Below are 211,355 nucleotides of genomic sequence, written 5' to 3' on the forward strand. Positions count from 1 at the left end.
GTTATAGTCTATAAAGCTATGTAAATATTAAATTTGTTCCTTCTCGTTTGCTCCATTATAACGGGGTCGATGATCTCCACAACCAAAAGAACATTGAAAGGAATCACACTTAGTTTAGGTTCTTCAGATTCTAAAATGAATTACATATAATTTTGATTTTCAAGTCACAGTGTTTATTAAACCGTAGTATGTAGGTAAGTATATTTTTAACAATTATTTCATTTCATTTGTTTCCCAGTAAATATACATAGGTAAATAAAAATAAGTTGCAATACATGTAATAAAACATAAAGGGTGTTTTTTTTTTAATTTGGGGGCGATTGAGAACGCACCACTCGTGTAAAAACGTAAGATTTAAATCCGTGATCCGTAATCCCTACAGTGCATTCACAATCGACTCTTCAACGCCAACTTCGACGCCAAATTTTAAAAAACACCCGTTATACACATTAAAGCAATAACAAAAATAAAGTATAAAATATTATTAAGTCATTAATACAGGGTCATTATAAATGATTGTCCCATCGCAGTTGGCGTTGAAAACCCACACAAATTTTGGATGTGCCGCACCCTCGCAACGTTAGCCAAACTAGTAAACTTGATTTCCATTACCGCCAGGAGCGCCGCCTATCGACGATACTAGTCTCACTTATTTTATAAGGCTTGCGGCACATTAAACCCTGTCACCAACGCCAACTGCGATGGGACAATCATTCATAATGACCCTGTATAAGTAGCAGATTTATTAACAAACATAATTTTGTCGCGTTTTCGTTAGAAACCTTTGGCCCATGGAGCCCAGATGCTACAGAGCTATTTAAAGATATAAGCAAGTTGCTGCTTGAAAAATCTGGTGTTTCCAAGTCCCCTAGCTATTTCCATCAAAGAATAAGTATTGCTATCCAAAGAGGAAATGCTGCTAGTGTTTTGGGAACTGTGGCCAAAAGCTCAGGACTTGAAGAAGTTTTTTATTTGTTTAAAATTTAGTTTACATATCATATAAATATTATACATTATTATTATTAATAAACAATCATAACTAAATTGTAATAATGGTTGTAAATCAACAAAGCTCATAAATCTACAACTACTTCTCACAACACAAATTAAATATATTCTGCAAATTTATAATCTGACGTCGTTTTCAACGCCCATGCAAACTTTTCTCTTCTCCCTTTGCTGTACACAACTTTTATGGGCACATTAAACCTCTTGCACCAAGCCACAGTGATACGAGGATCTAAATAATAATCTTTGGCAGTGTCCAAATTGTCTACAGTCTCCTCTCTCTTCCCCCTTTTTTTTTCATCAATCTGGCTACATCACGAAGCGCAAGCTTATATTGCTCTTTTTTATCTCCGTCTTGCCCACTATATTCCTTCAATTTTTTCTCAAATTCTACACACGCTCTGTAAGTACGAACTATTTTGCTTGACACGTCATCAGTACCTGCTGCTTTTTTTAAATATGTGTTAAGGGTGTTATGGTTTATTTTGTCGAATATTTCTTTTGTAGGTGATTTCCCCTCTATGAACTGTTGCAAATTTTTGAACACCTCTTTAGGTACCGATATTGTGTTCTCGTAGTGCACTGAACATTTTCCCGGAAAATCCAAAGATATCTCGCTGTCTGCGGAAGATAGGTTTACATGACTTACACGTAAAGAACAACATCCAAACGTGTCAACATCCTTAGAACCACCTGGTCTAATTGCAAGAGTGTCGATTAAGTACAAAGCTACCGAATGTTGTTTTGTTTTTTCGTCTGCCGCTGTCCAGTCCTTTCGATATTTTGCTCTTATTTTGTCAATTATCTTGTGCAATCCCTTTGCCTTATTGAACTTTTCTTCATTACGTTTAGCTTCCATCTCCTTCAATTCAGAGTTGTCAGCTAAAAATGTTTTTTTCATTGTCATCATATTTGTTCTTATTTTCATTTTGACAACGTAATTTTTTTTATTTTACTTTTTTCTAAACTAAGCCAAATGTAACCAATATTTTATTATTAATAAATTTATTTTTGAAGCTGACACCTACCTATGGATTTTTTTTGTTTGCTCATCGTCTTTCTAATCAATTTCCGCTTCTTTTCTTCTGATTCGATGCGACCACAAAATAGTTACACCTTCACATGTATGTATGTATGTCAATCAATTGCAACAAGGAAAATTTGTGTTAAAAAATAAATGATATTGATAGATAAGATATACCTATCTACATTTGAAAATTTGTCACAAATTTTTATCATATAAGAGTACCTACTAAGTTAATGCCTTTTGTTTTAAAAACCTACTGGATATTTATAATTTATATACTTGTTGATAACAAAAAAAAAGGATAATAATCACAATTTAGAAATACACAGAAATATTTTTTAATGGAGCAGAGACCACCTAATAGTATTTTATTTCTTGCTGTTTGACGTCATTGCTGTTTTCCTAGAAGTACAAACTTATTGTAATAAGATAATGGATCTAAGTAAAGATACGTGACATGATAAGAGAAAATAGAAAACAAAAACTATTGTGGAATATCTTAATGATAAAATGAATATTTTATTTATCATGACAGAACTTGCAATGTTGATGCGGTTGAAATATTTTGCACCTGTGAAATAATGAAGTTTGTGAATCTGAGTTTTTGAAGCTCTAAACTTATAAAAAGATGTGAATTTTGAAACTCTAAGGGAATGGAAGCTTTATATACATGAAGCTTTGAAGTGAAGTTTCTAATCTATGGCATCGTAAAGATCTAAAGCTGTAACTGTGACTATATCAAATTTTGAGACTAAAAAGACCGTAAAGCTCTAAACCGTTGAAGCTTTCAAGTTATGAAATAATTAAAGTTTAAAGTAAAATAAAGTTATATACAGGGTGATTCTGAAATAAGTCTGGAAAAAAAAAACCGGTATTAATTGGTGATTATAAAAGTTTTTTCGTTTTCGAGATACAAATGATTGAAAATTTGCTCAACATTACAAGTACGCTGCTGAGTTAAAGGTGATTACCTGATTATCTTGGTAGTTTAGCAACAATAATAATCAAAGGTGACCATCAGTCACAAACGTAACCTTACTCCTCTCGATCATTTCCACAGAAACATTTAAAGCAGTGTGCTTACACCTACGACTTTATTGTGGAGTTGATGTAACAATGGTTGCTAATGAAGTGAACAAATTCGGACAAATTTTCCCTATTCATAGGCGTTGGAAATACAAGGATATAAGGTCATTTCCATCCTTTTGATTTCACCTCCAAAAGTCATTTACGCAGAATTATTTTGTGTCAAGGATACTCCACATTTTTTTTTCAAACTTATTTCAGAATCACCTTGTATGTCTATACCTATCTGTGAAACTTTAAAGTTACAAAACTGTAAAGAATTTGCAAAATTCTTAAATTCTAAAGCTCCCAGGCTGGAAAGTTGTGAAGAAGATACGAAGTTTTAAAATGTTGTCTAATCTATACTGGGTGCCCCAAAATTCGCGGAACAACGTAGTAGTACGTTGTTAAGTAGTCATTAAGAGATCAGGTAAAAATGTTTAAAAAAATCAATCTTCATTTTTGTAGAAGATATGGACCTATTCGTTACACTAAATGTGGCAGCATTTAAATACATTCCATGCATCCCAATAGTCTGCAAATATTTCATTTTTGTTGTATCCTTGGAAATGAGAGGGAACAATCAAAGCCGTGTTGCCGTACGCTATTTGAGATAAAACGAACATAAAATTACTACTTGGAAATGCTGGAAATAATGGAGAAAATAATTGTAAACCTGATCACAATCGTTCAAAATTATTAGGCGACTGGGTAGTAAAAGACAAATAGTCAAAATCTTTTTTATTATTTAAAATAAATTAGATCAAAGCTGCACCTTTTGCGCCGCCATATCTTCAAATCTAAGAGGTATAGAATTTTTTATTATTTTTCTCGTTATTTTCTAACATGAATTGACATTACCTCATTGAGTTGTTCCGCGAATTTTGGGGCACCCAGTATATTAATACATGAAGGAAAACATTTGTACCCCTTTTTAAGCAAATTGCGCGCACGGAGGAGTGTGAGATTAGGCATAGTTAAAGTTTATGTGGAGAAGGACTGCAGAAAGATAAAATTTATGTATAATATACAGGGCGTCCCCAAAAAAAACAGACAAATCCATAGCTCCCTTATTTATGGGAGGATTTTAATTATCTATACACCAAATTAAATGGTTGTGAATAAGTTTCAAAATGGCTTACTAAATTCACGTAAAACCCAAAGTGCTTCAAGGTTAAACTGTCAAAATATTTTTTTTCAAATATGGACACATACTTTTTTTTAGTAATTCTGATAGAGATTTTTATTCTGAAAACAACAATGTATGACATGTGTAACCTCATATAAGAAAAAAATATTTTGACAGTTTAGCCCTGAAGCCCTTGGACCTATATGTGAATTTATTAGGGCTTTTTGTAGCCTATTTATTCTTTTTCGGGGACACCTGTGTGTTACAAATATCAAAACATTCATTGTTTACGTTCATACACTGTAAAAAATTATCGGAGTAAATGCGGAGTGAATTTGGAGCGAATGCGGAGTGGATGATTTGTAATTGATTTAATCCCCCCCCCCCCCCGCGGTGAAATCCACTTATTAATTAAAAAAAAAAAATCTTCGGAGTGAAATACAAAATTCTTTGACTATTAGTTTGCTACCACATAAGTTAGTATTGAAAGTTAATTGGACGTTTTACTGATCAGAAACTTAAATACAAAGGAAGCATTAGTCGGTGGAACAAGAATAGGCATCAAGTTTATGCATCGCAATGCTATTGATTGCGAAGTTTTAACTGGAACCGAACGCAATAAGAGAATTTTGATTCCACGTATAAATTTAACATATTCAGGTACTATTTTACTATTTAATTTTCAAAAAAGTCAATTTCCAATTATAGCTGCATTTGCGATGACAATAAATATAAGACTCAAAAACAAACATTCGAAAAAAATTGCAATTTTATTGAGGCAGCCAGTTTTCAGTTGTACGTCGCAGCAAGTAGAGTTCGATCATTCAATGGTTTGAGATTTTATATTTCCGAATATAACGGCCAAGGGTATTTAGCAAACGATGAAATTTTATTTTAAGTTCAATGGACAACATTTTATTTTTTAACCGCCAGGTTTTTTTGTTTCAATAAAAAATATAGGGATAAAAAATACGTAACACGTGTTCCTTATTTTATTTTTCATTTTTTGTATTAATTTTTTATTTCAATTTTATATAATTTGAAAAAGATAGGCAAATTAACTGTGTAGCCTTGGCGAAACCTGGCCAGTATAGCAATAAAAAACCTAAGGAAATGTCACAAAACGCATTATTGTTTTTTAAATATGGCATACCCAAACTATACCTCATTTTTCCTATTGTTCGTATTTTGCTAATAACTCAAAAATTAGAGCATAATGACGTATTTTTAAACGCTCGCAGCTGACGTAATGGAACAAAATTCAAAAAAATTATATGCGATAATTATAGAGGTACCTACATATACTCTTTGATAAAAAAAAACCTCAGTAACGTTGAAACTTAAAAATTTAAAGAAAGCGGTCGAATTTCGACCGCTGGGCGACCTCTAGGTCTATTTAATGTAACAAATGTTCAAAATGGGCACCGTTTCTTTCTTGGCAAATTGCAAATCGATAGTAACATTTACCCCTTACGTTTTGTAACATTTCCGGTGAGATTTGCTTAATTTCGTGCCTACTACGTTGCTTAGGATTTTCAATACTGTTCGGTTTTAGGCATGAAATTAGGCAAATTCCATCGGAAATGTTACAAAACCTAAGGAATGCATGTTACTATCGATTTGCAATTTGCCAAGAAAGAAACGTTGTCCATTTTGAACATTTGTTGCATTAAATAATCTCCAAATTATAAAATTGGTTTTTATTTTTTAGCACGTAAGCTTTGAAAATATTAAGGAAACAAATAGTGCATTGTATTCCTTGATAAGTAGCCTTTCAAACGAGGTGTCACTTGGCATACCCTTCCATTTGAAAAAAAAAAGTTAGGGGTGTTCGAACTTCCGGGAGCAGATATGCAAAAACCATTTACGCCAAAATGTGGGCAAGGAAAAACAAAAATCGACCTGTTTCGGGATTTTTTACAAAAATTACCTATGTCCAAGTTATGAATTTTATTCCACTTAAAGTTTCCACACTGTATTTGAAAGTACATACTTATTGTGAATGTATTTTTGACGGCATGTTGAATGAGCATAAACAAATTCTGAAGAATTTGAAAATTCTAATAACCCATCCTCTCTTTCTGCAGGAGCATTTCTTAGAGTAGGTAATCCCCTCATAACTTTTATTATTTCTCCCACGTCTGAACTCGATTCGGAGCTTGATCCAATTTTTTGACATACGAAACAGACATTTTCTTGCTGATTATCGTTATCGTTCGATACATCCATTTTCAAAGAAAAGCTGCAATTGAAAATACATCTAACGCAATAAATAAAACAATAGGTGCAAGAAAATCTACATTACTGTATGATCGCCAAGAAAATCAAATACCTTATTGACACTATTTGCAGAAAATTGTACCTATATGGATGTAGGTAACACTAAATAACTATGTAACACAAAAAAATGTTTGGAATCACGAAACTGTAATATTTTGCAGATCCGACAGCACCAAATTAACAGCTCAATTATTATGGTTAATTGTCACTGAAAAGATTCTGCTCACCCCTTCACTACCTTCTTTTTGTACCTGTCAGCTCTTTTTTGCACCTGAGACCTCAAATATGCTTTGCATAAAAAAAATCACTCTAGGATTTGAAACCTTAACTTTACAGGTAAAAAACACATATGTATTAAAAATTTTAAAACAATTTAAAAAAAAATAAAAAATAAAAAGCGAGAAAAAACAAAAGGTAAACATTTTAGTATGCAATGTCGAAAACACATTTCAAAAGATAAAATGTTAATTTGATCACTGGCGACTTCGTTCGGGGTATAAATCTAACGACTCTCCACTAAGGGGCGAAACTATAAAACACAGGAACGAGTGCGGAGAGAGGTCTTTGGGCTTAGGTCTTGCGTCTTGGTTGGTGGTCACATCGGTGCCGGACTGTGAAGGGGGCGGAAAGGGCAAGTCGTTGAGCGGCGAGGAAAGGGTGTGAAGACGTCGAGGGTCCCAAGAGGGTGAGGCTGGAAGCAGAGTCCAGGAAGTCCAAATCCAAACGCCGAGGAGCGAATTTACGGATCCCCGACGGAAGGTTCGCGGAGAACCAAAGGCCGGAGTGCGGAGTCAGATTCCACGCCCGGATATCGTCGTCCTCCGTGGGCCCGAGGAACGTCCGGATCTCCAAAGACGTTGACCGTCCCGTGACGACCAAGGCCAGAGTGATAGAGTAAATTTTTAGTTTTCGGGAAGCGAGCGCGTCGTTTCAGGCAGAACTTTTTTTTTTTGGTTCGAGTTTGGGTTATCGGTCTGCCGGTGACCTCGCCTGCAAACGGCCGGTCACACCGATAACAGTTTTTTTAATCGTTCTTTTAGTATTATTTATCTTTTGTGTCTTCGTCCGCCGCGCGACTTCTTTTTCTATTCGAATTTTTCTTTTTTGGCGAAACGAGGTGAGGCCCTAGGGGACGGTCCCGCCGATTGTGGGCGGCGTAAAAGATTAGCGTCGTGGACGATATCGGATTTCGCTTTCGGTTCCCCCTTTTTTTGATTGTTTTCGAATTCAATCTCCTTTCAAGGGTTTTTTCTTTTTTTATCGCGGCGAGGGCACAACCCATCAACTTGTACATAAAAATTTAGAGTGAGAGACTTTTTTGTTGAAAGTTATCAGATTTGTATACGTACATTATGTGCAGGACTGAGTAAAATATATTTATTTCTGTTAAACCACTCGGAGTTTTCCTTTCTCCCGGTTATCATCACCCACCCAGATTTTTGGTTGTACTCTCGAGCAGACTTCAGTAGATCTCGACCCGAAGTCTGTTAAATCGTTATTTTGTGAAAATTTCACCAAAAAAGAGAATAAATAGCGTAATAATAATAGGGTGATTCTGAAATAAGTTTGAAAAAAAAAAGTGGAGTATCCTTGACACAAAATAATTCTGCGCAAATGACTTTTGGGGGTGAATTCAAAAGGATGGAAATTACCCCCATATCCTTGCATTTTCGACGCCTATAAATAGGGAAAATTTGTCTGAATTTGTTCACTTCTTAGCAACCATTGCTACATCAACGCCACAATAAAGTCGTAGGTGCAAGCACACTGCTTTGTAAATGTTTCTATGGAAATGATCGAAAGAAATAATGTCACCTTTGTGACTGACGGACACCTTTTACCTTTGATTATTATTGTTGCTAAACTACCAGGATAATCGATTAATCACCTTTAACTCAGCAGCGTACTAGCAATTTTGACCAAATTTTCAAACATTTGTATCTCTAAAACGAAAAAACTTTTATAAGAATTTTTTGTAGTCTATGACTTTTTCTCATCATCATCAATTACCGGGTTTTTTTCCAAACTTATTTCAGAATCACCCTGTATGTTTCAAATTAGGCAACCGGTTTCGTAAATTGGACCGGGGGGTTCCTAATTTGAACGTGTCTCTAATATTATCCACACTGTTTGCAACATGCTGAACCCTCCCCTTATTTAGGACTCAAGTAGGTGGTTGAGCTCATGTTAAATTTTTCATATCGACCTTATTAGCCGATATATCGTTCCCATCTGCAGCAGGTCAGCTCCTTTTTTGCTAGCAAGTATTTGTAAGAACAAACAGATAAGAAACAGAACATTAAAACTTCTCACGACACAACACGTCGTTTTAATTCACGGCCCTTTGGCAAACGTTTATACCTGAAACAAAAAACAACGGTCCTTCGAGAACTTCAATATCGACATCATACGTAACAGTAGGTACCTCGACAGCATAAACATTCTGCATCCTCTTCACTCTCTATTTCCGAGCTTTCAGATTCTATGGGTTCAACAGCTTTTCGAGGCTTCTTTGGTCCGGAAAAATTCACAACTATTTTATTTTTTGAAGATTCTTTTGCTGTTGTTTTTTTCCGAGAAGATCTTTTAACAGCTGATTCTTTATCTTTTCTTTGCTTTTTTTCTGTTCGTTTCTTCCATTCTTCAAGTTCTGCTTTGTACGGACTACTTGTTAATTTTACTGCTGACTGTACCTACTGCTCTCTTTTTTTCTTTTTCCAGTTTTGATGCGATGAGTTTCTGACGAGGAGAAAGTTTTACTCAAACTTTTTCAATTAAACTCTTGCTTCTTGAAGTAGAGGGAGTGGCAGGCGTTAGTTTAATATACAGTGAGTGGCAAAAGCATGGAATAAATTAATTAAAAATCAAACAAAATTTTTTCCAAAAAAAATCTTTGGACGGATCAATTTTAGTTTATAAAAATACATGTTTTAGTATCAAATAAAATTCCAAGCAGTCATTTGTTATCGAGTGATGACGTCATCGATATTTTTTTTAATGGAAACCCCCTACTTTTTTTCTTGATTCTGATACCCCTGTTAATTGTCTAAACGACAGTATAAAAATTTTGTTATCTTACATAAGGAAATTCTTGAGAAAAAAAAATAAATTTGGAAAAAATTAATTTTATAACTAACAAAAACAAGTCAAAAACTATTACTAAGTATGTATGTACTTAAAATTGTGGAATTAAATGTTCGAATTGCCATCCCCCAGCTTGTTGACAATAAGCAAGTTTATGAAGAAATTTCTCCTGTTAGTTTTATCTAGTTTTATCCCCGCACCCAATCAAAATTAAAATTTCTATACGTTGTGTTTCTGTTAAATGAGTCATTTTCGAAAACGTTTTGTAAAATAAATAACACATACGAATGAAATTGTCAGTACCGTTTGAAAAGGGTCACACTCAGTTTAGATGCTTCAGTTGCTAAATTCACAATGCTTATTTAAACCGTACTACGTAGGTGTATTTTAAACATTTATTTTATTCCATTTGTTTTCCAATAAACATACATAAATAAAAAATAAGTTATAATATATCACATGAAATAAAATAGATACGTATTAAAGCAAGAACAAAAATTAAATTCATAAAGTATACAGGGTGAAATTGAAATGCATAACAATTGCATCACTAAACCATACCTAGTATAAGCGAAAATGTGGTTAAAAATTTTGAATTCATAAATCCAATTTAACTTAATTCTATCCTGAACGAGACGCTTCTGAAAGCTTTAATAAATCGAAACATGAATAGCCGCAAAATGTTTTAAAAACAGAGACTGACAAAACCTTACTATGAATGAAATAGCCGAAAACACTTTAAATACACAGCCGCAAAAACGTGTAAGAAAACTAAGACTGAAAATCAAGTGAAAAGAAGAGTCAAAGCAAAAACCATAACTAACTCCTAGGGTTTTTATATTGTGATGTATTTCGATTTCACCCTGTATATAAACTTAATTAAATGCAAGTCAACAAAGGTTATAAATCTACAACTTTTCACAACACAAATTAAATATATTCTGCAAATTTATAATCTGACGTCGTTTTCATCGCCCATGCAAACTTCATTATTCTCCCTTTGCTGTACACAACATTTATGGGCACATTAAACCTCTTGCACCAAGCTACAGTGATACGAGGATCTAAAAAATGATCTTGGGCAGAGTCTAAATTGTCTTTTTTGTAGTTTAACAATGCAGTTACATCACGAAGCGCATTCTTATATTGCTCTTTTTTATCGCCATCTTGCTTACTATATTCCTCCAATTTTTTCTCAAATTCTACACACGCTTTGTAAGTACGAATTATTTTGCTTGACACGTACACGTCCTTGCCAGCGATTTTTCTTAAATATTGGTTGAGGGTGCTACAGTTTATTTTGTCAAATATTTTATCTCCTTCTGATTTATCCTGTGTGAACTGTTGCAAATTTGTGAACACCTCATCTGGTACCGATTTTGTGTTCTTGTAAGGTACTGAACGTTTTCCCGGAAAATTCAAAGATACCTCTGTGTTTGCGGGAGTTAGAGTTACATGTTTCAGCTGTAATGAACAACATCCGAACGTTTTAACATCTCTTCGACCACCTGCTTTAATTGTAAAAGTGTCAATTAAGTACAAAGCTACTGAATGTTGCTTTGTTCTGTCATCTACATCTTTCCAATCGCTTTCGTATTTTCTTCTTATCTTTTCAATATCATTGTGCAATGCCTTTACCGTATTGTAGTGATCTTCATCAGATTTCCTCACCTTCTTCGATTGAGACTTGTCAACTAAAAAAAATTTTTTTTCGTGTTCGTTTCCTGGAATATACAGGGTCTATCAGAACTGGCGGACCAAAATAATACGGTGAAATAATCATCTTCTGGGAATAATAGGAAAAATATTTTTTTAAAATCCATCCTCATTGGATTTTAAAATAAGAACGTTGTTAATTGATCAATCGCGTGTAGATATAAAATTACCTTAAAAAATTATATTAGTAACTATCGAAACAAATTTGATTGTTGCAAAGACATAATAATTGAATATTATGTCATAATAAATTATTTCTGACAATTACAAAAGTCATAAAAAACGCTTAATGTTTACTTCTTCAGAATATTTTGATATGCCTGTCTTATATGGACAATCTGATGAGAGTGCCACAGTTGCTGTTCAGGAGTACACAGTTCGTTTTCCCAATAGGGAACATCCTAGCAGAAAAACTATAACGTGAAAAATACTATAACCTAAAAACGTCCGTCATTGCACAAACAATGCGGATACCCAACAATGCATATGCATCATTTGAAATGCATCCATAGTTACAAATAAAGCAGGAAAACTAATTTATAGGTAACTTAACATCAACAACAGGATTGGTCAGTTTAAATTGCTTCTTTCCTAATCACTATTTAAGATAGATTTTTTTGAACATTTTTCCTATTATTCCCAGAAGATGATGAATTCACCCTATTATTTTGGTCCGCCAGTTTTGATAGACCCTGTATAAGCGGGAAAGTGGTATATAACTAAATATATAAACCTTCCCGGTTATATACTTAACTTGACATCTCCCAAAGATAACTTTAAAATTTACAATAAATTAATGTTTTTTAAGACTTTGCCCAAACGAACACCAAAATTTTATTCAATATTTGCGCGCTGTCAGTTTTCATGTATTCGGTCTGTTTTGCAGCACTTGGCTGACGCCTCGTGCTTCAAATTTCGGCCTCATACCTGAAAAGTGATCTGACAGCGCTACTCCTATGAAAATAACTATTTCATATCTGTTCTTATTTTAATTTTCGACACCCCTCTCTTTTTGACGACAACGTAATTTTTTACTTTTCCCATTTCTATACTAAGCCAAACATCTTCAATATTTTATTATTAACGAATTTATTTTTGAAGCTGACACCTACCTGTGAATTTTTTAATTTCATTTTGATTCGACGCCATCACAAAATAGTTACACCTTCACATACGATGTATCTTTATGATGTCAATCAATGACAACAAAGAAAATTTGTATTAAAAAATAAATGACGTTGGTAGATAATATAGGGACATATATACATTTGAAAATTTGTCAAAAAAATTTATCATATAAAAGTACCAAGTCAAAGTACAACTATGGATAATATAATATAATTTATATATTTGTTGATAACATAGAAAAGATTACAATCCCAATTTTGATCCACAATATTTTTTTAATGGAGCAGAGACGGGTCTATGCTTACGTTTCCCCACAGCCGTTTCGCCCCAGCCATTTCGCAAAATTTTTAAAATTTTGTCGCTACTTGACAATTAAAAAAAAAGTCAAGTTGTTTGAATGTTGTTACACAGTCTATAGGACTGGTTTACAAATCTATGAGGGGCATGATGACCAACTCAATAGACCGGGACCAATGGCTTAACGTGACTTATACATCCTAGTGCATTGATACCATGCCAATTAGAGCATTAAATAATCTTTCCCAATCCTCATCGATATCTGCACGACACACCAGGGGTTTTTCCCGGGTACTTGCACCCGGTTTATAAAAACTTTTTGGACATGGCTAATAGAGACCAATGCCGCAGGAAGCAGACCAATAAATGTGAGAAAAATATGGTGTTCAACCTCACATTATACATAACAAATTTTAAATCGTAATGTCGTTTCCAAAGAATCAACATAATGAGAGTCATTGATAATCTATTTTTAATACCCCTGTAGTGACCCAGTTTAAAATTTAAAAATTTTAATTCCCGGTACCGCCACGAGAGCGCGCCAAATGGGAAGGTACTAGCGGCTAGACTAGGAACTAAGGGATGGGGTTGGTAATCCTGGCGAGTTGGCAAGGCGAAAAGCGGAAACATAGCGGGGGGAAAGCGGTCTCTCGCGCGGGTAGTTGAAGGGGGGTAGGTCACTTTTGTTTGGTTTTTCGAAACGAACACACCTTGCGAAGAGCGATCCAGTTTCTCAAATTTGTAAGTTAAATCTGAATCAATTTCACTACCGTCCCGAGTAGATTATTTGTGTCCCCGTGAGGAATTCGACGTTTTTCATTCACCTGGGTAATTTATTCCACATTCGTTGGCTTTTTGATTTTGTTTTTGGGACCAGGACCACGTGGTAAGGGTATGTTGTAGATTTCATTTTTTTGCATGCTGTTTCTTTAAGAAGCGCCCATTTGTTAATTTTAAACGTTATCCCTAAGTTTCTCCCGGGAGGTTCATTTTTGGCAATCTGTTAATTTCGAAAATTAGTAGCCGTCGTCCGGACCGCGTGCGTCCATTTTGTTTTTCTTTCACTAGCATTTTCTAACGGCACTCGACCCGCCATATCTTTGTTTAGTATTGCCAGCGAGTATTGTATTGTATTGTATTCCTTTTTTAAAGCGTTTTATTTTATCGTTATCTAACTTCGCGTTTTGTTCTCTTTTATTTCCTCATTGTTTAATGTTGCGTTTTGTTTTGCTTATGTTATCCTTGTTTAATGTTGCGTTTTGTTTTGCTTATTTTATCATTGTTTGATGTTGCGCTTTGTTTTGCTGGATTTTCTCATCGTTTAATGTTACGCTTTGTTCGATAGAATTAAACTCGTTTTTTTTCCTTCGTGTTGTTGCTAGATTTCGGAAAAGTTAAAGTAAAATGTTGTAAGTGCGCCCCTGTGGGAGCTAGGTGACAATCAGGAAGTCGTGGGGTTGTTTAGTAAATTTCTGTGGAAGCTACGGTTATTTAGAGCCGTTAGCGGGGGCGGACCTTAGTCTTTGCGGGAGCGGCGTCGGGATGTTTTCGTGAAGCTTCCGTCGACGGTTATAGAGACTTCGGGGTTTTGTCCGGAAACGGTTGGTTGGGGACGGCGGACCTAGGTCTTTGCGGATGCGGTCTAGGAATGCTACTCGTACGACCCCAAAACGCTCTGTCACTCTTGCTTGGTCGGTGATATAGTCTGACGTTCATTAATACCCCGAATATCTATAAACGTCGCTTGATTTCAAGATGATTCAGATTATTCTTCTGAGTCCCCTCGCGGCCGAAAGTTTGTTACCTCCAGCTCTAAGCTTCCGTTGGCGTACCTTGACCGCGTAGCTCCAAATTAAACATTGTTTTTGCCATTAATCGAATTGTAAAATATGAGTAATACCTGGGATACGGTTTTTGGAGAGGGTTTTTCATCCGTCCCTGTCTGTAATAACTGCATCATAATTTGTTTACTTGTTTTGCAAGCTTTAACCTGTCATTTTGTCTGCTATGTACCCGTTTTCTGTTATTTTAAATATTGTTTCATTCATCTTGTCGTTTATCTTCGTGATGTACTCAACTAGTTAATTTCTTGTACTTCGTTAAACTTAGTTTCTGTCTTTTTGGATTCGTTTCATTTTTTGTTTTTTTCATCAAAGTTATTACAGGCATTTTTAATAAAAGGTATTTTGCGTCCTTCACATGTGTGTTTTATTTGCGGCACTCTTCCAACTGGAACCCTCACCGTTTGCATTCCGAACCTTTTTCCGCCAAAAGAAAATCACAACGTAGGGCTCCTCCGATTCGATGACAATCACGACCACATTTGTTACCGTTTTGCGCAGGTTCAAATATTTGGCGGAAAAAGTAATGTATTCAAATCATTACACCCCCCTTCGTTAAAATTCCATTTAAAAAAATCTTAAGGGCGAGGTTACCTGTAGGATTTGGTCAAGACAAAATTGGATAAGGATTAAATTGATTATTTTACTATAGGTAGGTACATACTATTACGATTTAAATCTCGCGGTAAATCATAAATGCGAGAGAGTTCTAGAACGTTCCAGAACGGGCTCTCGGACCCCGACTTCCGGTACCGGCCGCGTCAATTCGACGAGAGGAGGGGAAAATATATAAAGGTGGAACAGACGCCATGTTGGGGGTTCCCGACTAGTTCTGGTCAGAGGTTACGACCGATCCGGGTGTGAGTGTTGTGTTCAAAGGGGGAGATTAGGGGGTGTTTTCAGTGTGCAACAGGTGCTGGCGAACCCGTGGAGGAGGACCGAAGCGGCTGGGAAACCGTCCAAGAGGAATTCCAACCGTACGTCGCGGCGGATAAAGACTTCCTTCACGAGGGTCATCGACCCTACGCGTCAGCGGATCATTTTCGCCACCCTGTTGGGCCGGCGTCACCCCCAAGGATCCCACCAGAAAACAGGACCTCACACCGGACTGTCCCTGGCCGAGGAACCCGAGTCCAGGAGCAACTCTTATCTGGCAAGGTCCTTCAGCGTCTTTCTTTTTGCAGTCCGCCATCTTGGCTCTTTTCTTTTGCGTAGTTTCACGTTATCAGACCTGAACTGACCTCGCCACAAACGACGCGCTCGCTGGCTCTCGGAAGTTTTTTTTTATATTTATCACTTTTCATTATCATTTTTTTTACACCGGGGCTAACTCTGACTAATTTACGCCTATTCCTAGTAAGTCGAGGGAAGGAAGAACCCCGAGGACTTTCCGAGGATACGGACGGCGTGATAGACCAGCGGCGGAAGAAGGACTCGGAGGACCTTCCTCCAGCTCACTCTTCCCGGGACTCTCTTTGGATTTCAAGCCCCAGGCCCGGTGTAAGGGAAGTTTTCATTTAGTTTCATTGAATTGTCAAGTTGAGATATAGCCTGGTAGTACCGGCACTGTTTGTAAATTTTTCTAGTATTTAAGCGCCTTCAGCGTATCATTTTGGGAACGTTTCAGTTCACTTCTAACCTCACCTTTTGTATGGTTAACCTTGGTTAGTTTTATTTTGTCATAAAGGTCAATATTTTAACTTGTTTTTCGGAATAACATTTGAGTATATCCTAGTATCTCTTTACATAGACGACAGTGTTTCGCCCGCAGCGGCATCTAAGTTGGATTTAATTATTTACTTTGTCAAACTGTAAAGCTAGGAAACGAAGATTAAACACCATTATTAATACATCTGTGTTTCTGTCCAACACCTGGTATAACACCGTGTTTGTGAAGCATCATTTCTACCTTCGACAGTCTTGCTCTCGAGACGTGAGTGTGTTTATGTGCCGGACCTGGAAACAATCAGTCTCGAAAATCGTTATTTAAATTTCCCCTAGTGAAGTTGGGAGATTTAAGTTTTCTCTTGTTGTTGTGGTGGTACGGGAAAACAATAACGTAACAATTTTTAAATTCCATTTAAAAAAATCTTAAGGGCGAGGTTACCTGTAGGATTTGGTAAAGACAAAATTGGATAAGGATTAAATTGATTATTTTACTATATATAGGTACATACCTAATAACAAATTTTCAGAATATAAAAATATAACGGGTCATATGCATAAACCATTAGAAAATGCTTTTACTTGTGTTAGGGAGAAATAGAAATACATGGACTCTATTAGATAGAAAAAGACAAATATACAGTGCATTTTTTTTAACTGTTGCCATAGGGAATTGCATGGTAAAACTTATACCCCCTGTTAACTTTTGTTCTGATGAAAATATTCAAACCATTTTTGGAACAAAGTTGGAAGATTTTTTGAACTATCGGATAGATTACAATTCAATATCCTCAACTGTCGAAAAAGTTGTGAAAAAAATATTTGTACCACGCCGGAATAATAGTACTTCGAGCGGCCGCCAGAATAGCGTCCTTGTCGGCTCAACCAGCAACTGCCTATCCCCACTTTTGATTTTTGTCAGTTTCATTTAAAAAATAAATAACGAGATTTTCTGGTGGCTATGATTAAATTTCTTTATAAAAAAAAAACAAAACGTAAAAACGTTAACGCACAAATAATTCAACAAATTAACAGAAATTATCAAAGGAATTGTTCGAAATGTTTTTCTGCGACTATTTTGTAAATGTCGCACTGGAATGGAATTTGGTCAGGTTGAGCCGACAGGAACGCTATTCTGGCGGCCGCTCGACGTACTATTATTCCGGCGCGCTTTAAAATATTTTTTCATAACTTTTTCGACAGTTTAGGATATTGAATTGTAAACTATCCGGTGGTTTAAAAAATCTTCCAACTTTGTTCCAAAAATGGTTTGAATATTTTCATCAGAACAAAAGTTAACAGGGGGTATAAGTTTTACCATGCAATTCCCTATGGCAACAGTTAAAAAAAATGCACTGTATAGTATAAGCAAATGCTTATTCTTATGCATACTACCCATTGTTAACGTTCAGGTATTAGAGAACCTACTGGGCCGTTGCGACGCAATTAATCCATTAATAAATAAATGACACTGACAAGAAACGCCAAAAATCCTCCTTTTAGTAAGGTTTATAGAAAAATAACTATAACAGGTGGCTATAAAAAGATTAGCAGCGGAACAGCCGCGGCGAACTGGCCTAGCGGCGAAACGGCGGCGGCGAATCGGCCGCGGCGAAACGTCATAGACCCCACTACATGGCACTTGCCATCTTGTCCTGGATGTAGTTCCGTGATTCGCCCAAGGGGCCAATGAAGCGGAGGAGTGTTGTCTTCCTTGACAATGACCAATGCTCCAACTGTTGGTCCGTCATCGGTGGTCGATCTCCATTTCGTCCGTTGCTGCAAGGTATGCAAATAATCTTGCCACCAACGACGCCAGAAGTGCTGTCGCATTTGAGTGATCAATTGATAGCGAGTCAATTGGTTCGTGGGCACTTCTGTTATGTTGTCTTCGGCGGGTGCCGTTAGTGGGGTGCCAATCAGGAAATGTTCGAGAGTCAGGGAAGTTAAATCATGGGCGTCATTTGATAGAGGTGTGATAGGACGTGAATTGAAACAGGCCTCTATCATTGCTAGAAGCGTGTACATTTCCTCAAAATTCAACATTCGGTCACACCCATATGTGGAGATCGTGGGGGAATAAGGTGCCAACTGATGCAGTCGTTGGCAAGTGCATTTATGACTGAATTTGAAAATGTTTTTGATTTCAGCAATGAGGACAATTCTTTTAGTTTTTTGTTAGCACCTACAAAGTTCTTCCCATTATCAGAATAAATAGATCTCGGTTTGCCGCGTCTTGCTATAAATCACCTTAATGCATTCAAGTATACTATTATAGATTAGAAATAGAGGATCTAAAGTTGTTTCCTGGGGCACACCGAGAATTTTTCTCCTTTTAAACGCACCAAATTTGTTTAATGTACTAAACACACTAACCAGCTTCCAAAAATACTCTCTGTGCGGTGAATAGTCAAAACCTTCTAGCGAAAGAAAAATTTCAGAAGTCACAAAGTTTTGGTAAATTTGGATCATCTTGTTTGTAGAAATTGTCGTTTTTTGACACAGAAAGTTACGAACAGCTTAAACAACTAGTCTTGCCGAAGATAACCGCTCAACATTCTTTAAAGATTGAAATTTATTTTTAGCTCCCGAGACAAGAATTCGATTAATTGCACTAATGTTGCAACTTCTCCACTTGCATTTCCCATTCAATTTTTTCTTATCTTGTAGAGTGCTCTCAAACATTTATTAATCAACGTCAAGTCTGAAAATGACATTTTATTGTTTACTGTGAGCATGGAAACGTGATTCTCAAATTTTACTTCTATGATGATTTGTATAAAATAATTGATAATAGCTATGAAAGAGAAACCGAAATCCTCTTGACGTTGGAAAATATAATATGTAATACACGTGAAGAAAGGCATATTGCAAAATTCGAATGAACTATCATTCTCGTTTAGTAATGCATGCTTTTCCTCACTTATTTAACAATACCTATAGTATTATTTTATCACAATAATAATTCAAACAACTTGACTTTTTTTTATTGTCAAGTAACTATTTTGACGTAACGTTGATTACCTGATTAGTGATTATGAAACATTCACGATTGTTTGAGATTCGGACTATCTATCTATCTCTAAATAAATCATTCTACATCTACATTGAATCTTAATCTAGAAAGCGAATCAACAGACAATTCTTTGACAAATGACTATGCGTACCAATTATCCGGGAGTGCCAACCCACTAAATTTGTGTCAATAATTAAAAGTTATCCGGTACTATGCACTGCTTACAATTGCATTATATCGGGTGTTCATTTAAATTTCCGGTCAACACACCGGCCAACTTCCAAAAATACTAAGTGTGCAGTCAATAGTCAAAAGCTTCTAACGAAAGTAAAATTGCAAAGGTCACAAAGTTTTGGTAAAAATGGATCATCCTGTTCGTAGAAATTGTCATTTTTTGACACAAAAAGTTACGAACAGCTTAAACAACTAGTTTTGCCGAAAATAACTTTCACATTCTTTTTTACAAAAAATCTCAATTAGATGATCAAGTACTTCAAAGCTCTCAATCAATCAGCTTTCTTTAAAGATTGTAATTCGATTAATTGCACTGATGTGGCAACTTGTCTACTTGCATTTCCCAAACAAATTGTTCTTATCTTGTAGAATCCTCTCAAGCATTTATTAATCAATTGTCGAATTGTTCTTATTCATATTTTATTTTATCAATTGAACACAATCATAACCACTTCAAGGTTGTCACCAGTTTATGACCTCTCAAGTTTTATCACTATTTTAAGTTTTATGATTACCTACATTGGTACCTGTAAGTTGGTTAACTGGTGAAGAGTTAATTTTTTTTTATTATACCTGAATTATAATCCCTGTTTTTGACACTAAAATGCGTGCGAAAAAGGGCCCTTAAAACACTAAAGCTTTAAGGTCGCTTAGATAACAACAAATTCACCTATATTTTGAACAATGGTAAATAGACATTTATACACAATTTATAATAGCAGCGAAACAACAACAATTGACCATTTCTATATCAACGATTAATGACACAGATTACTTCGGAAAAGGTATAGTTTTTTTATGACATTACAATCAGAAAAAAAAACAGAATCAATAAAAAAAATATATAGGTTACCATTTGAAAAATAAAAGTTGCCCATTGCCCATAAATGGGTAGATGGTATAAAAATTATATGCACACTCAGGTTTGTAGTGTTTTTAGAGCCATTTCGTTTCCTGTATATTTTTTTTCATTTGGGTCATCAATAGCTAAGTTATAGCGTGGGCCGTTATTCGTAAAACAGCCTGTATAATGCTATTATACCAAGTAAATTTAACATAATTTAAATATTAACATTTTAAACATCTAGCACACGAATGACAGATATTATTGAATTTGTTTCATGGCTACTAGATTATTTTCAAATTTAAATAGAAATCGTCAATGTCTGTTATCAATCCACGCAAAAGTCCCTAGTCTATTATAAAAACTTGAGCAGCCGAAATTTCAAGAATTAGTAAAGCGAAGTAGATAAAATAGTATATTACACTAATTTAATAAGACGTATTATCCTACTCGTTCCATTAAAGGATTAAAGCATTCGTGTGATAACTGATAATACACTGTTTTTCTTTTGGTTTTCCTCTTTTGTCAATTGTATTTCACTTTCACTATTTCTCCAAACAATTTCCTATCTCTATTAAATATCAAAGTGACGTAAATATGAAATAGTGAAATACAATTGACAAAAGAGGAAAACCAAAAGAAAAACACTGTAAAGCATCTTATTAAACTCGTACAATAATATATCGCGCGTTCAAATGAAATCCTGGGCTGAGTAGGTGTTGGAAAAAGTAAACCGTTTAGAACAGTGTAAAGTTTGAATTTCCCGCCGTTTATACGAATGAATTTTTTATGTTTAATCGGGACATAATTGAACATGTTTGTTTTCAGCAAAGGGTGGCCTTAGATATTTGCATCAAGAGTAGGAATAAATTTTAGGTTAGCTGTCAAAATGCTTCAATTAATCTACGCTTTAAAAAAGCACAACAATTGACGGTTTCCACCGCCTTCTCAGCCCAGAATTTCATTGGAACGCGCGATACTATAGTGCAATTCAATTATAACCTAAAATCTAAAATAGATTTACTATGATAAATCACAATACTGCCGACTAAAATGAAACACTCGTGAACGCTTTATAATCAGTAATCACTAATCAAGTAATCAAAATTACGTCAAAATAGCTACTTGACAATAAAAAAAAAGTCAAGTTGTTTGAATTATTATTGTGATAAAATAATAGCATATTGTTATATAAGTGAGGAAATGCATGTATTGCGAAACGAGAACAATAGTTGGATCACGAACGATAGCGAGTGATCTAATCATTCGAATTTTGCAATGGGCCTTTCCTCACGTATATTAGAGGATTTTGGTTTCTCGTTCATTGATATTATCAATTATTTTATACAAATTATCATAGAAGTAAAATTTGAGAATCACGTTTCCATGCTCACAGTAAACAATAAAATGTCATTTTCAGACTTGACGTTGGAAAATAGTAGATTGTATTACAAGTACTTAAAGAAAAGTAACGGTTTATTAGCGAGTGAAAAACATGGGATTACATTTTCACGAACTAGGAAACTTAGTTTTCTTACCAATTGGACATGCTATTTTTTTGTATACTCAATGGAAAAGTTTGAATGAAATAATAGATTGTGATATTAGGATTAAAAGTGATACTTTTTTGACGAACAATTTGTCCACGGGCATGGCTTTGCGAGGTAACAGCTTCCCCGCAAATTTCGCCCTCAGAACCAGTCACACCCTCTAGACTGCTGACGACCGATGATGCAGCCCTTTCCATGGATCTCGTGTAACGTTGCATCGAATTCAGTACTTCTTCCAAAGCTCCCGATGGAGTCGAAGAATCTGGAGGCGGGAGTCTCCGGCGTCGCGATATATTTTTCTTCATCACAACCACAAAGTTTTTCGCATGACCCTTGAACAATCCCACTTCTGATATGGGGAAGCTTTTTCCTTTTTTTTTTTTCACTGACGAATTAAAACACTTTACGTTGTCAACCAACTCTTTATTCTTCGGCTGTGTGTTACAGTGTGTCCGGAAATTCCATACCCAGAGAAAAACAATTAAACCCGTTGAAATAATAAAAGTCTAAGAATGAACTAATGCCACTAAAATATTGTCGATAAATTATACAAAATCTAATCTTTGAAGATCAAAAGTCTTCTAAATCAACTATTGTCATAAATCCACACACATAAATTAAATTTATAATCTCGCGCCGTTGACATCGCCCACTTAAACTTCCTTATTCTTTTTTTGCTGAAGACATCTTCTATGGGGACACGAAACCTTTTGCACCAAGCAACAGTGATACGAGGATCCACATAATAATCTTCGGTGCAGTCCAAATTGAGTTCAGTCCCCATTCTTCGTTTGTGGTTTAACAATTTAGCTGTGTCGCGAAGTGCACGATAATATTTCATTTTTCCGGATATGCGTAACTTACTATATTCCTCCAATTTTTCCTCAAATTCTACACACCCTCTGTAAGTACGAATTATCTTGCTTGACACATCATCAGTACCTGCACTTTCTCTTAAATATTTGTTAAGAGTGGTAGCGTTTATTTTGTCGAATATTTCTTTTGTAGGTGATTTCCCCTCTTTCAACTGTTGCAAATTTGTGAACACCGCTGTTGGTACCGATATTGTTTTTTTGTAGGATACTGAACAGTTTCCCGGAAAACTCAAAGTTACCTTTTTGTTTCTGGGAGCTAGAGTTATATGCTTTACAAGTAGTGTACAACATCCGAACGTGTTAACATTTCTTCGACTACCTGGTCTAATTGCAAGAGTGTTGATCAAGTACGAAGCTACTGAAAGTTGTTTTGTTTTCTCGTCTGGCTTTCTCCAGTCCTTTTGATATTTTTTTCTTATCCTTTCATCATAATTCTGCAATCCCTTTGCCTTGTTGAATTTTTCTTCATCACGTTCCATCTTCGCCAATTCAGAATTGTCAACTAAAAAAAAAATTTTCCTTGTCGTATCTGTTCTTATTTTCATTTTCGACACCCCTCTCTTTTTGATACCCAAATTTTTTACTTTTCCCTTTTCTATACTAAGGCAAACGTCTCCAATATTTTATTATTAATGAATTTAATTTTTAAGCTGACACCTACCTGTGGATTTTTTTCGTTTACTCATCGTCTTTCTAATCACTTTCTGGTTCTTTTCTTCTGATTCGACGCCACCACAAAATGATTACACCTTCACATACGATGTACCTTTATGATGTCAATCCATTGCAACAATGAATATATATCATGTATCTAAATTTGAAAAATTTTCAAACATTTTTACATAATATAAGAGTACCAAGTTCAAGTACCCACTAGGTACTATTGGATTTTCATAATGTATGTAGATATTTGGTGATAACATACAAAAGATAACAAACGCATTTTTGAAATGCACGGAAATAGTTTTTTAATGTAGTAGACAGTAGAGAATATGTAATATCGTATTTCATGTTACAAGTTCTGGAAATGGAATCTTACGGTCGAGTAAGATGTTACTGTATTAGTATTTTACAGTAGAAGTCCGTTAGGATAGCCTTTACGGCTGAGCCAGAGATTTTGTGAGACGAGCTCGCAGAGCGAGTCGAATAATACTGGCGAAGCAGTAAAGGCCCTAAAGGACGTGTATTGTACAATAGTTTTTGTAATATCTCTACGATTCGTTCACAATTATCTTTTCGAAATACATTTTTTTCAACGCCATTGAAAAAACCGAATGATTAATAAGTGTGCGGAGGACGTCGTCATGTCAACCGTTGCTTGTGAAAAAAAATTGTCTCAATGTTGTTTCTCAGATTTGTTCAACGCTTAACTTTCCCTTGAAAATAAATGAATGAAATCAATAAAAAATCGCAATCAAGATATTCCCGATGTCCGGAAGTGAGGGCATCGTTATTCCCTGCAAAATCGCGCTTATGTTGGTGTTAAAATTGTGAAGCATCATCTTCGATCTCGTCTACATCTGCTAGTGGCATACGGATTTCGATTAATTCAAGGTGTGTCCCATAACATTAAACATTAATTGTTGTACCAATTGTAAAAAAGTTGAAAAATAAAGTTTACATCTACGTTGCTATAGTTATTTAGTCAATCATAACAGCCGCTCCCGCTCATAACGGACACCCTTAACGGACTCCGACCGTTATGAGGTTGTTTACATGGTGACAAACAGTCCAGAAAGCCACCTTTAACAACTAGATATTACAAAAATAAATAATAACGATAATTATAAAGCATGATGTTTCAAAAGTAAGAAGCTTCAAAACCATGTGATTATAACATTGTCAGTTAAAAAAGCTGAACTGTGGCAGCTTTACTTTTGTGACAATGTGAAGATGAAAAGTTACGAACTCGTTTCGAAGATACGGAGTTTTGAAGGTGTTTTCTACTTAGTCCTACTTATTTACCGGGTGAAAAATTAAAATACCTAAATACATTTTATACATGAATGGTTGGTAAAAAAGAAAACAACAATTAAAAGAACTATTTGTTTATAAAAACATTTAGAAACAAGTTGTTATACATATTATGTGTTTAGATGAAATTCAATTTTCTTAAAATGTTGAAAGTAAGCTAAACGCAGTTTTTCATCATCTAATTAAAGAATGAATGGTTCCAAAAACTGTTCTCTATATCCTTCACCTGTTAAAGAATCTTGGAAAAATACAGGTGAGTAGATTCTTCTTCGAGAAACTGCCAACCACACTGCAATTTTCGGAGGATGCAGCGGCGTACGAAACCAAGCTTCATCAGTGAAAATTTTTAAATTTACTCAGCTTTGCAAGCATACATTTTACAAAGGGTGCGTTTTATTGGCACCATTCTGATTCCGGAATCATCATTCTATGCGTTTTATTGTGAAATCCTGCACCAGTCACTCCAGATTTCCACTCCTTCCTAAATGGTGGAGTAAAAAAATATTTGGTTGGGTTCATGCACTCATGCAAAATTTAAATTTCAGAGCCAAATTGTCTTGTCATATCCACTCTCATCCACAAAACGTTTTATTGGTTAAACTGTTCTAGATCGAATAGGACATTTGCAATAAAACACACCCAAAGTATGAATTGCGTTTTGGTATTTAAAAATTAAATCAGGAATCCAAGTAGGTTTTCTATTAGTTTGAAAGGTATATCTGTCATTACATTTATCGCTCATATTTAGTATTTCAAAATGATCATACTTACTCATTGCTTTTGTGATTTTAATCGCTTATTATTGTTATTAAATCATACTTGTTGAGAGAGGAATTTTTGTGTCAATTGACATTCATTAAGCTGACGAAAGCTATTAATGTTTTATGTGCATTATGATAATGTAATATAGGGATCGAGATAACTTTATGAATTGTAAGTGACGTTTCTCAAAATGTCACTCAAACATTATCCATATTAATTTCTCTCGCAATCACTTTTATACTCACACCGTCCCTCAGTCTAACAAATTTTTGCAAATCAGATAATTGCGGCATTTCAAAAGTTACGCTGCATTCTGACCTAATATGTCAAAAACTGACACTGATTTTAAAATCCTTGATGAAAATCCTGTATATGCTAATCAAATTTCGGAATTTATACAGAGTGTTTAAATCTTTCCTGTCTGAGATTTCAACCTCAATCAAAATTATTACAAAATAAAATAAATTCTCCTAGTCCCGTAAGTAATCTCCTGCTCACGTAAGTATTGTACTTACGCAGTTAGCAACCACACACAAGATAGGTTTCACTTTCGTTTACAAAGGACAGTACATGAAACTTTCTAATTAGATACGTAGTAGGAAAAAAACATTTTTTGTTCGACACTGTCAGAATTTGAAAATTTTCTCCTGTGTGAGCGGATTGTGATAAATGTCACAACTTGTCAAAACGAAACGTCAAGCTAATAAAGATTTTAAGCGATTTGGAGCCTTTAAGTGGCTCTTCAAACAAACAAAAAGTTGTATTCAACTCGCTCGTGTGTAAATTGAGCTTTTTTTAGCATGAGTGGGAAACGAGCGTTTTAAACTGGCCCACTCATGCCAAGAAACCCAATTTATACACGAACTCGTTAAATAAACTACTATTTATTTATCTCAAGGCATGACTTGGCACTCTTATGTTACAAGTTTTTGAAAAATTTTCAAATATGGATATCTTATCTATCAGTATAGGATTATTCACGTAAGATGACGAGCCTGACTAGGTAAAAATGCAACCCAAGCCAAAAGTTTGGCGTTTGAGTTTTCAACGGCCGCGACTGTCCCCAAATCATCAAATCGAAAACAGCAACACATTTTATAATAGGTAGTTCATTAGTCAAATAGAAAACATTATAATACAACAAAGGAAAATCAATCTACTTATAATCTGTTTCAAAATCAAAAATCCACCAACACTGCATTCTACCTCGAAAATACAACCGACAACATCGCCAACTTTTGTTTTTAGTGTGCCTGCAAGTGTCAGAAAAAAATGGGGTTATGAAAGAAAATTGTTGACAAGTTGTTTCGGGCGTAGTTCATAGGGTTTTTTAATTCTTAATTTATTATTTCACTCAAAAGGTACTATGGCGGACAATAAATTTAGGCCGGCAAATTTCTGACATTTCAAAAAAGTCAATGCAAGCGACCATTTATTGTCATTATGACTGATGTGTCAGTTTGTCAAACTGAAGGTTTTCAAGCTGTTTGGCGTTTCCTTCACCTTTTTCGTAACTTACAGATCATTACGAACTAGCATAACTGATTTGTAGTAGCACTTCTCTCTGGTGCACGCTTCTTTTCCCAATTTTAATTTTGATTATCGCTGTCACGATGACAAATTTGGGATGTGCCGCTAGCTTCGCAACGTTAGACAAACTAGTAGACAAATTTACACTAAAGTATGTCTAAACATAAGTGAATTTTATGGTTTTAACATCTAAAGTACTTTATGAGGGATTTTAGGGTTGTTCACGACAAATCCATCACAACAGAATATTTAGCTACCCTGTCGTAAATTTTGCAACGCGTGCCTGTCTTTGTTAAACGAAAAGCTGCAGATTTGGTTATTGCCACTTTTACAACATCCCTCATAAAGTACTTTAGTTGTTAAAACCGTAAAATTCACTTATGTTTAGACAAACTTTACCGCCAGCAGCGCTACCTATCGGCGATGCTAGTCTCACTCATGTTATAAAGTTTGCGGCACATTCAACTACGTTACCAAGGCCTACTGCGATGAGACAATCATTTATAATGACCTCGTATCTAGGGTTAGGCCACAGAATAGAGAACAATTGATAGTCGATTGTTCTCTATTCTGTGGTTAGGCGGAAAATAGTTGGCGCTCCCCACCAATCCGCTCCAGCGCCGTACCGCTATCTTTTTCGCTGCGAGCGAAGCTGTTACTGTGGTTGTTGCTTCCAAAATCCAAAGCACGCTCGTGACACAGCACGGGTTTTAGCTATTCTTTTAATATTATAAAATGTTGGTGCTTCGTAGTAGGAAAAATTTAAAACAATACACGATGCGTAAGTTTCTTTTTTAGCCTCGGAGGTTTGACGGACCTCGGCTTCCGCCTCGGCCCTTGAACTAACTCCTCGCCAAAAAAAATTCACTTAAGTACGTGGAAAGTTATAAAGAAGATAAGAAACTTTAAAAAGCTGTCTAATAAATAATAATAATAAAGTATAATGTTTCAAAAGTGAAAACCTTCAAAATCATGTGATTATAAAATTCGCAGTCAAAAAACTGAATTGTCGATAGCTCGATAACTCAAACCTCTATAAGTCATATTTTCGATAACTCGAATTTTTTGATATGTTGAAGCATTGTGCATTATTTCCCACAACCGTGTTTTACGATATTTTATCAGATGATGAAAACCTTTTGTTTAAGAAATATAATACCTACATATCATCGACAATTCACGTGAAACTGTAGCTGAAAAAAAATCTTTACTTTAGATGGTTAACTTGCCACCAACTACCCTGCTCATAATAATAAAAAACCAAAATTTAATAAAAAGTGCTTTGTTAAACGACTGCAACAGATTAAGAAAAAAGAATAAAGCGGTTACAGTCGAACCTCGATAAATCGAAGTCAAGGAGAAAGCCAAAACTATCGCTGGTGCAGGAGGAGCACATATGGACAATGCCTCCCAAAACAAATTGTAAAATAAGGATAACAACAAATGAAAGCATCATTATACGGACTGATTCACATAACTTTCCGACCCTGACGAAGTTTAAATGCAGCCAGTAATACATACATACAGTAAGTTTTTTATTTTACACAATGTAAAATGGTTATGTTCAGTTCTAAAGTGGACAAGTCAATTCATTTGAGATAGGCAACCAAACTTACAGATGCATTATTTAAATTTGGCTGTGTTGTAAATGCTGTGCAAGGTTTTCATCATCGTTTCGAACGCGAAGGTGGTCATTTTGAACATTGTAATTTTTTTAATAAACGTTTCTGTACTTTTTATTTATTATTAGAATCTGTCGATTTGTCGAATTACAGGTTCATTGAAATTTTATAGGGCTAATTATCATACGGTTGGCTTCAAAAAAAACGAGAACTGTCAGAAAAAGTTCTGTCAAATTTTATTAAATTTTTATAGTTTGAAACAGCCTTTTAGAATTTAGGTTAAAAAACTGCACTTATGTGTCAGAAATACTACTGTCAAACAGACACAAATTGACATAAATTGACAAATTAAATTTCCAATTCACATTAGGTCAAATTTCATTTCCCGTTTTTTTTTGAAGCCAACTGTACTGCCTCAATAACAGTAACAGGTTACAGTAAAATTAACAGTAACATCACAGAGTAACATCCAACAAGCTGAGTACAAGAATTGACAAAACACCAAAATGGATAAAATACAGGGTGAGCAACAATAACTGTTTCAGTTGGCAATAAAAAAATTTACATGAAATTTTCAAGACTGTGAATTGTACCTATTTCGGTTTGTTTTATTGACACTATTGACAGCTGGTATACATTTCATATTTAAACGTCTTGGTTTTTGTATTCTTTTATTAATAAAATGGTTTTCTCGTTGGAACATGACATAAAAGTCACCAAAAGTCACCAGAATTTATTGCCAACTCAATCAGTAATTGTTGTTCACACGGTACTTGAATTATTTTTTTCGCTAAGTGTAAGTTTGGTTGCCTATATCGTATGCATTGACTTGTCCATTTCAGAACTGAACATTAGCGTATGTTCAGTAAAATAAAAAACTCACTGTATGTGTATTATAGCCAACTTAGTCAAGTTATATCAAACTAATAAAATAGATCGTATCAATTTTGTTACAGTGATGTCTTTTAAATTTAGTAAAATAATAGTTATTTGTATCACAAGGCCAGAAACTGCACTTTTGCGAGTACGAGTAAGGTTTGGGGGCAGAGGCCGTAGGCCGAGGCCCTCAATTACGAGTACTCGCAAAACAGTTTTTGGACGTGTGATACACAAGATTTTTTGTGCCGACAATTAATACATTTGTTTGAAAATGTGTTTAATTTTTCATTGTAGGAACTTTTTTTGGTTCCCTTTTTATGTTGGCAAGGTTACTAGTACTAAATATTTTATTTTATATAATTCTTTTACAATTTGCGCGTGGTAATATAGCCCCATTAAAGAAAATGGATACCCCAGCACGTATTAAGGAAGCTGCGGAAATGGCAATTAATAATTCATTGCTCCAAAAATCCATGAAGAGGTATTGACAAGAACATGATATATTTATGAAATGGGCCGAAGACAATGATGTCACCATCTACAATGAGTATGTTTTACTTGCATATTTTCAAGCCAAGTCTCAAAATTTAAAATCATCCACACTGTGGTCGATTTATTCAATGTTGAAGTCAACTCTTAATATTAAACAGAACATCAATATTAAAAACTACTCAAAACTCATTGCTTTTTTAAAACGAACGAAAGACGGATATGTGGCAAAAAAATCCAGAATATTAGAAATCGAAAAGTTTATAAATGAGGCACCAGATGAGACTTACCTTCTGATGAAAGTTAGTGTTTTGATGTTAGTATTTTTTCCAAATTTTGAAGTCTTTTTTTAGGTGGCTTTAATAATAGGCATGTGCGCGGCATGTCGTAGACATGAACTTGCAAGTTTAAAAGTTGACGAAGTGAAGGTTCGTGATGATGTCATCGTCATATCCATCCTAGAAACAAAACAAAAAGACCAAGAACAAACTGCATCACCGAACCATTGTGGATCGGATTAATCAAGAAATATATCTCTTTAAGGCCACCAAATCTAGAACTTCGACGCTTTTTTCTATATTATGCAAATAATAAGTGTACAAGGCAGCCTGTGGGTATTCATTCTTTCGGGAAAATGCCATCCAAGACTGCCGCACTGGAAAAGCACTGCAGTCGCCGAAGGGTACATTGAGGATTCACTTAAGGCCAAAATAGCCCTAGCCAACCAGTTAGTTGGACGAAATACTTCTTCATTTCCAGCAGCTGTGGCATCTACATCCAGTTCAAGTTTTCAAAATATTGTAAACGAGCATCAAGAGAACACACAAGCTGTGATTTCAGAAGGTTTAACAACAAATCGTTCCGTGGTGCATACAAGATTTTATTTTTTACTATACGTGTTCTTTAAAAAAAAAATTGGCATCTTTGCAATTATGAATTGATGAGGGCGTTATGAATTCATTACGCCCGCTTATTCTTATTACGCCCTGTTATTATTTTCCGGTTGTTATGGACATGTTTACGTATTTCGTGTCCTAGGAGTTATCATGCAATTATACTAAAGTGAAAAATAACAGCTATTTATGCACCAAGGGCGTTACAACGATGATTACGCCCGGAGAACGATGAATCCAGCTCGAGGGCTTTAGCCCGAGAGATGGATATCGTTCGATGGGCGTAATCATTCGGTGACGCCGTGGTGCATACAAGATTTTATTTTTCACTATACGTGTTCTTAAAAAAAAAAAAAATTGGCATCTTTGCAATTATGAATTGATGAGGGCGTTATGAATTCATTACGCCCGCTTATTCTTATTACGCCCGCTTATTCCTATTACGCCCTGTTTTATTCCCCGGTTGTTATGGACATGTTTACGTATTTCGTATCCCAGGAGTTATCATGCAATTATACTAAAGTGAAAAATAAACGTATTTATGTTATCTCTTTACTTGATATGTTGGACTTTAGTAAATAGTAACCAGTTAAAATAAAGTACAAAGTGATCAAAAAGAATCCAAATCAGAGCAAGCGTTGCAAATTATCGGTCATATCGTAGCAAAATCATATGCAAATAAGCGGTAAAAACATGGGCGTAGACAATTTATGGTCTCAAACGCTACTTAATAAAAAATGATACCTTATGATTATGAATTTTAGACGTTGGAATTATAATTGTGCATTTCGTCGTCTACACTAGCAAAGCATGTAACTCCAAAATGCAAAATTTTACAGGAGCAACAATAAACTGTAGGTAGGTACCAGAAACAAAATTGCATTCTGCTAACCGGCGAGTTCACCTGGATACAAGAAACTGAATGAGGTTTCTTGTATCCAGGAGAACTCGCCGGTTAGCAGAATGCAATTTTGTTTCTGGTACCTACCTACAGTTTATTGTTGCTCCTGTAAAATTTTGCATTTTGATAAATTATCAAGGAACATCCCTCAACTTCCATAAGGTGTTTAAGACAGCAAGTTAAATTGTGTTATGGCACTTATCAGAAAATTTTTAAAAAGGATATTAATGTGTTTCCCTTTGTGTGTTGCAAGAAATAAAACCCACACATTATCCTAAACAAATTGACAGCTTCATAAGGGTTTTTGAAATTATGAGAGGTGAGTTTGATTCTGTCTGGACCACTATGGAGAACATTTTGAGCAGTTTTTTTGAAAAGTTTTTTTTTTGACCTTGGAGTAATTTAAATGTTTTAAACACTGCTAGAAAAGATAGAAGTAAGTTCTCAATTACCCAAAAATTAGAGAATAATAATTTTGCACTTTTCTTACAGAAAACAACAAAACAAAGAATTGTGAAAAATAATTATTTTTAAAATTTTGTAACTAAAGATTATGTGCCTTATGAAGGAATTTTGTGTAACTGTGTGTTTTTTCCTTAATCAATAATAAATGATAATTAATTATAACTTTCTTTTAAACCTATTATTCATGAGTTACAAAAAATGTATAGACATTTAATAATTGATTTTTGAGAGGTGGGCAACCAACAAAACGAGTGTGCACAGCAAGTAAATAAAAGCGTCTGATTCATGTTGAAATCCGTTTCGATAAAACAAAAGCACTCTTGATTTGGTTTCTTGTTGATCATTCTGTACGTAGAAACGTTACACTATAACATTTTTGAAAAGTTGACATAACTACGACGTTTTGCTGTCCTACATAGTTTTCAATGAATTCGATAGTACCTACTATGTCGGCCAAAAAATTTTGGGCGTCACTTTCTTGACATTCAAATAAAGTGTAAATAAACCTTTAGGAATCGTAACTCCACTTTCGATTCTTGTCATTTTGACAATCAATTTAAACTGTTTGAAGCTCAGATATTCGAAAAATCCGACATGAATGAACAAAATTAGAGCAATCGTACATAGATAACCTGAGGTAAACGTTCTGTGTAGTAACGTTCATAGTCAAGACGGTAATCATGATGACAATAAAGTACGGATTACAATTTTTTTTTTTTGAATTGACACAATGACGGCCAAAATTTTTTGGTCGGCATAGTACAGTCGCGAGCAATAAATTATGGTCGTCAAGGTCATTCTTTAACGCAATCAAAAATGCTCCATTGTAGTTTTACAATGTTTAGTTTAGACTGTTTAGTCGTAAATATCATAACCTATCATCATGTTGTGTGACATTGTCATTTTTTTCTGAATTTTTTGACACTTTGTTGACGTGGGGAAAATTTATTGCTCGCGACAGTACATACGATGTATTATTACCAGTCTAGACTGTGAAACAAATTTTGAAATAATAAGTTTAAGAGATGTTATATTAATTTCAAATATGAAGTAATAATAAATAATTAATTCAAATTTTTGCTAAAATTGAATTTTATTTAGAGGTAAGTATCTACAAAATTATAGTGAAACAATATACATAACTAATATCAATAATACTGCATTTTTGCATCCTTTACTTGCACTATTGTGTAGCATCCTGCACAGTATTCTTCCAAAATCTTTTAATTTTCGTTCCATCACTGAGTTTATAAAACCTAATGAAAAGTCTATCTCTTTATCTTGGATGATTTCTCTTAAAAATGCAAACTATAAAACCACCTCTACAACTAAATTAACTACATATTATATAGTCTGTACGTTTATAGATTGCACGTTTTTAAATTCTAGTTCCAAAACATAACGCAGTGAAAAATACTAAATTATCCATCTCAATTGTTTCACGTTACATAGAAAACAGTTGTAACCTGGCAGATTAATTCCCGCCACACTTGTCTCTGTGCCTGTCTTCTGTCAAAAAACCTGCAATCTATCAGCGTACAGAGTTTACCACCACCTACAGAAGCATCCACAATTATCCCAAAAAACAAGTTATATTAGTTAATTAAATAAATTATTAACAATAATTGATGCAGATTGAATTAACAGCAACAAATTATTATTTCAAATGTTTCACTAATTAAAGCTTATTAATCTTATTATCCTGAACCTAACTACGAATTCCTTTATACTAGAAAGCATTATTTTTCCCAACCAGTTTCCATTCTTTAACTTGCATTGCAATAGCAATCATTTCATCAAGGTCTTTCCATTTTCAATGTTGATTTTTTTCTTGAAGTAACTTGAGTAAATTTAGTGTTTCCAATTTATTAATTGTACTCCTCCCAGCGTCCGTTAAAATTCTGTTCTTCAATATACCGGACTAGTTTTTCCACAATTTCTTATTGCTTAAACATTCAGTTCTTAATTCCCTATCATGTTCAGCATAAGTTTCCACAAAATCTCCATATACTTTCCCTAAAATAAAGTAATAATGAAAATATAATCAAAAATAAATCAATCAAATCGTACCTTCAGAAAAATTCGCAATTAATCTTAATCGAACAAACTCCATTCATTTTTATGCTGCCATCTGAATTCCATACATTTTTAGTCCACTTACTCTTGAATCCTAGACATTTAGTACATACTTAAGCAAAATTATTATATTTTACAGAAACCAGCTGAATCACTTCTATTGCAATAATACTTGTTGCAAATATTCTTATACTCTGAAATTTTTTACAATACATATTTGGTGTCTAATCTTTCCAATGCAATCCAATTCTCAAAATCTTCTATTGTAGGAGAGGAGATTTTATTGATTTTTCTTCCTTCACTTTAATGTTATGCTGACCTACAATGTCTATTGTTAAAAAAGCATACGATGCAAAACTTACCTTTTCTTCTTTATGGTAAAGTGAACAGAAGATATGAGTACGAGAATTTGACCATTTTGACTGTTCCTTTTGTTGTTGTTCTTGAATCCTTTTCAGATGCCAATTTCTTGTGGAATTATCTACCTACAATCGGCAACAAATAAGCTACTATGCCAAAATTTGCAACTTCAAATAACAAAAATAATTAAGATTGCTATTTTGCTGCAAAGCGATTGAAAATCAATCGGTTTGAATATTTCCAATATCTCGATTTGAGGTTAGAAAGCATCAGTATCAGTGCATGTATTTATTTTATTCTATGGTGCAAGGTGCAACTGACGGTGACGGATGACGATGACAGTGACTGATGCTGATGACCTGTGCTGATGACACAACTGGCAATTGGCTACACTTGCAGAGTTATTGCGGATGCGCTAGAGACATTTTGAAATTTTTGATTAGTTATGGCCGTTTGGCCATGTCAGAAATCTGGCCGCACTGTGTACTCTTTTTTTCTACCCGCCTTTTTTACTTGCGAGGTTAGAATGAGTTGAAGTTACAATTTCTCTATGTTCTTCGCATGATACGTACGTACTTACGTGTTTTTAAAACAGTTTTAATGTGCTAAGTGTTGATTTAGAATAATAAGCGTATAATAGATATCTACAATAAGTTTATAGTGCAATGGCCAGTTTAGATACCCACAATAAAGTGAAACCCGCTCCAACAAAATTAAAACGGTTTACGTGTGATCAGTGTGAATACAAATCCGGAGAAAAGCGAAATTTACAACAACATAAACTTTTACGTCACACGCCCGTCGATGAAATAGAATGGTTTAAGTGTGATGAATGTGATTGTGAATATAAAACTAAACTAGCGGGAAATTTAAAAAACCATAAACTTTACCGACACACGTCCGTCAGTGAAATAGAATGGTTTAAGTGTGATGAATGTGATTACAAAACTAACCAAAAGAGACATTTAAAAAGACATAAACGTTTACAACACACGCCTGTCGATGAAATAAAATGGTTTAAGTGCGGTGACTGTGAATTTAAAACTAAAAACAAACTAAATTTAAAAAATCATGTTTTACGACACAAGTCCGTCGATGAAATAGAATGGTTTAAGTGTGATAAATGTGAATATAAAGCTAAATACAAGAGTTATTTAACAAAACATAAACTTTCACGACACACGTCCGCCGATGAAATAGAATGGTTTAAGTGTGATTACAGTGAGTGTGAATATAAAACTAAACAAGCGGGAGATTTAAAAAGACATAAACTCTTACGACACACGCCCGTCGATGAAGTAGAATTGTTTAAGTGTGGTGAATGTAAATTTGAAACTAAACACAAGCCACAATTAAAAAAACATAAACTCCGACACACGCCCGTCGATCAAATAAAATGGTTTAAGTGTGGTGAATGTAAATATAAAACTAAAGAAGCCGGATATTTAAAAAAACATAAACTCTTCCGACACACGCCCATCGATGAAGTACAATGGTTTGAGTGCTATAAATGTGGATATAAGTCTAAACAAAAAACGGTTTTAAAAACACACATATTGACGAAACACATGTCTGCTAGTGAAAAAGAGTGGTTTGAGTGTCACTTTTGTGAATATAAAACTAAACAACTGAGGATTTTAAGAACGCATGAATTTGTAAAGCATACATCTGGCAAAAATGTAAAATTGTTTAAATGTGATCAATGTGAATATATAACTAAACACAGGAGTAATTTAACAAGACATAAACTTATACGACACACGCATGTCGATGAAATAGAATGGTTTAAGTGTGATGAATGTGAATTCAAAACTAAATTCAAAGGAAGTTTAAAAATACATAAACTTGTACGACACACGCCCGTCGACAAAATAGAATGGTTTCAATGTGATGAATGTGAATATAAAACTAAACAAGCGGGAGATTTAAAAAAACATAAACTTTTACGACATAGGCCCGTCGGTGAAACAGAATGGTTTAAGTGTAATGAATGTGAATATAAAGCTAAATACAAGAGTTATTTAACAAAACATAAACTTGCACAACACACGCCCCTCGATGGAGCACTATGGTTCAAGTGTAGTCGATGTGAATACAAAACTAAACAAACAGGAACTTTAAAAACTCACATATTTACAAAACATCCACCTTCCAAAAAAATACGATTGTTTAAATGTGATAAATGTGATTATAAATCTGAACAAATAGAAAGTGTAAAAGCTCACATGTTAACAACACACGTGTTCTAGTAAAATGAAATGTAGACGAAACAAAGAAAAACATTTAAAGTGCACCTACTTCAAAATTCTCTTGTCAAGTAGGGTGGTTTAAATGTAGCTTCAGATAAAGCAGTAAGAAAACGTTGTAATTAGGGTTAGGTTAGGGTTATGTAAGATTAGCTTAAGAATGTTTAGATAGATAGATATATTTTTCGAAAATTAAACGTAAAATGAAAGAATCCTTATATGTACACTTCTATTAAAAAAAAAGCGTACACGTATTAAGGGCTAGTGTAGTAAAATAAATTTAATCGTTTGTGAAAATTGCTTTTATAAACTCTATAAATCTTTAAATTGTAGTTGTTAAATTGCTGAGAGTTGCCTTTTCTATAAATTTATGTATAAAAGTTTGAGTTGTGTTTGTAGTATGTATTTGGTAATGCTTGTTTAATAAATAAGGCAAAAAAATTACACACTTTAAAATCTCTGAAAAATACATCGATAAAATCCAGCTATGCTATCAGCAGATGTTTAGTTTCAGGTTTCTAAGTAACAACAATTAAATTAAATTAAAAGATAGGTTTACAATATTACAATTTAGCCAAAATTGGGCTCACTACTTGTACGCTTTTTTTCTGAACAGAACTGTACTTACTGAAAGTTGTTTTCGGTATATTTAACTTATGTATTAATATTCGATTCTTTGCCGTGTGCATAGTACTATTGCGATCATTAAATTTAAACCATTTTGTTTTGTGGGTGGTAAGTAATCAGGCCACCCCTGGTCTTATTGCCTCATTATTTGACTCTTAAAAACATTTAAAAAATATAATCTGTAATATTCAATAAGACAACACTAAACTGTGTTATAATAATCTTATATTATTTTCTAGGTTGTTTTTTTTTTACCTTTTCTTTTCACTTTTATCGTTATTTATGTATATGCCTGAATATTATATTTCTATACATTACTTATTATTTGTTACCCTTTGTGGACTGTTTTGTTCTTGGGTTAATAAAAGCTTTATTAAAAAAAAAAAAAAAATTTGTTACACAGTCTAGGACTGGTTTAAAAATCTATGAGGGGCATGGTGACCAACTCAATAGACCGGGACCAATGGCTTAACGTGACTTCCGAATCACGAGACAGAATATAGCCTTTTTTTTTAATTATTTTAAATTTCGCCCTGGGTCGGAATCGAACCCGCGACCCTCATTGCAATATTTTTATTTAAGTTATTTTTATACTTACTTTTATTTGCATCTAAAATTAGATCAAAACTTACGCTTTGGCTTTTTATTTTATAAAACACCAACTGATGTTACCACAACGACCATTCTTGCTATACAACTTATTCTTCCTTCTAGAAGATGGTAGCACCCTATTTTGAAGGAGATAAGAACGCAGTTTTTAAAATATAGGGGTGGCCTTGTTACCCCGGGTGGCCCCATTGCCCGGTTTCCCTACTGTCGCGAGCGTAGAGGAAGTCACGAGCAAAAAAAAAACTGGTCGTCAAAATCATGATTTGACGCAATGGAAAATACTCCATTGTAAAACGGACGTAAATATCATAATTCATAATCATAACCTATCATCTTGTTGTATGACATTTACGTGGAGGGAGAAAAGACTGGAGATGGCATTTCCTATGCTTCCTATGTTAAAAATCCGAACCCTCTAAAAGCACGTGCAACAACCTTTTATGACCCAGTCCACAATGCGCTAGATAAAGAAGCACAATGCGCCTGGAAGGAAGGCGAAGGAAGCGATTGGCCTAGCGTCTATATTCAGATTTTATGACTCTGTAGTTTTCGCGGGCCGGTACACTTATTTGAATTAGTGCCATCTCCAGTCTTTTCTCCCTCCACGGACATTTAGGTATTAATATTATTAATTAATTAATTTTGCGTGCAACCGTATGCGAAATGAGCACTTCGCATACCGAGAACAGGCTGCGAAATTCAATTTCGCAGCCGTTGCCTTGACGACAGTCGTAAAAGTAAGCATGTGGCGTTCAATATAATCGGTGTTTATTTCTAGCAAACTAACTAATTAAATACAAGTCACAAAAAGTAAGGAGTGTATCTAGGAGAGAGGTTAGAGCAGCTGAGTCCCTCCGAAAGCAAAGTTTCTTGTAAATGCTGGCTGGGTGTTGATCTTTTGTAAGCGTCGGTTGGCGTTCTCTCGATGGTGTGGTGTCTTCGGGAACGGTTGACTAGTGGGGGCTGTGAGGGAGGACAGATGATGCAACTTATAACATAATTTAACATTTACCTTCCACAATAAATTAATTCCATTAAGTAAGCCAATACAACGTTTTCCGACACCGTTTTCACATTCTTCTTGTAACGCCAGTCTCTAAAATCGCTGTAACGATTTTTCAGGTTTCAAATGCGACACTGCACAATTTATAATATTCTTTAAATCTGGATGATTAGGTACAAGAAACTGAAACATCGTAATTTTCTTCCGACATTTCTACAATTTTTTTCAAAATGAATTGTTTTATTTATGTCGTTTCTATAGCGACGTGGCGACATGTGAGCCGACTTTATTTTTATTGACAGCGAAGGAAATTTTACTTGTTCATTTTATAATTACAAATTTTCTGTTGCACACAAAATGTTGTGTACACCATGGCTGCGAAATCCTTTGACGACCTTGAGATTGTCTTGCCTCGGCCTAAACGCCTCGGCCACAATGTTCCTCTCGGTACGTCAAAGAACGATTTCGCATCCTTGGTATACAAATAACTATTTTTGACACTGTTGACATGGGCATAATCAGGCAGGGCATTTTTTTAATTCGTGACAATCTATCAAAAAAAAAAAACGGGAACTGTCACTGCGTTCTGCAGCCAATCTACCAGTCGCAGCACATAAAACTTCATTTTTGCTCCTCATAACATAATATACCGGGCCTTCAAATAAATATACCTATATTTAGAGTAGGCGTAGGCGACATTCTAATTCTAAAGTAATTTTTGTAGGTAACCAATTATTCTCGGGAGTTACACAGGTTACATAGTAAGCTTTTTCCAAATTTCATATTGTCATATTCCGTGGAGGGGGAATAGGGAGAATGCACTACAAAAATTAAAAATATTTTCTAACCTAATTTTATTTCGTTAAAATGTCAGACGTTTCTTGTGTCATTTTCTGCGCTGGAAAAATGTTGCAAACAATTGAATTTCGATAGGTTGCTCTAAATATATATTTATAAATTTATTTGAAGGCCTGTTACTATTATTTTTTAGCAACACAATATTATTTCTTTTCGTCATAGATACACATTATGAAAAACAACTCATAACTCTCTTGTGATTTTTAAAATTTTTTCGCCCTCCACATTAAAACAAACTCATGAAGAGCAAACTATAACAACCACCTATTCACCCAATCTTCCCTGCAAAATATTTTTATCAAATTTGGTGGTAAAAGTTAACTTTTTGTATTTGATTTGTACTCGTAGTTTTATAAAGTCCAACTTTTTGTAACTAGAGCTTTTTACTTTTTGTAACTCATAGCGAATAATTTTTCTTTCGGAGAAATAAGACAAAAACAGCAAAAGAACGTTTATTTATTATAAATACACGGTGTCTCAGAACTCGCGCCCCAGAGAAAAAGGAGAAATCATCATCAAAAGATAAACAAAAATGTTTACTTTCCTCGATTTAGGGATTTTTGTGGCGGTTGGTAATGTCTTAATTTTAAAAGTGAAAATTTGATCAAGTCATCAAAGTCGCCTTTTGTTTTATCCAAATTCTGTCACAAAACACGAATATGGAAGATAATCTTTCATGTACGCCCGCTGAAATACGGAAATTGCTAAAAATACGGTCGCGAATTTGTTGCCTGATAAATAATTCTTTGCACATTTTATAATTTAAACTGACACGCATGACGGATCAAGCTTGCCAACCTAAAAATTTTCGTAAAATGTTCCGTGAAGTAATGGCTATAAGGACATCCCAGATGACGAAGTCACGTTCGTTAATACTCGTATGTCTATTAGAGAATCAAAATGGATGCAAATTACAAAAAGCACATTATAAAGTTGACTCAAGTTGCAGAAAACCACTTGTCATTTGGAACAGCATTTTTTCAATATTTTTGAACCAAATAAAGGCACGAAGGGACCAGATATTCCTAGTTTGGATCGAATATTTTCCATATAAGAACGGTTTTAAAGTAATTTCATATGACTAATGCCATAAAAATGCTGTTGCAATGCAAAGTGGTTTTTTGCAACTTGAGTCACCTTTAGATAATGGGTGTTTTTTAAAATTTGGTGTCGAAGTTGACGTTGGAGAGTCGATTAAGAACGCACCAGTCGTGTAGAAGCGTAAGAATTAAACAGCTGATCCGTGATCCGTTATCCTAAAGTCACTAAAAAAAGTTGCCTCAAGTTGCAAAAAACCACTTTGCATTTGCAATAGCACTTTTGTGATATTAATAATTTGAAATTAGTACCTACTTTTAAACTGTAGGTAGGTACTTATATGGAAAATATTCAACCCAAACTATGATTTTCTGGTCCCTTTGTGCCTTTACTTGGTTCAAAAATATGAAAAAAATTCTTCTACGCCAAATTTTAAAAAACACCTATCATTCATACTCGAAGAATCAATAAATTCAACAAAGTTTATAACAATTGAAAACACTTGCACCTACTACAGTGTGGAACAAAATGATTTTCTTCTAGTTACCTTTGCATTATCCTTATAAAAATACGAAGTGCCGCTCTACAAAAAAAAAAGACGAGAGGCTAAATGACCCAGGCAATTCCATACTTGTGCGCAAGTCCTATAATTTTGCGCGTTATTTAAATTTGACGTTCACGGACTTAGAAAATAACGCAAATTTATTGTTTAAAAATTAGAACAACACTTGCGTATCTAATAAGAAACAATACAATAAAAGACCTTTTTTATGTAGTAAACTCATTTATACAGGTGTCCCATAACTCGCGCGTCAGCTGTTAACTGTGAATTTTAATATTTAGTCCAACAAGGATTCTACAACAACAAACGTGAAAAGTAGGTATATTAGTTTTGAAATGAAAACGATTTTAAGATAACCAATCACACACGCCTTCCTGAAGGTAACTCTACTAAATGTATGCGTTTCCGAGGAAATGTTGCTGCTAAAAAAACTGTGATGAAATGTTTGGACAACGAGTTTTATAAGGGTTGATTTGGCGCACGAATCCCAGGTCTAGAAAACTACCTGTAGGCGAGTTTTTTTTGTTGTTTTTTAGATTTTTTTTTTAATTTTTAAATAAAAAAATTAAATTTTCAAATTCTAGGGAATTTTGTATTATGTAATTGGTAATTCAAGGTAACGGATGCAACTACATCTGCAACATATGTTAAAAAGTAGAGTTTGAACATTAATATTGGAAGTTTTTTGGTGTAAATGACAATAATACACTGAAATATTGATAAAAATTTTCTTAGAGATCCATTAAACTACGAGTGCTTTAATAGATAGTCATAAACGATTCCAAATTGAATACAATAATAGACCTATTAAAAGATTCTAAAAACATAGTTATATCTTTAGTTTGTGTTCTACTCATCTACTATTCTTTGCCTTACACGCAGCACGCAGTACAGCATGTAACAACAAAGCACCCAAGTTACTAACGCATGCGTATTGGTAAGGGTCGTCCTGGGTTATTTAGCCTCTCGTAAAAAAAGATGGCCTAACCTAAAAATATATATCCAAATTCCCATTTGGCCAAAAGATGGAACTATAAGCAAAAATTAAATGAAATTGCTGGCAACATTGTGTTTTTTTACGTAGCTAAATGTTGGTTGTAGCCAATGATTCTGCACTCTTAGAACTGCTGTTCTACCAGAACGACCTTCTTTAGAAGGATAACACCATTATAATGTTTATTCGTTGCTCAATATTGAAATTCATGATAGTGACATTGACAATTATTGTTTAAAAAAAGTGACAATTGCACAAAATTGTTGCCATTTATTTTTTCATGCTTAAATTTTTTCAAAGCCAGTAGATACATATAAAGTACAGCTTCGGATGACAGCACCACTAACGATTAGAATTCCGCTCGAGGCGCTACGATCGAAATTTAAAAAGTCCATTTGAAAATTATTCAGCAATAATGCCGTCTTGTTGTGCCCTTAATTGCCGAAGCTTTTCTGGAGTAAGCTTTTACCGTTTGCCTATATCGAATAAAAGCCGATATAAGGCTTGGATTCTAAATATTGGACGAAGAAAATTATCCGAAAACGTTCGTCTTTGCGAAGTTAGTATTTTCATACAAAAGCATTCATATCTTTAAATTTCGTACATACATAGTTTAATACATTTCGCCTATTTTTAGAAACATTTTACACCTGATCAGTTTGAAGGGAGATCTGACAAAAAGGTGCTGAGATGGAATGCGAGGTCTGTGAAATGAGATTCCAACATATGTATGTATTTTTTAATATGTGAATCTTTTTCAATCATGGTTCCTTTTGCAACAAAAAGACATTAAAATACTCCGTGAAAATCAAAGGCACATTTTAAAAATAGCTTAAATAGCGACATCTGTTGACGGACCCATCGCTACTGGTGCTGTCAGTGTCACTAAATGTCAGCCGTGTCGGTGAGCAATAATAACTGTTACAGTTGGCAAAAAAAAAAATTACATACAATTTTCAAGACTGTGAATTGTACCTATTTCGGTTTGTTTTATTGACAATATTGACACCTGGTATACATTTCAAATTTAAACGTCTTGGTTTTTGTAATCTTTTATTAATAAAATGGTTTTCTCGTTGGAACATGACATAAAAGTCACCAAAAATCACCAGAATTTATTACCAACTCAATCAGTACTTGTTGCTCACACGGTATTATCTACTGGCTTTGAATTTTTTGTGAAAACAGCGACATCTTTTGGCAAAATGAAGAAAAGTGACTCCAATTTTCTTCGTAGCGACTCTGCTTTACAGCATACGTGAGTGGAATGACAATTGTGGACGAAATTTTTTGTTGTACTAAAACTTCCTTCTCATCTCATTGACAGCTGTGACTCTGTAAACATCATAGGCGTACGATTACTACTGGCGGGAATTAATCTGCAAGGCTACAATGATTTCCTAAATAACAAGAAACAATTGAGCTGAAGAGTTTATTATTTTTCACTGCGTTATGTTTTGGAACTGGAAATTAAAAACGTACAATCTATCAGTGTACGGAGTTTAACAATCAAACAATATGATCCCTATGTTCACATCTGCTTGTGCAATTGAAAATTTAAACATACACAGATTACCAACGTCACTGGCGCAGTGGCGCTGCAGTAGCGTTAAATTTAAAGTCCCTAGATATTATCTCGTGACTTTAGTTAAATTTACTCTTTTACCCGCCTTTTGTACTTGCAAGGTTAGGTTAGAATGAGTTCAAGTTATAATTTCTCTATGTTCTTTGCATGATACGTACAGCTTTAATGTGTTAAGTGTCGATTTAAATAATAAGCGTACCTATAATAGGTATCTACAATAAGTTAATAGGTAGTGCAATGGCCAGTTTAGATACCCATAACAAAGTGAAACTCACTCCAACAATTTTAAAATGGCTTAGGTGTGATCAGTGTGAATATAAAACTAAACAACAGGGAAATTTAAAAAAACACAAACTTATAGGACACACGCATGACGATGAAGGTAGTGCAATGGCTAGTTTAGATACTCATAACAAAGTGAAACTCTCTCCGACAATTTTAAAGTGGTTTAGGTGTGATCAGTGTGAATACAAATCCGAAGAAAAGAGACATTTAAAAACACATAAACTTTTACGACACACGCCCGTCGATGTAATAGAATGGTTTAAGTGTGATGAATCTGATTACAGAACTAAACAACAGGGAAATTTTAAAAAACATAAAATTGTACGACATACGCATGACGATGAAGGCAGTGCAATGGCCAGTTTAGATACCCATAACAAAGTGAAACTCGCTCCAACAATTTTAAAATGGTTTAGGTGTGATCAGTGTGAATATAAAACTAAACACAAGGGAAATTTAAAAAAACATAAACTTAACCGACACACGCCCGTCGATGAAATAGAATGGTTTAAATGCGATGAATGTGAATATAAAACTAAAAAAGCGGGACATTTAAAAACACATAAACTTGTACGACATACGCCCGTCGATGAAATAGAATGGTTTAAGTGTGATGACAGTGAGTGTGAGTATAAAACTAAACACAAGGGAAATTTAAAAAAACATAAACTTAACCGACACACGCCCGTCGATGAAATAAAATGGTTTAAATGTGATGAATGTGAATATAAAACTAAAAAAGCGGGAGATTTAAAAACACATAAACTTGTACGACATACGCCCGTCGATGAAATAGAATGGTTTACGTGTGATCAATGTGAATTCAAAACTAAACACAAGGGAAATATAAAAAAACATAAACTTTTACAACATACGTCCGTCGGTGAAACAGAATGGTTTAAGTGTAATGAATGTGAATATAAAGCTAAATACAAGAGTTATTTAACAAACCATAAACTTGCACAACACACGCCCCTCGATGGACCACTATGGTTCAAGTGTAGTCGATGTGAATACAAAACTAAACAAACAGGAACTTTAAAAACTCACATATTTACAAAACATCCACCTTCCAAAAAAATACGATTGTTTAAATGTGATAAATGTGAATATAAATCTAAACAAATAGAAAGTGTAAAAGCTCACATGTTAACAAAACACGTGTTCTAGTAAAACGAAATGTAGACGAAACAAAGAAAAACATTTAAAGTGCACATACCTACTTCAAAATATTTACACTAACTTGCCAAGTAGGGTGGTTTGAATGTAACTTTATATAAAGCAATAAGAAAACGTTGTAGTTAGGGTTAGGTTAGGGTTATGTATTAATTAAATTAGCCTAAGAATGTTCAGATAGATAGATATACTCCGTACGGTGAAAGATTGTACGTTTTTAAATTCTAGTTCCAAAACATGAAGCAGTGAAAAATACTAAACTCTCCATCCTCTCGCTATGTAGAAAACCATTGTATCCCTGCAGATTAATTTCCGCCACACTATTCTCTGGGTCTGTCTTCTGTCAAAAAACGTACAATCTATCAGAGTACGGAGTACCTATACCTACATATATTATTCGAAAATTAAACGTAAAATGTGAAGAATTTTTATATGTACAGTGGCGAGCACGGAATTTCGCACACATTGGACATTTCACTGACTTAATTTTATTAAAATGAGATACTGGCGGCAGTTTCGTGACAGTTTAGGTGATACATCAGTCATGATCACATATATCATGCGTATCCCACCTCATTATTGATTATAATGACAATAAAGCTTAGACTAGATAGTTTTTTTTTAATGACGTACAAATTGGCGTGCGAAATTCCGTGCTCCCCACTGTACATACATATATCAATTATAAAAAGATATTTTTACATCAATAAACCAGTATAACAGTATAAATTGCATTTTTTTCATTTACTATTCAGTACCTATTCAGTATGTTCCTACAAACTTACACCTACGCGTCAGCTGCACTAGTGTGTATCGCGTGTAGCTTACAGTAGGTATAACTAGCTAACTAGTGTCACCAGTGTTAAAGCAGTTAACTTGGCAAATTGATGTTTGAATAGGTTATAAAACCAAACTGGCCAAAGAAATAAACTGACGAACAACAAATTAACCAAGTTAACAAATACCTTAAAATATCAGGTTTATTAACATTTTTCTTTTAAAAAATAGCAATATTTTATTTACATTCACAATGCTATCCTCCCTATTATCTAATGAATGACAGAACTTGTAGCTCATCAACTAGATATTCTATTTATTATTTATTTTAGATGCCATCTTTTGAACGCTCATTGAAAGAGCTATCCAACGGTATATCGAAATACAGGGTGTTCCGTTTAAAAAAAATTGACTAAATAAAGAGTTTGCGTTTGAAGCGCCCTCTACGTAATTAAGTAAAAATGTTAATGTTTTTCAACAAGGCAAAAATTGACGATATTTACAATTGCGGCCACGGAATTTTGGCCGTCACTTGTCATTCCATTGACATGAGATGTAAAGCGGCCCTTACGTATTCCTAACCTCACTTTCTGCTATTTCAAGACTTGTCATTTTGACGCTGACTGACTTGCATGAAAACGCGCTTCCTCATTGCCTGCAACAAGTCAGGCACACACATATTTACATGTATATGCAGGAATAAGGCAAAAAGATTCATTCCCCTCGGATTCAAGACAAGACTTTCTTGGATCTTCTTGAATCTTAGCTCTCTGTAGTCTCGGTAAGATCTGTGCACCCTAACGCAGGTGCGCATGTGCTGCATAACGCCTTTCATTAAATAAGCACAAACATGCCTTCCTGCACATAATGCGATATCTTGTAAAGCTACTTTAAGAAACGATCAAACAATGATATTTTATTAACCTAATGTTGACAAAGAGAAAGAAAGCGTAAATAGGTAGGGATGATAAATATAAAAATAAAATAAAAACATAATAAATAGGTAGGTATTAGAAACATGCAAAGAAACTAGTATTTTGTAACTGCCCGATTTGCGTCTAAAACTTTTCTTAGTCTATTGGGCATGGAAAGGCATAGATTTCTGATGTAGTCCTGAGGTAACGCGTGCCATGCATCAGTGATCGCAGTAAGGAGTTCCTGTCTATTACGATAAATTTGTCTCTGTTTTTGCAAATGCCTTACCAAAAAACCCTACATATTCTCTATCGGGTTCACATCTGGACTACGACTGGGCCAGGCGAGGACGTTTATATTTTGATCCTGGAACCATGTTGCTACCCTATGAGACGTATGCACGGAGCAGTTGTCCTGCTGAAAGATAAAGTTTTGATTGGGATAAACCCTAGTCACTGAAGGGCGCATCACATTTTCCAGGATCCTAATATAAACGACAGAGTTCAACCGCTCTTCTACATGGAGCATTACCCCAGGACTAACAGCAGAAATCCACCCCCGAATCGTTCGGTCGGTTCAACGTAGCGTTCATCATATCGGCTGTTTCGTGGTCTATACACCCTAACACGACCATTGTGCGACGACTGGAAGACCTTTTCGTCTGAGAACACAACCTAGCAGCTGCGTGGTTTCGAAGTTCAGTATTCCTCAGACGACGACGTGAGGTTTTGACGGAGCCCGGGAAATTACTAATATTCACTGCTGCAGTAGCAGTAGTAAAAGGACTGTTTCGTATCACAGTTAAAAGTTGTTCGTCTTGATTACGTATAGAAATTCGACGTCCCCCGGAACCTGGACGTCGTTCCACTGTTTGATCTTGCCTCCATTTTTTAATAATTGCACTTAGGTATCGTGCTTCTTCCTATACCCAAACGTTCCGAAATTTTAGAATGTGATAGACCATCTTGGAACAGGGATATTATTTATCTGCACTTTATTAAAATAGGGTATTGGTGCCATGTTCGCAACTATTTGAATGAAGTATGACAGTGACAAATTTTTAGATGTCAATTCCAAAAGTCAATCATAATGACAATAAAGCATGGACTACATCCATTTTTTTTGAATTGACATGAAAGTGACGGCCAAAATTCCGTGGCCGCGATAGTACAATGTTCAAATTTCAATCAAATTTACACTACCGCTAACAGCGCTACCTATCGGCGATGCTAGTCTCACTCACGTTATAAAGCTTGCGGCACATTCAACTAAGCCACCAACGCCTACTGCGATGAGACAATCATTTATAATGACCCGTATATGTATAAAGTTTTTTTTTTTTAATTTGGCGTCGAAGTTGGCGTTGGAGAGTCAATTGAGAACGCACCGCTCGTATAAAAGCGTAAGATTTAAACAGCTCATCCGTGATCCGTAACCCGTATAGTGCATTCACAATCGACTCTTCAACGCCTACTTCGACGCCAAATTTAAAAAAACACCCGTTATCTTTTCCGTAATAATCTGCCCAATCGACAGAACCCAAGCAACTGTATTTTGATCTATAAACAAGTTTGTGAAAGGAAGATCACTGAATCTTAATCTCAAAGTTTGAGATAAACAAATCCCAGGAGCAAACGTTCGTAGATTTTTAAAATGGTTTAAATTAGTTGGCAATATAACAATTAATAATTTTAATAATTCATAAATGTAGTCTTTTGCTCTTATTTTAACTATATTAAGATCCTCAGTTAGCGTTGTTTAAATTCCATAATATTCGAGTTATATTTCATCATTGTATCTAACACGTATCTAACGTATTATGAGCGCGTAACTAATGTATTATTATGACTAACTAATGTATTATATTATAAGTAACTAAGGAAGCTGAGTTATTCGAATATTATGGACTTCATAATTATCAATAAATGTGTAACATAAAGTGATCATAATCGTTAATGATACGATAAACTTTATTAACATGCTGATGCCGCGCTACTAATAATTTTATATATAGTGAAATTTTTTTAATAAACAATTGTCAATGTCAAAATTAAGTACCACCCTAGAATGTGAACATATGGACCAGCTGTATAGGTAACAATTTGACATCAAATCATAGTTAAGGTTATGTTCACTTCTCTTCCCGTACCTTTCTTCCGCGAATTCATTTTCAAAACAAGTTGAATGCAAAATTAGCAGAAATCTTTTTCGAATTTGAAATAAATTCTCGCTCGTCAGGGCGCAGGCTCAGTTACAAAAAAAAATGTTGACACTCAGTGTAACTAACCGTATTCGTATTATCATGAAAATCACTGTTTGGCTCATACCAACATGACAACGTTTTGACAATTGTTTATTAAAAAAAATCAATTATAACCTCAATTTTTATATTATAACATTTTGCACTCTAGGTCAAAAGTGTACTATGCCAGCGAATAAATTTCGGACATCAATTTCATGCCATTGTCATTAGTTGTAAAACACTCTTTACATATTAATAACCCTATTTTTCACAGTTGTCACTTTGACATTAAATGTGAGGTTAGGGTTTGTGGTTTTCTTTGCGATTGTGGGATAGAAAGATAAACGAGTTATATGAAAGTTTATACTAAATTAGTTTACAATATAACCAAAAACAAGTAAGAACGTTAAAATGACCATAAAGGTTTTTTTTATTGCCAACTTATTTTAACAGGTGCTGGTTCTATAATTTTGGCGAAGATTATACATGATAAAGTATTCGTACTTAAGAAAAAAAAAAGGTAACAAAAATTCTCTAATAATTAACATTTTAATTCTATTTAGGTACAGCTGTTGCATAGCCCAATTATTTGGAACTTCGCTGCACTTTATTTTCACTTTAGGGCTGCGTGTCGTAATATGTGTAATGAGACTAAAGGTCGTCCTTAATCTATTTATTTAAGTTAGAGGTACAACAACGTTCTTGAGTCTCTGGTGAATGAAATTTGCATGAGACTGCTCCAATCACTATCGTGGCGTCTTAAATATACCCTAAAACTCCCTGCTAAAAGGAGGGTGTTAACAGTACATTACAACACAACAGATGTTGAAAGTGCCCTCCATTTTATTGTAAACGTAATAACACTGGCCCCTTCTTATTTTCCAAAATGTTCTGCAACATAACCTCACTAATATCTTCACAACAATGTGTAATTTCATGCATTAATTCTTCTACATTTTGTAACCGCTGTTTGTAGACAATATCTTTCAACCTCTCAAATATTGAAAAACCGAAAGGAGTGAGGTCAGGGGAACGAGCAGGCCATTCTGGATTAAAATGTTGACTTTCAGATGGTCATCAGAAAATTGTTGCAAGTATGCAGTATTTGCCTTTGTGGTTTGAGCTGTAGCTCCATCATGTTGCAAATAGCCAAACTGCTGTTCCTCATCATCTAACTGGTTGATAAGAACTTCCAATATTTGTTCCCAGGACATCACCCCATTAATTGCATCTAGTGTCCGACCGACTATTCGGTTTCGGCCAGTTTCGGCTGAAAATAAAAAGTTTCGGTTTCGGCCAAAAATCAGCCGAAACTGTTTTTCGTCGCGTCTCGCTCTTTGTTAATTTGAGTATTATTAATAATACTTATAAATGTTTAATTAAAATTGACAGAAGTTATTTTTTTAGTTTGATTTATAATAAAAATCGTATAGTCCGGAAAAAATAAATGTGAATCCTGACTTTATTACCCAAGTCAAATTACTTAACATGTTCAAATAAAAATGTATAGATAAAGATTTATGATGACTGAGGAACAGATGGTTATCTTATCTATCACCAAAGTTGCAGGTAAAAGAATTTCGAAAACTCGCTGTATTTATACCTGCTCCTTTTCGAGAAGGATCTACCATAAATCTTTACTATCGTTATCATGTGGTTAAATAATTTGACTTAATAAAGTCAGAATTCACATTTATTTTGTCCGGACTATTAGCATAAAGAAACTTTGACGCCAAATAAAAAAAAAACACCTTTACAGTAAATTGAGCAAATCAAAATTTACGAGTAGATAAGTTAAGACTTGTATATTTTGCAATTATTTTGATTATGAACATGAACTTAAATTTTCAGATTATAAAATCAAAATGCAAAATTGCCGGCTACCACACGAATCACCAAGATGCGAAAGAAACGATTTGGAAAAGTACTACTGCAAGGGCTGCAATTTTGAAACCAATCTTGTGGTTATTTTAAAGCAACATGTCAGGGAATGTCACAGAAAGGACATTGATTGCATGCAAGATCAACCAAAAAATGACACTGTTGTAAAAAGCTACATTTGTCAGAAGTGCATTTTGGAAACATATTCCGTTTTATTGTGGATTAAACACTTGAATGGTTCATGCTTTAACACAAAAGAATGTGAGAACGTTAATGAAGAAGAACACCAAGCCGCAAAGCAGTCACTTCACCACTTCCAGTGGTATAGTTGTGATGACTGCGAATTTAAAACGAAATGGAACGCCTCCCTAAAACGACATAAGAAAATTCATCTCTCAGCAGATGTTGTGCAGTGGTACAGCTGTGACAAATGCAAATACAAAGCGAAATATAGGGGAGACGTTAAAAAACATCAGGCAATTAATCATTCAGCAGATGCCAGTCAGTGGTATAATTGTGATAAATGCGAATTTAAGACGAAACAAAACCGCTACCTAACGCGACATAAGAAAATTCATCTCTCAGCAGATGCCATCCAGTGGTATAATTGTGATAAATGCGAATACAAAACGAAACGTAACGAAAGCATTAAACGACATAAGCAAATTCATCTCTCAGCAGACGCGGTCCATTGGTATAGCTGTGATAAATGCAAATACAAAACGAAATATAAGTGGAACATTAAACAACATAAGGCAATTCATCTCTCAGCGGATGCTGTGCAGTGGTATAGCTGTGATAAATGCAAATACAAAACGAAATATAAGGGGAACATTAAACAACATAAGGCAATTCATCTCTCAACAGATGCCATCCAGTGGTATAATTGTGATAAATGCGAATTTGAGACGAAACGAAACAGCTGCCTAAGGCGACATAAGAAAATTCATCGCTCAGCAGATGCCATCCGGTGGTATAATTGTGATAAATGCGAATTTAAAACGAAACAATACAGTTGCCTAACGCGACATAAGAAAATTCATCTCTCAGCAGATGCGATCCAGTGGTATAATTGTGATAAATGCGAATTCAGAACGAAACAAAACAGCAACCTAAAAGTACATATGCAAATTCATCACTCAGCAGACTCGGTTCAATGGTATAGCTGTGATAAATGCAAATTCAAAACGAAATATAAGGGGAACATTAAACAACATAAGGCAATTCATCTCTCAGCAGATGCCATCCAGTGGTATAATTGTGATAAATGCGAATTTAAGACCAAACAAAACAGCTACCTAACGCGACATAAGCAAATTCATTTCTCAGCAAATGCAATCCAGTGGTATAATTGTGATAAATGCGAATACAAAACAAAATATAAGGGGAATATTAAACGACATAAGGAAAGTCATCTCTCAGCAGATGCTGCTCATTGGCTTAGCTGTGATGAGTGCGAATTTTAAACGAAACTAAACGACTACCTAAAACAACATAAGAAACGTCTGGTTTGTCTAACCAAAAGTAGGACTACCTAAAAACAACGTTGAACAAAGACTCAAATGAGAACTGTTCATAGCATACAATATAAATCGGTGTCAAGTGGTTTTAGTGTGACGAATGTAATTTTAAAACAATGTACAAAAACAATTTAAAGTCATAAGAAATGAAAGGAATGATTTTGGTATTTCAGTTGTAAAAACAATACCTACGCGTTCTATTTTATTTTTGTTAGCAGGGTTAGTGTAGAAAAATGAACTTCTGCGTTAGCAAAGGAATTGTACACCAACCCTGAAGTTTAACTAATAAATTGATTAGGTATCTTTTGTTTCTTCCTTTTTTGTTTGTATAGATAAATGCGTGTTCAATAAATTTCTGTTCTTATGATTATTATTATTTCAATATACCACGTTTATGTGACTTGTGACATCGGCACAAATACAAAAGCAAATATCATTAGAAGAGACACCCTATACCCCAAACAACATGTGTTCAAAGCAAGGAGGTTAAAGTAAGTACCCTAGATAAAGAACGGTAAGTACTTTTATTTGTTCCCTACTTGTAAACATCAGTTTATCAAGTCACTGTATTCACCTTGAAAATGTCTCTTAACTGGCTAGCATGTAAAATTATACTATAGCAAGCATGTAAAATTTTACTGGCTAGCCAGTAGAATTTTACACCCGTGCTCATATGAGTGATGTGCGTTTCCAAAGCAATACGTGTAAAGCTAATACGATTTTTTTTTCAAAATACTGGAATTTTTAATAGTTTGTATAAGTAATTACAAGTGAGGAACAAGTAAAATATTCAACAATACACGCATGGTAACGGGTTTTACTGGCTTCAGAAGGTGACTGGCTCGCCTTCGGCTCTCCAGTCATATCCTTCTGTCGCCAGTAAAAACCCTTTTACCATGCTAGTAATGTTAAATACTATAACCTCGTTGGTTCAAAGAAGATTTCCATAGCTTTGCTACCATACCATAGATAGATGCTACGTGGATTGTGCACTCGACAATCGACGTGCATTGGACGTTTGACATTGACATGGGGAAAATTAAATGTTAGCTTAGGCTTTGTGCTTTTACTGCTTTTCTTTGCGATTGTGAGGTGGGATTTGAAAGATAAACGAGTTGTATGAAAGTGTATACTAAATATACCAAATTAGGTTACAATATAAGTAAGAACGTTAAAATTACCATAAAGGTTTTTTTTATTGCCAACTTATTTTAGCAGGTGGTAGTTCTATAATTTTGGCGAAGATTATACATGATTGATAAAGTATTCGTACTTTATCATCGTACAAAGGTAACAAAAATTCACTAATAATGATCTTTTTAATTCTATTTACAGCTGTTGTATAACCCGATTCTTTGGAACTTTGCTACACTTTATTTTTTACTTTAGGGCTGCCTGTCGTAATACGTGTAATAAGACTAAAGATCGTCCTTAATCTATTTATTTAAGTTAGAGGTACAACAACGTTTTTGAGTCTCTGGTGAATGAAATGAGTATGAGACTGCTCCGACCACTATCGTGGCGTCTTAAATATACCCTAACACTACCTGCTAAAAGGAGGGTGTTTAACAGTACATTATAACACAACAGATGTTGAAGATGCCCTCCATTTTGTTGTAAACGTAATAAATTCGCCTTTTCTTATCTTCCAAAATGTTCTGCAACATAACCTCACTAATATCTTCACAACAATTGTAATTTCATGCATTAATTGTTCTACATTTTGTAACCGCTGTTTGTAGACAATATCTTTCAACCTTCCAAATATTGAAAACTTAAAGGAGTGAGGTCAGGGGAACGAGCAGGCCTCTGGATTAAAATGTTGACTTATTTGATGGATGGTTATCAGAAAATTGTTGCTAGTTTTGCCCTTGTGGTATAGGCCTCCATCATGTTGGAAATAGCCAAACTGCTGTTCCTCATCATATAACTGGTTGATAAAAACTTCCAATATTTGTTCCCTTGACCTCACACCATTAAATTGTATCTTGAAAAAGTATTGATCCAATTATTCTTCTTCATGACACAGCTAACCATCACCTACTTTCATAGAATGCAAAGGTGTTCTTCAAATTCATTTTCAGTAGACCAAATTCGGCAGTTCTGTGAATTTACATAACCTGATACCTGGAATCAAATTTTATCAGTAAAGAAAGACAAATCTAAAATTCTGTTGTCATTCGTGATACAGAAACCATTGGCAATATGCAACATGACGTGGATAATCAGCTGGTTTGAGTTGTTGCACTTTATAGGGTTTCATGTGTAATCTCTGTTTTACAATTTTCTGGCAAGTGCCCTGCAGTACACCAGACTGCAGACAATTTTGATAAACATTTAAACTTCTTAAATCTTCAACAATTTCTTCTCTAACCTGAGGTCTTACTGGTGACTTTCCCTTGGAAATGTTTCCCACGCAATTCGCGTGAACGAAAGCTTTGCCTTCCTGACAAGTCACAATTACTGTAAATAACTATTCTTGCTTTGCTTACTTTTAATGATAATGATGATTATCGGGAACATTTTCGATTGCAAAATTAACTGCTTCTACAAAATCGAATAAAGTACTCTGATCTCCATCATATACGGAAATCATATCTCTTAAATCTTTCAAAGTGAATTCGGCCATTGTATAGAAATAGAAAATAAAAGTTTCTTTCAGGAGACCTTTACAAATAGAAATAAGGATGCTCTTTGTCGCACAGTGATGTCACTGCGCAAAGGAATTCTGCGTCCTGTGAGACAACAAAGATGTTGACCATTAAGGTGCAAATCCACGATGAGATATTTTCATGCAATTTAGGTCTCATGATACAAAATTTCACGAACAACTAAATATCATTGTGGAAACACTCGTGAGAGACACGAAACACTAAAACACATAGCACAAGATATTGTCTCCTGCAAGTTGTTCGTGAAATTTTTGTATCATGAGACCAAAATTGCATGAAAATATCTCATCGTGGATTTGTACCTTTAGGATAGGTAATTTCGACGAGTTAAACCAACACAAACCAATGGAAATAAGTGTAGCGATCAACTGTTCTCTCACAATGTGCAGATTTCCTGCGCATATTTTCCATCTCTTATAAATGTAAATAAAGGTCCATTAGACGTCAAAATATGTTGCAATATAGCAAAAATAATAAACAAGTACATATAATAAATTACTCCCTAGGATTTAGGGATATTCGATACTATTGGGTGATTCAAAATGGTTGTCGATAAGTATGGCAACTATGTACGAAAATTTATGTGGCAACTGTGTGGGTAGGATAGAGTTGACATTTCTTTGACAGTTCATAGTCCCGCAATTTTGAAAATTGTCAAATCATTGTGCAATGGCATAAAAAAAATCAAACGTAGAATGCAGTGTTGGTATATACAGTGCCTTTTTTTAACGCTGACCATAGGGATTTACATGACAAAAACTTTCGATCGTGTTAACAAGCTTTATAGCAGGAATTTTTAAGTGAAATTTGGCAGAATATTAGATTAATATTTTATAAATCAATTTTAAGTTTATTTTATACTACAGAGTAAAATAATTACGGAATTATGTAATTTAAAAAAAAGTACTTTTAATTTATTACGAGTACATTATTTCTTGCCCAGAAGGTTTTATAATCGTTAGACAGTTACAAATGACGACAGTTTGAACAATTTATGAAATGAAAATTCAAAAATAATTAAAACAGTTTAATATTGTTGAGGTAGAATTTTATTTATTTTGATGTATGTAATTATGATTTCCTGTGTTTTATGTTTATGAAATAAAACTGCACATTTTTCAAAGTCTATCCCATTCAATCATTTCTTTATTTGAAAAGGTGTCCATTGAAAATTATTACTGTTTGACGTTTGTTGACTTTACACTACGTCAGCGTACTTTGGCAAGCCACGTGGTAAATTTAATAAACCTATTTTTGCTCTAATTCCGTGATTATGTTGTTTTGTACGATGGGCCGAACTGAAATTGATTTATAAAATACTAATCTAATATCCTATCAAATTTCACTTAAAAATTCTTACTAAAAAGCTCATTAACAGACCCTAAACTTTTTAGCATGTAAATCCCTATGGTCAGCGTTAAAAAAAAGGCACTGTATATCAATCAACTCTTCAACGCCAACTTTGAGGATAAATTTAAATGAACGCACGATATGATTATAACGGAGATACTGACGTGTACAAAGATTGTTAAGAAATGCCACCGTGTGGACGTTACATTGGTCTTGTACACGGTGTCTTGTATAAACCATTCACGATTATTTCAAATTCGGACTATCTATGAAAATCTGACATTTTAGTTGGCAGTATTGTGATTTGTCTTAATAAATCTATTTTAGGTTATAATTCAACCGAACACTGCTCCCAAGTTGTTACATTTTTTAAATAATTGAACGCATTAGAAACAATAATCGAAAATTTTAATTGAAATGAAACATAGGTACATATTTGTATGGCAGTTCTGGGTAAATTCTTATTAACTAAATTAATGACGGAATTGACAACAATGCGAATATTTAAAAACGAAACGTCATATGACAGGACCTGACGCCAATCTAACAAAAAAATATCGCGGCCTCCTGCGTGTTTAAAATAATCGTGAACGGCATATACATATAACAAGTGACAACAAAAGGTTAACGACTAAGTGATATCCGCAAATCTGTGGAAAAACTAATAAAATGCTATAAACAAAATATTAGACTTCCAAATAAATGGTGACAGAACTAATGATAAAGAAAATAATTAAGGGTTACAATTAAGTGAAAAACAAAGTAATAAGTCAACTTGACTTATTGGTGTCAGTTATCATGCGTCCGGGATGGTGCTCTCACACATTGGGGGTAATTAACTTATCATTGCACACAAACTACACTGGGATATAACATGTATTTCATTTGATGTCATTTATTCAAATCGCATAAAAAAATAAGAAAGATACAGCGTCAAAAGTTTTTCGTCAGTCACTCGGTACTCACGTTGAATTGAGCATTACCTATGTTGGTTCCCTGCATGTCACTATTAACACACATAGCCAAAAAATAAAATTATTTGACCTTGAAATACCCAATCCATCCTCAATTTAATACGTTAAATTCGCTTTATGTTGGTTCCCTGCATGTCACTATTTTAAGACATAATCACATAGCAAAAAAAAAATAAAATTATTTGACTTCGAAATACCTAATCCATTCTGAATTTACTTTATCAGATTGTAGCAATCTTTATTGCATAAACAAGGGCTAAAAACATGAATGAATTGTTTTTCGAAGTTTCGTGTGGTTGGCAACACATTTACGACTTTATGTTGATCCACTTGACTGTCGAATTCAAATATGACAGTTCAAAAGTCAAATTACGGTAGAAACTCGATAATTCGTCACGTGCGGGACCGGGTGGCTGACGAATTACGGAAACTGACGTATTATAGACAATTCCAGGAAAAATAACTAAAACACATGTTGAAGTTGTACATACAGGGTTATTTACCGTAGATTCCAGCGAAAATTTAATGTTATGCAACACAAAATACCAAAAGCTCAGATTAGTATACCGTGAGTTTTTTATTTTACTGAACATAGGATTCATGGATCTGTAAGTTTGGTTGCATATTTCAAATGAATTGACTTTTTAGAACTGGACATAGCCATTTTACATTGTATGTTCAGCGAAATAAAAAACGCGTGTATGTACAACGTGATCAAGAATGACTGAATCTGTTGGTAACATTGAAAATTTGAATGATTTTGGTAAACTCTGTCCACTCATAGATTGCTTGACATAAATGTTACTAAAAATGTTCACTTACGCTATAACAAATAGATCCGGCGCGAAATTTAAAAAACTGGAAAGAGTAGGTTTAAACGTAATGTTTTATTATTGTTCTGCATGTTTGTACAGTCGATGGACAAATAAAACTGGGACAAAAATGACAATCACATAAGTCAAAATTTGGAAATTTGCATCGTTTAATTACGGCTTTATCATAAATAGGTTAACTTTGGTATGACATATTATATAGACACTGACAAATATATTGACAATTCAATGGTCTGATTTACATAGATTCAATTTTAAGTGTCCCAGTTTTATTTGTCCACCGACAAAAGAAAACTTCAGTATAGTAGGAGTAATATATTAGGTTTTTTTTATTATAGGATATTTCACGAGTGATAATGTGCCCGACGGAATTAAAAATGCAACCCACAATACATTTTCGAATTTCCGAAAAAAGCTGGCTAATGAAATTAAAATATCCAGCTTTTCTCGGAAATGGCTAACACAAACAAGAGATTAATATTTAACATTTAATGCATGAACAAAAATGACCTCTATATCATTTTCGATGTAATGTGACTTAAACTGTTCATTATGCTAGATTTTTGAGGCACGCACTCACTTCACAAATTCAAAAAAATCAACAAAAAATCGCAAGGGAACAGATCAAAACAGCAACACGATCAAAATTAATAATTTTTAAAACTAGAGAAACGCAAACCAAAGCTCTAAAGGTGAAAAATCGCAAATCTAAATGCTTAAACCACTTGACAGCACTGACAGTTTCAAATTTGAAATGTCATATAATTTATTTTTCGCGTGGGATTCATAACAACCAATGAGAATCAGTGGCGCGAATGTTTCAAGATATTACCAACACAATCTATGATACTTTGTTAATATTTCAATGTTATGGTTTGGGGATTTTGTTATCTAAGGATATTTAAAAAACTGCATTTCCGGTTGTCAGCTTTGACAGAGTTGACAGGGGAATTGGACGTTTACCATCAAAGGGTCATTTTGTAGTAGCATAAAGTAGAAAAACACCAACATTTTTCAATTGTTTCATTGCCAACAGACTCATTGTTGATCACGCTGTAGAGTTGTAGAGTTGGCTTGATCCTGCTTCCTAGGGGCGTTTGTCGATTGTTAATTGGCTCCACTGTTATTGTTAAAATTGTAATTATCTGCGTTTAAATAAAATTGCTCATTAACTATTTAGATTTGTCTCCATTTACTTCACAAGTCTGTGGCAACCAGGCTGTCAATTCAAATCTAACTCTCAAAAACTCTCCTAGGAACCAGGATCGAGCCTACTTTCTCTTATATACTGCTCTGTTTTTTTAATTTGGCGTTGAAGAGTCGATTGTGAGCGCACCACCGGATAGTCGGAGAGCTGATGACGAATTTAGGGAAGGTATTTTAGGCAATCAGAAATATAAAAAAATTACTATCTGAATATTAGTGAATCTGGAATCGAGAGTCGCTAAGGGTGTTTGCGGTTATTTTACTACTGCGCAGCACATGACATTTGCAAAAAATTAATCCCAAAAAAACATACTTTAGGCAACTCGAAATTATACTAAGTTTTTAGTTTAACATTTATAGATTACAGAAATAAAAATGCCAGATTATTTGGATTATTATTACAGCTCAAAGTAATTTTTTAGTGTACGCAAAAAATATACTTTAGGCAGTCTGAAATTTTTATGGCAGATTTATTAATTGATATTAAAAATATGTACAAAAAAGCCAGACGAATACGAGGGTTTTAAATAATTCCCCGACGCGAATAAACATTTTAAGTAAGTGCGACAAAAAAGTCTGCCAGCAGCAGCTAAGGCGAAGGCCCCGGCTCGCTTTTTAAAATAGATTATTAAATAAATCTTTTCTTCAGCAATGCCTTTCCTTAATATAGAGCTTATATCTGCCTAGATATTCTATATAATTGTGTTGTCAATTATACAGGGTGTCTCAGCTAAGACTTTCGAGCATAATAACTCAGTTATTTTCCAGCGGATTTTTGTGAAATTTAAAATGCAGATATTTTAGACGGTGAAGAATAAAATCCCATTAATGCAATCACCCAAGTCTTAAAAACTTAATTTTTACATGCCTTTTTAAAATGATGAATCAATTAAGATTTACATAAAAAATTGATCGTCAATAAAAAATGCTGTAGGGAAAAACTCTTCCTTGAAATACGTCTGTTTTGCAAGAAAAAAGCAAAAAACCGTGTTAAACGTGGCTGCAAATGCAAAAACGTAGAAGCGTATGAAACAAACGCGCAATTTTGCAGAATTTTGGTCATCTCTTTTCGCAGAAGCGCAGGTGACATATTTGACGTTTATATTTCTAACCTTACAAACACTTACAAAGTTAAAGACTGCCTAGAGTATATTTTTGCGTATACAAAAAAATGACAAGATGACGATTGTATAAAGTCAAAAATTACAAAATTTGAGTCGGTTAAATTCGGTTTTTTTACAAAAACGTTATAACAATTATGACGGTGAATGACGTTTATTTATCAAAACCATCAAGTTAAAGTTCAGTTTGTTTCATATTGTTTTCCCAATTGAATAGTTGGTATTATTCACAGAAACAGTTTTTTGGTGGTCAAAACAGGTAGGTAGCAAAAAAAACATTGAATTATATTTATTATTTTTTTGTACGACACTGTCAGAATTTGAGAATTTTCTAGTGTGTGAACGGATTTTGATAAATTTGACAACTTGTCAAAACGAAACGTCAAGCCAAAAAAGCCCAAATTACACACGAACTCGTTAAATAAACTACTATTAATTTTACAAGAGAGTGATGTCAATGTGACAATAGTTAATTTGACAATTTGTGACAAAGCGAAAGTTTGATACACAACGAAAATTTTTTGGATGTACAGCTTTTAATGTCCACCGATGGTACTTTGGGGCAGTCTTTAAAACCGTCCAAATAATCTGGGATATTTATTTCTGTATAATTCAGTATAATTTCAAGTTGCCTAAAGTATGTTTTTTGGGATTAATTTTTTGCAAATGTCATATGCTGCGCAGTAGTAAAATAACCGCAAACGCCCTTAGCGACTCTCGATTCCAGATTCACTAACATTCAAATAGTACATTTCTTATATTTCTGATTGCCTAAAATACCTTCCCTAAATTCGTCATCAGCTCTCCGACTAGGATTAAAACTGTGATCATCTGTTTAAATCTAACCTCACTTTTTGCGTTGTTTGTGTTTTTAATCTGCAGTTTAAAATTCAGTGGTTTTTAAGACGAGTGGTTCATTCACAATCGACTCTTCAGCGCCAAGTTCCAACAAATAAAAAAAAAACACCTTTACAGTAAATTGAGCAAATCAAAATTTACAAGTAGATAAGTTAAAGAGTTGTATATTTTGCAATTATTTTGATTTGTTTTTTGTATTGATATGAAATTAAATTTTCAGATTATAAAATCAAAATGCAAAATTGCCGGTTGCTCCTTGAATCATCCAGATGCGGAAGAAACGATTTGGAAAACTACTACTGCAAGGGCTGCAATTTTGAAACCGATCTTGTGGTAATTTTAAAGCAACATTTCAGGGAATATCACAGAAAGGACACTGATTGCGTGCAAGATCAACCAAAAAATGACACTGATGTAAAAAGCTACATTTGTCAGAAGTGCACTTTTGAAACATATTCCGTTTTAATATGGATTAAACACTTGGATGATTCATGTTTTAACACAAAAGAAGAATGGGAGAACGTTAGTGAAGAAGAGTGGTACCGATGCGAATCTTGTTCCTTTAAGACAAAGGCAACAGTTTTGGAAAAACACCAGACCGCAAAGCAGTCACTTCACCCATTCCAATGGTACAGTTGTGATGAATGCGAATTTAAAACGAAACGGAAAGACTCCCTAAAACGACATAAGAAAATAATTCATCTCTCAGCAGATGCCCTCCAGTGGTATAATTGTGATGAATGCGAATTTAAGACGAAACTAAACAGCTACCTAAAACAACATAAGCAAATTCATCTTTCAGCAGACGCGGTCCAATGGTATAGCTGTGATAAGTGCAAATACAAAACGAAATATAAGAGGAACATTAAACAACATAAGGCAGTTCATCCCTCAGCAGACGCGGTCCAACGGTATAACTGTGATAAATGCAAATATAAAATGAAACATAAGGGGGACATTAAACGACATAACAAAATTCATCTCTCATCAAATGCCCTCCAATGGTATAATTGTGATGAATGCGAATATAAGACGAAACTAAACAGCAACCTAAAACAACATAAGCAAATTCATCTTTCAGCAGATGCGGTCCAATGGCATAGCTGTGATAAATGCAAATACAAAACGAAATATAAGGGGGACATTAAACGACATAACAAAATTCATCTCTCAGCAGATGCCCTCCAATGGTATAATTGTGATGAATGCGAATATAAAACGAAATTAAACAGCAACCTAAAACAACATAAGCAAATTCATCTTTCAGCAGATGCGGTCCAATGGTATAGCTGTGATAAGTGCAAATACAAAACGAAATATAAGGGGAACATTAAACAACATAAGGCAGTTCATCATTCAGCAGATATGGTCCAACGGTATAGCTGTGATAAATGCAAATATAAAATGAAACATAAGGGGGACATTGAACAACATAAGGCAATTCATCTCTCAGCAGTCGCGGTCCAATGGCATAGCTGTGATAAATGCAAATACAAAACGAAATATAAGGGGGACATTAACCGACATAAGGTAATTCATCTCTCAGCAGACGCGGTCCAATGGTATAGCTGTGATAAATGCAAATACAAAACCAAATATAAGGGGGATATTAAACAACATAAGGCAATTCATCACTCAGCAGACGCGGTCCAATGGTATACCTGTGATAAATGCAAATATAAAACGAAATATAACGGAAACATTAAACGACATAAGAGAATTCATCTCTCAGCAGATGCTGAAACCAAAAGTCGGTACAACCAAACACAACGTTGAAGAAGAGAACTGTTCATAGTATTTCTGAATAATATAGATCGATGTCAGGTGGTTTCAATGTGACGGATGTCATTTTAAAACAAAGTACAGAAACAATTTAAAGTCGTAAGAAATGAAAAAAAAATGATTTTGATGTTTCAGTTGTCAATATGTAAGTACGAGTAGGTAGGTATGACGAGTGTTTTTTTTTTAAACTTGGCGTTGAAGAGTCGATTGTGATTGCATTATACGGATAACAGATCACGAATCAGCTTTTACGCTTTTACACGAGTGGTGCGTTCTCAATCGACTCTCCAACGCCAACTTCGACGCCAAATTAAAAAAAACACCTTTATGAAAAGATGGTTTAGAACAATACGCGTTCTATTTAATTTTTGTTAGCAAGATTAGTGTATAAAAACGGACTTCTGCGTTGGCAAAAGAGTTGTACACCAACCCTGAAGTTTAACTAATAAATTCATTATCTTCTGTTTCTTTCTTTTTTGTATTGTACAGATTAATACGTGGTAAATAAATTTTTGTTTTTATGATTATTATTATTTCAATATACCACCTGTATACCTACCTGTGGACTGGTTTATTTGTGACAAATGTCGGTACAAATACAAAAGCAAATATAATTCGAAGAAACACCCCTAACAACATGTGTTCAAAGAAGACTTCCAAACGTTCAACTGTGATAAATGCTACTTTTTTACACAAGATTGAAACATACATCACATGAAGAGGCGTTGTGATTTGTGCGTGAATAGTGTTCTATGATTATAGCTGTAGGATGCGCCCATGTGTACTATCGCTGGCCAAAAAAAAACTCGTACACAGATGACAGAACAGATCCAAAAATTTAAAATTTGAGTTGTGTAAACATCCCTTTTTTAATTAAGGTTATGTATGCATGCATAGGTTTGATTTTTTGTTTGGGCAATAAAACGGTACTTTATTAACACCAACCTCAGCAGCAATTGCCCGTCTCTTAAACGTTGCGCTATAGTCTGTTTTTGAATTTCAGTTAAACCCATTTTTTCGCATTGACTTTGACACTGACAATAACGTTTGACGTTGTAGACTTTGATTTACAATCCTACCAAAATTTTGGCTGTACGAGTTTTTTTTTGGCCAGCGATACTACCACTCATCCGTTTGTAGAGTAAAAACACAAACAACGAAAAAAGTGAGGTTAGATTTAAACTGTTTAAACAGCTCTATGAAACAGCTGATCCGTTATCTGTAATCCGTGGTGCGTTCACAATCGACTCTTCAACGCCAACTTTGTGGATAAATTTAAATGAGGACCCTGTAGGTTTTTCAGCGCAGCGGTTTTATTGATTAATTTTTTTCAACACTGAACGCTGGTGAACGTCGTCGACGTAAAGTTTGCACTGAGGAAAATATTGAGACTGCCCAACTAAGACATTTAATTGAAACAGAATATGTATATTAAAAAAATAATAAAAGTCTTAATGCGAAATACATTATTGTTATGCTAAGAAGATGTTCAAAATGGCGGCGATGTGGGCATGTTAATAAACATATGGACAGGTCGGTGCAATGTAGACTCAGCGAGCGAACGTTGCCAATGTTAAACTTAGTGATGGATAAATGACCGGTCATTTATTTTTGGTCAAAGTTGACCGGTCCTTGATCGGTCAATTACCAGTCATTGTTGGTCAAAATGTAGGAACTAGTTAAACATCACAAAATGATTTAACTAATGTCAATGATGTCAAGGATTATTTTAATACCAAATAATGGTTCTTAATTCCATTTTTTATAAGATTTATTGATCGATAAATTATTCTTCTAAAATTGTGTAAGTGAGGTTAAGTTTGAATTGTTTGAAGTTATACTTTGTTTTTTCTTTAACATATTTGCTTGAATTTGAACTTTTTGTTAATTTAAAACGCTTTAAAACTTTCAACACAACTGTGTGTGTGTATTTTCAGTTTTTTAGTTTCTTTTAAAATACTTAAACATTCGTTTAGAATTTAAAAAAGTAGGTGAGTATTTTATGAAAATAAAAATATATTGTATGTCATGTTAAGAAGACACAAAAACGAATGAAAAACAAAAACTACTTCTTCCTAATAGATAAAAAGCTTAGTAATCGTTTTCCACAATGATCTTTATTAAAGTTTTAGATGTTTCATTGTCATAATTTACATATTTATTGTCATAATCCATTTCTTCATTGTCAGCAGCTACGTAAATGAAATCAGACAACCCAACATAACCTCATCTCATCAGTCAAACAGTCATCATATCCTATAATCTTCAACATTATAAGCGGGAAATTTAAATTTTAAAAATGACTGGTCAAATTCGTCAAGTCATTGACAATTATTGACCGGTCAAATGGGTCAATGACTAAGTCAATTACCGGACCTCACAACACTAGTTAAACTGTTTTACCACAAAGTAAAATAAAATAGTATAACAGTAAATTGAGCAAATCTAAATTTATAAGTAGAAAAGTGAAGACTTGTATATTTTGCGCTTATTTTAATTAGTTTTTTGTATTGACATGAACTTAAATTTTCAGATTATAATTTCAAAATGCAAAATTACCAGTTACCAGTCGAATCACCAAGATGCGAAAGAAACGATTTGGGAAAATACTACTGCAAGGGCTGCAATTTTGAAACCGATCTTGTGGTAATTTTAAAGCAACATGTCAGGAAATATCACAGAAAGGACACTGATTGCATGCAAAATCAACCAAAAAATGACACTGTTGTAAAAAGCTACATTTGTCAGAAGTGCACTTTTGAAACATATTCCGTTTTAATGTGGATTAAACACTTGGATCATTCATGTTTTAACACAAAAGAAGAATGTGAGAACGTTAGTGAAGAAGAGTGGTACCGACGCGAACGTTGTTCCTTTAAGACAAAGCAGGCAACAGTTTTGGAAAAACACCACTTCCAGTTGTATAGTTGTGATGACTGCGAATTTAAAACGAATTGGAACGCCTCCCTAAAACAACATAAGAAAATTCATCTCTCAGCGGATGCTGTGCAGTGGTATAGCTGTGATAAATGCAAATACAAAACGAAATATAAGGGGAACATTAAACAACATAAGGCAATTCATCTCTCAGCAGATGCCATCCAGTGGTATAAGTGTGATAAATGCAAATACAAAACGAAATATAAGAGCGACATTAAACAACATAAGGCAATTCATCACTCAGCAGACGCGGTCCAATGGTACAGCTGTGAAAAATGCATATACAAAACGAAATATAAGGGGGCCATTAAAAGACATAAAGCAATTCATCTCTCAGCAGATGCTATCCAATGGTATAATTGTGATAAATGCGAATTTAAGACGAAACAAATCTCTTACCTAATGCGACATAAGAAACGTTTGGTTTGTCTAAAACCAAAAGTACAAAGTACATACCTAAAATCAACGTTGAACAAAAACTCAAATGAGAATTGTTCATAGCATTTCCAAATAATATAGATCGGTGTTAGGTGGTACAGAAACAATTTTAAGTCATAACGAATGAAAACGATAATTTTGGTGTTTCAGTTGTCAATATGTATGAGTAGGTACTGTTACGATTTAAATCTCGCGGTAAATCGTAAATGCGAGAAAGTTCTAGAACGTTCCAGAACGGGCTCTCGGACCCCGACTTCCGGTACCGGCCGCGTCAATTCGGCGAGAGGAGGGGAAAATATATAAAGGTGGAACAGACGCCATTTTTGAGGTTCTCGACTAGTTCTGGTGAGAGGTTACGACCGATCCGGGTGTGAGTGTTGTGTTCAAAGGGGGAGATTAGGGGGTGTTTCCAGTCTGCAACAGGGGCTGGCGAACCCGTGGAGGAGGACCGAAGCGGTTGGGAAACCGTCCTAGAGGAATTCCAACCGTACGTCGCGGCGGATAAAGGCTTCCTTCACGAGGGTCATCGACCCTACGCGTCAGCGGATCATTTCGCCACCCTGTTGGGCCGGCGTCATCCCCAAGGATCCCATCAGAGAACACGACCTCACACCGGACTGTCCCTGGCCGAGGAACCCGAGTCCAGAAGCAACTCATATCTGGCAAGGTCCTTCAGCGTCTTTCTTTTTGCAGTCCGCCATCTTGGCTCTTTTCTTTTACGTAGTTTCACGTTATCAGACCTGAAGAGACCTCGCCAGAAACGACGCGCTCGCTGGCTCTCGGAAGTTTTTTTTATCTTTATCACTTTTCATTATCATTTTTTTACACCGGGGCTAACACTGGCTAATTTACGCCTATTCCTAGGAAGGGTCGAGGGGAGGAAGGACCCCGAGGACTTTCCGAGGATACGGACGGCGTGATAGACTACCGGCGGAAGAAGGACTCGGAGGACCTTCTTCCAGCTCACTCTTCCAAGGACTCTTTTTGGATTTCAAGCCACAGGCCCGGTGTAAGGGAAGTTTTCATTAGTTTTCATTGAATTGTCAAGTTGAGATATAGCCTGGTAGTACCGGCACTGTTTGTAAATTTTTTCTAGTGTTTAAGCGCCTTCAGAGTGTCATTTTGAGAACGTTTCAGTTCTCTTCTAACCTCACCTTTTGTATTGTTAACCTTGGTTAGTTTCATTTTGTCAAAAGGTCAATACTTTAACTTGTTTTTTTTTGGAATAACAATTGAGTATATCCTAGTATCTCTTTACATAGACGACAGTGTTTCGCCCGTAGCGGCATCTAAGTTGGATTTAATTAGTTACTTTGTCAAAGGTCGCGCAAGCGCCTCTAACATGACCTAACGACCACTACTAAGTAGTAGCCGGGACCGACAGCTTTACATCTCCTCCGAAAGATGGTAGTGATTTGAAAAAACCTGATGATTTAACCGGGAATCGAACCCGGGCGGTTTGGTTGATAAGCCAAATAAATTGATTACATACCTATCTTCTGTGTCTTTCTTTTTTGTTTGTATAGATTAATGCGTGTTCAAATAAATTTCTGTTTTTATGATTATGGCTATTTCAATATACCACCTCTATGTGACAAATGTCGGTACACAAATACACAAAAGCAAATATCATTCGGAGAGACACCACAAATAACATGATTGAGTTCAAAGAAGACTTCCAAAATTTCAAGTGTGATAAATGCTGCTTTTAAACAATTTATCAATTACACGAAATATGTAATAATTAAATTATTCCTATTAAAGAAAAGCCTCTAAATACTGCTGACGGAGCGCTCCAACGTTTGCCGCGCAAGACGTTAACGTTAACGCGCCCAGGCTGTTCGTGGAAAACTTAATTCGCTGGTTTGCCGGCGAAGCAAGTTGTCCACAAAGAACAAAATAACGATCTATCGAACGATAGTCAGACCGGCAATGATGTACGGCGTCGCGATCTGGGGCAACGTGGCCAACACGCAACTCCAGTCGTACAAAACAAATTCCTCCGGGCCGCCTTCAACGCGCCCTGGTTCATCAGAAAAGCTCAACTCCATTGGGAAGCAAATCTTCCAACCATCAGGAGTACCGGCAAGATGTTGCAGGGAAATTCTTTGAGAATGCGACTAATCACCCAAACCCGCTCGTGCGTGAATCCGTCAACTACAACGAAAATGTAGCATAGATACCGCCACCCACGGCCAAAATGTGTGCTCCTCCGACAGGACTGAAGTGACATTACCACTTTCTGTCTCTCGCGAAGTTTTTCCGGTGTTTTTATTACAGATCTCCGCGGACAAGCGCAGTTCTGTAACAAATAATAATCAAACATTTCCGAGTATGTTTCAGATCCCATGCCAGGGCCGACTCCAGTTCCAGAGGACCAGGTAATGCGTATTCAAACCGGGTTAATTTTTATAGTTTCTTCTATATCGATTTTCTCGAGCGTTTCCCCATTTCTTCTTCGGCTCCGACGAGGGGTTTTTCTGTGGTTTTTGACCTCGTTGTAACGCACAAGCGGGAGCATTCCGTCGACGTCTCAGCCGGCTGCGAAATCCTTTGACGACTTTGAGATGGTCTTGCCTCGACAATTTTTCTCTCGGTACGCCAAAGAACGATTTCGTATCCTTGATATACAGTTAACTATTTATTTCCACCTTCTAAGCAAATGACAGTTTACAGGCATTTGTGGTAACTAAGTAAATGAGTAGTAACAGGTAGTAATATTTTAGAGGCTTGTAGAAGATACCTCTAATATTTTACGATGCTCATCAAAAAATAATTAATCAAAACTAATTAAATAATTTTTGAAAAAGTTTATCATAAATACAAACAAATTTAACTATCAATTGTTGCAATTACATAGGTTGATAATGCATTTTGATCCGTTTTTGAAAGTCATTTTCATACCGCATCTTGGGATCGAATCAGAAGAGAACCGCACTTGCAGCGTTGGTAATTCCGTGGTTATTTTCTTGCACTTCAAGAAAATCGCCTTCAAAGTCTTCATCGGGCATTAAAGTCATTCTTTCTTTTCTTTCTTTTGGCAACAATTTTCACGAAACTTCTGACTGTATTTTTGTTGTTTATCTCAACACCATGACGACGTAGGTACAATTGTCCCACCACCTTTCATTACAAAATTTTTATAAATATAAATAACAATTAAAAAACAAAATTTAAAGGCTGAAGGTGGAAATAAAAGTTTCTATGCAACTCGCTTAGCAATTAATCTTTACTGGGCTTACTGTCTTATGGAGACTCGTTCCTTACATCACTCGTCCCACAAAAGCCAGCGCGCCCGTTAAGATTAATTTACTAATCGCGTCACATAAATAACTACGGTGCGATCAATTAAAAAATAAACCGAGTCGGCGTGTTACCTATGGCAACCCATGCTATAGCATAGGCTCCAAAGCAAACTCAATTTATTTTTTAAATGATCGCTCGGTATTTAACTTAGAAAAACATAACCTAATTTAATCGACAATTTTACTACTAAATTAAATTCAAAATTTCCTCCCATTATGTCAAAACAACATTATCTAATGGATTTAATGTTTCTCAAACCCTTGTCAAAATAAAATGTCATTTTTCGTAATTGCAGAACGGAGCGGAATATAGGGGATGCTGGGACAGGTCACGGACTTGCAAAGTGATGGAAATATTGTTAAACGTCAGCTATTGCAACACGTGCGCTGCAGACTTTTGCAATTCGCCTGAGACAAAAATCTTTCCAAATTTCGTACTAGTTGTTGCATATTTTTCAGTTTCGTTCATAGTTTTTTTTAATCCAAAGTGGTCAATATAATTGACGTGTGTCTAATTAATGCACAAAGATCTTCTTTATTGGTACTAATGATGTTTTGAGTCAAGTTGCCTAGTTAACATTGATTATTGATTTCGACCATAAATTATGTCGTATTCTGGGAAGTGTGGCAGTTATTATTCTGTTTTTATCAAGTAAACACGAAGATGGAACGCTGGGAAGGAAAGGTTGCTGTCGTGACAGGAGTCAGCTCTGGAATTGGCGCTGCAATCGCTAAAACTTTAGTGGAGAAAGGACTCAAGGTGAGTATGGAACTGGATGACAATTACAAAAATGTACTCTGATGTCTGTGTTTAAAATATAACTTTTTTGAATAAGTGTAGTTGATTTATTGTTGTTTTCTAATGTTAAAACATTTAATACAGAGTGATTCACGAATACAATCATGACCAACTTCATTAAACTATGTTATGGCCATCCCAAATGTCGAAAAAAATTAAACCAAATGACAAGTCGATGATGGACATAGACAAATGATGGACATAGACAAAATAAGAACATATAGAACGCAAACTCCCTATACATTTTTTGGGCACAAAGCGTTTACCGCCATCTCTTATCCTGGTGAGGGTGCAAAATCACAGCCTACTGGATGAGTTTACCTTTCCTTTGATTTTTTTTTATCATCGCAAATTTTCACAACAAATTAAAACGCCAGCAATACTTTCGATATTTTATTTTCAACCGTTTTTGATACAGTTCTGCTTCATTTTTATAAATATTATTCCTAAATGTTACCGTTCTCGTATCCTACCACTTAAAATTAAATTTTACCCCTTAATGTAAATGTGGTTAAATGAATTATTTTACCAATAATTTCATCTTCAATTTTATTTTTAAGTGAACGAAAAATTAACATTAGGTACTTATGTTTGAATTACCGTTAAAATTTTGCTTTTAATATTATCGGCCGAAATTATGTTACTGAATATAATTTTGAAAATATCATGAATCTTATTATCATTTTTTACAAACTCTAAAAAACTCACACTTGCCACTTTCTGCTAAATTTTAGTATACATCCAAAAATCCTTCCAATGTTTTCATTCAATTTTTTTTTATGGAAGGAAGTACTGTTTTTTTAATTCAAAAATTTTTCCAAAGTAGGTACATATTGCGTAAGTGTAGGACTGCTTCCTGCCAACATTTTGTGTGCCACGGATTTTTGTAAACTCCACAAGCAAGAGGTTTCTCGCAACGTGGGCGAAATGTCCCTCCCTCCAGATTATTATCCAAGAGTTTGTCAAAAAAGTTATTGTTTTTGCAGTTCCCAAGTCTTCAGTGTAGGGCTCTTAATTCGCCCCACGCTGAATCATAAAGATAAACCTTCACTATACAGGGTGGTCCCGATATAACCTGCCAAAAAAAATCTGGGTCATTAGAAGGATCTAACAAGTCCAAAAAACACCTTTTCATTAGGTCCAAAATAATGGGGATAAATTAACCCCTATCCACACCCTTTCGACGCTGCTGACCACAAAAATACGTACCTACTCAGGAATTAATTGTTGGTGTTTGTAAGGATGACAGTATCTAAGCAACATAGGTACCTGAATCGTTTATGACAAATTTCAAATCTGACAAACTAAATCAAATTAATGACATTTATTGAAAACGCTGTACACCGTGTGCGTTAATTCACCGGCTTATTTAGGTACAAAAGCTGATTTTGTAGACTGAGATGAATAAGTAGGTAATAAATAAAGTGATGTTCCTCAATGTGTAAATAAATGTAGAGGTAGTGTGTGTGCAAAATTGTGGAAGAACTGTGTAATAAGAGTATCGTCTTAATTGTGGTTAAATATCCAAAATAATGTATTGAATAAATTTATTTACACTTTACATATTCGTACTTTCAATTCTAACTGAGAACATCTACTAACCAATGAAAGGTAAACTAGACTAGAAAAATTATTTTATAATAAATGTTCTGTGTGCCTTCCGTTGGCATTTAAGCACATTTGAGTACGCCGGTACCAATTTTCATAATCATAATTCAGTATTTCTGGGTTTTTACCAATCTGGTTCGCGGCGTCTGTTACGCATTTCTGGAGTTGGCCTTTTGTATTTATTTCAACTTCGTATACCAAATCTTTCGTGTGGCCCCAAAAATTAAAATCCAGAGGGGTTAAATGGAGGATCGGGGACGCCATCGTATTGGAATCAGTCAGAACCAACCTCACATAAATGCTGATCTAGCTCCACAAAAGTACAACGGGACGGAAGGACTCCTTCAGGAAAATGCTCGCCGTATGGTCGCCTTGCCGGTCTTGAATTACTACGTGTTTCGCCATAGAGTAAATGCAAATCGGCGTATTCTTGTTTTGTGAATTTCATAACTTTTTGAAGGATTCGCAAATTGACAAATGTCATAGGTGTTACAGGTACCGTTGCTAAAGAAATTGCAGCCAAGTAACCAGAATTACCTTTTTAAAACTGATTAACTCATTAGCGTACAGCAAATTTTGACCAAATTTTCAATTATTTTTATCTCGAAAACGAAAAGACTTTTATTGGAAATATTTTTTATGTATGAGTTCTACTCATCGTCACCTATTACTGGATTTCTTTTGGCAGGTTATATCGGGACCACCCTGTATAGTCCAATTTCACACTTAAAATTTCTTCGTTTACTTTCCAAACCAAATCTTTTGTTATCCTATAATTTCTAATTCCTTTAATAAGATGAGGTGTATCAAATAATGGTGTAATCTCTTGGTTGAAGTATTATTTTTCTTTTAATTTGTTGATTGTTTTCTATACAAATTTTGCTTGATTCTTTCAACAACAAATTTAGCAATCTTAGCAGCGGTACTACATTATATGTGAACGTGAGACAGCCTCATTTTGAATTACAAGATAGTGACATAAAGATTGACACTGCTTTGACTGATTTTTAGATTATTGAGATTACTTTGATTTTAAAGTTTTGACTTTTTAAAACATTTGCGCCCTCTTGCGGTGTGGTGAGGGTGCGCTAAACAATTTTCCAAAAATTTATTAGGGACTTTTCATTCTATAGTATTTTATTTTCTCTATGATGATGGCATGGCCTACTAAATCTGAACTGCGCTGCGCGTATTAATAAGCGCAGCGCAGTTCAGATTTAGTAGGCCATGATGATGGAGATGAAGTGGCGATATCTAGTGAAATTTAGAATAACCACACATTTAAAAAGTTAAATATCAGGTTATGTTATATGCTATTTCATTGTCAAAAACTGTCAGTTTATACGTTTTCGTCGTAGAACTTGATAATTTCGGAGTAAAACGATGCAAGCATTACAGAATTCGAGGTTCTAAGGCGCTAACTTTCCTCTAAATGCGTTTTTACGCACGCAAGTGTGAAGGATCACAGCCATAGACTAATCACAGCAAACTAACGCCGAATCGGAATTTCGTCGTGGAACTTGAACATTCCGGAGTAAAACGATGCAAGAATTACAGAAATCGAGGTTTTAAGACGCTAAATTTCCTCTAAATAGGTTTTTACACAAGCAAGTATGAAAGATCACAGCAAAACCGCTCCGAATGGGAATTTCGTCGTGGAACTTGTACATTTCGAAGTAAAACGATGCAAGAATTACAGAATTCGAGGTTCTAAGACGCTAACTAATTTTTCATGTTCCTGCCATAGTGTCATAAAAGTATAAACTGACAGTTCTTGACAATGAAATGGCATATAACATAACCTGATATTTAACTTTTTAAATGTGTGGTTATTCTAAATTTCACTAGATATCGCCAATTCATCTCCATCACATGACCAACTTCATTAAACTATGTTAACGAATTTCTTTTCTAGTACCACAAATTTCCCGAAGAACCTCAAACGATTTAGCTCTAACTCCACTGTCGCTGGGAAATTGAAATAAAGGTTTTTCAGAATTGCCACAAATAATGCATTTAATGAGCATTTTCAGAGTTTTTTGATTGACAAAATTTCAAATTTGACGGCAATTTTACCTTAATGTCTAACAAACAGATGGCACCACTTCATCACTATCCCCATAGATAAAATAAAATACTATAGAATGAAAAGTCCCTAATAAATTTTTGGAAAATCGTTTAGCGCACCCTCACCACACCGCAAGAGGGCGCAAATGTTTTAAAAAGTCAAAACTTTAAAATCAAAGTAATCTCAATAATCTAAAAATCAGTGAAAGTATTGTCAATCTTTATGTCACTATCTTGTAATTTAAAATGAGGCTGTGTCACGTTTACAAATAATGTAGTACCGCTGCTAAGATTGCTAAATTTGTTGTTGAGAGAATCAAGCAAAATTTATATAGAAAACAATCAACAAATTGAAAGAAAAATAATACTTCAACCAAGAGATTACACCATTATTTGATACACCTCATCTTATTAAAGGAATTAGAAATTATAGGATAACAAAAGATTTGGTTTGGGAAGTAAACGAAGAAATTTTAAGTGTGAAAATGGACCATATAGTGAAGGTTTATCTTTATGATTCAGCGTGGGGCGAATTAAGAGCCCTCCACAAAATTACGGACATACAGATAAGATCCAAAAGATGTCCTATGCAACTCAAGTTTTGAATCGTCATAATCATGATTAATTCAACTATCAGGTTATTAGTTAACTGTGGTAATTTCTAATAACAATTGTTGTTAATAATCTAATATATATTTTAACTAACAGGTAGAACAAACCTAAATGATGAAGACTTGGGAACTGCAAAAACAATAACTTTTTTGACAAACTCTTTGATAATAATCTGGAGGGAGGGACATTTCGCCCACGTTGCGAGAAACCTTTTGCTTGTGGAGTTTACAAAAATCCGGGGCACACAAAATTTTGGCAGGAAGCAGTCCTACACTTACGCAATATGTACCTACTTTGGAAAAATTTTTGGATTAAAAAAACAGCACTTCCTTCCACAAAAAAAATTGAATGAAAACATTGGAAGGATTTTTGGATGTATGTATACTAAAATTTAGCAGAAAGTGGCAAGTGTGAGTTTTTTAGAGTTTGTAAAAAAGGTTAATAAGATTCATGATATTTTCAAAATTATATTCAGTCATTTCGGCCGATAATATTAAAAGCAAAATTTTAACGGTAATTCAAACATAAGTACATACCTAATTTTAATTTTTCGTTCACTTAAAAATAAAATTGAAGATGAAATTATTGGTAAAATAATTCATTTAACCACATTTACATTAAGGGGTAAAATTTAATTTTAAGTGGTAGGATACGAAAACGGTAACATTTAGGAATAATATTTATAAAAATGAAGCAGAACTGTATCAAAAACGGTTGAAAATAAAATATCGAAAGTATTGCTGGCGTTTTAATTTGTTGTGAAAATTTGCGATGATAAAAAAAATCAAAGGAAAGGTAAACTCATCCAGTAGGCTGTGATTTTGCACCCTCACCAGGATAAGAGATGGCGGTAAACGCTTTGTGCCCAAAAAATGTATAGGGAGTTTGCGTTCTATATGTTCTTATTTTGTCTATGACTATCCCATGGCCAACTTCATCTAGCTTCCGCTGCGCTCCATACGGCCGTCCCAATACGCCAATTTTCATTGTTGAAATTGATTCTACTAACCTCAAAAAATCGTTTGGTAACTAGCCCCAACTAGCGGAGAAAAATGTTAATAACAATGATTGACGTTTCCTTCAAAAGTGTCATGAAGTTTCAAAAAGATATGAAAATCAAACGAAAATATGTAATAGTAAAAACTGGAAAATATATAACTATATTTAATACATCATTTACATAAAACAATGGAAAAGGAACAAAACTCGAAAGTAACGTAATTTTAAAAAGCATAAAGGAGTGATAACTAAAGAACATACCTAAATGGGTGGATAGGTAGGTAGGTATGTAGGTACCTCTTTGGTAAATACGTAGTATTATAATTTTAAAACCTTTCCACTTTGGGTTTATTAGCAATTGATTTTCTTTTTATGGAATCAGTTTTTTGTGAACAACTATTCTTTAAAAGTGGTTTCATCAATAAATTCTATAATAACTTTACAAATTTTGTCTTTATGTGTGTTACAGATAAAGAGGGAATTACGAATTAAATGTGGAAGTAAAATTGTTACGAGTTGTTTGCAAATATTTTCTTGGGCCAAATATGACAAAATTTCTGTGGTGGCAATATCTGCCAATTCTTTAAAAAAACTTACAAACTGATAATTTGGATAAGTCAACGATTTTGAAGATTAATTGAACCTAAAAGAGGACCAGGGGTTGAAAAAGACAATATAGGAAAGAGACAACTGTCGCAGTGAAATATTTCATTTAATTTTTTTACAATATACCCTGCTATCAAAGCAACAGAAGCTACATATTTGGGGTTACTGCAATTAAAAATAATAATTGGTTTACTTAAATTTCGAATTTTCTCTAACAGTCGAAAGGGTAGTATCAAGTCCGGTTCACATTTTTCCGCCAAACTGACAAAAAAACACGGTTTCCCCATCAACCCATAAAGATTTATGTTAAAAATTTTACAACAGATGGGGCTAGTTACCAAACGATTTTTTTAGGTTAGCTGAATCAACTTTAGACCCTTATTGGGACGGCCGTATGGAGCGCAGCGGAAGCTAGATGAAGTTGGCCATGACTATCCATGACATACTTCATACGAAGCTCATTTTAATGGCCATAACATAGTTGGTCATGGTACAATGAGACAAAAATGTGTGATGCAACCAGCAATACATGTTCTCCCATTACTAGAATGATATGATATATCCAGGTTGGCGGTGAAACAAAACCCAATTTAAACTTTGACGTTTCTAACGCCATTTTGAATTTTTCACTGATCTCTTTTAAAATGTATCTACTCCAAGGTTATCGGCCTGGCCCGTCGCATCGACCGCGTCGAAGAGCTCGCGTGCTCCTTGGCAGACCAACCCGGCGAACTCTTCCCCATCTCCTGCGACGTCACCAAAGAGGACAACATCCTCGAGGCCTTCAAATGGGTGGTGGAGAACGTCGGCCCCGTCCACATCCTCATCAACAACGCCGGCCTGACCAAACTGACTAACTTGACAGGTGAGTTCCTCATCTCTAAGAGTCCCATCCAACACGTCCCTTCAAGATGGCAGCACCGAGATGTGGCGCGAAGTGTTCGACGTTAACGTCCTGGCGTTGTGCATCTGCACCAGAGAGGCCGTCAAAGTGATGAAAGAGCACGACATCGACGGACACATCGTCCACTTGAACTCGATTGCTGGCCACGTGGTGCACAACGTGCCGAGCTTCAACGTCTACCCTGCGTCCAAGTTCGCCGTCACGGCCTTGACGGAGAGTCTGAGGCTGGAGCTGGTGCAGCAGAAGAGTCGCATCAAGGTCACGGTAAGTAACAATTAATTAAAATTATTGATGACGTTGATTATTTAGAGCATCAGTCCCGGGGTGGTGCGCACCGAGTTCCTGGAAGGCATGTCCGGTGACGACAAAGACGTGATCAGACAACTGCCGTATCTCAGACCTGAAGCAGTCGCCGATGCCATCGTCTACGTTCTGTCCACGGATCCGGCAGTCCAGGTGCGGCCTTGCAGCCCCTCTTGAATCCACATTAACAAACAATCTTGCAGATTACTGAATTAACAATCCGTCCAGTGGGAGAACCGATCTAGGCCTCGCAATTATTCTGATCGCACATTATATAATAGATACCCTGTTTGTTTTTAATTAAACAATAAATAAGAAGAGGCCGTTACAAGTTGTTTTCATTCTGCTCTATAAAAGATGAGTCAATTTAAATCCCAGTCAGTTCCTGTTCACAATTCCCACGCGAGCTAACCATTTGCTTCAAGGGTAGTTGTAAAAATGGAGCGCTGGGAGGGTAAAGTGGCTATAGTTACTGGTGCTAGTGCCGGAATGGGTGCAGCTATAACAAGAGCTTTAGTGCTAAAGGGGTTGAAAGTAAGTTGCATTCTATCTAAAATTAACTGGGCGTAACTTATGAAACTAGACTATCGATCGTGATCCTGAAATAAAGTGTTTACTAAAATATTCATTTCAGCTGTTACTACCATTGTCCTTATTGTGCGGTGCATAAATGTCCTTGAACGTATTGGATTTTGTCCATGTCAAATAGTAATTATATCTTTTTGCGATGAATACAAAATGGGGTTGGAATAGATTTATTCATAAAGAGTCAAAGGTAAATTATAACGTTGCAGTTTAAAATGTAATGACACCATGACTGTGTTGTAATTATGGCACATCCTTCAGCGTATAAAATGGGTCAAAGGTTTTGCAATAAATAATTAATGATCCACAAATGAGTAAGTTATTTATCGCAGAGAGAATGTTTATTTATTTTTAACGTTTTTGTGAAATAGATTGAATAGATGTGTAGACCAAAACAATAAATTATGTACTTAGTTACAATTTCCCAAAATTAGAGGCAGAGTAAGCATATTTGCCGTTGCAAAGACTAAGAGATTTTAATTAGAAAAACCACAAATTCCACTCCAATCATGTGCGTTAAGGCGCTGAGAAAAATAGATACAATTTTTTTTGACGCGACTATTAAATACATAAAATAAATTTTATTTTTTACAAATACGTTATAGTTTTACGGACAAATTAAAAAAAAACGAATAAAAAAAATCAAAAAATGGCGGAGATATAAGTTGTCTAGCAGGATTCTCTTTTGAAAATTCTTGCCGATGGTGGAATTTTTTTCTCAGACATCGTCCGAAAAATGAAAAAAAAAATTTTTTTTTGTTGTGATGAACCAAGTGGGTAATTCAATTTTCCCACCAAGCGTCCATCTCATTTTTTTTTCTACCAACATACGCAATGAAAATAACACCCGCGAAATTCAAAAATGGCCAAGAGCGCGTGATCGTACCTCGTTAATTTCCCTACGTTGTGTTTTTTTTTTATACAAATTAAACATTACCAGATTCGTTCCAACAGGGTTTGTGAACCACACAGAAGAGTGCAAATAAAACAACACAATAATTAAAACCAGCTATTTATTCAAAGTTATGATTTTCGTTAACGCCGGGATTCATGAATAATAAAACGTCTCGGGAGAGGGCACCCAAGTCTCCTCAAATGTGAGAAGACTACTCATTTAGAACTCTAGGAAAATGGTGAGCTCTGGCCATTCTCCCAGACCCCCGAATGAGGCTCCGCTAAAAACCTCTCCTGAAAATACGAACAAGTCCGAAGTGACAACGTGGACGGGACAGTTAGTGAGAATTGAGCAAACTGATTTCATAAACAACACAATTCAAATTCAGAAAAAAACAGGAGGGTCATGTACATTAAACAAAACAGTTACTTCGGACCGTTCGAGCGAGAGCGGGCACTAGGCGAGAACTTCAGCATGTTCTGTTTTTCTTTTCCAAGTTAATTTACAAAATACGGCAGATACGCTGTAGAAGGAGTGAGTGGCTTTGGGTGGTCCGGGGGTCTGTGGTACCTATCCTTACGACTTTATCATTTCCCGCCTACCCGTGATTTAGTGCTAAGGGGAAAAATCCTAACTGCTTTACGTTAAGTCAACAAATTGAGGTACTCTAAGTTCATCGGTTGAATTGAATATGACTATTTCAGAGCAAAAACAAACGACGCTTGTCAAGTACCACAAACTTCGAGAACAGATTACCATTCCGGAAGTTCTGTGCCAAGGAACTCGGATTCAACTTACACCATGAGCGACGTTGCGGACCAGCATTCAGCAAGCCCCGCCAAGCGTTATGGTTTTCGGGTCTCTCTTGGGGCACAACATGTTAAACGAGGGGCCGCGGGGTCGTGTTCAACGATTGGATGTTAGGAGCAACTAAACCCCTCAAACAGAGAGAGACCCTCGCGATAAGGAAGAATTGACATTTACAGCAACTGGAAAATGTAAACGAAACCGCGGCAAAACTTTGTTGACGGAGTAATCTAAGAACACTTTCAGTTTGGGATGGAAAAGTGGTAACAACCAATAACACATACATAACAATAAAACAAAAAAACACAGTCCAGTCGACCCTAGCCTATTAGAGCCGGATCATCGACAAGGGGCCCCCCTTGAATAATATGGAGGGCGCCCCGGGACTAAACGATGAAAATACCTAAATGTAGAAGATCCCTGGATAAGGAAAAGCCCGCGCAGATACCTGAAATATAAACCCAATTGGTTGCTACCGGGATGGAAAGTGGAAACTTTCAAATTTTGATTAAAAATGTTAAGCAATAAATAGATACTTGTTACACCAAAAAGCGTCACTCGGAATAGTTAAAAAAAAAAAACGAGTCAAAATGAGGGAGTGCGCTTATAACAAAAAAATGAAAGCCACAGACCCATTCTAAAAACTTGGCGCCCTTTTCTTTTCTTTTTAGGAACGTTAGTGAATTGTTACACCTGATTTTACAAAAAAAACGTGATCCATACGGTTTTATAAATTTAGCAAAACTAGAACCAGGCTGCCTTACTCTCCTTCGCAAGCTTACAATTGTTAAAAAGCTTGATACATGGGGATGGTCGAGATAATGGCGGATTTTATACAATATGGTGGCCACATCAACAAACCACGTGCGAACAATTATAATAGTTAAAAATACATTCCGTGCGAAACAGACATAATTTTAGTACCGCAAACATACCTAGTTCAAACCAGAAGGACTGGACAACAACAACGTCTAATGTAATTCGGAAAACACCGAAAATCTCACAGTTAGAGCACAAAAAAAAACAGAAAATCGCACAGGGTACCTCTGCACTCATCTACAGACAAGGGAGAAGTGTCTCAAAAAAAAACATGGCCGTTCATCCCCTGTCGGCTTCCACCCACGCCCCCAGTGGTCGCTGGTGGTGCCCACTCCGGTAATTTCCTGGCTTTTGCTGGCGGTTGGTTCAAATCCCAACTCGGCTATCTCATTGTAAAGAAAGGAAATGGCTAAAGTGGCACAGAGACAAACTTTTGGTTTTTTTTTTTGTAGAAATAACAGCTGTTTGAAGAGTTTTGAAAAGTAATAACAAATGAACGCGGCATCCAATTAAAAAAATCCTGTGTTACATCCTAGATAATAGATATAAAGAATATGTGGTATAAATTTCATCAAAATCGCTTGAGTAGATCTCGAGATATTTTGTTTAAGAGTTTGAAAAAAAGTAGTTTTGAGAAAAACACAAAAGAAAAGAAAACCACTGTTGTAGTTTATTTAAATTAAAAAAAAAATATGTTTTGATTTTTCTCTATTTTTCACAATCTTCAAAGCATAGGTATAGGTCCATAAGTCAATCTCTATATAACTATAGTTGGAACGTTATAGATGTGGATTGGGAACTTGTCGTTAAGTTGGCACTACCAGGAAAAGTAACTATATACTGCATTCTACGCTGGAAATACAACCGGCAACATTGTTTGGTGAAAAATGCGTCAGGTTACAAATCAAAATTTTAGAATAAAAGAAAAGAACGAAAACCTTTTCTAAAATACAGCAAGTAAGTAGGTAGAAAATCAAATTCTAAAAGCAAAATAAACTTATGAACTAAATTTCATGTTTTCGAATCATGTTTATCAAATAATTATATTGCCAACTTTGGTTATAAGAATCCCCAATTTAGAAATATTTTTATTTTGCCAACATAAAAGGTTGTGGATATTTATAATTGAGACAAACTAACGGGTGACTATTAAAATTTTCACTTAGGGTTGGCTATGGATCATTCTTTGTTTTCCGTTGCACCTTAGACACTGACAAGTTTGACATTTCAATAAACATTTCTTCTCTTAATTTGGTTATGTTTCAATTGTACTGACTGACATTTGTCGTTCGTTCTTGCGTGTGTCTAAAGTAACAGAAAAATAAAAACTCGTTCAAAGCCAACTCCAAGTGAAAATTTTAATAGTCACCCGTTATATTTCGAATTTATGACAGATTTTTCAGTAACGTACTGTCGCGAGCAATAAATTTTGGTCGTCAATGTCATTTCAAAATTTGGTTAGATTGCCACAAATTAAAAAAATGACCCTGCCTGCTTATGCCCATGTCAACAAAGTGTCAAAAAATGAGAAAAAAATGACAATTAATGTCATACAACATGATAGGTTATGATATTTAGGACTGTTTTACAATGGAGCATTTTAGATTGCGTCAAAGAATGACCTTGACGATCAAAATTTATTGCTCGCGACTGTACAGTTCAATCATAAGTTTTAAGCGACCTTGAGTTTGCCAATCCACATCTAAAACGTTTTTACAATAGTTTCCAATAAGAACCGTTTCATTCCTTTTCTTCCTTCATTTGAACTTTTTTTCGTGTAGGTGGCAGGATTAGCCCGCCGCATCGACCGCCTCCAAGAGCTCGCCAACAGCCTCGCCGACACCCCCGGCCAGCTCTATCCCCTTCGCTGCGACATCACTAACGAGGAAGCAATCTTGAAATCCTTCAAATGGATCGGGGAGAACGTCGGGCCCGTGCACATCCTGATCAATAACGCCGGATTAACAAGACCCACGAACTTGATAGGTGAATATCGATCGCTGAAGTTTCTCAAGTTATGAAGTTATGACGTTTCTTCAGAGGGTGCCACCGACGAATGGCGCAGAGTCTTTGACGTCAACGTGATGGCGTTGTGCATCTGCACGCGGGAAGCCCTCAAGACGATGCGGGAGAACAATATTGCCGGGCACGTGATCCACATGAACTCGGTGGCGGGGCATTACGTGCCTAATATGCCAGAACCCAATTTTAATGTCTATCCGGCATCGAAGTTCGCCGTTACGGCCCTGACAGAAAGTCTAAGGCAGGAGTTGCGCTACCATAAATGTCCAGTTAAAGTTACCGTAAGTATACTCCGTACTTACACTGATAGACTGCACGTTTTTTGATAGACGCAGAGATAAGTGTCTACGCGGTAAAAAGTAGAATACCGCGCAAAAATTTGTTATATCATTCATATTCAATGGTTTATAACAATTGAAAACACTTGTACTGAATGAAGATTCAGAGTGACAGCTGTCTGTAATTCTGTAAACAACATCATAGGCGTAGGGTTACTATTGGCGGGAAGGCTACAACGGTTTCCTAACCCCCAATTTCATAATCAGTTACTTTAACATTAAAGTTTACCATTTACCATAGAAACACATTGTTGCAACAATCCCTTAAAGTTACGTTAAGATAAAGTCGACTTTAAGCTTATTATGAAACTGGCCCTAAGTAACGTGAAGGAGAGTTTAGTATTTTTCACTGCGTTATGTTTTGGAACTAGAATTTAAAAAAGTGCAATCTATCAGTGTACAGAGTATACAGCTCAACAAAAGTAGCTTGGCACGTGGCTGATGGATGCGCAGTGGATTGAAATCCCTCTCACTAGCGGTAGCTTCCTCAAGATGATATCCCAACGTGCAGATGCCTTTTCCTATCTCTAACTTGTTTGTAAAGTCACTAGATATACCAGGTCATTATAAATGATTGTACCATCGTAGGTGGCTGTGCGCTATGCTTTAGGTGCGCCGCTACGCCCACTAGTTGTTACAAATACGGAGTGATCAAGAATGACTGAGTCTGTTGGTAACAATGAAATTTGGCAAATTTAAAATTTACCAACGAAGGTTAATTTTTGTAATAGTATAAACATAACCTGCATTACCAAGAATGTTTTTAATGTCATCTCAAGTTAAAAAATCCAGTCAGTGCGTGGTCAGTGCCAATTACTAGACAAAAATCACCAGTATTTTCAATTGTTTCATTGCCAACAGACTCAGTCATTGTTGATCACGCTGTATTTATATACTCAATTTCATATAAATGTGCATCTAAGCAAGCCATGAAAATCTGATTTTCTGTTGGTAGTAAAGCTAAAGCTAGTGACTTTAACTTTCAAAGTTGCTTGCTCTGCGCGAACCCGATTTGACCAATTTTTTAGTTTTTGTCCATTTTAACATTGCTGATTTCAAAAGCAATGTTACATCTTTTTACTGATTAAATTAAAGTAATTCTTATTTGTTTTTGTCTTTGTATTTTTACCAAGTAAAGATTTATTGGATATGACCTTCATAAATGTTACTTTTGTAATGTAACTAAATTAAAGGTGCTTTTACAAATGCACAGCTCACTTGATGAACATTTATATGAAATCAATTATAATGACCCTGTATTATTTTAGTATTATCTAGTGACTTTACAGTTGGTTGCAAAAAAAAAACGGGAAACGAAAACTTTCCTAATGTAAATTTGATGTTGTGCCCTCATTTTTCAATACAGCGTTGCTTCGCACCACACAACCTAATTTTCGGCGATCTATCAAATTTACGTTAGTTCCTTCCGATTATGTGGCAAATTTAGCCAACAGGAACGCACAAAAGTCACTATAGTTTTATTGCTGACTCCATAGATAAAATAAAATACTATAGAATGCAAAGTCCATGCGACATTTTATAGCCGAGGCCATCTATCGACTTGTGGTAGGTGCAAAATTTCAGAGCCTGCTGTGATTTTTACCTCCTTCCCTAAATTCTCATTCTATTTTATTATTCGTTTTAATTACAACACAAATAAAGTACTCCCATTATTTTAGGTATTTCTTGTATTTATTTTATTTTCAACTTTTTTACACATTGCTAAAGCTTGATTATAAACTTCATTTTTATATGAAACCACCCTGCTGTCTTTATCGCTTAAAATGGTATTTATCCCTTTCGGAAACCTAAATATGGAGATATTAATTATTTTATTGATGATACCTACTTACGTGTTCGGCAATTTTTAATTCTGGACTATCCATCTTGATATCGTAACCAACGTGCAGCGTTATCGACATTTCATCAAAAATTAAAGTACACAATTTTTCCAAGTTCCTTAGTTTTGAAACAGAATTTTTTAAATTTTGATGTATACCATGAGGAATTTGTAAACTGGGTATGGCTTCCTTCGTAAACTTATTATTTGCTAAAAACTTCTTATGTACTTTTAAAGTACAAACAACAAACCGTGCGAGGGTCCAACATGAGTATTGCCCGTCTGCTTCAACATCTCATTGAAACGTTGAACGTACTTACAAGGATTTGGAAATCTATGCCGCGTTGGACCTAAACGATAACATATCTTAACACTGCAGACTCGCATCTTTATTGGTCAATTCGTCAATTCAAAACTTTTTAACATAAAATGTCAAAAGTGACACAATTGAAAACATTTGTTTTATTTAAATTCCGACTATACGCCCTCTGGTGGCTTGTGGTAGGTGCGCAAAAACATTTGCACAAAATTTGTAATGTGCTTTGCATTCTATAGTATTTTTATTTTATCTATGGCTGACTCAAACAGTAATTGTTGCATACGCGGTAATGCTTTAGGAAATTACGTTGTTTTTTGAGACATTTTTTAATTTGAAGGAAAGTAAAAATATCAATAGGGTTAGGTCCTTCAATTTTTGAAAAAAGGTTTAAGTAGTTTTTTATATCATTAAAAAAAATAAGAAAAACCAGGCAACCCATCCTGCATTTGAAACCATAAACTGGCACGATTTGGGATGACTCATTGATCTTCAATCGTCCTCATAACACCTCGTGTCAGCGAAATCTTCTCTAGACATTTTTGCTCTAATAATGCCAACTTAGAAAAATAAATACCCCATTGAATATCACTCAACTGGCCACACGAGTAAATTTCAATAGTAATATGCAACAAGTGCATAAAGCAGTACTTTTTGTCACGAATGAGTGACCGCAGCATTCCATGAGTAGGTACCTATTTCTGTATTTTGATTAAAACGTGTCATCATAATTTTAGTGACAACAATTTTTAGGTTAGTTTTTCCTTTCATGTTGTACTTACTTTTATACAGAATTGAAATTATTTTAACTGGTTGCAATTTATACTTCTTTTGGTGGCAGAGTATTAGTCCGGGATTAGTTCGTACCGAATTTCAAGATGGATTCCCAGATGATGGCACTAAAGAAGCTGTATCTCAAATGCCTGCACTGAAACCTGAAGATATTGCTGAAGCCGTTCTGTACATTTTGTCAACACCACCACATGTTCAAGTATGCCTTTCGTACATTTCCTCGATGTGATAAAAATTTTGTTATGTTTTAGGTCCACGAACTTACTATCCATCCTCTTGGAGAATTATTTTAAAAGATTTCCCAAATAAAATAAAACGATGTCTTCTTTTATCTTAATCCTGTTACCATAAACATATGAACTGAAATACAAGGTATTTCAGGAGTGATAATGACCCAGATGGAATTGAAAATGCAACCCACAATACATTTGCAAAGTTAACGTGGTTATTTTAGATTACAAATGCCCTGTGGGTTGCATTTTCAATTCCGTTGGGCTCATTATCACTCACGAAGTACCTTGTATAGTCCCGTTTTTTTTTCAGTCGTAGAAAAATCACCATTTTCCTTATGTTTCTACATATTTTTTATATAGAAAATAAAAACTACCTATCTAAAACAAGTCATTTTTTATTATTAATACCCATAACTCGTACAAACAGAAATGTTTTTCAATTAAAAGCTTAGCTTTAACTAGGTAAATGGAGCACATTTATTCAGTAAGTTTTAACAAATTACAATTAAAACATGCGTTTTACTAATGTGATATAAAATAATTCAAACGTAAAATCCCTCTGTTTTAAATCAGTTCCCCTAGGATGTATGAAAATATCATGTACCTTACACAATGTGCAATATAATAAATAATTTAAAACACCTCATCCGCTTACTTGAACACCTGGTGGAGTCGACAAAGTGTAGACAATGGATTCTGCTATATCTTCCGGAAATAGAATCGGACCACCTCTCATAGCTTCCAAGGTACCATCCTTGCAAAGAAATTGAATTGAAATTCCGAAATAACCACTCCTGGACAAATACTCTGCAAAAAAAATTCATACTCAGTCTTCTAAGAAATGCATCACATTCCTTGTTTTATTTCTCAAATTATATTCTTCATTAATAGTACTAAACTCCATTTCAATTGGCATAAGGGGTGGCTGTGGAAATTCAAATTCCTGTTGGCAGCCATGTGTAAACCCTGCTTGCAGCAAATTAATTTGTACCTAATCGAGTTATCCATGAATCCTAAATTGTATGTCGTTACTTGAACTCCACGCTCCAATAAATACAGCTTGAAACACAGGTTAGATCTCAACATATCAATCGTAAAAGACATACGGATTCAAACCCATGGATATCTCGATTACAAATTAATTTGATCGCTCGATATTTACAACGCGATCAAAAAGGACTGTTTGAGTTGGCAGTACTGATTTTTACTTTTAAATGGTATAACTGGAATAACTTCCGATTGCTGACGAATCACTTCTATCGTGTGTTCCACAAAAAACTCACTCGCAGCAAGCCATTACAAAAGTGAAGTATGTCTTAGTACCAGATGTGAAATGAACTAAAGTCCATTCACGTTGGATTTTCCTCTCAAGGTCAAATAATTAAATTTTTTGGCTCTGTAATTATGTTTTGTAAATAGTGACATGCAGGTAAACACCGTACAGGTTGGATTGAGCATTGCTAAATCGCATTATGTTGGTTAGCTGCATGTCACTATTTACAAAACATAATTACAGAGCCACAAAATTAAATTATTTGACCTTGAGAGGAAAATCCAACGTGAATGGACTTTACTAAAGTAAATTTATAGGTTATCTGTCAACTGACAATATGATGAAAATTTGTAAAGTAACAAATGAACGACTTCCAATGATCCTAAAATCGACATGACCAGTCTGTCTATCTCTATAGTCATGGCTTACTGCGAGTGAGTTTTTATTGGAACACACGATATCTATCTAACTATCTGAACATTGTTAAGCTATGGAGGCCGCGACCAAGAAATAGTGACCTCACGAAATCCGGCTGACTACTGTGTAACTTATAATACCCAATATAAGGGAAATTATATATTTCAATGAGTAAAACTGAATATTGTTTGAAGAAAAATAATTATTATGATAAAAACAATAAAGAGGCTTTTCCACATCACCTTAGAGGTACCCAATACATGCGTTGGCTTTTGTGGAGGCCTCGCCAATAGCCCTATCTCTATGTGTTTTATAAGTTTAACTATTAAATTTAAGTAATTTTCTTTTTGGTGGATCTTTATTTTGGGTGCTAATTTGGCCATTGATTCATTTTGAATAATTACGGGCCGGTTGCACCAACGCCAGTTAAAGTTAACTGTAGGTTAAAATGCTTCGTTACTTTAGTTACCTATTGTTATAACAATGTTTTCGTATATTTTAATATGTAGTTAAATTTAACTCACGTTGGTGCAACCGGCCCTAAGAGTATTAAGAAATATATTGGCAAGGATATGACTATTTCAATATCAACATCGACTTCAATGTTTTGTTACATAAAATACATTTGTCATTAATTTCTTCTACATATTTTTCCAATTTTAACATTGTCAACTCCCGTAAAATGATCCTTTGTTTACCGCTTCTTAGAAATTCAGTTTCATATTTACCGGAAATAAGCTCACTAAATATCTGATACCTATGCCTTAATAGAAGTTTCAAAGAATAATTCAGAGGGTTGTTTTTTAGAGCACCTCTTGTTAATAGTAGTTTATTTAACGAGTTTGCGTGTAAATTGGCCCTTTTTTGGCATGAGTGAAACGAGCGTTTTAAAGGCCCACGAGTGCCAAAAAGAGCCCAATTTACACACGAACGAGTTGAATACAACGTTTTTTTGTTTGACGAGCCGCTTAAAGGCTCCAAATCGCTTAAAATCTTTAAAATTAGCTTGACGTTTCGTTTTGACAAGTTGTGACGATATTGTTTCTTTTCGTCATAGATACAGATTGTGAAAAACAACTCATATAGTCCAATTTTTACCCTTCTGAGGTGAGGTCACGATTTCCTTCCTCGCTTTCTCTTTATTGAAACGACAGAAACAGAAAAAACAAAAAAAAAGGCATGTTTATTTATTGATGGTCACTTTGAGGTTATTTTATGCTCCTGTCAATTTGACAATTATTAATTTCTTTCACTTATTACACTGATTACAAACATAACCTTTCGAAGCAATTGTCAACAAATTTGACACATTTATAGTTATTTATGATCAATTCAAATTTGTTTCTGATCCTAGCTCAAACATACGTAAAGTTACTAGATAATGACGTCATCGCAAAAGGGTAAAAAATGGACTATATCTCCCTTGGGATTTGTCAAATTTTTTCGCCCTCCACATTGACAACAAACTCATGAGAACGAAACTATAGCAACCACATATTCACTCAATCTTCCCTGATAAATAATTTTAATAAAATTTTAACTTTTAAGTACAGAGACTAAAAAATAAAATATTGTATGTGGTTGAGCTCATGTTAAATTTTTCATATCGACTTTATTAGCCGGTATCGTTCCTACCTGCCAGCAGGTCAGCTCCTTTTTTGCTAGTCAGTTTTTGTAACAACAAACAGATAAGTAACAGATAACATTAAACATCTCACGAAACAACACGTCGTTTCAATTCACGGCCCTTTGGCAAACGTTTATACCTTAAACAAACTAAAACGGTCCTTCGAGAACTTCAATATCGACATCATACGTAACATTGGTCTATCTCCGAGCCGGATTACGAAAAAACCCACCCGAATCAGGATACCAAGAACCCGCAAAAACAGAAATCGAAGAAGTCATTCAATCAAAAGTGAAAAAGCAGTTCATCACCAAGACGTAGGAGACGGCACAAGGTCAGTGGTTCTTCCCCCTTCAACCCTCCAAATTATCCCCTGGATTCTTGCGTTGTACCGTATAATTTGAAGTCAATCAATCAATTAGTATTTTCTTCGTATAAAAAATTGCGACAATGCCGGACTTAGCGGAGTTAACCGTCGAGCGTGATAGAATAAAAGCCAAATTGAATCGAATGAAAGAAATAATAAACAATTTCAAGGAAGGTGATGATTTGGATCAACTAAGATTACGTAGACCCGACTTAATATCGGCGTACAAAGAGTTCGATAAAATTCAATCGGAAATCGAACCTCTCAGTACCTCTCGCGACCAAAGCAAAGCAGTTGCAACCGAATGGATCAATTTTGAAACTCTTTATTACAATTTATTAGCAAAAATAGCTAAATTTGTAGATAAACAATCCATCGCGTCGGAAAACGGATCGCAACCAGTAGTAACGCCATCAGAAGTATCGGTAAAACTACCGGATCTAAATCTACCAAGCTTTTCCGGAAACTATTCAAACTGGACTAGTTTCCACGACACGTTTCAAACTTTAATACATACGAGAACGGATTTAAATAATTGTCAAAAATTCCATTATTTGAAATCATGTTTAAAGGGAGATGCTTTCAGTATAGTAGAAGCATTATCAATTTCGTCAGGTAACTACCAAGTAGCGTGGGAGCTTCTCGAAAAACGATACAACAATCTTCGATTAATCGTTCAAGAACATGTCAATTCAATTTTATCAATTCATAAAATTTCGAAAGCCTCAAATACGGCATTGAGACAATTAATTAATGATGTCAACACTAATATAGAAGCGTTAAAAATTTTGAAACAACCAACGGACAAATGGGACGCCTTATTAGTGCCGATAATAATCGAAAAATTAGATTACGGAACAAATCGGGAATGGCAGTCCAAATTAAAAACTGAAGTTCCAGCATTAACTAGCTTAATCGAATTTTTAGAACAAAGATGTCTAACTCTAGAAGCTCTAGAAAATTTAAACAAATTCAATGTGAGTAAACAGCCCACTTCATCAAAATGCAATCCCAACGCGAGTAAAGACACCAAAGCATGCTCAGCGACTCAGATTCAGGTAGATAACAAACAGTTTTCATGTTATTACTGCAGAAATCCTACCCATACAATTTACAAATGTGCAGAATTTTTGAATCTCTCGCACCATGACAAAATTCAAAATGTTAATAACAGAAATTTGTGTAAAAATTGTTTAAGACCGAATCATTCAACAGCGGATTGTAGGTCTAAATTCAAATGCAAACATTGCCATCAAAACCATAACAGTCTTCTTCACCAACAAGACGTTGTCCTAAATTCAATTGAACAAGGAACGTGTAATTTAGCAACTCCTCGAGTGAACGAACTGAAAAAGGGTAACGGACCACATAAGGTCGTTTTGCTTTCGACGGCATTAATTTATGTCAAAAACGATAAAAACAATTTCCATAAATGTCGTGCCTTGCTGGACGTAGGTTCGCAAAGCAACATAATAACGGAATCTTTAGCGAAAAAATTAAATTTGAACTTGAGTAACAATAATATTTCCATACAAGGAATAAATCAAAAAATTATCACTTCAAAGCAATCAACTACGGTAACAATAAAATCGCGAGTAAATACGTTTTCGTCAGAAATTTCGTGTTTAGTTTTACCAAAAATCACTGGAAATATTCCTGAGTATTCTGTAAAGAATTTAAACATTAACATTCCGAAAGATATTCAGTTAGCGGACCCCAATTTCTATAAACCATTTCCAATAGACTTACTACTTGGGGCCGGACTCTTCTGGAAATTATTAGGTTCAGGAAAAATATCAGTACCGGGACAACCCCACCTGATAGAAACATCTCTCGGCTGGTTGGTTGGCGGCGAAATCTCGAAAAACTCGCTAACAAACGTCAGTAACATAACCTTGATTACGAACAACACAGTCGAAAACCAACTTCAAAAATTTTGGGAAATTGAAGAATACAAATCAAAATGTAACTGGTCACCACAAGAAGATTTGTGCGAAACACACTTCTTAAGTAACCACAAACGTGATTATCAGGGAAGGTTTATTGTCAAATTGCCGTTCGTTAAAGAAAATAACGAACGGTTACATTCCCTCGAGCACAAATTTAAAAACCAACCATTATTGAAACTCGAGTACTCCAAGTTCATAAACAAATACCTCTGGTTAAACCATATGGAATTAGTTCCAAACGATTACGCAAACAATAACTTCGGTTGCTATTTGCCACATCACGAAGTATTCAAACAATCGTCAGGTAAACTCAGAGTAGTTTTTGACGCGAGTGCAAAAACATCCAACGGCAAAAGCTTAAATAATATTCTTTGTACGGGACCCACAATCCAACAAGACTTGTTCTCAATATTAACTCGATTCCGTACATTTGAAGTAGCGTTTACCGGTGATATAGTTAAAATGTATCGACAAATTAAAGTTGATCCCGAGCACTGCGAGTATCAAAGAATTCTATGGCGAGAAAATCCGGAAGATCCTATTTTAACTTATCGCTTATTAACAGTAACGTACGGTACGACCTGTGCACCATTTTTGGCGGTACGCTGTCTGCAGCAAGCCGCGCTCGAAGAAAAGAATCATTTTCCAATGGCGAGTGAAATCATATTGCGTGACTTTTACATGGATGATTTGCTTACTGGAGCATCTTCTGTGCAAGAAGCCACCAAATTAAAACAAGAAATCAATCACATTTTAAACAAAGCTGGATTTGAAATGTCCAAATGGGCGTCAACCAGTGTAAACTTAATGTCTTCAGCACAAAACAATGAAAAACCAATTGATGTAAGTGATGACCAACAAACAAAAACTCTAGGTGTTGTTTGGGAGTACAATAAGGATTTCCTTACATATCAAGTCAATCTAAAGTACAGAAACGAAACCGCAACAAAAAGATTAATGTTATCAGCCATTGCGCAATTATGGGACCCATTGGGTTTGATTTCACCAATTATAATTGAAGCTAAACTCATATTGCAAAAAATGTGGAGTTTGAGACTTTCTTGGGATGAGAGGGTACCAGACGAGTTGCATCAAATGTGGACTCAATTTATTTCAGATTTAATGAATGTAAACAATATTAAAGTTAACAGAAAAATTTTAACCCTTTTTCCTGCAGTAAAGTTTGAAATACACGGTTTTTGCGACAGCTCACAATCAGCTTACGGAGCGACTATTTTTATAAGAAGCGTCGATTCGTATGGTAACGGTTCAACAAATCTTTTGTGCAGTAAATCAAGAGTAGCCCCATTAAAGACATTAACAATACCACGTCTAGAATTATGTGGCAGTTTACTTTTAGTACGTTTAATGCAAAAGGTTTTACCAATTTTAAATTTAAATATTGATCAACGATATTTTTGGACGGACTCTTCCATAGTTTTATCCTGGATTGCGGTACCTCCAAACACATGGAACATTTTTGTAGCTAATCGCGTAAGCGAAATACAGTCCTTGTCAGAATTAAATGAGTGGAGGCACATTAGCACAAATATATAATCCCGCAGACATTGTCTCTAGAGGTATGTCATCCAATCAATTAAAGACAAACGATCTTTGGTGGCACGGCCCCGAGTGGTTAAGGTTGCCGGAAAATAAATGGCCTAAATCCTCGGTTAATTTCGATTCGGAAAATATACCGGAAAAACGAAAATCAACAAACAAAATTTTGTTTGCAAACGTCAAAGAGGATGAATTTTTAACAAATTTTTCAAAATTTATAAAATTACAGAGAGTAGTGGCATTTATAAAAAGAGTTGCACATAACTGTCGAAACAAAAACTCTAAACTCACTGGTCCTCTAACGGCGTCGGAACTAAATGATGCTCAAATAGCAATTATCAAATTAATTCAACGTGATTCATTCAAACCAGAGTTAAAGGCTTTGAGCGAAAATAAGTACGTCAAAAGACAAAGCTGTCTATATTTGTTAAACCCGATCTTAGACGAAGACGGCCTCATTAGAGTAGGTGGACGTATCAAACATTCATCAGTCACCTATGATAAAAAATATTCTTTAATATTGCCGGCCAAACACCATGTAACAAGGTTATTAATGATTCAGGAACATGAAAGACAGCTCCACGCCGGCGCTCAAGCCACATTAACGTCCCTAAGACAAAAATTTTGGATTATTTCGGGTCGTAACATAGTTCGGAATATTTTACATAAATGTATAAAATGTTTTCGCGCTCAGCCAAAATCTTTCAACCAAACTATGGGCGATTTACCAAGACAAAGGCTCGAAGCAGCACGACCTTTTGTCAAAACCGACATCGACTACATAGGTCCTATTTTAATAAAGGAAGGAAGTGGTCGTGGAAAACTGAGAAAAACGAAAGCTTACATAGCACTGTTTATTTGCGTTGTGACCAAAGCAATTCATTTAGAATTGGTTGGAAATTTAACATCGGAATCATTTTTAGCAGCATTAAAACGCTTTATTTCGAGACGTGGTCATGTCACCGATCTCTTTTCGGATAATGCAACGAACTTTAAGGGCGCCGATAAAGAGTTATGCAACTTTTTTAAATCCGTTAACTTTCAAAATGTTACCGATGCCTTGACACCGTGCAATATTTCATGGCACTTTATTCCACCACGTTCTCCCACATTCGGTGGCTTATGGGAAGCCAACGTTAAGTCCGTCAAACGACATTTTAAACGCGCGGTAGGAGATTCGAGTCTTAATTTTGAAGAAATGTATACGGTCTTAGCAAGAATCGAGGCTTGCCTTAACTCCAGACCTTTATGTCCCGCCTCGAACGATCCTAACGACCTCCTGGTCCTAACACCTGGGCACTTTTTGGTTGGAGAACCACTGATGGCTCCAGTAGAACCGAACCTGTTATTGCTGCCAAAAAACCGTCTATCACGCTGGCAGTACATTGAACAAGTTCGTCAGCATTTTTGGACTCGTTGGCGTAAAGAATATTTGACGTCATTGCAACAACGGTCAAAATGGAATCGACCACCAGCCACAATACAGCCAGGATCAATGGTCCTCATCAATGAAGACAACCTCCCTCCTCAACAGTGGCTTCTCGGGAGGATAATCCAACTTCATCCAGGCAAAGATGGAATCACTCGAGTTGTTTCCATAAAAACAACTTCCGGCATCCTGAAACGAGCGGTGAACAGAATCTCCATCCTGCCCATGGACAACATCCACGAAGAGGCTGACGACAAAGTGCAGTGAAGTGAGAGTGGTAAATAACAAGAAAACAATGTGCAATCCATTGTGTAAAGTGCTACTGAATTTGTACCATATTGTTTATAGCTAGTAGAATTTTCTTTAATTTAAAATTGTTTACAACATGTAACAATAGAATTTCAATTTTTGTTAAACTATTCTAAATAGTTCAACGGGGGCGGCATGGTTGAGCTCATGTTAAATTTTTCATATCGACTTTATTAGCCGGTATCGTTCCTACCTGCCAGCAGGTCAGCTCCTTTTTTGCTAGTCAGTTTTTGTAAGAACAAACAGATAAGTAACAGATAACATTAAACATCTCACGAAACAACACGTCGTTTCAATTCACGGCCCTTTGGCAAACGTTTATACCTTAAACAAACTAAAACGGTCCTTCGAGAACTTCAATATCGACATCATACGTAACAGTATGCACCACGGGAGATATTAATGTTTTTCCCCTCGGTTGACTTATAATTCCTCGGGCCAAAGGCCCTCGGATTATAACCACGTCAACCTCAGGGAAAAATCATGTTCATATCTCCCTTAATGCATAAATATCTATAACGTGTTCAGGGGACCTCAAAACGTAAAGATCTGATGAAATTAGCAATTCGAAATTTTGGACCGATCACAATAACTTACCTACCTTTGGTCGGGTAAGTTAAAAATATTAAAACAATTTTTCTTTGATCAAGATTTAGTTTTTGCAAAACGGTGGGGTTATTCTTAAAAATATAAAAGAAAGTTGAATATCAGAGAAAAATCTTCAAAAAAGGCCGCGACAGCATATGTTTAAAATAAACCATAAAGCTATTAAAACCATAATAAATAAATTCATTCGTATAATAGCAGGCTATACTTGGGCCAACCAACAGATATAGTAACAAAACCGCCCCTTAGTGCCCGCGTATTTTAAATAGCAGCTTCCAATTGGCTTATTGAAAACGTGCGCAGATTTTCGAAAGCCTGATGTACATCCACAAAAATTACTTGACGGCATCCTGCATGTCATTCGTTTTAACCTCGCTTCAGGAGTTTGACCACGGGTTTGTTTGTTTGTTTTCCTTGGCATTTTTCGATTTGTATTACAAAATAGTTTTTTTTTCAAGACTTTTGGTTCTCTATTTGTTAGAAAGAACCTGCTTCATTGTGAAACAGGCTTCGGCGTATATCGTTCTACGCAGCTAGGCCACATCCTCTTTTTTTTATTACTACCGTGTGAGCAACAAGTACTGATTGAGTTGGCAATAAATTCTGGTGATTTTTGGTGACTTTTATGTCATGTTCCAACGAGAAAACCATTTTATTAATAAAAGATTACAAAAACCAAGACGTTTAAATTTGAAATGTATACCAGCTGTCAATAATGTCAATAAAATAAACCGAAATAGGTACAATTCAGTCTTGAAAATTTTATGATAAATTTTTTTATTGCCAACTGAAACAGTTATTGTTGCTCACCCTGTATATCTATTGGTTGGCCCAAGTATAACAACTTGGCTTGACTATTTTGTTTTTCCATACCTGAAAAACAACGTGTTTAAAAACAAGCCTGGCACAATTCCTGAATTAATGCAAGTAATTACTGATAGCTGCATTTTAATCATTGATGTCCCGACTTTGCGAAGGTCATTTGAAAATTGATCGTTGGATCGGCAATTCGCTTGTTTCGATTTATGTGCTCACCGTTGAATAAAGGCCCGGGAGTCTTAAATCTCATTGTTTCATTGCACTTTGCACTAGGTGAGGAAATTCTTTTACAACCGATAGGTCACACACAATTGACACCTTGCATCTGGCAAATGAAATTTTTGGTCACAGCCAACTCTAATTTTTTTTCCGATCTCACGGTATAACATGAAAAAAATGCAACTTATACTGTTATATTGGTTTAATGATGTTAAAATAGCTTTTTATAATTATTATACGAGTATGTACAGTTGGCTTAAAAAAAAACGGGAAATGAAATTTGACCTAATGTGGATTGGAAATTTATGTCAATTTGTGTCTGTTTGACAGTAGTATTTCTGACACATAAGTGCAATTTTTTAACCTAAATTCTAAAAGGCCGTTTCAAACTATAAAAATGTATTTAATAAAATCTGACAGAACTTTTTCTGACAGTTCCCGTTTTTTTTGAAGCCAACCGTACGTATGAGGATTTTTCATATTTTAAGGTTTAACTTTCGAATAATAGATCTACATATTTATCTGAACATTCTTAAGCTAATCTTAATTAATACATAACCCTAACGTAACCTTAACTACAACGTTTTCTTATTGCTTTAATATTGATTATAAAGTTACATTCAAACCACCCTACTTGGCAAGTGTATTTTTAAGTACATACCTATGTAACTTTTAAAGTTTTTCTTTGTTTCGTCTACATTATATTTTACTAGAAAACGTGTTTTGTTAACATGTGATTTTTTAAAGTTTCAATTTGTTTAGATTTATATTCACATTTTTCACATTGAAACCACAGTATTTTTTTGGAAGGTGGATGTTGTGTAAGTATGTGAGTTTTTAAAGTTCCTGTTTGTTTAGTTTTATATCCACATCGACCACACTTGAACCATAGTGCTCCATCGAGGGGCGTGTGTTGTGCAAGTTTATGTTTTGTTAAATAATTCTTGTATTTAGCTTTATATTCACATTCATTACACTTAAACCATTCTATTTCATCGACGGACGTGTGTCGGCAAAGTTTATGTTTTTTTAAGTTTCCCTTGTGTTTAGTTTTATATTTACATTCATTACACTTAAACCATTCTATTTCATCGACGGACGTGTGTCGTGAAAGTTTATGTTTTTTTAAGTTTCCCTTTATTTTAGTTTTATATTCACATTCATTACACTTAAACCATTGTATTTCATCGACGGATGTGTGTTGGTAAAGTTTATGTGTTTTTAAGTTTGCCTCTAGTTTAGTTTTATATTCACATTCATTACACTTAAACCATTCTATTTCATCGACGGACGTGTGTTGGTAAAGTTTATGTCTTTTTAAATCTCCCTGTAGTTTAGTCTTATATTCACATTCATTGCACTTAAACCATTTTATTTCATCAACGGACGTGTGTCGTGAAAGTTTATGTGATTTTAAATTTCCCTTTTGTTGAGTTTTATATTCACATTCATTACACTTAAACCATTCTATTTTATCGACGGACGTGTGTCGGTAAAGTTTATGTTTTTTTAAATCTCCCTGTAGTTTAGTCTTATATTCACATTCACCACACTTAAACCATTCTATTTTATCGACGGACGTGTGTCGGTAAAGTTTATGTTTTTTTAAGTTTCCCTCTAGTTTAGTTTTATATTCACAAATGTCACACTCATACCACTGTATTTCACTAGGAGACACGTGTTTCGTCAACATGTGAGTTCTTAAAATTGCTTTTTGTTTAGTTTTATATCCACAGTTATCGCACTCAAACCATTCGATTTCATCGATTAGCGTGTGTTGTAAAAGTTCATGTCTTTTTAAACCTCTCTTTTGTCGGGATTTGTATTTACACTGATCACACCTAAACCATTTTAATTTTGTTCGAGAGAGTTTCACTTTGTTGTTGGTATCTGAACTGGCCATTGCAGTATTAACTTATCGTAGATACCTAGGTATTATACGATTACTACTCACATTAAAACTAAGAGAAGTTTATTCTAAGTTGAACTCACAGAACACGTTGAACTCATTCTAACCTCGCAAGTAAAAAACGCGGGCACCCACCACGGCCACCTAGATATAATCATATATCATAGTCTATCCGGCCGGTGGCCGTGCTCATTCGTAGTTCAAGCCATATATACAGGGTTATTCTAAATGATTGTAGTCGAAGTAGGCGTGAAAACTGAATGTAAAATTTATTGTTGCCGCTCCACATAAAAAAACATCAAAATGATGTGAATAAGTGAGTACAAATCGTTCACGGGAGTTAAATTGGTTACAAAACAACTCAATATTTCTGGATTCGATCGTTAATTTAACAAAAATAAATAAAAATCTCATCGCCGCACTTTTCGCCTAAAAAATGATAGTGGCAGCGACAAAACTGACAGTTCACATGAAAGCGGCAAAAATGTAATAACATGGGCATGGCCTACTTCGACTACAATCATTTAGAATACCTAAGCCTGTATATTGTTCAAGCCATTACTTGTGTTTTCTAGGTTACGCTACGTACGGTGCATGGTTGGTTGCTTACAGGTATTTATTTTTTAACAAAAAAAAATGTTTCTCCATCTATGCAATTAGAAAACAAAAACAACGGAAACTAGACACTATTTAACAAAAGAGATACTGCAACCGTTAACAAGGGTTTAATTGCTTGATTTGACTATAAATAAGTATGCAACTAATATTACACATTTTTGTGCTTTTAACTGCGTTTCAAAAGAGAGAGCTTAGGTGCTCCCGTTAAATGTCATTTCGAAATCACAAAGATTTTGCGGACGCGCATGGTCGGATAAGAGACTTGTCTCTTATCATATCTAGGACCCACAAACTAAATAAATGCTCCTACTTGCCAGGAGGTCGTGGCACCCACAAACAAATACTTCTGCTTGCCGTATATACGTTTCACACCCATGGTAGCCAGATTTCAGAAGGGGCATATTTTTAACAGGTCCTTGCACTCCTTGCATGCATGTACATTTGGCTGCCTTGCTGTCTACATGTTCAGGCGGTTTTAAAATGTACAATCGCGAGCAATAAATTTTGCTCGTCAAAGTCATTCTTTGACGAATGGAAAGTGCTCTAATGTGAAACGAGCATAACTTCTAAATTCTATCTGTCTTATGAAGATCTTGTCAACTTTTTGGAAGTCTCACCTGGGTTGCCACCCTAGCTTTTGACACATCCGTCTCTATCAGCGAAATAATTTTTACTCTGTTAAAATACGATATTGGGGCCATAATTTCGAATGTTTACAATAAAACTTAAGACCATTTTTTTTATTGACATTGGCCGTAATTCAGCAGGCAAATTTTTTTTATTTGTGACCTTGATGACCAAGATTTAATGCTCGCGACTGTACCTTTTTCCTAATCAAATCAATCCAATGATTTAACTAAAATAAGTATGTACGAGTATGTAGAAATAGACAAGGAAAAACGAAGAGATTTAGGATAACATGTTTATCTTAACTTTACTAGTCTATGATATTGCCATGAATTAAAATGATTCCAAAACAATCACATTTAGTTAACAATAAAATTATCATTATCTCTGTGACATCTTTTATTTCGATGTCCCATTCAACATCTGATTCATCACTTGAGGCTGCGTTTACGACAAACTCCAACTGCATCTCTTCAAAAGCATTGCACTGGCCTACAAAATAAAAAAAAATATTGGTGTCGGGCATATTATATCTTATCTAATTCTAGTAAGGTTAGGTACATTATTGAAAAGTTGACATAACTACGACGTTTTGCTGTCCTAGTTTTTCACTTTGTGTGTAGAACTTTATTGAAAAGTTAATTCACATTACGACAAGAATCATTTGAAGAGAAAGTAAAGATTGCCAGAAAAGTCTTGGGTGGTGGGACGCTTGCATTGGATGAAACAGCAGAAGATAAAGAAGTAGATGTTATAAACAAGAACACCAAGCTAAGCAATATAGGTAGGAATGTGGCAGTTCTAGCTCAGTATTGGCCTGAGTTTTCAATCCAATTTTGCAATTTAAATGAACATCCAACAGTCATTATAATATACATTATCAAACATTTTAAAACAGAGTAAGAACAACGAAAAATAATCTTTGGTGTTGAAAGTTCTAATTTAATTCTAATTTTAAAGTTATGTATTATCTTTTAAAGTTTCGGGATATTTTACACGCGTTCTTATGAGAAATTGATCAATGCTCGTATACAGGTGTCTCAGCTAAGATTTTGAGCCTAATATCTCGGTTATTTGCCAACGGATTTTTATGAAATTTAAAATGCAGATATTTTAGACCGTGAAGTTTCAATTAATAATAATAAAATTACCTCAAGTAAAAAAATGTAATTTTAACACATGTTTCCTTTATCGAAAATTATGCGCGATAATTTTTAGATTGTTAAACATTAAAAAATAGGAGTCTACACAAACAATTAAGTAAATCACTTGTCTGATTCAACGAAAAGATTAGATTTTGTCGTTAAAAATTTAATGTAAAATTTGAAGGTACTTGAGCAGTTACCTTTTGAAACAACTGCTGATTAATTGCCAAACAACATTTTGTACACCCTTTAAAGCCTGTCAAAATTGGGCGCGTTTTATTAGAAACGTCAAATTGTGAAAATTTATTGAAAATACTCTAAAAATAGACTGCAGCGGCAGAAATTTCAATATTGTTGAAAAAGGAAAAACATTTTGCCTATGGAGAGTGTCGTAAGAACTTCAATGACACAGTTCGTTTTCTCGTGGAACACTATCCAAATGTAGGCTTTACAAAATGTAAGGTTAAGAGAATCGTCAATTTATTTGAAGACACAGGAACCGTACGTGAACTAAATTACCTTGCTAAAATATCCCGATCGTGTTTTAGTCCTTTATGGAAGAATTAATGGCCGGTTGCACCGCATTTTCGTTAATCATGTATTAACTAAAACGAGATTAAAATTTAATGGTGTATTAAAATTTGTTTCGTTGCACCGCATATTTTAAAGTCTGTTTAAGTAAACATGATTAATTAATTAATTAAAACAAAAATAATCGAATTGTAAGCAAGCCGTTGACAACGGAAGAAGAATTCCGTTAGAGGCGCTGCTATTTGACAGTTTCAAAGTTGACAATTTCAAGAAAAAGTGGAAAAAGTCAGAATAAATTGTAAACAATTTGTGAGAAGTTCGAAAAATAACGATTTCCATTTTGTAAAATGATGAAAAATGAGGCAAAAAAGAAGAGAAAACGCTGTCCGAATTATTTGTGGGAGGAAAAAACGCTTCTTTTGAGTATTGTACATAAGAACATAAGTACAAGAGTACCATAGCGAATCAAAAAACACACGTGGTTAGTTCGGAGGAAAAAAGTCAGTGTTGGTCGAAAATTGCCAAGGATTTTAATAGTCAAAACCTGGGAAGTCGCTACACAGATTTTTTTTAAAGTGTGTCCAACAAACAATAAAAACGGCTGCCAAAGAAAAAAGGAAACACACAAGACTGGTGGAGGATCCAAAAAGGAACAATAAAGGGAATTCAAGTGGTGATTGATTTTGAGCATCGTTAACAAAAAAACTGTACAAGGACTTACAAATGAGTTTGATTGTGATGCTACATTGGAACTAGCGGAATTAGAAGTAAATAAAATTAAAGTAAAATGTGCTTTTGTTACACAATTGCGAAATATCTTACAACAACTTAAGGTACGTTTCTAATCACTTTTCGTGCCAAGTGCAAACACAGCACGTGCCAACTACCGTGTTTCACCCATTTTTAATAAAACACTTGACACGAAAGCACACGTCAAATTAAAACGTCATTAAAATGGCAGAAAATAGTTTAAATCATCATTCAAGTTATATTAATGATGAATTTTTGCTACAATGTGTGGCTAATCATAAGCCTTTGTATGACAAAGCTCATAAAGGATATAAATCCTTACTACAAAAGGAGAATAGTTGGCAAAATGTTGCCCGATCGTTAAATACAAGCGGTAGGTAACAAAATCTCTTTGAACGATTTTGTATCTTTATAACATTTATGTTCAGTTGAGGCAGTAAAAGCAAGATTCAAGGCTTTACGCGAAAAGTATAGAAGAGAGGTACAAATTGAAGAAAAAAATTTTAGAAGTGGGAATTCATCTTCGACCAGACCAATTTGGCCACTACTGAGTTTTTTTAAATTCATGTATGACACGAAAGAGCACAGACACACGTCTAATAATTATTCGGAAAATATATTAATATTAAATAATGATGTGGAAAATCATAGTGTAAATCCAGATGAATCAATGACATACCAAGATTTAACTCAAAACTCACCAGAATGCGAGATCATGGAAGAACATCAATCGGCAGAAGCTACCGGTTCTTCAGCAGTTGAAACGCCTGTATGCAGAAAACGACGAAAAATTTCTGAGACTACAAGTCAGATGGACACTGTTTTATTGGACATTTCAAATACTATTAAAAATCTTGCCGATAGAAACAAAGCAAATAAGTGTGACCAATTTTGTCAGTATCTGGCATTAGAATTAAAAGATATGAGAAGTGAAGATGCAGATAGTTTCATGGAAAATTTAAATATTCAGTTAATTACGTTTAAAAAAAGCCTTCGACATAGAAACAATAATAACTAAAAACTTATGGAAAATAAAATTATAAGTAACTTTAATTTAGTCTATTAATGTTATCGTACTGCCATGGTGCTAAGTATGCACCCGGATCATTGACGTATGCTTTGATATAATTCCTCATATTTAAAGCTTCTGAAGCTGCATTTCTTGCTCCCAGTCGTAATGTGAGATTAGTTAAACCAAGTCCATCTTGAGGAACTTCATTTCGCCATCGTCCTGGCAAAAAAACTCCATTTATGTCTCGATCTACATCTTCTTTTTGGAAGTACAATTGATTTCCTTCACTTCTTATAAAATTGTGAACACATACAGCTGCTTTAACTATCTTATCTATGGTAGCTGGTGCAGCGTTGATAACTCTATGAAAAACTCTAAATCGAGCTACCATAATACCAAATGTATTTTCAATCATTCTTCTTGCCCTAGACAATCGGTAATTGAAAATTTTTTCTTCTTCATTTAGGGCGCCTATTCGTGGTTTACTGAAGGGCCTCATTAAATTTACTCTTAACGGAAAGGCTTCATCACCAACAAAAAACATAGGAATTTCCATACCATCTCTTGAATTTGGAAGTTCCTGTGGTGGCGGCAAATTTAGACTGTTATCCAGCAACTTTCTACCAAAAGTTGATTTATTTAAGACTCCACCATCACTTTCTGAACCATGAGCACCTATGTCTACATACGTAAAAAAGTATTTGTCATCACACACTGCCAAGAGCACAATGCTAAATGTTTTTTTATAATTGAAAAAGAGAGATCCTGAGTTATATGGTGCTTGAATTATTATGTGTTTTCCGTCTATAGCACCAACACAATTAGGTAAAGACCATTTTGTTCCAAAATTTTTAGAAATTTTTAATAATTCGCCTTGTGTGGGTACTTTTAATACGCGCTCTAATAGATTGCTCCGGAGTTCAGAACACGTTTCACGTATTATGTTGTAGACAGTTGTTACTCCTACCCTGAACGAATAGGAAAGACTTTTGTATGAATCTCCGGTAGCCAAAAATCTTAATGTTATTGCTAATCTGTGAATAAAATTATAAGAGTAAGTGCTATTTATGATATTATCAACGGAATAGCATAGTTAGTACCTGCAACCTGGAGAAATAGGTTCTCGTGCAGAATTATTACATAAAGCCGGTCCCACGATAGCCAAGAGTTTATCAAAAGAAGCGGGTGTCATCCTATCAAAATTTTGAAACCGATAGTGATCACTCAACCGGAGTTCTTGTAACAAATTGTCATAATCCCCATACATTTTCCTTTTTAAAAATATAGAATGTACTCCAAACTTTTTAGTTTTTCTTTTTTTACGTATTTTTAAATCTTCTCGCAGTTTGACCAAGCAGGCAAGACTTCCTAGTAGTACAATTTCATTTTCGTGCGACATAATATTAATTTTTAAATGTACTTCTTATGTTAGACTAGTTTTTAAGGTTTCTAAGTATTATTTGTCAGTTTGATGACGTTTTGAACTGACGTATGCTGACACGAAAGATTGCAGCTTGCAAGTGTGTGTGCTGGCACATGTCACTCATGCCATGCATACAATTGTTAGAAACGGTTGTTATATATTGTATTTGTCAAGCACGCGTGCTGTGTTTGCACTTGGCACAAAAAGTGATTAGAAACGTACCTTCACGTATCAGCAGGAAATTCAATTTCTCTTCAATTAAAATCAAAAAATGTAAAACACTTGCTTTTGTGAGATTGAACCTCGAATAAAATCTAAATTTATCCAGTTCATGAAAACGGTCAGACCTTGTGAACTGAAACCGTGGAAAACCAAAATCTATGATCTCCAAGAAATCATCAAAATCTTCCATGTTGACTTGAATTTGAAGTCACACTGACATCAATGACATTACATAAACTCTATTTAAGGGTTAATTCGCCGATTTTGGCTACTTTACTAAACAAAGATTAAACGTTATTTAAAGTGCGGTGCAAACAAACTTGTCAAATTAAATAATACTTAACGTTAATCACTGGATTCAAAGTGCGGTGCAACCGGCCATAAAGCATCCAGTATAATAAATTACGCCTAAATGTTGTCTTTAACTTTGTAAGTGTTTATAAGGTTAGCAAGATAAACGTCAAATATGTCACCTGCGTTTGTACGTCGAGGGGTGACCAAAATTCTGCAAAATTGCGCGTTTGTTTCATACGCGTCTAAGTTTTTGCATTTGCAGCCACGTTTAACACAGTTTTTTGCTTTTTTCTTGCAAACCAGACGTCTTTCAAGGACGAGTTTTTCCCTGCAGCATTTTTTATTGACGATCAATTTTTTATTTCTGGGGGAGTGCAGTTACGGTGAATTTACAATGTTTACAGTTACTTTAAAATTAGTGTAGAAATAGTAGTTTATTTGACGAGTTTGTGTGTAAATTGGGCCTTTTAAAACGCGAGTGAAACGAGCGTTTAAAGGCCCACGAGTGCCAAAAAAGGCCCAATTTACACACGAACGAGTTGAATATGTACAACGTTTTTTTGTTCGACGAGCCCCTTAAAGGCTCCAAATCGCTTAAAACCTGTAAAATTAGCTTGACGTTTCCTTTTGACAAGTTGTGACATTTATCAAAATCCGTTCACATAGGAGAAAATTCTCAAATTCTGACAGTGTCGAACAAAAAACACGTTTACATCTATTATTTTCCGCATAAATATTTTTTTTTTAATTTTTATTTCCTAATAAATAATGATAATCGTAATAGGGAATATACAACCTAGTTTTCGCGCTGTACAATACCCCTACCGTACTCTAATGTAAATAACTATTAGGTATACGAACTGCAGTAATTCGAAAAAGTCATGAACCTAATCTCAACGTCAGTTTCGATAAGGATCCTTACACTAAAACGTTAGGGCTTTGGTGGTGAAATTTTAGTAATGACTCCTTACGGTAGCAGGTAAAACAATATGACATTCCTCAAAAATTAAGAAAACTGCTCAGGTATTCGATACGTTGGATCTTGGGGCCCCCTTATAAAAGCACCGACAATGCTTCAACAATGCTGGAGTTTAAAAATAGGATGGGACGATTTATTGCCATTTATTATGCATGGATTAGGATTTTGCAAGAACTTGCTCATTTAAACGAAGTCGAAATTTCAAGAAACATTATAAAATCAAGTCTTGTGAGTGTATAATACAGCTAAATTTTTGATTGTTGTGAAATTGGTTTATACTTCGAACAAATTAATAAAAAAAAAAAACAATGATAGAAAACTTGAAGTATCTAATAGATAGGGCTAAAAAAAACGTAATAAACTTTTCACTTTCAAGATTTTTTGATAAATTCCCACAATAATATTCAGCACAATGAAGTGAAATATGTCCAACAAAAGATATTCAAATAAATTGATAATACATAATACTATGTCTGTGAATATTTCCAAATAAACAGTTAATAGTTACAAATGCCACAAAAGACACAACATAAAAGTTGTGAATCATTGATCTGTGTATTTATATTGAGAGAAAATTTCTTCAATTTATTGTATCACAAAGAAGATAAAGGGAACCCACGATACAAGTAAATTCCGCTTCATTTCGGTAGTGAAATTGATACCAGTTGGTGTAGAGTGATTAGTTTTTGTATGTGGTTTTATCAAGAGTTTTTGTATTATTATTTCAACAGTATGTAAATAGATGTTATTCTGGGCGGTTGTGTTTCTCTGAATCCTCCACCACCCACGGCCTATATATTAGCAATTAGCAAGGAGTAAAATATCCTACAGTTGGTAATTCTATTGTACATCATAAAAACAAAAGAAGATTATAATGAGGAAATAAAGAATAATGCAGAAAAATTACCACAAATCGAGTAAGAAATCAACGACATTAATTCAAAAGTACACTTCCAAGTTTGAGAAACTTTTAGGTCCTTTTGATTAAATCAGCACGACCCAAAACTATAAGATTTAATAATAACTTTCAACTTGCGGTATTTATCCAAAAGAATTTGTGAACATTATTTATTTTAAGAACTGCAGAAAATGCTCGATTATTAATAAGAACAATTTCTACTGTGGAAATCTATGGAGGATGACGATTTTATTTTTGTTCTAATTTGAAAAGTAATTTTATCTCAACAGCAACTTCTGTCCTCATATTTTTTGTAACTAAATAAATCTTTGAGATTGTTACTTGTAATTGCAACCAAAACTATTTTCTTTTTACATATTTACTACTTGGTTCTATAAAATTTTTCTCGGGGGAAACATGTGCAACAGTCTCACCACGCAAATCTTAGTTTTCTGGTTGGTATCACTCAATTTACTAATGTTATTGTCTCCGTAACTGCTTCGAAAAAGCGTTATAAGAAATATCAACTCAAGATACATTCCATTTTTTAATAAATTATAGTACGATGAGATTAGTCCGAATCAAAAAGTCAACATGACCTACGTCTTCTTTTGACATTTGACAGCAGTGCATGGTGCTATAGTTTGTCCAGCGAGAGATTAGTTGACATAAAAATCACTGAATTCTACGTAGATAAAGTACTACCTTGCGCACGTAAAATTTGAATTTGAAATATATCCTACAAGCAGTAACATTTTTGTCCTGAAATTTCTTATAATAATGAAATAGCAGGTCTGGCAAGGTCTTCTAGTGAACCATAGAACTGTAAAAGCATGGTCAGGACAAGCGTATTCGCCGTAATGGAGATTTATGAAAATAAAATCTGTTTGTATTAAGTTTATTATCAAGAGAGAGACAAATGTGAAACATAGGGATCAACCATGGTACCAAAAATGATATTTTTCATTATTAATTACCCAATCAATCCAGCCGTTGTAATGTGTAATATCCACATATAAATCAGGTACTCCAGTTCCACAGGGTACTACAAAAATCATGATACCAGTCAGCTCACCCTCGCATAGCAAGGGACCTCCAGAATCTCCATAACAAGCAGCTGCGTCGTTACTCGTCATACACAATAAATGTGGTGGTAGAGTTCTATGTATGGTCATTTTCCTCCATTCTTGTACACAAATTGATTTCGGTACTTGTTTAACGAAACCCAGTTTTAGTTTATTTGGATGTACATAGTTTTTCGGATAACCTATTGTTCCTTTTCCTAGTATTTTACAAGGAGTTTTGTAATCTTTGAAGACATGTCTTCTTCTTTTTGGAAATTTGGTCACTTCTTTCACGTTTTCTGCCAGTGTGATTATACCAATATCGTTAACTGGCATTCTTGTTCTGTTGTATCTACTGAAATCCGGATGAATTCTTGTCGATAATGTTCCGTAGGGAGTTCCACCATTTATGAAATTATTGCTTCCAACGATTATTGCAGTTACCGACCTAAAAATTACAACTCTAAGTTGTTTGTACCACGTAAACTAAATAATAAAGATTAAATAAGAAACAAAATTAAAAATCTGCTGGAGATTTTTCTATTAACGGTATATCTTATATATTTGGTGCATGTGCATCGATTTAATTAACCCTTTGGTATATATACCACACCTTTGCGTTGACATTGCATTGCATTGATAGATAACGATTGAGCATCAAGGACATTCTTAAAGTTTGATCTGTGGAGTAGTTTCACGCAAGTAAATCAACCAAAGCCATCAAGAATTATTGTAACACTTAATAAAAAAACATACATGTTTATACGAACTTAATTTCAGAAAATATACAACCGATATTGCTGTACCAGTTGATAATAAATTTATACAAACCCCATTTCCAAGCAGTGGGCTGCAGTTATCACATGTCTAGGATCTATCAGTGTTCCTCCACATAGATTTTGTTCGAAGTGGTTGTCGGTAATTATCAAAGATACCATAAATAAGTAATCATTGATATCGTCCAGTTCCTCACCGTTAATAATTCTTGGACGTGACAAACCAGTAGAAAAGGCTAATTAAAGCAGAAAAAATATATCTATTTTAACACTATTTAAATAATTAATAATTATATAATATAATAAAATTTTGTAAACTTGTTTATGCATATTTTTGCATTGTTATGTTAACTGATTAGAAAAATACCACTGATGCCTCTGAGGTATCAGATTGGCATTGTATTATCATAGATGTACTATTTTTTTTATGCATTTTGCACATTTTCGTGTAAACAAATAACAGAAACATCTTTTACAAATGAAGAATGATTTTCGAACACAGTAGAATAGAAACTACATATTCTAGAAAAGAGAGATATTAAAACTTAACTTAAAAAAAGCAACAAATTGCAAATTTCACATTTCAACAATTTTTTCTCACGCTGTGTTATGTCATTATAAATTACTTTGCATAGATACCACAATAGTATATAACGGTATTAGGCCGATATGGGTTATGTAACAGACGAGGTTGAGATATTGTAAAATCGAGGCAGAGTTTTCTTTATATCAATAATACTTAACATTTAACGATGATTTATTTGTAAGTCTGACATTTCTCTTTACTTCAAAAATTACATTTTGTTGTCATCTGTGCCGTAACCGTAGCAACGGTAGCAAAAATAACGGCCTCGGTCTGATAATTTTGAATAACGGCCTAGTCTGTTATGGGTATCATATCAATCAAGCATTGAGTACTGATAAATCCTAATAACAGTATGATATAAAGAAAACTAAATAACAGCACAGTCTGTTTTACCTATTTGGGTGAAGTAGGAAACTTTCCAAAACAATTGTTAAAACATAATTACCAAAATACAGTCCCGTGAAGCAGAAAAGGATTGTAATCATAGCTGCCGCCATTTAAACTAAAAAAAAAACTTGTCTTAAATTTACACATTTATTACATTGTTTTTGCTTTTGGTTCAATCGAAAATAAAACAATCAATAAATAGTGCTTTAAATATGTCAACAAAGCATTTCAATAACCAAGTTCAGCATAAATAATATTTCAAATCAAAACCAAGGTGTAAACACTAACACAATGTAAATAAGTTTATGGAAAATATTTTAAAGAAAATTTCGACTGTATCGATTGAAAAATACCCAAGAAAAGATATTCAAATAAATTAATAATCATACTTATGTGAATATTTTTCAAATAAACAGTTAATAGTTACAAATGCAACAAAAGACACAACATAAAATTGTCAGTCATTGATCTGGGTATTTTTATAGAGAGAAAATTTTATCAAGCAGAAGATAAAGGGAACCCACGAAGCACAAGTAAATTCCGCATCATTTGGAAACAAGTCTTCCATTCGGTAGTAAAATCGATACCAGATGGTAATTCTATTGTACACCCTAAAAACAAAAGAAGATTATTATGCGGAAATAAAGGATAATGGAGAAATATTACAACAAATTCTCCAGAAAATGTATAACGAGTAAGAACTCACCGACATTAATTTAAAAGCACACTTCCAAGTTCGAAAAACGTTTAGGTTTTAAATAATTTTTGAAAAATCATTTATTTGAACTGCAAAAATGGTTCGATTATTATACGTATACACCCTGTGCATTCTCAAACTCGAATATAGGCAATTAACATTGTATTGAACGTTTTTGCTGATTCCTGCTCGCCAATTGAACTTACAGGTAAGGTAATGGTATCAATAGAAAGGTAAAATTATTGCGCTTGAAATGATACAAGATCGTGTTATAAATACAAGAAATTATAAAAAACACATATGCGGTTTACAATCGATCATTGATAAATGTAGGATTTGCGGAACTGAAGGGGAAACAATTGAACACATCATTTCTTCTTGCACCGTTTTGGCTCAAAGCGAATATAAAAAATGTCACGATATATTCGCTAAAATTATACACATGAATTTAGCTGTTAAATTAAATTTATTAAAGAATACACAACCACATTACAGTTATACACCAGAAAGTTGTTTGGAAAATGACAGTTACAAGTCATATTTTGATAGAACAATTTTAACTGACATTCATATTAAGCACAACAGACCAGACATTATAATTTTAAATAAACAACAAAAGCAAGCATATCTTTTAGATATAGCTGTTCCAAATTCACATAATATAACACAGACATATAACACAAAAATTAATAAATATTTAGAGCTCTCCGTTGTTATGAGAAATCTTTGGTGTTTAGAAAAAATTTCGATTTTACCACTTGTAATTTCAGCAACGGGAATAGTACCGCAATCTCTTTTTAAAAATTTAAAAATTCTGGATTTAGATAACACATTGGTAGTTGAAATTCAAAAAGGTATATTACTATACTCATGTCATATCGTGAGGAAGTTCCTTAACATTGACACAGAACATAATACACAACAAAGTCAAAATGCGGAGGCAAGACGCCGGTAATTATGTTAATAAGCACTGCACTATTACTTGATAGTAATATCCGTAATAGTGTATGTACTCCGGCAAAATTGCCGTGCCGCCGGGTGGAGGTGGGATACGAAAAATTAAAAGTGCTATTTTTATTTTAAAATACTAATTTAAAACTTGGCGATTTTTAAATATGACATGCCATGATTTTCAAATTGAACAGCATTTGTCAAAAAAAATAGTAATTTGTTGGGTTAAGTCAGCGGAATTCGGTAAATTACTGTCAAAATTATTTACGGAAAAATGAATAGTTACTCCATACAGATTAAGACAAATAGTCCAGGGCTTTTATTTGATAATAATTGGTCTTCTGACCTCATTTATGGAAGTTTTCGTTTGCACTTGGAATATAATATGTGACAAAATAAGAATATTTCTAAATTGAGGATTCTTATAACCAAAGTTGGCAATATAATTATTTTATTATCCGTTCACCTGACATCCGCACTGTCAGTGTCATTTTTTATCCAAATTGGTCGAATGTTCATTAAAATTTCGACTTTTCTTTTGAGTCAAGGTCATTCTTTGACGCAATCGAAAATGCCCCATTGTAAAACAGTCGTAAATATCATAACAAATCATCATGTTGTATGACATTAATTATCATTTTTTTCTCAATTTTTTGACACTTTGTTGACGTAGGCATAATCAGGCAGGGAAATTTTTTAAATTTGTGACAATCTAACCAAATTTTGAAATGACATTGACGACCAAAATTTATTGCTCGCGACAGTACATTAAATCTAGTGATAAATAAATTACTACTGTCAGTTAGAAAGAAGTTGGGTTATAAACTGGTGTTTCAAATTATTTTATTTAACGCTATTTAAAGTATTGTATCTAAATCTTCCTCAGAATAGAAATCCAATTCTGATTCTGAATCGGCCGCGGCAAGAGAAATAATTATACGTGGAACATCAGCAATAGATAAGTGACCCATATATAATTGAAATTTTTTAATAAACAATTGTCAAAACGTTGTAATATGAGCCAAACAGTGATTTTCATGAATATACGATTAGTCACACTGAGTGTCAACATTTTTTTTAATGTAACTGAACCTGTGCCCTGACGAGCGAGAGTTTATTTCAAATTAGAAAAACATTTCTACTGATTTCTCATGCAATTTGTTTTGGAAACGAATTTGCGGAAGAAAGGTACGGGAAGTCAAGTGAACATAACCTAACTATGATTTGGTGTCAAATTATTATACAGCTGGTACTATCGGCGCCATCGAAATGTGAACGCCAAATTTTCCTAGTGTGTGTTGAAGCATCAATCATAGGCGTGCGTTAATGTGACAGATTTGTGACAATTTTCACAAACATAATTAGTCAACAGATTTAATTTATTTTTAAACAATATACCTGCCACGACACTTGACCGATATGGGAAAAGCGAGGGCTGTTGCCAAACTTGACGAAAATTGTAAAAATTGTAATAGAAAGTTATAGGTAATAGAAATCTTTTCTTAACTTCCACACATATAGTACGCCAGTGAACAAAGTTTTATTTAATGTAGAACAAAACAGAAGACGTTTCTATGGCACCAGAAATTCGTTCACATTTCGTTGGCGCCGATAGTACATCTTAGGCTGGTACAGAGTAGCTTTTTACTTAATTTTGACATTGACAATTGTTTATTAAAAAAATTCATTATACGGTGCGATCAATTAAAAAATAAATCGAGTCGGCGTGTTACCTATGGCAACCCATGCTATAGCATAGGCTCCAAAGCAAACTCGATTTATTTTTTAAATGATCGCTCGGTACTTCCTCAATGTGGCAACATTATTGTACATAAATTACTAAGTTAGTATAATAGGGATTTTAAATATTACCAACAGCCTGTCAACCTGACAGCGCGGATGTCAAGTGAACGGATAATATAAACATGATTCGAAAACGTAAAAATTAGTTCATATAGTTTATTTTTTAATCAAAGAACCACAACACCGCAATATACACCCAAAATTGAGTTGAAAACATTGTACACTTTTGACTTAGGGTGAAAAATCTCGTCATATGAAAATTGAGGTTATTAGAGATATTAGTAGCGCAGCATGTTAGTAAAGTTAATAACAACTAATAACAACTAATTTGAGAGTTTAATAAATGTCTTACTTTGCGAGGCATTTTTAATAACACGTTCAAATTTTAGCTGCGAGTTTGCGTACTTTTTAGGACATTAAAAACGACAGACATTGGCTGGTATAGCCAATATCTATTGGCATTAAAATCCCTATATTTAGTAAAATTTTATATTTGCAAACCTAAATCAGCATGTCGTGGTTCTTTGATTAAAAAACAGACTAAGTATAAGTTTATTTTTAGAATTTGATTTTCTACCTCTGTAGTTACTTGCTGCATTTTAAAAAAGGTTTTCGTTCTTTTCCTTAGTCTAAAATTTTGAGTTGTAAAAACGGAAATTGACAGATAACTTATCAAATACAATCTGACACATTTTTCACGAAACAGTGTTGCCAGTTGTATTTCCAACGTTGGTGGAAATTTAGAATTGAGACAGACTTTACCTATTTAGTACTATAAAATCGTCCGCAGGGGGAAACTTATGCTTGAAATGTGCAAGTCATTTAAATTGGTTTTGTTGATTTGTTTGCTACAAACGAATGCTTAATGTTAGGCGCCAGGTGGAAAGGGGCGTCAAAATCCGATTTTTGAAAATTGTTTGCATTTTGTTACCAGAAACTGAACTATAATTGATATAAGTTGTCGACTAAAGGGCGCCGAAAGACAATCTCGCTCTACCGTGATAAAGGGCTAGGGCCGCCGCTGGCTGTCACCATTTGAACTATAAAGAAAACTGCATATGCAGTTAATTTTCTAAAAAACCTCATTTTGCAGAGATGTCAGACATAATTAATTTTTTATATGTATTTATGTACTTATTTATGCTGAACTTGTTTTTTTATTAGCATATTTAAATCCTATTGATTGGTTGTTTATTATATTTTCGATTAAATTAAAAGCAAAAGCAATTTAATAAATGCCCAATTTAGTTTAGATTAAGTAAAAAAAAATTATCGTTTTCTGATATCAAGCAGAATATAAAGGAAACCCACGAAACATAAGTAAATTCCGCAATATTACATTAAACCAATCAATTCGTTCTGTCAGAAATTCAGTAAATGTATAACGATTAAGAAGAAATCAACAGCATTAATAATTCATAGGGTACACTTTCAAGTTCGAGAAACTTTTAGGTTCTTTTGCTTAAACAAGCAGAACCGAAAACCATAAGGTATAATAGTTATTTTTGCAAGTTGCAGTATTTGTTCGATTGAATTTTCGAGATTTATTTATTTTAATAACTCTAAAAAATACCTCACCGTTGAAAAAGACAATTTCTGCTGTAAAAATCTATGGAAGGTGGCGATCCTTTGTGAAGAATAAACAATAGTCATTTTTTTCTTGTTGGAGCAATAACATTATCTCAAATAGCAACGTGTATCCTCATATTTTTTCTGATTAAAGAAATGTTTGACATTGGTACCTGCAATTTTAACCCAAACAATCTTCTCTTTACATATTTGATTACATTGTTTTGTTTTTATTTTCTCATTTTTCTAGTGAACCATAGAACTGCAGGAACATGATTGGGACAAGTCTGTATACCATAATGGGGATTTATAAAAATAAAATCTGTTTGTATTAAATTTATTATCAAGAGGGAGACAAAGATGAAACATAGGGATTTAACCATGGTGTCAAAAATTCTATTTTTCATTATTGATTACCCATTCAATCCAGTCGTTGTAATGTAAAATATCCACATATATATCAGGTTTTCCAGTTCCACAGCGTCGTCCAAAGGATACAATACCGGTCAGCTCACCCTCGCAAAGCAAAGGACCTCCAGAATCTCCAGAACAAGTAGCTGAGTCGTTACTAGTCATGCACAATACATGCGGTGATGGTTTTGTATTTTTGATCCTTTTCCACCACCGTCGTTTACAAACTGATTTCGATACTTGTTTAACGAAACCCAGTTTTAGTTTATTTGAAAGTACATTGTTTTCCGGATAACCTATTTTTCCTTTTCCTAGTACTTTACAAGGGGTTTCGTAATCATTGAAGACACGTCTTCTTCTTTTTGGAAATTCGGTCACTTCTTTCACATTTTCTGCCAGTGTGATAATACCAATATCGCTAACTGGCAGTGTTGTTCTGTTACTTCTCTTGTAATCTGGATGCATTCTTGCCGATAATATTCTGTAGCGAGTTCCACCATATATGAGATTATTGCTTCCAACGATTATTTCAGGTCCCAATCTAAAAATTAAAAATCTAAATTGTTTGTACCACATTAACTAAATCACATTGCTAAAAAATTTAAATCTGTTGAAAATGTTTCTGTTAACGGCATATTTTACCGGTATAATTTGGTGCATAAACATGTGCATCATTCTAATTAACCTATCAAGGCGCCTGCGCCTGTGGTACTGTATATTGATAGATAACGATTGTGCAATAAAAGGGTTAAGTCACCAAGGATATTCTTAGAGTTTAATCTGTGGAGCAGTTTCACGTTTCACGCAAGTAAATCAGGTAAAGGACTCAACTGTCAAATTAAGCTTTTAATACCATCGCACTTAATACAAAACCAATTTAATTTCAGAAAATATAAAACCAATGTTGATAATAATAATAATGTAAACAAACCTCTTACTCAAGCAATGGGCGGCAGTTATCACATGTCTAGGATCTATTAGTGTTCCTCCACCTTTGAGCTTTCCATTCTCACTTAGCAAAGTTACCACATACAAGTAATCTCTAATATCGTCTAGTTCCTCACCGTTAACAATTCTTGGACGTGACAAACCAGTGGAAAAGGCTAATTGAAGCACAAAAAATATATCTCTTAACACTATTTTAAATCATTAATAATAAATGTACCGGGTGTACTATGAAAAACCTTTGGTGCTATAACTTCCTTATTTTTTATCCGATTTAAATAAATGATATGTCAAACAAAATCGTTTTAAATGGGCTACAATTTGAATTGATCCAATATTTGTTCTTGAGTTCTGTTTTTGACAAATGATAGTCAATTTTTTTTTTCAAATGGCACTATTAACTTTTTTGCTCAGTTTTATAGACATTTTTATTTTAAATATGAAAATGTAAACAACAATGCTCATGCATAGAAACAAAAAGAAGAAATTAAAAAATGATGTATTTTTTTTAAATCATGCAGTCACATTTAACAGTAATAAAAGTGCATTCTAATTTTGCAAAGTGAGTAAGACAGCTATGGACATTCAAGACAATGTCTATTTGACTCCGGCCAATAACAGAGATGATTTAATAAAAAGATTCGTAGCAGTATGTGAACAAATACCACCAGAATTTTTTTTAAACGCCGCAATGGGCGTCAGTGGAAGGTGTCGAATGTGCCTTAGAGAGAATGGAGGTAATTTCAAACATTTGCTATAGTAAAGTTATGGTTACTTGATTTTTGGAAATTAAATTTTTTTTATTAAAAACAAATTTTTTATTTTTTATTTTAATGTTTGTGTATTCAGAAGATAAACATCTATCAGAATAAAGATAAAAAAAATATACAGTGCAACTTAAAAAAAACAAAGTTAGCTGCGGTCTGTTAAAAATATAATGTTAAAAAAAAATCATAGCATGTCGGGCTATAGTGTTTCTAAAACGATTTTGTTTGACGTATCATTTGTTAAAATCGGATAAAAAATAAGGAAGTTATAGCACCAAAGGTTTTTCATAATACACCCGGTATAATACAATAAAACTTTGCAAACTTGTTGTTTATGTGTATTTTTGCATTGTTATGTTTAGTAAAAATACGACTGATGCCTCTGAAGTACCAGATTGGCATGGTATTATCATTTTTATGCATTTTGCATAATTCTTGTAAAAAAAATAACAAAAGCACCTTTTACAAATGAAGAAGGATTCTCGAAAACAGTAGAATATTGGAAAATATTCTAGAAAAAAGTGGTATTAAAACTTGACTAAAAAAAAGCAACAAACTGCAAATTTCACGTTTATTTTAAACAATTTTTTCTTACGATGGGTTATGTCATTATATTTTTTTTTGTGTACATACCACAAACTGCAAAATTGCTTTAAATAACAGCACAGTCTTAAACGGCAAAACATTTTGAGTGAAACGCCTTTGCGTAGAATTTTAATTATGTTTTATCTGTTTGGACGAAGTATGAAAATTTTTAAAATAACTGTCAAAACATAATTACCAAAAGACAGTCCCGTGAAGCAGACAAGGATTGGAATTATAGCTGCCGCCATTTAAATTAAAAAAAACTGCATAATGCAATTAAATTTCTAAAAACCTCATTTTACGGATTATGATTATGATTATGAACGTATTATTTTAATTTAATCTAAACTAATTTAAGCATTTATTAAATTACTTTTGCTTTTGATTTAAATGAAATTATAATAAACAACCAATAAATAGGCTTTAAATATGCTAATAAAAAACCATGTTTAACATAAACAACTAAATGTTAAAAAATTGAAAAACTATTTCCCTCACAATATTTAAACCTATCAATAGTTATTTATGTATTAAGGGCATAATCAGGAGATTATGGCACGAGGGAATGTTTAAAGCCCGAGGAACGAGGGCTTTTAAATTCCCGAGCGCCATAATCGACAATTATGCCCGTGGTACATGCAACGTTTTATTCTATTTTTTGAATAAATCAAATTATCGATAATTTGCACGAGTGTATTTTCTGATAATTTTTCTTGTGATCCAAATACAGAATTTTATTTTTGCTTGCTACATTTTTATAAAAATAACATGTTTAGGTAAATATTGTTCGGGAAATACTTAGTCTTCCTAATACGAATGTGCACGAGAGAAAATTATCGACAATTTGACGTGCACTCGGGACATTGACATTACTATTGAAAATTTCAGTTTCTCAAAAAATTTAAAATATTTAAATAGGAGTAATATTTATGTGAATATTTTTAGCAAAAACAGTTAATAGTTACGCATCAAATAAAACACAACATGAAACTTGTAAACCATTTTACTGTATGTATATAAAGGTTTTTTTTTTTTAAATTTGGCGTCGAAGTAGGCATTGGAGAGTCGATTGAGATCGCACCACTCGTGTAAAAGCGTACAGCTGATCCGTGATCCGTAACTTGTATAGTGCGTTCACAATCGACAGTTCAACGCCTACTTCGACGCCAAATTTAATAAAACACCAGTTATTTATATGAATACATATGTACATACAGGCTGTCCCAAAAATGGTGTACAAACTACTTACTACCGTATCGAGGATGTTTAAATGTACATGAAAAAAATATGGAAAAAATGTTTCTGACAAAAAATCAATTATTTTTATTATTATTATTAACGATAATACAATGTAAACAAAGATATATTCGTACATCATTACCTTGCAATGTTACCGTAGTGGATTTAAAATATTTTTTTCGATTTCCACAGCTTCTAAATTCTCTATTACGCAGGATTACCTAAATATTGGTAGTGACCGATCTTGTACTTTGTGATAATATGTACGATTAGACGTAGCTGTCATGACACTTTCATACATAAAAGCAACACCTTTCTCAAGATAACAATTATCGGACGATTACAACAATTTTTAATCGACACATGAGGTGCATAATAAACAATTATTAATTAGCACATCTCTCTCTCTAACGTCTCAAGCATCTGAATTCGCGCTGCCTCGAGTCCTTCCCCTGTTCCCGTTTTCGAAATTGCAAACCCATGCATTGGCGTTGACCTTCGTCTTGGGTATCGAATATCCGCGGTGCTGTACAGGCTGGCCGGTAAATGGCGCTAACATACATATATTTCAAAATAATTGACCTGTTAAGTGCCACTTTCAAAGACCGCCAAATCAACAAATATGCCCAATAGAATTTTTTTAACATTTTTCTGGCGTTTACGGTAATCTCCTCTACAGCGTAGTGCACCGTTAGTACGCCATTTTTGAGACAGCCTGTATATGCATAGTTATATAAAAAATATATCGTTTTGTGGTGTCAAGCATAATACAAAGGAAACCCACAAAACATAAGTAAATTCCGCAATATTACCTTAAAACAATCAATTCGTTCTGTCTGAAATTCGAATTTAAACGTTATGATACAATAACGCTTCATTTGGAAATAAATCATCCATTCTATTCTACTTAATAAAAACAAATGGAGATTATTGAAGGTTGAAGGTAAATGTATAACGATTAAGAAATCAACGGTATTAATTCAAAAGTACACTTTCAAGTTCGAGAAACTAAAATAAAATATGTTTGTATTAAGTTTATTATCAAGAGGAGGAATCAACCATTTATTTTTCATTATTAATTACCCCATCAATCCAGCCGTTGTAAGGTAAAATATCCACATATAAATCAGGTAGTCCAGTTCCAAAGGGTATTGAAAAGAATATGATACTAGTCAGCTGATCATTGCAAAGTAAGGGACCTCCAGAATCTCCAGCACAGGCAGCTGAGTCGTCACTAGTCATACACAATAAATGTGGTGGTAGAGTTCTATGTATGGTCATTTTCCTCCATTCTTGTACACAAATTGATTTCGGTACTTGTTTAACCAAACCCAGTTTTAGTTTATTTGGATGTACATAGTTTTTCGGATAACCTATTGTTCCTTTTCCTAGTAGTTTACAAGGAGTTTTGTAATCTTTGAAGACATGTCCTCTTCTTTTTGGAAATTTGGTCGCTTCTTTCACGTTTTCTGCCAGTGTGATTATACCAATATCGTTAACTGGCATTCCTGTTCTGTTATTTCTGCTGAAATCCGGATGCATTTTTGCCGATAATGTTCTGTAGCTTGTTCCACCATACAGTGCATTTTTTTAACTGTTGCCATAGGGAATTGCATGGTAAAACTTATACCCCCTGTTAACTTTTGTTCTGATGAAAATATTCAAACCATTTTTGGAACAAAGTTGGAAGATTTTTTAAACTATCGGATAGATTACAATTCAATATCTTAAACTGTCGAAAAAGTTGTGAAAAAAATATTTTAGAGCGGACCGGAATAATAGTACGTCGAGCGGTCGCCAGAATAGCGTTCCTGTTGGCTCAACCAGCACCTGACCAAATTCCATTACAGAGCGACATTTACAAAATAGTCGAAGAAAAACATTTTGAACAATTCCTTTGATAATTTCTGTTAATTTATTGAATTATTTGTGCGTTAACGTTATTACGTTTTGTTTTTTTTTTTTTATATAAAGAAATTTAATCATAGCCACGAGAAGATCTCGCTATTTATTTTTTAAATGAACGACAAAAATCATAAGTGGGGATAGGCAGTTGCTGGTTGCGCCGACAAGGACGCTATTCTGGCGGCCGCTCGACGCACTATTATTCCGGCGTGGTACAAATATTTTTTTCACAACTTTTTCGACAATTTAGGATATTGAATTGTAATCTATCCGATAGTTTAAAAAATCTTCCAACTTTGTTCCAAAAATGGTTTGAATATTTTCATCAGAACAAAAGTTAACAGGGGGTATAAGTTTTACCATGCAATTCCCTATGGCAACAGTTAAAAAAAATGCACTGTATATGAGATTATTGCTGCCAACAATTGTTGCAGTTATCAACCTAAAAATTAAAACTCTAAGTTGTTTGTACCACGTAAACTAAATAATAAAGATGGGGCTCGGTGGCCGCATGGCTGTCGGAGAAAGTACTCCGAGGTCGCGGTCCCGATGCTAGTGGGTTCGAATCCCACCGAAGGGGGAGGCCCGGCCATGGATGTGTGTGTATGTCTATCAGGGGCTGACGGTAGGGTGGTGGAAGGAAGAATCAACACTCTTTCGGTCACCACCGCGAGGTCAGCACGGGTTCGAGTCCCGTCGGGAAGGGTGCCCATGGGTGTATAAATGTTGTTGTGTACGTCTGTGAATGTGAGGTGGAATGGGCGTGGGTGGCCGGGGAAAGTGCCCCGGAGCCCCGTCGCATCACCGATAGGCAAAGGAACAAGGAAAAATGAATTGGAAAAACGGCCGACCGAAAGGTACCGTAAAAGCCGTATGGCAAAAAACGGGAATGGCAATTTAAAAAAAAAAAAAAAGATTAAATAAGCAACAAAATTAAAAATCTGCTCGAGATTTTTCTGTTAACGGCATATTTTATAGTATTTGGTGCATAAACATGTGCATCATTTTAATTAACCCTTTCAAGGTGCCTGTGGTATATACAGGGGTATTCACAAGTAATAATGAGCCTAAAAACGTTCGGACGCAATCAAATAAACATATTTCTCAAACGACTAGATATCAATTAATCTTTTTATTTTTCAATGAATCCAAGACTGTTTTTATTAAGACAATTTCCAGTTGTCGTTACGTGACAACTATCAAACCTAAAATGCATTTGTGTTTAAATAAAAATAACCTAAAAAAAAAATATAATGTCAACTTCATGTCAAATTTAAAAAAACTAAAACCAACTATGTTTTAATAGTTATTTGTATCACAAGGCTAGAAAATGCTATTTTGCAAGTGCAAGCACAGTTTGTGGAGCAGAGGCGCCAGCTGAGGCGGCACGAGTGCGAGCACTTGCAAAACATTTTCTAGTCGTGTAATACCAGTATACAAAATTTTTTCGGCCGACAATTTATTTAAAGCAAAATATAATAATTTTTGTTAGAAAATTACCAAATGGGAAATTTATTTTTCTTTCATTGGCAACATAAAGGAACCAAAGACGCGACAGTCACGACTAGAGTGGTATATAATATACCGGGTGTAGAACTGGTTTACGAGACATAGGATTTTACATGTAAAAATAAGGAGATCCAATTATTGGCTCCCCTAATAATATTATGGCAAAAAGGTTAAAATGAAAGTTAGAGAGAATTAAAAGTACTGTCTAATTCCACTCTTTGTTTTTTTCTAACATCTTGTGGTACTGAAAGAAAAGCAAGAAAGGAGTTAAGACAAAAATACTAAAAAGCAGTACTAGCAATGAAATTTGACTTCTAAAATTATTTGTCGGGTGGTTCGACTATTATTTAATTTTCTTTTGATCTGCCCTTCAAATGAACTCGTACAGGACTACAGGACCAATGAAAAGGTATCTTCCATTAAATGTTCCAATTCTTTGAATTGTTTCTATGGCTGAAATTGGTCGGTCTGGGAAACCTGAAGCAAATGTTGCTTGGAAATTTCTTAAAGAAGATCCTCCATAATACCATTTAAAGAAAGAATTAGAAATTCATGCCTAGAAGTACTTTTTAGTATTTTTGTGTTAACTCTTTTCTTGCCTTTCTTTCAGTACCACAAGATGTTAGAATAAAACTAAGATTGAAATTAGACAGTAATTTTAATTCTCTCTAACTTTTATTTTAACTAGTTTGCCATAAAATTGTTAGGGGAGCCAATAATTGAAACTCTTTATTTTTACATGTAAAATCCTATGTCTCGTAAACCAATTCTACACTCGGTATATATGTATAATATACTAATTTTAGTCACGACCAAAGTCAATCAATTCTTCAAATATTCAAAACCGTCGTCGTCGTTTCTGTTATTCCTAACCCATCACTTGATACCCCCTCGGCCCCTACTGCCATACACAATGTATAGCTTGCGATAAAAGATACAAATTTACCCGATATCAATATTTTACACTTAAAAAATTGTACAAAAATTCCACATAACATTGACATTTTGTGCTGCCAACCTAAAATCTTTCATTCAAAATTCCTGTTTCGATTTTCTTACCTAGGCAGGGAAATGCTAGTTTCCATGCGATTTAGACGAATGAAACATCAGTGTTTCTAGACGGAGGCCGAAATATAAATGATCCACGAAGGCGATGAAAATGTATAACTGGTTGCGTTTCAATGTTTGTAAGGCCCATTATCACTTGTGAATAACCCTGCATGTTACAGGTAAAGTTAGATTAACGGTTAAACTTAGGATTACCCGGGTAAAGTACGAAATAGAATTAAAATAATAGGTAAGTACACGTTTCGGGCTTTACCCGGGTAAACAGCGTTCTACTCTCTGTCGCTTGGTTAAAGTTGATTATACTAAGTTAATATTGCATCATCTTTCACCACGTGCATTAGAACACGTTGGGGCCTATCCAATTCTCGAATATTTTCCTTGCCCTAAAAATTTAATCAATATTATACCTTGACTGACCTTCACCTGACCTTGGAACGACCTTGAAATTTACGTATTTCGCACCTTTTTAACCCCATTTTCTTTCAGTTTCTTACCCACTTTATTGATTAAAGATGTTTTCCAAACTTTATTGTCCTTATCATTAGTAGTGTACCCAACTTTAATCAAGCAACAATCAAGAACGCGGTTTACCCGGGTAGAGCCCGAAACGTGTATTATTGAAATTATATTTCGGACTTTACCCGTGTCTCGTGGGTAATACCTTTGATTTTATATTACTATTATTAATATAAAATCAAAGGTAATACGTAGTTTACCCGGGTAATTCTAGGTTTTGCCGTTAGTCTAACTTTATCCGTAACATATACAGGGTCTATCAGAACAGGCGGACCAAAATAATACTGTGAATTCATCATCTTCTGGGAATAATAGGAAACATGTTCAAAAAAATCTATCTTAAATAGTGATTCGGAAAGAAGCAATTTAAACTGACCAATCCTGTTGTTGGTGTTAAGTTACCTATAAATTAGTTTTCCTGCTTTATTTGTAACTATGGATGCATTTCAAATGATGCATGTGCATTGTTGGGTATCCGCATTATTTGTGCAATGACGGACGTTTTTAGGTTATAGTATTTTTCAGGTTATAGTATTTCTGCTAGGACGTTCCCTATTGGGAAAACGAACTGCGTACTCTTGAGCAGCAACTGTGGCACTCTCATTACACTGTCCATATAAGACAAGAATATCAAAATATTCTGAAGAAGTAAACATTAAACGTTTTTAATGACTTTTGTAATTGTCAGAAATAATTTATCATGACATAATAATCAATTATTATGTCTTTGCAAGAATCAAATTTGTTTCGATAGTTACTAATATAATTTTTTAAGGTAATTTTATATCTACACGCGATTGGTTAATTAAAAACGTTCTTATTTTAAAATCCAATGAGGATGGATTTTTTAAAATATTTTTCCTATTATTCCCAGAAGATGATGATTTCACCGTATTATTTTGGTCGAATTGTTTGTTTTCAATTAGCAAAGTTACCACATACAGGTGTCTCCAAAAAAAAAGACGAGTCCATAGCTCCCTTATTTATCGGAGGATTTTAATTATCTATACACCAAATCAAATGGTTGTTAATAGGCTACAAAACGGCTTAATAAATTCACGTATAGCTCCAAGGGCTTCAAGACTAAACTGTCAAAAAAATTTTTTTCAAATGGGATTACATACTTTTGTTTTCACAAATACAGGGTGATTCACGAGGAATAATGAGCCCGACGGAATAGAAAATGCAACCCACAATACATTGCAACAAAAAGCCGGACATCGAAGCGGTAAATGTCCGGGTTTTTCTCCTGATGAATTGCGGGTTGCATTTTCTATTCCGTCGGGCTCATTATTCCTCGTGAATCACCCTGTATACAGAGTGTCCCAGAACGCGCGGATCAAATTGAAACTGTATATTCCTTGATGGTAATGAAGGTAAAAAACGTTTAGAAAAATATTCAGGGTGCAACAGCTTTTTAGTTATGAATTAATCAAATTGACCAATAGAGCTCGATCTAATTTTCCCTTTATGAGAAAATTTAGTACCTTCCCTCAATTGCCAAGCAACGTATAATTCGATGAATAATAAAATTATTTTCAATATTTATCTGGTCAACTTGTCGAAACAGACGTCAAAAGTGACAGCTACTTTTGAAATAACCAAAAATGGGATAATTTCGCCAAAGGCAGATGAACAAATGTATAGAATCTAAATCAGGGAACGCAAGAAGTTTCTTCTTCCGGCAATGAATGAAACATGGTTTGTTATGAGTGAAAATTTCCAGAGCAATTATAACCTTGAGGGGTATGGGAAATTGACGGGAGGGATATGATGAATTGAATCTTTGTTGATGGAAGGTAAAATGGCGACGTACCGTCAAGTGAGTAATACATTTACTACTACTTTACTTTATTTTACCCTACGGGCTTTAAAGGATTCCTATACTTTACACAGTTCTAAATAAACTTACAATTCCAAAATCATTCTTTTTTTTCTTTTTTAAATTAACCTACATTTTCTTTTATTCCCCACCCCTCTCCTTCTCTATCCTTTCCCTCCTCTTCCATACCTCTTTCATCCATCCTATCTCTCTTCCGTCTTCGTTCAGTATTTCTCCCCGTTCCTTTTCCTCCCTTTCTCTCATTTCACCGAATCCTCTCCACATGTGCTCGATCGTCTCTCTCTCCTCACGGCACATCCTGCACATTCCTTCCTCCTCCTCCATCCAGTACTTGTTTTCTCTCTCTTCGTTCCCACATCTAAACCTCGCCATCATTTTCCTTTCTTTCGTGCTCTCTCTCCCCAGATACACCGGAACATCCTCTGTCACGCACCTTTCATACTCCCTGTTGTACCTCGCTTCTCTGATTCTCTCCCTTCTCTCTTGCTTGTCCGTATCTCTGTCCCTCTCGCTCAGCTCCGCACACATCCATCTTCCTTCCGCTCTCATTCTTTCCACTTCCTCGCTGGCATACCCGTTCCTCCTACAGTACTTCTCTCTCTCCTTCTCATCCGCGTTCTTTTTCTTTTCTCTATAGCACTCAGTCAGTATCCTGCATTCTTCCCTTCCGCCCATTCTGTCCTCGAACTTTGCCGTTCTCTTTTCCGCTTTTACTCTCAGCTTGCTCCTCTTGCACTCTTCCCTCACTATGTACCCTGGTGTTTCTCTGTCCACTCCTAGCACCCATCTCAAATATTTCTCTTGCACTCTCTCCACCTCCTCCTGTTCCTTCCATCTCCATATCTCTGCTCCGTACATCAGCACGCTCTCCACCATGCTCTCGAACATCATCATTCTCCTCCCGAACTCGCCTCCCCACATTCTCTCTCCTATTCCCCACACACATCCAACTACCTTGTTCGCCTTCCTCACTACCTCTCTCACTTGCGCCCTGACTGTGGCTCTCTCGTTGAAGGTGTAGCCCAGGTACTTAAACTCGCTCACTCTTTCTATCTTGATTTCTTCCCACTTCCACTCGCTCTCCTCATTCTTCCTCTTTCCCTTGCTGAACACCATCATTTTCGTCTTCTCTACATTCACTTGTAGCTTTTTCTTCCTCACATACTTTTCCAGGTTCCTCATCATTTCTTTCATCTTTCTCTCACTCTTTGCCACAATCACCATGTCGTCCGCAAACGCCAGGCTCCATACTTTCTCCCTACCCACTACAACCCCCCCCGCCTGCGCTTTCCTCAACATTTCGTCCACGTCCGCTACGTATATCGTGAACAGCAGGGGACTGAGCGGGCAGCCCTGTCTCACTCCCTTTGTCGTCTCAAACCATTCGCCCTCTTTCTCTCCCACCTTCACCTTGTTCCTCGTTCTCGCATATATCTCCTCGACCTTCCGCACCAGCCATTCACTTATTCCTCTTTCTCTCATACTTTCAAACATTTTCACTCTGTCAACCTTGTCGAACGCCGCCTTGAAGTCCATGAACAATGCGTACGTCCTCTCCCCTTTCTAAGTGAGTAATACATATTGCTACCTTAAAAATCTTAGTAAAAAGTGAAATATGCAGGGCCTGTGAAGTGAATGGGAATCACAAGAAATTTATCCTGACTCCTGTGCATATACTCTGCATCTGCAACGTATTAGCGCAGCTACACGAGCGGGACTCGTCATCGTCGAAATGAAAGAAAAGCCTTTTAGGAACATTCTTGACATTGCAAAAAAAGCTGGTGTTACACGTAGGTTTTGAACAACAGATCAAGCATATATAGTGGCAGTTCTGAAAGAAAGAAGGCAACACTGGATTGAACTAACCTATTTATTTTAGCATCATTATACTTTCTTGACAAGTTTTTATTTTCAGATAGTAAAAATCATGAGAAAAATCGCCATTAAAGTAATGCAACCAAGAAAGCGACTCCAAAGCTACTCAAGAGCAATTCAATCGGGTGGTTTTGTTGGCCGCTCTTTACATTTTTATATTCCAGCAAAAAAACAATGCTGCACCATGTCTCTCCGAGATTCTTTCGCTTTTCTAAACGATTTTCACATAAAATTGTTATTCTCTGTACGCTCGTGGTCTTATACAATGTGTGCGCCCTTTAATTGAACTCATCCTCTGCTACGAAGATTAAGCGAAAGTTGAGATTGTCCTGAATTTCGTCTCACTTCGGCAAACACTAGTTACCCTATCGGAGTTTAATTAGAACTCGGTGGATGTGACTCAGGTGAGCGGTTTCTTCTTCTTCGGCTGCTGCTTGATGGGTTTGGGTGGATGCGCCGGGTACTTAGCGGGACTACTGTTAGCGGCGATGTCGTCTCTGAAGGCGAGGAAGCCGAGCTGGGCGTGGGAGGCCTCGTTCAACGCCCTCGACCGGATGCACGCTCTGTACTGATCGGCGGACAGCTTCTGGCTGCCCGGACCTCCGGAGCACACCTGCAATATGATCCGGGAAGATTTATTAGTGTCTGGGGCGACAAAAGAACAAGCAGGAGCTGCACGCTGCAGTTCCAAATTAATATCGATCAGCGAAGTTCAGCCACGCTGGCAGCGGTCAACACTTGGGCGGGTGACACCGACTGAATAATCGACTTTGATCGCGAGAATTTGTCACTTGTGACACCCCTATCAATAACAACCCTTGCGAGGACGCTTTCCCGGACTGACTGACCTTAGGGTGCCAGATTCCGGGGTCGGTGGCCCGGATCACTTTCATGCTGCTCCGGACGTACTTCCTGTAGAGCATGACGTCCTCGTCGAAGCGGCGTACTTTGAGGAAGTCCGACCTGCACAGAAACAGTCTGCTTAAGTCTGATTGGTCGTGAGTGTAAACTTCCTCTTTATTAGCTATTTATTATCGTTTTATTGGACAGTAAAGAGCGACCACCTCGGATAATGTGCTTTAACTGTGCACAAAACATGAGGCAAGTCTCAACTTCCAATCGGTATAAACCGTAAACTCCCTTCCAGTGTCTGCAATTTTGGCTGCATGAATTTTTTAGTGACCGGGTGTAACGTCTTTAGTGTAGGGGTGGAGGCGTTTAGGGGCTGTTTCGAACATAAAGACGTCGATGATAATTTGCTTCAGTGTGGTAACAACACTGTTTCAGACACTAGGGATGCGATAAATTATTTATAATGGAGGAAAAAATCTAGAAGAGAGTGAATCTTAACCATATTTAACTAAACTTATGTCGCTGGACCAAGTTTGGTGGGATTGTGGAGAGTCTGATACGAACTGCACCATCTACGCTTTAATTAAGCTGAGATGTTACGGTTTCGTGGCTTTCCTAAATAGTCGAGTCAATGAAGGTTTTTACTTCTTAATCCTCAGAAACAGCTCCGATTTTGATAATTTTTTTTTTAAATGTGTGTATTTATATATTATTTGAAATCAGAAACATTTTGTTTGGGGCACGTAAATATTAATATTGTTTAAACAATAATTTGATATTTATGGAAAAAATTCCGTTTTCCACGATATTTATTTCAAAGATTTTTTTTATATGGAAACTGAAGTATGAAGAGTAGTTGTTAAGTTAAAATTTCTAGTAAAAAAACAATTTTTACAACAAAAAACATAATAAAAATGCAACATAAAACCAAATGCAGAGAACATTTTTTACCCATTCGTATCTTTCTGAACAGCTTAAAGAATGACATAGTTGAATCAAACAGAGTGTAATTGTTTTTAAAAATAAATTACAAAAATATCCTCTGGAAATTCATAGCCATAATTACAATTAAGTAGTGCTTATAGGCGGCCCGGCCGCGACTCTAACGAAGCAAACAGTGAAATACATCTGTTGGAAATCCTACACTAAAGCTTGCAAAGTTAATTTCTGAGAATAAAACAGGCTAATGCCTCTATTCCTCCAATTAATAATATGTAATTTCAGCAACGGGAATAGTACCGCAATGCCTTTTTCAAAATTTAAAAATTTTGGACTTAGAGAACACATTGGTGGTTGAAATTCAACTCTATTATACTCATGTCATATCGTGAGGAAATTCCTTAACATTGCCACAGAACATAAAACACAAAAAAGTCAAAATGTGGAGGCGAGACCTCGGTAATTATGCTGATATGCACTGCACTAAAATAATAGTGTATTGGGTGATTCAAAATGATTGTGGCCAAGTATGGCAACTATGTACGAAAATTTATGTGGCTACTGTGTGGGTAGGGAAGAGTTGATATTTCTTTGACAGTTCATAGTCGCGCAATTTTGAAAACAGTCAAATCAATATGTAATGATATCAAAAAAATCAAATGCACGCTTATGAAATGTCATACAAATGACAACTCTACCTCATCCACACAGTTGCCACATAAATTCTTGTACATAGTTGCCATACTTGGCCACAAAGATTTTGAATCACCCAATATGTACTCCGGCAAAATTGCCGTGCCCCCGGGTGGTGGAGGGTTAAGATGTAATAATAATATTAATAATGTTGAAAATGTTGTTACACAGTCTAGGACTGGTTTACAAATCTATGAGGGGCGTGATGACCAACTCAATAGACCGGGACCAATGGGTTAACGTGACTTCCGAATCACGAGATAGAATATAGCCTTTTTTTTTGAATTTCGTCCTGGGTTGGAATCGAACCCGCGACCCTCGCGTCCTTGAGCCGAGACGGACTCCTTTAGGCTATATTCTACTAATCGATTAAAATCTTCCTTTAATATTAGTAGCGATAGTAAAATTAATACAAATAGATTAATATGAAATAATGAACTAACAAAACTTGTCATTCATTATGTTTGCGTTTTCTCGAAGGACCAGATTTGCGATATCGTTTGGCACCTTTAAAATTGGTGAAGTAAAAAGGAAGACTTATTGAGATGATGTTTCTGGTTTTATTTCTCAGTTGCAAGTGCGTACAGATCTAACAAGGGTTTGCGTTAGGGGGGGTGGTAACCCCCACCAGTGGTAGGGCTAACGGCCTGAACATGCCGCCCCCCTTGAAGTTTATGACTTCAACAACATTTACAAAAGAAAAAAAAATACACACATAAAAAAGAATTAAAAAAAATAATAATAATACAAATTGTGGATGTCACAAAACATGAAAAAACAAGGAAAGATAAAAAGAAAAAAAAATGATTTGAAATGAAAATTTATTTTAAACCGCTTCGGTTGGAATAATACACAGTTTTTTCACTGCACGTTTATACGTGCCACTAACCGTTTTCACGGAAACCACCCGCACAACACCGTCACTTCCTGGGTGCAGGTGTACTACGCGTTCGAGTCTCCATTGAAGTGGTGGCAGGTTGTCTTCTATTAAGACCACCAAGGCCCCTACGTCGACGTTTGGATGTTGATGTTGTTGGCCTCTGGGACGGGTCTGCAACTGCGACAGATACTCTTTTTGCCACCTTTTCCAAAAGTGCTGCTGGAGTTGGGTGATCCGTTGCCACCTCGTGAGGCCGTTGGTGTTGCGATCCGTTACGTCGCTTTCGTAGGGAGCCGTGAGTGGTGCTCCGATTAAAAAATGACCAGGGGTCAACGCTTCCAGGTCGTTGGGATCTTGGGATAGTGGGAGCCCAAACATGGCACAAATATTTAAAAAAATAATTGGTTCAATGAGAAACTGAGGAAAATGAGAGATACTCTCCAGCTCCTAAATACATTACGTAATAACAAAACCGTTGACAATACAACATACCAAAATTTCAGAAATTTGTATAGGAAAGAATTAACTAAAGCCAAAAAAACATTTAACGAGCAGTTCATACACAAAGCAGCGAACAAGCCAAAAGCAATGTGGGAAATTATAAACAAAAATAAAAAAAAAATTTACCCAAATCCTGATAACAGTGATAACATTTGTGCTTCAGATTTCAATTTATATTTCACAGGTATTGCCGAAAAAGTTATTAAAACAATTCCCGTGCAACAACCTGAAACCAATTTTCAAAACTGTCTAAGTAATATCGCAAGACCTCAGGATGATTTTAATTTCAAAGAAATCTCTTATAATGACGCACGTGATGTAATATTAGCTCTCTGTAGCTCTAACACAAAAGATGTTTTTCTTCAAACGTCCGTAAATTATGACATCCTGCTGCATTGATAATGCTAAAGTGTCACTTCATTGTCATGGCATTTAACGAGCTGACGAGCGGCAGATAAAGTTATTATCTCCGCTGAGAGCGGCAGATAAAGTTATTATCTCCGCTGAGGGCGTCCGTGAAGTTAATGGGTGATATTAATAAAAATAAGCAAATGCTTCCAAGCATTTGCTACTTAGCATTAGCATTTGCTTTAAAGTAAAAGCTTTTGCTTCTAGCAATTGCTTGTTTTGGTATTAATAAACAAATCCTCTTGACGAAAGCATATGCTAGTTACTTGACAAGTAATTGCTTGCCGTTCAACGCAGGGCGCCAGGAAAATGTATCCAAAGTGGTGCCTTGTCTATAATTTTTCCCGTGACAAATTTTACAACATTCGATACAACTGGTTGACTCACTTCCATGAGTTCAGCTACCCCAATCTAAAATCCTATAAATAGTTTAACACTATTTATTACTCTGTGAATAATTTTATTTTTTATACCTGGATTTCAGCCACATATCACAACAATATTTTTATTTTCGTCACCGAAGATAAAGCACCAATACGCGTTTCTTCATCGTCATTTCCAAGAAAATCAGCAATCCACTGAACACTTTCATTTCGGAAATGAAACAATTTTACATCATCTTCTCTTGTAATGGTATTGTCTTTCCTTTCTTTGTAAAATTTATGGTTTCTTAGCACTTGGAACATACTTTTATGGTGCTTTAACAACCGCTTTATCACTACTAGTACGATACGAAGCAGAATGTCATTTATCCTAGCAATTGCTTAATATCGTCAAGCAAATGCTTTCTAAAACGAGCAAAAGCATTTGCTAGCCAGGTCTCACTAGCATTTACTACACTTTTATTAATATCACTTAAAGCAATTGCTTATAAAATAGCTGACAAAAGCATTTTCTACCTTTTATTAATACTGCCCATTATCTCCGCTGATGAGCGGCAGTAAAGTAAACTAGCTAAATCATTTGAAATTCCTACCTGGTTTCTTAACATGTCTTAAATAATTTGTTATAAAGGTTTGAAGAAAAAATAGTATATGTTATTCGGAGCAAAAATGGTTTTATGTGCTTTGGCTGGTTTGTCTGCCTCACTGCGTTCGGCAGCCAATCTACCAGCCGCAACACATAAAACTTCATTTTTGCTCCTCATAACATAATATACTATTATCATATTAACTCAAAAATAATTAAAACCCTAGTAAATGTCATCTATATTCCTTTAACAAAAATTTTTAACAAATGTATCGCGGAAAATGTTTCTCCCAACGTGTTGAAAATCTCCAAAGTTATACCCCTATTTAAAAAGGGGGATAAAGACAACATGAATAATTATAGACCCATTTCCATTGTACCGACTTTTTCAAAAGTCTTTGAATACTTACTAAAGAAACAAATCAGTAAATTTTTCGACAATAACAATCTGTTTTCCAAAAGCCAATATGGGTTCAGAAACAATTTGTCAACAACTCTAGCTGTAAATGACCTAAGCGAATTTGTATTCTCAGCACTCGAAAACAAAGAACATGTCAATGCAACCTGTTTCGATTTATCTAAAGCTTTTGACTGCGTAACTCATCACATATTACTAACGAAGCTCGGATACTATGGCTTCAATCAAAGCAGCACTGATCTGTTACAGTCCTACCTCCAAAACCGACAACAGTTTGTTGCAGTGAACGGAATGGTGTCGGTTAACTTATCCATTAATTGCGGCGTTCCCCAGGGTTCTGCTTTTTCTCATCTACATTAATGACCTGCCATTGGCACTACCGAAGAACAAATTTACGCTATTTGCCGACGACACAACCACATGTATTTCCAGTCGCAGTCTCATGTCTCTTAACATAGAAATCGAGCACACACAGGTACAAATTTTCACATGGTTTACTGCAAACAAACTGGTTGTTAATAAAGAAAAGACACAATCAATAATATTTTCGCTTCGGGATATTGGTGAAAATAGTAAAACCATTAAACTTCTTGGAATCCATTTGGACACTAAAATGACATGGGAAGCTCATGCAGACCATTTGGTGAAGACGATTTCCAAAAAGCTGTTTGTATTAAGGCAACTTCGTAGTGAAGTAAACCAGTAAACGTTAAAACACTTCTTACTGCCTATCATGTCCTAGTTCACAGTAATATAACTTATGCTATTCTCGTATGGACCCCATACACACTTACGTAAAGTTTTTAACCACCAGAGGAGATGTATTCGTGTTCTGGGTGGACTTGGTTACAGAGATGACTGTAGAGACATATTTAAAACATTTAAGATATTAACGGTTCCCTGTATATACCGGGTGTAGAATTGGTTTACGAGACATATAATCTGTTTCAAAATCAAAAATCCACCAACACTGCATTCTACCTCGAAAATACAACCGACAACGTCGCCAACTTTTGTTTTTAGTGCGTCTGCAAATGTCAGAAAAAAGTGGGGTTATGAAAGAAAACTGTTGACACACGTTTTGGTCGTAGTTCATCGTGTTTTTTTGTTCTCATTTTATTATTTCACTCAAAAGGTGTGATAGGGTAGCTACCACCTTTTGTACATAATAATTATTTTGTATTACGTAAGTAAACTCAACAGTTCTCAGTAAAATTTTGGCGGGAGGTTGGGTCAACCCAAAAAAATTAAACTTATTCTGGGATTTCTTTTTTCCGCCAACATAATTCCACAGGTGGTGGATTTTTGATTTTGAAACAGATTATAGGATTTTACATGTAAAAATAAAGAGTTTCAATTATTGGCTCCCCTAATAATTTTATGCCAAAATAGTTAAAATGAAAGTTAGAGAGAATTAAAAATACTGTCTAATTCCACTCTTTGTTTTTTTCTAACATCTTGTGGATGATGAAAGAAAAGCAAGAAAGGAGTTAACACAAAAATACTAAAAAGTAGCACTAGCCATGAAATTTGACTTTTAAAATACTATGTATTTGTCGGATGGTTTTTCTATTATTTAATTGTCTTTTAATTTGTCCTTCAAATGAAGTCGTACAGGACTACAGGATGAATGAAAAGGTATTTTCCATTAGATGCTCAAACTTCTCTACAATTCTTCCAATTGTTTCTGTGGCAGGAATTGATCGGTCTGGGAAACCTGAAGCAAATGTTGCTTGGAAGTTGCTTAAAAAAGATCCTCCATAATAACATTTAAAGAAAGAAATACAATTTTATGCTTAGTAGTACTTTTTACTGTTTTGTGTCAACTTTTTTCTTGCCTTTCTTTCAGTACCACAAGTTGTTAGAAAAAAAGTAAGACTAAAATTAGACAGCAATTTTAATTCTCTCCAACTTTCATTTTAACTATTTTGCCGTAAAATTATTATTTTTATTTTTACATATAAAATCCTATGTCTCGTAAATCACTTCTACACCCGGTATATTCTACAATGCGTACTCTATATGTACAAGAATAAAAACAACTACTGCTCGTTAAACCATTCGCACTTAACCAAACACCACAACTTATTATTAAGCATCCATTCGAGACTGCACAAAACACAAAATAGCACTCGCTATTATTGCGTAAAATTTACAATGCTCTTCCTTTGCATCTTAAAAACATGGACTTTAAACCCTTCAAACAACATTTAAAGCAATTGCTAACTGAAAATGCATTCTATTCTTTCGAAGAGTTTTATTCATTCACAAAGTCCTTATAGATTTTTTGTTTAAATTTTACTTATATCTCTTTATTTTATTGTTGCTTTTTTTCGGTATTTGTAGACAGTGTGTAAAATTGTATGATTTATAACACGCAAATATATTATTATTATTATAATATATAAAAGGCAGAATATAGCCTAAGGGAGTCCGTTTCGGCTCAGGGACGGGAGGGTCGCGGGTTCGATTCCGACCCAGGGCGAAATTTAAAATAATTAAAAAAAAAAGGCCATATTCTGTCTCGTGATTCGGAAGTCACGTTAAGCCATTGGTCCCGGTCTATTGAGTTGGTCATCATGCCCCTCATAGATTTGTAAACCAGTCCTAGACTGTGTAACAAATTTATTTTATTATTATTATTATTATTATTATCGAAGATTTAGGCTCTGCTATTGCAGTAAAAGTTCAGGATACAAAAAATTACAAATCGCGATCATTCACCATTTTGGGAAAGTTTTATGTGGAAATTTACAGAAAGTACATCGGATAGATTGAATAGCATTCTAGACTTTACTAATAATATTACCAAAACTTCAAGTATGTACTAATAACAAGGGAAGTAGAAATTACTTGTGCCTTAAAATTTGAAGATTGTAACTACAGGAAAAGAAAAATAAATAAGTGAGTTCATTTTCAATTATTTTTTTGTGATCCGCTTGAAGATTGTGACCCAAAATGGGTCAGGGACTGCTCCGGACTCTCAGGGGGTTTTTCGGGGCAAAGGGGTGGGTTCGTAAGTGGGCGCCAGGCAACTATTTCTGGAGCTACAGCTGGTTGCAAAAAAAACGGGAACTGTCAGAATAAAATTGACACATTTTTGCAATTTTTCCATAGTGTGAAACCTTCTTACGGGAGATAGGTTAGATTTAACGTCAAAATTCAATCACATTTTTAAAAATCACTTGATAGGTATTGTCAAGTAGACAATTAATTGACAAATCGACAAAACCAAATTTACATTAGGAAAATTTTCATTTCCCGATTTTTTTGAAACCAGCTGTATGTTAACCTTGTTCAGCTGCCGGGACAGGCGTTCTAGTTCTCAGCGTCGAAAAAAAAATGAAAAATCCGAATTTGATTGAAGTTAAATGATCTCATTTATTTTTGTGTGTAAGAACAGTAAATGAATTCAAAGTTGCTTGTTCTGGTGGTTTGCGCTGGTTCACGAAGTCAAAATTGAATTTTCTCAACTTTATAAAATAAAAAAATTAAATCAATGGAACCAGTTCACATAAAATCTTAAGATAACGCTTATTCTGGTCTTTTAGAAAAGCTTTTCCGCACAGTGACCTTGTAACCTATCGTCAAATTCTGCTTAAAATAAACTTAATACACATTGAGTGCTTTTGGACATTCTAAATTGTCGGTGGTTTTTCCGAGCTTAAAAACAGATTTATAAAATAAAAGACTTTTCCGAAATGAAAATTGATGGCGAACACGGGGTGTTCAATGATTCTTAAATGAAGAACAAATTCTAATAAATGATTTGAATAATGAACTAAATTAATACATCAATCCAAATGCAATGACCTTGATGAATCAAACAATAAAAAATGTGAAAATGAGTTGAAATCGGAAAGATTCCGAGAATCTGAACAGTAAATGTTATTTAACAATGAAAACTCTAAATTATGCGAAACTATAGAATTTGTGAGAATTTACGAAATGTAAAAAATTATGACTAAATGTGAAAAATTATAAAATGCGAGTGTTGACTTTTGTAAATAATTAATTTTATTTCTTTTCATTTTTGTTTGGTTTTGTTCGGTTTAGTTTTAGCGCCTAGTTTAATTTAGTTTTAAAAATACAATTCGAAAATAGTTGCACCCTCTGTCATTGGTGATTGCGCGTTAACCGATTCACAATTTCGTGCAAAATCGGGGTTGACGAAACTTCCCCCACCGGTGAAGGACATTTTTTGAAAGAAAGAGACTTCGACTTTGCCCGTCCTTGTGAAAGCACCTAGTTTTCGTACTCATCGTCTCGTGTCGTGCAACCCACTTAATTGAAGTGGCACCGCGAAGTCCAAAATTATCGTCGAATTCCACCCATGCCAATCGGGCCATGGTCTCTTCGCGGTCCGCAAAAAAGGTAAGTCAATTTTGATTTAACGAATTGTGGATCACGGAGAAAATCGAACAAAGCTCTTCGTTTAGGTAGGCTTAAGTCAACTACAACTGACTTAAGTGCCCTGGAGACAAACAGCGAGAGTTTTCGAAATATGAGAAGCGGGAAATTCGAGGCGTCTCTGTCTATTAACGTCGCGTCGTACGGAACGATATTGAAACGAAATTTGGCGACTTCTCTGGAGAGACTTGGGGGTCGAATCCTCGAAGGTGTCCTACAGATTTTGCGGCGTGCAGCGATGCGCTAGCGTTCCTTCGGAAGGTACGATAATGACGGTAAATGGGTGGCTGACGTCCTGACGGTTGTTGACGCCAGTGGCGCAACGGACATCACCGACACGGGACACGGTGCCTCCCCCGACGCTTTCGAGGTTAAGCCCCACGGGTCCGCGACTCAAAGGAGGGTTCGGTGCAATGCACCACCGACCACGGGCAGGAGGTGACGTAGCCGATTCGATACTTGACTGAACATCATGGCGTGCCATAACATGACACGGCCTAGCTTGACATTACGGAACCTGACATGACATAGCATAGCATCCCTTTCCGCTGAAAGGGGCGACTTGACGATAAATCTTGAGGAAGGACTTTTCGGAACTCCCTCACGGTACGGTACTTTAACTGGATCGAACCACCCCTAATGAACGGTATTAGTGACGTGAAATCACTAAAGGGCGGTAATTATCTCTCTAGGTACGAGGGGTCACTCGACCACGAAACGGAAATTTTTCTTGGCGCCTCGGCGGTTTTCAAAACTTGGCAGCGCCAAACGGTATCACAAATCGGATCGGCAATCCGCTCTCTTGGATGATCGCGGATTCCGATCACCTCACACCTAAAATCGCCTTCTCGCGACGTGCGGCACAGCCGCCCGCTCGGCGGTCGCCGATCGAGTTCTCGAAAAATTCGTCTTCAGCTACGTTTTTTGCGATACCCCCGAAACTAGAAGTTGCGCGACACGAAATGACTGGTCCTTATTTTCCGCTACGATGAGGCGTCCCGATGTACGCACGAACAGCGCATCAAAATGACCATTTCCGGCGGTACTACACGTGCGCTCTAAAATGGCAGATGGACGATCATGGCCCCGGTTTGTTTACATTTCGATTTCACGGATGTTGTTGCGGTAAAGCGTTGGTGAGTCCGCGCGTAATTCACTTTAGATGGTAACAGTCATTTTCCGCAGGATCTAAAAGGTTAGGATACACAAGAACAAAGGAAGAAGGTTGGGGAAAGGAAGAGAAGAAGATAACGTTCCGGCAAGTCACGGGAATGAAAGGAAAGCGGAACTAACTTGGCCGTACGGTTACCTGAGCTGTGAAGAAGAAAAGAGGAATTGAAGGAAAAGGAAAGAGAAAGAAGAAAAAGGGGAACGATAAAAAGATAGGCCGCAGCTAGACAGCCCAGAGGCGTGAAGCCACCTCAGCTCTAAATTTTGGGGCCAACGCGTGTTGTTCCAGCCGCCCCGTGTGGCTGACACAGTGACTCTGAACAAAAGAAAACTCAAAAGTGAAACGATAAACAAAAAAACTGAAAGATGAAACAAACAATCAAAACTGAAAGATCTCAAAATGAGCGTCCCGAAAAATGTGACGGAAGGTGGGCGCGTCGCGTCGACATGTGACGTCGTCATCTCTGTCTCTTGCGCTTTCTCTGCTAGCTCTTGGTGTTTGAGCAGCGTTGTCATGGTCCCGCGTGCGTTTGTAGGATCTCTTGGGCCTCCTACACCGGTCAAAAATTAGTGGCATTTTGTCCTGCTACAAGATAAAATAGTATATATCATTCAGAGTAGAAAGTCTTTTTGTGCCTCGCCCAGTTATCGGCCTCAACTGCGTTTCGGCCTTCAATCTCTGGGCTAGCCACAAAAGACTCATTTCTGCTCTTAATGATATAATATACTATTCTGAGCGGAATAGAAGTACTACAAGTCCTAGGAGTAGAAATGTCCAGAGGCGGATCGACCGAGTCAAATGTAAGGTCATGTGAACTAATTGTCACGATTTATTTATCAATTAAGTACAACCACCAATTACACGAAATTTTTAATAATTAAATTATCCCTGTTAAAAAAAAGCCTCTAAAGAAGTGAAATAACGGAAGTATTACCCAATATTTAACCCGTGCCACTGTGATGTAACACGAGCCGCTCATGTGCACGGATGACAGATGTCAAAATCGCCCAGTTGCCTACCTCGACTTCGTCTCGGTCTTCAATATCTGGGCTCACCGCTTCATGTCCGATTTTTTTTTTGTGTTCCGCTTGAAGATAAAATAGTATGTACAGCAAAACCTCTATTTACGGCCACCTCTGAAAAACGGTCACCTCTAATAAGGGCCAGTTTTGAAGTTCCCAGAACAGATTATACCGAAAACCCATACTAATGACCCTCCTAATAGCGGTCACCCCCATAAAACGACCACGGCCACTCCGAAAAAGGTATTATTGGAAAATTACCTGCAATTTTACCTCTCAATACCGGTCATAAATTGTTTTGACAAAAGAAACTTGTAATCCTAAAATCCTTTAATCGTCGTTTTCTGAATTTAAATTAACCCCGCTGTGTATTTCTGCGCCTCCGAGATACTGCAATGTGAAATCTTGGCGCCAACGCCAACGACCAACCCCAATTCTCGTAGAATCGTAGGGGAAAAGAACCATTCTCAAGGTTTTTTTGAAATTGCCACTTTATGACAGTTCGTTCAAAACAATTATTGTTTCCGCTGAATATTCAAGTTACGCCATACGTTTTTAATGCTTTTGTTTTTCAGAACCTACTTGACCAGAAATTTTTTGAAACATACGGTAGAAAAGACGAAAAGTTGATATCTTTAATGACAAACAAGTTATGGAGCTTTTTCGTAACTCTGGAACACCTGTATATTTATTTCGATTCGCGTGGTTAAGGAAGGCAATAAAAGTTTCACTTCAACATGTGCTTATATGGGTAAGGCACACAATTTTTTTTAGTTATTTACCTATCAAGGTAGTAAAGGAATTACAGTCGAGGTTTAGATATTGATAACTACATCGATTACTTTATTATCGTGTCATCTACAAAGTTTTATACATGATATACTAAGACGTTGAATTAAGAAACACAGTTTTCTGTACAAATTATCCTGATAACAATATTAAGCCGTTTGAGCTCAAAGTAATTCTACTGTAAATGTTTATAATCTTTCATAAATAAGATATGGTATCTTTTAACATGAATGACGCAGTTGTTATATTTTTGTGAAAACATTATTACAAAAGGATTAGATGATATATATCAATATTAAATATATTTTATTATACCTGAATCATAATCCCTGTTTTTGACATTAAAATACATGCGAAAAAGAGCCTTTAAAACACTAAAGCTTTAAGGGTTGCTTAGGTAGCAAGTTCACTTACATTTTGAACAATGATAAATACACATTTATACACAATTTATAACAAATATACATGGCTACGAAACAACAACAATCGACCATTTCTGTGTCAACGATCAATGACACAGGTTTTTTCAAATCACTACCATCTTTCCGAGGAGATGTAAAGCTGTCGGTTCCGGCTACTTACTTACTCGTAGTATTGGTCGTTAGGTCATGTTAGAGGCGCTTGCGCGACCTGAAAACATTTAGCACTTGACCTTAGCCAGAAGGTATACGATTATTTATTTTTTTTCACTTTGGAAAAGGTACCTAATTCAATTTACTTTTTTTGTTATAATTTTCAGATTGTATTGGAGGTATAATAAAAAATAGTGCATGATACACTTTTGTAAGGGCCTTTAAAGCACCTGCGACGTTAAAAGCACGTTAACAGCTCTTAAACTCGTCGCGCATGCTTTAAAGGTTTCCATATAAAATTGTATCATAATATACTATGAGAACGAGAGGATAGATTTTTACCTACATTTAAATGCTAGAAAGACAAAAAGAACCGTGACCGTGAGGATGGCATCTTGTAAGTTTGCCGACTGTCTGAGTTCGTCAACATTTTGCAAACTCTCTAAACATCTACAGCATGTCAGCAAATCTACGATGAGAAAGCATTTGGTGACATTCTGCAGGTCGTCTTCTAGACATTTCGCCGATTATCTAATTTAACACGTTGGCAGTAAGATACAAACAGGTATGCAGCAGTTCATATTTTAGTTCTGATTTAGTGATATTGTATTTTTATGCATTTTAATTCCTGTTCCCTACAACAATACCTTAATTGTGTTATTGTGTAGCTAACATATACCGGGTAATTCAGATTGGTATTCGCGCCCCTACATCTTTTTTGTTTTAAGAAAAAAGTATAGCAAACCATATATATTTGTAAATCGCTTGTGATACTACAATAGATGATGTTGTCAAATCTTCTCTACGATGACATATGTCAAAGTTAAGAGAGTCAACATTTTTTTTTTAAATAGTACACTATACATTTTTTAGCATATTCTTGTAAAGCTTTTTTTTCTACATTTGAATTTGTAAAAAAAGTTGACACTTACATCAGAAAAAAATTGAGAAAAATAATAAAATATGATTTAATTTATTCGAAAGCGTTATTTTATAAAAAGAGCTAGTTAGCCAAAGATTTGTAAATTCGCATCATGTTGGTTCCTTGCATGTCACTATTTACAAGACTACCACGTAGCCAAAAAATAATATAATATAAATATTTATATTTATTTTTAGCACCCAAGGAAACTTTTTGACGAATATTTTAGCATCCAAGGAAAATTTTACAAAAATTAAAAAATTCAAACATTTTAAAATGCTGTAGAAAAAATAGTGTTTGTTTTCGTGCGAAAGATGATTGTTTTGTTGGCGCATTCGAATGAGTTTGAAGTCTCGACCTGACGGTCTCGACCAAAAACTCATTCTCATGCCCCAACAAAAAACAATCATTTTATGCACTTAATACAAAAATAACTATTTTGTCTGAAAAATGTTTTCCATATTTTTTTCATGTACATGTAAACATCCTCGATAAGGTAGAAGCGCCAATTTTCGGACACCTGTATGGTTAACGGGTAGCCAGATCAGACACGTGTTTAAAAGATTAAATCAATTAATTGAAAACTGAGACCATTTTGTTTTTTACTTATATCTGAAAATCTAATTGAGATAGCAATAAAATTCCAGTAGCAAACATCGTAGTTCTCTACAGTAATTTATCAAAGGAAAACAATATTTCATGATTTTCTTTGATGAAGCATCTCTTGGTATCTATATCATCTTGTTTATTTTCATAAGAATCGTTTTTTTTTTCTTTAAAAATGCATAAAACAAAAAGTAAATAACACCATTATTAGTTTGGAAGATAATGTCATCAAAATGTATGTACTCCTGATGGAGTTTTTGGAGGTCTTGGATTACTTGTATGAACACGATGTACTGTTTATAGGTGATTTTAATGTGCCTAATTATATCAATAATAATGGTTGTAGAATAGACTCTAAAAACGAACTTTTACTTAATTTTTGTAGTATTTTAAATCTTAAACAATTCAATTATATTACGAATTGTGATAATCGTTGTTTAGATCTAATACTATCAAGTTTTGATTGCAGTGTTATGCTCGATTCCGCTCCCCTGTTAATTGGAAGTGCGCTTCATCCTCCTTTATTTTGTATTTGTTCTCTGAAGTCGCCTTGTCGCAAGTTTTTCAAAAGTTCCAAAAGTTGCCGCGGGGAAGAACGATTTAATTTCCGTAAAGCTAACCTGTTGGGTCTCTACGATTGTATTGCGAATTGTGACTGGAGTTTTCTGCATGCTGTGAACGATGTGAATGTGGCAGTCGGTTTATTTTATGAAAAGTTATATGACATGTTTCGGCAGTTTGTACCGCTGAACAGAGCGAATTCTTCACATTATCCGGTCTGGTATACAACCGACATTATTAGGAAATTAAAACACAAGTTTAAGGTTTTTAAAAAATACAAAAAAACTAAGTCACGCTCTACATTAATTGAATTTAGGACCTTGAGACGTGATCTTAAGATCAGCATTAATGCAGCATACCATGAGTACATTTCTACGGTTGAACAGCAACTAACTCACGACCCTCGTTGTTTTTGGTCATTTGTGAACCATAAAAGGAAATCTAGTACTATTCCTTCAGTTATGCAATTAGATGAGGTCGAGTACTCCACCCCGCATACTATCGCTAACGCCTTTCTATCCCACTTCGAAAAGAATTTTTCGTCACCATCAATGACGGATTTTCAGTTTAATAATCCTTGTAACAACAATTATATTCATTTGCCAAGTATTTCTACTGATGATATCCTAAGGCATCTTTTAAAACTGAAGCCGTCTTCTGCCAGCGGTGATGATGCCCTTCCTGGTTTTATCCTTAAGGATTGTGCTCAAATACTGGTTACGCCTTCGCATTTTTTATACAATTTAATTTTAACAACCTCAGTTTATCCGTGCTTATAGAAGGTTGGTAAGATTTGTCCTATATTCAAGTCGGGTAAGAAGAATATCATCTCAAATTATAGACCTGTCACCATTCTACCGCATATTTCCAAGGTATTTGAGTCTATTATTTACTCTTATATATATACTAATGTACAAAATGTTATCTCTGAACATCAGCATGGATTTTTTAGGGGTAGGTCTACGTCCACCAATTTATCTTGCATCTCGCATTTCATTTCAGCTGCGTTGGATAAAAATACTCAGGTTGATGTCATCTACACCGACTTTTCAAAAGCATTTGATCGCATCGATCATAATATCTTATTAAATAAACTCAGACACTTCGGGTTCAGTGACTCTCTTTTAAATCTATTCGAGTCTTATTTATTGGATCGTTTTTGTTACGTAAATGTTTTAGGTTTCTATTCTGCTCGGCTAGTTGTAAATTCAGGTGTTCCCCAAGGGTCTAATTTAGGTCCCTTGCTTTTCCTTTTGTTTATTAACGATATTGTTGAAATATTTAGTTTAAATGTGCTTTTGTTTGCCGATGATGTTAAGCTGTATTCTACTATTAGAGATATTTCTGACTGTATGCGTTTGCAATCAAATGTTGATGTGCTTTATGGTTGGTGTCGATTCAGGTCTGAGAGTTGCTTAAGGGCACTTTATTTTACCTTGGTCAGATCTAAATTGGAGTACTGTTCAATTGTATGGTCGCCGATCTATCGAGGAGGTGTTGATGCTTTGGAGTCGGTTCAGAGGAAGTTTGCCAAGTATCTTCTGTTCAAGTTAATTGCTGAATTTCCTCCAAGAGGTACTCCTAATTCTGTTCTTTATGATATGGCAAATCTGCGTTCTCTCAATATGAGACGTAATGATAGTTTTCTGATATTTCTATATAAGATCATACACGGCATTATTAATTCTCCCTTCTTGTTATTCCAAATTTATTTCAATGTGCCTCGGGCAAATCTTAGATCTGGTCGTTTTTTTTATGTTCCGCGAGCAGTTACTAATATACTGCATCGTTCCCCTCTTTATACTGCCTGCACATTATTCAATAGCAACTGTAGTGAGTGCGATATTTTTGTGATTAGTCTTGGACAATTTAAGAGATTGATTACCTGCATTTCAGAGGTTTAATTGAGCGTTTCCCGTAACGGGTACACAGTCGCTTTTTGAGCTGTTGCATTGTATAACGCTGTTTACTGTTGGTTTTTGTTTGGGTGTACAACCTGTTAACCAACATACCAAATAATAATAATAATAATAATAATAATAATAAAGATAATTTGTATGAAAATAAAAACAAAAATGCTATGCCAAAAATGATGTTATTTTCAAAAAATATATTGACTCTATTTTAATGTCACAATTACATACTCTTTCTTGTGGAACGTGAAAAAGCGAACAGATTTGCCATTGGAATTTTTTTTAAATATCTTTACTTTTAAGGCTGCCTTCCACCAAGGCAACCATTGGCAACATGTAGCAGGCAACATTTTTTGGTAATGACCGGCAACATTACCGAAAAATATTGCGTGCTACATGTTGTCAATTGTTGCCTTTAGAGATATAAGCGAAACCTTGTTTCATGTGATAGTCTCTTCGAACCTTTTCCTAGTCGCATCAGGAAATTGTCAACGGGATTCACTTCAAATGTCTTCAAAGCTTGAATATTTTGCAACAATGGTTGGCCTCACAACTCAGCCTGTTTCTTTTCCTTAATCCGCGTACATGTTGGGTGATTCAAAATGATTGTGGATAAGTGTGGCAACTATGTACGAAAATGTATGTGGCAACTGTGTGAGCGGGGTAGAGTTGATATTTGTATGACATTTCATAAGCGTCCATTTGATTTTTTTATACCATTGCACGTTGACTTGACAATTTTCAAAATTGCGCGACTATGAACTGTCAAAGGAATGTCAACTTTATCCTACCCACATGATGGCGAAAATATGTAACGAGCGTTTAAATAATATTGTGTTCGAGCAGGCCGTGATTTTTCTTCTCTTTGATCATCATTTTAATGTAAATTAAATGTAAACATTTTGCAAAATTTACAAAAGTATTCCAAGATTTTTTTCCCCTCAATTTTTACCAAACGAGTCGTTTTGTGTGATTAACTATATGCCGTTCACGATTGTTTTAAACACGCAGGAGGCCACGATATTTTTTTGTTAGATTGGCGTCAGGTCCTGTGATATGACGCTTCGTTATTAAATATTCGTCTTGTTGTCAATTCCCTAATTGATTTAGTGTAATTCAATTATAACCTAAAATAGATTTATTATGACCAACAAAAATGTCAGATTTTCATAGACAGTCCGGATTTGAAACAATCGTGAACGGATAATAGTTTCTACATTTTGTAACCATGAGAATTTAAATTTTAATTATTTAATTTTTACTATAACAATGTAACTTTTTAACAAGTTTCATGAATTGGCGAGTTCTTCCACTGATTAAAATTAACACACGTATTTCAGATACACCCTGTACAAGTAGGAAATCCCACTTCAAAATTTTAAATGAAAAATGTTCAATCAGATTCTGAAAATGAATAAACTGCTTATATTCCCCATTAAATAAATTCCCATTTACCTGTTTAGCTGTTCAGTTGCATTTTTCAGTATCTTTATTTCTTGGCTTTTGGCATAAAATTTCCTTACACGTGAAACTTTTCTGTCATTTGAATATTACTGACATAACCTCAAACCTGATCTAGGGAGCTTTTACGATACAGTTCCGAAACGAAAGGTTTTACGGTAGTACAGCCTGGTCTTTGAGGGAATTTTGACATTGGCAATTGTTTAAAAAAAGGACTATAGTTTCAAATAAATAAAATGATGACTGCATACTTTCGATAACCGAGATAAAAAAAAAAAAATCGGTGATAAAATAAACTCGTATCAGTATATATATCTTTAGTCTATGGTATTTGCTCCTACCACTAAGATCTGCGCCGACGGCTGCTCCAGACGGCCTCACGGTTTAAGAAGCCAGTGAAATAAATTGGAGTCTGTCACTGCTACTGCCTGCCTGGATTGCGTGTTTTCCGTTTTCTTCAACCCTCAACATTGAGGTAATATATTTTTTTATTTCGCTTACATATACAGGGTGTCCCAAAAATGGCGTACTAACGGTGCACTACGGTGTAGAAGAAATTACCGTAAACGTCAGAAAAATGTTAAAAAAATTCCATTGGACTTATTTGCTGATTTGGCGGTCTTTGAAAGTGGCACTTAACAGGTCAATTATTTTGAAGTATATGTATGTAATTGTCATGGCAGCTACCTCTCATCGTATATATTATCACAAAGTACCAGATCACTCACTACCAATATCTAATCTTGGATAATAGAGAATTTAGAAGCTTTGGAAATGGAAAAAAATATTTTAAATCCACTACGGTATCATTTCAAGGTAATGATGTACGAATATATCTTTGTTTACATTGTATTACCGTTAATAATAATAATAAAAATAATTGATTTTTTTGTCGGAAACATTTTTTCCAAATTTTTTTCATGTACATTTAAACATCCTCGATAAGGTAGTAAGTAGTTTGTACGCCATTTTTGGGACACTCTGCATAGGCCGTGCCAAAACCAACTAACCACCACCTGTTGAATTAAATTGGTGAAAACAAAATTACACTAAGTGTATAATAGCAATTTTGATATTACTAGGGTGCTAGACTAATCAAATCCAAGTACACAACGTTGCCGGTAAATTTTCTAGGTAGAATGCAATGTTGGTGGTTATTTGGTTTTGACAAAGACTATTCGCAGGGTGCGAAGTAGGTACATAGTGGGGGAAACGAATTCGATCGCAGCGCACGAGGTGTCGAAAAAGCGCACTTTTAGGACGGACCAACAGTGATTGTCACTCAGGGAAATTCAGCGAAACCTGTGTTTTTTTAATAAATAACACGAAAAGTGTCTTTTCTTCATGTTTCCTTTTTAATAAAACGAAATTCTGCCGCTACATTCATAATAATTGTCCTACCATTTTCTACGTGGGAGACTCTTCTACCTGTATCTATTTCGCTTAAATGAAGCGTTATAAAAGTTGGTGTAAACTGGTAGAAACATTTCTGATTTGATAGGTACTGCCAAGTAGACAATTAACTGACAAATACTTAAAATCAAATTTACGTTAGAAAAATTTCATTTCCCGTTTTATTTTTAAATTCAGCTGTACGCTATGAGTTTTTATAACGGAACGCATTCCAGTCTGAATGTTATTAGGCGTCTTGACCAACGACTGAGAGAAAAAAAATGTAACCCTGACAACTAGATAGTTTTTTGCATATCGTAATGAAAGTGGCACTTTTTTACACGCAAAATCGTAGTGAAAGTAGCACTTTTTTACACGAAAAATCGTAGTGAAAGTAATACTTTTTTGTATCATTTTATTCCATCTCCTTGGAGATGATTGTCTACAAAAAAAAAATAGGTATGCTTTGACAATCATAATTTTTATAAATCCTTTTAGAACGTCCTCGTTAATCAATCTGCAGATTCGTGAAAAAAAGTATGACTGTCATAACTAGTTGTATAAATATGTAACTATTTTAGTTACCTATTGCGTTGCTGCCATTTTCATTTTCACTATCTGAGATTTTTTTTTAACTGAAAGCTGCATAACAGTTTTTGGTATAAAATCGGGGTGTTTGTTATGCTATGCTATGCTACTGAAATACCTGTCCGTTCTTTTTGATACACTCGATATAATTCGAACTGTAAAAGTAAGTATACTCTGTCCACTCATAGATTGCTTGACATAAATGTTATAGTTTTCCCATTTATAATTTGGTTTTATGGCAGTGCAATTGTAATTATTAGGGGCTGGGGTAGTGGTTTTGGCAATAGACGTGAAGATATTGTAGCCTGGTCAGACAACAGAGAAGAGACCTTCTTTTACAGTCCTAGGATTTATAGCCGTAGTTGCCTATTGTCGGGGTATTTAACTCCCTGACAACAGGGCTGGTAGTAAAACCAAATTATAAATGGGAACACCATACTAAAAATGTTTACTCAACGCTACAACAAATAGATCCGGCGCGAAATTTAAAAAATGAAAAGAGTAGGTTTAGGTTTACCTACACGTTATGTTTTATTATTATTCGGCATGTTTGCACTTAGGAAAGACGAAAGAAAACTTCAATATAGTAGGAGTAATATATTAGGTTTTATTAATACAGGGTATTTCACGAGTCAACGGAATTTAAAATGCAATCCACAATACATTTTCGAATTTCCCAAGAAAACTGGCTAATGAAATTAAAATATCCAGTTTTTTTTCGGAAATGGCTAAACACAAACAAGAGATTAATATTTAATATTTAATGCATGAACAAAATTTACCTCTGTATCATTTTCGATATTTGTAATGTCACATAAAGTGTTCATAATGTTAAATTCTTGAGGCACGCACTCACTTCACAAATTCAAAAAAATCAACAAAAAATCGTAACGGAACAGATCAAAACAGCAACACGATCAAAATTAATAATTTTTAAAACCAGAGAAACGCAAACCAAAGCTCTAAAGATGAAAAATCGCAAATCTAAATGTTTAAACCACTTGACAGCAGTGACAGTTTCTAATTTGAAATGTCATATAATTTATTTTTCGCGTGGGTTTCATAACATCATAACAACCAATGAGAATGAGTGGTGCGAATGTTTCAACATATTACCAACACAATCTATGACACTTTGTTAATATTTCAATGTTATGGTACTTATGGTTTGGGGATTTTGTTATCTAAGGATATTTAAAAAACTGCATTCTATCAGTGGACGTAGTCTACAACAAATTTTAAGACATTCACGGCAATCTTCTTTTTGCCAATGAATCTCAACCTGTTTGTAAATTTTGAACAAACTTGATAACGAATGCCTGTTTTAACAATTATTAAGCTAATTTTTTACTGAAAAGAAAAAAATAACATGTTTAATAACCAGGTAGAACATAGACATAAACATAAGGGGTCAGTTTAATAATAATTTATTTAAAAACAATTCTAAACAACACCAGATTTATGAAAGCTTACTTACTTTTTTGACACAAAATCACCAACGAAGTATTTAAAACACTGATTTATTTCCAAATCACATAATAGTTATAATAAATCGTCTAAAATATCGATAGTTTATAAAATTATTCGTTTGTATTCTTACTTTTCGTTCTATCCACAAAGTCTAATTCCGTCCTAATTGTCACCACTAGTTGGCGCTGTCATCGCGCACCCAGCGATATATAGACCGTGCCAAACCCAAATAACCACCACCTGTTGAATTATGTTGGTGAAAATAAAATTACACTAAGTGTATAATGGCAATTTTGATATTACTAGGATGCTAGACCAATCAAATCTAAGTGTATAACGTTGCCAGTTGATTTTTTGGGTAGAATACAGTGTTGGTGGTTATTTGGCTTTGGCAAAGACTATATACTGTTGTAGTCTAAAAATTCAGACATTTTACCTTAAAAGTGTTCAATTTATGCAGTACCTTAATAGCATTTTTCACATGAATGTCATGCAAGCTTTTTTCTACGAACTTTTAAATGTTACACTGTATTCAACAATTATTTAGACCAAAGACACCCCTCAGATTTTGGACGTATAGTTGATTTCATATAAATGTTCATCAAGTGAGCTGTGCATGTGTAAAAGCACCTTTAATTTAGTTACATTGCAAAAGTCACATTTATGAAGATCATGTCCAATAAATCTTTACTTGCAAAAAATACAAAGACAGAAACAAATAAGAATTACTTTAATTTAATCAGTAAAAAGACGTAACATTGCTTTTGAAATCAGCACTGAAAAATTAGTCAAATAGGGTTCGCGCAGAGCAAGCAACTTTGAAAGTCAAAGTCACTAGCTTTGGCTTTAATACCAACAGAAAATCAGATTTTCATGGCTTGCTTAAATGCACATTTATATGAAATTGAGTATATATACCATTCACGATGTTTTGGCATAAGGGGAGGCTATGATTTCATTTTTTAACGTTGGATACATGTTTTATTTCTGTCATCTCTGCTGTCACTAAAGTGCCTGACATGCGGACCTATCAAAATGAACGTAACATGTTGCCGAATTTACCGTAATCATAATTAAGCGACTTTAAAACGTATTGACAATCGACTCTTCAACGCCTACTTTGAGGATTAATTTAAATGAACGCACGATATTAGGATTATGATTTGAAGCAGTCGGATTATACGAGGAATGTTTAAAAACTAAGTGAGTTATACGGTTAATAAAAGGATCAGGTTGTCAACATAATACAAACTTTTTTGATACAAAATGGTCTAAAAATAGATAGCTTATCAATAAAATACTATTGTGACCTAGGAATAATACTCGGTAAACTTACTTTTTGCTCGCATATTGAAAAAATAGTCAAGAACTCAAACAAAATGTTTGGGTTCGTCAGTGTAGTGAGTTTGACAACCTGAGAGCACTTGTGTTCCTATACAGTGAGTTTTTTTAAGACTGGCCATAGGGTTTTACATGCTAATTTTTCAACCCCCTGTTAACTTTTGTTCCGATAAAAATATTCAAACCATTTTTGGAACAAAGTTGGAAGATTTTTTAAACTATCGGATAGATTACAATTTAATATCCCAAACCGTCCAAAAAGTTGTGAAAAAAATATTTTTTAGGGCGCCGAAATAATAGTACGTCGACCGGCCGCCAGAGTAGCGCCATTGTCGGCTCAACCCATGACCAACTTCATTAAACTATGTTATGGCCATGGATTTATTAGTACTGGATACGGCAATACCCTATAAACGTATGTCGACTTTGAAAAAACATATCACAGACTTCGGTACCTTCCCCCATTTCATTCTAACCGTATTAAAATATGTTTCTCTCTGTTATTACAATACGTATGTCGTTTTGATGTTTCGCAAATGTCAATTTTGAAGTTTGAAATTAATTCAAAAGTCTGAACCTGTGGTCTGAACTGTCATAAAACTTCCTGAATTCGTAAAATAGAATAATTGCAATAATGAAAACCTGCTGAATTTGTTCTACACCTTATTGTTCTTCAAGATAAGACTTATCTTTTCACTGGTATGTACCTAAAATAGACGATTCTTTACAAATTTCAGTGTTCCAAAAAAAACCTTCTTAAGAAACAAATGGATATCAGTGTGGAAGAGACAATCAAAGTTGCAAACGATGCGGTTATTTGTTCAAAACATTTTCGGAATTCTGATTAGGATGAATGTAAAAAACCATGCAAAATTTTAAAAAGGGTTTGTATAGGTATCTTCACAATACCTGAAGTTTCCTACCACACCTAATGCCCCCTTTAATTTCAATTTCGCAGAAGAACATTGTAGTGGCAACAAAGGTAGAGCGTATAAAACTTAAATATTTAATTTCTCTTTCATAACTTACTTACCTATTTTTAAAAATTGTTAGAAAATAAAACTACGGCTACTCAATCAGCAGATTCGAGATATAATGCAGATGTAACAGTAGAGCATTTTAGTAGCCCTCGAAAAGCAAAACGACATGTAAATATGATCCAACATGTTGACGAGCAAAGGGAAATACACTACGAATGTAAGAAAACTGCGAAAGCTCTAAACAAAAACAAGATAAGAAGTAAACTTAACAAAGTTGTATTATTTAATAATGAATAAATACATATAAGAATCTGTTACGAGTAATATTTATTTTGGTGTTTTTTTGTAAGTTTCATGGATACTTGTGAGTTTGAATTTACGCACAAATTAAAGTTAAGTGGTTCACAAAAATATAGGTAGTTGTTGAAGGCAGACAACTCTCTTCACCTTTGTGGTCCAAACCTGGATTTCCTTTTGTGAAATCTTTTCCAACAGCATTGTCAGTGTTTCACATTAGAGTGAAAAATACCTGGCTTTAGACGAATTAGTCATTCTTAATACGTTCAAGTTCTAAAACAATAATACTTGATAGAGTTAACGGTTCAAATATTCTTGAACTATGCAAACTTCAGAGAAACAGATTAGAAAAAAGATGACAGGAATGACAGGAGAGTAATAAATAATTGATAGATTGAGAATTTATACCAATCAGAGTCGGGGGACTCGCTAAAGGATAGTGCTAATGGTGCTAATACCCAAATAATGCGTTGAGAGCGACAGAAATAGATGGTACGTCTTATTCAACTATGATGGGTGTACACCGTATCCAGTACTAATACATCCATGGTTATGGCCATCCCAAATGTCGAAAAAAAGTAAACCAAATGACAAGTCGATGATGGAGATGAAGTGGCGATATCTGGTGAAATTTAGAATAACCACACATTTAAAAAGTTAAATATCAGGTTATGTTACATGCCATTTCATTGTCAAAAACTGTCAGTTTATACGTTTTCGTCGTGGAACTTGATCATTTCGGAGTAAAACGATGCAAGAATTACAGAATTGGAGGTTCCAAGACGCTAACTTTCCTATAAATACGTTTTTTCGCACGCAAGTGTGAAGGATCACAGCAAACTAAGTGCGAATCGGAATTTCGTCGTGGAACTTGTACATTTCGAAGTAAAACGACGCAAGAATTACAGAATTCCAGGTTCCAAGACGCTAACTTTCCTCTAAATACGTTTTTACCAAGGAGGTTAAAGTAAGAGGAGGGAAAGCGCCCTATGCTGGTAATGCATTGAAAGTGATGCCAATCGTTCCTTCTCCAGCAACCTTTTATGACGAACGTCCTTGAACGGCCCACTGGGTGTCGCATCGCTTTGGCGCCAGTGGCGTTCCTTTAACCCCCGCAACAAGGTGTTAAGCGTTTTTATGTTACAACAAATGCTCCAGTGCGCCCCGTTATGTACTTATAGTTTTTTCTGAATTATAAATTTACTTCTTTTATTTTGGTTAATTTTTTTTCATGCTCTTTATGTTACAAATTACAATAAATGCATCTGTGCGCTCCGTCTTTTATACGCCACTGGTATCATCCCCACCAACCACCCTTGTTTAGCAACCTTTTATGGCTCTGGACGATTTGGCGGGTGGCATCACTTTTTCAAACTTGCTTTCCCTCCTCTTACTTTAACCTCCTTGGTTTTTACACACGCAAATATGAAGGATCACAGCAAACCCGCGCCGAATGGGAATTTCGTCGTGAAACTTGAACATTTCGGAGTAAAACGATGCAAGAATTACAGAAATCGAGGTTTCAAGACGCTAACTTTCCTCTAGATACGTTTTTACACACGCAAGTATGAAAGATCACAGCAAAACCGCTCCGAATGGGAATTTCGTCGTGGAACTTGATCATTTCGGAGTAAAACGATGCAAGAATTACAGAATTCGAGGTTCTAAGACATAAATAAATAAATAAATTATTTTGAAAATTAAAATGAATGAAAAAGCCAGGATATCCAGCTGGCTGTGTCTTATTTTGCACCTACCACAAGCCAGTAGATGGCGTCGGGACACAAAAAACTATGGGAGTTTGCGTTCTATAGGTTTACTGTGTTGTCTATGGTGATCGAGATGAAGTGGCGATATCTAGTGAAATTTAGAATAACCACACATTTAAAAAGTTAAATATCAGGTTATGTTATATGCCATTTCATTGTCAAAAACTGTCAGTTTATACTTTTATGACACTATGGCAGGAACATGAAAAATTACTTAAAATAAATTATTTAAATTAATCATGGATAGCGTTTTTCAAACCAAAATTCAATTATGATTAGCTAATTAAAAATGAACTGAAAGTTTGATTAATTTTTGATTAAGGTTTAATTTATAATTAACACAATGTTACCGTTTTTCAACCTATGATTAACAAAAAAGTTCATGTTAATTCTTGATTAACTTAATCATACGATGTTCTGTGAATTAATCGGAATTTGATGATTAACGTCAAAAGTGACATTGCCGATTTATTGAAAATGTATGATTAAAATAGTAAAACCATAAGTAAAGAATAATGATTGATGATGACGTTAATGCTTATAGTAGTGATGAAGAGCAACGAAAGCCGAAAACTATACGTTTCAGGCCCAATCACTTCGAAGAATGGAACCAAAAAGATTTTTTTAGTCGCTTTCGTTTGTCTTCGCGAACAGTAGAAAGATTGTTAGAAAAAATAGAAGAAGCTATTTCCTATCCAACTAACCGATGAGTGTTATGGAGTAGTCTGTATCAAATTCAGGTGTTACCAGCAACATTTTTGTTTCAGAAATGACTGTCTATCACCTCAAAATTAGTTGCTTTTGAGTCTCCGATTTTATGCAACAGGATCATTCGTCGCTGGAGAGTTTTGTGCTGCACACAAATCTACAGCCAGTGAAACTGTTTTGTGCTTTTTATTTTTTTCAATTTTCAACAATATGTCTATTTTGTGCCACTAGGCTCACAAGCAATTGCTCTTCTTCTTCAGAGAAATTGCCAGATCGCTTAGTTGAATTGCTCACACTTGTACTCGCCATGCTAATTACAAAATGATCTTTCATTTTGATAAATCCTGCATGTTTAATACATTTACTTATCTAAGAAATGGTTTTTAACTAAAATTACTATGAACCAAAATTACAAATTTGAAACTGTCACAAATGACAAATCCCCAAGTTGTCAGATTTAACAGAAAAGCATCAGAAAAGTTAATACCAACGTAACAAACTTTCGATTAATTTTTAGTTAGTTAATCATAATTGAATTTTCGTTTGAAAAACACTATCCATGATTAATTTGAAATTAATCAAGAAGTAACGATTAGCTAATCAAAATGTTAATCATCGATTGAAAAACCGGCCCTAAGGGCCGGTTTTTCAATCGATGATTAACATTTTGATTATCTAATCATTACTTCTTGATTAATTTCAAATTAATCATGGATAGCGTTTTTCAAACCAAAATTCAATTATGATTAGCTAATTAAAAATTAACTGAAAGTTTGTTACGTTGGTATTAACTTTTCTGTCAAATTTGACAAGTTGGTGGTTTTTGATTTGTAACAATTTCAAATTTAGGTAATTGTTTACTTTAGCTACTTGTGGACACCCTTAGGGAGTCCTCCTACATCGTTTCCCACCACTCAAACCTTGTGCAAATGCCGTTGTTTTTCTTTCTTGTTGTGTTTCAAGGTCGCATCAATGATCATTGATCAATGTCTAAAGGGCAAGGAACATTCATTTGCACAAGGTTTGAGTGGTGGGAAACGATGTAGGAGAACGCCCTGCGGCTGTCTAGCCAGAAAAAACGCGAAAATTCCACAAATACCTAGGTAAAGTAAACAATGACCCAAATTTGTAATTTTGGTTCATCCTAATTTCCGCATTTTCTCCACCTACTGATTGTATTTCTAGAGTCTATGCCCCTATAATACAATTAGGAAATCTTGCTATGTTAAAGAGAAATAAGTGAGAACAGAGTCAATTGCTTTTATTGTGCCCTAACAGTTGGGTATCAATCTCTAACCATTTTACCAAGGATAATTACATCCATAAAGCAATTGACTCTGTTCTCACTTATTTCTAGAAGTACTATAAAAAACTTTTGTTTACATTCGTTAATTTCATTTCGATTTGGGGGGATTTTAATATAATTTGGACGCAACGCCGCTAGAGCTCTACTTGTGTACACCACAAGTCTCCAGCCACGCTCCTATTGCATAAAATCGCAGACTAAAAAGCAACTGATTTTGAGGCGATAGACAGTCATTTCTGAAATAAAAATTTTGCTGGTATTTTAACCCCTGAATTTGATGCAGACTACTCCACAACACTCATCGGTTAGTTTGATAGGAAATAGCTTCTTCTATTTCTTCTAACAATCTTTCTACTGTTCGCGAACACAAACGAAAGCGACAAAAAAAATCTTTTTGGTCCCATTCTTCGAAGTGATTGGGCCTAAAGCGTATAGTTTTTGGCCTTCGTGACTCTTCATCACTACTATAAGCATTAACGTCATAAATATCATCAATCATTATTCTTTGCTCATGGTTTTACTATTTTAATAATAAATTTTCAATAAATCGGCAATGTCACTTTTGACGTTAATCATTAAATTCCGATTAATTCACAGAACATCGTATGATTAAGTTAATCAAGAATTAACATGAACTTTTTTGTTAATCATAGGTTGAAAAACGGTAACATTGTGTTAATTACAAATTAAACCTTAATCAAAAATTAATCATCGATTGAAAAACCGGCCCTAAGACTACATTTATTTTGAAGTTTTTATTTTCAATTTTTTTCGATACATTTCCATTGCATTTTTATAAATTTTGGTTTGGTATTTATTTTCCTCAATTGTGACAAACAGAGATTTATGGCTTCCTCACCTTCAAAATTTTGCTCTTTATTTTGACATCGAATTTTGCATGTAACGTTTTCGGTACATTGCAGCCCCTAGTTGCAGCCCGAATTTTGGATTAACATTCTGCCTTTTTATAATTTTAAATATGCTCAGCTTTTCTCATTTTCTTTTTGAAACTTCCACAAGAATTTATATCTTCATTACTACATAAAACAGGATTTACACAATTTACTTATAGCGTCTTCAGTAGAAATATCGTAGATCAGTAGATCGGATGAAAATTCTATAAAAAATAGTTTTCAGTTGAAATATAATTATCAATATTTTTTTACTATTACTGGAAGTAAGTCTGGACTGGAAAAGGAGGGAAGTTGTATCGAGGGTATCTCCGGCCATATTCGTTCGTGCCGAAGTCTTTGCTGGTAAAATGAAGTCCACACACAGTGTAGCTGTTATACCTACACTTTCATAGGCTCCAAAGTTGATAACTGCTTGTTACCCGTCTTTTAATCCATTCCATAAAACGCCCGGGATATTTAATTGGATTTGGAAATCTATGGCGAGTTCCACATGGTTTATAATTCCTTTGCAGGGTGCAAAGTCGCACAATAGTAAATTTATTACTTATGACTTGATATGTCAAAATATAATTTTTTAAATTTTGGCATAAGTTTCCGCGATTTTTATTTTTATAAAACGGCAGCGTCCCCTGACGGCTTGTGGTGGGTGCGTTTCCAAAAAAATGGGGAAAATGCATAGGAGTTTGCGTTCTATAGGTTTACTGTGTTGTCTATGTCGATCACATGACCAACTTCATTAAACTATGTTAACGAATTTCTTTTCTAGTACCACAAATTTCCCGAAGAACCTCAAACCATTTAGCTCTAACTCCACTGTCGTTGGGAAATTGAAATAAATGTTTATCAGAACCACAAATAATGCATTTAATGAGCATTTTCAGAGTTTTTCGATTGACAAAATTTCAAATTTGACGGCAATTTTACCTTGATGTCTAACAAATAGATGGCACCACTTCATCACTATCCCATGGCCAACTTCATCTAGCTTCCGCTGCGCTCCATACGGCCGTCCCAATACGCCAATTTTCATTGTTGAAATTGATTCTACATACTAACCTCAAAAAATCGTTTGGTAACTAGCCCCAACTAGCGGAGAAAAATGTTAATAACAATGATTGACGTTTCCTTCAAAAGTGTCATGAAGTTTCAAAAAGATATGAAAATCAAACGAAAATATGTAATAGTCTTGTAAAACTGGAAAATATTTAACTATATTTAATACATCATTTACATAAAACAATGGAAAAGGAACAAAACTCGAAAGTAACGTAATTTTAAAAAGCATAAAGGAGTGATAACTAAAGAACATATCTAAATGGGTGGATAGGTAGGTAGGTATGTAGGTACCTCTTTGGTAGATACGTAGTATTATAATTTTAAAACCTTTCCACTTATGGGTTTCTTAGCAATTGATTTTCTTTTTATGGAATCAGTTTTTTGTGAACAACTATTATTTAAAAGTGGTTTCATCAATAATTCTATAATAACTACAAATTTTGTCTTTATGTGTGTTACAGATAAAGAGGGAATTACGAATTAAATGTGGAAGTAAAATTGTTACGAGTTGTTTGTAAATATTTTCTTGGGCCAAATATGATAAAATTTCTGTGGTGGCAATATCTGCCAATTCTTTAAAAAAACTTACAAACTGATAATTTGGATAAGTCAAACCGCCACGATTTTGAAGATTAATTGAACGTAAAAGAGGACCAGGGGTTGAAAAAGACAATATAGGAAAGAGACAACTGTCGCAGTGAAATATTTCATTTAATTGTTTTACAATATACCCTGCTATGAAAGCAACAGAAGCTGCATATTTGGGGTTACTGCAATTAAAAATAATAATTGGTTTACTTAAATTTCGAATTTTCTCTAAGAGTCGAAAGGGTAGTATCAAGTCCGGTTCACATTTTTCCGCCAAACTGACAAAAAAACACTGTTTCCCCATCAACCCATAAAGATTTATGTTAAAAATTTTGCAACAGATGGGGCTAGTTACCAAACGATTTTTTTAGGTTAGCTGAATCAACTTTAGACCCTTATTGGGACGGCCGTATGGAGCGCAGCGGAAGCTAGATGAAGTTGGCCATGACTATCCATAACATATTTTATACGAAGCGCATTTTAATGGAATTGGAATGGCCATAACATAGTTTAATGAAGTTGGTCATGCTCAACCAGCACCTGACGATCTCCAATTTTGGACGCTTTGGGCGCGCTAAAAAATATTTTTTTCACAACTTTTTCGACAGTTTGGGATATTGAATTGTAATCTATCCGATAGTTTAAAAAATCTTCCAACTTTGTTCCAAAAATGGAATGAATATTTTCATCGGAACAAAAGTTAACAGGGGGTTGAAATATTAGCATATAAAACCCTATGGCCAGTCTTAAAAAAAACTCACTGTATAATGCACTTTTGTACGGTCTAATTTGGAATATAACACTATAATATGGTGTCCGCTGTATCAAAATGCTATTCACAGAATTGAAAGAATTCAGAGAAAATTTATAAAATTTGCCTGCTATAAATGCTACATTCATTTGGAAAACATCAAAACTTTGTCTTGCTCTGTCAGTCGAAGCATTTTGACTTTTCAAAAGTTTAAATGTCAGAGTTGATTAATTACAACCCTGATTTAATACAGCGAAAAATAGGTGTACGCAAATGTTTTGAAAGCAAGTGTACATCTGTTATAGTACGAGATCCCACTGCATGATTTCTACGTTCATCTGTTTTTTAATCAAAATAAAATTTTTATAGATAATTATGAGTAGAGAAATATATTTCTGCCGGGTTGCCTATCAAAATATGGCCGCAAGTATTTTTTAATTAAAATTAAATTAATTATTTTTTCGTTCACTTGTTTTTAAGATAAATTATAATTCATTTCAAAGAGAGATGTGTAAAGGACTTGAAAAGTTTTGGTTGCCATTTCTCAGTTGCCAACTTCACGTCATTTTTGCTCAATTAGATAGCGTCATTTTTATTTTAACCACGCACAATGCATCCTTATCTGATGCACGGTGTGGTGCGATAACTCTCTTTCGCTCTTATCTATTTTTAACATTTACCCCTATTTGCGGCCAAGCAACCGTATTCCATCGTGTAGAGAAAAAAATTAGCTTTAATTTGATATATAATTTATGACGATACGTTATGAAGTTATAAATTAAACAGAGAGGTGCATGTTTACACCCCGTTGCCAAGGTGTTGCGGCCAACTGAGAAATGGCAACCCAAACTTTTCAAGTTCTTTACACATCTCTCTTTGAAATGAATTGTAATTTATGTAAAAAACAAGTGAACGAAACTGTTTGGAAAAAATTAATTAATTTAATTTTGTTGCCTATCATTTTAATTAAAAAATACTTGCGGCCATATTTTGATAGGCAACCCTGCAGAAACATATTTCTCTATTCATAATTATCTATAATAATGGTATTTTGATTAAAAAACAGATGAACGTAGAAATCATGCAGTGGGATCTTAGACTATTAGTTGTTCCTCATCATAGAACCAACTATGGGTTAAGGTCGCCTTTATCTAGAATCTGCAGGAATGTTAATTTACATTCTCATAATGATGAATTTTATAATATTAAATATAATAATTTTAAAATTAGTTTATGTTCGATTGTATTATAATTCATGATTTATGATATCGTTTAGTGTCCACAAACTATCTGCTTATGGACTAGTCCATAAAGATAGTAAAACGGCCGCTTGTCAATTTTGGGTATTACTTCAAAATAAACGTCAAAATTTTCCTGATTTTATTTAAATCAGGAATGAATAGAATTAATAGAAAACTTTCCAGTTAAGATTCTTTAGCTTTTGCCGCAATTTCACTTACTTTGCTCATTATTACAACTAGAAATAAAGACGATTTCAGTTCGTATTTCAAACACAAACACTGTTCGCTTTCAAATAAATAGTAATAAATAATTTCGTAACCACAGAAACAAAAACAAAACACTTCGAAATTATCGTAATTTTTAGAATCTATTAATTTTGTATCTAAAAGAAACTTAACTTCACAATCGAACATAAAGCTTTGTATGTAATTCGTACATAATTAGGCTTTGTGAACTTGCCCTATTTATTAGCCTCGCTCGCAAGCTCGCTCTGCCATAAACTATAGGGCTCGTCCACAAAGACCTATATTATGTACTTATTACATAAATAGCTATTAAGAAACGCTGTTTTGGGGAGTTGTCACGAGTACCCATTGTTTTTGTTATGTTATTGTATTTGGTTTTTTCTTAATTTGTTCTCCACTGTTACATGGTATTGTTTGCCATTAATAAACCTATTAAACCTAAGCCTTAAACTATTATTTGCAGATAATATCGAGAAAGGATCACGTAATTGAAAAGTATTATTTAATTTATTTATTAGTTATTATTAAAATGTTTTTTTTTTTAATAAAATTTTAGTATGTAACGTAAAATTACGGCACTCCTTGAAGGTGTAGATCTCTGATTGGTCCACTTTAAATTGTCTTTTCTCGAATATCTTTTAAGCTAGATTTTTTTTCATCAAAATTACACATCCAAATGCGATCTCGTGTTTCCTGTTTTTCTTTGGGGCGCGAGTTGTGAAAGGCCCTGTATGCATCAATGATAAAGTATCATTTTTCAGTTTTATTTTTGTTTCAGTGAATCGCAAGCGCAAACACTGCATTCGTTTTTCTTGGGCGATTCCATTGTTGCTTTCCCTGGACCAATGATTTCAATTTTATTGAATAATGCCACCTAAGGTAAGAATCTTTCATTAAAATTACATTGCTTTCATCTAGAAATTTGGAGTTCCAATGTTAAACAGAAATCGATGTTTTGATTAACTTTTGTGCTTTTCTTTTTAATTTTACGTCTTCTTTCTTCGTTTTCAATCAATAGCGAAATTGTAAAAAAAATGGGATGGAGCCGAGTCGAAGACCCGACCTAGTAACTTACCCGACATCAATTTAAACCAATCTGAATTGACCCGAGATACCTACCTTGTCCGTGTTAACCCACATAAGTCGTCTTCCAATTCTCGCAAATAGTAAATATCATTTTCAACATAAAAACACATGCCCTTTCAACTGGCAATGTCAAATTTCCATGTCACCTCATCATTTGTTCGAGCAACCTCCACTCGCTTCCACCCCTCGTAGTCGGATTGACACCAAACTCTATTCGGTGGTCACTATTACAGAGTTATTTCCAATGGCAAGATCCGAGATTATTTTGTTAAAAGTTTCAGCAGTTATCGCCGTCGATCTATGAAGACGTAATATCTATTTATGCACCAAGGGCGTTACAACGATGATTAAGCCCGGAAAACGATGAATCCAACTCGAGGGCTTTTGCCCAAGAGATGGATATCGTTCGATGGGCGTAATCATTGGGTGACGCCGTGGTGCATACAAGATTTTATTTTTCACTGCGTGATCTTAAAAAAAAAATTGGCATCTTTGCAATTATGAATTATGTATTATGCCCCGGTTGTTATGGACATGTTTACGTATTTCGTATCCTAGGAGTTATCATGCAATTATACTAAAGTGAAAAATAAATAATTTGTATGTCCGCCATATTGGAAAAATCCGCAAATGGTAAACATCGTTTCCGACATAAAAACACATTCCCTTTCAAACGGTAAAGTCAAATTTCCATGTTCCCTTGTTATTTTTTCGACCTACCCCCACCCTCTTCCACCCCCCGTGGTCCGATTGACACCAAAAGCTTTTCAACTCGAGAGACCACGGATAAGTTTGTGTTGGTCAAATTTGAAAGCAATCGGTCAAAGCGTTTTTGAGTAATCGTGGGAGAACGAAAAGTGGGACAGACAGACGCACAGACAGACATCATTCTGAAAACTTTATAAACGTGTTCAGGGGACCTCAAAACGTAAAGATCTGATGAAATTAGCAATTCGAAATTTTGGACCGATCACAATAACTTACCCACCTTTGGTCGGGTAAGTTAAAAATGTGCAGCAGTTTCAGGATATTTTTTAAATTAATTAAAATTTAAAATAATAAAGTAAATAATTTCATTTTACTGAACCAAAGCCTTCCAGCGATTGTCAGTGGATATTGTTCGTCTCGAATTTAATCTATCTATAGGTATATATAAAACAAAGTCGGGTTAGTTACGCCATTTATAACTCAAGAACGGCTGGACAGATTTTTATGATCTTTATATTGTTGGATTTGTCTCCGCCCCGATTAGCAGAATAACTATTAAAACATCGAATAACTAACGAAAAAAAAATTATGAAGAAAATTCATTTTGAAAGGTCATGTCATCTGTCACAATCTGTCATTGTGCGCGCATCGACAATTTGAACTTAATTGAGATTTAACGTCAGGTGCTTGCTACCCCAAGCAATGCTACGTCGCGGGGAAGTTGTTTTAGGGTTGAACATTTATTGCTGTGCGGCATACCTAACCTTGAAACTATCAAACAAAAACAAGTGAACAGTGCGTCCAAACCATCAAACCAACAAACCAGTGGAACAAAATCTTCATCTACAAAAGGTTTCCAACAAACACGCATATGCTTAGTAATTCTCTTTCCAATTTTTAATTTAATTTTCCATATTTTCTTCCCGTCAGATGTTGACTGCATCCCAACCAAACTCTTTAAAATATTCAATCCGTTTATGGTGATTGTTAATTCCGGATTATTTTTGTACAGTGAATTTTTTTATCAATGAACCATAGAGATTTACAAGTATAAACTTTATTTCGCGTCAATGGTGTTTCTATTGCTAATTTCAAAATTATTTTTCCGACATGAAATAAAGTTTACACCATGTCAATCCCTATGGTTCATTGATAAAAAATTCACTGCATAGTTAGTTACAACTCGGGACACAGCAATTTGCTCTACTACTCATTATACTCTCACTTCTTGCAAATGAATTTACCGAAAAAACTTAATTTTTCAGTACTCAATGAATTGTCGTAAATTCATGGGAGTTTTCATTTTGATTATTCATTTTATCTTAATAAAAAAACTTCATTCAATTCAGCTAATAAGTTAACACAACATTTATTGATTCTAAGGCGGTACGAAGTTCGCCGGGTCAGCTAGTTTATACATAAATCTAACAATTAATATTTTTTTTAAATATCGAGAATATTTACCCATATTTACTCTCTTGTAGAACACACCTGGATTCGGAATCGAGTACGAAGTACTGGTTCCGGCATACTTCGCATTGAAACTCAACACAGAAGATATTCAAGATTTCCAGATTCAAAGTAACGTCGAAAATATGGGAAACTTGGACGACGTCGTAATTGACGTTATAACGAACGAGACGCAAGTTTCTTTTGGGATGCAACTGAAACATAAGGACGACAGAAACAAGCGTTTGTTACCGGCAAATTTGGAAGCAGAGAAGGGCGATTTCAGTTTGAAGAAATATTGTGAAGCATTTAAAGGTTTGAGCGATGTGAACAAACAACGTCAGTTTATTCTTTACACGAACGCCAAATTCGATCCTGAACGGACAGCAGAAGTGACAAATTTCACGATGATCAAAGACGACTGTTGTGATGGAAATATGTTTTTTAATACGAGTTCCGGTGAAGGAAACGTGTACAGATTCGAAGTCAACGATAAAACTCCTGAAGATGGAAAAATAACGAAATCAGACTACAAAATATTTTTTTCACGATTTCGACTTTTTGTTTGTCAAAAAAATTTTGAAGATATTGAACAAGACATGGCGGAAATTTTGCAAATCGATACTATACACGTAGTTCCGAAATATTTGGAATTGTTTAGAAAATGGCATCAAGACAGATTTACGAATAAAAAAATTGACAAAGCGACGGTGAATGTTCATTTTATCGACATTTTTCTGTCACCATTTATAACAACAGATCATTATTTCCCCTTTGGTCAAAATGAGAAATTAAAATTGTTTGAAAAAGTTATTAAAGAATTCGACGTAACTTTGGTAAATGATTCTTTCGAACACTTTAAGGAAAATTTAACAGATGAGTTTAATCTGGAAGAAGGAATTGAGGGAAAGTTGGAAAGTTATAAAGAACTATACAACATTGGACCCGATGCATCAAATGATGAAAGCATAATGCGTCTAGCGAAAGAAATGAAAATAATTGACAAATATGTACCAGTATTAGAAAATGAAGTCAAATTGAAGGTATTGCGGTATGCCTTCGAAAGACCAATCGTCGTCAAATTCAATGAAACTTCGGAAGAGTTGATTTACAAAATAATGGAACTACATCAACTGGGAAGTAAAATAAAATTTATCTTGGTGGGTCAAGGAATTCAATCGGATAGACTGTCAAGATTTCGAATTTTCGAAAATGTGAACGACTTACGGAGTAACGATCAATTATACAGCGAGGTCACTCGGACATGTCGCTTATCTCTGCAGGGCAGGAAAGAGACGACACTACAAGTACTAATCGATTCCTGTAAAGAAATTTGTGAACACGTCGGACCAAATGAAGTACTTCAAATGTTAAAGGGAAACTTTTTAATCGGACAAGCAACAAAGAGTCGTCTTCCATCATTTTATATAAACAGAGAAGTTTCTTTCAAAGTTGAAAAAATCGATACATTTTTGGATGGTACATTTTTTAAGAAACACTTAGCCGTTGTTAAATTCGACACAAAAGTGATAAATATACAACATGAAATTCGTAAGCGCAACATAAATGTCGTCGATGTTCACGAGTATTTGAAGTCTACACAAATTTCAAATGAATCAAAGATTATATCTACGAATGAAGAATGTTCGGAGCAATTACTACAAGATGTTTTAGAAAAAAGCGATAAAAAATCTGTAGTGTATTTAAGAATTTCCGAAGACAATGGTTTTCTAATTATATCTATACAAGAGAACCAAATTCATCGTTTAACCGCACCAGTGAATATTTTATGCGCCGATCCCGGTATGGGCAAGACGACGTTGTTGAAGAAATAGAGAAACGAATGCGATTCCAGGTTTTGGACAATCGATGTCGACCTCAAAACACATAATGAATTCTTTAAGAAAAAATACGACGCCAACGAAATTTTAAACCATTTGTTCGAAGGAAACGAAAATAATTTTTCGAAGCACATTGGAGATGTTTTTCGGTCGAAGAAAAGTTTTGTTTCTGCAGAAATTATCATAAAAACATACGAATATTCAAAAAAGGAATTACATCAGTATATCAAAAAATATATCAATAATGACAACTTTGTGAATTTTTGCTTGAGGCATGGATGTATAAATTTATTGTCTTCATTATTCGAAAACAGCGAAAAAAGCAATAATTATATAGAAAAAAACGCTTTAGTTATCATTCAAAATACAATAGAAAGCTGTTACTTCCAAGAAAATGAAACATTCCGCTTTGTAATCGATACTCTTCTTGATAAATACGACTTTAATGTGGATTGTACCATATATGCATCAGGAGAAACTACTCTACATTTAGCTGCAAAGTGCGGAAAAATATATGCGGTCCAAATATTAATCGAGAAAGGAGCATCTGTTTACGCCGTTACAACTCATAATGAAACTCCGTTACATTTAGCATCTAAACGTGGGCATACGAAAACAATCGCTTTACTAATCGAGAAAGGAGCATCTGTTAACGCCGTCGCAACTAATAATGAAACTCCGTTACATTGGGCATCTGAACATGGGGAATTGGAAACAGTCGCTTTACTAATCGAGAAAGGAGCATCTGTTAACGCCGTTACTACTAATAATAACACTCCGTTACATTGGGCATCTGAATATAGGGAATTGGAAATAGTCGCTTTACTAATCGAGAAAGGAGCATCTGTTAACGCCGTTACAACTGATAATGTATCTCCGTTACATTTGGCATCTAAACGTGGGCATACGAAAACAATCGCTTTACTAATCGAGAAAGGAGCATCTGTTAACGCCGTTACAACTGATAATGAAACTCGGTTACATTTGGCTTCTCAATTTGGGAATTTGGAAACCGTCGAATTACTAATCAAGAAAGGTGCATCCGTTATGTAACCAGAAGAAATGGAATTTGGCATCGCCTCTACGTGTTGCAAACCGACGCCCGCAGCATGGACATTTCAGCCGTGGTAAACCAGGTGGTGGACCAAGAGAGACATGTTTTCGCCCACGCAAATTCTGGTTTCAGCACCAGAGAACAAAGGTGCCACAACAACGAACAAAAATCCCTACATTTAGTTTGAGGTATCCGGAAGTACATGCCTTACTTGGAAGAGAGATCCAACAATAAATCCCTCACCTGACTCCAATCCGCCAAGGATGCGCAATCCAAGTTGACAAATTGGACGCTGGAGCATCAACAATGCGAGTTTGACCTACAACATTATCCGGGCCCAGGAACCCGGTGCCGAAGAACCAGACGAGATTCTCGACACCAAGGCTGTTGCCGTCAGAGCGAAGCAGGGACAGACTCGGAGCAGCGCTCAGGAACCAGGAGCTGAAGAAACGCTTCCACTCCAACTTCCCGACCAGCCGGACCGCGAGTAAAACCCCAACTTCGTCACATGGGTGAATCGGATGTGTATTTGGTGAATCTCCGCCCGATATTTCCGCGCAGCTTGTAAATACAAGGTTAGGTTAGCTGTAGGTGTTGTTTGTTACTTATTATTTTACTTCTGTTTTGTTTACTTTTGTTGTGATTAAGTGTCAGTAAACTGAGCGGGACGCTGCGTCGTCCCATACTTGTGCTAAGTGGTTGACGTCGAAGAATGGGGCTTTTAACCGTCAAGCGGGGAAGGCCATGTGGCTCCATAGGTAGTTTTAATTTGAATTTTTGTAGTGAAGTGTTGGGAAACCGAGCAGGACACTCTGTGGTCCAATACTTGTGTTAAATTAACAATAAAACAATTTGCTCCAGCCAAACATGTTTCTCATTAATTGTTATTCTCTCAAAGATCTCCGACTCAAATTTTCATTTGGGACGTTCAAACAAAAGGAGAACAATGCTTAGGAATCCAGAGAATTGCAAGTGGAGGCCAAACTCTCTAATGCTTGCCGAAACGCGTTTCAAGCCAATTTTAGGTTTAAAAAAAAAAAAAAATTTGTTCGATTTCATTCCACAGAGTTAAAAACTTTGAGTCAATTTCGGATTTGTATTCCAACAACAAATGTAAATTCGGTCTGGTCCTGATAAAATTCAAATTTCCAAATTTCAAATTGTGCTCAAAAAAGCGGTGACATAGAAAGTTCCAGAAAAATAGCAAAAGCTACCGTGATTGGTTAAAATAACGAATTTGGAACCTAACAAAATTGACTGGCCATTTTGGTCAAGAAGGGGGTCAGAGAGAAAGTGGGGTGAGAATGATCAAAAAGAAAACGGAACCATGAGGAAGGTCTCCAGAAAGGTCTCTCTGCGCTTGATCTCCAAAGTAGCTGCAGGTATGTTTAGTACCGACAGCAGTCATTTTTGTGTGCAAGTGTTGTAAAATTACAAGGTAAGTAAATTATTTCTCTAATCCTTCTACTTTCTTTAAATTGAAGATTTAATTTCTTCAAAATCTTTCATTTCGTTTATTTCAAATTTACTTTCTCGCCGAGGTGATTTTTTTCAAAATAATTGTAAAAGATTTTTTATCCATTATTTGTTCCCTGGATTCTCTCAATAAGTCTTTTTCTTCGAGACTTGATCGAGAGAAATAACGAGGATTGCCGAAGGATAACTTTAAAAAGGGAGATAACTCAAATCCTTATAGGATCAAATGGCTCGCATCTCAAAATTTAATTTAAATTTTCTTGGAGATTTACTCATTTTTTTCTAAATCACAATTTAATTCATTCAGTTAAAATCTTCAAAAAAAAAATTCACAATAAAAAATGTATCAAATTTATTCGTCTATTCGTAAGTTTTGTTGGGATCAAATACCACCAAACATATTTTCTTGTTAAATAAAATTTAAGTGAAGTGTGTTCACTCGTTTAATAATTTAATTAACTTCTTCCAACGTGCGGCCTGTTGATCTGTCTGGCAAGCAAGAGAACGAGGAATTAAATGAATCAAATGAATTCCACTAATTCCAGATATGTCGGGGAGTAATTTCATCAAACTGACAAGAGTTGTTGTCGCAGGACTCGCGGGAGCACATCAAGGCTTCCTTCATCGTGAGAGATATGGCGGAGGTGGCTGAACCTGGAGGTAGACGAGGTGGGTTGTCTGGAGTCCTGCGCGAAAAGGTCGAGCCAGGAGGACACCCTCCTCAGGGATGAGTGAAACCAGTTTGAAAAATAGTCTACATAATTTGGACTACGAGTTGTATTCGGAGGACTATTCCATGAACCAACTTTGGCAATTTGGCAGCAAATCGGAAGAAGAAATTAACGCAGAAATCGAAGGAAATGTTTCCAACAACACAAAAAAGACACGTGAGTCCATTTGGAAGCAATTCTCAACGCTGCATTCATTTGTTAAAAATTATCGCTGGGATCACTAGTGGTGTTACCGATACAATTTCCACAAGTGGGAATATTCGGTCCAATTTTTTGAAACCATGGTAACAAATGTGTAAAATCGTGTTTTTATTGGTCCATTTTTAACAAATGACAGGTGAATGGAATAGTTGACATAATTTGGACTACTCGTGGTATTATAAATGAAAACAGTCACAACAAACCATATTTCATTCATTGCCAAAAGAAGAAACTTCTTCCGTTCCCTGGTGGAGATTCTATACTTTTGTTCGCCTGACTTTGGCGAATTTATCCCATTTTTGGTTATTTCAAACGTTGCTGTCACTTTTGACTTCTGTTCCGACAAGTCGACCAGATAAATATTGAAAATAATTTTATTATTCATACGAATTACACGTTGCTTGGCAATTGAGGGAAGGTATTCAATTTTTTCGTAAAGGGAAAATTAGATCGAACTCTATTGGTCAGTTTGATTCATTCATAACTAAGAAGCTGTTGCACCCTGAACATTTTTTTAAACATGTTTTACCTTCATTACCATCAAGGAAAGCGCACTCTAAGTTTGATCCGCGAGTTCTGGGACACCTGTAAATGTATGTGAAGAAATATTTGAAATGTATTTTTCTTAAACATGTTTATTAAATAAAAGTATAAAAAAGTGGTTCTGTCTTATTTATGCATACATATATTTACAAAAAAAGTGATTATTAAATATAAATATGTACAGAGAAAAAAATGTTTATATACAAAATAAAAATTAATAATAAATATGTGTACAATTACGTTTTCGGCCTCATCCTTAACTGTAAATGACATCTTTACACATTTTGAACAGCTACGGTATCTTGATTTTTACACACACATTCAGAGACCTCCAAAAAAGCTGTTAGCTTTTGTCCATTTGTACTAAGACAAGATACCGCTACCACTGATCCGTTCAGTTTTCAAAAATGAACATAATTTAATTATTGTTTTCATCTAAACAAGGTTGGTAGAACTGACTAATTACTAATTTGTATAGTAGGTTGCCTCGTTGAAAATTGGGTATAATAGATAACTTTTGTCATTTCATTAATTAAATACAAGTTTTGCTAAATTATTGGTTACATTTTTCAAATTTGAGAAAACGACTATAGTATTGCCGTTATAACTTTTTATCTCCTCCGTCCACATAAATTGACCAATGAGAATCAAAGCCAGATTCAATCTGTATAATTTTTCATTACATTTGCCGCGTAAAAAAGTTAAGTTTAGAATTCTGCTGTCAAGTCCACAATTATAGTTTTAGGTTTTAAAAAATAAAATGTCATTAAGACAATTCGAATGTTAGAATTTTTTTTCTGTGTAAATGAGATCGGCTTAACAACCTATTTGATTGGTAACTAAGAAAATGTAATGGGCGGGGCAGATAAAATGTTACGTTGTCCTTGGTATAATGGATCGTCGGCCAAAAAGATTAATAGAGATGGTTGCAAAAAAAAAACGGGTACATCAATTTTTTTATAGTTTAATTCATCCTTCTTCTCAATTTTGATGTTATCGAGACAAGCAAAATGTCAAAACTTTTCATTTCTTACAGTTGGTTGCAAAAAAAAAAACGAAAATTGTCAGAATAAAACTGACACATTTTTACAATTTTTTCATAGTGTGAAACCTTCTTACAAGCGATAGGTTTAGAATTAACATCAAAATTCAATAACATTTTTTTAAATTATTCGACGGGTATTGTTAAGTAGGCAGTTAATTGACAAATGGACAAAATCAAATTTACATTAGAAAAATTTTCGTTTTCCGGTTTTTTTTGCAACCAACTGTACGTCAGACATAATGACATTCCTTGTGTCAGACGTAACCTAGTTGAAAAAGCATGTCGTTTTAGAATGTATAACAGCACGATGACATTAGTGTCCAACATTTTTTGATCGCAATAGTAGGTACTCGATTTTTTTGCAATTGACTGTACATTACTAATACGGTAGGCATTTTACAGCGCGAGGGAATGTTTTAAAAAAGCATACCTCATTTGTAAATATGTAATTATTACCGCTGCACTTTAAAACCATAGGGGACGGTGTCATAACATTCAGCGAGACGGCGGCGCTTAGTGTACTGTAGACGGTACCTTTTTTCCCCGTGTTTGGTCAGTACGTCGTAACGGGGGTTTCGCACAATTCGATTGTCGATTAGGTCAACATGCCGATGGGGGTCTTCCAACACGATCGATTTAATTGTTTCAAAATTGACCCTACCCGAGTTCTCGTAATGCAGCGTTACACCGTTGACTTTGCAAACAGTGTCAAATTTGCCATCGTTACCACACCAAAATTTATAAGCGTAGTTTTTGGGGCCAGCACTAACGAGTTCTGTTATGTGACTTTCGGGCCCGTAATCGGCCATTTCGTCGGTTAAATCACCGAGGAAATCACCGATCGGGGGCTCCCAATCATTTTCACGCGAAACAAAAATGACACTGTCTGTATCGTAGTATAACACCCTCTCCCCCAACTGCTCCAAATATTTGTACAATTCTAAACGCGCCATTGCCGTGGTGTACGCTGCAACAACGACGTTGACCGTTTTTAACGGTGATATGTCCTCTTCAATGCGTTCCCAACTAACCAATACCCTCTCATCATTTAAAATAGTGACGTTGCCCACCACAACGGCCGGATTCATCACTAATTTAAATAAATCAGAGGGTTGACTGATGATCTGAGTCTGCGCCGAGTTCTCTTTCTGGCCGAATTTCCCCCAGAATGAATTTAACATTATCTTCGAAACGAAGCGCACACCCGGGTTCTTCGCAATTTTCGTTGGATCGAGATTGACGCCCTCGCGATCGCAATAGTTTTGAATGTAGCGGGTCCGATCGTCTTGCGTGACGCACCACGATGGCCAACCGCTACATTCCTGCTTGATTTTTAAGAAATTATTTATGTACCCCGAAAATAGCCCCCCGGTCTTTGTGGTCGGGTCGTACTGAACGACCTCGTACTCCCACACCTCGTGTATAACAATAATTCTATAATGTTTTTCCACGGCTTTGCGAAGCTCGTCAGCGACGTATGTACCAGTGAGCTGACGGTCCTCGGGCTCGTGTTCGCACTCAGTTTGACAGGACTCTTCAACGCACGTACGACACAACGGAAACGTCAACCGACCGTCACACTTGTAGGGCAGGACTGGATGATAAAGATCTTGAGGGGTTAACACCGTACATTTTACTAACCCCTCGAGCCTCGGGATATCCAAACGCGCGCAAGCTTCGGGTCCTACGTGAATTCTCGGATGGCCTACAGGGTACTTGCCGTACTTGTTGACGAACGGGTACAGCGAGCACACGTCGTAGTACTTAATCTGCTCGCCGGGTTCGCACTTGTAGTAAAGTTTCGACGCGTTAGTGCGGCCGCCGAAGAAGCTATCGCGTGCCTTGAGGTGGAGCTGCGCTGTGACACGCTCGTTTTTAACAAATCTGGCTAGTTCGTCATCTCTTTCGATAGCTTTTCGAAAGTCGCACTCCCACATTGTAACCAAGTTGTACCCGGCGCGCTTTACACGTTCTTCTTTCCGAAGCGTGTTTTCGCGACGTAGAAACAGCGCGTCCCGTTTCGCGGCCAGACGTGAAGTCTGGTCCACGAAGCATGGCTCGCAGCCGTGCCAAAAACAACCGTGAAATTCGTAAACGGTGTTGGTCTCTTCGCAGAACCCGTCCACTAACAAATTTTCTTTCAATCGAACCTCTCGTCCTACACCGCTGTGCGCGATAGTGAAGTTGTGCGCGTGGGCTTCCCAGAGCAACCCCTGGACGCGATCGTCGATTGCTTGTCACTCAAACGGTAACCATTCTGCGGGACGATGCCTATAGTTTCGGGTTTCAAAAAATTTCTTCGGAACACTAAATTACAAGCCGACGCTATTGTGATACATTCTAAAAACGGATCTACATTGTTGGTTTTCAAAAAACAGTCCCGAAACTTTAGGCAACTTTGTCGCAGAATGTTTACGTCTTCCCGGCAATACTTGATCATCTCGTGCCGCATATCGAAGATGTATCCGGCGGATCTCTGTTCGCGGTGCCAATTTAAGGACGCCTCCCTTTCGCGTGGCTTCATTAAATCGGCTCCGTAGAAGCCCACGTCTGGTATATCCCCCACATAGTTTTCATTACCTGTCGTGTTAAAATAATGCGGGAAATACCCTTTTCGGCCTCCCAATCTGGGAAATATAGCGTTACCTTACACTTTAGGTCAAGGGAGGTGCGATTTCCCGTACAATGTCAAAAATTTCTAGTGGAATGTGGGAAAAATCTAGTGGAGTGCGGGAAAAATGTGCGGACACCGTTGATTTATTCTTTTCACAGTTACTTTAAAATTAAAGTGTCCATACGTTACTTTAATTTAGTGTAAAAAAACACATTTCCCTGTATAATTTTTCCGATAAATGTGTTTGTTTAATTTATATCGATCGAAAAAGAAAATAATCGTAACAGGGAAAATACAACCTATTGGGTTGGCAGCTTTATATGTCAAAAAGTTTGACAATTGTCAGGTATTTCATAAATATCTGCAAAATAGCACAATAAAACAAAACCACAGAAGTTGATATATGGTTTTGTGTACCTACTTTATCCAGTACTAGCTGTTAGTGCTAAAGTGCAACTGGAAAATAAAAATCTACAAAACATTCTAACCCCAAAATCTTGTATTCACCTGAAGAAAGATGATTCGTTTTCACCAGGAAGTAATGGTTAAGTACAAGACATTTTAATAATTTGCAACATTATTAACATAATTTATTTTTTCTACAACTGTCAAAAAAACGTGACATTTATGCATCGTTATCAAGTCGCAAAGTATGTCATTTTTGATAGTGAAAAAATATTTGTCAAAAAGTTTCCTTGGATGCTAAAATAGTTATATTTTAGCACCCAAGGAAACTTTTTGACGAATATTTTAGCATCCAAGGAAAATTTTACAAAAATTAAAAAATTCAAAAATTTTAAAATGCTGTTGTAGAAAAAATAGTGTTTGTATTTCGTGCGCAAGATGATTGTTTTGTTGGCGCATTCGAATGAGTTTGAAGTCTCGACCTGACGGTCTCGACCAAAAACTCATTCTCATGCCCCAACAAAAAACAATCACTTTGCGCACTTAATACAAAAATAACTATTGTAAAATTACAGTTGTAAACATTATTGTTACAATTCTCCACTTTAGAGAACAATGCAGAAACAATTTGGTAACTGTCAGCTTTATTACTTCTGGGTTGAATGTCAATATGTTGTACTGGTGCTTCTCTTACGGTACTGATGATGGAATTCTCAATGTTGGATGGTTACATTGGAAGCAACTGCTAAAAATTCAAGTAGATTAAAGCAATGTATCGAAGTTTGTGACACAACTCACCATTGTTTGAGGAGCTGTAGCTGCAACATAGTACATTTTGTTTTTGATGTTGAAGGAAGGCCATCAGTCATCACGAATCATTTTAGGAACTTCAATCTTGTGTCCATAGGGCAATCAAGGTTCAAATATTTGTCAATTTTATTTGAAATTGTTTTAATACCAATTTAACCTGACTTCCATATATTTCTTCACAGTTTCAACCCAGTTTGGATTGGTAATGGCAAACGATCTACAAATATTGGTTTTTGTGTCAGTTATCAATATAATATCTTCTCTTGACATTTTCCATTTTCCGAGTATATAACTCCTTTCGGAGACAGGCACCACAAACACCTATTAATAAAACTGTCTGTAATAAAATATGGTTTATTAAAAATTTGTGAATTAAAGAATAGTTATTACATACTTTCGTGAGAAAAAATTGTCCTATGTAACGTTGTTTCGATTTTTGTGGTAATAATTCAGAATTTAGTCCTGCCACTAGTTGTACTGCCTCTGGTGTCACATTTAACTCACTCTATATTATATACTAGACATTTTTTTCACTCGATTAATACACCAAAATCAAATTTTGAAGCACGACCGTGAAAATTTAGCCGGCAAATAATTTGTTAGGAAAAAACAAATGAGCGGTCACGGTCGTCAAGGAATTGATTCCACAGCATTCGATTCTTTATTGACGATGTCAAATTCTATAATAAAATTAGTCTTGATTTTTAAAAGATTTAATATTTTGGTCAGCCGAAAAGTCTAATACAAATGTCGTACGGGACGTATTTTCCGGCCCTCCAACTAATCAGGCACTCGGCTGCGCCATCGTGCCCGAAACCAGTTGTCGTGCCGGAAAATTCACATCCCGTACTCTAATGTAAATAACTATTACAACCCGCGATATTAAAAGCTTCCGGGAACTGCGAAAGAGGTAACTGAATAAAATTGAGCCTGTCGATGAATCTCAAAGATGACCCGCACCGAATCAACATCAGTTTGGTACCGTTTCTCACAATCTCCGGGGTCCACCTGCTAAAATCTTCACACATCTCCTGAAGGATAAAGCCCCGTCAAACCGATCTTGATTGTGGGCAATCACGGTCACGTTGAAATTTATCGACAGCCTCACCAAATGACTCGGAAACCTTTCGACCGAGTCGGTGCCGTAAAACACATTTTCCCGCACACCGCACCGTTCACAAATTTCCTCCTGATTGGTAATGCAAGCCTGACAAACCTGTTGGCTTATGCACAAATTTGATTCGTGCCGAAACATATTTGCCGAAATTTGGTTTTCCCGACGCGTTTCCAAATCATAAAAGCATAACAAAAATTTTGAACGATCGAGTTTTTTCGTTGATTCTAAATTGTTGGGTACCATGTAACATAAGTGTCTGACAGGTTTGTCAGCTCTGCACGTCGGGCAATACGACACCCCGCAGACGTGCTGTTTGTTTTTCTGCAGCCAGAAGTACGTCATACATCTGTCACAGCGCTTCAGTTTGTCGCAAAGTTTTGACGTTTTACGTTTGGAGAAGCAAACTTGGCCTCTGAAAGTTCTTTGACATGCGTTGCACGCGACTGATTGGTTGTCAATGCGACATGGGGGGTTGTCGTGACAGCAGGGACAGATGTATGGGCAGTTCTTGTGGCGCCTCTTGTCGGAGTAGCGCTGGCTGCACCATTCGCAAAAATAGGAAACTGAAAAAGCTCCTGTCAAACTGAATATGACATTGTAATGGAAATTTTCCATTATTAAATTCAATCTGGGTCGGCCGGAAGCCACCGGTAAAATATCGCGTGGTGCCAGAACGACTACGATTGTGTACTCTGGAAGGTAATTTTGAAACAATTCCACGTGCTCGTATCTACCCCCATGGTTCAAATCTACCCCCGCGTTTTGGCATAATTCACGTGCCATTTGAGTCAACAGCTCTCGTCCCCTGACGTCCATATACTGCTGAGAACCCGTGACCTGTCGGAGGGCGGATGGCGTCCAGTCTAACTGACAGCCGATCGTTGGTGCAAAACGCCGCGTTGCTTTGCAAAACTTTTGCGAGGGTGGACAAGACGACGTCGACGGTCAGCTGAGACAATTTCCGGAAGGAAACACCCACCGGCCTGCTCGGAAAGGCGCAGTTTTCCAATTCGAGGCCTACCAAGTCGTCAGCATCAAACCCCCGACATATGTGGGCCAAAAGCTCGCGAAAGGCGCTCTAAATGAGACAAAATTTGTGTTATTGTTTGCAAATAAAAAAGTGTAGGATGATTACCTTTAACCATTGGAGTGCTCGGCCCCAGCGATTGGTTTGAAGGTGAATTCCATCCATCTGGTAGTTAGAGCGAATCTCTTTTTATACACTTCACGTTCAACGCCCTTTGTGAAAAATTGAAATGTTTCGGAAACATCAGTCTGCCGCCGTCCGATCAGTACAGCACCGGCACCTGTTTGTTGTTGTTGTTGTTGTTGTTGTTGCGCCGGTGGGGCGATTTCTCTAGCTGAAATAAAATTAAATATAAAAATAACACGTTTATTGATATTTTACATTATTCTTACGTGATTGTGATCGGGTTAACACCACAGCTTCAGCGGCATTATTGATGCTCTCTCCACAGCCCAAGTCTAAAAAATTTTAAATTCAATTTAATTTAATAATAGTTATTTAATAAACTAGTTTGTTAATAAACTGTTTAAAGCACGAACGAGCGACAGCGAGCTGATTACAACATTTTTTCGTTGATCGCAAACTCTTTTTAAAGTGAAATACATAGTAGTTTATTTGACGACTGGGCCATTTTAAAACGCGAGTGCCAAAAAAGGCCCAATTTACACACGAACGAGTTGAATATAATGTTTTTTTGTTCGACGAACCCTCCAAAAGCCCCAAAACGCTTAAAATCTTTAAAATTAGCTTGACGTTTTGTTTTGACCAGTGCTGACATTTATCAAAATCCGTTCACACAGGAGAAAATTCTCAAATTCTGACAGTGTCGAACAAAAAACTTCTTTAGGTGCATAGCATACATTTTATTCCCGAGCAGTGAATTAGTTTCATGAGACACGCTAAAATCGTTCGCAACACGCTAAGAAAATCTCGGGAGTCGAATTTAGTGGAGTGAGCGAGAAACCATAGATGACAGAGAATAATAGCGAGAGACAGTCAACTGTGTGTCACTTGTCACTTTTAAATTTTCATTGTTCAGTGTGTTTTCATTGTGTTGCTAAATTTAAGTGATAGTGCAGAGCAGCAATATACAGGGTGTCTCAGCTAAGACTTTCGAGCCTAATATATCTCGGTTATTTTCGAACAGATTTTTGTGAAATTTAAAATACAGATATTTTAGACGGTGCAGAGTAAAATCCCATTAATGCAATATCCCAACTCTTAAAAACGTAATTTGTAGATGCCTTTGTCAAATGTTGAATCACTTAAGATTTATATCAAAAAATTGATCGTCAATAAAAAATGTTGTAAGGAGAAACTCGTCCTTAAAAAACGTCTGGTTTAGAAGAAAAAAGAAAAAAAAAACTGTCAAACGTGGCTGCAAATGTAAAAACGTAGACTCGAATGAAACAAACGCGCACTATCGCCGAATTTTGGTCACCCCTCTTCGCACAAACGAAGATGTCATATTTGACGTTTATCTTTCTAACCTTACAAACACTTACAAAGTTAAACACAACATTTTGACGTAATTTATTATACTGGATGTTTTAATTCTTCCATAAAGGACTAAAACACGATCGGGATATTTTAGCAAGGTAATTTAGTTCACGTACGCTTCTTGTGTCGTCAAATGAATTGAAGACTCTCTTGTAAAGCCTACATTTGATAGTGTTCCACGAGAAAACGAACTGTGTCATTGAAGTTCTTAGGACACACTCCGTAGGCAAACATTGTTTCCTTTTTCAACAATATTGAAATATCTGCCATTGTAGTCTATTTTTAGAGTATTTCAAATAAATTTACACAATTTGACTTTTATAATAAATTGACAGATTTTAAGGGGTGTACGAAATGTTGCTTTACAACTTTTCAAGAATTGTTTCAAAAGGTAACTGCTCAAAACCTTCGAAATTTAGATTACATTTTTAACAACAAAATCTAATCTTTTCGTTTAATTAGACGAGGGATTTAGTTAATTGTTTGTGGAGACACCTATTTTTTAATGTTTAACCCTTAACCACTGAACGTATGCGGACGAACATATTTACTGAACCGGGGTCAAAGTGACCCTGTCATTGGAGTAATTTATTATATATATTGTTAGGAACGAAATCCTATGTTTTGATAAAGGACACGTACAGAGTCACCGCCGCCTGTCAACATTCACCACTTTCTGGCTGACTGTTGCCTGGAGCACACGGCTGTGCCATTTTCATATTCAGTAAATTAGATTATGTAATTGTCCTGTTGGACTGTGTTGTGAGTTTTTAGTTCTTTATGTAAAATAAATCTTACATCAGAAGTGGGATTCTACCTTAGTGCACCACGTTAAATTGTCAGTGCTGTTTGTGTGACTTGAGACGGACTTGTGTGTACTCCGTCGAGATGGAAACCCTCCTAGCTGACCTAGTGAAGGCCATCAAATCTAACAAACCGCACCCAGACCAGGCGGATTTGCCCATTTTCCACCCTGAAACGGATGATGCAAACAAGTGGTTACAACAAGTCGAGGGTATCAAAGGAGAGTTGGAGTGGTCAGACGTAGATGTACTGGTAAAAGTTGGAAGGTTTTTGCTTGACAATGCGCGCAGGTGGTTTGACAATTAGTCACCCGATATACGAGATTGGAGCTCGTTTAAAAGAGATTTTTCCGATTGTAGCAAATTATTTTTCCTTCTGCTTCTGCTACTTGTCAGGATATTATTAAAATTCAACCACTGAATTAAAACAATAACTTTAATAAAATAACGAATAATTTCAATACATTCCAACTACAACTCTCAATTCTCTACTCTGTCACTGCTTAACTCTTGACTCTTAACTTCTAAACTCTTAACTCTTGACTCCTAACTCTAACTCTTGACTCCTAAACTCTAACTCCCTCCTAGCTTACCCCTTTCTTACTTTTATATTCGCACTTCCACATTTCATTCAACCACTCACATTCATTCTAGCTTCAACGACCAAAATCACTAATCCAATAATAATCAAATGTTTAAACCTAAAAACAATCCGTTGAAGCCAACCGACTTTCCTAACCGACAACTTTTCTGTTAAAACTAATTCGTTCCGATCAATCTATTAGCATTCACTCATAACCAAATACACTTCTACATTTCCTTATGACTAACGGATTTTAACGAATTTACATCGACGGTTGAAAAATTACAACACGATGCTTTTCCACCCCGGCGTAATCTAGGCCGCTTATTATCTGAGGCCGCATGCTTTAATAGTAGTCTTTGTAATACCTACGATGTTTACGTTCACAAAAAGACAAATTTATTGAAACATTTACGGGTTACTTGGCAGGAAACAGATCTAGTTGAACTAATTGTGCATGGCATAAAAGAAGTGCATGTACGAGACGCTGCGATGTCTCGTGATTGTAAAACTGTAGCAGAACTGGTAGCTTATCTCACCGTTTTTACAAAGAAATCGTATGATACAATTGACACCGGTATGAATGAGTTAAACCCTCCTAAGCGTCCCAAGCTCGAGTTGCAAAAATATGATCGTAAATCTGTTCGATGTCATAACTGCGGAAAACTGGGTCACACGCAAAAATTGCCGATCTTCAGACATTAGGAAACACAGCGATTCGCAAACTGTTTCTGCGCCACGTCCGGGAACCAGCAATGTTAATCAAGTTGTTTGTACTTTCTGTGCCAAAACAGGCCATACTAGTGACAGGTGTTTCACTAAAGCTGCAATAGAGCAACGGCGTAGGGTTAATTTCTGTACGACCGGGAAATCGGCTGTTCCCACGTCGGTAAGCGTGGATGGACATGGTTTGCACGGGTTGATCGACACCGGCTCTGATGTATCGCTTATTTCCGAGAGGTTCCGGATCCTGTTCAAAGACAAAGTTTCTCATCGCCCGTTAGTTATAAAAGGCATAACGGCGGAGGCTCTCGAGGTGAGCGAACAGTTTAGGGCCAAGGTGGAAATTACAGGCGAGAGTACCGAATTGGTTTTTATAATCGTTCCGGACGGCATGTTGGATTTCGATGTTCTTATCGGTTGCAACTTATTCCACGACTCTGAATTGTTTACTGTAACCGATCACTCTGGAACGCATGTTTTACGTAAGCAGGTTCCAGCCGTACGACGCGCCTTCGAAGGTCGGACGTCTCAGATTCAAGTTTACGACGTGCCTTCTGTGTATGCTGATGATGTCATAGCCCTATTGAACGCGTATTCCGAACTCATAACTTCAGGGTATAATGTTCCAGCTATAAAAACGGCTAATTTAACAATAAGATTAATTGATAACCACATAGTCAATCGACCGGCGCCTCGTCTTGCTTTGACGGAACGAATTGCTGTTAGGGAAATAGTCACAAGTTTGCTGGAACATGAGATCATTCGCGAAAGCGAGTCCCCCTACGCTAGTCCGATCCTGCTGGTGAAAAAAAAAAAGATGGGAATTACAGGATGTGGGTGGATTACCGCGAATTAAATTCCCATACAATCAAAGACCGCTATCCATTGCCACTAATCGATGACCAACTGGACAGGTTGGGAAAAGGAAAATTCTTCACGTCCCTTGATTTAGCTTCTGGTTTTCATCAGATCCCCATTAGTGACGAATCGATCGAGAAAACAGGTTTCATTACTCCTGACGGGCACTATGACTACTTGCGGATGCCATTCGGGCTCGCAAATGCCCCCGCGGTGTTCCAGAGGGCTTTGTTGAATGCGTTAGGTGCCTTAAAGGATTCCATAGCAGTAGTGTATCTAGATGATATTTTGATCCCGTCTGCAACGGTAGGAGAGGGTTTAGAGTTTCTCCAACTAATATTGGAGGCCCTGAAAGTAGCGGGGTTTTCGCTAAATATTTCGAAATGTAAATTCCTACAGTCGTCAGTCAAATATCTTGGCCGCGAAATTTCATCAGAAGGGATTCGCCCTGATGCGGACAAGGTTCGTGCGTTGGTGAGCTCCCCAACCCCTACGAACCCCAAACAGGTGCGCCAATTTATGGGGTTGGCTGGTTACTTCCGAAAATTTGTGCCCAACTTCGCATCAGCGACGTCTTGTATTACTAAGCTCACAAAGCTTGATGAACCTTTTCGTTGGGGTGCTGAACAAGATAAGGCGCGAGAATACGTGGTAACTCATCTAACAAGTAGACCCTTACTCGCTATCTACGATCCTACGCTCCCCAGAGAGCTCCATACTGACGCGAGCGCGGTTGGTTACGGCGGTATTCTAATACAAAAATGTGACGGACAGACTCGAGTAATTGCTTACTTTAGCAAGCGTACCACGCAAACAGAAGCCAAATATCACTCGTATGAATTGGAAACGTTGGCCATTGTTAATTCATTAAAAAAATTTCGTGTACATCTTTTGGGGATCGAATTTGTAATCGTTACAGACTGCAACGCGGTTAAATCCACTGCTAACAAAAAGACCCTCCTACCGCGAGTAGCCCGGTGGTGGTCCTACATGCAGGATTTTAACTTTACCCTTGAATACCGTAAGGGCAGTTCATTGTCACACGTCGATTTTCTTAGTCGTAACCCTGTTTCCGTTCGTCGTGTGGCACATAACGATTGGTTGCGCGCTGCGCAAAGAGGCAATGAAGAAGTTCAGAGATTATTGTCCTCCCTTAGAGACGGAAAACTAGACCCCAAGCAATATGTTGAAAAAGACGGTATGCTACTCCATCAAGAGTTGAATTCCGATGGTACGAATACTCTGCGTTGGTTCGTGCCTCGTCAAAGCAGACTAGAGTTGTTGCGCATTTTTCATGACGAACAATGCCACATTGGCACCGAAAAAACATTAGAATCGATCCGACAACATTTCTGGTTTCCACGGATGAGAAATTTTGTTAAAAATTATGTAAAACATTGTCTCCCGTGTGCTGTCAAGAAGACTCGCACTGGTCCATTGCAGGGGTACATCGGGCCTCTGCCTAAGCCCGATGAACCCTTGCATACTGTTCACGCTGACTGTTTAGGACCTCTCACCCCGACAGTAGATGGTTATAAACACGTCTTGGTTTTCATTGATGCTTTTACCAAATTTTGTCTATTACTACCAATAAGAACATTGACTTCAAAAGAAACGAAAGAACAAATACAAAATTTCTTTTCATTATTCGGGGCACCGAAACGAATTATAACCGATGCTGGGCGCAATTTTCAGAATTTAGATCTGGCTAAATTTCTTGACCAATGGGGTGTTAAATATCATTTTGTTACTCCCGACGTACACCGCGGTAATGGACAGGTGGAAAGGTATATGCGGACAATAATGAACTTAATTCGGATAGAAGTTTCTGTGCAGTCAGAATGGTCGAGCCACTTATGGAAAATTCAATTAGTACTGAACACCACCATTCAAAAAACAATCGGAATGACACCACTGCAGGCATTGTTGGGTATTAGGGCCTCAACTCCTTTAGTCCAGTCGATGGTACAAAATCTGACCGATGATGTTCGCCCGATACGTAACATAAATGCAGATCGCGAGCTGGTGAGGAAAGCTTTAAAAGAAAACTCCCCTAACCTGAGTGCCGTAAATACCAGACGACGTAACACTGCTCGATACAATGTTGGAGATGTTGTTCTCATGCACCGTGATTCGACTATGCACAAATCTAAACAGGAATACAAGTTTATGGGGCCGTATGAGATTATAAGTGTGACCCCCGAAGGCCGATTCGAGATTCGCCGTTTGGGCCGGAATGCTATCACCAAGGCGGCAAAGGAACAACTGCGTCCGTGGCCCAAAGATTGGAGTGTGGCTCTTGATATGGACGACCTGCTTGAGTTTTTGGAAGCAGAGTCGGAAAATGAACAATGTAAGTGTTTAACATCTGCGAGCTTTAGTCTTCAGATGGGTTGATCAAAAAATGTCTTTAACATCTGCGAGCTTTAGTCTTCAGATGGGTTGATCAAAATGTCTTTAACATCTGCGAGCTTTAGTCTTCAGATGGGTTGATCAAAATGTCTTTAACATCTGCGAGCTTTAGTCTTCAGATGGGTTGATCAAAAAATGTCTTTAACATCTGCAAGCTTTAGTCTTCAGATGGAACTCAATAAAAGGAGTTCGACGTCTATGAGCTTGATCAGACGAATGTTTTGTTTTAGAGACGTCTTAGGACGGAGAGTTTGTTACCTTGTGTGCTTTCATGTTGCAGAATCGTTGTTCAGTAGTCGTTCCCCAGTCGCCTCCTCAACTTCGAGAACGAAGTCCTGTCAGGATGGCCGTGTTAGGAACGAAATCCTATGTTTTGATAAAGGACACGTACAGAGTCACCGCCGCCTGTCAACATTCACCACTTTCTGGCTGACTGTTGCCTGGAGCACACTGCTGTGCCATTTTCATATTCAGTAAATTAGATTATGTAATTGTCCTGTTGGACTGTGTTGTGAGTTTTTAGTTCTTTATGTAAAATAAATAAAATCTTACAATATATAAAACCGTTATTTATCAATTGAAGCCATTCTATAACGCTAAGTAATATCTTTTACAACGTTGTCACACACAACTTTGTTTAAATTAATTTGAATCAATATTTTGCAACAAAAAATGTTAAAAACGGAATGTTTCTGCAGAGCCTAATTAAAAAAATACAAAAATCAAATTAAAACATTTTAATAACCATTTCTTTGGTAACATAGGATAAATAAACAATGAAGGGATATAATCAATAATAAAAAAAATTAAAATTATCAACACAAAAGAAACCTGCAATGGCTGCACTGAAGTCGCAAAAATTAAATTAATCCTGACAGCATCTGCAGATATGCTTGCTGCACTCACTGCAAACGGGCTTTTTGCAATTTATACATAAAAATGAAGTTTTGCTGTCACGTGCATATGGACATAAAGCACATCTTACTCTTTTAGTTATTTTAGTAAAAATATTCGGTGGTGCTTCTTCCCTTGCAATCGCAGCAACACGAGCCATAGTATCCTTCAATTGGCGTTGTATGCTTGGATTATTATATCGCCTAATACATTGTGGTAGAACTAATGCTTTTGCAAGTTCTTTTATGAATTGAAACCTGGTCCGTGAAGAACCAGCCATATTACTTTCGATAAATGCCCTAGAGAAAAAAAAAACGTATTTACCGTACCAGGGTATGACCCAATGACACTGACTTCGGATATTTTCAAATAAAATGGAACACCAAACTACACGTTCAATATCTACTTATCAACAGACGTGAAGGTACTGAGACAGCCAAATGAAAAAAACGCACACGTGGCATACAGTCAGCAAATGAAAATCATGCAGGGTCAAAATGACCCTGGTTCAGCAACTGAGGGTTAATATCTACTAATAATTGCGCTTAATTTTCAGTAAAGGAAACGTGTTAAAATATGGCAATTTAAATGTGTTAAAATTACATTTTTTAATTTGAAGTAATTGTATTGTTCCTACTAATTGAACTTCACCGTCTAAAATATCTGTATTTTAAATTTCATAAAAATCCGTTGGCAACCGAGATATTAGTCTCGAAAGTCTTAGCTTCAGTTATACTGGGTGCCCCAAAATTCGCGGAACAACTCAGTGGGGCAATGTCAACTCATGTTAGAAAATAATGAGAAAAATAATTCAAACATTCTATACCTTGTATTTTTTAATCAAAGGTTAAACTAAAGCTTTCGGGTCTAAGCAGAATAAAAATGCCCAAATTCAACTCGTAAAATTGTCAATGCAAAAAGTTTTCGTAAAATTGAAAAATTTATCCGATAAAAAAATCAGGTCTTGTTATTTTACCTTCGACAAAATTTGAGATTGATACCAAATCAAAACCAATTTCATCTTTTTCATCGCATCGATAAAGATGAGACCTTATAAAATATGTACCTTCATTCTTTTTTTGTCCTCGGGATAGGACATTTTTAAATTTTCAACACTTTCTATTCACTTTTTCACAAAGGCTGTCTGAAGACAATAACGTCAACTCCATACATTTTCAATTTCACGTAAAAATCACGTTTGCTAAAAAACCTAGTAACCATTGAAAAATATAACTAGGCTTGGGCAAATGCATGTTTGCATGTTTTTGCTATAAGCTCATATATGGGTGTCAAAACTATACACATGTTTGCATATATTGCATATATCGAAGCTTTGAGACTTATTCTGCATACATAGTTGTTTTACAGCATATAAAATTGGTAAAATACGACGAAATTGAACCGGTCAAAATTTAATTTCCTTTCTTAGAAAATCTCAAAGAAAACAAGCGGCTAAACCACAACTCTCTGATTTACCTTTCTTGGAAAAATCCAACCCAGGTCCTTTAAAAAGGGTTGAGTTCCAGACAGATGCAGATGCAATTTAGTTATTTATTGTAATAAAAAATAATAATACAAATTTGTTTAGATACACTTGGTTGTAAAAAAAAAGGGGAAACGAAAATTTTCCTAATGTAAATTTGATTTTGTCCATTTGTCAATTAATTGTCTACTTGACAATACCTATCAAATAATTTTAAAAAATGTCATTGAATTTTGACGTTAATTCTAACCTATCTTACCTCTTTTATTCTGACAGTGCCCGTTTCTTTTGCAACCAACTGTACCTACCTTAGTTTCACTTAAATTTAAAGTCCATTCAAAAATCAAAAAACCACCAACGTACGGCCCAATTGTCATTGTTTTTTTTATTTTATGCGTATATCTGATTGCCTATATCAAAATATCATCAACACGTCAAAATCACAAAAAGAGTGTAGGTATCTAATCTAATGACGTCTATTAATTGTACATCTTTTTCTAGACAAAATAATTCATTAATATTGAAATTAACAAACGGTCAACGAAAAATATCGTGTTTTTAAATTTCACCTCAAAGTAGGCGTTGAGGAGTCGATTGTGAACGCACCACAGATTACAGATCACGGGTCAGCTGTTTAAAGCTAACCTCACTTTTTGCGTTGTTTGTGTTTTTAGTCTGCAGACTGACGCGTGGTGCATTCACAATCGATTCTTCAACGCCTACTTTGAGGTGAAATTAAAAAAAAACACCCGATATATGTAATAATTTAATTAATTACCTTCTTCTATGATACTCATGAGCATGTCTAGGTCATGATCGTTGACCGTCGCTGAAAGGGGCCTCGTCATCGTCAGAGAATCGGTAGGCAGTCCTAAATTTCAGTTGAAAATTTTTAAATCCACAAAAGTATAATAAAATAACTATTATCACCTTTTTTTAAATGGTTCGGCATCGGGTCGGAGACCGTCGAAGATCGCCCGGGTGGTGCATCGAAAGCCGTTGATTTCCGGGCTGCTGTTGCATCTCTCGCCTATCGCGCAAAAATTTAATTAATCAGTTAATTAATTATTTACCGGTTTATTTATTTACAATGAAAATAATAATAATAATTAACCAAATAACTCGTACCTTGGAGCATGACGTGGATTTGGACCATAAAGTAAGACGCTCGATCTTCGGCGTCGATGTGCTCACCTCGCACAATTCGCGTCATGACGCGGTCCCGCACTTCGCGTAAAACGTCTTGAGATGTAAAAAGCCCACTCATGTACATTTTCAACACTTGCTTCACGCTGAGAGCAGACAAATAATCGACGAAATTCACCATTTTTGGAACTTTAGAACTTGATAAAGCACAGACACGGGAATCACTGTGTAACGCAGTGACCGAATACTGGATATTACCCACAATTTGCCCAAATTTTTGCTTAAATACTCCTCACGCACTCATTAGGGTTTTTGACTAATGCATTTCGATTTTGGAAAGTTTGCCGATGGAGAAATTCATAAGGCGTCAGTAATTACAAATGTCTGGAATTTTACTTTGCCCTTGTAAAAATAAAAATCATCGGTGTAAATCGATATATCGAAATCAACGATGAAACAACGATATCACACAAAAACACACCATTAATCATGTTACCCTGCTATAACATTTCTTTGTTTACTCGTAACTACGCATGTTTTGCAAAAACACAACTTTCATTAAAAATTTGTGTAAATATCGTGCCTTCAAATAAAACTATATTTAGAGTAGGCGTTGACGACGTTTTAATTCTGTTAACAGTGTAGATAATTTCGCAGGCAACCAATTATTCTCCGGAGTTACACAGGTTGCATAGTAAGTTTTGTCCCAATTTCATATTAAAATTTTGACATTTGACATTCGTTCTCTTTCCCGTTTTCAAATTGAGTTGTGTTTGTGATTTTATTCGTTTTATTCCTCGTCTTGCGTACAAAAAATCAGTTCTTGTCAGAACTAAAACGAAATCTGCGTCAGTGTTTTACTGTTTTCCGACATTTTTGTGAACAATGGCTTTCACTGAACAACATAAAGTCTTCATGGTAATATCTTACTTTCGAAATAGTGTGAAAATCGATGGAGTTTGGCAGTATTCCCTTGCGTTATGTATGGAAGAGTTTGGAGAAGAATTCCCAGACATTGCAGTGGAATATACCTACGCAGTTTCGACAAACTTTAAACAAATCCTTAAAGAATTTTCAAAAAAATGGATCTGTGGGATTAAAACCTGGAAGCGGCAGGCCAAAGAAAAGAACTCCAGGAGTGATTGAAGAGGCGAGACAAGCAATGGAAGAAGCCCCAGGCACTTCAATTGAGCATTTATCACAACAACTTGGTGTGTCTGTTGGTACCTGTCATTCATTTGTGAAAAAAGATCTTCACCTATTTCCCTACCGTCTCACATCTGTTTCAAGAATTACATCCAGCTGATCTCCCCCAAAGATTAGAATATTGTCAATGGTTTCTGAATACTTTAGATGTTCACCTTGATAAAACCTTTTACACTGATGAAGCCTACTTTCATCTTAGTGGATATGTCAACTCTCAAAATACAAGAATGTGGAGTTCAGCAAATCCACATTTTTTCATTGAAACACCCCAGTACCCCCAGAAAGTAGGTGTTTGGGCTGCTATTAGACAACGCAGAATTATTGGTCCAATTTTTTTTGAAGGTAACAATTGTAATAATGTTTTAGTAATTAAATAATAATCAATGTTTTTTAGGAAAAATCAATGCTGCAAGATACAGAAATGAAATTTTGACTCCATTTTTAAATCAGCTACATGACGATGAGTTAATTTATGGCTACTTTCAGCAGGATGGTGCTACAGCTCATACCACAAGGGCTACAATAGATTTTTTGGCCGAATTTTACAACAGAATTATAAGCCGTAATACACCAAACAACTGGCCCCCTAGATCATGTGATCTCACTCCTTGTGATTTCTTCTTTGTTATCTCCTATTGTGTGAGGTTATGTGCAATACTTAATTTACAATTCTTATTAGTGTTCAGAGAAATGTTAATGTTATGTTCTCTTTTATGGTTTAAAGAAATAAATGAATTGATACGACTAACTATTTGTCATTTTGCTTATGGTGGGTACTTTCAGACTGTCTGTTTAGTTCCATGTTCAGTTTCAGTTTTCATTCAATAGAAATACTGAAACCGAATGGAGAATATGAACTAACCGTGTAACATCCCATTTACTTGTTCCCTTTATGTTAACACTTACTTGACTTCGTGCTTTTGAAATTTTGCCATCTTATTCGACTTTCCATTCGAATTTGGGGTATTTTTCTCCCGAAGATTAACTAAAATTTGCAGCAATGCCTCACGAAGATTTTGAAAGCTTCCGTATATTGGCGGAAAGCCTTTAGTTAGCAAATAATTTGTGATTGGAATAATGTTTGGATTATTTATTAATGTGAATTTCAATAATCTGAGATAATGCACTACAAAAATTAAAACTATTTTCTAACCTAATTTTATTTCGTTAAATGTCAGACCAGACGATTCTTGTGTCATTTTCTACGCTGTAAAAATGTTGCAAACAATTGAACTTCCATAGGTTGCTCTACATATAAATTTATTTGAAGGCACGTTAGTTATTTGTACAACTAGTTATGAAAGTCATATGTACAGTGGCGAGCACGGAATTTCGCACACATTGGACATTTCACTGGCATAATTTTATTAAAATGAGATACTGGCGGCAGTTTCGGGACAGTTTAGGTGAAACATCAGTCATGATCACATATATCATGATTGATTATAATGACAATAAAGCTTAGACTAGATAGTTTTTTTTAATGACATACAAATTGGTGTGCGAAATTCCGTGCTCTCCACTGTACCTACTTTTTTTCACGAATTTGCAGATTGATTAAAGAGGGCGTCGCCCGAGTTAATTAAGCAAATAAGTGAAAAAAAGAGACTTTCATAACGTGTTGTACACACTATTTTTTTGCATATCGATTTAAGTTGAGAAATTTGGTCTAAAATGATCAAAAAAATAGGTATGCTTCAGTGGCGGCTTGTACCCTCTTCGTGTGGGTAGGCGGCAATACATAAATTTGAAAATTGCAGTCGGCGAATGAAACATTAAAAAAACGTCACTAATAGCGCAAAAGATCGACCAAACCTTCAGGAATTCGATAAACAAAAAAACAATTATTTATTTGCAATTGTTCAAAAGATATATTTTTTTAATGAAGCCATGTAACCCTGCTTTTTAGAGAAGAAGATGACGTGGGTCAAAAACGATGACAGATAAGTGTTAACAAAAGGACGTTCTAAACTCAAAATTTAACGTAGAATCCAAATTTATAATTAAAATGGGGCCTTTCTATTTAAAAAAACAAAGATGACGTCGATTTCCGGTATTTCCGGAAGTGTCGCCATTTTGAAAATATTTTATTTGAGCTTGGAGCAGTCGATTATAGTCGGCCACCAATTTTCATATTAATACGATTTTGGGAAATCAGAAAGTTTCTAACGAACGGGCTATGTACTATTGCGGGCAAAAAAAGTGGGACATCAACGTCATTGTCTTGACTTTTAATGTGAAATAACCCTTACCTGATTCTAACCCTACTTTGAATCGATTGACGTTGTCATTATGTATTGTACGTTGTAGGGAGCGATTGTAAGTAAGCACGTAGTGAATATTTATTTAATGCAAAGTTCCAATCAAAATCTACCTTTATCAAAAGAAGAGGGCATTTGGAAAAGGAAAATAGGAGGATAAAATAAATTTTTAAACTGTCAGCTGGAATAGTGTCAAAAAAAATGACAATAAAGCTTGAAGTACATCGAATTTTTCAAAACTGACAGAAATTTGATGTCCCACTTTTTTTGCCCGCAATAGTACATAATTTGACACCAGTAGATATTAATTAATGTTTTTGGTCACAAAAATTATATGTTTACAAAACTACTATTCAGTAACTTATAATAATACTAATAGTTACAAGTTACAATATTACTTATTAATGAAAAGTAAGTTGATTTTATTTCTTTTCTTGATTAATTTGTCACGAGGTTTATACAAGTTAACAATACATACCAAGTTACCTACTTTTTGTAAATGTCTATCCTTTATAAATGAAAATGTACTTATTATAACATCTGTAAAATCATCTGAATTTTGAAGAAAATGAAGCAACAACTCATGCGCCCCAGACTAGGTAGAAAACGAATCGGTGGGAAAGCCGCAAAGGCAACCGATCCAGTTGCCTTCTAAACGCTATATTGACATATTTTGCCCTCACGTCAATTTCACTCTGACACAGTGTAAAGAGAAAAGAGAGAGAGAGGATAATCTCTCACGTTCGCAAAATTCAGATGAAATTTAGCTTAGGCGTGCAGTCGCCTGCCCTCACTTACGATAGCGTAGCACACATGATTCAAGCCCAAGTATTGGTAGACAGTGCAAAGTTATTGGCGGAGATTCATTGCGCGCTGCTAATGGATAAAACATTCGATAATGTAGACAAACAAAAATTAAAAATCACATTTCAGAGTTATTAAATTATATTTATTAATAAATTTTAACTTGAATAAATTTATATCTTTAGCAAAGTCTGGGTAGGCGGCGCCTACCTTGCCTACCCTGACGAGCCGCCACTGGTATGCTTTGACAATCGTCTCCAAGGAGGTGGAATAAAATGATGCGAAAAGTACTTCTTTTACTACGATTTTTCGTGTAAAAAAGTGCTACTTTCACTACGACTTTGCGTGTAAAAAAGTGCCACTTTCATTACGATATGCAAAAAAAATTATTACTTTTTCATTCAAACCTTTCCATTGAGTACACAAAAAATAGTATGTTGAACTCGTAAGAAAACTGAAGGTTTACTAGCTCGCGAAAATCCACTCACTATCGCTCGTGAATCACGCTTTTTTCATTTGCTAGTAAACCTTCACTTTTCTTTGCTTGTGAAACAATCTACAATTTTTCAACGCAGCGGTGAACGATTACTTAAGCTATTTCCATTTCGTGAATTAATTTAATTTCAATTAATCGGTAACGGCCGGTTTCATAATGTATTTTAAAAGCGGTTTTAAATTTAAAACCACCTTTAACTAAAAATTGTGTTTCATATTCATATAATGTTTCTGCGTCGTCGTGAAGTGCGAATAAAAACTATATTGTGTTTCTCCTGTAACAAGAGTTTTTTATTGCTACCTAACAATTTTTCTTAATCTACCCATCACCAAATTTATTTACAATATAAAACAATCTTACCTGTAACAAGAGAAACGGCATTAAAGCTATTACTCGCTTTCTTTCGTTTCGAACGATCTCGAAGGTTGGTCCCCTCTCTTGTTACAGGCTAACAACGACACGCCGCCATCTTTGTCGTCACATGTCGCGCGCGCCAAATTCAAAGGTACCGAAGTACAAATTAAAAATAACTAAAAAGAAGTACAACGAACTTTTTACATTCATTAAAGGCGTCTTTAAATCCTTAAAGCCCCCTTTAACTTTAAAAGCTCGTTGTCGGCCTTTTATCTCGTTAAAGGTGGATTTAAATGGGGAACATAACCTCAATTACATGACAAGTGACATTTCGCTAGGCTAGTGCATTGCCACAAATTGCTGCTTTTTTTGTGAATTAGTAGGTACTTACCGAATAATTAAATCAACATTTCGGAAACTTATAGGTATTCAGAAAATAAAGATATTCCATGAATTCATTAGTTTTTATTGCTCAATTGTTTTCTTGCTAATTCAATCTAAGTCTAATAGGTAACAGTTTTTTCCTTTCATGTTCTTCTCTTTCCTCTCTTCTCTTTAAGTGTAGGATTTTATTTTATACAAGTTTTGTTTTAGATTTATAAAATTCCTCCTTCACTTGAAAGGTTGGATTTGGCATTTTTGGTCGCAATCTTTTATTAATCGGATGTTTTAATTTGGCGCTGCTCCACTAGCAAAATGTAAAATGCAGAATGTAAACAAAAATTAAAATACCTACTCGAAATACAATTCAAAGTCCGAGGGAAACAGTTGCGAGTTACCAAAACTTTCAAACGTTTACTGTAAAATTCCCTAGAATTCCCTAGGAAAATGACTACGTACACACGGTGAATGATTCGTTTTCGAACTAATGCAAATTTTAACTAATGTTTCGATAGTCTGTGTTTATGAAATGCAGTCTCCTTTATTTTAGATTTAAAGTCGCATTTACCTTAAAGGCGCATTTTATTAAAGGAGACTTTAGGGTCGGATTATGAAACCGGCCGTTAAGTGGAATATCGTCAAAGTGGAATGCTGTGTAGGTAGAATAAAGGGATGATTTGAAAACGTTGGCGAACCTCATTAGGGCGTTTGACTAATGCCTTTCCGCTTTTGGAAAGTTTGCAGACGGCGATTTAACTTTAGTCTTGTAACAATAAAATATTTTCATTTCATTTCACGAATTAATTTATTAATTTATTCGACTCCGCAGTGGACGATTAAATTATTTTGATTTCGCGAATTAATTTCATTTTCAATTATTTGTGAAAATGGAATGCGGTGAAAGGGGAAGCCGGCGGCGACAGTCATTAAAAAGTCGTTAATAGGTATTTAAATAAAACAAATTAAAGAAGTTATAATCTCTCCTCTCACTAAATTAATATATTATTGCATCCGGACAGATACATATTTTCCCAAACTGTCTAAAAAGATCTATTGTCATACCAATTTAAAAAAGGTGATAGGAATGATTGCAGAAACTATCGTCCTATTTCCTTGCTGCAAGTGTATTCAAAAATATTTTTTGCATATCGTAATGAAAGTGGCACTTTTTTACACGCAAAATCGTAGTGAAAGTAGCACTTTTTTACACGAAAAATCGCATCATTTTATTCCACATCCTTGGAGATGATTGTCAAAGCATAGGTACCTATTTTTTTTTGTAATATACTATGTATTAATGCATGGGTAAAAGTGATAGGGCAGAACCCAAGAAGACTATCGTGTTATACATGGCATGTGATTAGAAAATGGAACATTCAAGGAAAGAATAAAATCAAGTATCCAGATATGAAAAAGGGGATGAAATGTGAAATGAAACGCATTTTAAATTAAACAAAAGCAGAGAGAATTGATGAAGTCAGTTTTTGACCTTTGAGTTAATTGCACTGAGTATAATTAAATCATCGCTTTGCACTAAATTAAAAAATATTTAGAGCTCTCCGTTGCTATGAGAAATCTTTGGTGTTTAGAAAAAAATTCGATTTTACCACTTATAATTTCAGCAACGGGAATAGTACCGCAATCTCTTTTTAAAAATTCTGAATCTAAATAACACATTGGTAGTTGAAATTCAAAAACACAACAAAGTCAAAATGTGGAGGCGAGACGCCGGTAATTATGTTGATAAGCACTGCACTGTTACTTGATAGTGTTTTCCGTAATAGTGTATGTACTCCGGCAAAATTGCCGTGCCGCCCGGGTGGTGGAAGGTAATAATAGTGTTGCTGTGGAAGAAAATTTCCAAAGACGATTTAGTGCTAACGTGTGGTGTGGCATTTTTGGAGATAGAATGGACTAGTGGGTTCCTTTTTTATTGATAGCAGTCTCAATTAAACAAAATATCATATTTAACCAAAATGTAGAATAGATTTTGTATTATTTACAAATTTGATCACTTGATTTTTGATTTTCAATTTTTTTCAATTAAAATACATTTTTTGTTTTTTCTTTTAATGTACGAATATTCAGAAGAAGATTCTTTATAAAAACGAATAAAAAAAAAATAGTGTAATTCGAAAAAAAAAGTTAGTTATCGTCTGTCAAAAAATAGATGTCGAAAAAAAATATCGAAAAACACAAATAGGATAATAATGAAGTGTTTTTCGAACTACCGTGAGATCATTTAAATTTATAATTAAAGTTGGCTATGACTTTAAAATTGGATTGGCAACACCACTCACATTTTGATTTGATTTGTCAAAGTGGCGCTTCAAAATTCAATACAGAATATGAAACTGCGAGTTAACAGTTGTATCAAACATCTGACTTGGATACAACTGTTAACTCGTCGTTTTATATTTTGTATTGAATTTTAAAGCCTCATTTTGACAATTCAAACCAAGGTGCCAGCGGTGTTGCCAATATAATTTTAAAGTCATAGCTTCCTTTAATTATAAATTTAACAAAACCCTAGGTAGATAATTCAATGAACAAAAAAAAATACTACTTAATTTATCTTTTACCTCAATTGGGGTTTTGTGCACACAATTATTTAGCTTTTTTTTCGGTACGATATATTTTTTCTTGTCTTGTCAAAACAATTGTTTTTTTTTAAACGAAAATCGCATCTAAGGAAACAATCTTTTTTTTAATAACCCACTTCAAAGGCGACAAAATTAATTATAATTAGCAAATTTAAACCTGTAACAAAATAAAGAACAAAATAGATGTTGGCCCGCTTATGCCAAAAAAAGCCCAATTTACACAAGAACGAGTTGAATACGTTTTTTTGTTCGACGAGCCCCTTTAAGGGCTCCAAATCGCTTAAAATCTTCAAAATTAGCTTGACATTTTGTTTTGATAAATTATGACATTTATCAAAATCCGTCCACACAGGAGAAAATTCTCAAATTCTGACAGTGTCGAACAAAAAACTACTATTAATGTGAGTGTGTGAAGAAACATACTGATGAAACATGAAAAAATGCAACTTATACTGTTATATTGGTTTATTGATGTTAAAATATCTTTTTATAATTGATCGAGGTTGATATATCTTTAATTTTCGCAGAACATTCTTAAGCTAATCCTAATTAATACATAACCCTAACCACAACGTTTTCTTATTGCTTTATACAGAGTTATTAATTATTATAAATGTTTCTAACATCGTAGCTGGCTGTGGGCTTTGCTTTAGGTGCGCCACTACACCAACTAGATGTTAGAAACATGTTTCGCCTACATTTCATTTTACTAAAAGACGTGTTTTGTTAACATGTGGACTTTTAAAGTTTCTATTTCTTTAGATTTATATTCACATTTTTCACATTGAAACCATAGTATTTTTTTGGAAGATGGATGTTTTGTAAATATGTGAGTTTTTAAAGTTCTTGTTTCTTTAGCTTTATATTCACATTTACCACACTTGAACCATAGTGTTTCATCGACGGGCATGTGTTGTCTCAGTTTATGTTTTGTTAAATTACTCTTTTGTTTAGCTTTATAGTTACATTCATCACACTTAAACCATTCTATTTCACTGACGGACGTGTGTCGGTAAAGTTTATGTCTTTTTAAAACTCCCGCTAGTTTAGCTTTAAATTCACATTCTTCACACTTAAACCATTCTATTTCTTCGACGGGCGTGTGTCGTAAACGTTTATGTCGTTTTAAATGTCCCTTTTCTTTACATTTATATTTGCATTCATCACACTTAAACCATTCTATTTCTTCGTCGGGCGTGTGTCGGCAAAGTTTATGTTTTTTTAAAACTCCCGCTAGTTTAGCTTTAAATTCACATTCATCACACTTAAACCATTCTATTTCATCGACGGGCGTGTGTCGCGCAAGCTCATGTTTTTTAAAATTTCCCTTGTGCTCAGTTTTGAATTCACATTGATTACACTTAAACCATTTAATATTTTTGGCAGATGTGTGTTCATGCATGTGTTTCGTCAATATGTGAGTTCTTAAAATTACTTCTTGTTTAGCCTTGTATCCACATTTATCGCACTCAAACCATTCTATTTCATCAACGGGCGTGTGTCGTATATGTTTATGCATTTTTTAAATATCTCTGTTGTTTGCCCGGCTTTATATTCACACTGATCACACCCAAACCGTTTCAATTTTGTTCGAGAGAGTCTCACTTTGTCGTGGGTATTTGAACTGGCCACTGCACTAACTTATCGTAGATATTACACGATTCTTATTTTAAATCCACATTAGCACATTAAAACAGTTTGCAAAACACGTGTAGGTACATATTTTATACGTATAATGGAACATGGAGAAATTGTAACTTAAACTCATTCTAACCTCGCAAGTAAAAAAAGCGGGTAAAAGAGGAAACAGTGTGGCCACCAGCAGGGACATATTTTTATCATGTCCTTGCACGCATGTAGATTTGGCTGCCTACATATTCAGGCGGTTTTAAAATGTACTTATACGTACATCAGTGAGTTTAAAATAAGAGGAGGGAAGGCGCCCTATGCTGGTAATGCATATAACTATAATTATAATTATATGTGATAATGCATTGAAAATGATGCCAATCGTTCCTTCTCCAGCAATCTTTTATGACCGTAAACGTCCTTGAACGGCCCATCGGGTATCGCATCGCTTTGGCGCCAGTGGTGTTCCTTTAACCCCCGCAACAAGGTGTTAAGCGTTTTTATGTTACAACAGATGCACTAGTGCCCCCGGTCATGTACTTATAGTTTTTTTCTGAATTATAGATTTACTTCTTTTACTCTTGTTAAATTTTTGCATGCAGCAAACTATTAACAAAAGACACGAAAGGTCTGAAAATCAAGTTGTTTATAACAATTATGTTTTTAATAATTGTACTTTTCCGTTAAACTAAATAAACTAATTTACACCTTAATTTAGTGATTTACGTATTCATTAAATTGTCTTATCGAATTACACTCAAGCGTTTTTTTTCTGGTCGATGTAAACTTGACATTTATAATTCTCATTGAAATGTCAAGTTTATTTGACGAGTGACAACCGGCAATTTTCTATTTTGATTTTATAATCTGAAAATTTAATTTCATTTCAATACAAAAAACTAATCCAAATAATTGCAAAATACAGGGTGGAAACTTTAACTGGAATAAAATCAAGGCGGTCTCTATTTTAACAGGCCGTGACACTGACTTCAGAAAGTGGTCTGTGGAATGGCCCACTGACGTCTGCAACGTTGCTTCGCCAACCTTTAAAAAAGTTACTATTTTTCAAGTTTTGTGATCACTCACTGCCACTCACTATTTTGTAATTGTCAGCTGTCAGTCAATCATCACTGAAAGATTTTTCTAATTCTCGTATTGCAATTTTACTTCAGTCAAAGTATATCAGGTGTCCAAGTCAAGGTAATTATGTGTACCCTGTTTTATAAGATAGCTATAGTTAGTAAAATTTCATAGAGTCCTGTATTCTGAACAAGTATCCTATCCAAAATGAACATAGAACTCCTTTTAGTTCACCGAGATTGCTTTAGCTCCAGTGCAAATTCCAACTCATGCCACCTGTACACTGTACAGCTCAGGACAAGATTTTTTTTTCTAAAGTCGTACAGAGAGACCATTAAAGACTAATAAATGTGCAGTATGAATTGTTAAAAATAAATAAGAACTGCAAAAGCTACCCACTCGGGTCATATCCGTAAGTTTAAAATGATTTTCTAGTTCCAAAATCGGCATCCATTCTTGCATTACAATCTTCTTCGATGGGAATTTGAAAACGCTAACGTAGGAAGACTTGCTTGAAGCATAATTTGACTTGCAATTGGGTACGCAACATTTGTGCAGCATGTTTATTTTTTCAATTATTGAAATTAATTGTCTTGTCAAAATGATTTTTGAATGAATCGGCTTTCTATGGAAGTGCCAATATTTTTAAAATTCAGGATGCTATGGAATGGCCCACTAAGAAATTTGGCAACACAGCCAGTGTCCTGTTAAAATCAGTGTTCACTTCTTTTTTTTTAATATCGTACGTAAAATTGATGCATTTATGTTCTTGGATGTAGTAATAGTTATTTTTGTAATTTGCCTCCATTTTGATTCTCTAATAGACATATTAACGAACGCAACGTCATCATTTGCGATGTCCTTATAGCCATTGAGCCATTAATTCACGGAACATTTTATGAAAATTTTTAAGTTGGTAAAGCTTAATGCGGAATTATCTTGTCATGCATGTCAGTTTATATTACAAAATGTGTAAAAAATTATTTATCATGATTTATCAGGCAGCAAATTCGCGACCGTATTTTTGGCAATTTCACGGATTTCAGCGGGCGTACATAGGTACATGCAAGATTATGTTCCATATTCGTGTTTTGTGACAGAATTTGGATAAAACAAAAGGCGACTTTGAAGACTTGATCAAATTTTCACTTTTAAAATTAAGACATTACCAACCGCCACAAAAATCCATAAATCGACGAAAGCAAACATTTTTGTTTGAAAACGGCTTAAAAAGGACAAATTCCAAACAATAGTAAAAAAAACTCATTTCATAAGACCTTGAAGCACTCATTCTTTAAAATAACTCGTGGCTACGCCACTCGTTTTTTAATTTTGGATTCCTGCATCAAAACTTGTCTTTTAATATATTATTATTTAACGAGTTCATGTGTAAAAGGCCCAGGAATGCCAAAAAAAGCCAAATTTACACAAGAACGAGTTGAATACAAGGTTTTTTTGTTCGACGGAGCCTCTTAAAGGCTCCAAATCGCCTAAAATCATTAAAATTAATTTGACGTTTCGTTTTGACAAGTTGTGATATTTATCGAAATCCGTTCACACAGGAGAAAATCCTCAAATTCTGACAGTGTCGAACAAAAAAATCTTTTTGATTCAGTGTAAATCGATCAAACTCTTTTGTTAATTAATTTTTTTCTTTTATTGAAAATGATTTTCACGCCATTTTATACACAAGTGGAATATTCGAGAAAACATTTTGTTGGAGAGAGAAAATTCCTAGAAATTTATTTTCGCAAAATCCATTTGATGATGGTACGTATTGTTTCTTTCCTGGTTTTAATTTACGTAATTTTACACCTTCCATCGGAGCGTTATAAGCGGGAAATTGGAGTGTTACAACGAATAAAACAGTTCTTCCATGTTGGAATGTCCACCACCAATAGAGATAATTCCCCATACAGCACTATTAACCACTGCTAGTTAATTTAATTTAGGAATTGAGTTGCTTTGAGATAATTTCTCTAGATTTATGATTGGCTCTGGTTCAGCCTGACTGAACACACTTTTTTTTTGTTTTGCAGTATGAACACTCAAATTTTAAATTCCATGCAGTTTTGTAGTCCAAGATATTAATTTGAAGTACCCCTTCTGTTTAGTCTTAGGATTAAACAATTATGTTTTACCATTATGAATTAGGAAAAAAGTGAAAGCGTTCTCTCACCCTACCCGGAGCAGGGGAGGTACCTGCGCGTATTTTACCTGGGTCCAGAGGGTAGGTTGAGAGGACAACTACGAGCCCAGCACTCAGTCAGATCAGACGGTAGTTCAGAAAATAAACAAATACCAGCGCAAAGCGAGTTTCAATTTCCCGACTCAAAAAAAGTACATTCGCCGGTGAAAATCCTCATCGGTGACAAAACATTGGTCCTTCGAACCGGATTCGGTAGCGTATCGTCAATCCAACAAGTCAGGATTCGGTAGCGTATCGTCAATCCAACAAGTCAGGATTCGGTAGCGTATCGTCAATCCAACAAGTGAGGATTCGGTAGTGTATCGTCAATCCAACAAGTGAATCAATCAAGAAAAGTGGTCGTGTCCAGAACTCACGGGCAAAAGCACACAGCAGCGACTCCACGCATTCAACCACCAGGGAATTCAGCGTCTTCAGGAACCAGAAGTCGAGAACATCGCAACACATTAAGGCAAGTGAGCTCCAATTTTCCTCATTTTTCACTTTCCCATACGCGTTCGAGGCAATCCTCAATTTGGGCTACGAGTCTGCATTTCATGTTAGGTCAATTCTATTGTTAGGTAGCTCGTCAGTTACACGTTTTTTGAGTCAATTTCAAAAATCTTCAATCATCATGGTACTCACGCGTTCGCAAACCCACGAGAACCCTCATCTTGACGATGTTGAGGGTCAGGACAATTCAGTAAATTCGCAGTTAATCATGTTACTGTCGAAGCGAGAACGAATCGTAAGTTCATTAGGTCGGGTAAGAAATTGGTTTGAGAGGAATGGCGATGCTAGTAGTTCCGCTATACAAGTTCGGCTTCGCGATTTCGCCAATATTAAAGTACAGTTTGACAACGTGCAAACAGAGATAGAGGCAATCGACGATCAAGTCAATGAGTTAGAGCACGAGAACAACAGGCAAAACTTCGAAGATTCGTATTACGATCTTTATGCGGCTCTCGAAGACGCGGTTAACAAGTCAAACAGTTCTATCGCGGCAACAAGCAGATCACATACGACGGGTGATGTGACCAATCGAGGTCCAATTAGTAGCCTACTTCAATTGGCACCGATCGACATAAAACCGTTCTCGGGGCATTATACGGAATGGTTACCATTTTTTAACACGTTTCGCGCTTTAGTGCATGATGACCCGCGTTACCAGAACCGAAATTTGGAAAAACTCCATCAATTACGCAACTGTTTACGTGGGGAGGCTCTCGAAGTTATCCAAGCACTACCGATTTCGGCAGAAAACTACGAGACCGCCTTATCGTCACTAAGGAGTCAATTCGAGAACAAACGGCTGATCGTTCAGCATCACGTCAACAATCTCTTCAATCTTCCGCAAGTTTCAAAAGATTCAGCGCGTTCTCTGAGACTTTTGGTAAACACGGTAAACACGAATCTTGATGCTCTAAATTCGTTAGACATCAACACCAGTTCATGGGATCCGCTGTTGATACACATAATCACATCGCGGTTAGATTCCTTATCACGCCACAAATGGGAAGAATCCCTCAAAACAACAGAACCTCCATCGAAAGCGCAGTTAATAACTCACTTGACGCAACGGTGTAATTTATTAGAAGCCCTCGAAATTAACAAGAATCTTTCGAAAACGGTCCCAACGACAAGGGATAATGATCAGAAGGCAGGAAACAAGAATTCTACAAAAAGTTTTGCCGTGCAAGACAACAAGGTCAATTTTTCTTGTTATTTCTGCGAAAAGTCGCATTCACTCTACAATTGCCCGGGCTTTCTAAGATTACATATCGCGGATCGCGAGTCACAGGTGAAACGGATGAAACTCTGCAAAAATTGCTTGCGCCCATCACATGAGGCCAAGGACTGCAAATCAGCGAGTTGCAAGTTATGCCACCAGAAACATAACACGTTGCTGCATCCGTACGTTCCGACACGCGTAACCACGGAGCCACAACCGTCCGTTATTAATTGCAACCAAAGCAAAACCCAATCCGAAGTTCTGTTGTCAACGGTCATCGTGAATGTCCGAGATCGTTTTGGTAATCTGCAGCCGTGTCGTGCTCTTCTAGACGCCGGTTCGCAGTCAAATTTCATTTTACAATCTACCTGTAAACGGCTAGGTCTCGCGATGCAATCAATCAACTTATCCGTTACGGGTTTTGAAAAGTCAATTTCAACAATCAAAAACTCGGTAGACGTGGAAATACATTCATTGGCCACGTCTTACAAAGAAAAATTGCATTGTCTTGTCTCCAAAACAATCACACAAAACATTCCGTCAAATTCATTTTCAAAGAAAGATGTTGGCATTCCCAAGAATATTCGCTTAGCAGATGAGGAATTCAATGTTTCGAGACCCATCGACCTCTTGATAGGCGCCGAAATATTCTGGAAAACACTATGCGTCGGTCAAATCAAAGCAGAAAGTACCGGTCCAATCTTTCAGAAAACGGTATTCGGGTGGATTATTGGAGGTCCAAGTACAATTTCCGACAGCGACCGTCATAAAAACATCCTGTGTAATATGAATGCAAACGCGTCGGCGGCACTTGAAAAGCAAGTAGAGAAATTTTGGTTGTTAGAAGGGTACAATGACAGCAATAAACCCCGCACTAAAATTGAGAAATTCCATGAAAACAATTTTGAAGAAAACGTGACTCGAACAAAGGACGGCAGGTTCCAAGTAAGACTCACTTTCAATGACAAATTGTCAAAGCTAGGTACCTCTCTAAAAATCGCAGAGAAACGGTTTATGGCATTAGAGCGGAACTTTTCAAAGATACCTGAAGTAAAACTTTATTACGGGCAATTCATGAACGAGTACATCCACTTAGGCCATATGACATTGACGGGTACCATTCAAAACGTTATTGACGATTCATCCAGATGTTTCCTCCCTCATCACGCGGTTTTCAAAAGCGACAGCAACGCCGACAAGATTCGCGTAGTTTTCGACGGATCCGCGAGAACCTCGACAGGAGTCAGTTTGAATGAAACGCTAGATGCAGGGCCCAAAATACTAAACGACATCTTTCCGATCTTGATCAAATTCCGAACATTTAAATATGCATTTTCGGCAGACATATGCAAAATGTATCGTCAGATTCTCATTCACCCTGATGACAGACGGTACCAACAAATTCTCTGGCGTGATCATCCCGCGAAACCACTCGGTGTTTACGAATTAAATACGGTTACGTACGGGTTAACATCGTCTCCGTATGCTGCAATCAAATGTATTAAAATGTTAGCGGACGCGGAATGTCAAAAACACAGTAAAATATCGGAAACAATACACGAGGATTTTTACGTCGACGACGTGTTAACAGGAGCGAACACGTTACAAGAAACGATCCAATTACGCAACGATTTAGTCACAATACTAAAACGTGGATGTTTTGGACTATCAAAATGGGCATCAAATTCGCCAGAAATTCTACTTGATAACACTGCAGGAGACTCATTGGTTCCATTAGAACGCAAAACTACGGAATCAAAAACATTAGGCCTCTTATGGGACACCAATCATGATTGCTTTCGTTATTCAAGTCATCTTCCAGCAACAAAGAAAGTCACGAAGAGGTCAATACTTTCAATTTCGTCGCAAATTTTCGATCCTTTAGGTCTGTTAAGTCCAGTAACAGTGAAAGCAAAAATGCTGATGCAGGAATTGTGGTCGCTAAAATTGGGCTGGGATGAAAGCGTTCCGACGGTATTGCACTCTACCTGGAATGAGTGGCGACAAGAGTTGCACCTCATAAATCAATTCGAGATTCCGCGATACATTTTCAACCATCCATCGGTTACGACGGAAGTGCACGGCTTCGCGGACGCTTCCGAAAAGGCCTACGGTGGAGTTATTTACATTCGGACAATTCAATCTGACGGCAAAATATCGGTCAATATTTTGTGCGCAAAAAGTAGGGTTGCACCACTGAAGGTGACTCAGTTACCCCGATTGGAATTATGCGCGGCACTTCTCGTCAGTCAATTATACAAGGTTATCATAAAAGCATTGAAAATTGACGTAAGCAACACATTCTTTTGGACAGATTCGACAATCTCATTAGCATGGATCGCCGCGAAATCGAGTTCACTCAAGACCTTTGTGTCAAATCGCGTCGCAGAAATTCAGGAACTGACTGACAACTGTAACTGGGGATATGTTCCGTCCGCGAGCAATCCAGCTGATATTATATCCCGCGGTTCCTCGGCTGGTCAACTAGTTAAAAACGACATGTATTGGCACGGGCCCACGTTTTTAAAATGTGACGAGCGGTTTTGGCCAAAGGTACCGAAGACTATACCCTCAGGCGACGCCATTCCCGAACGAAAAACGCGTTGTTTAGCGGTCGCGCTACCTGCTAAATGGGATTTACTTTCCAAATTCTCCGAATTTAACAAGTTATGCCGAATTCTAGCGTGGATACTTCGTTTCAAACACAATACGGTTGCAAAATTAACCAAAAAGCAAGACGACATACACCACGGCTGTCTCTCGTGTGTAGAATTGAACGATGCGCGAAAAATCATAATACGACTCGTACAGGAATCGGCGTTTCCAGATGAAATAAATGCGTTAAAATCAAACAAATCGCTAAAAAGCAACAGCAAACTGCTCACACTCAACGCATACATCGACAAGGATGGTATTATATGTGTAGGAGGTAGATTGAACAAAAATTCATTAATTCGTGAAACCCAAAAACACCCATACGTGATACCCAAAGACCATCACGTCACACAATTGATAATACGGCATTATCACAATCAAAACCTGCATTCGGGAGCACAAGCCACGCTCGCGGCTATCCGACAACAATTTTGGATTTTAAACGGTCGCAGCGCGGTGCGACAAGTCATTCGAAAATGCGTACCATGTTTCCGTGTCAAACCCACGTCCTCAAAACAAATCATGGGGGATTTACCATCGTATCGGATAGAACCAAGTCGCGTTTTCGAACATACCGGATTAGATTATTGTGGACCAATCAAAATCAATCTAAATCGCGGACGAGGAAAACCAAAAATTAGTAAAGCGTACATCGGGGTATTCATATGCATGTCAAGCAAAGCCATTCATCTCGAACTAATTTCAGACTGTTCTACTGAGAGTTTTTTGAGTGCACTAAAACGATTTGTGTCAAGACGGGGCAAACCCAGGTACATACATTCGGATAATGCAAAAACATTCGTTGGCGCAGAGGCGGAATTACAGCAGATGTTAAAATCAACCAAGTTTCAGACACATGTAGTCAATACCTTGATAAATGACAATATCACATTTTGTTTTATCCCACCGTCCGCACCTCACATGGGGGGTCTCTGGGAATCTGCGGTCAAGTCAGCTAAACATCATTTAAAACGTGTAGCTGGCAATGCGTTGTTTTCATTTGAAGAAATGCAGACACTATTAACCCAGATCGAGGCCTGTCTCAACTCGCGTCCTTTAACACCATTGTCATCTGACCCAAATGACCTGAACCCTTTGACTCCCGGCTATTTCCTCACCGGAGCTCCCTTGAACGCGATCCCGGAACAGGACACCACCTTCACCGCCACCAACAGATTGTCCCGGTGGCAACGAGTCTCACAGGCGCAGCAACATTTCTGGAAGCGGTGGTCCAAGGAGTATCTAGGCCATTTACAACATCGCAGAAAATGGAAAAGGAGCACCCCAGATGTGACCATCAACGATCTTGTGATCATTCGTGAAGACAACACTCCTCCAGTGACCTGGCGAATGGGACGCATCATCATGACCCACCCTGGAACGGATGGCCACGTTCGCGTTGCCACCATCAAAACAGCGGCGGGGGTCCTCAAACGCCCCATCACAAAAGTGTGTGTGCTTCCAACAAATGAGTGATGTGCCACGAACAACACACAGTGCAAAAGTGCTTCGCAGTGCTAGTGGTCCACAAACGCTGTCATGTTTAGTGTAGTTAAGTGTAGGTTAGGTCAGGTCAGGTCAGGAAAAAAGTGAAAGCGTTCTCTCACCCTACCCGGAGCAGGGGAGGTACCTGCGCGTATTTTACCTGGGTCCAGAGGGTAGGTTGAGAGGACAACTACGAGCCCAGCACTCAGTCAGATCAGACGGTAGTTCAGAAAATAAACAAATACCAGCGCAAAGCGAGTTTCAATTTCCCGACTCAAAAAAAGTACATTCGCCGGTGAAAATCCTCATCGGTGACAAAACACCTTCGAACTTTTAAGACATTTGTTGTTATGGTTTTCTAGAGATCTAATCTCTTTAAGAAAATGCTGACCATCAATTAAAAATCGATCTGTTATGGTGTTAATAACAGAATCTCGAGTGGGATCGTCGGAGGCAACCTCAACTTCTAAGTTATCATTACTAAAATAGTGTACATAGAAGTCTCACATATACACTCACCGGCACAAAATTCGATCCATGTGCATTATTTAAATTACATTTTTTAATTAAGTTTTATTTTATTTCCCATATTTTATTTTTGGTTAATTGATGAGTTTAGAAGGATTGTAATTCAATTTTAACGTTATTAAACCAAAACTAACATTTTATTTCTCTAATAACAAAAATAATACAAAACCTCTTAAAAATTTAACACCAGATGTAATAAACTAAAAACTGATTATCGTATATTGCCTCCTCTAGGTTGAATTACAGCTTCCATTCGTCTTGGCATTCCTTCAAAAAGGTCCTGAATGACAGCTTGGTCTATTTGTTGCCATTCTTGAATGACTGCTGCACTTAGGTCTCTCAAGTTTGCAGGAGCAGGAGTTCGGACTTTAACTCGTCTTCCGACCATGTCCCAAACATGTTCGATTGGATTAAGATCGGGACTTCTTGCAGGCCAAGTCATATGGTGGATTTCAACTGTGTCCAAGTACTACTCATTTACGATTTGAGCAATGTGTGGACGGGCATTATCGTGCATTAGAATGGAGTCATTACCAATAAATGGGGCAAAGGGCACAACATGTGGCTCCATGATGTCCTTAATGTACCTTTTTGCTGTCATTGCCCCTCTATTTACCACCACTAATTCGGTGCGAGCTTCCATACTAATGCCACCCCATACCATGATTGAACCACTACCAAAACTGATCCCTGGCACAAAATTGCACTGAGCAACCCTTTCGCAAGTTCCACGCCATACTCTTTGACGGCCATCTGGAGATCTGAGGCAAAACCTTGACTCGTCAGTGAAAAGAATTCGACGCCATTCTTCAATTCCCCAGTTTCGGTGTTCGTGAGCAATAAGAAGCCTCGCTACTCGGTGTTCCCTGGTCAACAGTAGGCAATGTGCGAGTGTTCTTGCACTTAAACCGTTTTCCTCTAACCTTCTTCTTACTCACTTACTGCAACAGCCCGTACCTCCTGCAGTTCGTTCCGGGTTCTAACTGCAGTAGTGTGTCTGTTTTTCAGGTTTGTTAAAATAAGAAAATGATTATCCCGGGCAGTTGTAGACCTTTTTCTTCCTGACCCAACTCTTCTGGTATAGCCTTTGGTTTCTGGAAATCGTTTAACAGCTCTTTGGATACTACATCCTGAAACATCAAGAACGCGAGCCACGTAATACTTCGACCGTCCATCTTGAATTAAGGCAATAGCTCTGGCAGTATCGAATGGAGTTAAACCCATATTTTAGTTTTACGAATACTAATTTACTTGTTATTTTGTTATCAACACAGTCGCGAACAGTGCTGCACAAAGAGTGGAAAAAATACGAAAGAACAATATGTAGAAAATCCTCAAAAACTGTTAAAATTCATTCAGACTTGGAATATAAAATTTTTTTCCTTGTCTTCAATGAAAAAGTAGCTTAGCACTGTTTACACTTGATATATCAAATATACATTTGATATGATGTTCTCATGAAAAAAAAGATTTGATAAAAATATTAGATGGATCGAATTTTATGCAATTTTATGTGTACTTTTGTAACTGCTCAAATTCCTTGTTTGTTGTTATGGCACACTCTTGATCAGTGCCAGACATGTGCGGGCGGTTCGATCAAAGAGAAACCGTGTATTACTCTTTCGGACTTAATCGTCGCTGTTGACCACTTTTTGATTTTTTTTGTTTTTAAAAAAAATACAATGAAAAATTTTTTAAAGGAAGAAAAAATAAAAAAAGTAAAACGTTGCCGCAATTTTCAATAATGTTTTAAAGACATTGCCCTTTTCAGATTACAAATTTTTCGCTTGGTTTAGCTAAAAACAGCTAAGTAAATTCCGCGCCATCTGTTGACCGAGACCGAGAATCTCACTAAAACCTCATCCCGATTCGCGTAATTCTCAATTATATGGCTTCAACAATTCATCTATTGGAAACATTTGTGTAGCAAAATGTGAAGAGGAAAATGGACAAATTATCATAATACAGGGTATTGCTATGAAAACTTGTGTTGTGTTCAATATCATCGTCAAGAAAATGAAACTTAAACATCCAAACCTAACCTCACAAATTTTGTCAGAGTGTACCTCTAAAAGCGGACGTATTTGCAGTTTATATTAAAAAATACAGATTTTTCATGTTCATTTAAAAACAGCATCGGATTTAAATAATATTAATTATTTATGCCTTGCTCCTTATTCCTCCAAGTACTATCATTCATAATGATATATTTTTTATACCGGGTGTAGAATTGGTTTACGAGACATAGGATTTTACATGTAAAAATAAAGAGTTTCAATTATTGGCTCCCCTAACAATTTTACGGCAAAATAGTTAAAATGAAAGTAGAGAGAATTAAAACTACTGTCTAATTTCAATCTTAGTTTTATTCTAACATCTTGTGGTACTGAAAGAAAGGCAAGAAAAGAGTTAACACAAAAATACGAAAAAGTACTACTAGGCATGAAATTTTATTTCTTTCTTTAAATGGTATTATGGAGGATCTTCTTTAAGAAACTTCCAAGCAACATTTGCTTCAGGTTTCCCAGACCGACCAATTTCAGCCATAGAAACAAATCGAAGAATTCGAGAGAAGTTTGAACAGTTAATGGAAGATACCTTTTCATTCGTCCTGTAGTCCTGTAAGAGTTCATTTGAAGATCAGATCAAAAGAAAATTAAATAATAGTGAAACCACCCGACAAATAATTTTAGAAGTCAAATTTCATTGCTAGTACTGCTTTTTAGTATTTTTGTCTTAACTCCTTTCTTGCTTTTCTTTCAGTACCATAAGATGTTAGAAAAAAACAAATAGTGGAATTAGACAGTACTTTTAATTCTCTCTAACTTTCATTTTAACCATTTTGCCATAAAATTATTAGGGGAGCCAATAATTGGATCTCCTTATTTTTACATGTAAAATCCTATGTCTCGTAAACCAATTCTACACCCGGTAGAATAGATACCTACATATTACTTTAAATCAGTAACGAGCATCATAGAAGTTTTCACTTCTGTCGTGCGGTCTTAAGCACACACTCTTTTTTTATATTTAAAATAAATGAGATCAAAGCTGCACCTCTTCAAATTTACGAGGTATACATTTTTTTAATATTATTTTCTAATATGAGTTGACACTGCCTCATTGAGTTGTTCCGCGAATTTTGGGGCATCCAGTATAAATATGTATCCCTTTATCTA

General features: G+C 35.5%; 7 protein-coding genes and 7 long non-coding RNA genes across 17 annotated transcripts; 5 read left to right on the plus strand and 9 right to left on the minus strand.

The window, feature by feature from the left end:
* Positions 1-953: 953 nt before the first annotated feature.
* On the minus strand, positions 954-12,516 carry LOC138137313 (uncharacterized). The gene is made up of 3 exons (XR_011161688.1): positions 12,475-12,516; positions 2,037-2,124; positions 954-1,890 (listed from the first exon to the last, which is right to left on the minus strand). It is a non-coding gene; the product is annotated as an uncharacterized lncRNA (long non-coding RNA).
* A 20,832-nt stretch (positions 12,517-33,348) lies between these two features.
* LOC138136716 (uncharacterized) lies at positions 33,349-37,158 on the minus strand. Its single transcript, XR_011161404.1, has 2 exons — positions 34,345-37,158; positions 33,349-34,290 (listed from the first exon to the last, which is right to left on the minus strand). It is a non-coding gene; the product is annotated as an uncharacterized lncRNA (long non-coding RNA).
* A 9,818-nt stretch (positions 37,159-46,976) lies between these two features.
* Positions 46,977-68,764, plus strand: LOC138136534 (uncharacterized). 3 transcript variants are annotated; one of them, XR_011161323.1, is made up of 5 exons: positions 46,977-50,024; positions 50,081-50,147; positions 51,479-54,190; positions 54,244-67,372; positions 67,420-68,764. It is a non-coding gene; the product is annotated as an uncharacterized lncRNA (long non-coding RNA). The 3 variants fall into 3 exon arrangements; XR_011161322.1 differs by having other exon boundaries at positions 49,715-50,024; positions 54,244-54,722; positions 54,771-68,764; XR_011161324.1 differs by having other exon boundaries at positions 49,720-50,024; positions 54,244-54,318; positions 62,263-68,764.
* LOC138136539 (uncharacterized) lies at positions 50,286-50,949 on the minus strand. Its single transcript, XR_011161330.1, has 2 exons — positions 50,582-50,949; positions 50,286-50,518 (listed from the first exon to the last, which is right to left on the minus strand). It is a non-coding gene; the product is annotated as an uncharacterized lncRNA (long non-coding RNA).
* A 2,199-nt stretch (positions 68,765-70,963) lies between the features above and the next one.
* On the plus strand, positions 70,964-78,755 carry LOC138136528 (farnesol dehydrogenase-like). Of its 2 annotated transcripts, none has more exons than XR_011161321.1 (5): positions 70,964-71,267; positions 77,859-78,063; positions 78,110-78,366; positions 78,420-78,558; positions 78,609-78,755. XR_011161321.1 is itself a non-coding variant. In XM_069055752.1 (5 exons), the coding sequence occupies exons 1-5, from the start codon at positions 71,172-71,174 to the stop codon at positions 78,648-78,650; spliced, it is 747 nt and encodes a 248-aa protein (XP_068911853.1). In that variant the 5' UTR covers positions 70,968-71,171; the 3' UTR covers positions 78,651-78,755. The 2 variants fall into 2 exon arrangements, 1 of the variants encoding a protein (XP_068911853.1); XM_069055752.1 differs by having other exon boundaries at positions 70,968-71,267; positions 78,412-78,558.
* Positions 78,756-78,837: 82 nt separating this feature from the next.
* On the plus strand, positions 78,838-87,433 carry LOC138136533 (farnesol dehydrogenase-like). Its single transcript, XM_069055757.1, has 5 exons — positions 78,838-78,939; positions 83,293-83,497; positions 83,552-83,814; positions 86,869-87,018; positions 87,071-87,433. Exons 1-5 carry the CDS (start codon positions 78,844-78,846, stop codon positions 87,110-87,112), a joined length of 756 nt encoding a protein of 251 aa, XP_068911858.1. The 5' UTR covers positions 78,838-78,843; the 3' UTR covers positions 87,113-87,433.
* Positions 87,430-99,688, minus strand: LOC138136541 (uncharacterized). Its single transcript, XR_011161331.1, has 2 exons — positions 99,582-99,688; positions 87,430-87,859 (listed from the first exon to the last, which is right to left on the minus strand). It is a non-coding gene; the product is annotated as an uncharacterized lncRNA (long non-coding RNA).
* Positions 99,689-108,950: 9,262 nt separating this feature from the next.
* Positions 108,951-121,399, minus strand: LOC138136537 (uncharacterized). The gene is made up of 5 exons (XR_011161328.1): positions 120,899-121,399; positions 111,238-111,459; positions 110,907-110,963; positions 109,931-110,111; positions 108,951-109,547 (listed from the first exon to the last, which is right to left on the minus strand). It is a non-coding gene; the product is annotated as an uncharacterized lncRNA (long non-coding RNA).
* A 3,200-nt stretch (positions 121,400-124,599) lies between these two features.
* Positions 124,600-128,192, minus strand: LOC138137073 (golgin subfamily A member 6-like protein 6). Its single transcript, XM_069056362.1, has 3 exons — positions 127,231-128,192; positions 126,825-127,155; positions 124,600-124,680 (listed from the first exon to the last, which is right to left on the minus strand). Exons 1-3 carry the CDS (start codon positions 128,190-128,192, stop codon positions 124,600-124,602), a joined length of 1,374 nt encoding a protein of 457 aa, XP_068912463.1.
* A 19,740-nt stretch (positions 128,193-147,932) lies between these two features.
* LOC138136397 (uncharacterized) lies at positions 147,933-169,269 on the plus strand. The gene is made up of 3 exons (XM_069055577.1): positions 147,933-148,093; positions 163,044-163,144; positions 165,544-169,269. The coding sequence occupies exons 2-3, from the start codon at positions 163,133-163,135 to the stop codon at positions 167,341-167,343; spliced, it is 1,812 nt and encodes a 603-aa protein (XP_068911678.1). The 5' UTR covers positions 147,933-148,093; positions 163,044-163,132; the 3' UTR covers positions 167,344-169,269.
* A 3,582-nt stretch (positions 169,270-172,851) lies between these two features.
* LOC138137074 (uncharacterized) lies at positions 172,852-174,336 on the minus strand. Its single transcript, XM_069056363.1, has one exon. The coding sequence runs from the start codon at positions 174,334-174,336 to the stop codon at positions 172,852-172,854; it is 1,485 nt and encodes a 494-aa protein (XP_068912464.1).
* Positions 174,337-175,985: 1,649 nt separating this feature from the next.
* On the minus strand, positions 175,986-177,106 carry LOC138136399 (uncharacterized). Its single transcript, XR_011161278.1, has 3 exons — positions 176,623-177,106; positions 176,217-176,565; positions 175,986-176,163 (listed from the first exon to the last, which is right to left on the minus strand). It is a non-coding gene; the product is annotated as an uncharacterized lncRNA (long non-coding RNA).
* Positions 177,107-178,282: 1,176 nt separating this feature from the next.
* Positions 178,283-188,679, minus strand: LOC138136398 (uncharacterized). Its single transcript, XM_069055579.1, has 3 exons — positions 188,407-188,679; positions 178,765-178,830; positions 178,283-178,706 (listed from the first exon to the last, which is right to left on the minus strand). Exons 1-3 carry the CDS (start codon positions 188,474-188,476, stop codon positions 178,483-178,485), a joined length of 360 nt encoding a protein of 119 aa, XP_068911680.1. The 5' UTR covers positions 188,477-188,679; the 3' UTR covers positions 178,283-178,482.
* LOC138137340 (uncharacterized) lies at positions 181,266-185,761 on the plus strand. Its single transcript, XM_069056673.1, has 2 exons — positions 181,266-185,192; positions 185,532-185,761. The coding sequence occupies exon 1, from the start codon at positions 181,887-181,889 to the stop codon at positions 182,835-182,837; it is 951 nt and encodes a 316-aa protein (XP_068912774.1). The 5' UTR covers positions 181,266-181,886; the 3' UTR covers positions 182,838-185,192; positions 185,532-185,761.
* Positions 188,680-211,355: the final 22,676 nt, after the last annotated feature.

The sequence above is a fragment of the Tenebrio molitor genome, chromosome 8 (genome assembly GCF_963966145.1).
Source record: "Tenebrio molitor chromosome 8, icTenMoli1.1, whole genome shotgun sequence".
NCBI classification, from domain to species: Eukaryota; Metazoa; Arthropoda; class Insecta; order Coleoptera; family Tenebrionidae; genus Tenebrio; species Tenebrio molitor.

Coding starts and splice junctions, on each gene's coding strand:
- LOC138136533 (XM_069055757.1), top strand. CDS start 78,844: ATGGAGCGCTGGGAGGGTAAAGTGGCTATAGTTACTGGTGCTAGTGCC. Junction 83,498..83,551: donor AAGACCCACGAACTTGATAG/GTGAATATCGAT, acceptor ACGTTTCTTCAG/AGGGTGCCACCGACGAATGG. Junction 87,019..87,070: donor CAACACCACCACATGTTCAA/GTATGCCTTTCG, acceptor GTTATGTTTTAG/GTCCACGAACTTACTATCCA.
- LOC138136398 (XM_069055579.1), bottom strand. CDS start 188,476: ATGACGAGGCCCCTTTCAGCGACGGTCAACGATCATGACCTAGACATG. Junction 178,831..188,406: donor CATGAGTATCATAGAAGAAG/GTAATTAATTAA, acceptor AAAATTTTTTAG/ACTTGGGCTGTGGAGAGAGC. Junction 178,707..178,764: donor GTTAACCCGATCACAATCAC/GTAAGAATAATG, acceptor ATTTTATTTCAG/CTAGAGAAATCGCCCCACCG.
- LOC138136528 (XM_069055752.1), top strand. CDS start 71,172: ATGGAACGCTGGGAAGGAAAGGTTGCTGTCGTGACAGGAGTCAGCTCT. Junction 71,268..77,858: donor TAGTGGAGAAAGGACTCAAG/GTGAGTATGGAA, acceptor ATCTACTCCAAG/GTTATCGGCCTGGCCCGTCG. Junction 78,367..78,411: donor AGAGTCGCATCAAGGTCACG/GTAAGTAACAAT, acceptor TTGATTATTTAG/AGCATCAGTCCCGGGGTGGT.
- LOC138137074 (XM_069056363.1), bottom strand. CDS start 174,336: ATGTGGGAGTGCGACTTTCGAAAAGCTATCGAAAGAGATGACGAACTA.
- LOC138137340 (XM_069056673.1), top strand. CDS start 181,887: ATGATCGTAAATCTGTTCGATGTCATAACTGCGGAAAACTGGGTCACA.
- LOC138137073 (XM_069056362.1), bottom strand. CDS start 128,192: ATGGACTTCAAGGCGGCGTTCGACAAGGTTGACAGAGTGAAAATGTTT. Junction 127,156..127,230: donor AAGTACTGTAGGAGGAACGG/GTATGCCAGCGA, acceptor CGAGAGGGACAG/AGATACGGACAAGCAAGAGA. Junction 124,681..126,824: donor AGATAGGATGGATGAAAGAG/GTATGGAAGAGG, acceptor TTAAATTTTTAG/GGCAAGGAAAATATTCGAGA.